The sequence below is a fragment of the Triturus cristatus genome, chromosome 12, assembly GCF_964204655.1.
Source record: "Triturus cristatus chromosome 12, aTriCri1.1, whole genome shotgun sequence".
Lineage (NCBI taxonomy): Eukaryota > Metazoa > Chordata > Amphibia > Caudata > Salamandridae > Triturus > Triturus cristatus.
Window position 1 is genome coordinate 831,565,397 of NC_140595.1, and position 288,358 is coordinate 831,853,754.

General features: G+C 49.9%; 1 protein-coding gene across 1 annotated transcript; it reads left to right on the top strand.

The window, feature by feature from the left end:
- Positions 1–6,632: 6,632 nt before the first annotated feature.
- ZMYND15 (zinc finger MYND-type containing 15) lies at positions 6,633–152,763 on the top strand. Its single transcript, XM_085639782.1, has 13 exons — positions 6,633–6,987; positions 10,058–10,280; positions 13,118–13,273; positions 14,112–14,272; positions 22,039–22,173; positions 22,377–22,469; positions 59,224–59,340; positions 62,141–62,229; positions 73,549–73,650; positions 107,230–107,359; positions 118,956–119,014; positions 134,066–134,226; positions 152,503–152,763. Exons 1-13 carry the CDS (start codon positions 6,633–6,635, stop codon positions 152,687–152,689), a joined length of 1,968 nt encoding a protein of 655 aa, XP_085495908.1. The 3' UTR covers positions 152,690–152,763.
- The last annotated feature ends 135,595 nt before the right edge of the window (positions 152,764–288,358 follow it).

The window sequence follows — 288,358 nt, forward strand, 5'->3', positions numbered from 1 at the left end:
GGCATCTCGCACAAACCAAGGAACATATAAATATATCACAAGCCAGAGGGAGGGGGGCTCTCAATACAGAAATGCCTGCGGTGACAGGAAGAGGGCGCCACAAGCCTAGAAATTAATCTTTCAAACCCTAAAACCTCCCTTATGACTGAGCCCCGGACACCCTCGGCCTGGACAGGGTTGTCTCTGACTGTGAGACGCACGCACAGAGGATGGACGTGTCACACGTGTGATGGTTTGAATGAATGCCTGCGGTGACAGGAAGAGGGCGCCACAAGCCTAGAAATTAATCTTTCAAACCCTAAAACCTCCCTTATGGCTGAGCCCCGGACACCCTCGGCCTGGACAGGGTTATCTCTGACTGTGAGACGCACAGAGGATGGACGTGTCACACGTGTGATGGTTTGAATGAATGGCTGCGGACCCGCGTTCCGTGACGTCATGGAAGGCTCCGAGACAGAAGTATTTTCCTTCAAACATTGCCGGAGCAGACGCGCTCTGACGTCATCGGCTCGCAGGTGAGACGGCTGCGGACCTCTGGGGAGGGTAAGAGGCGGAGACCCCAGTTCTGACCCTCAGGTGTGATCAGGGTTCACGGGGGTGGGGGGGCATCAGAGGGGGTCAGGGCGGGTAAGTGGCAGAGACTGCCTGCTCTGACCCTCAGGGTGTGATCAGGGTTCACAGAGGGGGTAGGGGGGAATCAAAGGGGGCCAGGGAGGGCAAGTGGCGGAGACCCCTGTTCTGACCCTCAGGTGTGATGAGAGTTGACAGTGGGGGGCATCAAAGGGGGTCAGAGAGGGGCACTCCAGGGTAAGTGGCGGAGACCCCTGTTCTGACCCTCAGGTGTGATGAGAGTTGACAGTGGGGGGCATCAAAGGGGGTCAGAGAGGGGCCCTCCAGGGTAAGTGGCAGGGACCCCCTGTTCTGACCCCCAGGGAATGGTCTGGGTTCACGGTGGGACACCAGAGGGGCTTGAGCCTGTTGAAGCGTTGGGACAGGACCAGCTTAGGTGACTCCCCTGACGTCAGACTTGTCTCCCGAGCTCGAGACTCCCGCCCCCTTAGGTTCAGAGAGCTCGTCCCTAATGTCCGATGCGTCCTCCTGAGTGTATATTTTCCCTGGTGGCTCTAAACACCCCCTGATTTAGAAAGTGGAGGCACTCATTTGACCCCCCCCCCCTTTAGACTTTAGCCCATGCAGCACAAGAGAATGACAAGTTAGTCAAGTGTTGTGAAAGGAAACACAGAGGGGCATCTGCATAAGAAGTGGTGGAGCGCGGGTCTGCTCCAAAATTGCTAAGGCCGCGCTCCGCCACTTCAGAAACGCAGGGATGTGGCGTATTTACAAGAATGTGGCGCACCCCTGCATATCTCCCTGCGCTGGCGCTAAATTCAGCTGCCTAGGGCCAACGCAGGCACCCTTGCACCATAGTGCACGAGTGCGTGTGTTGGGGGAATGATTGTGAATGTGCAGGAAGGTGCCCCTTCCTGCACATAAACAATTCAGAATGGCGATTTGTAACTTCTATGTGTGCTGCATTGTGCAGCGCACATAGAAGTTGCAAATCGTCATTTTTAAGTGGAAGGTGCCCCTTCCGGCACATAAACAATCCTTCATGGTGTGTTGCTGTTTGTATGTGTGCTGCACAATGCAGCGCACATAGAAACAGCAACAATGAGGAGAAATGAAACTTTTCTCCTCATTTCGCCATGTTAAGACCAGGTTTCCCCTGGGCCTAATGTTGGCGCTGCCTCAGATTTACACCACCCTTGTAAATAGGAGGCCGCGTCAAAATCAATGGGTGTTGCGGCGGAACCCCCACTGCGACACCCGTTTAACGCCCCTTTCACGCTAAGTGTAGCGTGAAAGGGGGCCTTATTTACAAGGTGGCTTTAAGCATCGTTAAGTGGCTTAACAACGTTTTGTAAATAAGGTGAAGGGTTTATCGCCACCAGAACATCACTAAAAGTGACGTTCCTGTGGCGATAGGGGCTTGTACATATGCACCGCTATACTCGCAGCTCAACCATAAACCACTTTCGTGATAAGTGCGATATTCTTTTCCCGCAGTCTCTCTTTGTAAATCGCTTCTAATCAGGGTATGTTAAACCCCAGTTTTGTTTTCACATAAAATATATGTTGTGTAACTTCAAATATCTCTTCCTGACTTCGGCTAACCCCAACAACGGAGGCGGTAACCCATCTCCAGATTATTTCACCCTTAAATGTACTCTGAATTCTGGGAGAGTGCGTAACCCCTACAGCTAGCGTCTGTATTGGCCAGTTATCCTAGCAGTAAAACCAGGAGGTGTGGACCCAGCCCATCCAGCGAAGGCCTGCCTCTCTAAATGTCCAGTACCACTTAAGAACCAGAGAAACGCTTCTTCCTGTAGTTCCAACCCAGCGCAGCCGTTTCAGTCCCTAATTCAAGAGCCTTCATCAGGACATTGTCTCAGGTAATGAGATTTCTTGTGCTGGATTAGGAATATTTACAGTTACAGGGATCACTGCATTATACCCACTCTTAGGCTTTAGACAAACGTTGGCCCCGGGCTCTAGTGCATTAGTACCACAAGAGAACATTACATCCAGCCTTAAAATCGCGCCTTGGTTCAAAACATTGGAAACAACAACAGGAATCAAGTGAGAGACCAAATCACTGAAAGGAGTACAAAGCGATGTCAGTAAGTACAAATGAAGACAAGCCCTGTCACACTACTTGAAAAACAGCTGATTGGTGATTTGATGACAGCTCTTGTACCTCGCCTGGAATATTATAGTTTTAAGCACCTAACATTGGAAAACTGGCATTCAGGCCCAGATCACCTTCCTAGGAAGACCAAACGGTCTTAAGAGAAATGTTTCCCACGAGTTACTCATGATGCCGTGAAGAAGCTGAGAGTAAAAAGCAGACAGTGAGCCAGTTGTGTGAGACAAGGCCCAAACCTAGCTTTACACCATAGGTGCGTCTTGAGTATCAGTGGTTTACCCATAGTCTAGGGTTCAAGGGGCCATGGATATAGGATGATACAACGCGTTCAATTACAACGCGGTATGTCACATCGCAGTTTTTACAACGACTTGCGCTGGAGGGCGCTGGACTTAGGGATAGTATGATTTACTATTCCAACTCCAGTCTACGTACAGTAGGGAAGGTGTTGGGATAGTAAGTCATACTATTCCTTAGGTTAGAGCGCCATCCAGCGGGGAACAACCTTTACAACGCAACTTTTACAACGCACTACCATTACAACGCATTTTTTACAACGCATAATCCATTACAACGCATGACATTACAATGCATGACACTACAACGCATTTTTAAAAACTACCTTTACAACGCATTCCATTACAACGCATACTACCATTACAACGCATACCATTACAACGCATAATATTACACTATACTATCCAACACTTACCCTACTGTTGCACCCCCTGGAGTTAGAATAGTAATTTTTACCCCTACACTATCCAACACTTACCCTACTGTTGCACCCCCTGGAGTTAGAATAGTAATTTTTACCCCTACACTATCCAACACTTACCCTACTGTTGCACCCCCTGGAGTTAGAATAGTAATTTTTACCCCTACACTATCCAACACTTACCCTACTGTTGCACCCCCTGGAGTTAGAATAGTAATTTTTACCCCTATACTATCCAACACTTACCCTACTGTTGCACCCCCTGGAGTTAGAATAGTAATTTTTACCCCTACACTATCCAACACTTACCCTACTGTTGCACCCCCTGGAGTTAGAATAGTAATTTTTACCCCTACACTATCCAACACTTACCCTACTGTTGCACCCCCTGGAGTTAGAATAGTAATTTTTACCCCTATACTATCCAACACTTACCCTACTGATGCACCCCCTGGAGTTAGAATAGTAATTTTTACCCCTATACTATCCAACACTTACCCTACTGATGCACCCCCTGGAGTTAGAATAGTAATTTTTACCCCTATACTATCCAACACTTACCCTACTGATGCACCCCCTGGAGTTAGAATAGTAATTTTTACCCCTATACTATCCAACACTTACCCTACTGATGCACCCCCTGGAGTTAGAATAGTAATTTTTACACCTATACTATCCAACACTTACCCTACTGATGCACCCCCTGGAGTTAGAATAGTAATTTTTAGCCCTATACTATCCAACACTTACCCTACTGATGCACCCCCTGGAGTTAGAATAGTAATTTTTACCCCTACACTATCCAACACTTACCCTACTGTTGCACCCCCTGGAGTTAGAATAGTAATTTTTACCCCTACACTATCCAACACTTACCCTACTGTTGCACCCCCTGGAGTTAGAATAGTAATTTTTACCCCTACACTATCCAACACTTACCCTACTGTTGCACCCCCTGGAGTTAGAATAGTAATTTTTACCCCTATACTATCTAATACTTACCTTAAATGTAATTTAATATTATGCGTTGTAATGGTATGCGTTGTAAAGGTAGTATGCGTTGTAATGGTAATGCGTTGTAAAGGTATTTTTTAAAAATGCGTTGTAGTGTCCTGCGTTGTAATGTCATGCGTTGTAATGGATTATGCGTTGTAAAAAATGCGTTGTAAGTGCATGCGTTGTAAAAGTGTGCGTTGTAACGTCATACATCCCCATCCAGCGCAAGTCGTTATAACGACTTGCGTTGTAATGACCGCGATCTAAAGGCATTGCGATGCAATGCCCGCGATGTAATGGATGTCTCCCAGGGTCCATGGCTTGATGGTGTCTTCATCAGGCACGTGATTGTGATCCAGACCTGGAGGAATTACAAGAAATCCAAGTTCTTGCAGTCACAGCCGGCTCCCCAGACAGGGATTAAAATGAAACAGAGCAATGAGAAAGGTATTAGCCATCACCAGAGTCTGTCAATGCCCCCCCCCCATGAGAAAGGTATTAGCCATCCCCAGAGTCTGTCAATGCCCCCCCATGAGAAAGGTATTAGCCATCACCAGAGTCTGTCAATGCCCCCCCCCCCATGAGAAAGGTATTAGCCATCCCCAGAGTCTGTCAATGCCCCCCCATGAGAAAGGTATTAGCCATCACCAGAGTCTGTCAATGCCCCCCCCCCCATGAGAAAGGTATTAGCCATCACCAGAGTCTGTCAATGCCCCCCTCCATGAGAAAGGTATTAGCCATCACCAGAGTCTGTCAATGCCCCCCCCATGAGAAAGGTATTAGCCATCACCAGAGTCTGTCAATGCCCCCCTCCATGAGAAAGGTATTAGCCATCACCAGAGTCTGTCAATGCCCCCCCCATGAGAAAGGTATTAGCCATTACCAGAGTCTGTCAATGCCCCCCCCATGAGAAAGGTATTAGCCATCACCAGAGTCTGTCAATGCCCCCCCATGAGAAAGGTATCAGCCATTACCAGAGTCTGTCAATGCCCCCCCCCATGAGAAAGGTATTAGCCATCACCAGAGTCTGTCAATGCCCCCCCCCATGAGAAAGGTATTAGCCATTACCAGAGTCTGTCAATGCCCCCCCCCATGAGAAAGGTATCAGCCATTACCAGAGTCTGTCAATGCCCCGCCCCATGAGAAAGGTATTAGCCATCACCAGAGTCTGTCAATGCCCCCCCCCCATGAGAAAGGTATTAGCCATCACCAGAGTCTGTCAATGCCCCCCCCCTGAGAAAGGTATTAGCCATCCCCAGAGTCTGTCAATGCCCCCCCATGAGAAAGGTATTAGCCATCACTAGAGTCTGTCAATGCCCCCCCCCCATGAGAAAGGTATTAGCCATCACCAGAGTCTGTCAATGCCCCCCCCCCCCCAGGAAGCCATCCTCCTGTGTTAAGCTAGTGAAATAATGATTTACTATATCCAATTTTGAGGCCAGCACTTCTAAGGGAAGGCCTCAGACTTTTTGTAGTACCAGGCTGGGTGGAGAAGACCTCATCTTCTGAGGAATAGTCTAAGCAATCAGAAGACCAGGGGCTTGGTCTGGGGGGGCGGCCCGCAGAGCAACACCAAGGGTTTGGCAGACAGGGGTACCCTCAGCAATGCAAAAGGTGTGGGCCCAAGCAGCCACTATGCAAACTCCATGAATAAACAGGCTCTCCCCTCTCCACTGCCTCCTGCTCTCAGGGCCTCACTCATGCCCTCTGGTTCTAACAGCACCCTCGGTTCAGGATTTCATTCCTCCAAATAGTTGCCAGGGCATTGCTTCCACTGGGAGCAACCAGAACTATAGAATCACATTAATTTCACATTCCATTCCTTATTTCCCATCCTACTCCAGTGCTGTTCTCGTTTCATGGCTTCTTTCTTCAGCAGCCCCATACTTTTTCTATTCCATCATACCTTTTCTTGTCATCCACGTTCTCTCCATAATCATTTGTAATACCCAGTCTTACAAAATCTAATTTATTCCTGCCTCTCTCACTTTCTCCAGCCAAAACAGATCCCATTATCTCCGTGCTTCCTTTATCTCATGCCTTCCCTGCTTCACACCTCCTCTTCCTACCTGTATCACTCATCTCTTGCTCACATCATTCATCATTCATTCTTTCACCCACTAAATCCTACTGTCTTCAAAACATGTGTTTGCCAAGGCAGTCAAGACCAGCTATCCATCCTTCAAGCCTAACACACTCTCTTTCTCAGCGATGGAGTTTGTGACCGGATACCGCGAGGCCATCCTGGACTTCTCCGAGTTGCTCTTCAGCTGGTATCGCAAGTACTTGATGGACCATGCGGACAACCGGGGACTGCGAGCTGAGGAGAAGCAGCAGAAGTTGGAGGACACAATCAGGCAGCTCCCTGCAGACCAGGCGCAATGGGTGGTTCATGTGCTCCGGAATCACAGCCTGAGCTTCCGGGTCAAGAACCCTGACCAGCAGATCCAAGACAAGTTCTACAATGAGGAGGCACTCAGCCTGGAGGATCTCGACAAGTTCATCAGCTTCGTTAGCCTAACCGGTGACGAACCGGAGGAAGACCTTGAAGGGGAACAGGAGGAAGGTATGTGAAACCTCTGGAGCAGACAGAAGTGTAAGTGAGATTCAAGATGCTGTTGTTTAATTAGTTACTCTAGAAGGGAACTCATTTCATTATTTTTTCAGAATTTCTTAGGCGGTGACAACTTACAGCTCATGAGGGGAACAAACATGGCATCCTCGAAAAACTATACTCATTGGTCAAACACTCCTCTCTTCTGGATCACTTAGGCTTGTGTGGCTAGAGGGATCGGATGCTGTCACAAAGAGCCTTCCGTGTAGGCTTGACAACATCAAGTAGAAAACTCTTGCCAGAGGTCCATCACTTAAGATAGATGAACCATGCCTGGTTGTCAAACATGGCCACTGGCGGGGACCATGGAAAGTAAAGGTCCTACAAAGGATAGATGACGCGGGCAGGGTGGTGTTTCGGTTTTTGTGGGAGTCTCTCCTATTGGTGTTTTGAAAGGTTCCTTATCAGTAGTATCAGTTCTACAGGAACGGATTAATCACCATTAGAAATACTGCCCTTTTCTGAGGGTCCCAATATGCTCATTTGACAACCATCCCAGAATGTGGTGTGATTGCCTTCTGAGTAGCTATGGGCATATCTGAGGTCATGACAATGATCCAACAGTTGTCAAGGTCTCCTAACAGAGTACTGCCCACAGCTGCCTGAAGTGGAGCCCAGCCTATGAAAACATAAATCGAGCAGTGCTGGGGAGTTACTTTGTTGTTTACGGTCCACGGACAGCAAGCGGTGAGACTCGGGGACTCGAAACTGTGACCTGTACAACGTTGAATGGAATACAGAAAGGAAGGGTGCTACAACTGTCCCAACAAGGCTAGATTCAGAAAGGTCATTCACATCACAGCATATTTATAACACCACACCCACCATGGGAGGCTTACTCCAAGGGTGCCCCACCTTTTAATGCTGAGAAACAAGGGTTAGCTACAGCGTCGTTCATGGCTCCAATGTAGAGATAGCTGAGTTACTTCCCTTGGACACCCTTCGAGGACCTCAGGACAGTCCTACATGGGGGTGCAATGGTGGGCCGGGGAACACATACACAATCTGCATGCTGGGGCTTTACGGTTGGAGATTAAGGTGTTAAAGGTCGAATGGCTTCACGATTGATGCACCTGCCACTGACCAATCCACACGCTCCCTGAGCAAATTCAAACCCGCAACACTTGAGCCTCAGGGACGTATTAGGACAAGGACCCAGGTGGCTAAAGGCTGCTCTGTGTTCATAGACCTAGTCATCTATGACGAAGAATGTGAGGACCACTCTAGGACAACAGGGCATCACCCATAATGAATAGGACCTCCTCCGTACACGGTCAACATCCTAGGTAGACAACATGACCGTCACCCCCTTACTGACCAAATGATTCAAAGGTGGCCATGCCTAATGCTTCCACACCAATTCAATCATATCGGATAGTAAATAAAGAGGTCAGGTATCCAAGTGAAAAAAGGAAGTCCTTTTCAGTGGTGCTCACATGGTGACAGCTCCCAGCCACCTAAGGTGCAAAATACCGTACTGGAGGACAGTGCGGGAACTTGACAATAAAGCACCAAAGCACACACTCTGCTGTTGCTGTAGAATCCTTGATAAGAAAGTTGAATGAATGAGCAGGTGATTTCAAATTCTTCTGTTTAATTCACATCACAATTCAGTACATGTCATGATCAATTTTGCCACGAAAACAGCCGACACGTGTTTCGTCCACAGGACTTTTTCAAGGCTAGAAAAATGTCTAACTACCAAAATAGGAGACTAATACACAAGGCAAATCTGCTGCACTCAATAAGTCATTCCAGGAAGAAGTCAGTTAGCAGTAGTACTGACGGCCAACCCGACCCAAGTAAAACACGTCAAGCGGGGGTTGCCAATAGAAAAAATCTGAAGTAGGCACTTTTTCCAAGTAACGGCCCGAAGACGCCTAATGTAGGAGAGTGTCATACTTTTGGCGTCTTCGGCCGTTACTGGTGTAAGCTGCTTATTATGGTCCTGCTTGGAAAGAGTGCCTGATTTGGTTTTATTCTGTTGACAATCCCTATTTGATGATTACTTTCCAGCGTCTTCGGGTCGTTACTAGTGCTGGCAGGCTTTTAATTGGTCCTGCTTGGAAAAAGTGCCTGGTTTGGATATTTTCTATTGCAACCCCCGCTGGACATCAAAGAACCCCAGTGTGGGTACAAAATGCCCCCCTCGATGTTTAAGGACAGTTAGATGCCGAATATTAAGATGGGTTGAAGGAGCAATTGCTGTGGACTCCTGTAGCCATGGGGCAAGGGAGGCTTCTAAGAGGGCTGCAAGTGAAACAAGGGTATAAATAAGACATGTATAGATAGTTTAGATGATAACTGGGGTGAAGGCCTAACTTCTCCCATATAAGGCCCAGCTATGGATGACACAGGCCTGGAGAAGATGGTAAGAACACAGTGTCTACAGGTAAGAACCATTTTTATAGTCAAAAGTAGACAAGAAGGGCTTCATACACGGATTCTGCAATTAACATCTATGGACTCTACTGTCCTGTCACCTCTTGATCGTTATCTTCCTCCTGCACAGATCAGCCAGTCTCACAGGCTAATCCCCCGCAGTGCTTGATTTGTCAAAAAAAAAAAGGTGCCCGGGCTCTCGTCAGGAGCCTGCTGCAGCTTACGCCGCTCATCGCCCCCGCCATGCTGCCAATGATAGGAATAATTCAACTACTCACCATCACACTCCTACAAGTGCGGCACTTCAGACTATTTCAGGCCCCCAGAGCTCTACGAATGGCTTGTGCGGCAGGTAATAGTCATGTTCAATGTAAACTGAAATGATAATTAGCTTTTGTTGTGGTCATCTCTAAATTAGCCAGGCAGCGCCACCTTGTGACAGACTATCACAAGCGCTGGTGTTGACATTTTAGTGCCGGTGCCGAGCACCGGAAACCACAGGCTCAAATTAAGCACTGTCCTTGCAGTGTTCATCTGTATTCCTATACTACAGACTACAAATGAACTGCCTGTCGAAGGGCTCTTCCTGCAAAGCGCGTGCTCGTTAACGCTAACGCACTGCTCTTCTCTCCCCTTGCAGAAGAAGACCTGCTCCACTTGGACTACTTCCTGCTGGTGACGGACGACACTGGCACCGTCATGGGCATTGACTTTCTCTTCAGTTGCAACTGTCAATGTCCGAAGAAGAAGATGCTGGCGCGGCGGGCCTTCAACCTGTTGTGCTACAGCATGGCCTTTCCAATGGCGGCAGGCGAGCCCCACCGGCCAAAGCAGGTCACAACCGGAGACATCGTTGTGCATGGGTGAGGAGGAAAAGCCTGGGCATGGCTTCGGCTAGATTGGAATGTACCTGGTAACAGGAATCTTTAGGTTTCTTTACTTTACCCTGGTTTCTGATTGCCCCAGTCATGCTCCACTCAAAGCTTATGCTCAAAGTCTCGTCAGCTTTTGAGAGAACATTATTAGAGGATGGCGAGTGTACAGACATGGGGGAATCTATGAGCCCCACAGAGTGGGTTTTTATGCAGAAAGGGGATGGAAGCAGACTGCCTCATATCCCAGCAGAGTTTGCCCCTTTGCATTATGGTGAATGCAGTTCACAATTAGCGCTGTCTTGAATACTGGGATGTGAGGCAGTGCGCTCTCATCCCCATTCTGTTTAAAAAAGTTCCCGTGAGCCAGTGAGCTGACGAGCTTTTGGAGATGCACCTGTGCGTCAGTGAGAGGTACTGACACCTGAGAGAACTGTGGCAGTATTCTCAGCAACCCCTGATAAAATAATTCTTTGATCTCTACTGATGAAGGATAAAATCCAGAAACACACGTGTCTAGAGATGAACACTATTGTGACATACTACTACTAATATTCAAGAAAGTGCTAATTGTGAATTGCAATCACCATAATGCAAAGGGGCGAACTCTGCTGGGATGTGAGGCAGTGCGTTTCCATCCCCCCTCTGGATTTGCTGGGAGCTAGGAGTACATGTTTTAATTGGACTGACGTTGTGTCCACCAAGCAACTGTGGACATTTTGTTAATCCAGCTGCCTACACTTGAACCTTTATGGCCCACACACAGCATTGTAAAGCTAATAAGGTGTCTTAGATAACTAGACAATTGATGTTGTTTTTCTCTGGCAGAAGCACAGATGGAGGAGGGCAGTCATTAACGTATAAGGATTTTTAGGTCTGGCTTGACAGTGCAACTGTCGCCTGACCTGTTAACCTACACCAATATTGTTCTACAGTTCTTTGCTTCCACACAATACATATGTATTCCCATGCTATTTACTTCTTGCTTATGGCGCTGCTCAATGGACATTGGTCCACTGTTAAGCGGCACTTTGCCTCAAGTCTCTGGAGCATGTTCTTTTAAATAATTGTCAGGCATTCAAGCACACACTGGCCCATTGCTTTTTGCCACAGAAAGGATGGAGCCGTGTAATGTGACGAAAGGAAGCCAAAGTGTGTGAGTTTGCAGGTTCACACACATCTGAGCAATTGTACTGGCAAAGTCAGGGGCACTAGTAACAGGACAAACATTTTCCATATACTAATAGTTTTTTAAGTTTAGACAAAACACAAATTAGCTTAGAGAACATTCTGCATGACATTGGAGAGCAGAACCCGTCTCATCACAGAGCCGCAGCAGTGAGATGCTGCACCGATGCTAGAGACATTGAGTCTAAGTGGATGGTCCTTTCTAGTGATTGTGGTGCCATACCTACAGTAGGTGCTCTGCGTAACCCTGGGCGGGTAACTCTGCTCCGCCAGTGGAGTTTGCGGAGATTTTCCTACTCCGCGCTCCGTTGCGAACATAGAGGTAGACAAAACTCCGCCTCTGTGTCGGAACGGAGTTAGCCGCTCCCTCCCCCCTCCTAAATTCTTTAAAAATTATAAAAGAAGGCACCTAACTGCGTGTCTGCCACCTCCTCTGCCTGGCCGCTCTCCTTCCTGCTCAGGAAGGAGAGCAGCCAGGCAGGGGAGGCGGCAGACACACAGGTAAGTGCCTTCTGTTATCATTTTTAAAGAATTTGGGAGGGTTTGAGAGGGGGGAGGGAGCGGAGCAGAGCGAAGTGTAGCTGCACGGAGTTTTTTTCAAACTCCATGGAGCTACGCGTAGAGGCACTACGCCCGCTCCGCGATCTGAGACAGTCAATAAATAGAACATTTAACACTATAAATGCATCCCCACCTAAAATACAGTTCAAATAACCAATGGGAGGAGAGACAAAAACAATGACTTAATATACAATTAGAGTTTCACCACCAGCCCTGTACATCCAAGGTAGAGAGCTGACCTTACGTCTACCTCCACAGCCGACATGAACCTTACATTACCCAATAGGAAGTGAGAGTGAGACCATCCATAGCCGTTCCATGGGAAGTGACACCAACCTCACACTGTCCAATGAGAAGTCACACCAACCTCACACTGTCCAATGAGAATTGACACCAACCTTACACTGTCCAATGAGAATTGACACCAACCTCACACTGTCCAATGAGAATTGGCACCAACCTCACACTGTCCAATGAGAATTGGCACCAATCTCACACTGTCCAATGAGAATTGGCACCAACCTCACACTGTCCGATGAGAAGTGAGACACCACCCCTATTGTGTTCAATGGAAAGACCTAGGGTCTGATTTAGATATTGGCGGGTGGGTTACTCTGTCACAACGGCGACGGCCATCCCGTACGCCAAAATATAAATCCCATAGGATATATGGGATATATATTTCAGCAAACGGGATATCTGTCACCCACCCGCCAAGATCTAAATCAGGCTCCTCGTCAGGTTGCAGAGCTTCCAACAGCAAGTGAGAGCAACATTACACCATCCAACGGGGAGTAAGACATCACTCTTTTTTATCCAAAGGGAAGGGAGCCTCCTCTCCACACCCCATGGGACGCGAGGCTCCAACCTCTCAATGTGCAATGAAAAGCCCTACATAAACCCAGAAACTAGAGACATAGGTTTTATGTCAGCCATATAACCTCCAGTAGGAGACGGGCCTTGTAATGTCAGCTCCGCAACTTGTAGCACCCGTAAAGACCAGTGCACCACCCACCAAATCTGCATGGCGAATGGAAATTTATCACTTTGATCTGTTACTCTTCTCCTGTGTTCTTTAGGTTGTTGGATCAGCTTGTGACCAAGCTGGGCGTGAAGATGGCCAAGAACCCGATGCGCTCATGGTCGCAGCGCCCAAACTTCACCTTCCCCGCCATGAGAGTGAAGGGGTGTCACGTATGTAAGAGGCGCAGCTTTGAGACCCAAGTGGCTCCATGGTAAGGCAAGACTTTCGCTTAAGGGGCAGGCTGTGCAGCTGTTGATGGGTGCAGGGGCCCAGTATCTAGAGAGATGCCCTCTGGACGTCCAGGTAAGGTGCACATGGAATGGCAGGGTTGGCCTCTGGAAGCCTTTCCAAAATGGCGCCCAGGAGAGGTGACTTGCCAACGTGTGGCACATTATCTGTTCATTAAATATAGTCTGTTGTAAACATAACTACTGACACAGGAAAGATGTTCAAAGGCAAAGAAATATTGAACCAATGCTTCATGATCTGTATCTTGAGATTCCAATGATTACCTTCTCTTATTGCCACTTACCAGCAGTCCATGTCAGCCAGCGATCAGTCTTATGGGCGCTGTGTCAGGTTTGTGACCACAAAGCCATCCAAGATAATCGCCTGCTCTAGATGAGCCTTTCAAAAAAAGTTCAATCTCCCTCTCAGCAGAGCTTTCTGGAGTACCTTCAGAGGCGTCCGACATGTGGTTGGTGGTTGAGAATCCGTGGCAGCAACTACTCCCGGGAGCTCCACTTTTAGATCAGCACGCGCACTAGGGGTTGAACAACTGAGTGCATCTGACTCAGAGCTTCTAAGGTTAATAAACAGCTCCGCCACCAGACGAAGCTCCTTGACTGCGATATCTTGTGATGAAAAAATCAGATTGCACCAAATGATGTCATCACTGTCATATAGCCTGTGGTAATATTTCACTACTCAGCAGTGGTAGTTGTTGAAAGGTCCCCTCAATTCACCCTTTTCCCCAGGACTGTAAGAGGTCAAACACCCCCTCTAACTAGTAATCCCCTGCCTGACTGACTATCCCTCTTCCTGTACAGTACAAGATGTAAGGCTGTCCTTTACTGCTCCGAGCGATGCAGGAAGATCGACTGGAAGAAGAGCCCTGAAGATGTTAGCCACCAGTACTGGTGTGAGAAGATGCGCGGGTACATGAGCCACGTCCAAGAGCTGGCTGACTTCCCCTTCAAATACACAGCTGGTAAGACGTCACAAGCCTGTGGACCACCACAGCTGCAAGCCTTTATCCATTACAATTGATATGGCTAACTTTATTTGTCATTCAACCTCTTTTCTTTATCCAGGTAGTGTTAGTTATGTAAGCTTGGTCATTGCTCTACCTTCCTCCTTGGATTTCCAGCTTACCTGGTGTCCCCCCAGTACCCATCTCAACTCTGTGTTCTCACCCTCACCTTCTGTCTTGGTACAACCCCCTTAACCACATGAGTGTCTCCTGAGCTCCCCTTCTATCTCACATTTCTTCCCACTCAAGGTTGCATGTCCTCCTCTTGCACCTCAGAGTCCCGTGATCATCCCTCCCATCTCAATGCCACATGGTCTCACTATCTCAGTAGCTGCCTTTGTGTACGCTTCTCGATCCCGTCCACTCGCACTATCACATCATCACCTTACCCTGCCCAGTTTCACGAGACTTCTCCCACATCAGGGTCTGCTGACCTCCTCTCCCACCTTCATGAACATTTCTCTTCCCTGCGCACATAGGGCCTTATTTAGATCTCGGAGGATGGATATTCCGTCCACAGGAATAAAAATCCTGTTATATCCTATGGGATTTATATTACAGCGGACAAGATTTCCTTCACCGTTGTGAAGGAGTAACCCTTCCACCGATATCCAAATCATGCCTTTAGTAACTCATGTTCTACTCTACCTCCTCACTGACATCTCAGGTCAGCCACACCTCAGTGTTTCATGATCTCATCCTCCCTTCAATGTCACATGATCTCCGCAGTCACCTTAGACCTCATCATCCCTGCCATGTATGATGGGACTTCATGTCTGTCATAAATAATGACAGACATGGCATTAATGATGGTACAATGACATAAAGGGCCTGATTCTGATGTGGTTTGGGAAGCTTCCCAACCGAAGGGATTTGGGAAAAGTTTACAACCAAATCGGATCAGGAGAGTCCAACTGACCAAGTACGATGCATCCGGATGCTTCCAGATACGATTTGGTAGGACTCCCATTGTTAATGCATAGTTCATTTTCTCCAAACAAATAGATAACTCCAAATTGTGACCACAGGTTGGTGAAAATTAACTATGCATTCACTGAAGGCAATAAACATGGTGTAAACAAAGGGAAAATTATTGGAACTCCTCTGTTAGTGAACAGATTACATTGCTGTGCATCCTGGGTTGGGTCCTGACGAGGTTCCTGCATATTGTTAATTTCATGTCACGCTCATTGATGGAGCGCATTCCAGGGTATCATGCGAGTATTCTACGCCTTTGAGCATCATTAGAAGTTGATATGAGTAACTAGGAGTGCATCCTACAACATTTGAATGAATTAATGGTCCCATACCATTCCTAGCATCAATGGTTCCATACCATTCCTGGCATCAATGGTTCCATACCATTCCTGGCATGAATGGTTCCATACCATTCCTGGCATGAATGGTTCCATACCATTCCTGGCAGGAATCGTTCCATACCATCCCTGGCATGAATAGTACCATACCATTCCTAGCATCAATGGTTCCATACCATTCCTGGCATGAATGGTTCCATACCATTCCTGGCATGAAGGGTTCCATACCATCCCTGGCATGAATGGTTCCATACCATCCCTGGCATGAATGGTTCCATACCATTCCTAGCATGAATGGTTCCATGCCATCCCTGGCATGAATGGTTCCATACAATTCCTAGCATGAATGGTTCCATATCATTCCTAGCATGAATGGTTCCATACCATTCCTAGCATGAATGGTTCCATACCATTCCTAGCATGAATGGTTCCATACCATTCCTAGCATGAATGGTTCCATACCATTCATGGCAGGAATAGTTCCACACCATTCCTAGCATGAATGGTTCCATACCATTCCTGGCAGGAATAGTTCCATACCATTCTTAGCATGAATGGTTCCATACCATTCCTAGCATGAATGGTTCCATACCATTCCTAGCATGAATGGTTCCATACCATTCATGGCAGGAATAGTTCCACACCATTCCTAGCATGAATGGTTCCATACCATTCCTGGCAGGAATAGTTCCATACCATTCCTAGCATGAATGGTTCCATACCATTCCTAGCATGAATGGTTCCATACTATCCCTGCCATGAAGGGTTCCATATCATCCCTGACATGAATAGTTCCATACCACCCCTGCCATGAATGGTTCCACACCATCCCTGCCATGAATGGTTCCACACCATTCCTGGCAGGAATAGTTCCATACCATCCCTGGCATGAATGGTTCCATACCATCCCTGGCATGAATGGTTCCATACCATTCCTGGCAGGAATAGTTCCATACCATCCCTGGCAGGAAAGGTTCTGCGCCATCCCTGGCATGAATGGTTCCACACCATACCTAGTATCAATGATTCCACACCATCCCTGACAAGAATAGTTCCATACCATCCCTTGCATGAATGGTTCCATACCATCCCTGGCATGAATCGTTCCATACCATTCCTGGCAGGAATCGTTCCATACCATCCCTGGCATGAATAGTACCATACCATTCCTAGCATCAATGGATCCATACCATTCCTGGCATGAATGGTTCCATACCATTCCTGGCATGAAGGGTTCCATACCATCCCTGGCATGAATGGTTCCATACCATCCCTGGCATGAATGGTTCCATACCATTCCTAGCATGAATGGTTCCATGCCATCCCTGGCATGAATGGTTCCATACAATTCCTAGCATGAATGGTTCCATACCATTCCTAGCATGAATGGCTCCATACCATTCCTAGCATGAATGGTTCCATACCATTCCTGGCAGGAATAGTTCCATACCATTCCTAGCATGAATGGTTCCATACCATTCCTAGCATGAATGGTTCCATACCATTCATGGCAGGAATAGTTCCACACCATTCCTAGCATGAATGGTTCCATACCATTCCTGGCAGGAATAGTTCCATACCATTCTTAGCATGAATGGTTCCATACCATTCCTAGCATGAATGGTTCCATACCATTCCTAGCATGAATGGTTCCATACCATTCCTGGCAGGAATAGTTCCATACCATTCCTAGCATGAATGGTTCCATACCATTCCTAGCATGAATGGTTCCATACCATTCCTGGCAGGAATAGTTCCATACCATTCCTAGCATGAATGGTTCCATACTATCCCTGCCATGAAGGGTTCCATATTATCCCTGACATGAATAGTTCCATACCATCCCTGCCATGAATGGTTCCACACCATCCCTGCCATGAATGGTTCCACACCATTCCTGGCAGGAATAGTTCCATACCATCCCTGGCATGAATGGTTCCATACCATCCCTGGCATGAATGGTTCCATACCATTCCTGGCAGGAATAGTTCCATACCATCCCTGGCAGGAAAGGTTCCGCGCCATCCCTGGCATGAATGGTTCCACACCATCCCTAGTATCAATGGTTCCACACCATCCCTGACATGAATAGTTCCATACCATCCCTTGCATGAATGGTTCCATACCATCCCTGGCATGAATAGCTCCACACTATCCCTGCCATGAATGGTTCCATACCATTCCTGGCATGAATGGTTCAATACCATTCCTAGCATGAATGGTTCCATACCATCCCTGGCATGAATGGTTCCACACCGTTCCTGGCAGGAATAGTTCCATACCATCCCTGGCAGGAATAGTTCCATACCATTCCTGGCATGAATGGTTCCATACCATCCCTGGCATGAATGGTTCCATACCATTCCTAGCATGAATGGTTCCATACCATTCCTGGCAGGAATAGTTCCATACCATCAATGGCATGAATGGTTCCATATCATTCCTGGCATGAATGGTTCCACACCATCCCTGGCATGAATAGTTCCATACCATTCCGAGCATGAATGGTTCCATACCATTCCTGGCAGGAATAGTTCCATACCATTCCTAGCATAAATGGTTCCATACAATTCCTGGCAGGAATAGTTCCACACCATCCCTGGCAGGAATGGTTCCATACCATTCCTGGCAGGAATAGTTCCACACTATTCCTAGCATGAATTGTTACATACCATCCCTGGCATGAATGGTTCCACACCGTTCCTGGCAGGAATAGTTCCATAACATCCCTGGCAGGAATAGTTCCATACCATTCCTGGCATGAATGGTTCCATACCATCCCTGCCATGAATGGTTCCACACCATCCCTGCCATGAATGGTTCCACACCATTCCTGGCAGGAATAGTTCCATACCATCCCTGGCATGAATAGTTCCATACCATTCCTAGCATGAATGGTTCCATACTATCCCTGCCATGAATGGTTCCATATCATCCCTGACATGAATAGTTCCATACCATCCCTGCCATGAATGGTTCCACACCATCCCTGCCATGAATGGTTCCACACCATTCCTGGCAGGAATAGTTCCATACCATCCCTGGCATGAATGGTTCCATACCATCCCTGGCATGAATGGTTCCATACCATTCCTGGCAGGAATAGTTCCATACCATCCCTGGCAGGAAAGGTTCCGCACCATCCCTGGCATGAATGGTTCCACACCATCCGTGGTATCAATGGTTCCACACCATCCCTGGCATGAATAGTTCCATACCATCCCTTGCATGAATGGTTCCATACCATCCCTGGCATGAATAGCTCCACACTATCCCTGCCATGAATGGTTCCATACCATTCCTGGCATGAATGGTTCCATACCATTCTTAGCATGAATGGTTCCATACCATCCCTGGCATGAATGGTTCCACACCGTTCCTGGCAGGAATAGTTCCATACCATCCCTGGCAGGAATAGTTCCATACCATTCCTGGCATGAATGGTTCCATACCATCCCTGGCATGAATGGTTCCATACCATTCCCAGCATGAATGGTTCCACACCATTCCTGGCAGGAATAGTTCCATACCATTCCTAGCATGAATGGTTCCATACCATTCCTGGCAGGAATAGTTCCATACCATCAATGGCATGAATGGTTCCATACCATTCCTGGCATGAATAGTTCCATACCATTCCTAGCATGAATGGATCCATACCATTCCTGGCAGGAATAGTTCCATACCATTCCTAGCATAAATGGTTCCATACCATTCCTGGCAGGAATAGTTCCACACCATCCCTGGCAGGAATGGTTCCATACCATTCCTGGCAGGAATTGTTCCACAATATTCCTAGCAGGAATGGTTACATACCATCCCTGGCATGAATAGTTCCATACCATCCTTGCCATGAATTATTCCATACTATCCCTGGCATGAATGGTTCCATACAATCCATGGCATGAATGGTTCCATACCATCCCTGGCATGAATAGTTCTATACCATCCCTGGCATGAATGGTTCCATACCATCCCTAGCATGAATGGTTCCATTCCATTCCTGACAGGAATAGTTCCATACCATCCCTGCCATGAATGGTTCCACACCATTCCTGGCAGGAATAGTCCCATACCATTCCTAGCATGAATGGTTCCATACCATTCCTGGCAGGAATAGTTCTATTCTATCCCTGGCATGAATGGTTTCATACCATTCCTAGCATGAATGGTTCCACACCATTCCTGGCAGGAATAGTTCCATACCGTCCCTGGCATGAATGGTTCCATATCATTCCTAGCATGAATGGTTCCACACCATTCCTAGCAGGAATAGTTCCATACCATTCCTAGCATGAATGGATCCACACCATTCCTGGCAGGAATAGTTCCATGCCATCCCTGCTATGAATGGTTCCACACCATTCCTGGCAGGAATAGTTCCATACCATTCCTAGCATGAATGGTTCCATACTATCCCTGCCATGAATGGTTCCATATCATCCCTGACATGAATAGTTCCATACCATCCCTGCCATGAATGGTTCCACACCATCCCTGCCATGAATGGTTCCACACCATTCCTGGCAGGAATAGTTCCATACCATCCCTGGCATGAATGGTTCCATACCTTCCCTGGCATGAATGGTTCCACACCATTCCTGGCAGGAATAGTTCCTTACCATCCCTGGCATGAATGGTTCCACACCATTCCTGGCAGGAATGGTTCCATACCGTCCCTGCCATGAATGGTTCCACACCATTCCTAGCAGGAATAGTTCCATACCATTCCTGGCAGGAATAGTCCCACACCATTCCTGGCAGGAATAGTTCTACACCATTTCTGGCAGGATTAATTCCATACCATCCCTGGCATGAATGGTTCCACACCATTCCTGGCAGGAAGAGTTCCATACCATCCCTGGCATGAATGGTTCCATACCATTCCTGGCATGATTGGTTCCACACCATTCCAGGCAGGAATAGTTCCGTACCATCCCTGGCATGAATGGTTCCACAACATTCCTGGCAGGAATAGTTCTATACCATTCCTGGCAGGAATAGTTCCACACCATTCCTGGCCGCAATAGTTCCATACCATCGCTGGCATGAATGGTTCCACACCATTCCTGGCAGGAATGGTTCCATGCCATCCCTGACATGAATGGTTCCACACCATCCTTGGCATGAATGGTTCCACACCATCCCTGGCATGAATAGTTCCACACCATCCGTGGTATCAATGGTTCCACACCATCCCTGGCATGAATAGTTCCACACCATCCCTGGTATCAATGGTTCCACACCATCCCTGGCATGAATAGTTCCCCACCATCCCTGGCATGAAGGGTTCCACACCATCCCTGGTATCAATGGTTCCACACCATCCCTGGCATGAATAGTTCCATACCATCCCTGGCACGAATGGTTCCGCACCATCCCTGGCATGAATGGTTCAACACCATCCCTGGCATGAATAGTTCCATACCACCCCTGGCATGAATGGTTCCACACCGTTCCTGGCAGGAATAGTTCCATACCATCCCTGGCATGAATGGTTCCGCACCATCCCTGGCATGAATGGTTCCACACCATCCGTGGTATCAATGGTGCCACACCATCCCTGGCATGAATAGTTCCATACCATCCCTGGCATGAATGTTTCCACACCATTCCAGGCAGGAATAGTTCCATATCATCCCTGGCATGAATGGTTCCACAACATCCCTGGCATGAATGGTTCCACACCATTCCTGGCAGGAATAGTTCCATACAATCCCTGGCATGAATGGTTCCACACCATGCCTGGCATGAATGGTTCCACACCATTCCTGGCAGTAATAGTTCCATACCATCCATGGCATGAATGGTTCCGCACCATCCCTGGCATGAATGCTTCCACACCATCCCTGGTATCAATGGTTCCACATCATCCCTGGCATGAATAGTTGCATACCCTCCCTGGCATGAATGGTTCCGCACCATCCCTGGTATCAATGGTTCCGAACCATCCCTGGCATGAATAGTTCCACACCATCCCTGGCATGAATGGTTCCACACCATCCCTGGTATCAATGGTTCCACACCATCCCTGGCATGAATAGTTCCATATCATCCCTGGCATCAATGGTTCCACACCATCCCTGGCATCAATGGTTCCACACCACCACACCATCCCTGGCATGAATGCTTCCACACCATCCCTGGCATGAATGCTTCCACACCATCCCTGGCATCAATGGCTCCACACCATCCCTGGCATCAATGCCTCCACACCATCCCTGGCATCAATGGCTCCACACCATCCCTGGCATTAATGGTTCCACACCATAGCCTGCATTTTTTAAGTTTCATCACCCCTCTGTAGCACTGATATAAGAATTCTGATACAGATAGTCAGTGATTTGGAAAATCAGAAGGGCATATTGCTAACCAATCCAAATGACAGCCTTGCTCCCTCTCTTTCAGAAGTGACAAGCGATATCTTCGACAAGGAAATGTTTCTGGCATCTAGGGAGCTGAACACTGGATACTGGGCAAAGGAGAGCATGAACGACGCGGGAGTGCGCCACGGCCAGGAGAAACGCTCCTGGTTCCCGCCAGGTGAGTCCGGCGAGGACCTCCACAGTAAAGGTTTTATATGTGAAATTGGACTTGAAGTCCTTCCCGTAGGGTGTTAGACAGAGATTGGAGCACGAATCAACCTGATATGTGTTTGAAGTTCTGCTACCCTGTGAACGAGACAAAACAAGCTGCCATCTGACCATAGAGTGTCCCTTGAAGCTCTTGTTTTTATCTTTTTACAGAGAAGACTGGCCCCTACCACCCTCTCAAGAAAGAAGAGGAGATTCTGCTTGGCAGCTTCCCAGCAGAAATGGCCATCACCAAGGCACCACATGGTGAGTAGGCATGGGCACAGAAATAGAGAATAAAGCTACAAGTGCAAGTCGTGTTCCCAAGCTCTGGAACTCCCTCCCCACGTCCCTGGGAAGTCAGCAGCCAGAAGTCGGCTTCAGAAAACTTCTTAAAACCCACTTTTCTGAAGTAGGGGCTCTAACTGTATTGGTCGTGTGGGTAATCCGGAGAGGCTGTTGCAATAAGAGCCAGGAGGACCGGTCGGGTAGCAATGTGCTACATAAAAATAACTTGAATTGAAGTATAAAAATGTAAGACCTATCCTGCGGTGGAGGCGTGGTGAACTATTTGGTCTCCTCCTTCCTTCTCCTCCTCCATTGCATGCCAGTGCCTAGCCTCCTCGCCCCTCCTCCATTGCATGCCAGTGCGCAGCCTCCTCGCCTCCTTCCTCATCTTCGTTTTCCGGTGGTTTCTTCCCCCTGCACCAGTTGGAATACTGGTGCTGGATGGGAGGCCTAACAGGAGAACCTGCGAGGAACAAGGCCTAGTTCACCCTGACCTCACTGGTCCTGCAGTTTGCAGAGATCCACAAGGGGTTGGACTGAAGACTGCAGGGGTAGGAAGAACCCACAGCCACCAGGGAGAAGGTGGCAGGCGCAAACATGCCAACATTTTACAGCTGGAAAGTGTGAGATTTTGAAATAAAAACTAGGGGAATGTTTTTTCTCATTTTTACTCATATTTTTGCAGGAGTAATTTTAGTCGGGAGACAGCTAAAATAAAACCATTTTTGGCATAAAAAATCAGGAGTCTCCTGCCTGAATCGCGTCTGTTGGCATGTCTGCGGACGGTGCCGCTTGTCTCGATGCCCTCTTCAGTGGGCTCACCTGTCTATTTAGGGTGAGTGGAGGTGGGCGCAGTGGAGAGGAGTGAAACAGTACTTTGGAGAAACACCGGAGGAAATATTGCCCATATCTTAGCCGCACCTTCTTCCTTTTGCTGGTGTGTTTAGCCCTTAGCTGACTCTTCACCTTGACCACTTGAACCACCTGCAAGCTAGACTGCCCAGATCCTTCGATCATAGGGTGCTGGAGTACACCACAACCACCTCTTGCCCACACACGCTCTGTTGTGTCGAAGCCAGCCTTTATGTTTGACCACGTCATGGCCATCGTAAACCTTCTGGCAAAAGTATTGCCCACTTGAGTGAAATGAGCATTTCTAACATCATATACCTCTTTGTGCTGAAAAACATAACCATAGACTGCGCGTCTGGGGCTCGTTGTTGTTTTTTACAGTCGATTTGCGTAACTCGAATTCAAGTTAAACCTCAGCAGTGCCCTGTCACTGAAGCAAAACTGAGAGAGATAAGGCATTTATACCCAAGATGTACAAGGTTGGATAAACAACCAAGAATACAGCTTCAAGATCTCAAACGATCGCAGATATTTACACTTCTGACTGAAGAACAATTTCCCCGGTCGAACAGTTCCAAAACGGAGTTCTTGATCCTAGGAACCAATGTCAACTCTGCGCTTCAGTTCGACTGCTTCTGGAACTGTGCACCAGTGCAGAGTGCAAACAAGCTGGGTGCTTGCTTAGTCCACAAACTATCTTTAACCAGCAGATACCTTCAGTTACTAAAACATTACCATCCAGAAAGAAAGTTCCCAAAGGTAAGTAGCTTGTTCTTCTGATGGATACTTCTAGCTGCAGATTCCGCACCTTTACCAAGGTGGAGAGCCTATGGAACGGCTCAGACCAACAAGTCCTTCAGGGCAGAAAGGGTGAAATACCCTTCCCATCGGTCCTGGTCGTCGAGGCAGTAGAGCTTTGTGAACATGCGCACTGATGCCCAAGTCATGGCCTAACAGATGTCGAGGACAGGAGCTCTGCATGTCAGTGCAGTGGCACAGCTGTGGCCCTGTTGGAAAGGGACCGAGTCCTTCTGAAGGCTGCTTCTTTGTCAGTGCGTAGCAGAACTTAATGCAGAGGACAATCCACCTCGTCAGAGTTCTTTACTGCATCACCTCACCCTTCTTTGCCCCAGAAAACTTCATAAAGAGCTGATCGTCCAAACGATGTTTTTTGATGCAATCAATATAAAAGCTCAAAAGTGTTTTGGGGTCCAGCCAATGCTGTCTCACCTCCTCTTTTGAGGAGTAAGGCAGAGCAAAGAACGTTGGGAGAGTGATGGATTGCCCAGTGTGGAAAGCAGTCACGATTTTAGGTAAATAGTCAACCCTGGTACTCAACGTCACTTTACCTGGAAAAGAATTGGTGTATAGAGGCTGCACCAAGAGTGCCTGGAGTTATTCTGACCAGAAACGCAGTCTTCAGACTCAGAAGACATAGTGGGCAGCTGTGGGTAGCTGTGCACTGCTTCGAAGGGAGTGCACATGAGGAAAGTGAGGACCACATTGAGATTCCCCTGTGGCACCACAAAGGGTCGGGGGAAAAATATGAGTCAAACGTTTTAGAAAACTCATCACAACAGGTGAGTTGAACAGTGAGGGCTGGTCTGGAAAATGTAAAAAGGCGGAAAGAGCTGACAAATAACTTTTAGCCTTTAACACTGCCAGTCCTTGCTGAGCCAGACATACAACAATCCAGGGTCCATATTGCAGGTGTCACACAAGGCCACAAACTTGTCCCAGAGCCCGGTGTAGACAGACTTTGTAGAGGGACACCTGGCAGCAAGGATGACATCCACGACTTCGAGAGGACGACTAAACGCAGTCACCTGCCAACGTCCAATCTCCCCGCATGGAGGTGCAGGTTGCGCAGGTTTGGGTGCAGGACCCTACCCTGCTGCTACGACAAAAGACCCTCTCAAAGCGGAAGCCTGATAGTAGGACGGATGCTCATGCCTAGAAGTTCCTGGTACCACAATCTCCTGGCCCAATCTGGAGCCACTAGGATGACTTGGGCCTGGTTGTGTCTGATCTTCTTCAGAACCCGGGGCAGAAGAGGCAGCAGCAGGACGTCAAACGTGAGTCCTATGTTCCACTCCATCCAGAATACATCTCTGAGAGACAGCCTTCCTGGGAACTCCAGTGTGTAAAAGTTTTTACACTGCAGGTTCTTTGCAGTGGTGAAAAGGTCTACCAGGGCTTGCCCCTCTCCTGGAAGGTGCTCTCTCGGGGTGTAACCTGTCCAACTCTTTATTACCTAAGATCAACTTCAACAAGATCTGACCACATCAAAGCAGTCCATTGTGTGCCTGTAGCCTGCATAGCCATGTATTATCAATTGGGTAATAACCCCGCCCAACCATGGAAAGCCGGAATCCATTCCACTAGAGCGAAAGCAGCTACAGTGGCCCGGCTGAGAAGCATTCCTGGTCCAACATATGTAAGGCGGCCACTTGGAAATCAGTCCCAAGGCACTATTGCCCTGATTATTCTTATATAAAAGCTCACTCTATTGTTTTCAAGATGCCCTGAAACGCCTCTTTGTTCAACCCTGAACTTGAGCTTCTTCAAGTCTCTCGCGCTGGATGAAGGTTGTATTCCTTCTGCCCAAGAGTCTCCAGGGAGGAGGCATTTGTAGTTTGCTGCTCTTTTCGAACACGTATGACCATCAATGAAGGTCCTACGATGCAGAAGAGCTGACTAGTTGCTTGTGGTCCTGGCGCTTCATCGTTGGAATCTTCATGAACAACCATCGTCCCTGGGTTGGGCATTCCACAACAGAGAATGGGACACAGAGCTCATTACCCCTACACGATGTTTCGAAATTCCAGATTTAAATATATAGGGGCAGATTTATATTAGACTTGCGCTACTTTTACGCCGCCGTTGCGTCACTTTTGTGACGCAGCGGCGGCGCAAACCATGCGCCATGTTGCGCCTTATTTACAACGTGACGCATCTAGGGAGATGCGTCCGGTTGTAAAGACCTGCGCTACATTAAACCTGCGTCAGGTTTAATGTATGCAGGGTGGGCGTTCCATCGGAAAAAGCCTTGGAAAAGTGACGCAGTGAAATCTACAAGATTTCACTCAGTCACTTTTCCGACGCTGCTGCGTCAAAACCTTGCGCCTGCTTGAAGCAGGCGTAAGGAATCACGCAACATGTTAGGTATGGGCAGCCCCTAAACATTGCTGGAGTTGCGTCGTGCTTGCGACACGACTCCAGCAATGCGCCGCCCTTACGCCATTAGATGCGTCACGCATCTGTTTATCCTTGCGCCACGATGCGCTGCATTGTAAATGCGGCGCATCTGTGGTGGCGCAAGGGTAAACTTGCGTGACGCATCTTTCCTGGCGCATCCCTGCTGATTTACAGGGATGTGCCAGGAAACATAAATCTGCCCCAGACAATTTAAAGTCTTACACAGGGCCCAATTCTTCCCTGATAAAACGAATATGCTGTTTTTCTCAAGCCAGAGCTTTCTGTCTCCACTGCTGCGCGTATTCACACCAAAATGTCACCACATATTGTAGGTCTGTCCATCCTTGGCTTCCCACTGCTCTGAGGTCTTAGATTTACTGACGACTGGCCTGGTGAGTGTACACAGTTTGGAGGTAAGCATCTGAGGAGTGTATAAAAAAGTGAGGCAGCTGCATGTTTCCTAGACCTCACCTCACTTATTACCAAACTGATAATTACCATGAGGTGGAAAGTGGCGGCTTTCGCAGCCATGGTGTCTCATCATTAGGCTGAGAGCAAAGCCCTGCACCGAGAGGAGGCCAGAGGCTATTGACTGGGGTGCTGTGCTTCTAATCCTCATGGAGCGCCCCAAACATGACCTACTGCCACCAGGATCCTGAAGTGGGGTCATTTTTTTTTTCTTTTTCTAGAAATGTTCAATCAATTAATCAATCAATGAACCAGGTTTCTTGTAAAGCACTACTACTCACTCGTTAGTGCCTCAAGGCGCTCTCCCTGGGAGTCAGGCGTACTTTGCTTTGAGTGTTTACAGCCCCAGTGGACCCCTACCCTGAATTTCGGATCCCCCTATGCCCGTATCACCCTGCTTCGCTCTTCTTCTCCCACCCCTATAGCTAGGCCAGACACCATTAGACACACGCTATCTTCCCCATCCCTTTATCGTCTGTAGTAATAACACGCGACCATTTCCCCTACTTTTGACCGAGCGCTGTCAGTGACATTGCCTGCTTCCCTCTCACTGGGAACATCGGGCCCGATTCACAGAACTAACTTAAGACAAAATCCTAAACTTACTACCATTTCGGTATTCACAGAAGTTAGGAGTCCCAACTTTAGGACTTGTTAGACTCGGGGATCTCTGATTGGCGCAAGGATGTCCTTGTGTCCAGCAGGGACCCTCTCCTCCACGTCAGGGCAAAGGATAACCCATTTTTGGAATGACCCTTGCTCACCCTCTAGGTGCGTGGCGTGAGCAGCCAAGGCGATTCTTCCGGCGTTGTTGGTTAAGCACTTATAATCACACACACAGTAAATACATCAATCCCCCCAGAAACGGACACCAGGCTTAGGTATGTGAAAATACGCTTCTTTATATAAAAATAGTTATCTCAATACGCAGACTTATCACAAGACTAGTAACGTTGTTTTTATGCCACCCGATTATAAAGCAGGCAAACGGTTCTTTAAGCGGATGCTTCTTTAGTCTTGTACCAATGTTGCTTGGGGGATTCCAGTCTTGGCTTACTTCAGGCCTACCGCGGCTCACGCATCTGCCGTGGGCGCGCCTGCGCCGTGCACAGCTCCCCCCGGCGGCTCCGGGGCAGCGGAAGGTGAGACGGGCATGCGGTGCGGTGAGGAGTTACGGGGAAATAAGGCGGTGCGGGCCCCGAGCCCGGTACTGGAACTCCTTTAGCAACGTTGTGTGGAGAGTCGGCACGGATCGGTGCTACGCTCAGCTTTGGGAAGTGTTCTTGGGTCCTCAATCAGCGGGTGTGGGCAGGTAGGCAGGCGCGGCCAGCAACCCTTAGCACGGCGGTGCAGGGGGGATCTCCACAGCGGGGGCGGCGCAGCCTGAGGGGTTCCGAGGATAGCGAAGCGGGGGCACAGGGCACGGTCAGTGCGGCTGGTGACCTGGCGAGGATCACGATCGTCGGACGGATTCCGGCAGGAGGGGTGACAGCGCTTTCAGCGCACTCCAGTGGCAGGCGGTGACAGGGGCGCAGGCAACCTAGCCCGGGGACAGAGAGCGGCTCCGGACGGAGCGGGGCTCTCACGGGGTTAAGGCAGGCAAGCTCCTGAGTGTCACGGCCCTAGGAGGGGGCGATGAGGGGCGCAGTCTCTTTCCAGCGGGATGCACACACGGCTCGAATTGGAGGACGAGCAAAAGCACAGAGAACCCACTGGTCCTGGGGTTCAGTTCAGGGGGCAAGCTCAGATCAAGCCCTTGGAGAATGTTCAAGCACAAAGCAGCAAAGTCTTTTCAGCAAGTCTTTTCCTCTCCTTTCTCAGCCAGGCAAGCAGCAGGCCAGTCCTTCCAGCGTCTTCTTCTCCTCCTAGTCGGGCAGAGGTTCTTTGTGGTAAACAGGATTCTGATTTGCAAGGAGCAGGGCTCCTACTTTTATACCACATTTCTTTTGTTCTTTCAGGCCAGGGGGGCCTTCGCATAACCGTTCTCAGTCCTGAGCACTTTGTTGGGGGTACTCTGATTTCTGCTTTCACTGTGAGGGGCAGGCACATCAGCCGCTCCACAGGAGGTGGAGCCGGCATTCAGGGGACAAGTACCTTCAGGAGCACCGTGTGGACAGCGCTTCGTCGTCCTGGGCCAGGTGCAGGCTGAGTCATCAGTCGCTCCCCAGGGGGCGGAGCCAGCATTGTGGTGGTGGAGCACTGCCCTATTCAGAGTCCAAGGGGCACCCCCACCTCCCACCAAGGTGTCCTCCTGCCATTCGCTACCTGTCATCCCCCCAGCCCTGTCACTCACATAGCCCAGACAGTCAGATACACGCACAGCAGAGGCGGCTGAAATGATTAAGCGAGTAAATACGGACTTTCTAAAAGTCGTATTTACAAACCCAGGATAGTAAAATAAACTTGGCTACAAGAAGTATTTTATCATTCCGAGTTCAGGCATACGAAACATATCTCTCTACCATGTTCCCTGAGCCTGCTGGGATTATAGGATGTAATAATTCCAGCAGCTCATCTGGCCTAAGGGGAGCAGGTAGCCTTGCAATAGTGAACCACGAATATGGCGGTAATTCACTACTAGAACAGGCCACACAACCAGGGCCTGTCCTACCTTACACCTACAACGCACCCTGCCCGCAGGCCAACCATAGGGGTGACTAATATGAGGCTAAGGGAAGGTTCTGGAGGCTGACAAGTGTGGGCACTTGCCCAGCCGGCGGGACAGTACGGGACTGCACGCGGGGTCTGCAGTGGCAGACCCAGGACACATTTTACATGGCCGCTGTTGTGGGTGGCGCAACCAGCGCTGCAGCCCACTAGCGGCATTGGCATTCACAGGCCCTGGCACTCCGGGTGCACTTTACTAGGGACTGACAGGGAATCCAATAAACCAATCATGTATATCAATTATGAACACTTTATCTAGGGTGCACTTGCGCTGCGGTCACGAATTAGCCGTGGCGCGGCGCCCTGAGCGGACAACACCAGCAAAACAATCGAGGCACACTATCAAAAAGTGGAAGGGAAACTCACGCCAAGGTGCCAGGTCTAACACGTGTCCCCTCCAGCTGAAATGTGGGGAGAACTACCCTTGCCCAGGGGGTTCCTCGTCACTAAGGCGGAAATACCTGGACAGACCGTCAGCGTTGGCGTGATCTGTACCAGGACGGTGTTCCACCGTAAAGTCCATACCCTGTAGGGAGATGGACCACCTCAACAGCTTTGGGTTCTCACCCCTCATTTGCATCAACCATCTGAGGGGCCTGTGGTCCGTCTGAACCCGGAAGTGATACCCAAACAAGTAGGGTCTTAGCTTCTTCAGCGCCCAGACCACAGCAAATGCTTCTCGCTCAATTGCACTCCACCTACTTTCCCGTGGAAGTAACCTCCTACTGATGAAGGCTACGGGTTGGTCCCCGCCCTCCTCAGTCATCTGTGAGAGAACAGCCCCTACACCATGCTCTGAAGCGTCTGTCTGCACTAGGAATTCCTTGGAGGAGTCAGGGGCCAAGAGTACGGGCGCCGTGCACATGGCAGTCTTCAGGGTGTCAAAAGCTTTCTGACAGGTGTCAGTCCAGATCACTTTCCTGGGCTGCTTCTTGGAAGTCAGTTCTGTCAAGGGGGCAACAATCGTTCCATAGCCCTTGACAAACCTCCTGTAGTACCCAGTGAGCCTCAGGAAGGCCCTCACTGCAGTCTGTGTCTTGGGGGGTTCCCAAGCCAGGATGGTCTCAATTTTGGGCTGCAAGGGTGCCACCTTGCCACTCCCCACTTGGTGTCCCAAGTACACCACGGAACCCTGCCCGATCTGGCACTTGCTTGCCTTGATCGTGAGGCCTGCTCGGCGCAGAGCCATCAACACTTCCCAGGGGTGGCGCAGGTGTTCGGGCCAGGTGGCACTGAACACTGCGATGTCATCCAGGTAGGCGGCACTGAACTAATCCAGCCCAACCAGTACCTGGTTGACCAACCTCTGAAAGGTGGCAGGGGCATTCTTCATCCCAAATGGCATGACCCGGAACTGGAAGTGCGCATCTGGTGTAGAGAATGCTGACCTCTCTTTGGCCCCATCGGTCAAGGCGATCTGCCAGTACCCAGACGTTAAATCAAACGTGCTGAGGAACCGGGCAGCCCCCAGCCGATCAATGAGCTCATCAGCTCTGGGGATGGGGTGCGCGTCAGTCTTAGTCACTGAATTGAGTCCTCTGTAGTCCACACAGAACCGGAGTTCAGGTGTGGCTCCTGGCGCAGCAGCTTTGGGGACCAAGACCACGGGGCTGGACCAAGGACTGCTGGAGGACTCAACCACCCCTAAAGCAAGCATTTTGGAGACCTCCTCCTTGATGCAAGCTCTGACCTTGTCAGTTACCCTGTAAGCCTTGTGCTTCACAGGTAAGCTGTCTCCTGTGTCCACATCATGGACGCACCAATCTGTGACACCAGGAACCAGGGAGAACCTATCTGGAAACTGCCCCAGCAAGTGGCGGCAATCTTCCTGTTGTTCAGGCGTCAGGGTGGGTGAGAGGTTAACTCTATCCACTGACCCATCTTTCTCAGAGGCTACTAAGAGGTCAGGAAGAGGCTCAGTCTCCTCCTCCATTCCATCATCAGTGGCCAGCAGCATGCCCACTTCGGTCCTCTCTAAGTGGGGCTTAGGGCGGTTAACATATAGGACCCTCAAAGGGTTCCTGGGAGACTGCATGTCCACCAAGTAGGTGATAGGACTTTTGCGCTCCACAACCTCAAATGGACCTGTCCACTTATCCTGAAGTGCACAAGGCTCCACTGGGGCCAAGACCCACACCTTTTGTCCAGGTTGAAGCTCTACCAGAGTGGCATTCCGGTCGTACCACCGCTTCATCTCCTCCTGGCTGGCTTCCAGATTTGCCTCAGCAAGTTGCCTGAAACGCCTAGTCTGGTTTCTGAAGGCCAGCATGTAACTGTATACATTCTGGGGAGGTTTCCTGGGAGATTGCTCCCAGCCTTCCTTTACCAAACTCAGAGGTCCTCTTACCGGGTGACCATACAGAAGCTCAAAGGGGCTGAACCCTAGAGACTTCTGTGGCACCTCTCGGTAAGCAAAGAGCAGGCATGGCAAGAGGACGTCCCACTTACGCCTCATTGGACCGTCTAGGCCCATGATCATGCCTTTGAGGGTTCGGTTGAATCTCTCAACCAACCCATTTCCTTGGGGGTGGTAAGGAGTGGTGAACTTGTAAGTTACCCCACACTCCTCCCACAGGGATTTCATATATGTGGATATGAAATTGGTCCCCCTGTCGCTCACCACCTCTAGAGGGAATCCCACTCTGGAGAAAATTCCCATCAGTGCTCGTCCCACCACGGGGGCCGTCACTGTCCTCAGAGGGATGGCTTCAGGGTACCGGGTGGCATGGTCCACCAAGACCAGGATGAACCTGTTGCCCAGGGCTGTCTTGGGGTCCAGAGGCCCGACAATATCAATACCCACTCGCTGGAATGGCGTACCGACCACAGGGAAGGGTTGCAGAGGAGCCTTGTGCTTCCCCCCGCTCTTACCACTTGCCTGGCAAGTCTGACAGGTTCTGCAGTAGGAATCTGAATTCTTGTGCATTTGGGGCCAGTAAAAGTGGGTGACAAGCCTGTCATAGGTCTTGTCCATCCCCAAATGTCCTGCTAAAGACACATCATGAGCCAGCCCCAGTAGGAAGGTTCTGAACTTCTGGGGTACCACCAGCACACGGGCTGACCCAGGTTCAGCAGCCTTAGGCTCTGAATACAGGAGGTCACTCTCCCAGTACACGTAGTGTGTTTTGGCCTGAACACCATTGGCCTGGTCTGCAGCCTGCTGCCGCATACCCACGAGAGAAGGACATTCTTTCTGCTCCCTGCAGAATTCCTCCCTGGAGGGGCCTCCTTCTTGCTGCCAATGGGTCAGCTCAGGCAGGTCCCCCAGTTCGGCAATCTGTTCCCCGGTAGGCTCCAGAGCATCCCCCTCAGGGTCTGCTTCCTCCTGGGCGGTGGGAACTTCGGGGGCCGGTTTCCCGCGCCTCCTGCGCCTTCTCCCTAAGGCTGGTTCCTGGACCTCTCCCTCAGGCTCCAGGACCCTTTCAACACCCCTACTGGCTGCCATAGACCGGGTGGTCACGCACGCCCAGTCGGGTAGACCCATGTCAGTTCTCACAGCGACTTGTAGAGTACCAGAGACCTCCCCCCCACTCAAATGGATCTTGAGCCATTGGACAACGACTCTCTATGTTGTCAGCATTGACAACCCTACAGTAGGCATTGGGTACAATCTGCTCTTGAGACACCAGGTGTTGCCTCACCGAGGTCACGCTGGCTCCTGTATCTCTAAGAGCCTCAACCTTCTTTCCATTGATGGTCACTACTTGGGGCAGATTTCATTCATCTGGCATGGTCCTGCGCGGCAGTGGGAGACTACTGGGAGCAGGTGACGAGATTACTGGGGGTCATGGTGGGTGGTGAGGTGCGCTGCGAAGCCAAAACCTGTTTGCTGGGACTGCTGCCTGAATTACGGGTGTTAGAAATGGGATTTCTGGTTGGCTAGGGCTTGCGCCAAAGCCAGACAGAAACCACCACTCTAGTCAGGGCTGGGGAGTTACACGCCAAAGATAACCCCTGCTCACCCCCTTGGTAGCTTGGCACGAGCAGACAGGCTTATCCCTGAGGCGATGTGTAAAGCGTTTGCGCGCGCACCCAGCAACAACACCCAATGCCCACCACAAAGGAAACTCCACACAAGGTATTCTATAAAAATAGCCTTTGTATTATACACAACACATTAGATAAAAACACACACTCTACAATGTGCCAACAGGCACGGGCAGAATTTACAAGGGATTATATGTACAGGGGACAGGGCCACATGGACCACTGTCAGGAATTAGCACTCTTAGAACATAACACAAATTACCAAGTGTACATGTAGAACATAACCAGTATCTACTGGCGCAATAATGACCTCAGCGTCATCACACTAGCATCAGGTATAAAACCTATCCTGTATCTATCACAGGGGCATAAATCACATTATGCAATTCTCGCAAGTCTAACGCCTTAGACCTAGCCACCTAAGTATACCTACACTAGGGGCGTACATAACACAGGGAAGTACATTCTCCCTACCATCAACCTAAACAAGGTAAAACAACCTCCTAGGCAGAAATCCTATCTAGAGGTATGAAATACAGGGAGCGCAAAATATACTATACACAGTACATTTCCCAACCCCATAAGCATGAACACAAGGTGCGCAAAACATACTATATACAGTACATTTCCTAGCACCAAAATCACATCAGAGTCCAGGTTGCGCCAGAACCTAAACGTAGCAGCTGCCCACTACTTGCTGGGCAGCTGGGGACAAGCACAGGGCCTAAACGCTGCAGCTGGCACTAAGTGCTGCGCAGCTGGGGAAGGCAAATAGGAGGCATGGGCTCTCACTGGCCCCTGAACACATTATCCAAAACGCTGGAGCCACCTGGCTCAGAAAATAACATGTCCCCCTTGGAGTCCCTCTGGACTCTAACCAAATGATGCCCTCTTCGTTGGAGCCATCTGGCTCTGGAAATATGTAGCCCCTCTGGAGCGCACTGGCTCTGTGAATAACTAGGGCCCCGAGCGTTGGAGCCCTCTGGCTCTAAAATAATGATGGCCCCGTTGGAGCCTGTGGGGCTCTAAAACAAATATGCCCCTAAAAGCGAGGGAGCGCACTTGCGCTCGGAACCATCTGTGCCCCGCAACATTGGAGCCTTACAGACTCGAGAAACAATCGTGCCCTCAAGGGGGCGGGGGGCGCCTAAACACAACATGCCCATGTGGGAGCCTCTCTGGCTGTTTCCAACATAAATTGGTGTTCAGTGGTGGGATAGAGCTGTGCCTACGTATACTCAACAATAACTGTGGGTAGTCCATAGGCCTACACCGGGAGTTTTCTCACAGCGGCCTTCCCAATTGTGGGTTTTTGTTTTTTCCAAATTTACTCTGGTGGTGGGAGGAGGTATTACTAAAGGTACCCCCCTACATTGTTACTGCACAAAACCTGTCCTCTAACCTGAGTGGGCAAGATGGAGTTTGTACTAGAAAATCAAAAAACGTACACTGTGGCCCAAGTCAGGAAGTTAACAGACCGGAGGGAGAAAAGACAGCTCGCATGGGACTTAGCAAGGCTGGAGAAAGAGATGGAGGAGAAAAGGAGGGCGCACGAGCTTTGGATAAAGGAGATGAAGCTGCGTACCCTCCAGATGAGTGTGTCCAGCGAGGACACTGGTGGCAGCATACCAGAAGCTTCACAGGAGCTAGAAGTTTATTTACCCCAGGAAGACATCACCAGGGTGTCTGAGGAGGCATTGGGGTGTGAACCTGAAGGGGGTAGTGCAGGGATCTTCCAACCCAGCGAGGTGAGAGAAGTGGCAGATAGCCCAGCTAGGTCCCAGGGAGAGAGGGTTGTAGGGCCTCACGACCTATCTGTAGGAAGGCGTGAGACGGGGAGGTGTCCCGAGGTGCCCCAACCGAAGTCTCAGGGCCTGGAGAGTTCCGCAAGGGAGCCCCAGGTTGGGAGCCTAGGCTGTCCCGAAGTGCCATCCAGTGCAGGGGAGCCCCTAGTGTCAGGAGGACCCAGGGCGACTGTAACCAGCGCGCCTGAGGTTCTGGGGTTGGCTCAGTTTCAGGGTTTAGGTCCTGGGCTGGGATGCCAGGCTCAGGGGTTGCCTGACCTGGCGGGTGGGGCCTCGGTTAACCGGGTCCCCCCGAAATTGACTTCCAGGGGTACTTTTCCCGTTAGGAGGGTGCTGAAATCTGGAAGGGGGTGCAGAGGGAGGAAGGTCTCGCCTCGGGCACCGACTCAGCCTAAGGGTTTAGACCCTAGGTTGAAGGATCAGTTGAGGGGTCAAGGCCCTAGACTGAGGAGGAAGTGTTGGTCTGAGGGTGCCTCGCAGGGTAGGATGAGGAACCCCAGAAGGAGAGTTAGGGGGAGGAGAGCCTCGCCCCGGAAGGCTGGTCAGCCTAAGGGTGTGAACCCCAGGAAGAAGGACCAGAGGCAGTTTAGGACTGCAAGGAGGAGGACCGGAGTGGTCAACGGGCACTACAGGCCTGGGGCTACTGCCCCCCACTCCGCGAGATCACCCGGGCCAGAGACATCTGGATGGCCCAGGGGCCGGTCCTGGCCACAACTAGCTAGGGAGCCCCCGTGGGGTGGTTTTGTTGGTCCAGGGAGGTTTGTTAGGGAGCCATTGGGTTCCAGAGCGGAGGAGAACTTGCGGGTGCTCCTGCCGTTGCGGGCCTGCGTCCACCTTTTCTCGCCCCAAGCAGGGAAGACCATCAAGGCATTGATCGGTCTACCCTGGCTTTTGGCTGGAAGGGGGTTATGTAGGACTTGGCCCTTTTTCCCTCAGTTGTTTTCATTTTTCATGTTGATACAGATTCAGGGAGCCATTTTAGCTACCCCTGAAACTTCTGTCTGAGGGCCTGAAGCACAAAATGGTGGCCTCCCATGACATCACCAGCATCCACTGGAACTTACCAGCACCTTCCAGAACCTTCCAGGAGATTCCAGAACTGTGTGACAGTTGGAAACCGTTTAGAATGTTGGGAGGATAAGAGAGGCAGTTGGCAGTTGGAGCTGGCAGTTGGCACCTGACTGGTGAAGAGAGAGGAGCACAACAGTGAAGGAGGAAGGAGTGAAGCAGCAGGGGTGGAAACTTGTGCCTGGAGTGGGGTCCATAAACCCACCCTTGATACTTGTCCCTACTGATGGATCCCAGCCTATAGCCCTGTGTGGGAAGAAGTCAGAAGAAAACCTTCCTAAGGACCTGGACAGCAGGAACAGGCCTTAGAACCAAGAAAACAGCAAGATTCTGACCTGAGAACTGGTTTCCCTGGAGCCTGGCGTCGAGTAGCCGAAGACCTGGAGCCCGAGGTGGAGAAGCGGCGCTGACTGAGGTAGCAGACGTCGTACCCGGAGCCGCCTGAGGTCGTAAGAGGGCGCCGGCGGAGGTCGAGTGGAATACCAAGGGTCGAGAAGGAGGTGAACCGAGGTCGAGTGAGCGGCGTCATCGGAAGGGTGAAGTCCGCCCTCCGGAGTCGTCGGAGACCGAGGTAGAGGAGCACCGGAGGTCGGGAGTGAGGATCGCACTCCGGAGTCGCCCGGAACCTGTAAGGAGGAACACCGGAGGTCGGGGGTGAGGATCGCACCCCGGAGTCGCCGGAAGTCGACAGCGAGGCCAGGCCGGCCGACGTCATCGGAGCCGAGTGCGCCATCGGACCGGAGCCGCCCGAAGTCGACATCGTGAAGAGACTGCCCGACGCCGTCGAATCGGAGGTCGAGCTCGAACCGAGGCCACCGACATCGGACCGGAACCGCCTACCGGCGTCGACAAAGAACTGACACTGTGCCGAGGCCGCCGAGACCGAACCGGAACCGCCTCACGGCGTCGACACGACTCCAGCGGCGTCGGAACATCAGAAAAGGGCAGTAAGTGGAGTAGAGGGCGCCTAAGGCCCTGTGGAGACCTGAGAGACTACTCTAAGGGGCTAGGGAGGTGCTGAAACCCACCTGACTGTGCCTGGGGTGAACTGGGACTAACCTAGAGAGGTTGTGTGGAGAGGGAAGCCAGGGCATTGGAATTTCCCCCCTTTTGATCTACCTCAGTTTAGGCCTCAGCCTTTGCCTCAGCCAGGGAGTAGCCCCCCCTCAAGCCTTCCACACCCTACAAGCTGTACCTGGGCCAAATCAGCCCTTAAGAATTGAAGTGCCATCTGATTCACAAAGTGTACTGTATACTTCTAATTATTTATTGGGGATACTGTATTTATTAAGTTCTTATCTATTTATTGCTGCACTGAATTTATAGGTCCACAGGACTTGTTGGTGTACAGTATTTATTGGGACAGTATTTATTAGTACAGTATTTATTACCTCAAAGTATTTAATTGACTGTATATATTGCACTTGTATTTATGCCCTGTTATTTGTGATCACCCCTATTTATTTCAGCAAACAGCCAGTATTTATTTGACCTGCTCTATTTAAAATGTATATACTGTGATTGTTATTTATTTTCCCAATCAGCAACTAAGAGAAGAAAGATAAAGAAAGCATATTTTCATAATTTTTACGGTGTAGAGTCGTTTTTGGAACGGATGCACGCATGGTTATTGTATGGGTATATTGTATGCTTAGCACTGCGCCTGTTTCCTGACCACTCGAGCCAAGCTACCCCGTTGTGTCGGGAAGGTCCACCACCACCCTGCGGAGTGGGAGTGGGCTGTTTCCAACATGCCCCTAAAAGCGAGGGAGCGCACTTGCGCTCGGAACCATCTGTGCCCCGCAACATTGGAGCCTTACAGACTCGAGAAACAATCGTGCCCTCAAGGGGGCGGGGGGCGCCTAAACACAACATGCCCATGTGGGAGCCTCTCTGGCTCTAGAGATAACATGCGCCACGAACTAGTGGCCCGCTACGGCGGCGCCACTGGCAAAACTGGCCCCCTCTGGGGCTCTAGGCAAAATGATGCCCAGGTCGTTGGAGCGGCCCGCTGCACACACGGGGCCGCTCTGACTCGGTGCCTCGCACCAACACCAAGCCTGCTCCCTTGGGGGAGCGCGAGCACTGTGCCGCCCTGTCCCCTGCCCAGCCCTTACTCACCGGGCTCCGGCGCAGGGGACTCCACTTTTTGCGGCGGCAGCACTTCTCTGGCGGCGCGGGGCTTCCCTTGCAGATGGGAGCCTCGCGCTGTTCTCCGATTTCACCCGGGCCCGCAACTCTCGCGCTGCTTCTGCTCCAGCAGCTGGCCCCGCCCCGTCACAGGCAGTCTTGCCTGACTTCCGGGCGGCCGCGGTTGGCAGCGGCGGCGATTTCCTCGCTTCGAATGAGGGGTAGGCTCCCTCGAGCATGATAATACCTGCAGCAGCGGGGTGGGCACCCGTGTGGGATGCCAGTAAGCGGGGTGGGCACCCGTAGTATGAAGAACATGAGACGAAGACGCAGGGTGGGCACCTGCGCACTAAAGCAACGGAATAAGCGGGGTGGGCTCCCGCCAGGCACACGTCATGGGGGAATCCCTAGTCTGGGGATTCCTTCTCCATCGCAGCGTGATGCTGCACCGCCCCCAGCTCCTTTCTCTGGGGAAATAAAAGCGCTCTCCAGGCGCTAGAAGGCTGCACCAAGCCTGGGCAGTGAAAAAGGACCAGCAAAACGAGCCAAAAGGTCCTGAAGGCGTCCAGGGGGCAAAGCAGGGCCCAGGGGCCAGCACACAGGGCCCTCCAGCAGGAAGGTAGCCCCCATGGCGGTCCCTCCTGGGCCCCAGCAGCAGCGCGCCCCTGGCAGATTCAAGTCAGAACAAGAACATTTTGTAAGGGGACACAGCCCCTTTTTATACACCAAATCCCTTTGTTCTGGGTTCAGGGTGGGGGAGCGCGAACACTGTGCCGCCCTGTCCCCTGCCCAGCCCTTACTCACCGGGCTCCGGCGCAGGGGACTCCACTTCTTGCGGCGGCAGCACTTCTCTGGCGGCGCGGGGCTTCCCTTGCAGATGGGAGCCTCGCGCTGTTCTCCGATTTCACCCGGGCCCGCAACTCTCGCGCTGCTTCCGCTCCAGCCGCTGGCCCCGCCCCCGTCACAGGCAGTCTTGCCTGACTTCCGGGCGGCCGCGGTTGGCAGCGGCGGCGATTTCCTCGCTTCGAATGAGGGGTAGGCTCCCTCGAGCATGATAATAACTGCAGCAGCGGGGTGGGCACCCGTGTGGGATGCCAGTAAGCGGGGTGGGCACCCGTAGTATGAAGAACATGAGACGAAGACGCAGGGTGGGCACCTGCGCACTAAAGCAACGGAATAAGCGGGGTGGGCTCCCGCCAGGCACACGTCATGGGGGAATCCCTAGTCTGGGGATTCCTTCTCCATCGCAGCGTGATGCTGCACCGCCCCCAGCTCCTTTCTCTGGGGAAATAAAAGCGCTCTCCAGGCGCTAGAAGGCTGCACCAAGCCTGGGCAGTGAAAAAGGACCAGCAAAACGAGCCAAAAGGTCCTAAAGGCGTCCAGGGGGCAAAGCAGGGCCCAGGGGCCAGCACACAGGGCCCTCCAGCAGGAAGGTAGCCCCCATGGCGGTCCCTCCTGGGCCCCAGCAGCAGCGCGCCCCTGGCAGATTCAAGTCAGAACAAGAACATTTTGTAAGGGGACACAGCCCCTTTTTATACACCAAATCCCTTTGTTCTGGGTTCAGGGTGAGGGGGAAAACCAGTCGCAGCTGGTTGGGGAGCACCCTTGATGTGCTCAGCCCCTCACTCTATTCATTGGCAGGGCTAGGGTCGTCAGTCGCACCGCAGGGGGCGGGGCCAGCATTGTGTGTGGAAAACCCTGTCCTATTCAGGACCCAGGTGTACTCCTCCCACCCATCTAGCTGTTGATCTCCCCATTCACCACTGGGTGACTCATCCTGACTCTGGGGAATCCCTAGCCCGTCACATGACACGACCAGCCAATCACGCGACAGACACACTGCACACAGAAGTGCCCACTTCCAGAAGTGGCACTTCCACACTAGGTACATGCACGCCGCACACATCATCGCGCAGCATTCACTCCCACGAGTCCGCACATACCAAACTCGGGCCTGCACACCCCACGCATCAGGAACTACTAGGGACACATACATTCCCCATGCATTCCTATGGGAGGGCAGGCCTATCTCACCACATGCACTCAGAGTGTGCACGCACTTTACCCTGGGACACAGGGAAAGTGCGCAGGAACCAAACAAATCACCACACCAAGTCACCAATAAAAAGGAAAAAGTTCAGGGGTGAACCTGCCAGAAGGGCCAAGTCCAACAACGGGCCCTAAAGCGCAGATTCTGTGTGATTGCGTTGCTAATGGCCAAAAGAAGGGTCTCGCTATGTTGGAATGGGAGGCGGATCCCAAAACTGAAAGACTGGCTCACGGACTTAACGTACTGTAGAGATACCCTGAGGACGTACGAGGAAGAACTCCCTGCTGGATCAACACCCAGAGACTACTGGGTATACCTAACCCAATATCTGCAAACTGTTTCAACAGAATCAACGAACGACTAGCATACAAGGGGAAGGGTGGTGGGTACAGAAGACCTCTGATTAGGAAACGAACAGGAAACTTGGATGAAGGATGCTGTTGTGCTGTGACCGCAATGTTCTGGTTGATGTTTGATTGTAAACTATTACAAATGCCAATAAAAAAAAATAAAAAAAATTGATGGTCACTACTTGCCCATATTTCTTAGTGTTAGAGGGTAAGTAGGTTTCAGGGACCATCTCACTGTCTCCTAGCGAAACTAGGGTCATATGCGCAGGACCCCCACCCCCCTGGACTGCTACCTCCTCCCCAAAATTAACATTAGCTACTTGCCGGGGTGGAGCACCAGTGGGTGCTGTCTTACCAAACAGGCGACACTTAGGATCAGTGGCAATGTGACCCGGGTCACCACACCTGTAACAATTGAAGGGCCCCTTTGGAACAGGCCTACCTGTCGGGGCCCCGTTCTGCTGCGGGGGTGGGGGAGGCTGAGAACCCTTCTGCTGGTTCCCTTGGGGATTACTTTGGGGGCCTTTTTGGAACCCTTTTTGTTTACCCTTGTCCCCCCCACTCTTGTGCTGGGGACCCTGCCCACCTTTGGCGGAGTCTCCCACTTGACCCTTGTGGACCCTGGTGCTGAGCCAGCGGTCCGCCTCCTCTGCAAGCTTCTTCGGGTTGGACAGCTTGCTATCAATCAGGTGCTGGCGTAGCTCAGGAAAACATTGACTGGACAAGTGCTCCCATGCAATTAAATCAAGCAGCCCTTGATGATCATTCACTTTGCTACCCTTCACCGAACCATCCAGTGCTCTGCAAAAAAAGTTACATACTCCACATACGTACTCCCAGGGATCTTCTTAGTCTCCCTGAACCTCTGTCTATATAGCTCAGGAGTTAACCCATACCTGGTCATTAAAGTTTCCTTCATATGGGGGTATGAGGCCTGGAGATCTAAGGGTAAATCTAACAGTGTGTCACGCCCTTCAGCAAGGAACATTCCCCACAACCCCGCTCCCCAGTCTTTCTCAGGGACCCGGTGTGAAGACATGGCCACCTCATAGGCTCTAAACCACTGCCCTATGTCATCCTTTCTAAAATACTCCTTAACTACATCTTTGGGGATGTACACCTTGGACTCTACCTGCACCGGCGGAGTGCTGCCACCAGAAGGAGCGGTGTCCAAACTTTTCGCCTTCAGCTCCAACTCCTTCAATCTTATATCATGATCCATTTGGCGTTGTTGTGCCTCCAAGGCCAACTTCTGCTTCTCCATTTCCATTTGTCCTGCCAACTTTGCCATCTCCATTGCATGCGCCCGGTCTGCTGCCCTGTCTGCCAGCTCCTCTGGGGACAGGACTCTGCTGGGCTCTCCAAAGTTGTCGGGTGGGATGATGTCCCCCGCATTCTGTGGGTCTCTTGACTCCTTCCAGGCTCTCAACGCCTTGGTGTACTGGTTCTTCCTCTTGAATCCAGCATGGGGAACTCGGAGTTTTACACTGTAGCCTTTCAATTGCTCTACTGTGTAACCTTCCAGTCCCTCCCAATCCACCTCATCTATTCCAGAAATCACATAGAGTGCTCTTCCAGCAGGGAGTGAGCCAGGCATGGCTGCAATAAGGGCAGATGTCTCAACAAAGTTCAAAAATGAAAACCTGTGGCTGCGTTACTTGGTCTGCTCTCACTATCTGGTGATTAATAATTCACTGTATGCAAATTACAAATGCAAATCTGAAATCCCAGCCGCTGCCAACAATGTTAGACTCTGGGATCTCTGATTGGCGCAAGGATGTCCTTGTGTCAAGCAGGGACCCTCTCCTCCACGTCAGGGCAAAGGATAACCCCTTTTTGGAATGACCCTTGCTCACCCTCTAGGTGCGTGGCGTGAGCAGCCAAGGCGATTCTTCAGGCGTTGTTGGTTAAGCACTTACAATCACACACACAGTAAATACATCAATCCCCCCAGAAACGGACACCAGGCTTAGGTATGTGAAAATACGCTTCTTTATATGAAAATAGTTATCTCAATGCGCAGACTTATCACAAGACTAGTAACGTTGTTTCTATGCCACCTGATTATAAAGCAGGCAAACGGTTCTTTAAGCGGATGCTTCTTTAGTCTTGTACCAATGTTACTTGGGGGATTTCAGTCTTGACTTACTTCAGGCCTACCGCGGCTCACGCATCTGCCGTGGGCGCGCCTGCGCCATGCACAGCTCCCCCCGGTGGCTCCGGGGCAGCGGGAGGTGAGACGGGCGTGAGGTGCGGTGAGGAGTTACGGGGAAATAAGGCGGTGCGGGCCCCGAGCCCGGTACTGGAACTCCTTTAGCAACATTGTGTGGAGAGTCGGCACCGATCGGTGCGACGCTCAGCTTTGGGAAGTGTTCTTGGGTCCTCAATCAGCGGGTGTGGGCAGGTAGGCAGGCGCGGCCAGCGACCCTTAGCACGGCGGTGCAGGGGGGGGTCTCCACAGCGGGGGCGGCGTGGCCTGAGGGGTTCCGAGGATAGCGAAGCGGGGGCACAGGGCACGGTCAGTGCGGCTGGTGACCCGGCGAGGATCACGATCGTCGGACGGATTCCGGCGGGAGGGGTGACAGCGCTTTCAGCGCACTCCAGTGGCAGGCGGTGACAGGGGTGCAGGCAACCTAGCCCGGGGACAGAGAGCGGCTCCTGACGGAGCGGGGCTCTCACGGGGTTAAGGCAGGCAAGCTCCTGAGTGTCAAGGCCCTAGGAGGGGGCGATGAGGGGCGCAGTCTCTTTCCAGCGGGATGCACACACGGCTCGAATTGGAGGACGAGCAAAAGCACAGAGAACCCACTGGTCCTGGGGTTCAGTTCAGGGGGCAAGCTCAGATCAAGCCCTTGGAGAATGTTCAAGCACAAAGCAGCAAAGTCTTTTCAGCAAGTCTTTTCCTCTCCTTTCTCAGCCAGGCAAGCAGCAGGCCAGTCCTTCCAGCGTCTTCTTCTCCACCTAGTCGGGCAGAGGTTCTTTGTGGTAAACAGGATTCTGATTTGCAAGGAGCAGGGTGTTGGAAACAGCCCACTCCCACTCCGCAGGGTGGTGATGGACTCCCCGAACACACTGTGGTAGCTTGGCTCGAGTGGTCAGGAAACAGGCACCGTGCTAAGCATACAATATACCCATACAATAACCATGCGTGCATCCGTTCCAAAAACGACTCTACACCGTAAAAATTATGAAAATATTCTTCTTTATCTTTTTCTCTTAGTTGCTGATTGGAAAAATAAATAAGACAATCACAATATACAAATTTAAATAGTGCAGGTCAAATAAATACTGTCTGGAGATTCAATAAATAGGGATGATCATAAATACAAGGGACGTAAATATAAGTGCAGGTAATACAGGCAATTAAATATTCTGAGGCAATAAATACTGAACCAATAAATATTGTACACCAACAAGTCCTGTGGACCAATAAATATAGTGAAGCAATAAATAGGTTAAACACAATAAATACAGTGCCCCCAATAAATAATTAAAAGTATACAGCAGCACTCATGTAATCAGATCACTTTTCAATTCCTAGGGGCTGATTTGGCCCAGGCACAGCTTGCAGGGTTGTGGAAGGCTTGGGGGGTTCTATTCCCTGGCTGGGACAAGGCTGAGGCCTAAACTGAGGTAGATCAAGGGGGGAATTCCAGTGCCCTGGCTTTCTCTCTCCACACAACCTCTCTAGGTTAGTCCCAATTCACCCCTGGCACAGTCAGGTTGGTTCCAGCACCTCCCTAGCCCCTTAGAGCAGTCTCTCAGGTCTCCACAGGGCCTTAGGCGCCCTCTACTCCACTTACTGCCCTTTTTCTGATGTTCCGACGCCGCTGGAGTCGTGTCGATGCCGTGAGGCGGTTCCGGTTCGGTCTCGGCGGCCTCGGCACAATGTCAGTTCTAGACGACGCCGGTAGGCGGTTACGGTCCGATGTCGGCGGCCTCGGTTCGATCTCGACCTCCGATTCGACGGCGTCGGGCAGTCTCTACTCGATGTCGACTTCGGGCGGCTCCGGTCCGATGGCGCTCTCGGCTTCGATGACGTCGGCCGGCCTGGCCACGATGTCGACTTCCGGCGACTCCGGGGTGCGATCCTCACCCCCGACCTCCGGTGCTCCTCCTCTCAGGTTCCGGGCGACTCCGGAGTGCGATCCTCACTCCCGACCTCCGGTACACTTCACCTCGGTCTCCGACGACTCCGGAGGGCGGACTTCACTCCTCCGATGACGCCGCTCACTCGACCTCGGTTAACTTCCTCCTCGACCTTTGGTATTCCTCACGACCTCCGTCGGCGCCCTCTCACAACCTCAGGCGGCTCCGGGTACGACGTCTGCTTCTTCAGTCAGCGCCGCTTCTCCACCTCGGGCTCCAGGTCTTAGGCTACTCGACGCCGGACTCCAGGGAAACCAGTTTCCAGGTCAGGATCTTGCTGCTTTCTGCTTCTAAGGCCTGTTCCTGCTGTCCAGGTCCTTAGGATGAGTTCTTCTGGCTTCTTCCCACACAGGGCTACAGGCTGGGATCCATCAGTAGGGACTAGTATCAAGGGTGGGTTTATGGACCCCACTCCAGGCACAAGTTTCCACCCCTGCTGCTTCACTCCTTCCTCCTTCACTGTCGTGCTGCTCTCTCTTCACCAGTCAGGTGCCAACTGCCAGCTCCAACTGCCAACTCTCTCTCTTAGCTTCCCAACATTCTAAACCGCCTCCAACTGTCACAGGGTTCTGGAATGTTCTGGAAGGTGCTGGTAGGTTCCAGTGGATGCTGGTGATGTCACAGGTGGCCACCATTTTGTGCTTCAGGCCCTCAGACAGAAGTTTCAGGGGTAGGTAAAATGGCTCCCTGAATCTGCAGCAACACGAAAAAGTCTGGTGGTTCCCAAAAAGGAAAAATTCAAACAGGGTTTGAGGCAAAAGTGGGACAAAATAAATAATGATGAGGAGGGACCACCCAAAGGGCTGACAGGTCTAACACGCGTCCCCCCCAGCTGAAAGTGGGGAGAGCTACCCAACCCCTTGGGAGTTCTCATCACTAAGGCGGAAATACCTTGAGAGACCGTCTGCATTGGCGTGGTCCACTCCAGGCCGATGTTCCACCTGAAAGTCCATCCCCTGTAGGGAAATAGACCACCTCAACAACTTGGGATTCTCCCCCTTCATTTGCATCAGCCAACGAAGGGGTCTGTGGTCGGTCTGAACCAGGAAGTGCGAGCCAAACAGGTATGGCCGCAACTTCTTCAGAGCCCATACCACTGCAAAGGCTTCACGCTCTATTGCACTCCACTTCTGTTCCCTGGGAAGTAGTCTCCGGGATAGGAAGACCACGGGTTGATCCAGACCCTCTTCGTTGAGCTGCGATAACACTGCCCCAATGCCATGTTCTGATGCATCTGTCTGGACAATGAACTCCTTGGAAAAGTCTGGGGCCCGTAAGACCGGGGCCTCGCACATGGCTTTCTTCAATCTCTCAAAGGCTTGCTGACAAGCCTCCGTCCAGACTACCCGTCGAGGTTGTTTCTTGGACGTGAGCTCCGTGAGGGGGGTTACGATGGTACCGTACCCCTTCACGAAGCGGCGGTAGTATCCCGTGAGGCCCAAAAATGCTCGGACCTCAGTCTGTGTCTTGGGGGGTTCCCAGGCCATGATGGCCTCGATCTTCGCCTGGAGGGGTTGCACCGCTCCCCTACCCACCAAGTGTCCAAGGTACACTACCGACCCCTGCCCGATCTGGCACTTGCTGGCCTTGATCGTCAATCCAGCTTGTCTCAGGGCCTGGAGAACAGCTTGCAGGTGACGCAAGTGATCCTCCCAGCTGTTACTGAAGACGGCTATGTCATCCAGATAAGCAGCAGAGAAACTCTCCATTCCGGTGAGGATCTGGTTTACCAGGCGCTGAAACGTGGCAGGTGCGTTCTTGAGCCCAAAGGGCATCACACAGAACTGGTAGTGGCCATTGGGCGTGGAGAAGGCTGACCTTTCCCTTGCTCCATCAGTCAAAGAGATCTGCCAGTACCCTGAAGTAAGGTCAAAGGTACTTAGATATTGGGCAGCTCCCAGCCGGTCAATCAATTCATCCGCCCTAGGGATCGGATGAGCATCAGTTTTGGTCACTGAATTCAGTCCCCGATAGTCCACACAGAACCTCAGTTCTGGTTGGGCACCCGGTGGTGCAGCTTTTGGTACTAACACCACCGGACTGGACCAGGGGCTGCTAGAAGGTTCGATCACTCCTAGCTCCAGCATCTTAGTGACTTCACTATGAATGCTGGCCTTCACCTTGTCTGACATCCGGTAGATCTTGGACTTCACAGGTGGGCTGTCTCCTGTGTCCACGTCATGGACGCACAGGTGAGTCCTACCCGGGACAAGGGAGAACAACGAGGAGTACTGCCCCAGGACCTGGCGACAGTCCTCCTGCTGTTCAGGAGTTAGAGATGGGGAGAGAATCACTCCCTCCACCGACCCATCCTTCTCTTGAGACGCAAACAGATCAGGGAGAGGCTCGCTTTCCACGTCCTCTCCTCCGTCAGTCACCATCATCAAGATGACTTCGGGCCTCTCGTGGTGGGGTTTGAGGCGGTTGGCATGCAGCACCCGCAGGGGCTGACGAGGGGTCTTCAGGTCCACCAAGTAGGTAGCCTTACCCTTCTTCTCCAACACCTCAAAGGGTCCTGACCAGCGATCCTGGAGGGCACTAAGCTCTCCCGGTTCGATCACCCACACTTTCTGGCCAGGCTCCAACTCCACCGGGTGAGCATTGTGGTCATACCACGCCTTCATCACTGCTTGGCTGGCTTCCAAGTTGTCAGAAGCTTGCTTCCACAACTTAGCCATTTGGCTCCGGAAGGCCAGCATGTAGCTCACCACATCCTGGGGAAGCTTTCTGGGAGTTCTTTCCCATCCGTCTCTCACCAGGTTGAGAGGTCCACGTACAGGGTGCCCATACAGAAGCTCGAAGGGGCTGAAGCCCACTCCCTTCTGTGGCACTTCCCTGTAGGAAAAAAGTAAACAGGGTAGGAGGACGTCCCATTTCCTCCGCAGGCTTTCAGGCAGACTTCTGATCATGCCCTTCAAGGTTTTATTAAACCTCTCCACCAGACCATTTGTCTGGGGGTGGTAAGGAGTGGTGAACCGGTATGTCACTCCACACTCCTTCCACATCGCCCGCATATACGCTGACATGAAGTTGGTCCCCCTGTCGGACACAACTTCCTTGGGAAAACCCACTCGGGTAAAGATTCCCATCAGGGCCCTAGCCACAACAGGTGCGGTTATGGTCCTCAGAGGTATTGCCTCTGGGTACCGTGTGGCATGATCCACCAAAACCAGGATAAACCTGTGACCAGCTGTAGTCGGTGGATCTAACGGACCCACAATGTCGATGCCCACCCTTTCAAAGGGGGTGCTAACGACAGGAAGTGGTTCCAGGGGAGCTTTCAGCTTCACCCCTGTTTTCCCACTGGCTTGGCAAGACACACATGTCCGGCAGTAGGTATCGGACGACACTTTCATTTGAGGCCAATAAAAGTGTGGGACAAGACGGGCGAAGGTCTTGTCTTGCCCCAAGTGTCCTGCCAATGGGATCTCGTGAGCCAACTCCAGAAGGAAGGCTCGATAACGTTGAGGGACTACCAAGGCTCGTGACGATCCATGTAGGGGTGCCTTGGGTTCACTGTAGAGGAGGCCATCCTCCCAGTAAACACTGTAGTTCCCTTCAACGTTCCCTGCTGCCTGGGCTTCGGCCTGTCGCCTCAGCCCCTCAAGGGTAGGGCACTCCCTCTGGCCCTGGCAGAATTCCTCCCTGGACGGGCCTCCCTCCACGTGCCACTCGGCCGGGATGGGTAGGTCCTCCAGTTTGGTAACGTCCCCACCGCAGACTCCTGGTCCACCACCTCCGGTGGCCTATCCGTCCTACGGGGTGTGGACGCCGAGGCAGGCTCCTCCTGTCCTCGGTTCTTCCCTTGACTGGCAGCTGGCTGGGCCTTTGTTCCAGGCTCCAGCCGAAACGAACTCCCTCTCCGGGTAGTCGCGGACCCTGTGCTCACACAGGCCCAGTCAGGTGTACCCAGCATCTCAGTATGAGTCCGGTATTCCACCTCCTTCCAAGCATTGTGCTCCATGTCATTCCCCAGTAGACAATCGACTGGCACGGCAGGGCTTACGGCAACTCGAAGTGAACCTGCAACCCCCCCCCATTCAAAGGGAACCTCGGCCACTGGATAGTGGCCTGTTCTGCCGTCAGCCATCGCGGCTGGGTGGAGTACATCGGGAATTACCTGCTCTGGAGACACCAGTTGACTACGTACCATAGTCATACTGGCTCCTGTGTCTCTCAGAGCCTCCCCTCTTTGGCCGTTGATGGTGACCCACTGCCCATACTTTACGGTATTTGCGGGCACCTGGATCTTAGGAACCATCTCCCGTTCTCCCAGGGACACTAAAGTGACACCCGCCCACTCCCTTCCCTTAGTTAAGGGCATCTCCTCCCCGAGCACTACACTAGCTACTCCGGGGGTCTTTCCTCCAGTGGGAGGGGGTGGTCGTTTCAAGCACTTCGGATCTCCTTTATAGTGTCCAACGCCACCGCACTCATAGCAATGGACAACCCTTGGCTGCTGACTCTGGCCAGGATTAGGGTTTCTGGGCGGGTTAGCCTTAGGGGTGAATCCTGTTCCCTTCCCTTGGAAGTTATTTTGGGGGCCTTTGGAGAACTCCTTTTTCTTTTCCCCTCCCTCTTTCTTCTGGGGGGCGCCCTGTCCGGCCTTTTGAGTATCCCCTCCAGTCCCCCTTGTGGACACCCGGGTACTAGCCCAAATGTCCGCCTCCTCAGCAAGCTTCCGGGGACTGGTCAGCTTGCTATCCACCAGGTGTTGCCGCAGTTCAGGGAAACATTTCTCGAGCAGGTGTTCCTTTAGTACCAGGTCAAACAACCCCTCGTAGTTCCTCACTTCACTGCCCTGAATCCAACCTTCCAGTGCCTTCTTTGCATAGTCCAGGAAGTCCACCCAATTCTGCGTGCCCAGTTTGTGACTACCCCTGAACTTCTGTCTGTACTTTTCAGGTGTTAGTCCAAACTTTCTGATGAGCGCCAGTTTCATGGTGGGGTAGTGGGTCTGCTCATCCTCCTCGAGGGCCAATAAAGCATCCCTACCAGCTGGAGGCATGTACTTGTACAATCCCCCTCCCCAGTACTTCTCTGGAACCCCATGGGCCCTCAACGAGACCTCATAGGCCGCTAGCCACTTGGCGATGTCGTCGCCCACTCCATAGCTAGCTACTATGTCCTTTGGCAGGTATGGTTTAGGTTCCCTGGTGATCCCTTGGGTTTGGCTGCCACCATTAGGAACAGGTTGTGCCCCGATTCTCAAGATCTGAAGATCTATTTCTTTCAGTCGCAATTCATGGGCCATCCTCTGCTCCTCCTTCTCCTTCTCCAGCCTTGCTAAGTCCCATGTGAGCTGTCTTTTCTCCCTCCGGTCGGTTAGCTCCACTTCAGACAAGCCACCGCTAGAGGCACTGCTGCCCTTCCTAGAAATGGTTCTGGGCCCTGCTGACAGGTTCCCCACCTCAGGTTGGTACATCTCAGCCCCCTCGGGGTCAGGCTCTCCATCCCTGTCTTCCTCCTCAGCCTTGCTTTCTCGGCGTGCCTCCCCCCAAGCCCTTAAGCTGGTTTGGAGTGCACCCTTCTTTGCTCCTGGGGGACAGTACACCCCCTCCCGCTGGCAAAACTCCCTGAGTTGGGCCACAGTGTACGTTTCTAGATTTTCTAGTACAAACTCCATCTTGCCCACTCAGGTTAGAGGACAGGTTTTGTGCAGTAACAATGCAGGGGGGTACCTTTAATAATACCTCCTCCCACCACCAGAGTAAATTTGGAAAAAACAAAAACCCACAATTAGGAAGGCCGCTTTGAGAAAACTCCCGGTGTAGGCCTATGGACTACCCACAGTTATTGTTGAGTATACGTAGGCACAGCTCTATCCCACCGCTGAACACCAATTTATGTTGGAAACAGCCCACTCCCACTCCGCAGGGTGGTGATGGACTCCCCGAACACACTGTGGTAGCTTGGCTCGAGTGGTCAGGAAACAGGCACCGTGCTAAGCATACAATATACCCATACAATAACCATGCGTGCATCCGTTCCAAAAACGACTCTACACCGTAAAAATTATGAAAATATTCTTCTTTATCTTTTTCTCTTAGTTGCTGATTGGAAAAATAAATAAGACAATCACAATATACAAATTTAAATAGTGCAGGTCAAATAAATACTGTCTGGAGATTCAATAAATAGGGATGATCATAAATACAAGGGACGTAAATATAAGTGCAGGTAATACAGGCAATTAAATATTCTGAGGCAATAAATACTGAACCAATAAATATTGTACACCAACAAGTCCTGTGGACCAATAAATATAGTGAAGCAATAAATAGGTTAAACACAATAAATACAGTGCCCCCAATAAATAATTAAAAGTATACAGCAGCACTCATGTAATCAGATCACTTTTCAATTCCTAGGGGCTGATTTGGCCCAGGCACAGCTTGCAGGGTTGTGGAAGGCTTGGGGGGTTCTATTCCCTGGCTGGGACAAGGCTGAGGCCTAAACTGAGGTAGATCAAGGGGGGAATTCCAGTGCCCTGGCTTTCTCTCTCCACACAACCTCTCTAGGTTAGTCCCAATTCACCCCTGGCACAGTCAGGTTGGTTCCAGCACCTCCCTAGCCCCTTAGAGCAGTCTCTCAGGTCTCCACAGGGCCTTAGGCGCCCTCTACTCCACTTACTGCCCTTTTTCTGATGTTCCGACGCCGCTGGAGTCGTGTCGATGCCGTGAGGCGGTTCCGGTTCGGTCTCGGCGGCCTCGGCACAATGTCAGTTCTAGACGACGCCGGTAGGCGGTTACGGTCCGATGTCGGCGGCCTCGGTTCGATCTCGACCTCCGATTCGACGGCGTCGGGCAGTCTCTACTCGATGTCGACTTCGGGCGGCTCCGGTCCGATGGCGCTCTCGGCTTCGATGACGTCGGCCGGCCTGGCCACGATGTCGACTTCCGGCGACTCCGGGGTGCGATCCTCACCCCCGACCTCCGGTGCTCCTCCTCTCAGGTTCCGGGCGACTCCGGAGTGCGATCCTCACTCCCGACCTCCGGTACACTTCACCTCGGTCTCCGACGACTCCGGAGGGCGGACTTCACTCCTCCGATGACGCCGCTCACTCGACCTCGGTTAACTTCCTCCTCGACCTTTGGTATTCCTCACGACCTCCGTCGGCGCCCTCTCACAACCTCAGGCGGCTCCGGGTACGACGTCTGCTTCTTCAGTCAGCGCCGCTTCTCCACCTCGGGCTCCAGGTCTTAGGCTACTCGACGCCGGACTCCAGGGAAACCAGTTTCCAGGTCAGGATCTTGCTGCTTTCTGCTTCTAAGGCCTGTTCCTGCTGTCCAGGTCCTTAGGATGAGTTCTTCTGGCTTCTTCCCACACAGGGCTACAGGCTGGGATCCATCAGTAGGGACTAGTATCAAGGGTGGGTTTATGGACCCCACTCCAGGCACAAGTTTCCACCCCTGCTGCTTCACTCCTTCCTCCTTCACTGTCGTGCTGCTCTCTCTTCACCAGTCAGGTGCCAACTGCCAGCTCCAACTGCCAACTCTCTCTCTTAGCTTCCCAACATTCTAAACCGCCTCCAACTGTCACAGGGTTCTGGAATGTTCTGGAAGGTGCTGGTAGGTTCCAGTGGATGCTGGTGATGTCACAGGTGGCCACCATTTTGTGCTTCAGGCCCTCAGACAGAAGTTTCAGGGGTAGGTAAAATGGCTCCCTGAATCTGCAGCAACACGAAAAAGTCTGGTGGTTCCCAAAAAGGAAAAATTCAAACAGGGTTTGAGGCAAAAGTGGGACAAAATAAATAATGATGAGGAGGGACCACCCAAAGGGCTGACAGGTCTAACACAGGGCTCCTACTTTTATACCATATTTCTTTTGTTCTTTCAGGCCAGGGGGGCCTTCGCATAACCGTTCTCAGTCCTGAGCACTTTGTTGGGGGTACTCTGATTTCTGCTTTCACTGTGAGGGGCAGGCACATCAGCCGCTCCACAGGAGGTGGAGCCGGCATTCAGGGGACAAGTACCTTCAGGAGCACCGTGTGGACAGCGCTTCGTCGTCCTGGGCCAGGTGCAGGCTGAGTCATCAGTCGCTCCCCAGGGGGCGGAGCCAGCATTGTGGTGGTGGAGCACTGCCCTATTCAGAGTCCAAGGGGCACCCCCACCTCCCACCAAGGTGTCCTCCTGCCATTCGCTACCTTTCATCCCCCCAGCCCTGTCACTCACATAGCCCAGACAGTCAGATACACGCACAGCAGAGGCGGCTGAAATGATTAAGCGAGTAAATACGGACTTTCTAAAAGTCGTATTTACAAACCCAGGATAGTAAAATAAACTTGGCTACAAGAAGTATTTTATCATTCCGAGTTCAGGCATACGAAACATATCTCTCTACCATGTTCCCTGAGCCTGCTGGGATTATAAGGTGTAATAATTCCAGCAGCTCATCTGGCCTAAGGGGAACAGGTAGCCTTGCAATAGTGAACCACGAAGATGGCGGTGATTCACTATTAGGACAGGCCTCACAACCAGGGCTTGTCCTACCTTACACCTACAACGCACCCTGCCCGCAGGCCAACCATAGGGGTGACTAATATGAGGCTAAGGGAAGGTTCTGGAGGCTGGCAAGTGTGGGCACTTGCCCAGCCGGCGGGACAGTACGGGACTGCACGCGGGGTCTGCAGTGGCAGACCCAGGACACATTTTACATGGGCGCTGTTGTGGGTGGCGCAACCAGCGCTGCAGCCCACTAGCGGCATTGGCATTCACAGGCCCTGGCACTCCGGGTGCACTTTACTGGGGACTGACAGGGAATCCAATAAACCAATCATGTATATCAATTATGAACACTTTATCTAGGGAGCACTTGCGCTGCGGTCACGGATTAGCCGTGGCGCGGCGCCCTGAGCGGACAACACCAGCAAAACAATCGAGGCACACCATCAAAAAGTGGAAGGGAAACTCACGCCAAGGTGCCAGGTCTAACAGGACTCCTAAAAGCCTTCTGTGAATGCCGAAAGTCTTAAAGTTAGGATTTTTCTCAGTTTAGTAGTAGTAAAATTCTAACTTTACTACTCCTAAACTGAGAAAACTCCTAGCTTTAAGACTTTCGGTATTCACAGAAGGCATTTAGGAGTCCTAAAGTTAGGACTCCTAACTTCTGTGAATACCGAAATGAGTAAGTGCCTTTTGTGAATACCGAAATGAGTAAGTGCCTTCTGTGAATACCAAAATGAGTAAGTGCCTTCTGTGAATACCAAAATGGTAGTAAGTTTAGGATTTTGTCTTAAGTTAGTTCTGTGAATCGGGCCCATCATGTTTATGTTTTATGATTCAATCTTCCATCATCCGCTGCATTCTTACATCTGACAGTGTGGGCTGCTCCCACCTCTCATCACTTCAATCTGGAGACGTTTACACTGTTTGGTTGTAAGACAAGAACGAAAAGGGACAAGATGCCTTCTATACTCTTCCAATGTGAGCCTGTAGGGCGCACTTTTCCACATTACTTATGTATGTAGGCAGCAGCGTATGTTATAGGTGCTGCAAAGTAGTTTTGAAAAGAGTTTTTTTTTGTAATTGCAATAGTCAAAAATTCAGAAAAGCTTGCCTGGGACAGGCTTTTGCAGGGTGCGCCACAATATAAGGACATGCCGGGATCTTCGCCCTTTCTACTGATATATGGACATTTATATATATATTGATATGAAAGAAGTACCCGCACATGGCATGGAATTATTCTTCTGTTTATAAGTTGTCACTGTCTTCAATTCACTTAGGGCCTGAGTCACAAAGGGCCTCCGCACTCATGCCAGAGGCCCCACAGTTGTGGGGGAGGGGGTCTCCGCACTCAGGGCAGAATCGCTGCAGTGTGAATTCTCATTTCGGAGTTTCCGCCACAATTGTGGAGAACCCCCCCCACGACTGCGGGGCTTCTGCCCTGAGTGGGGAGACTACCCCACGACTGAGGACTTCTGCCTCGAGTGCAGAGACTCCCCCATGACTGCAGGGCCTCCCCCACGACTGCGGAGAGTCCCCCATGACTGCGGGGCCTCTGCCACGATTCGGGCATCTGCCTCGAGTGCGGAGACTCCCCATGACTGCGGGGCCTCCCCCATGACTGCGGAGAGTGCCCCATGACTGCGGGGCCTCCGCCACGATTCGGGGCATCTGCCAAGAATGTGGTGACTCCCCCATGACTGAGGACTTCTTCCTCGAGTGCGGAGACTCCCCCATGACTGCGGAGAGTCCCCCATGACTGCGGGGCCTCCCCCACGACTGCAGAGAGTCCCCCATGGCTGCGGGGCCTCCGCCACGAGTGCAGAGAGTTCCCCATGACTGCCGGGCCTCCGCCACAAGTGCGGAGAGTTCCCCATGACTGCCGGGCCTCCGCCACGAGTGCGGAGAGTTCCCCATGATTGCCGGGCCTCCGCCACAATTCGGGGCATCTGCCAAGAGTGTGGAGACTCCCCCATGACTGTGGGCCTCCGCCACGACTGCGGGGCATCTGCCAAGAGTGTAGAGACTCCCCCATGACTGCAGGGCCTCCCCCACGACTGCGGAGAGTCCCCCATGACTGCGGGGCCTCTGCCACGATTCGGGCATCTGCCAAGAGTGTGGAGACTCCCCCATTACTGAGGACTTCTGCCTCGAGTGCGGAGACTCCCCCATGACTGCAGGGCCTCCCCCACGACTGCGGAGAGTGCCCCATGACTGCGGGGCCTCCGCCACGATTCGGGGCATCTGCCAAGAGTGTGGAGACTCCCCCATGACTGAGGACTTCTTCCTCGATTGCGGAGACTCCCCGATGACTGTGGAGAGTCCCCCATGACTGCGGGGCCTCCCCCACGACTGCAGAGAGTCCCCCATGGCTGCGGGGCCTCCGCCACGAGTGCGGAGAGTTCCCCATGACTGCCGGGCCTCCGCCACAAGTGCGGAGAGTTCCCCATGACTGCCGGGCCTCCGCCACGAGTGCGGAGAGTTCCCCATGATTGCCGGGCCTCCGCCACAATTCGGGGCATCTGCCAAGAGTGTGGAGACTCCCCCATGACTGTGGGCCTCCGCCACGACTGCGGGGCATCTGCCAAGAGTGTAGAGACTCCCCCATGACTGCAGGGCCTCCCCCACGACTGCGGAGAGTGCCCCATGACTGCGGGGCCTCCGCCACGATTCGGGGCATCTGCCAAGAGTGTGGAGACTCCCCCATGACTGAGGACTTCTTCCTCGATTGCGGAGACTCCCCGATGACTGTGGAGAGTCCCCCATGACTGCGGGGCCTCCCCCACGACTGCAGAGAGTCCCCCATGACTGCGGGACCTCCGCCACGAGTGCGGAGAGTTCCCCATGACTGCCGGGCCTCCGCCACGAGTGCGGAGAGTTCCCCATGACTGCCGGGCCTCCGCCACAATTCAGGGCATCTGCCAAGAGTGTGGAGACTCCCCCATGACTGTGGGCATCCGCCACGACTGAGTGGCATCTGCCAAGAGTGTAGAGACTCCCCCATGACTGTGAGCCTCTGCCATGACTGCGGACCCTCCCCCCGAGTGCGCAGACTCCCCCACAACTGCGGGCCTCGGCCACGACTGTGGAGGCCCTTTGTGAATCAGGACCTTAATATGTGCCTAGAATCTAAAGATGCCATGGGGGTGTAACCTGACAGGCCAAAGATATAGCCCAAAGAATGATGTGGATTAGTTACACTATTAAATGAGCTATTTTAACACTGGTATTTGTACATCAAAGATCGACAGCCTAGTAAAGGGAATAATTCACAAGTATGAGTGTATGTGAGATCTAACTGTGGAGTACTACCTGCCCTGCCATGCATGTACAATAACTCGTATGTCCTGGGCCATAGAGCCTGCCCGTCCTTCGAAGTATAAACAAAGATAGAGTCACCTGCAATGGGCAGTATAACCAGCATGTGCCTTCCAGCATAGCAACAGATCTCTATACTCACCCTGCTATTATAACATATCTGCCCCCGCCAGGCCTACACATGGATAGGGTGTCCCACCTAGAGCATTACAACAACTCTCTCCTCCCAAGCATGTGCAGAGACTCCGAAACCTTCTCTGGGTATGAGATACAGCTGCCACTTTAAGACGCACTCACAAGCTCAGTGAACTACTCAGAGTATTGCAAGAGATCTGTCCCTCTCAGGTATTACACGACAGACGACCTGCCCTGGACAATTCATCCAATACTAGAACCAGCCAGATTCTAAACAAGGAAAACCCTCGGAGGCACTTTCACTGGGTGTGCCCCGAAACTCCCCACCACCCTCAGCGAGAGAAATGACCTCATGCAGGCTTTTCAAGAAGGAAGTTAGAGCCATACTACTTGAAAAACGCGCCATAAGTACCCTATTGTTTTATATCATACACTCTGAAGTCTACGTACACCGTTCCTTATTGTATATTGTTTCATACCCTGCTCCGAGGATTCTTTGTACAGAGCATCTTATGTGCCAGGTGTTTTAATGCACCGCAACCCTCTTCAACTCTCTCGCTGTTCAGCGCCCTGAGACTGTGACGGTCATGTTCTCGCTTTATAAAACACAATAAATGATCAATAAGTAAATCCTGCCATTCCCTATTAGTTACAAACACAAATACAGCGAGACACAATGGCATTATATGCCAGCCACCTCCTCTCGCAGGCATGTTCACAGACACAGGGCAAATGACTAAGAGAGAGTCAGTCCCTGTGGTACGACATGCTTTCCTTCCCCAGCCTCTACAGAGAGAGAGGGTGAACCATCCCGGGCAGCATAAGCAGCCTGCCTTGGTGTCATATGCAGAGATACAATGAGCCATCCTGGGTACCCTAACCTATCAGCCCCTCCCATCCCCCAGGCAGATACATGGCTGCAGTAACCTGTCCAGTGTTTTGCAGCCACTGTGTCCCTTCTATACAGGCACAAAATACAGTGACAACCCCAGAGGAGGCACAGACATTCCCAGCCCTCCCATCCCCCAGGTACACGCATGGAGACAGTAACCTGTCCAGTGTTTTGCAGCCACTGTGTCCCTTCTGTACATGCACAAAAATACAGTGACAACCCCAGAGGATGCACAGACATTCCCAGTCCTCCCATCCCCCAGGTACATGCATGGAGACAGTAACCTGTCCAGTGTTTTGCAGCCACTGTGTCCCTTCTGTACATGCACAAAAATACAGTGACAACCCCAGAGGAGGCACAGACATTCCCAGTCCTCCCATCCCCCAGGTACATGCATGGAGACAGTAACCTGTCCAGGGTTTTGCAGCCACTGTGTCCCTCCTGTACATGCACAAAAATACAGTGACAACCCCAGAGGATGAACAGACATTCCCAGTCCTCCCATCCCCCAGGTACATGCATGGAGACAGTAACCTGTCCAGGGTTTTGCAGCCACTGTGTCCCTTCTGTACATGCACAAAAATACAGTGACAACCCCAGAGGATGCACAGACATTCCCAGTCCTCCCATCCCCCAGGTACATGCATGGAGACAGTAACCTGTCCAGGGTTTTGCAGCCACTGTGTCCCTCCTGTACATGCACAAAAATACAGTGACAACCCCAGAGGATGCACAGACATTCCCAGTCCTCCCATCCCCCAGGTACATGCATGGAGACAGTAACCTGTCCAGGGTTTTGCAGCCACTGTGTCCCTTCTGTACATGCACAAAAATACAGTGACAACCCCAGAGGATGAACAGACATTCCCAGTCCTCCCATCCCCCAGGTACATGCATGGAGACAGTAACCTGTCCAGGGTTTTGCAGCCACTGTGTCCCTCCTGTACATGCACAAAAATACAGTGACAACCCCAGAGGATGCACAGACATTCCCAGTCCTCCCATCCCCCAGGTACACGCATGGAGACAGTAACCTGTCCAGGGTTTTGCAGCCACTGTGTCCCTCCTGTACATGCACAAAAATACAGTGACAACCCCAGAGGATGAACAGACATTCCCAGTCCTCCCCTTGTCCAAGGTGCATTACTCTGTATGAATGTCTTAAGAAAGATCCACATATAAACGTGACGTGACACCTGTACTTCTTTTGACCCTGCTAGTGACCTGGAAGGAGTACTACCAATGGAGGGCGCTGGACCTGGATTCACCAATGGCGGCCCTCCTGACCTACCCGCTAACGATCTACCACATCATCACTCACCTGGCTCCTCAGCACTGTGAGTACCGACCTCTGTGTCCTCTCATCCAGCGGAAGCAGCCGTGACCTAGAGTGACAGACAGCAGTGTAAATGTAATGCGCTGAAATAACGCTTGTACGTGCTGTGCTGAGGTGTACAAACATCAGCTCTCTCCAGCGGATGGTGATGCCCAACACTTTAAGGACATGGGTGTCATTTCAAGTTTTGACAGATGCATTCATTTGATCTGTGTGCCAACCTCGTGGCATCCTCGCCCCATTTAGAAGTAGAGCAACAGGTTTGTTTCTGAAGGAGGTTCGGCCATCAGACGCGACCACCCGGCGGACCATCCACCAATCGGCCGTCGGCTTCTGAGTATCGGTTGGCTCCCTCTTTTCAGTCAGGAGCATTTCTATTGGTTTCTCAATAGGGGTTTGTTTCAGAAAATTAAACAAAGCTGAGTGGCCTTCCATGACATGGCAGCCCCATCAGCAGGAGGCTATGCCCACATTGGTCAAGAGATCTGGCGTCTTCCTAGGTCGCCGCATTCCAGATGTCGGTTGCTTGAGGCTGGGCAGCTCTGCCCACTCCTTGTCTTTGCGTCCTGTTCTTTCATCTCAGACCTCTTCCCTGTAGCAGAGTAGAGCTATCTTGTAATAGGCCAGATACAAGTAGAAGAGGAGGTTGGTTCAATGTAGTGGTGGCTTCTTCCCATGGGCTTTAGGGCACCGCCCTACCTCTTATGGAGAGCCAGAAGTGCTGATTATTTAAGAGACGTGTTCATGAAAACACGACCTATATGTTTTCATGAACACTGCCAGTGCGCAAGTCAGCCCCTTCGGCCTCGTCTCTACGGTCCTCATGACAGGATGGACTATGAGGGGGCTGAAGTGGCTAGCTCACGATACAGCTACAGAGTTTGAAAACACATCACTCAGGTACAATCCATTTTATTTAGCAGACTTACAGCCCATGCCTCAGGTAGCACAGTATATGTTACAATATGGCTGTCAGGGTACATGTCAGTGCCTCACTGGGGCCAGTAAGAAGCCAGGGTCATAATAGGCGCCTTCATCTTTCCTGTTTGAATGCTTGCCAAAGGATTATGCCGATCTTCCATGTCTGGTTTACAAGATTACAAAACAGCGATGGCTGGAATGCTTCACTTTATCTCATCCACAGGTAAGCACTCGGGCCGCATCCCAGTCCATCGTTATTCTGCCCACCATGCCACCTCAGTTTGGACCCAGCCATATGCAAATCAGTCTCTTGTCCCTGCTCCAATGGTGACGGTCCAGCCTGAACTGCCAGGCCAGGTCCTCCCTGAACTGGAACGCAAGAAACCCAGGACTAGTTTCGCCCTCGTTAAACTGGGTCCGAACTGGAATTTCATGGTGAGCAAAAAACACAATGGATTTAAGGCCAGATCTCTGTACTGGGGGTGAGTGTTTGACATTGTCCACACCCAGTCTGCTATGATGGTCATGTAGCTGGTGCACTTGGTTCTGCTGGTGTTCGCTTTGTCCGTCAGGGAGGAGATGTGTTGGGTGTCATCAGTGTAGGAGATGACGGTGTTTCTGCTGCAAACTTTAATCTGAGAACTAAAGCTGCAGCCCGAGTTCTGCCAAGACACCAGAGGCCTCTTTTACAGCTCATTGGTCATGGAAAATCCTCCTTTTTGAAGGAAGTGCTACATTCGCAGGAGGATCTACCACTGCATTTTACTCTACCATAAAGTTAGTATGGAGAAGGAAACATCACTGGTGGATTCTTTGCCAGATTTAGTATATCCTCCAGAAATCGACCTTTTAATTTACCACCCAACTCCAACAGAGGATATTAGTACAGATGCACAATTCTTTCAGGTGGAACGAAAGCCCAGCCTCCTTCAGCACGCTGCAGCCTGACTGTGCGGAGAGAGGGCTGCTTGGGCTCCACGATGCTCCAGAGACTGATTGAGAATGAAGAATTCTCCACCAGGGTATCCATTCCATGGATCCATCCGAGGTACTCTTGACCAACTTGCACCTCAGGGTTGGCCTCGATCGGACCCCATACTCAGACCTGGAAGGTTTCTGAATATTTCATGAGTGGTCCATCGCTTGCCCAACCCTGATCTGCCTATGACAGATAGGGTGCCTCACTATGAGGTCCTCTCAGTTCCAGGGTGTCCGGTGCCAGGAGTGGCTGGCCCTATTGGAAGAGATTTCAATTGTTTAAAGCGCTCAGAGATATCGGCAGCAGGTATGTCTGGGCAAACGTCCATGGGGGGCAATGAGGAATTACCAAGGGAATCTGACCCAGAATTATCCATTCTCCTGGTAATTTCCCATTTTCCAAGGGATTATCATGGTTTCAGCTGCAATCCAATTTAATCCTTCAGCACTAGGGTAACAGTTTGCAATTATGGCCAGAACTGAGTAAAGAGCAGTTACATCAGACGCATCATTCACCTTAAGTGGGATTTGGACCACTGAAGCTAGAATGCCTGAGCCTCCACTGAGTGTAGGAGGCCAAGTAAGTAAGTGCGAGGCAGATTCACTGAGTGTAAGAGGCCAGGAAAGTAGGAGTGAGGCAGACTCACTGAGTGTAAGAGGCCAGGGAAGTAGGAGTGGGGCAGACTCACTGAGAGTTATAGGCCAGGGAAGTAGGAGTGGGGCAGACTCACTGAGAGTTAGAGGCCAGGGAAGTAGGAGTGGGGCAGACTCACTGAGAGTTAGAGGCCAGGGAAGTAGGAGTGAGCCAGACTCACTGAAGTGTCTAGATGTGGTAGCGACTTAACTTGTACTCTGCAGATTGTCTGATCGCTGTTCCTTATTCACCTACATTTTTCTCTTAGTTCCAGAGCTCAACATCTTGAACAAGCAGTCCCTAAAGATCCACATTATCGAGGCGCACAAGGAGCTGGACCTCATCATGGTGTTCTGGGTAGGAGGATCAATCAATCAATCAATCAGGGATTTGTGAAGCGAGCTACTCACTCTTTAGGGTCTCAAGGCGCTGGGGTCAGCTCAGAGTCAGCCGAAGAGCCAGGTCTTGAGGCTCTACCTGAAGGTGTGCAGAGTAGGGGAACATCTGATGTTGAGCGGGAGCTCGTTCCAGGTCTTTGCCTTAATGTAGGAGAAGGCTCTTCCACCCGCTGTGGCTCTGCAGATGCGAGGGGGTTCGGCAAGGTCGGCAGAGCAGAGGTCTCTCTTGGGTATGTGGGAGGAGACTCTTCATTGAGGTATTGGGGTCTGGTGCTGTGGAGGGATTTGTAGGCATGGGTGAGTAGCTTGAAGGTTAATCTTTTCTCAATGGGGAGCCAGTGGAGGTCTCGAAGGTGCTGGGTGATGTGTTCGTTTCGTGGGATGCCGAGGACAAGTCTGGCCTCGGTGTTCTGTATGGTCTGGAGTTTGGGGAGCAGGGTTTTGTTGATTATGGCATAGAGGGTGTTTCCGTAGTCTAGTCTGCTTGTTATGAGTGCGTGGGTGACAGTCTTTCTGGATTCGGGGGGGGGGATCCACTTGAAGGTCTTGTGAAGGATGCAGAGGGTGTTGAAGCAGGTGGAGGAGACGGCGTTGATCTGTCGGGTCATGGTGAGGGAGGAGTTGACTATGATGGCGAGGTTCTGGGCGTGGTCCGTGGGAGTGGGGTGGTTGCCGAGGGCGGCAGGCCACCAGGTGTTGTCCCCATGCTGAGGCGGTGGGTCCGAGGACAAGGACTTCTGTCTTCTCCGAGTTGAGCTTCTGACAGCTGCTGCTCATCCAGGATGCGACGTCTTTCATTCCGTCCTGGAAGCTGAGTCTGGTGGTGTGAGGATCCTCCATGAGGGAGAGAATGAGCTGGGTATCAGCGGCGTAGGATACTATGCTGAGTCCATACTGTCTGATGATGGTGGTGAGGGGGGGCTACGTAGATGTTGAAGAGCATGGGGCTGAGCGATGATCCTTGGGGTACTTGTGAGAAGTTGGCCTGGTATATGCTCTCTATTAGTTATAGTGGGCACCTTGTATCAGTCCAATCAACCCTTATTGATGATTAGGTTTAAGACAACCTTTATTGAAAGCTATCCTAAAAGCAGCCTTCAGGCTAAGTCTCGAAGGAAGGTAAAGCAGCTTGTTTCTGATGGATACATCTGCCAGTGGATTCCTCACCTTGTGAATATCCCCTGCGCCAGCATTCCACGGAATTTTTCTTCCCCAGCACTCCACGTCGACGTGGGCAACGTCATAATACATCGGCTCAGCTCGCAACTCCGTATGACGTCACCGGAGCCATAAGAGGCCCACGTCGGCGTGATGACGTCAGTTCCCTTTTTACCGCGCCGTCGACGCGCAACGGTTTTTTCCAGTACTCCTGCTACTCTGTAGTTGTAAGGTGTTTCTGTTGCAAAATTCTGCGATGTTTTCGACGAGGAAGTCGGGCTTTAAGCCCTGTAGGGAATTTGGCGGACATATGTCCATTACAGATCCACATGAGGACTGTTTGTGGTGCCTTTCGTCGGACCACGATGTCGAAGACTGTGCATGCTGTAGGAGGATGAATCCTAAAGCATTAAAGGAAAGAAAGGCCAAGCTGTTTATGGCGAAGATCGGTAAGGAGAAGAGAGGGAGAAAGAAAGAGAAATCGAGGGCGTCGTCGTCGACTTCGAGGTCGTCGAAGTCAAGGAGACATCATAAGAAAAGAAAACACTCTTCACGACGCCGGTCCTCGAAGAGCAGGAAGTCGAGGTCGACTTCACCTCGGCTTCATCGGAGTAAGGACATTTCACCTTCTCCTTCTCCCTCTAAGACTCCGGGAGGTTCTCCGTCTCCGAAGTGGGCTCCAGAGCGTTCACCAGCGCAGTCCCCGGCGCAGTCCCCGGCGCCATCTCCGGCGTCGTCTCCGGATCGGGTGGAGTCGCATGTTTCGGATCAGGAACGGGAGGAAGAACCGACTCCGGCGCTTGAAGAATCTATGGCTCCGGTGGAGGACACTACGGCGCCGCAGCCAAATACTCCGCAGAGGGATGCAGGTTCAGTGCCTTATCCTCAGTTTCCTGCTCCAGGTACTGATTCTACTCAGTTTTTAAATGGCATGTATGGTATTTTTAATAGGGCGGCCTTCCCATCCGGAGCACCAACTGGTCCCGTGGGTCCCATGGCTTATACGTTGGGGGTGCCGCAGCATTATGCTCAGGCCCCCTTCATGCCCTTTCTGCCGATGGCGCCTTCGTGGCAGTTTCCGGCACCGTCTGGGGATCTGTCACGACTTCGGATGGATCGGCCTGCTTCAGAGCCTTCCATCGGCGCCGCGTACGGCGCCGCTGCCGCCGTCTATGGTGCCGCCGACTCCAACACCTCTGGCTCCACCGACGCCGTGTACGACGTCGTCGACGCCGGCCTCCCGGATTCGATCGAGAAGGGAGGCCCAAAGGGTGTTGGAAGAAGGAAGGTACAGAGAAGAGGTGGAGGAAGGTGAGGTGGACACATCCTCTGATGATTTTGAGGGCATACAAGAGGCTAGTGGCCTAGACACCACCCCAGAATGGGAACACACATCGGCAAGATCCTCTCCACCACAAGAACTGGCTCCCTACCATACTGTTATCAAAAAGGCTGCAGAGCTGTTAGATTTACAGTTGCCCTCAGCAGAATATAAATCGAACTTGTTGACAGAGGTTCTGCACTCTCCTGCTTCCACTTCAGAGCCTTTACTGCCCTTTAATGAGGCCATCTTGGAGCCTGTTTTGGAGGTATGGCGGAAACCACTTTCTTCTCCGGCGGTTTCCAGACAGGTGGCGAGAAGGTATAGGGTGGCCCCTGGGGATCCGGATTTTCTATCTATACACCCGTCTCCAGAGAGCCTTGTTGTACAGGCATCCTGCTCGAAGCATGCTTCGGGGGCTTTCCCTCAGTCTCCCGCAGATAGGGAGTCTAAGAAGGTGGACCAGGCTGCTAAAAAGACTTTCTCTTCGGGGAGTATGGCATTAAAGTCTTCCAATGCCACGTGCTTGCTGGGGCGTTACGTGCACGCATTGATGGACTCAATGAAGACTTTGGCCCCTAAGCTGCCGGAGGGCGATAAGGCGTCCTTCTTGGAGGTGGTTACAGACATTCAGGCCGCTGCCAGACAGGTGATCCAGTCGGGATTGGATACGGCGGATTCGGTGGCAAGGATTATGGGCTCGTCCATAGCTGCAAGGAGGCAGGCATGGCTCCGTTCGTCGGGATTCTCAGCGGATGTTCAAGCCACATTAGTGGATTTGCCATTTGATGGGCAGAAGTTGTTTGGTGAAAAGGCAGATTCTGCTCTACAAAGATTTAAAGACAGCAGATTAACAGCAAAGTCTTTGGGTCTGCAAAGGGTTCTGTTTTTAGGAAATTAGAGGCTTTGGAAGGTCATCTTTTCGCTCCTACCGACAGCCTCAGCAGCAACAGCAGCATCAGCAGAATCCCCTCTATAAATCCTATAGAGGGAGACAAAGGGGTCGGAGAGGTTCTGGACGCAACCCCTCTTCTTCCTCCTCCTCTGCTCCCAATGAGGCCTCAGGGAAGCAGCCCTAGATCCCCCATCCCGGATCATGTAAGACCTGTGGGGGGTCGGGGGTCGGGTGTCCTACTTTCTACGGGGTTGGAAATCTGTTACGACAGACATTTGGGTTTTGAACCTCGTAGAGACTGGGTACGTCCTTCCCTTTCGGGAGTTTCCTCCCCCTTACCCTCCTTGCCAAGGTTACTGCTCAGAGGACCATCTGCTTCTCCTTCAGAAAGAGGTTCTAGCCTTGCTTCAAAAGGGTGCAATAGAGGTGGTTCCAGAGCAGGAAAAGGGTCAGGGATGCTACTCCCGGTATTTCCTGATTCCCAAAAAGGATGGCAGATTACGTCCAATCCTGGACCTCAGAATCTTGAACTTTTATCTGAAACAGGAGAAATTCAAGATGCTGACCCTTGCGCAGGTTCTTCAAGCGTTGCAGCAAGGAGACTGGATGGTGTCGCTCGACTTGCAGGACGCGTACTTCCGTGTCCCAATCCTGAAGTCGCACAGGAAGTATCTCCGTTTTACGGTTGGGTCGCAACATTACCAGTTTGCGGTCCTCCCGTTTGGTCTTACTACCGCACCTCGAGTCTTCACAAAGGTGATGGCAGTGGTGGCTGCTCATCTCAGGAGGTCGGGGATTCCGGTTTTCCCCTACCTGGACGACTGGCTTCTGAAGGCAGGTTCCCCAGAGATGGTGCAGCATCATCTGCAGGTAACATCTCAGCTGTTATTCGACTTGGGTTTTTCGATCAATGTGCCCAAATCTCACCTGGTGCCCTCTCAACGCAACCTGTTTATAGGGCCGGTACTGGACACTACTGTGTGTCGAGCATTTCCTCCTCCTCAAAGAATTCTCGCCATTCAGGAGATGGTCCCTTTATTCCACAATGGAGCAGTTGTTCCAGTTCTGAAGGTCCTTCGCCTGCTCGGTCTGTTCGCTTCCTGCATTCTGTTGGTCAACCATGCACGCTGGCACATGAGGGCGCTCCAGTGGTGCCTCCGCAAGCAGTGGTATCAGCACAACGGGGATCTCAGGGAGTCGATCAAGATCTCCAGAGAAGCTGCAGCGGATCTATCTTGGTGGAGCGTGGAGGGCAATCTGTCCCAAGGAAAGCCCTTCCATCTACCTCCATCGGTGGCCACGGTGATAATGGATGCATCCACCTTAGGGTGGGGTGCTCATCTGGGGGATCTGGAGATCAAGGGTCTTTGGTCTCCAGAGGAAAGGTTGCTTCACATCAACCTTCTGGAGTTACGGGCAATACGTTTGGCGCTCAAGGCCTTCCGCTCTTCCCTTTGCGGTCAGTCGGTTCAAGTCCTGACGGACAACACTACCGCGATGTGGTATGTCAACAAGCAGGGAGGAGTGGGGTCGCATTGTCTATGCAGAGAGGCTCTGCATCTATGGTTCTGGGCTCAGGACCATCAGATTTGTCTGATGGCAAATCATCTGGCCGGTTGAACGTACGTGCGGACAGTCTCAGTCGGCAGTTCTCCGCCGACCACGAGTGAAGGCTCCATCCGGAGGTGGTTCGTCACGTCTTTCGGACGTGGGGGACACCTCGGGTGGACCTGTTTGCCACCCGCGAGAACGCGCACTGCCCGTCATTCTGCAGTCTCCAGTTTCCGATGCAGGGGGCGTTGGGGGACGCGTTTCAGTTGAGTTGGGGCTCACAACTCTTTTACGCGTTTCCTCCCATACCTTTGATTCCTCGGGTTCTGAGGAAGATTCGCCAAGACCGGGCCCAAGTCGTATTGGTCGCCCCGGATTGGCCAAGAAGGGTGTGGTATACAGATCTCCTCCACCTCTCCTCGTGCCCTCCGCTCCGTCTCCCTCTGAGGGCAGACCTCCTCTCGCAGTCGGAGGGGCAGGTTCTACACCCCCACCTCCAGAACTTACACCTTCATGCCTGGAGATTGAACAGGGCAACCTGATTTCTTTCTCTCTCCCATCTGATGTGGTGGACGTTATTTTATCGGCCAGGCGACACTCCATCAAGTCCATTTACTCCTACAGGTGGTCTAAATTTGTAAAACGGTGTGGAGAGAGGTCCGTAGACCCTTTAAAGGCCCATCTTTCTAATGTGCTCCAGTTTGCTCTTTCCTTGGCTCTGCAGGGCTGTGCTGTGGCCCCGGTCAAGGGCTATCTTTCGGCCTTATCGGCTTTTCTTTGCCTTCCGGATCAACCGTCACTGTTTAAATCTCCGGTTGTTCTGAGGTTTATCAAGGGCCTTACAAACATGTTTCCTCCCACTCCTTTTGTAATGCCACAGTGGGACCTTAATCTTGTTTTAACCTTTCTGATGGGGTCCCCATTTGAGCCTCTACATAGCTGTCCTTTGAGGCTGTTGTCCTTTAAGGTGGTCTTTCTTGTAGCCATAACCTCGGCAAGGAGGGTGAGTGAGCTCCAAGCTCTTAGTTCTAAACCCCCTTTTCTTACATTCAATGCTGAAAGGATGGTTCTTAGGACCAGGGCTGCTTTCCTGCCAAAAGTTGTTACTCCGTTCCATTTGGGGCAGTCTATTACTCTCCCTGTTTTTTATCCACCTCCTCATACTTCCAAAGAGGAGGAAAGACTCCATCGCCTGGATCCGAAGAGGGCTGTGAGTTTTTATCTGGACAGGACTAAAGACTTTCGTCTAGATGATCAACTCTTCATTGGCTACGTTGGTCATTCGAAGGGTAGAGCGGTGCACAAGCGCACGCTATCGAGATGGATCATCCTTGCCATTAAGATCTGCTACGCCCTGGCTGGTAAGACCCCTCCTGAGGGCATTAGAGCTCATTCGACTAGAGCGAAGTCATCTACATCTGCTTTGGCCCGGGGTGTTCCTGTGGCAGATATTTGTAAAGCTGCGACTTGGGCCTCCCTCCATACTTTCGCAAAGCATTATTGCTTGGACTCTGAGATGAGGAGGGAGGGCCACTTCGCGCGCTCTGTGTTGCAAGACTTTTTGGTATAGGAAGGTGGACACCCTCCTCTGGGAGTGGGGACTGCTGTGGGAATCTATTCACAAGGTGAGGAATCCACTGGCAGATGTATCCATCAGAAGAACAAGTTACTTACCTTCGGTAACGCTTTTTCTGGTGGATACAGTATCTGCCTGTGGATTCCTCACTGGCCCACCCGCCTCCCCGTTGTCCACCTTTGTATACCATGAAATAGGTCTTGTTTGAAATGGTTGTACATTTGTTGGAAATGCTTGTTTATTTAGCATTCCTTTCCTTTGTATACTGTGTATATGTGTTGGTATACTGTATACTGTGTATACTTTGAGCTTGTCGTTGGTTCACCTGTTCGCCTCGAAGGCAGGGAAAAAATGGGTGGAACTGACGTCATCACGCCGACGTGGGCCTCTTATGGCTCCGGTGACGTCATACGGAGTCGCGAGCGGAGCCGATGTATTATGACGTCGTCCACGTCGACGTGGAGTGCTGGGGAAGAAAAATTCCGTGGAATGCTGGCACAGGGGATATTCACAAGGTGAGGAATCCACAGGCAGATACTGTATCCACCAGAAAAAGCGTTACCGAAGGTAAGTAACTTGTTCTTTACCAGATTATAACCTCTTGAATGATCAAATGAAAGGAGAACCACACAAGGTATATATATAAAATATATGTATTTATCACTAAACACTCTGTACTAACCACTTTATGTGATGAGAGAGCAAGGCACACAATATTACACTAAAACAATAGTAAATAGCACAATACACAGTGGACCCCAGGGGAAGACCAAACCATATATTAAGAAAGTGGTATAACAACCACGACTTGACTAGACACAGTGCCTAGAGCACGTAGATTCGCTCGGATCCCAAGGAACCACCCAAGGTAGTGACACAGGGGACCCACGGGGGACGTGTGCAGTGTGAGAACACAGCCGCGAGCTCCGTACAATTCTATGGGAAAGTCCCGGTTGGAATTATAAAGATTAAGGACACTTAGGAGAGGACTTTGAGCAAACACTTTCAGACTTAGAGGGTTCTAGGGCCAGCACCCACGGGAGCACCGGAGTACTCGTGTTACCTCACCCAGGGAAGCCGGGTGCATAGGTGTCAAATGGTGTCAGGAATCGTCATCATTTTCAATGGCGATGTGCTGCAAAGTCAGAGCTGTGAAGAACCTGAAAGCAGAGGGGACAGAGTCTGGGTCACTTGCCAGTGACCAGGGGCACGATAGACGAATGCCCACCGATGTTGGGTGCTTCAGGTGTGAAGAGGTGAAGCTTGACTCTGCAGCCACGGGGACCAGGAGATGTCGACCAGGATCCAGATGAGAGCTGTCCCACGAAGGATGTCAAGTGCTGGGTGGTCAGTGTTCGGATGGAACACCAACAAGCCTTGGCAACTGCAACCCACGCGGTCAGAGAAAAGGTGCTTCGGTGTGGACCAGCAAGGTCCTTGAGACTCCCCAAGCGATGGAGAGTCAGGGCACGTCTGGAGCAACCAGGGAAGCCCAATTAAAGTTAAATACGCCTTCTTGGGGATCCACAGGTCGACAGACCAGTTATCGCAAAGGGACCGCGAGAGCAAACACAAAGGGCCAGCTCATGGAACACTTGTGGAGTGTAGGCCAGCAATCTTCGATGGAATTGCTGCTCGGGGTCAGGGCTACAAGTAACCCAAAGCTCAGCCTCAGAGGTCGCCCTTAAAGCTGATGCTTCTGCAAATGTTCGCGGTGTTCTGGGGTTCAGGTTGCACGGTCCACAAGGGATACAGGCCTCAGAGTTGCTGAGTGCACAGATCCACCTCAGAGACCACGGGAACCCACCTCCTGTGTTACAATATTCTTCGGAGTCCTCAGGCGCTTCGGAGATGCAAACCGGACAGATGCGTCTTTGGTGCCTGCCTTGCAGGGGAGTAACTCATTTACTCCAAGGGAGATTCTTCGGTCATCCAACGTCGTGTAGATAGTTGAAGTTCTAGGATTCTGTAGCAGAGTTTCGTCCAGGTAAATCTAAAGTTCTGTAGTCAGGGGTTCCTACTTTATACCCAAGGAAGGGGTGGGACAAACTCTGGAGACCCACCTATGGGAGAGTCAGGACCGAGGGGTGGCTACACCCATATCCTTTGTCCAGTTTCACGCCAGAGCAGGAGCTGGCAGCCCCTGCAACCGGTTTGAGCTGGACTATGCACAGGGACACCAAATGTGCCCCCGGTGCAGACTTCAAAGCACTCTTGGAGTGCACCCACCCAGCCCCAATACACTAAGCCTGTCTGAGAGGTGGTCACACCTCCCTGTGACAAGAAATCTATTGTCCAGCCTCCCCTGCCAGAGTTTCGTCCAGCAGCAGGAGGGCAGACTCGTGTCTGTGGCTGGCAGCATCCATTTTGTGATGCCAGGGTTCTGTTAGGCTGGTACCGGGTATACCGGTGGTGCCATATTTTTCCCTCTAGTAGGGTGGAATCATACCTCCCACACCAGTTATTGGTGTGGAGGTATGATTCCAAGGTGTTTGACACCAAACACAACATGTTTCCATGCAGCCGTTTTAAAGTTAGCATTTACCGTGAAGTTATAATGCACTTAAGAGTATATGGTTGGCTGCATCACAAACAACCCCAGAATAAAGGTTCCGAAGGCTGCAGAGGGGCTCTGCTCAAGCAGTTGCACCCTATCACACAAAACCCAGCACCCTGCCTTCAGGATTGTTAAGGCCTGCCATAGGGGCGACTGATAGGTTTACATGTGCAGTGATATGGAGAGATATAGGAAACCTATATCTCAGTAAGGGGTGCATACACCACCTTACACAGGCTGCTGTAGCAGACCTGTGGTGTCATTTTGGGTGGCTTACCAGGGGTGGCACAATACATGCTGCAGCCCCTGGTAGGCCTCTGGGGTACCTATGCCCCTGGGTATATAGTCTACCATATACTGGGGACTCAAAAGGGTACCCCAGAATCCAATCTGGAGCGGAACTAAGGTACAGGTAATCAATTTAGAGTGGAAATCAGATAGACTGGGGTCCTGGATAGCAGGATCCCAGTCTGACTAAGTCGAAAAACAGTGAAACATCAGCAAAAAGTGGGGGTAACTATAAGAAGCAGAACCTACTCTCCTACAGTACCCGCAGTTGATCTCTGTGAGTTCGGAGAGGAAAGGCAGGAGTCTGATTCTTTGGGTTCAGCTGGTGAGGACGGGTGGATCCAGTCGAGGAACGCCCCTGTCCTTGCGGCACCAGTGTTCTGAGTATGAGGACCCTCGCACCCTCCCCAGAGCCTGAGCTTATTCTGTGTATGAGAAACTTGAACCACCCCCCCCCCAGGTTTTGAGCCTTCTCTGTGTATAAGAAGCCTGAACCCCCCTCCCCCAAAGTCTAAGCATGTTCTCTGTTTGAGAAGCCTAAACACCCCCCCCCACCCCCAGAGTCTGAGCATGTTCTGTGTAGTGAGTCCTTGATGCTCTGCGTTTAGAAGGTGCTCTGGGTACAAAGAAGCCCTTTCGGGTCTCATGGCGTTCTGAGTATGATGAGCATTTGATGCCCTGCGTTTAGATGATGTTCTGGGTACAAGGAATAATTACGCTAAAGCAAATTTTGCACCCCCCTAGTTTTGAGTATGTGGAGCACCTCCTGACCTGGGTTAACATCCTGGTCTGGGTGAGATGAGCCCTTCTTGTCCTGAATCTTTTCTATTTCAAGAGGAGCTTTAAATGTTTCCTATATGAGGAGCCTTTCCTGGTTGTACGGTGTTTCAGATATGAGGGGCCCTTCCAGTCCTGGGTCCCAGGGAGTTTTGACGAATGCCCTTTCCAGTCTGAAAGTATTTCAGGTATTGTGCTGCATTCCTGGTGTTCGAGTCTTGGCGCTTTGAGAGGAGATGTTTCGGGCCTTGGGCTCAAGGTGTTCTAAGAAGGCCTCGATTCAGATGCAGTTAGTGTGAAGCTGCTTTTAGTTTCCTCTCCTGTTAGGTGCCTAAACATTTGAGAAACCATCCAGAGGTCTAACTCCACACAGGGGTCTGCAGGGTCTATTGAACTCATCATGTCCTTTACCTCATGGCAAGGTCCTGACACTTGCTGTCTCTTGATTTGCTGGGCAGAGAGTAGACTGCTCAGTACTCACAGCAGCATGATTCTTCATTCATTCTCTCGCGAGAAGAGCTTGGTTCTGTAATAGAAGGAGGCCTACAGCCCTCGCACACCTGTACTGGAGACCTGTACTGGAATAGCTGAGTGTACTCTGGTTAACATCGAGGTACTCTGGCGGAGCCGTACAAGAGTACAGCAGTGCAATAGCAGGATTGAGGCACAGAGGAAGAGTAGTGTGTGGGCCCAGTACTCAAATAGTAGGTGTACTCCAAGTCAGGGTTGAAGTCCACTGGCAGAGCTGTTTATGGGTCCAGTCCTGGAATAGCAGGATCTATCGCGGCAGGTCAAGATTGAGGTGTCATAGAAGAGCAGCGTGTGGGGTTCTGAAATAGCAGAGTGTTGAAGGACAGAATAGAGGTGCACTGGAAGGGCTGTGTGGGGGTCTCAGTGCAAGAATAGAAGAGTGTGTGTGTGTGTGCGTGTGTGTGTGTGTGTGTGTACATTTTAGCCAGTAGTGAGATGTCTTGGCCAAGCCCGGGTGAGGGCAGGTGGCAGAGATCTCTGTGGGATCAGAGGGGTAGGGAATGGTAGAGAACTGCTCAGTTGCTTGGTTTCGATGGTAGCGACTGAAGCATAATTCCGCCAGTCAGTGTGCAAGTTGCCCTTCCTCAAAGTGTCCAATTACTAACCCCAGTTCCTCCCTCACAGGAGCTGTCCATCTTGTTGCCACACGTGGCCCTGGAGCTGCACTTTGTTGGTGATGCCCTGCCCCAAGAGGTCGATGAGGAACACTTCGTCTTACAAAGAAAGGTATGAACCACAGAACCAGGGCAAGGCGATGTAGGTGGGAGAATAGGGAGCAGTACTGTGGGCACGCAGTAATGTTGTGTCCCAGCATGTGTTGGAGCTGGACATCAGCACCGTCACTGCTGGTTCACCAGTACTGGAATCATCCATAGACCTGCACACTTCCCTCACTTTTTCGGTGGAATAATGAACATGCAGACTTTCATTGAATCCAACAATGTTTCTTCAGCACTGCAATCTTCAATAGACTTACATGATTCATTGACTTTTACGCACACTGTGGAATAATGAGCATGTGAATCTATGTAGGATCCAAAAAAGGTTCTCCAGCACTGAAATCTACACCTGACTTGCATGCTTCATTGACTTTTGCCCTACATCATGGAATATTGAGCATGTGAATCTATGAAGGATCCAACAAAGGTTCTCCAGCACTGCAATCTACAGCTGACTTGCATGCTTCATTGACTTTTGCCCCATATCATGGGACATTGAGCATGTGAATCTATGTAGGATCCAACAGAGGTTCTCCAGCAATGCAATCTTCAATAGACTTACATACTTCATTGAGTTTTGCACTACATAGGGGAATATTGAGCATGTGAATCTATGTAGGATCCAACAAAGGTTCTCCAGCAATGCAATCTTCAGTAGACTTACATACTTCATTGACTTTTGCATCACAGAATATTGAGGATGTGAATCTATGTAGGATCCAACAAAGGTACTCCAGCACTGCAATCTACAGCTGACTTGCATGATTCATTGACTTTTGCCCCATATCATGGGACATTGAGCATGTGAATCTATGTAGGATCCAACCAAGGTTCTCCAGCAATGCAATCTTCAATAGACTTACATACTTCATTGACTTTTGCACTACATCGTGGAATATTGAGCATGTGAATCTATGTAGGATCCAACAAAGGTTCGCCAGTACTGCAGTCTTCGTTAGACTCGCATATTTCTGTGATGTTTGCCCTACACCATGGAATATTGAGCATGTGACTCTCTGCAGGATTCAACGATGGAGCCCAATTGTTCTCCATGGTTGGAATCTTCGACTGACATATCCAGGGCTGCAATTTTCCAGAAGCTCACAAGCTGAACTGATCTATTCACTAATTTTGGGGGCACTCACCAAATGCTTGGGATTTTAATTAACATGACAGTTTTCATTTTGGTAGCCCTTAAAAAAGACTCCTTCAGAAAAATCCAAAGGGCCCACCAATCGTCAGCCATTTTATATTCCTTCCATTGTGAGAGAGCACCATGACAGAACCTGAGGGCTCTTCTCAAAAGGGGAGGGACAAGACCTTGTACCCCATCTGCAAGCGAAAGGTTTCTTCATCCATCAGGAGTGAGGGCACACTTCAGGTGTACAGCTGTCCAGTCATCTTGAGTAGTCTGTAGGCAGAAGACACGTATGCATGAAGGTAGTTGAATGGTGGTCCAGAGGATCTGAAGCCCCGGGACGAAAATGAAGGGGATTGCAAAAATGTACACAGTGGGTCAGTATAGTTCAGCTACCTGCACTGCTCAAGAAATCCGATCCTTAAATGTACTCATCTGTATAGATTTATTTAATGTCCTTTGGCAAAACCTTCAATGTCAGCATAAGAACAGAAGACTACACGTTTTGTAAAAACAGCTTGGTGTGGGGATTCTCAAGTTTGAGGTAAATTCTTGGGGGCATATTTACAACAAACTGACGCAACGCAGCTCCGCAAGTCAGCTTCCTGTGCGGCGCTGTGCCATAAGGAAAGTACAGGGATGCGTCATATTTGCAACAATGCAACACATCCCTGGCCTTTCCTTTGCACTGGCGCACAACTGGCTGCCTAGCGCCAATGAAGTAGTGCAAGGGTGTCTACATTGTAGGAATTATTGTCTTTGCGCATAAAAACAATAAATGGAGGCATTTTCCTCCTTCTCTGTGTGCTGCAGAATGCAGAATGCAGAACACATAGAAAGAGGAAAAAAGAGGAGCAATAAAGATATTTCTCCTTGTTATGCCTTTCCTGGGGAGGCGCAGGCTTTTGATGCATTCCCAGGTTTACAAGTCCTTGTATATCTGGAAATGCACCAAAATCCATGGGTGTTGCGTGGGAACACCCAACGCAACGCCCATGGAACGCCTCATGATTCAGAGTAACGCAAGGCAGTGACTTGTGCTGCTTTGCCTTATTCCATTTCTATGAGAATTTTCTTTTGAGACACGTGGAAGGGCCATCTCTCATCAAAAAGGAGAGTAGGATATTGAATGAGCCTCGATAGCCCTAGATGGGGATAGCCGCAAAATAAAACCAGCAGACACAACTGTACAAGGATGGAAGCTGCTCTGGGCACAAGCGCACCAGCTACACGCTTTTTTATTCCTCGAGTGTCCCTTCTGAAACGCGCCTGACTTCAAAATGGCACCTCCCGCCGATCGTCACTGGGCGTCTAAGTTACACCCCAAGGGTTGCCCTGTGTTAGACCTGTCAGCCCTTTGGGTGGTCCCTCCTCATCATTATTTATTTTGTCCCACTTCTGCCTCAAATTTTTTCCTTTTTGGGAACCACCAGACTTGTTAGTGTTGATGCAGGGTCAGGGAGCCATTTTCCCTACCCCTGGGACTTCTGTCTGAGGGCCTGAGACACAAAATGGTGGCCACCCATTGTCACCTGTGACATAACCAGAACTCACTGGAGGTTTCTAGAACCTTCTGGAACATTCTAGAATCCTGGGATAGTGGGAGGCAGTTTTAGAATGTTGGGAGGCCATCTTAGAGAGGCAGTTGGCATCTGACTGGAGAGGAGAGAGGACAGAGATAGAAGGAGGTCGGAGTAAGGCAGCAGGGGTGGAAACCAGTGCTTGGAGTGGGGTCCAGAAACCCACCCTTAATGCTAGTCCCTACTGACCAAGCCCAGCCTAAAGCCCTGTGTGGGACCAAGACCAGAAGAACCATCTTAAGGATCTGAACATTTGGAACAGGCCTTAAAGAGGAAGAACAGCAAGCTCCTGACCTGTTCAGCAGTGTCCTCCTGAAGTCCTGACGTCGAGAAGCCTGGAGACCTGGGGCCTGAGGTAGAGAAGCGGCTCTGACAGAAAGCAGACGTCGTACCCGGAGCCGTCAGAGGTCGAGTGAGGGCGCCGACGGAGGTCGTGGAGAGGCACCGGAGGTCGAGTAGAGAGTCACCGGAGGTCGAGTGAGGGCGCCGACGGAGGTCGTGGAGAGGCACCGGAGGTCGAGTAGGGAGTCACCGGAGGTCGAGTGAGGGCGCCGACGGAAGTCGTGGAGAGGCGCCGGAGGTCGAGTAGGGAGTAACCTGAGGTCGAGGTGAGGCGTCGACGGGGGAGTGAAGTCCGCCCACCGGAGTCGCCGGAAACTGAGGGGAAGCGCGTCGGAGGTCGGGAGTGGAGATCGCACTCCGGAGACACCCGGAAGCGGGGAGACCGTGTCCCTGCGACGCCGGAAGGCGACATCGAGTCAAGACCGCCCAGCGACGTCGAGTCGAGGCCGCCCCGCGACATCGAGTCGAGACCACCCAGCGACATCGAGTCGAGGCCGCCCAGCGACATCGATCCGGAGCCGCCTCACGGCGTCGACACGGCGCCGAGCGGAGCCGATCATCGAGGAAGGGACAGTAAGTGGTAGAGGGGGCGTCTAAGGCCCTGTGGAGCCCTAAAAGACCATTCTAGGGGCTAGAGGGGTGTTAGAACCAGCCTGGGAGTGCCAGGGGTGAACTGAGACTGGTGCAGTGACATCTGTGAGGGGCTGTGTAGTTTGGAGGGCCAGATCATTAGGTTACCCTTGTTCTGCCTCAGCTTAAGCCCCAGCCTTGACCAATCTAGGTGGGACACCCCCATGCCAACCAAATGACCACAAGCTGTGTATGGGCAAAGTAAGACCAAATGACCTCATGAAAGTGATCTGATCTGTAATTGTCATTGATTGCTTTACCTTAATTATTGAAGGTGCTTTATTTATTGTCTTCCACTAATTTATTCTTGCACTGTATTTATTGTCTGACTGTATTTATTTGCCGTCTATATTTATTGCACATCTATTTATTCTTTGCTTAATGATGACCTGAACCTATGTGTTGAGATTCCGAAGTAGCAATGTTTATTTGACCTGCTCTTTTGAAGGAAAATCCTAGTGTATTGTATGTATGATGTGAAGCCTGCAACTAAGAGAAAATAAGATAAAGACATATATATTTTCATCTTGTCTTCCATAATTTTTACGGTGTAGTGTCGTTTTTGGAACGGATGAACGCATGGTTATTGTGAGGGTGTGACGTACGCTTAACACGGTGCCTGACCCCCAACCGCTCGAGCCAAGCTACCACTGTGCTGGGAACCTGGTGACTGCTAACCCGGTTGCCCGGTTTCCAACATAAAATTGGTGTTCAGTGGTGGGATAGAGCTGTGCTTGCGTCTACTCGACAATAACTTTGGGTAGTCCATAGGCCTACACCGGGAGTTTTCTTCAAGCGGACTTCCTAATTTTGAGTTTTGTTTTTTCCAAATTTACTTCAGGTGGTAGGAGGAGGTATTACAAAAGGTACCCCCCTGCATAGCTTCTGTAAGCAACTGTCTTCTATCCTGAGTGGGCAAAATGGAGTTTGTGTTGGAGGATGTGGAAACTTACACTGTGGCCCAACTCAGAGAGTTTTGTCAGTGAGAGGGGGTGTTTTGTCCCCAAGGTGCAAAGAAGAGTGAGCTCCAGACCAGCTTGAGGGCTTGGGGGGAGGCACGACGAGAAAGTAAGGTTGAGAAGGAGGACAGGGATGGAGAGACTGTCAGCGAGGGGGCTGGTTTGTACCAACCTGAGGTGGGGAACCTATTAGCGGGGCCCGGAACACTTTCAAGGAAGGGCAGCAGTGTCTCTAGTGGCGGCTTATCAGAAGCAGAATTAACTGACCGGAGGGAGAAGAGACAGCTCACATGGGAGTTGGCGAAGCTGGAGAAAGAAAAGGAGGAACGGAGGATGGCTCACGAGTTGAGGCTCAGGGAGATAGATCTCCAGATCCTACGGGTCGGGGCACACACTGTTCCTAATGGTGGCAGCGAAGAGAGAGAAATCACCAGGGAACCCAAACCCTATCTGCCAAAAGACATAGTAGCCAGCTATAGTGCGGGAGATGACATCGCCAAGTGGCTAGCGGCCTATGAGGTCTCTTTAAGAGCCCATGGGGTTCCAGAGAAATATTGGGGAGGGGGATTGTATAAATACATGCCTCCAGCTGGCAGGGATACATTATTGGCCCTAGAGCAGGATGAGCAGACCCACTACCCCAACATGAAAGTGGCGCTCGTGAGGAAGTTTGGACTAACACCCGAGAAGTATAGACAGAAGTTCCGGGGTAGCCACAAACTGGGCACACAGAATTGGGTGGATTTCCTGGACTATGCAAAGAAGGCATTAGAGGGTTGGATACAGGGCAGCGAGGTGAGGGACTACGAGGGGTTGTTTGATTTGATGTTGAAGGAACACCTGCTCGAAAAATGTTTCCCTGAACTGCGTCAACACCTGGTGGATAGCAAGCTGACCAAACCCCGGAAGCTTGCTGAGGAGGCGGACATTTGGGCTAGTACCCGGGTGTCCACAAGAGGGACTGGAGGGGACTCTCAAAAGACCGGACAGGGCGCCCCCCAGAAGAAAGAGGGAGGGAAAAAGAAAACGGAGTTCTCTAAAGGCCCCCAAAATAGTTTCCAAGGGAAGGGAACAGGATTCACCCCTAGGGCTAACCCACCCAGAAACCCTAATCCTGGCCAGAGTCAGCAGCCAAGGGTTGTCCATTGCTACGAGTGCGGTGGTGTCGGACACTATAAGGGAGATGTGAAGTGCCCGAAAAGACCACCCCCTCCCATCGGAGGAAAGGCCCCCGGAGTAGCTAGTGTAGTGCTCGGGGAGGAGATGCCTTTAGATAAGGGAAGGGAGTGGGCGGGTGTCACTTTAGTGTCCCTGGGAGAACGGGAGATGGTTCCTAAGATCCAGGTGCCCGCAAATACCACAAAGTATGGGCAGTGGGTCACCATCAACGGCCAAAGGGGGGAGGCTCTGAGAGACACAGGAGCCAGTATGACTATGGTACGTAGCCAACTGGTGTCTCCAGAGCAGGTGATTCCCAATGTACTCCACCCTGCCGCGATGGCTGACGGCAGAATGGGCCACTATCCGGTGGCCGAGGTTCCATTTGAATGGGAAGGGGTTGCAGGTTTGCTTCGAGTTGCCGTAAGCCCTGCCGTGCCAGTCGATTGTCTGCTGGGGAATGACATGGAGCATAATGCTTGGAAGGAGGTGGAATACCGGACTCATGCTGAGATGCTGGGTACACCTGTCTGGGCCTGTGTCAGCACAGGGTCTGCGACTACCCGGAGGGGGAGTTCGTTTAGGCTGGAGCCTGGAACAAAGGCACAGCCGGCTGCCGACCAAGGGAAGAACCGAGGACAGGAGGAGCCTGCCTCGGCATCCGCGCCCCGTGTGACGGATAGGCCACCGGAGGTGGTGGACCAGGAGTCCGTGGAGGGGGATGTTACCGAACTGGAGAACCTACCCATCCCGGCCGAGTGGCACGTGGAGGGAGGGCCGACCAGGGAGGAATTCTGCAAGGGCCAGAGGGAGTGTCCTACCCTTGAGGGACTGAGGCAACAGGCCGAAGCCCAGGCAGCAGGGAACGTTGAGGGGAACTACAACATTTACTGGGAGGATGGCCTCCTCTACAGTGAACCCAAGGCACCCATGCACGGATCGTCACGGGCCTTGGTTGTCCCTCAACGTTATCGAGCCTTTCTCCTGGAATTGGCTCATGAGATCCCCTTGGCAGGACACCTGGGGCAAGACAAGACCTTTGCCCGGCTTGTCCCGCACTTTTATTGGCCTCAAATGAAAGTGTCGTCCGACACCTACTGCCGGACGTGTGTGTCTTGTCAAGCCAGTGGGAAAACAGGGGTGAAGCTGAAAGCTCCCCTGGAACCACTTCCTGTCGTTAGCACCCCCTTTGAAAGGGTGGGCATCGACATTGTGGGTCCGTTAGATCCGCCTACTACAGCTGGTCACAGGTTTATCCTGGTTCTGGTGGATCATGCCACACGGTACCCAGAGGCCATACCTCTGAGGACCATTACTGCACCTGTTGTGGCTAGGGCCCTGATGGGAATCTTTACCCGAGTGGGTTTTCCCAAGGAAGTTGTGTCTGACAGGGGGACCAACTTCATGTCAGCATACATGCGGGCCATGTGGAAGGAGTGTGGAGTGACCTACCGGTTCACCACCCCTTACCACCCCCAGACCAATGGTCTGGTGGAGAGGTTCAATAAAACCTTGAAAGGCATGATCAGAAGTCTGCCTGAAAGCCTGCGGAGGAAATGGGACGTCCTCCTACCCTGTCTATTGTTTTCGTACAGGGAAGTGCCACAGAAGGGAGTGGCCTTCAGCCCCTTCGAGCTTTTGTATGGGCACCCTGTGCGTGGACCTCTCGGCCTGGTGAGAGACGGATGGGAAAGAACTCCCAGAAAGCTTCCCCAGGACGTGGTGAGCTACATGCTGGCCTTCCGGAGCCAAATGGCTAAGTTGTGGAAGCAAGCTTCTGACAACTTGGAAGCCAGCCAAGCAGTGATGAAGGCGTGGTATGACCACAATGCTCATCCGGTGGAATTGGAGCCTGGCCAGAAGGTGTGGGTGATCGAACCAGGAGAGCTTAGCGCCCTCCAGGATCGCTGGTCAGGACCCTTTGAGGTGTTGGAGAAGAAGGGTAAGGCTACCTACTTGGTGGATCTGAAGACCCCTCGCCAGCCCCTACGGGTGCTGCATGCCAACCGCCTCAAACCCCACCATGAGAGGCCCGAAGTCATATTGCTGATGGTGACTGACGGAGCAGAGGACGTGGAAAGCGAGCCTCTCCCCGACTTATTTGCGTCTCAAGAGAAGGATGGGTTGGTGGAGGGAGTAATTCTCTCCCCGTCCCTAACTCCTGAACAGCAGGAGGACTGCCGCCAGGTCCTGGGGCAGTACTCTTCGTTGTTCTCCCTTGTTCCGGGTAGGACTCACCTGTGCGTCCATGATGTGGACACAGGAGACAGCCCACCTGTGAAGTCAAATATCTACCGGATGACAGACAAGGTGAAGGCCAGCATTCACAGTGAAGTCACTAAGATGCTGGAGCTAGGAGTGATTGAACCTTCCAGCAGCCCCTGGTCCAGTCCGGTGGTATTAGTACCAAAAGCTGCACCACCGGGAGCCCAACCGGAACTGAGGTTCTGTGTGGACTACCGGGGACTGAACTCAGTAACCAAGACTGATGCTCATCCAATTCCGAGGGCGGATGAACTGATTGACCGGCTGGGAGCTGCCCAATATCTAAGTACCTTTGACCTTACTTCCGGGTACTGGCAGATCTCTCTGACTGATGGAGCTAAGGAAAGGTCAGCCTTCTACACGCCCAAGGGCCACTACCAGTTCTGCGTGATGCCCTTTGGGCTCAAGAACGCACCTGCCACGTTTCAGCCTCTGGTGAACCAGATCCTCGCTGGAATGGAGAGTTTCTCTGCTGCTTATCTGGACGACATTGCTGTCTTCAGTAACAGCTGGGAGGATCACTTGCGTCACCTGCAAACTGTTCTCCAGGCCCTGAAGCAAGCTGGTTTAACGATTAAGGCCAGTAAATGCCAGATCGGGCAGGGGTCGGTAGTGTACCTTGGACACTTGGTGGGTAGGGGAGCGGTGCAACCCCTCCAGGCGAAAATCGAGACCATCATGGCCTGGGAACCCCCCAAGACTCAGACTGAGGTCCGAGCTTTTCTGGGCCTCACCGGATATTACCGCCGCTTCGTGAAGGGGTATGGTACCATTGTGGCCCCCCTCACGGAGCTTACGTCCAAGAAGCAACCTCGACGGGTAGTCTGGACGGAGGCTTGTCAGCAGGCCTTTGTGAAACTGAAGCAAGCCATGTGCGAGGCCCCGGTCTTAAGGGCCCCAGACTTTTCCAAGGAGTTCATTGTCCAGACGGATGCATCGGAACATGGCATTGGGGCAGTGTTATCGCAACTCAATGAAGAGGGCCTGGATCAACCCGTGGTCTTCCTATCCCGGAGACTACTTCCCAGGGAACAGAAGTGGAGTGCAATAGAGCGTGAAGCCTTTGCAGTGGTATGGGCTCTGAAGAAGTTGCGGCCATACCTGTTTGGCTCGCACTTCCTAGTTCAGACCGATCACAGACCCCTTCGGTGGCTGATGCAGATGAAGGGGGAGAATCCCAAGTTGCTAAGGTGGTCTATCTCCCTACAGGGAATGGACTTTCAGGTGGAACATCGGCCTGGAGTGGACCACGCCAATGCAGACGGTCTCTCAAGGTATTTCTGCCTTAGTGATGAGAACTCCCAAGGGGTTGGGTAGCTCTCCCCACTTTCAGCTGGGGGGGACGCGTGTTAGACCTGTCAGCCCTTTGGGTGGTCCCTCCTCATCATTATTTATTTTGTCCCACTTCTGCCTCAAATCCTGTTATAATTTTTTCCTTTTTGGGAACCACCAGACTTGTTAGTGTTGATGCAGGGTCAGGGAGCCATTTTCCCTACCCCTGGGACTTCTGTCTGAGGGCCTGCGACACAAAATGGTGGCCACCCATTGTCACCTGTGACATAACCAGAACTCACTGGAGGTTTCTAGAACCTTCTGGAACATTCTAGAATCCTGGGATAGTGGGAGGCAGTTTTAGAATGTTGGGAGGCCATCTTAGAGAGGCAGTTGGCATCTGACTGGAGAGGAGAGAGGACAGAGATAGAAGGAGGTCGGAGTAAGGCAGCAGGGGTGGAAACCAGTGCTTGGAGTGGGGTCCAGAAACCCACCCTTGATGCTAGTCCCTACTGACCAAGCCCAGCCTAAAGCCCTGTGTGGGACCAAGACCAGAAGAACCATCTTAAGGATCTGAACATTTGGAACAGGCCTTAAAGAGGAAGAACAGCAAGCTCCTGGCCTGTTCAGCAGTGTCCTCCTGAAGTCCTGACGTCGAGAAGCCTGGAGACCTGGGGCCTGAGGTAGAGAAGCGGCGCTGACAGAAAGCAGACGTCGTACCCGGAGCCGTCAGAGGTCGAGTGAGGGCGCCGTTGGAGGTCGTGGAGAGGCACCGGAGGTCGAGTAGGGAGTCACCGGAGGTCGAGTGAGGGCGCAGACGGAGGTCGTGGAGAGGCATCGGAGGTCGAGTAGGGAGTCACCGGAGGTCGAGTGAGGGCGCCGACGGAGGTCGTGGAGAGGCGCCGGAGGTCGAGTAGGGAGTCACCTGAGGTCGAGGTGAGGCGTCGATGGGGGAGTGAAGTCCGCCCACCGGAGTCGCCGGAAACTGAGGTGAAGCGCGTCGGAGGTCGGGAGTGGAGATCGCACTCCGGAGACACCCGGAAGCCGGGAGACCGTGTCCCTGCGACGCCGGAAGGCGACATCGAGTCAAGACCGCCCAGCGACATCGAGTCGAAACCGCCCAGCGACATCGAGTCGAGGCCGCCCAGCGACATCGATCCGGAGCCGCCTCACGGCGTCGACACGGCGCCGAGCAGAGCCGATCGTCGAGGAAGGGACAGTAAGTGGTAGAGGGGGCGTCTAAGGCCCCGTGGAGCCCTAAAAGACCATTCTAGGGGCTAGAGGGGTGTTAGAACCAGCCTGGGAGTGCCAGGGGTGAACTGAGACTGGTGCAGTGACATCTGTGAGGGGCTGTGTAGTTTGGAGGGCCAGATCATTAGGTTACCCTTGTTCTGCCTCAGCTTAAGCCCCAGCCTTGACCAATCTAGGTGGGACACCCCCATGCCACCCAAATGACCACAAGTTGTGTATGGGCAAAGTAAGACCAAGTGACCTCATGAAAGTGATCTGATCTGTAATTGTCATTGATTGCTTTACCTTAATTATTGAAGGTGCTTTATTTATTGTCTTCCACTAATTTATTCTTGCACTGTATTTATTGTCTGACTGTATTTATTTGCCGTCTATATTTATTGCACATCTATTTATTCTTTGCTTAATGATGACCTGAACCTACGTGTTGAGATTCCGAAGTAGCAATGTTTATTTGACCTGCTCTTTTGAAGGAAAATCCTAGTGTATTGTATTTATGATGTGAAGCCTGCAACTAAGAGAAAATAAGATAAAGACATATATATTTTCATCTTGTCTTCCATAATTTTTACGGTGTAGTGTCGTTTTTGGAACGGATGAACGCATGGTTATTGTGAGGGTGTGACGTACGCTTAACACGGTGCCTGACCCCCAACCGCTCGAGCCAAGCTACCACTGTGCTGGGAACCTGGTGACTGCTAACCCGGTTGCCCGGTTTCCAACCCCCTGCCTCAGCTTCCTCAGCTTAAAGGCCGCAAAATAGATTGAAACAGCAATCATTGCTTTCAGACCTATATGGAAGGTCCTACATTGACCTACATGACAAGGTCTCGTCATCGACCAGACCTTGATCTTAACCCTCAACCGACCTGTATCCTGCACACCCTTTCAGGACATTTAGCCTGTGAACTTTCCCTCGACCTCTGAGACCTTGCTCCCTGACCGATGCCCGGTGGAGCTACCCCGATAGCTATAGGGGAGATGGACTGTGGATTCCCTCCTAGGCCGTCACCTACCCAGCCGGACATTGGACAGAGCTTCCTTCATCTCTCTTGCCGTTATCTCCCTCCTTCCACCTACATCCTTCCCCCTTACCCCTATCCGCCCTATTTATCCTTCCTCAATACTATTTAAATGTGTTTCGTATAACCGATGTAACCTGCAACTGTTTTGACTGTGTAATAATGTGATTCCTAATGTAAAGTGCTCTGATACCCACAGGTCTAGCCAGCGGTCCTAGTAACTTCTAGTAACTGATGTAACGTGTAACTGATGTCATTTTGTAATTTCTGTGGAACCTTATGTAAAGCGCTCTGATACCTCCGGGTCTAGCCAGCGCTATATAAAACTCTCAAAATAAATAAAAAATATGAGGTCATGAAAAGACATGTAAAGCGGCTTTGCGTGGCTTTGTAAATATGGGTCTGCACTCTGCGCCGCCGCTGCGTCAAGAAAAAAGGTGCAGTGCAGGTTCCTTGTAAATATGCCCTTTTGTGTGCAGATCGAACACGTCTTATGACACCGAAGCTCCTCCTTCGGTCCTACAGGTTCAGAAGGATGCAGTTGGAAGCGGTGCATTACTCACGTATCTCCCTTGCGTCCTGTACGTTGAGTATTTGCTATTCCTGGAGTCAAGGCTCCATCTTCAGTCGCTGGACTTGGATAATCCTGGCGGTAGCTAGACATCAAGCAAAGAGTTGTCTTTCCTAGTAGTTCTACTTCCCTTTACTTCAGCTTACTCTCACATGAGTGAGTGGTGAAGGGATGAACCTATTGGTCTTGCTGAAGCTCGGGTGAGTCGATCCTGTAAGTGGCTCCTTATTCTCCTCCTCGGGCCTGATTCACAAAGGTATACTTACACCAAAAGTCTAACTTTACCACTAGTACTGTTTGTCATTGTTGCTTTTAGGTCCCTACAGCCAGATGTACGAAACATTTTAACGGTCACAAATGGCCCATTGGACCGCTTGCAACCGATAAAACGCATTTTCCTATGTACTAACCCTATTTTGCGAGTCCGTAACCTATTATTGACTTGCAAAATCAGGTTTGCAAGTCGCTATTAGGAAGGGGCGTGTAAAGGGCGTCCATTCCTAATAGCGAGTTGAGCAGATATCTTTGAATGTTTTATGCTCGAGAATGCGGTCGCAAAACATTCGCCGATTACCACCAATTTCAAAGTGGTGGTAAGTCATTCGCAAACTGAAAGGGGTCCCCAAGAAGCCGCCTCCCCTTTGTGAATGGGGGCGCCAACATTTTTTCTGAGCATTCAAAAAACTGCTTTATTTAAAAAGCAGTCACAGACATGGTATTCTTCTGACCCCAGCAGGCCACCATGAGTGCCCGCCATTCCCAATGGGTCGCAAATTGCAAGCTGCCTCTGAATATTAATGGTGCAGGTCCCTCATGATTCACAATTTGTGATTCGCAAAACCTGACGTCATACATGTGGCCCCAAGTGGGCAGATAGAGGTGCTGACGCTTGGTATCATGGGGGTTACTCGTGACCCGCAGCCCTTCACTGGAGTTCTCTCTCTTAAGCGCTCTCTGCTTTCATAAATTCAACAGGAGGCCCAGGGGCGTAGCTTGGTCAGAAAAGCTGGGGGTGTGAGCTTCAGATGTCCCATCAGTCAGGCTGCAGTACAATGCTAAAACACATTACACAACAAGCAGGGTGCATGAGAGGGGCCGAAGGGGCCGTGGAAAGGGAAAGGAATGCAGATGGGTAGGAGTACTGAGAGAAAGCACAATTTTTTGTAAAATACCAACATTTTTGAAGACGCTCAAACCAGAGAGAGGGAGTGTGTGTGCGTTTTTAGGTCTCGGGACCATCCGGTCTGCCGAAGGCAGAACCGGAAGTCGAGAGATTTAATGTTTTGGAGAAGAGGGGCTTGAACCCGCCCCTCTTCTCCCCTGTTCTCCATTGGCTGGCCTCTTCAATGCTGGCCAGCCATTGGAGAAGAGGTCCCGTCACTCCGATCAGGCCCCGTCCTTTTCGGATCGGGGGCGTGTTTTTTGCAGAAAGTCTAATTATCTCCTCCAGCCAATGGCTGGAGGAGATAACAGCAAAACACGCCCCCGAATCCGAAAACGACGCTGCCTTTCTCCGAGGCATTTCTGCTCTGCCTCGGAGAAAGGCGGTGGTGTATAAAACTGTCCGAGGAGCGAATTTAGTAAGAATGATTTTTTTGTTGTTGTTCCAAATGGGCTTTATTATACCGCTTGCATCAAATGTTTCCAGCAACATCGGCGCTATGCTTTCGATGCGGGCTTCCATGAGGGGGCTGGCCCTACGTCCTGCTATTCTTATGCTTCGTAAAACAGCGGGAGGAGCGGTATGCACGGAGTGCGGGTGCGTTTAAAATATCCAGCTGTATCTGGGAGAATGCCAGGATTGAAGAACTTTAAAAATCTCCTTTGCTCTCGATTTAAGCACCTTAAGACTAGCGAGTCGTTTTTTATAAATATATATTGTCTATGCACTTTTGTACTGAGATTTTTATGAGACAATGCATACATTGTATGAAATGGCAATGAATTGAGCGACGCCTGATTACTTGCCTTCCCCTGCATTCCGACACGCTTCCGACTTCGAGGTGCCTCGAAGCTTCCATAGAAACGACCAGACCATCCATTGCATTTTTTTCACCCTCGGCCCTTTGAAGCGCCAGAATCTACTTCCCTGTTCACTCTCATCTAAGTAATTGTATTGTTACCAAAGTATTTTATCAGAAAACCAAACAAGGTAATACGGTTGTACACCGGATATGTAACTTGAATGACTACATAGTAGATGAGTGGTAGAGGTAATGAATTGGAAAATACGATTGAAGTCGACAAATTGCACCCCCACGCTTCGATTCGCCTATAGTTTTGAGTAAGTGCTGTGCCAGCAGCGTGAAACACCACGCACCCTTCCCTCTTACCTCCCCCCAATCTTTAGCACTTTGAGACAGCCTTATAATAGCACAGGCAATAAACAAGCGGTCACTTACAATATGACATTCTGGAGCAGGTAGCCCCGCCCTCTTGTCCATCATTGAGCCTAGTGAGTGCGTAGGAGGGGCGGACGTGCAGTTCGCCAGAAGTAACCTGGTTTGCTGTCTTGACAGTTAACATTTACACAGACGTGATTGATTACCCCCGGCAGCTTGTGCGACATGGAGACGGCATGGCCCACAGACCATGCCAGTACCCAAAATATTTTTGGCTAGTAGTGTTTATCTAGAGGCGTGGTTTATGAAACATGAGTGCTGTTTTGTAAACCCCCTGCTAATCAGAAGAGGCAGTTTCCGCAAACTCTTTCCTTGTAGAAGCGAAGGCCCTCTTTCGAATGCCCGCATTGTCATTTCCGCAGTTGTCTAGTATTCTTCTGTGACCGTACAAAGTAACGCGTATTACAGCATCTCGGTGTTGGCGTGCAAACCTGTTCACAAAGCGTCTTATTTATTTGGTTTTGTAACGTGGAGCCGCACGGGTGATACATGCGTTTGACGGCCGATAGCGACCACAGCTCCTCCCTGTCATGTCTGGGGTTTCACACTGCCTACAATGTCCCCGGCACTGCTTCACCCACTCTTGTTACTCCGGTTTTTGTGTAGATTATGACTATTTTTTTTTCTTCCGGCGTGGAGGCTGTTTCACGGGTTAATTGATCAGCGTAAAAAAAAAGTTCAGCTATTACACTTGTTCCCCCTTTTTTCAACTGTTTCGTGTGGGAGGTAGTAGTGTGAAAAGTTTTGAGCTTTTGGTGCGGTGTGTTTATGGTGCTCTTCCCCCCCACTCATCTCTCTCTATCAAGCCGACTTCCACTCCTCTCCGTTGACCCGTGCTCTTCCTCTTCCACCCCCTTCTCTAGCCAGGCACATTCCTCTCTCGCTCTCTCGCACCTCGCCCTCATGCTTGCCCAGTATTTTCACCCTCTCCACGCACCCCTCGGCCCCCCCTCACGCCTCTTCCTGGTGACTGCTCTCTACTGTCCCCCCACCATGTCTCTCTCTAACGTCCTTTCCCCTTCCCCCTCTCTGCTCTCCACCTCCTCGCGCCCTCTCCTTCACACCATCCTTTCTTCCACCTTACCTCGCCCACCCGTCTCCGCTTCCTTTTCCCTCTCTCCTGCAGTCTCATATCTTTTGCCCCCCGCGCCTCAACCGCCCCTGCCTTTCTCTTTTTTTTTTTAACGTTTGCTGGTAAAATCTTCCCGTCTCCTTTTTACACCCCCTCATCCTCTCACCTTACCTGTCTGCCCTTCCCCGCCTCCCTCGAGCGCTTTTTCTCACCCGACCCCTAAATCTACCACCCCTAATCTCCCCACACATATTTGTACATTCACTTCACCTTCCATAGACTACAGGTTTACATTTTAACATGGATGCACCAAACTTGCAACGGGCACATCATAAACTATGTCTATTGGCTAATCACGTCACCTATACCTATAAACACTACAGAGCAGAACAAACTGCTCCAAGTGAGGTCTTCGGAAGTGATCTCCTTAGCAGGACACACTGCTTAATTTATGTTACAAATGTATTGTGTTACACAGAACGACCTTAAACCAGCGAGGTTTCAAAGAAATGTGCAGAGTAGGTTTAAGAGAACAGCGTATATGCATTGACCGAAAATTAATAAGATGCAGAGTTCAGAATTAGAAGCTCACAACCTCACAACTTCACTATCTCTCACTCACTACCTCAATCACTCTCTATCTCACTACCTCACTCTTTCTATCTCAGTAACTCACTTTCACTCTCTTTCCCTACCTCTCTCTCTATCTCACTACATCACAACATCACTCTATGCTTATATATCACTACCTCACAACATCCCTCTCCCTCACTACCTCACTCTTTCACTACCTCACTCTCTCTATCTCACTACCTTACTCTCTATCTACCTCACTCTCTATCTCACTACCTCTCTCTCTATCTACCTCACTCTCTCTCACTACCTCACTCTCTATTTCAATACCTCACTCTCTATCTCACTACCTCACTCTCTCTCTCTGCTAATGCAATAGGTATCACATATGCAAAAAAAAGCTAATGTCAATAGAAATGACAATGCCATTTATTTAGGGATACAAAAATGATAAAAAAATAATGAGCAATACCAATAGCTCTACCTATAATATTGCCGAGACCATTGCATTGTAAATGCTTGTTGTCTGTGTGTCTGTAAAAATTACTGGTGAAATCCGACAACCACGTCACCAACCCAACTGGAAGCACCTGTACCCAACTATGTACCACAAAATACATGTATTAGGGGGGTGTAACTCCCCCAACCATCATCCGCTGTGAAGCTGTGCCTCTGAGGAGGACTGTCCTTCCAACATGCTGTGTTGGAGGGACGGCTCTGCCCTCTGCGGAAACCGGGTAGAGCGCGTGGGCGGGGCTTATCTTGAGAGGGCATGATCAGGAGTTGCCTTGATCAAAAGCTGTAAGTGATCGAGAGGGGAGTGGTCAAGAAACATAACATGTGCATGTAAAGCGCACGTGCACCCAAGGTTTTATTGGCGTCGAAAAACAGATGTTTATTGCCGCCCAACTCAATGGCACTCAGAAAGGAGTGACAGAAGGTCGCGGGCGAGAGAAGAGAGTGGTCGCGAGAGAGGGGTTATCGTGTTCACTAGATGAGGGGAAAAGAAACACAAGCGCGTGCCTTTAGCAGGAGAGAGACACATCCCTGCACGTGGGAACACGGCCAGGCTCTCGGAACATTTTTTCACGGGGAGGGAGGGGATTGGGTGCACCTCCAGCCCCCATCGCCGCTGGAGTTGAAGACCCTCGCTTCAGAGAGGGCCCCTGAAGGCGCGAACTGAGATGAGAAACACTACTCACTCGAGGCAAGGGCCCCCTCTGGCACCTGTCGGACCCCTCATCCCTGGAGCAGGTGTGTGCGCATCCCTCATCCTTCACCACTAGAAACCCAGGTTTTATGAGTCGTGTTACTGTTCGCGCCCACTAGAGGGCAGTGTTGACTCACAGAACTCCCTGGAGGCACCGGAGCAGGGTTTCAGAGAGTGTGTGTGTGTGTGGGAGGCACAGAAGCTTCTCACACCTTGCCTGTTGGCAATGCGACGGTCTACGCTCGCCTGGCATGTTAACACTGCTGCCATGTGACACTTTCCAAGAACGTAAAGAAACTTTCCTGAGTTCTCTGCTACTCTTTCCCGATCATGCAATATCCAAAGGGATGAAGGAATCAACTACAGCAGGGCTCTAAGTGGGTAGAAAAAAAGGGGGAGGGTTATCCTGTGCGGTCAGTGCAAACAAGGGCGTGACATAACCAACAAGCATTTGCAATGCAATCGGTCTTGCCTTTGGGAACTTATATGTATTTAGCTATGCATCACATTAGCCTGGGTGGCAGTTGAACAAGCAGAAAGAAATTCTGGTATTTTACTGACCCCTACTGGTTGTTTTCTATCGAGACAGTTAATTAGAGGCAGCTGAACAGAAAAAAAGTCCCTAAGCGGAAGCAGACAAGTCCTAGGGCCGATCTCCAGAGCCCACACAGTACATACACATATAAGTATATACTAAAGTATATACAAGAGGTCTCGAATGCTCGACCTAAAAAGTAGAATGCACTGCAGCCTGGCCCTTCCGACTTACAGTGGTAACAAGTTAGGTATATTGAGTAGATGTACTATGCCTTCACCATATATCAGAAAATGAAAAACACCCCAAATCCCTTGCATCTGTGTCCTCCGCACACATTTGCATCACCAGCAACAGCAGATATTTTGCCAGCATCCTTTGCCTCCGTTAGGCTTATAGACTGCGCCTGAACAAGAGATTCCCCCACAGCCCACAGAATGAAGAGTGCGTACTCCTAGCGAATAATGCAGAGATCGCAGCACGACAGGCCTCTCACTAGAGGCCCAAAACTCAGTATTGACAAACTCATGAAGTGAGGTCTGGACCATGTTCGGCACCGAGCTACAGCCAGACCTCCTGCATTCCTTCTTCTGCCGAACAGGCACGGGTAGCAGAACCTCTTCAGCGTCCGAGGCCATGCTGCGTACGAAAGGATGAGCTGTAGAGGTGTTGTTCAAATAGAAAACTGCAGACCTGGCTGTCCCTTACCTCGATGCTTTGAAGTGCGGCACAGGAACCTGCTGACACCGGTGACAGTGCCTGCTAAAAAGAAAGCTTACACTTGAACTATTAATCTATGCTAGTACCTTACTGATCAGCCTTTGGGAGACTGGCCCCGTAGTAACCGTAGGCTCAAAACACAGACCTATTCACAATTCTTCAGGGATACTCTTGTTTTCAGGAGGGACATGCGGTACAAGAACATTGTTTTTTCTTTTATCTAAACTGGTCATGTGAAGCTGTAACCTTACACCCCCAACTCATCAAACCCGCACTGACTTCTGTTTTAAGTCGAGCTCTACAAACCCCGAATAAGTAAACAACACAAATGTACTCTTCCTCCAATAATATTACCAAAATTAGCATGCCCGACATGCAAAGATCGCTACGGCATCGTAGTTTCTTTCCAATGATCAAGAGGGGTAGCGAATACAGTTTCCCATTCCTCCCATAAAACATACAGGCCGCACGCTCCCCAATAAAGTCAATTATCAATCTCAAACAGTTTCACAGCTGGGAGAATTTATCAGGGACGACAACACCACTGTTGGGGAAATCTAGGGGCAGCCTATCTTCTCTCTCATCCCCAACTGCCCCCCCCCCCAGCCCCCTCCCCCCTGGAAACACAGTGCCTGTAAAGCTTACGTCTCCTCCTTACCCACCAGAGTCCCTCTGTACCTGGCCGCCACATTCCAAGAGCTCCGGCTGCGCTCTGACTCGAGCCCGAGGCTTCGACAGGCCTAGGCCGCATTCTATCACACAGAGGAGATTCCAGTCGTAGGAACTGGGGACATTATGGTGCACAGAGTACACGGATGCCGCCACATCACCCCCAGCTCTACCACCCCTCCTCAGAGCCAGCGCATTACCTGTTGTTGTGTTCATTCTTCCCTCGGGTGTCGGCGGGTGGGTCTGACTCAGATGACCCCTCGCAGCGGGCCTCTCACGTTTCGTGATCACGTGCCCACCCCTTTGGCCACCGGGGCGCTTCTGCGAATCTAGTCTCTGCCAACAGCCCCCAGGCCCGCCACCCAGGCCCTGGAAAGCATGGAGAAGCTCAGGGACCGGCCATTCAATTCCTGCAATAGAGCAAGAAGGCAAGAGGGGAAGAAGGAGGGTGAGGGGGCGTGCACGCATTACACTGCGCCGCCTCCCGGGGGTGGGAGGCAGATTTAACCCTCTGTGCATCGACAGCTCCGGGTTCTGAGTTCGAACCAGATTTGAAACCGCCGTACAGCACGGTAGCCAGAAAATACATGAAATCCCCCCCCCCCTTTTGACTTGGACCCATACCTGTAATGGCACCCAACACGAAGAGCACGTCAGGAGCTGCGAATGCGTGTGCAGGAATGGCATGGCAGAGGGGGTGGAGTCTCGCCACGCCTGGCTGAGCTAAGGCACGGTCGGCTTTCACTTTCGTCCTTCGCAAAGCTTTCTTGTCTTTATGGGGCCATATGTTTGAAACACATGGCCCCATTAAGATAAGAAAAGCTTTTCCCACAGACGTAAAGCAACCGAGCCAGTCCAACTGGGACGGCTCTAAAAGGCAAAAGTGTACGTCACTAGACGCTCTTTTCCAATGGCTGGCCACCGCTTAGCATATACGGTGAAACCAGCCAATGGAAAAGAGGGGCGGGGCTTAAAGCCCACTAGAGAAATCTACCCTAACTCATTAAATCTCACCAGCGAGACTGCGCATGTCTGCGCAGTCTACGCCAGGCGAGACCTAAAAATTCAATGTCTGTGATTCCCATTGCACCATCCACCCAGTAGTATGGCTCCTCTCTGGGCAACTGCTGCATCCAGATATAACTCACATACCTAAAACCAGCCAGGACTACTGGCTTTGTCAATGGTTGTTATCTGTTTAAGATAATTGAGTAGTGTAAATAATCAATACTGAAAATGTTTAAATTCTGAAATTGCTGATCTGCCAACTTTAACAAAAATCTCATCTTGTGAGGAGGAAGTGGGCCTCGGAGGGGGCGGGGCCTAGTGCCCAGAAGCACCTAAGAGGCACTTTTGCCTCCACCCTGCCCCCAAGCTCCCTCCTCCATGAAAAAAAGAAATCCTTGCTGAGGCTCGTGGCGATTTCCTGTTTTTTTTGGGGGGGTTGCAGTTTAAGATAGCGTGAACTCGACTCGAAGGTATTGGAGCGCTTTACGTGAGCACCAGTTACGTTATACAAGGACACATTCATTTTTTGGGTTTTTTCGTAGGCACGGGGAGAGTAAGGAATTTGCCCAGAATCACAGGATGTTGAGCCGACGCCGAGACTCAAACCTTGTTTCCCGGCTCGAAGGTCAGCAGCTCTGGCCGTTAGTCCACATCCACACTCCTCAGCAGTTCAAAGCCTCAGAAAACGAGCTGGAAAACCACTATTTATATCAGCTTGTCTTTCCTGCCAATGAGTGATATTGACTCTGCACCGGGAGACTGTGATGGGAGCCGATATTGTGTGTCACACGATGAGACTGTGATGGGAGCTGATACTGTGTGTCCCACGATGGCACCATGTGATTTGGCAGGTCTGAAATTGTGAGGCTGTGAATTAAACCTTACTGAGGCCTGTGGAAGGGGCGGTGGTCTTCAGATTGTCTCAATCCCTCCTGTTAGGTTCACTCCATGTGAGACGTGCGCCCTTTTTCTCTCCACATCTCGCCTATCTGCACATCTTACACCTCATCTTCGTTTTCTTCAACACTCTCTTTTCACTCTCTCCTGAATGCCCTTGCTCACGTCAGCATCATTTCACCCCCTAAACACTCAACACACCCACCCACCAGTAAGCACATTTGCCTTGTCAATATTTTGACTAATGCGTGCCTCCTCCACACATATTTTTGCATAAAATTACAATTGCATCTGGAATAAGTGCCCATTGCTCTGTGCACTCAGCAGAGAGGCCAAGCATTGGATGACCATGTATTCTGAACACCTTTCTGACCCACTGACTGGCAGAGTGAACCTACTTCTGAACATTCTATGCTGATTTTTCTATGTTGTTAGGACTCTGACGACGCTCCAGAATATATAAAAAAATGAATTTAAAAAAAAGTAAAACACAGCAAACCAAGGGACTTTCCGAGCTGATGGTTTGGAATGAAAAGTAGTCCTGCTCCTCCACCCTGGTAAACCACCCACGCCCCGGTCCCCCAGTCTTTATCTTGTCACCCCCTGGGCTAGAGCACGCAAGCTAGGAGCATGCTTGAATGTCATTATTCATGTGCCTCACTAACTATGCTACAGGTCTGCATTCCATCATCTTCTGAGAGATTCTGCTCTTCCTCTAATGCCCTCCGATGATCTCTGTAATCCTCACCAGAGTCCTGCCCTGCCTCGACTTCTGCAGCCGCTCATGCACAGGCCACCCTACCACAGCTTCCTCTAAACCTCAGAGTTCAAGCCTATCCTGCCAGCCTGGCCACACACATCCCACCAGCCCTGAAACCTCTCCATTGCCTCCCAGTGAAAGAACAAGCAGCCTTTAAAACTCTGCCTGGTCCTCAAGGCCCCCACTGGCTGATCACCTGAGTATGTCACAACACTGTGTGTCCCTGGCACCTCCTGACCAGCAGCCTCTGGTCTGCTGACGGACACATCCCGACTCCCTGCCTCACCACATACAAGGAGCATGGCGGCCAAACCTTCCATGTTTGTTGGCATTCAGATGTTCCTAGACACCTCCTCAGCAGACACTCAAGGGTCTCAGCCTGGCATGCCCCCTTCGCCCTTCTCCTGCAGGCCTCTGTGCTTTTAAGGATTGGCAGAGTGGGGGACATATTACATGGCAGCGCCTTCAACACGCCCCGTTCTTACCTGACGGGTCACCTGGTCCCACATCACCAAGTTCTGCAAAGCGCTATCATGCTATGTGCTAATCTATATATGTCTCGCAACCAAAGCAATCTGAGGCCACCTTTGAGTGGTTAGAATACCATATATATATATATATATATATATATATATATATATATATATATATATATATATATATATATATATATTATCTACTGGCGGTCGCCAGTAGATAGTTATAGTTAGGACCCTGTTTCCATATATATATATTCTCAGAAAAATTTGCCTTAGATATACGAATGAATGTAAAATTGCCACATTCATACTTCCCTCGCTTCTATTTAGTACAATATGAGGCAGTGTTGCCTCCAAGAACACCACTTCCTACTTCTTGAATAAAGTTCCCTCCCTCACATGATCGTCCTGTCCGTAGACCAGACCCAACTGAAGCATAAACTCACTTGTACTGGCCAGGGCCGGGAGGGACCTAGGAACTGAAGCGAGGGACTAGGGCTCGGTGTGATGCAATCACCAGGCACTACTCTCTGTGAGAGCCCCGGGAAGTTCCCACATGAAGTTAGGGATCCCGTCGACTACATTTACCAATATTTATGTGTTCTGCAGGGTTTCTGTCTCCAACGGTTGGTTGGTAGATACAGATCTCTCTCCATTGGTAGTGGAAAGAGGCATGAGAGGTGCTGATTGGTGTCTTTAAATGTCCTAAACTTTTCCTTAAGTCAGTTCCAGCACTTGTCTAGTGCAAGTACCATTCACTATGGAAGGTAAAAGGGGTGCAAAGAGGAAGCTCGTTCTTTTTACCCCATCGTAGGATGAAGGTCCCTTTCACACGAGGAGATCTAGATCTTGGTCTCCTCAGGCTGATGTTTCTTCTCTCTTGACTCCTGAGAAGGTTCAGCAAATGATCGATGTAGCAGGAGCTAAAGCAATGTCTGAGGGTTCAAAGGCTAAGAGAGCGGAATCGCCGTCATCCCAATCTTCGTCTGGTCTTTCAGATTTGGAACTTCCATCAACATATTCTGGAACATACGTCAGAAGAGAGGAGATGATGGACATTGTGACGCATGAGAGGGGACATTTGGGCTTTCCTCCCTTTCAGCCTGTGAGGGATAGTGCGGACGTGATCCCTCTGTATGTTCATCCTCAATTCTGGCAAAATCAAAGACCAGTTTGTTTAGGAATGGAAGGACTTGGGTAAGATGACCATTCCGAGATCCCTCCACAAACTTTATACGAAGGCGCAGACTGAGGTTTCTTTACGCAGACTCCCACAGTCGATGCCATCCTGGCCACGTTCATCAACAGGACAACCTTGAATCTGGAGGGTTGTGCTCCAGCGGATGCGACAGATAAGGTGGATGCTGTTTTGTGTAAATGTGGCTTTGAAAGCAGGCGGGTACTTTGCGTCTGTATCTCAGTCCGCGGTCAAGGATTTCAATAAATTGTGAGAAGCCACGCAGAAAGGTACGGACTGTCCTGAGTTACTGGTGGTCTTGGGATTGCAGTCAAAATTGTTGGCAGATATTTCGACGGATATCACAAAATTCACAGCCATGGTAACTCACGCAGTAATTTCAGCACAACGGATGAAGGATTAGTCGAAAACAGAGGCCGCAGAGAAGTCTGCCTCTTTGAAGATTCCTTCGATGGAAAGATGCTCTTTGGGGCCCAGTGGAATAGCATGATGGCTGAGACATTTAAGGATTGCAAGGACACGCTTCATCATAATGGCAGATTTTCTTATTCCCATAAAAAAGACCTGGGGTTTCTACAGCAGAGCTTCACCCAAACAGAATACAAAGCATGGTCGGATAAGAAAAAAAAGCACCAGCCCATGAAAGCCTCTTGCAAGGGTGAGACTAAGCAGCCAGGGTTGAAGGACATGAGGTCATCCGACAACGATGGTCTTCCACCTGGAGCCAGAGTTCAGTCCTTTCTTCAGAAGTGGGAGCAAACTGTGAAGGACGAGGGGGTCCTGGACGTCTTCAGGTAGGGCTACTCCATAGGTTTTCCGGGAATCCCTCCAGGCACGGGGTGATTGTGACTCACATTCCAAACAATCCAGTGAAGAAGAAAGCCCTGCTGGAAGGGATGCAGTTGTTATTGGACAAGGCTGTAATACTTCCTGTTCCCACAGAGGACAAAGGAAGAGAAACGTATTTGATTCTTTTCTTGGTTCAAGAGCTGCCAGGGGCCTTTCGAGCAGTTCTAACCTTGAAGTGGGTAAATGCCCGGATGAAGAATATACACTTCTGCATGGTCACCTTGCCGTCCATCATTCCCCTGATGAACAAGGAGGATTTTCTCACTTCCCTCAATCTACAAGACACGTATCTTCACATTCCTGTGCGGCAGTCTCATCAGCGCATTCGCAGGTATGCTGGTGAGGAACAAACTTTCATTTCAGGGTTTTACCCTTTGGTTCAAAATCATCACCAAGGTATTCACAAAGAGGGTTGGTTCGTCTACTGGCCATTCTTCATCAGGAAGGGGTGTTTGTTCATTCCTACTTAGACGACTGGCCTGTGCAGGCAACATCAAGAGAAGTAGCGTCTCTTCATACAGAGTCATCGAAGTTCAAGAGCACAGCTTTTTGGTGAACTGGGAGAAGTCAAGCTTATCTTCTTCCCGAGACATATGCTTTATCAGACCAAGATTTCTTATTGGCTTGGGTATTGCATCGTTGCCCAAGACAAGAATGCTCAAGATTCAATCTCACATTCAGCAATCGATGCACCTTCTAAAGCTCCAAGGTTGGCTTCTTGGATGCAGGTACAAGGATTCTTGGCGGCTGTTGTGGTTTTGGAGCCCTGAGCAAGGTTTGATTTACATCTACTGATGCGGGACAGCTTGGATCACTCAACTGCATTCCCTCTGGATCTCAGCAAAGGGACTCTGATGTCTCAGACAATGAGGGTGGAGCTGCATTGGTGGTTGTTCAGTGAAAATCTGAGGACCGATATGCCTCCGCCTCCCCTCTGCACCTCATCATCACGATGGATGCGTGCCTGTCAGGATGGGGAGCATGGTTGGGTCCCCGACAGATCAAAGGTTCCTGGTCTCTGATTCCGGCTCAGAGATCACTGAACTGGATGGAACTGAAAGCAATAAAGAGGTCGTTGACGGCTTTCACTCCCTTGCTTCAGAATAGATATGTCCTATTGAAGACGGACAATATCACTGCCAAGGCGTTCATCAATAGGCAAGGGGGAATGAAATCCCGCTCTCTGGACAAGATATTGGACAGAATCTTCCGATGGCCCGGAATCTGTTCTCTCCCTGCCAGCTATTCACCTTCATGGGATAGACAGCCTTCACGTGGATCTCTTCAATTGGGAGGTCCCTTTGTCTATCTATTTTTCCCTTCAGCCTTCTATTTTCAATCTGTCAGTGAACACATGGCCGGTACCAATCCTGGATTTGCTTGCCTTGGAAGCAAATGCAAAAGTTCAGAGGTTTTATTCCAGGTGGAGGGAGGAGAAAGCGTGGCAGCAAACGCTCTTTCGTGTAGATGGCCTCCAGGTCCTCTTTATGCGTTCCCCCTTTCTCTCAGATACAGCCCTTTCTAGTGAGGTTGAGGAGAGAGAAAGCCCAGGTCATTATGATAGCTCCAAGAACAGTTGATAAACAGAATGCTGATCAATGTCATACATTCACCCCAGTACTGAGATCTTGGCCCAAATCCATTGTTTTCTTGCTCCCCATTCCCTTCCAGTTCAGACCCAGCCAAATGCAAATCAGGCTTGACACTCCTCCCCATGGGAAAAGTCCTCCCCGAAATGCCAGGCCAGGTCCTCCCTGCACTGAAAACAAGCATCCTAGGACTGGTTTCTGACTATCAGCCCTCATCAGCCAGGATAGCTTGACTCCAGTGGCTTGGAGGGCACGGGACCCACGTCTGGGCATACCCATCCCACTCGGGGTGACAAATGCAAAAAGAACAATTGATGGACAGAATGCTGAACAATGTCATACATTCACCCCAGTACAGAGATCTAGGCCTAAATCCATTGTTTGTTTGCTCCCTGTGCCATTCTGCCTTCCATCCATCATCTGTGTGTCTTTTGCTTTCTCACCCTAAGTGCACCAGGTATGCCCAGACGTGGGTCCCAGGCTCACTCTGTCACTGGATTTAAGCTAGCCTGTCTGATGAGGGGTGATGCCCTGAAACCAGTCCCAGGATGCTTTTTTCTGGTCCAGGGAGGACCTGGGTTGGCAGTTCAGGCTGGGCTGTTCCCATGAGGCACAGTTTCAAGACTGATTTGCATATGGCTGGGTCTAAACTGGGGTGGCATGGTGAGCAAAAGAACGATAGATTTAACCCAGATCTCCTGACTGGGGGTAAATGTTTGAGGGGGTATGCCAAGATGTGAATCCCGGGCTCAATGTGTCACTGGATTCAAGCTAGCTTGGCTGATGAGGGGTGATGTCCCAAAACCAGTCCCAGGATGTTTGTTTCTGGTCCAGGGAGGACCTGGCTTGGCAGTTCGGGCTGGACTGTCCCCATGGGGAGCAGGGGGTCAAGACTGATTTGCATATTGCTGGGTCTAAACTGGGGTGGCATGGTGAGCAAAAGACTGATGGATTTAACCCAGATGTCTTGAACGGGGGTGAATGTTTGATTGGCTCTGCATTCCGTCCATCATCTGTGTGTCTTTTGCTTTCTCGCCCTAAGTGCACCGGGTATGCTCTGACTTGGGTCCCGGGCTGAATGTGTCACTGGATTCAAGCTAGCCTGGCTGATGAGGGGTGATACACCGAAACCAGTCCCAGGATGTTTGTTTCCGGTCCAGGGAGGACCTGGTTTGGCAGTTCTGGCTGGACTGTTCCCATGAGGAACAGGGTGAAGACTGATTTGCATATGGCTGAGTCTAAACTGTGGTGGCATGGTGAGCAAAAGACCGATGGATTTAACCCAGATCTATTGACTGGGGGAGGATATTTGATTTGTTCCGCATTCCGTTCATCATCTGTGTGTCTTTTGCTTTCTCGCCCTAAGTTGGCAGGGCATGCCCAGACATGGGTTCTGGGCTCACCGTGACACTGGATTCAAGATAACCTGGTTGATGAGGGGTGATGCCCCGAAACCATTCCCATGATGATTGTTTCTGGTTCAGGGTAGACCAGGCTTGGCAGTTCGGGCTGAACTGTTCCCATGAGGCACAGGGTCAGACTGATTTACATATGGCTGTGTCTAAACTGGGGTGGCATGGTGAGCAAAAGAACCATTGATTTAACCCAGATCTCTTGACTGGGGGTGAATCTTTCATGTGCTCTGCATTCTGTCCATCATCTGAGTATCTTTTGCATTATGATCACTCCAGCATGGCCCCGCTCTAACTTGTTTCCTGTGCTGAGGATTCTGAGGGTATCCAAGCAGAGGAGTATTACTATAGATCCCGCTCCCCTTCTCTTTCCAGTGTTGTCTCTTCCACATCAGAAGAAGATAAGCTTGACAGCTTGGAAGGGGGTTGAAGAAAAATGGGCTGTCGCAGGAGGTTGCTTCAACTCTCCAAGCTTCTCTGAGGGGTTCTACTCTTTGATCCTATGCTAGGCATTGGAGGGTCTTTCGTAGGTGGTGAGAGTTGGATTATACATTATTTGATCTAGGGCAGATTTTGCGGGTTCTCAAGAAGGAGCTTCTATAAGTTTGAAGTTAGCAACAATGAAAGTTCAATTGGGCACAGTGTTTGCTTTTTGGGTTTCTTGGGGGAACAATAGGGACTCAGATGGGTGGTTCCACATCTCTTCAAGGGTTTGGACAATATGTCCTCTCCATCTCAGAAGCAGTTCCCATCATGCAACTTGGAATTGGTGTTAAGAGCATTGTCCTACTCACCTCTTGAACCCCTTGATCAAGTGGATCTCACGGTTTTGATCCTGAAAACCTTCTTTCTAGTGACTATTATGTCTGCCAGACGGGTTGAAGAATTGGGTGGTCTTTGTCATAAACCCCCCTACTGTCAGATATTTCAGAACAGAGCTGTTACCGTCCTTTATTCCAAAAGTAAATTCTGCTTTTCACCGACAGCAGGAATTGGCTTTGCCTACATTCTCTCCAGATCCGTCTTGGGATGAGGAAAAGAGACTTCATTGTCTAGATGTTAGAACGGCCCTTCTGATTTATGCAGATAGAATGTCCTCTCTAAAGCAGTGTGAATCCTTCTTCGTCTATTGTGGGCCAGTGAGAAGAGGTGGTAAGCCATCCCCTGCGGAGGTAAGCCATCCACAGCGGTGAAAAGCCGTCCACGGCGGTGGTAAGCTGTCCCCTGCAGTGGTAAGCTGTCCACTGCGGTGGTAAGTCGTCCACTGCAGTGGTAAGCCATCCACTGCGGTGGTAAGCCGTCAACTGCGGTGGTAAGCCATCCCCTGTGGTGGTAAGACGCCCACTGCGGAGGTAAGCAGTCCACTGCAGTGGTAAGCCGTCCACTGCAGTGGTACGCCGTCCACAGCGGTGGTAAGCCGTCCACAGCGGCATTAAGCACTCCACTGCGGTGGTAAGCCCTCCACTGCGGTGGTAAGCCATCCACGGTGGTGGTAAGCCGTCCACTGCGGTGGTAAGCCGTCCACGGCGGTGGTAAGCCGTCCACTGTGGTGGTAAGCCATTCCCTGCGATGGTAAGCCGTCCACTGCGGTGGTAAGCCATCAACTGCGGTGGTAAGCCATCCCCTGTGGTGGTAAGCCGCCCACTGCGGTGGTAAGCAGCCCACTGCGGTGGTAAGCCGTCCACTGCAGTGGTACGCCGTCCACAGCGGTGGTAAGCCGTCCACGGCGGCGTTAAGCCATCCACTGCGGTGGTAAGCCATCCACGGTGGTGGTAAGCCATCCACTGCGGTGGTAAGCCGTCCACGGCAGTGGTAAGCCGTCCCCTGCGGTGGTAAGCCGTCCACTGCGGTGGTAAGCCATCCACTGTGGTGGTAAGCTGTCCACGGCGGTGGTAAGCCGTCCCCTGTGGTGGTAAGTCATCCCCTGCAGTGGTAAGCCATCCACGGTGGTGGTAAGCCATCCACTGTGGTGGTAAGCTGTCCACGGCGGTGGTAAGCCGTCCACTGCGGTGGTAAGCCATCCCCTGCGGTGGTAAGCTGTCCATGGCGGTGGTAAGCCGTCCCCTGTGGTGGTAAGCCATCCCCTGCAGTGGTAAGCTGTCCACTGCGGTGGTAAGCCGTCCCCTGCGGTGGTAAGCTGTCCACGGCGGTGGTAAGCCATCCACTGTGGTGGTAACGCGTCCACTGCAGTGGTAAGCCGTCCACTATGGTGGTAAGCTGTCCCCTGCGGTGGTAAGCCATCCCCTGTGGTGGTAAGCTGTCCACTGCGGTGGTAATCTGTCCACTGTGGTGGTGAGCCGCCCACTCTGGTGGTAAGCCGTCCCCTGCGGTGGTAAGCTGTCCCCTGCAGTGGTAAGCTGTCCACTGTGGTGGTAAGCTGTCCATGGCGGTGGTAAGCCGTCCCTGCAGTGGTAAGCCGTCCCCTGCGGTGGTACACTGTCCATGGCGGTGGTAAGCTGTCCCCTGCGGTGGTAAGCCATCCCCTGCGGTGGTAAGCGGTTCCCTGTGGTGGTAAGCCATCCACGGCAGTGGTAAGCCGTCCACTGCGGTGGTAAGCTGTCCCCTGTGGTGGTAAGCCCTCCACTGCGGTGGTAAGCCCTTCACTGTGGTGGTAAGCTGTCCACTGCGGTGGTAAGCCGTCCCCTGCGGTGGTAAGCTGTCATCTGCGGTGGTAAGCCGTCCCCTGCGGTGGTAAGCTGTCATCTGCGGTGGTAAGCCGTCCACTGTGGTGGTAAGCCATCCCCTGCCGTGGTAAACAGTCCACTGCGGTGGTAAGCCGTCCCCTGTGGTAAGGCGTTCCCCTGCAGTGGTAAGCCGTCCCCTGTGATGGTAAGCCATCCACTGCGGTGGTAAGACGTCTACAGCAGTGGTAAGACGTCCACGGCGGTGGTAAGACGTCCACGGCGGTGGTAAGCCGTCCACTTTGGTTGTAAGCCGTCCACGGTGGTGGTAAGCCATCCACTGCGGTGGGAAGCCGTCCACTGCGGTGGTAAGCCGTCCCCTGCGGTGGTAAGCTGTCCACGGCGGTGGTAAGCTGTCCACTGCGTTGGTAAGCCACCCACGGCAGTGGTAAGTTTTTCACTGCGGTGGTAAGCTCTCCACGGCGGTGATAAGCCGTCCACGGCGGTGATAAGCCATCCACTGCTCATTTAAGCCGTTGAGTAAGAACCTTGATTTCAGTGGCTTGTGGAGCGGTGCATCCGACACCGCCGGCAGGTAGTCAGGGTAGGTCAACCTAAGGCATGTCGACATCTATAGCCAAGTTGCAAGGACCCCTATAAGTGACATCTGTAGGGCGGCCAGTTGGTCTGCACCTCTGACTTTTGTTAATCATTACCCAATTGATCACAAAATTTCATCAGAGGATGTGTTTGGATTTAGAGTGTTGGCTTCTTTGATGTATTAGAACTCACCGCTTGGCTTTCTGTTGTGTGTTTTCAGCCAAATCAATGTTCAGTGTTGGATGTAAACATGATCTTCAGGTGTCTGGCTGTTTATTTCTTGCTAAATCTCATCTTGTACTTAACTGAAGCGAGGGATGGAAGTTGGGCTGACGCGTCATCTCCTAACTGGTGATTGCATCACACCGAGCCCTAGTCCCTCGCTTCAGTTCCTAGGTCCCTCCCGGTCCTGGCCAGCACAGCTGGGTTTATGCTTCAGTTCCTAGGTCCCCCCCGGTCCTGGCCAGCACAGCTGGGTTTATGCTTCAGTCCATAGGTCCCCCCCCCCGGTCCAGGCCAGTACAGCTGGGTTTATGCTTCAGTTCCTAGGTCCCCCCCGGTCCAGGCCAGTACAGCTGGGTTTATGCTTCAGTCCATAGGTCCCCCTCCCGGTCCTGGCCAGCACAGCTGGGTTTATGCTTCAGTCCATAGGTCCCCCCCCGGTCCAGGCCAGTACAGCTGGGTTTATGCTTCAGTTCCTAGGTCCCTCCCGGTCCAGGCCAGTACAGCTGGGTTTATGCTTCAGTTCCTAGGTCCCCCCCGGTCCAGGCCAGTACAGCTGGGTTTATGCTTCAGTTCCTAGGTCCCTCCCGGTCCTGGCCAGCACAGCTGGGTTTATGCTTCAGTCCATAGGTCCCCCCCCCGGTCCAGGCCAGTACAGCTGGGTTTATGCTTCAGTTCCTAGGTCCCCCCCGGTCCTGGCCAGCACAGCTGGGTTTATGCTTCAGTCCATAGGTACCCTCCCCGGTCCAGGCCAGTACAGCTGGGTTTATGCTTCAGTTCCTAGGTCCCTCCCGGTCCTGGCCAGCACAGCTGGGTTTATGCTTCAGTTCCTAGGTCCCTCCCGGTCCTGGCCAGCACAGCTGGGTTTATGCTTCAGTTGGATCCGGTCTACGGACAGGACCATCATGGGAGGGAGGGGACTTTATTCCAAGAGCTGGGAGGGGTGTCTTTGGAGGCCAGGCTGCCTCATCTTGTACTTCATTGACGGGAGGGAGAAGGGCTCAGAGGGAAGCAGTTACCAGGTAAGTGATTGACGCGTTTGTATTTCAACATCTGGTTTCAGGTTGAAAACATCTGTCACATCCCCACATACGAGCATGAATATTCTACTGTTTATGACCATCAGTGAAAATCCTGCGATGTGAAACTTTAAGTGCAACGAATGAATGTAGCAGGCTGTGACACTGCAGGCCCAGCTGAGCTCTGATTTCGCCTCACACAGCCTACTAGCAACACCAGGGTATTTAACTAGCCTTTTCAGGCTCAGATCCCTTCGGTGTGGGGTCTATAGTGCACAGATGACTGTGCATTGACGAGCATTTAGAGGACTCTTAACATGCATGCAAAGTGCAGCTTGCTAGGCACAGAGGACACTACAGCAACACACACATCCCACAGGGAGCAGTTTTACTGTCGCCCCCAGCATGTGTAGGACACAGATAGCCATCACTGGACAAGCCCCTGGGAGGTTTAGCAGCAGGCACTGCCAGTGTGTGAGCTCCTTTTCTGTAACACAGCTTCCCAATCCTTACAGCCACTCCCTAGAGTATGAGCTCAAGGTATGGTGCACAGGGACCCTTTCTATCCCACAGGGAGCAGTTTTACTGTCGCCCCAGTATGTGTAGGACACAGATAGCCATCACTGGAGGAGCCCCTGGAAGGTTTAGCAGCAGGCACTGCCAGTGTGTGAGCTCCTTTTCTGTAACACAGCTTCCCCATCCTTACAGCCACTCCCTAGAGTATGAGCTCAAGGTATGGTGCACAGGGACCCTTTCTATTCCACAGAGAGCAGTTTTACTGTCACCCCCAGCATGTGTAGGACACAGATGGCCATCACTGGAGGAGCCCCTGGAAGGTTTAGCAGCAGGCACTGCCAGTGTGTGAGCTCCTTTTCTGTAACACAGCTTCCCCATCCTTACAGCCACTCCCTAGAGTATGAGCTCAAGGTATGGTGCACAGGGACCCTTTCTAAGCACATCTGAACATATGGCGCCCACAGCTGGTTGAAGGCGCGTGCCCCAGGTTAGGCTAGATTGGACACAGCAGGCTTGGCTACTTTCTGAGCAGGTCTTTGCTGGGGAACAGACAGCATGACGTGTCAGAGGACTATTTAAAGGGGTCATGAAAAGAGACAGACGTGGAGTATGACGCAGCAGGCATGGTCTCCCTGTAACCGGATGTCTGAACGGCGCGGCTTCCTCAGTGCCCTGGCAGGGGGCTCGTAAAGCGGATACTCTGTGTTCAGCCTGGTGGTCTAGTGTCCTAACCGTCCACTGTAGGGGCCTGTGTTTGACCTCATGGTCACAGGTTCGAATCCTGGCAGGTCCACTTACTCTCTCATCCTTCTGAGGTCGATAAAATGAGTACCATTGATTGGGTAACAATAAACATCTGTTATTCAGTGCAAAGATACCCTTTGCAGTGAACTGGTGCTTTACAAATGCATGTTGTGTTTTGGTTTCTGAGAGAGCAATCACACGTCATCCCTACAGTAATGCCCGAGTGGTTGGATGCCCTGGGGCAGGTCATCGGGGCGCTTTTGGAGTCTGCCCTAATGCTGCCATGTTTCCTTTGATTCCCAGGGGTCAGGGGTGGTGAGAGCCACGCCCAGCTTCACCGTGAAGGAGAAGGGCGACAAGAAGAGGGTGCAGGTGAAACTTTACTCCAGGCCCTACCACAGCTTGCAGGGTCCGAAGCCCGACATTGTGATTGGTGAGTACTGGGGAGGGGGCAGTGAGGGTACACTGGGCACCGGGGGCATGATACCCCCTATGCAGGGTTGGATTGGGATTAGAAATCGGCCAGGGCATGAAAATAAAGTGGCCACATTTGCATATTGCCTTTCCACAAAACAGTGCTTTGACGAAGTTTTATAAGCACCTGAAAACAAGTGAGGCCCCTTCTGCTCAGCCCCCCCCCCCCCCCCGCCCCCGCTAAGTATGCACCCATGAATGGGCCGGCCCAGCGAGAGAAAGGGAGTGACGCCTCTGCCCGCTGCTAGAAGGGAGCTAATGGAGGCCCATCTGCCTCCAGAAAGGCCACTCAGGGCCCCACTTGGCCACTGGTGACATCTGAACACCCAAGACACAGCCCAAATCACCCCCCCAGGCTGCCAAAAATGCAGCCCACAGCTGGAACTTCGATACCGGCCTCTTGGCCATTGCCCGAGTGCCCGCCTTACCAATCCGACCCTGCCCTTTGCCATCCTACCAGTCACCCTTCCCCCGTGGCTGCAAGAGCTGGACAGAGTCGAAGCAAAGTCTGGAGCCTCCACGTGACACAATTTATTTATTTATGCATTTTTCTATAGCGCCAACATTACCCAAAAGTGCTAGAGCGCTTTACAGAAACAAGGTTCGTTACATAAGGTACAGAATTACAAAGCATAACATAGGACATAGAGTTACATTATCCGGGGCACTATGCGCATTAGAGAAGAAACAGGTTTTGAACTAAGATGTTAAACTACAAGTCATAAAATCGGGCAGAGAATCAGATGATCCGGAGCAGTTTGTAGATTAAAGAAGTAGCAGGGTGTCCACTGGTACCAACTTCAAGACGAGGAAGGAGTGCAGTCGGGTTCAGGGTGATAATCTGTGTTGAGACCATACCCTCAGTGTTAAAAGGAGGAGACATTCAATAACATGTCTTTGAAGGAGAAGGGCTTCCCACTCTGGTTTAAAGGTAGCGTCGCAGTGCAGGTGGCGCATAGGGTCGCAGGTGAGGGGTTCCATATCCTGGCCATGCTTCCTGAGAAGGATTGTGCCATGAGTGCATAGCGTCGCAGTGCAGGTGGCGCATAGGGTGGCAGGTGAGGGGTTCCATATCCTGGCCATCCCTCCTGAGAAGGATTGTGCCATGAGTGCATAGCGTCGCAGTGCAGGTGGCGCAGAGGGTCGCAGGTGAGGGGTTCCATATCCTGGCCATGCTTCCTGAGAAGGATTGTGCCATGAGTGCATAGCGTCGCAGTGCAGGTGGCGCAGAGGGTCGCAGGTGAGGGGTTCCATATCCTGGCCATGCCTCCTGAGAAGGATTGTGCCATGAGTGCATAGCGTCGCAGTACAGGTGGCGCATAGGGTCGCAGGTGAGGGGTTCCATATCCTGGCCATGCTTCCTGAGAAGGATTGTGCCATCAGTGCATAGCGTCGCAGTGCAGGTGGCGCATAGGGTCGCAGGTGAGGGGTTCCATATCCTGGCCATGCTTTCTGAGAAGGATTGTGCCATGAGTGCATAGCGTCGCAGTGCAGGTGGCGCAGAGGGTCGCAGGTGAGGGGTTCCATATCCTGGCCATGCTTCCTGAGAAGGATTGTGCCATGAGTGCATAGCGTCGCAGTGCAGGTGGCGCATAGGGTGGCAGGTGAGGGGTTCCATATCCTGGCCATGCCTCCTGAGAAGGATTGTGCCATGAGTGCATAGCGTCGCAGTGCAGGTGGCGCATAGGGTCGCAGGTGAGGGGTTCCATATCCTGGCCATGCTTCCTGAGAAGGATTGTGCCATCAGTGCATAGCGTCGCAGTGCAGGTGGCGCATAGGGTCGCAGGTGAGGGGTTCCATATCCTGGCCATGCTTCCTGAGAAGGATTGTGCCATGAGTGCATAGCGTCGCAGTGCAGGTGGCGCATAGGGTCGCAGGTGAGGGGTTCCATATCCTGGCCATGCTTCCTGAGAAGGATTGTGCCATGAGTGCATAGCGTCGCAGTGCAGGTGGCGCAGAGGGTCGCAGGTGAGGGGTTCCATATCCTGGCCATGCTTCCTGAGAAGGATTGTGCCATCAGTGCATAGCATCGCAGTGCAGGTGGCGCATAGGGTCGCAGGTGAGGGGTTCCATATCCTGGCCATGCTTCCTGAGAAGGATTGTGCCATGAGTGCATAGCGTCGCAGTGCAGGTGGCGCATAGGGTGGCAGGTGAGGGGTTCCATATCCTGGCCATGCTTCTTGAGAAGGATTGTGCCATGTGTGCGTAGCGTCGCAGCGCATGTGGCGCAGAGGGTCGCAGGTGAGGGGTTCCATATCCTGGCCATGCTTCCTGAGAAGGATTGTGCCATGAGTGCATAGCGTCGCAGCGCAGGTGGCGCAGAGGGTCGCAGGTGAGGGGTTCCATATCCTGGCCATGCTTCCTGAGAAGGATTGTGCCATTGAGTGCATAGCGTCGCAGTGCAGGTGGCGCATAGGGTCGCAGGTGAGGGGTTCCATATCCTGGCCATGCTTCCTGAGAAGGATTGTGCCATGAGTGCATAGCGTCGCAGTGCAGGTGGCGCATAGGGTCGCAGGTGAGGGGTTCCATATCCTGGCCATGCTTCCTGAGAAGGATTGTGCCATGAGTGCATAGCGTCGCAGTGCAGGTGGCGCATAGGGTCGCAGGTGAGGGGTTCCATATCCTGGCCATGCTTCCTGAGAAGGATTGTGCCATGAGTGCATAGCGTCGCAGTGCAGGTGGCGCATAGGGTGGCAGGTGAGGGGTTCCATATCCTGGCCATGCCTCCTGAGAAGGATTGTGCCATGAGTGCATAGCGTCGCAGTGCAGGTGGCGCATAGGGTCGCAGGTGAGGGGTTCCATATCCTGGCCATGCTTCCTGAGAAGGATTGTGCCATGAGTGCATAGCGTCGCAGTGCAGGTGGCGCATAGGGTGGCAGGTGAGGGGTTCCATATCCTGGCCATGCTTCTTGAGAAGGATTGTGCCATGAGTGCATAGTGTCGCAGTGCAGGTGGCGCATAGGGTCGCAGGTGAGGGGTTCCATATCCTGGCCATGCTTCCTGAGAAGGATTGTGCCATGAGTGCATAGCGTCGCAGTGCAGGTGGCGCAGAGGGTCGCAGGTGAGGGGTTCCATATCCTGGCCATGCTTCCTGAGAAGGAATGTGCCATCAGTGCATAGCGTCGCAGTGCAGGTGGCGCATACGGTCGCAGGTGAGGGGTTCCATATCCTGGCCATGCTTCCTGAGAAGGATTGTGCCATGAGTGCATAGCGTCGCAGTGCAGGTGGCGCATAGGGTCGCAGGTGAGGGGTTCCATATCCTGGCCATGCTTCCTGAGAAGGATTGTGCCATGAGTGCATAGCGTCGCAGTGCAGGTGGCGCATAGGGTTGCAGGTGAGGGGTTCCATATCCTGGCCATGCTTCCTGAGAAGGATTGTGCCATGAGTGCATAGCGTCGCAGTGCAGGTGGCGCATAGGGTGGCAGGTGAGGGGTTCCATATTCTGGCCATGCTTCCTGAGAAGGATTGTGCCATGAGTGCATAGTGTCGCAGTGCAGGTGGCGCATAGGGTCGCAGGTGAGGGGTTCCATATCCTGGCCATGCTTCCTGAGAAGGATTGTGCCATGAGTGCATAGCGTCACAGTGCAGGTGGCGCATAGGGTCGCAGGTGAGGGGTTCCATATTCTGGCCATGCTTCCTGAGAAGGATTGTGCCATCAGTGCATAGCGTCGCAGTGCAGGTGGCGCATAGGGTCGCAGGTGAGGGGTTCCATATCCTGGCCATTCTTCCTGAGAAGGATTGTGCCATGAGTGCATAGCGTCGCAGTGCAGGTGGCGCATAGGGTCGCAGGTGAGGGGTTCCATATCCTGGCCATGCTTCCTGAGAAGGATTGTGCCATGAGTGCATAGCGTCGCAGTGCAGGTGGCGCATAGGGTCGCAGGTGAGGGGTTCCATATTCTGGCCATGCTTCCTGAGAAGGATTGTGCCATGTGTGCGTAGCGTCGCAGCGCATGTGGCGCAGAGGGTCGCAGGTGAGGGGTTCCATATCCTGGCCATGCTTCCTGAGAAGGATTGTGCCATGAGTGCATAGCGTCGCAGCGCAGGTGGCGCAGAGGGTCGCAGGTGAGGGGTTCCATATCCTGGCCATGCTTCCTGAGAAGGATTGTGCCATTGAGTGCATAGCGTCGCAGTGCAGGTGGCGCATAGGGTCGCAGGTGAGGGGTTCCATATCCTGGCCATGCTTCCTGAGAAGGATTGTGCCATGAGTGCATAGCGTCGCAGTGCAGGTGGCGCATAGGGTCGCAGGTGAGGGGTTCCATATCCTGGCCATGCTTCCTGAGAAGGATTGTGCCATGAGTGCATAGCGTCGCAGTGCAGGTGGCGCATAGGGTCGCAGGTGAGGGGTTCCATATCCTGGCCATGCTTCCTGAGAAGGATTGTGCCCTGAGTGCATAGCGTCGCAGTGCAGGTGGCGCATAGGGTGGCAGGTGAGGGGTTCCATATCCTGGCCATGCCTCCTGAGAAGGATTGTGCCATGAGTGCATAGCGTCGCAGTGCAGGTGGCGCATAGGGTCGCAGGTGAGGGGTTCCATATCCTGGCCATGCTTCCTGAGAAGGATTGTGCCATCAGTGCATAGCGTCGCAGTGCAGGTGGCGCATAGGGTCGCAGGTGAGGGGTTCCATATTCTGGCCATGCTTCCTGAGAAGGATTGTGCCATGAGTGCATAGTGTCACAGTGCAGGTGGCGCATAGGGTCGCAGGTGAGGGGTTCCATATCATGGCCATGCTTCCTGAGAAGGATTGTGCCATGAGTGCATAGCGTCGCAGTGCAGGTGGCGCATAGGGTCGCAGGTGAGGGGTTCCATATCCTGGCCATGCTTCCTGAGAAGGAATGTGCCATCAGTGCATAGCGTCGCAGTGCAGGTGGCGCATACGGTCGCAGGTGAGGGGTTCCATATCCTGGCCATGCTTCCTGAGAAGGATTGTGCCATGAGTGCATAGCGTCGCAGTGCAGGTGGCGCATAGGGTCGCAGGTGAGGGGTTCCATATCCTGGCCATGCTTCCTGAGAAGGATTGTGCCATGAGTGCATAGCGTCGCAGTGCAGGTGGCGCATAGGGTTGCAGGTGAGGGGTTCCATATCCTGGCCATGCTTCCTGAGAAGGATTGTGCCATGAGTGCATAGCGTCGCAGTGCAGGTGGCGCATAGGGTCGCAGGTGAGGGGTTCCATATTCTGGCCATGCTTCCTGAGAAGGATTGTGCCATGAGTGCATAGTGTCGCAGTGCAGGTGGCGCATAGGGTCGCAGGTGAGGGGTTCCATATCCTGGCCATGCTTCCTGAGAAGGATTGTGCCATGAGTGCATAGCGTCACAGTGCAGGTGGCGCATAGGGTCGCAGGTGAGGGGTTCCATATTCTGGCCATGCTTCCTGAGAAGGATTGTGCCATCAGTGCATAGCGTCGCAGTGCAGGTGGCGCATAGGGTCGCAGGTGAGGGGTTCCATATCCTGGCCATTCTTCCTGAGAAGGATTGTGCCATGAGTGCATAGCGTCGCAGTGCAGGTGGCGCATAGGGTCGCAGGTGAGGGGTTCCATATCCTGGCCATGCTTCCTGAGAAGGATTGTGCCATGAGTGCATAGCGTCGCAGTGCAGGTGGCGCATAGGGTCGCAGGTGAGGGGTTCCATATTCTGGCCATGCTTCCTGAGAAGGATTGTGCCATGAGTGCATAGCGTCGCAGTGCAGGTGGCGCAGAGGGTCGCAGGTGAGGGGTTCCATATCCTGGCCATGCTTCCTGAGAAGGATTGTGCCATGAGTGCATAGCGTCGCAGTGCAGGTGGCGCAGAGGGTCGCAGGTGAGGGGTTCCATATCCTGGCCATGCTTCCTGAGAAGGATTGTGCCATGAGTGCATAGCGTCGCAGTGCAGGTGGCGCATAGGGTGGCAGGTGAGGGGTTCCATATCCTGGCCATGCCTCCTGAGAAGGATTGTGCCATGAGTGCATAGCGTCGCAGTGCAGGTGGCGCATAGGGTCGCAGGTGAGGGGTTCCATATCCTGGCCATGCTTCCTGAGAAGGATTGTGCCATGAGTGCATAGCGTCGCAGTACAGGTGGCGCATAGGGTCGCAGGTGAGGGGTTCCATATTCTGGCCATGCTTCCTGAGAAGGATTGTGCCATGAGTGCATAGCGTCGCAGTGCAGGTGGCGCATAGGGTCGCAGGTGAGGGGTTCCATATCCTGGCCATGCTTCCTGAGAAGGATTGTGCCATGAGTGCATAGCGTCGCAGTGCAGGTGGCGCATAGGGTCGCAGGTGAGGGGTTCCATATTCTGGCCATGCTTCCTGAGAAGGATTGTGCCATCAGTGCATAGTGTCGCAGTGCAGGTGGCGCATAGGGTCGCAGGTGAGGGGTTCCATATCCTGGCCATGCTTCCTGAGAAGGATTGTGCCATCAGTGCATAGTGTCGCAGTGCAGGTGGCGCATAGGGTCGCAGGTGAGGGGTTCCATATTCTGGCCATGCTTCCTGAGAAGGATTGTGCCATGAGTCGTTCCTTTTTAAAGGTTGGGGGGTTCAATCAGAAGTGCTTCGGCATTTCGTTGTGTCCCCCCAGACACTTTGAGTTTGTCCGCCAGGTGTCGTAGAGCGGATGTGTGTAGGGCCTGTGAATGATGCAAGGTGTGTTATATATGGCCCTGGCATCAATGGGCAGCCAGTGGGGAGTAAACAGATTCAGGGAAAAGAGATCGCCCCATAAATGAAACGTGCTGCTGAATGTAGGGCTGGTTTGAGAGGAGTGAGATGGGTCTTGGCCACCAGTCAAGAGGGAGTTGAGTGTCGATTCTTGAGAGCTCCAACGATTGATGAAGAGTTTTCAGATCTGGCTCTGGGATGCAGCGGTGGATTCCCCAAAGAAGACGCAGTTGATAGTGTCATGTTTTCAGCCATAGTGCTGCTTTGCAATTGTACGTTTAGCCTTTTATCTAGGATAGCTCATAGGGATTCTGCGTAGTCAACAACTGCAGGTGTTCTGTTTAGGATGTCGAGTGTGTCCATCCAGGACTGGACTGGAGGTGCGGCTTCGATGAAGACATGAGGAGGAGTCCAGTTCCGTGAGGGTTCAGTGTTAAGTGCTGTGAAGTCACCCAGTCTTGAAGAGTGATTGAAGTGCCGATGAGCAGGATGCCTTTTGGAGACGAGACCTTTAATTGCAGCCAGGTGTCACTTCCGAGTATCCGTGTGCGCTATAAATGTAGGATAACATAACATAAGATCTGCATATCGATGGTAGAGGATCCCTGACTCTCTTAATAAGGCTCCAAGGCGCTTAGAGCAAGGACGGATCGCTGAGGCACCCCCTGATCTACTGCTTTGGATGTTGAGAAACGGTCTTCAATTTTTATCCTCTGCGACCTGATTATGAGGAATGATTCAAACCATTTGAGGATCATGCTATAAATGCCCATTCGATCGTTGAGTGTGTCAAGGAACGTAGAATGGTTAGCTGTATCGAAGGGTGCTGATAGGACGAGAAGAATCAGGAGGCAGGAGGTGCCTGAGTGTCGACTCGGAGTGCATCATCGACCACCTGAAGCCGCGCTCTTTCAGTGCTGCGCCGTGATTGAAGCCATATTGGAATTCGTCCAGGAGGTTGCTGTCTTCGATGTGTTGGGTGAGTTGATCTGCTACACATTTTTCACAGTTTTTTGTCAGGAAAGGGAGTTTGGAGACAGGGTGACCATTCTTGAGGTCAATCGCATCTTCAGGTTTTTTTTTTAGGCATGGGGTGACTTAAACAGTCTTGAGACAATTAGAAAATATTTCCTGTCTGAGCAAGCGATTCACCAGTTTGGTCCAGTAGAAGAGCAGGTGTGTGTTAAGGTCTTTGGCTATGTTATAGCCTCCATGAAGTGGCTTGATGGTTTTGTTTTTGGGATGGTGTTAAGTCTTCCTCTCTACCTCTGTCAGATAGCTGCAAAGTGTTCTGGGATTTGCACAAAATGGTAGGATTAGGGCGATTATATCGACACAGATTTGACTTAATTTTGGAGTCGAAGACCTGTACGGATTCTTCTTCCTTCGTGGTTGGTTCAACAAGAAGAACTACGATCAGACCTTGGTAATGGTGGAGTTTCTGCTGGTGTCCAGTGGTGGAACTGCTCCTTCGCTGCTGTGAGGACCTGCCGCGGGTAGAGATGCTCAGACTCCTCTGAGTCCTTCCCGGCTCTCCTATTTGAGCTTCAACAGTGAAAAAGAGTGGAGTAACAGGAGCACTGGATTCAACCAAATGGATTTCTTATGATGTCATTTGTTACATCACGCAGAGGCTACGTTGTTGTGTCGTATTAAAATGCTTGAAGATGAGCAGTTCTGCGTTGCATGACACCTAATGTGCTATATTTTTTATTTACATTACACCCGTTTCAGCCGACATGGGGAGTGCGTTCTCGCTTCGTACTAATCGAAATATATCCAAGCTCCAAGTGGGATAAGATTTCATCTCATCGAAGTATGGAACAAAACAAAACAGAAATAGTTCGCATCACTTGGCATTTGCATACCGATTCGGTCCAGTGTTCATGCACCTGTGTGGGGAGGGCTCTAGAAGGCCCACCCCTCTCAGACCTTGTGTCAGAGGCACTGACTTTTCAAGAAATCTCCTACTTGTAGACCATGGAAGGAAAAAAAGAACACTGAGGCTAGGCATGGAGTAGAGGGGGGCACTTAGGTGACAGAGTAAAGGGAATCCCGAGGAAGGATATGGTGAGAAAGATAAGATAGATGTGCAGAAAGGAACCCAGAAATAATTCAGTCCACCGTCTGTGACACTCCACAGGTGCCCAAAAGTGGCGCAAGACATTCACGATGTATCCTCAAAAGTAGGGTCTAGGATGTTAAAAATGCCTCCAGCTGCTGCCATGAGCCCTGTCCTGGGAGGGTTTTTTCTGTTTTTATAGGTTAATGTCCATCTGTGAGTGCCTTGAGAAGAGAGGGGCTGTTCCTGGACAGCACAATAGTTAATGATGTTGCGGTGCTAAATACTGGGAGTCAGAAGTGCATGAAGTCGGGTAAGTGCACACCTGACACAGGTGATACTATCTGAAGTTAATGATAGTGTATGGAAGTTGCACGCGCACTAGATGTGGGAAAAGAAAGTAAAGGAGTACCCGTGAGGAACATATTTTCCAGTATGAGGCTTTGCACCAGTTTCCATCTAATATCAGGAGACCTCGCCCAAAGAGTTGGGTCTCAATCCCTTCTACACTGGGTGTGTTAAGGTTCGGTGACCTGTCTCCCATGCTCTCTGTAATGGACGGACCAGGGGTCACACCGCTGTATCCTCTTTAGCGCAAAGAAAGATACCAGGTGCTTATTAATACTTTGCACTTTACAGATTATAATAATGCATATTCTCCTACTACGTGGTGTGAGTTCACATCCATAGCAGCCAACGTGTATTAGTAGCCGGAAGACAGGCAAAGGTTCCGTTTGTGCCCTCTCTGGATGGTGATGACTGCCTAGTTCGAGAAGTAACCAGCCCACACACAGTACAAATGAGGGCAGGATGGCAAGTTCCAGACCTAAGCTTGATGTAAAAACAGTAACAGAATCATTACAAGAGTAGCAGTAGTGTAAAAAAAACTGAATTACACATCTTGTGATTGGATTGGATTAATTTAATTTGCATATTCCAGTGCCTTATTTGCTCTCCAATCAAAAACCATTACTGAATCCCGTGACCCGTCTACGCTGTCCTCTCCACTTGCACATATTCTTTGTGATGCTCTGAGTCTTATCGTTGCTTCTCCCTCTATTTTACTTGTCCCTTCTCCTCAGTTACTTCAGCTTCCATCAGACCAAGTTCTTCTCTTTTCCTAAGACTACATTACTTCATCGTGCTGTGTGCAATATTTCTTCATCTCCTCCATCACCTGCAATTTCTCTCTTCTTTATTCAGTGCTATAAGAGGTATATTCTTGAGTGAATGATCGCTGCTGAGAGAGGGATATCCTTGAGTGAATGATGGATGCTGTGGTAGGGATATCCTTGAGTGAATGAAGGATACTGTGGCTGGAGGAGGGATATCCCTGGGTGAATGATGGATCCTGTCAGTGTAAGAGGGTATCCTTGAGTGAATGATGGATGCTGTGGTAGGGATATCCTTGAGTGAGTGATGGATGCTGTGGCTGGAGGAGGGATATTCTTGGGCGAATGATGGATACTGTGACTGTAGGAGGAATATTCTTGGGTGAATGATGAATACTGTGACTGTAGGAGGGATATTCTTGAGTGAATGATGGATACTGTGGCTGGAGGAGGGATATCCCTGGGTGAATGATGGATCCTGTCAGTGTAAGAGGGTATCCCTGGGTGAATGATGGATATTGCTGCTGTAGGAGGGATATTCTTGGGTGAATGATGGATACTGTGACTGTAGGAGGGATATCTTTGGGTGATTAATGGATACAGTGGCTGTAGGGGGGATATATATATATCCTTGAGTGAACGATGGATACTGTGGTAGGGATATCCTTGAGTGAATGAAGGATACTGTGGCTTTAGTAGGGATATCCCTGGGTGAATGATGGATCCTGTCAGTGTAAGAGGGTATCCTTGAGTGAATGATGGATTGTGTGGTAGGGATATCCTTGAGTGAATGATGGATGCTGTGGTAGGGATATCCTTGAGTAAATGAAGGATACTGTGGCTGGAGGAGGGATATCCCTGGGTGAATGATGGATGCTGTGGTAGGCATATCCTTGGGTGAATGATGGATTCTGTCGGAGGGATATCCTTGAGTGAATGATGGATGCTGTGGTAGGGATATCCTTGAGTGAATGATGGATGCTGTGGTAGGGATATCCTTGAGTGAGTGATGGATGCTGTGGCTGGAGGAGGGATATCCTTGAGTGAATGATGGATACTCTGGCTGGAGGAGGGATATCCCTGGGTGAATGATGGATCCTGTCAGTGTAAGAGGGTATCCTTGGGTGAATGATGGATACTGTGGCTGGAGGAGGGATATGCCTGAGTGAATGATGGATCCTGTCAGTGTAAGAGGGTATCCTTGGGTGAATGATGGATATTGCTGCTGTAGGAGGGATATTCTTGGGTGAATGATGGATACTGTGACTGTAGGAGGAATATTCTTGGGTGAATGATGAATACTGTGACTGTAGGAGGGATATTCTTGAGTGAGTGAATGATGGATACTGTGGCTGGAGGAGGGATATCCCTGGGTGAATGATGGATCCTGTCAGTGTAAGAGGGTATCCTTGGGTGAATGACGGATATTGCTGCTGTACGAGGGATATTCTTGGGTGAATGATGGATACTGTGACTGTAGGAGGGATATCTTTGGGTGATTGATGGATACAGTGGCTGTAGGGGGGATATATATATCCTTGGGTGAATGATGGATACTGTCAGTGTAAGGGGGGTATCCTTGGGTAAATGATGGTAGGGAATGTTTGGGTGAACCATCCGTACAGCAGAGCAACTGAAGAACTCACTGCAATGGGCAGCAGCACGTTTGAGGAGAGTGTCTGGGGTGAATGCCTGAAACACTCCGTAGTTTTCAGTCACTGAGGCCCTCTGAAACTTACTTTTTCTCATTTCAGGTTTCAATTCTGGTTTTGGCCTGAAGGACACTTGGCTGAGCTCTTTGCCAAGACTCCAGGTAATGGTACTCAGAAGAATCCGGAGATGATCTTCCCTCCTCCTGTAAACCATATTATAAACTAGACAGCTGCAGAAAACCCAAATGCTGCCTTTGTATTTGATATCTGTTGGACATTATTAGTCAGGTAGGATCAGAGCCAGGGACTGAGACAAGCCTCACTGAAGGAACAAGTCACACATCACTGCACTGCTTGTCCACAACAGGCGGATGCGAAGGTCACAGTGTTGTAATAGAGAACCAGAGTGTAGCAGAGCTCCCAGACAGGACCAGTGCGGTGCTGGCTCACCTGCTGCTAAACACACCAGTGTTACCAGCGCTGGCTCACCTGCTGCTGAACACACCAGTGTTACCAGTGCTGGCTCACCTGCTGCTGAACACACCAGTGTTACCAGTGCTGGCTCACCTGCTGCTGAACACACCAGTGTTACCAGTGCTGGCTCACCTGCTGCTGAACACACCAGTGTTACCAGCGCTGGCTCACCTGCTGCTGAACACACCAGTGTTACCAGCTCTGGCTCACCTGCTGCTGAACACACCAGTGTTACCAGCGCTAACTCACCTGCTGCTGAACACACCAGTGTTACCAGTGTTGGCTCACCTGCTTCTGAACACACCAGTGTTACCAGCGCTGGCTCACCTGCTGCTGAACACACCAGTGTTACCAGCTCTGGCTCACCTGCTGCTGAACACACCAGTGTTACCAGCTCTGGCTCACCTGCTGCTGAACACACCAGTGTTACCAGCGCTGGCTCACCTGCTGCTGAACACACCAGTGTTACCAGCTCTGGCTCACCTGCTGCTGAACACACCAGTGTTACCAGTGCTGGGTCACCTGCTGCTGAACACACCAGTGTTACCAGTGCTGGCTCACCTGCTGTTGAACACACCAGTGTTACCAGCGCTGGCTCACCTGCTGCTGAACACACCAGTGTTACCAGCGCTGGCTCACCTGCTGCTGAACACACCAGTGTTACCAGCGCTGGCTCACCTGCTGCTGAACACACAAGTGTTACCAGCGCTGGCTCACCTGCTGCGGAACACACCAGTGTTACCAGCTCTGGCTCACCTGCTGCGGAACACACCAGTGTTACCAGCGCTGGCTCACCTGCTGCTGAACACACCAGTGTTACCAGCTCTGGCTCACCTGCTGCTGAACACACCAGTGTTACCAGTGCTGGCTCACCTGCTGGTGAACACACCAGTGTTACCAGCGCTGGCTCACCTGCTGCTGAACACACCAGTGTTACCAGCGCTGGCTAACCTGCTGCTGAACACACCAGTGTTACCAGCTCTGGCTCACCTGCTACTGAACACACCAGTGTTACCAGCTCTGGCTCACCTGCTGCTGAACACACCAGTGTTACCAGCGCTGGCTCACCTGCTGCTGAACACACCAGTGTTACCAGCGCTGGCTCACCTGCTGCTGAACACACCAGTGTTACCAGCTCTGTCTCACCTGCTGCTGAAAACACACCAGTGTTACCAGCTCTGGCTCCCCTGCTGCTGAACACACCAGTGTTACCAGCTCTGGCTCCCCTGCTGCTGAACACACCAGTGTTACCAGTGTCTGGCTTCCCTGCTGCTGAACACACCAGTGTTACCAGTGCTGGCTCACCTGCTGCTGAACACACCAGTGTTACCAGTGCTGGCTCACCTGCTGCTGAACACACCAGTGTTACCAGCGCGTGCTCACCTGCTGCTGAACACACCAGTGTTACCAGCTCTGGCTCACCTGCTGCTGAACACACCAGTGTTACCAGCGCTGGCTCACCTGCTGCTGAACACACCAGTGTTACCAGTGTTGGCTCACCTGCTTCTGAACACACCAGTGTTACCAGCGCTGGCTCACCTGCTGCTGAACACACCAGTGTTACCAGCTCTGGCTCACCTGCTGCTGAACACACCAGTGTTACCAGCTCTGGCTCACCTGCTGCTGAACACACCAGTGTTACCAGCGCTGGCTCACCTGCTGCTGAACACACCAGTGTTACCAGCTCTGGCTCAGCTGCTCCTGAACACACCAGTGTTACCAGTGTCTGGCTCACCTGCTGCTGAACACACCAGTGTTACCAGCGCTGGCTCACCTGCTGCTGAACACACCAGTGTTACCAGCGCTGGCTCACCTGCTGCTGAACACACCAGTGTTACCAGCTCTGGCTCACCTGCTGCTGAACACACGAGTGTTACCAGCGCTGGCTCACCTGCTGCGGAACACACCAGTGTTACCAGCTCTGGCTCACCTGCTGCGGAACACACCAGTGTTACCAGCGCTGGCTCACCTGCTGCTGAACACACCAGTGTTACCAGCTCTGGCTCACCTGCTGCTGAACACACCAGTGTAACCAGTGCTGGCTCACCTGCTGGTGAACACACCAGTGTTACCAGCGCTGGCTCACCTGCTGCTGAACACACCAGTGTTACCAGCGCTGGCTAACCTGCTGCTGCACACACCAGTGTTACCAGCTCTGGCTCACCTGCTACTGAACACACCAGTGTTACCAGCTCTGGCTCACCTGCTGCTGAACACACCAGTGTTACCAGCGCTGGCTCACCTGCTGCTGAACACACCAGTGTTACCAGCGCTGGCTCACCTGCTGCTGAACACACCAGTGTTACCAGCTCTGTCTCATCTGCTGCTGAAAACACACCAGTGTTACCAGTGCTGGCTCACCTGCTGCTGAACACACCAGTGTTACCAGCGCTGTCTCACCTGCTGCTGAACACACCAGTGTTACCAGCGCTGGCTCACCTGCTGCTGAACACACCAGTGTTACCAGCTCTGGCTCACCTGCTCCTGAACACACCAGTGTTACCAGCTCTGGCTCACCTGCTGCTGAACACACCAGTGTTACCAGCGCTGGCTCACCTGCTGCTGAACACACCAGTGTTACCAGCTCTGGCTCACCTGCTGCTGAGCACACCAGTGTTACCAGCGCTGGCTCACCTGCTGCGGAACACACCAGTGTTACCAGCTCTGGCTCACCTGCTGCGGAACACACCAGTGTTACCGGCGCTGGCTCACCTGCTGCTGAACACACCAGTGTTACCAGCTCTGGCTCACCTGCTGCTGAACACACCAGTGTTACCAGTGCTGGCTCACCTGCTGGTGAACACACCAGTGTTACCAGCGCTGGCTCACCTGCTGCTGAACACACCAGTGTTACCAGCGCTGGCTAACCTGCTGCTGAACACACCAGTGTTACCAGCTCTGGCTCACCTGCTACTGAACACACCAGTGTTACCAGCTCTGGCTCACCTGCTGCTGAACACACCAGTGTTACCAGCGCTGGCTCACCTGCTGCTGAACACACCAGTGTTACCAGCGCTGGCTCACCTGCTGCTGAACACACCAGTGTTACCAGCTCTGTCTCACCTGCTGCTGAAAACACACCAGTGTTACCAGTGCTGGCTCACCTGCTGCTGAACACACCAGTGTTACCAGCGCTGTCTCACCTGCTGCGGAACACACCAGTGTTACCAGCGCTGGCTCACCTGCTGCTGAACACACCAGTGTTACCAGCTCTGGCTCACCTGCTCCTGAACACACCAGTGTTACCAGCTCTGGCTCACCTGCTGCTGAACACACCAGTGTTACCAGCGCTGGCTCACCTGCTGCTGAACACACCAGTGTTACCAGCTCTGGCTCACCTGCTGCTGAAAACACACCAGTGTTACCAGTGCTGGCTCACCTGCTGCTGAACACACCAGTGTTACCAGCGCTGGCTCACCTGCTGCTGAACACACCAGTGTTACCAGCTCTGGCTCACCTGCTGCTGAACACACCAGTGTTACCAGCGCTGGCTCACCTGCTGCTGAACACACCAGTGTTACCATCTCTGGCTCACCTGCTCCTGAACACACCAGTGCTACCAGCGCTGGTGCACCTGCTGCTAAACACACCAGTGTTACCAGTGCTGGCTCACCTGCTGCTGAACACACCAGTGTTACCAGTCTGGCTCACCTGCTGCTGAAAACACACCAGTGTTACCAGTGCTGGCTCACCTGCTGCTGAACACACCAGTGTTACCAGCGCTGGCTCATCTGTTGCTGAACACACCAGTGTTACCAGCGCTGGCTCACCTGCTGCTGAACACACCAGTGTTACCAGCGCTGGCTCACCTGCTGCTGAACACACCAGTGTTACCAGCTCTGGCTCACCTGCTGCTGAAAACACACCAGTGTTACCAGTGCTGGCTCACCTGCTGCTGAACACACCAGTGTTACCAGCTCTGGCTCACCTGATGCTTAACACACCAGTGTTACCAGCTCTGGCTCACCTGATGCTGAACACACCAGTGTTACCAGTTCTGGCTCACCTGCTGCTGAACACACCAGTGTTACCAACGCTGGCTCACCTGCTGCTGAACACACCAGTGTTACCAGCGCTGGCTCACCTGCTGCTGAACACACCAGTGTTACCAGCGTTGGCTCACCTGCTGCTGAACACACCAGTGTTACCAGCGCTGGCTCACCTGCTGCTAAACACACCAGTGTTACCAGCTCTGGCTCACTTGCTGCTGAACACACCTGTGTTACCAGCGCTGGCTCACCTGCTGCTGAACACACCAGTGTTACCAGCTCAGGCTCACTTGCTGCTGAACACACCAGTGTTACCAGCGCTGGCTCACCTGCTGCGGAACACACCAGTGTTACCAGCTCTGGCTCACCTGCTGCTGAACACACCAGTGTTACCAGCTCTGGCTCACCTGCTGCTGAACACACCAGTGTTACCAGCGCTGGCTCACTTGCTGCTGAACACACCAGTGTTACCAGCGCTGGCTCACCTGCTTCTGAACACACCAGTGTTACCAGCGCTGGCTCACCTGCTGCTGAACACACCAGTGTTACCAGCTCTGGCTCACCTGCTGCTGAACACACCAGTGTTACCACCTCTGGCTCACCTGCTCCTGAACACACCAGTGTTACCAGCTCTGGCTCACCTGCTGCTGAACTCACCAGTGTTACCAGCGCTGGCTCACCTGCTGCTAAACACCAGTGTTACCAGTGCTGGCTCACCTGCTGCTGAACACACCAGTGTTACCAGTGCTGGCTCACCTGCTGCTGAACACACCAGTGTTACCAGCGCTGGCTCACCTGTTGCTGAACACACCAGTGTTACCAGCTCTGGCTCACCTGCTGCTGAAAACACACCAGTGTTACCAGTGCTGGCTCATCTGCTGCTGAACACACCAGTGTTACCAGCGCTGGCTCACCTGCTGCTGAACACACCAGTGTTACCAGCGCTGGCTCACCTGTTGCTGAACACACCAGTGTTACCAGCTCTGGCTCACCTGCTGCTGAAAACACACCAGTGTTACCAGTGCTGGCTCATCTGCTGCTGAACACACCAGTGTTACCAGCGCTGGCTCACCTGCTGCTGAACACACCAGTGTTACCAGCTCTGGCTCACCTGCTGCTGAACACACCAGTGTTACCAGCGCTGGCTCACCTGCTGCTGAACACACCAGTGTTACCAGCTCTGGCTCACCTGCTGCTGAACACACCAGTGTTACCAGTGCTGGCTCACCTGCTGCTGAACTCACCAGTGTTACCAGCGCTGGCTCACCTGCTGCTGAACACACCAGTGTTACCAGCGCTGGCTCACCTGCTGCTGAACACACCAGTGTTACCAGCGCTGGCTCACCTGCTGCTTAACACACCAGTGTTACCAGCGCTGGCTCACCTGCTGCTGAACACACCAGTGTTACCAGCGCTGGCTCACCTGCTGCTGAACACACCAGTGTTACCAGCGCTGGCTCACCTGCTGCTGAACACACCAGTGTTACCAGCTCTGGCTCACCTGCTGCTGAAAACACACCAGTGTTACCTGCTCTGGCTCACCTGCTGCTGAACACACCAGTGTTACCAGCTCTGGCTCCCCTGCTGCTGAACACACCAGTGTTACCAGTGTCTGGCTCACCTGCTGCTGAACACACCAGTGTTACCAGTGCTGGCTCACCTGCTGCTGAACACACCAGTGTTACCAGCTCTGGCTCACCTGCTGCGGAACACACGAGTGTTACCAGCGCTGGCTCACCTGCTGCTGAACACACCGGTGTTACCAGTGCTGGCTCATCTGCTGCTGAACACACCAGTGTTACCAGCGCTGGCTCACCTGCTGCTGAACACACCAGTGTTACCAGCTCTGGCTCACCTGCTGCTGAACACACCAGTGTTACCAGCGCTGGCTCACCTGCTGCTGAACACACCAGTGTTACCAGCTCTGGCTCACCTGCTGCTGAACACACCAGTGTTACCAGTGCTGGCTCACCTGCTGCTGAACTCACCAGTGTTACCAGCGCTGGCTCACCTGCTGCTGAACACACCAGTGTTACCAGCGCTGGCTCACCTGCTGCTGAACACACCAGTGTTACCAGCGCTGGCTCACCTGCTGCTTAACACACCAGTGTTACCAGCGCTGGCTCACCTGCTGCTGAACACACCAGTGTTACCAGCGCTGGCTCACCTGCTGCTGAACACACCAGTGTTACCAGCGCTGGCTCACCTGCTGCTGAACACACCAGTGTTACCAGCTCTGGCTCACCTGCTGCTGAAAACACACCAGTGTTACCAGCTCTGGCTCACCTGCTGCTGAACACACCAGTGTTACCAGCTCTGGCTCCCCTGCTGCTGAACACACCAGTGTTACCAGTGTCTGGCTCACCTGCTGCTGAACACACCAGTGTTACCAGTGCTGGCTCACCTGCTGCTGAACACACCAGTGTTACCAGCTCTGGCTCACCTGCTGCGGAACACACGAGTGTTACCAGCGCTGGCTCACCTGCTGCTGAACACACCAGTGTTACCAGCGCTGGCTCACCTGCTGCTGAACACACCAGTGTTACCAGCTCTGGCTCACCTGCTGCTGAACACACCAGTGTTACCAGCGCTGGCTCACCTGCTGCTGAACACACCAGTGTTACCAGCTCTGGCTCACCTGCTGCTGAACACACCAGTGTTACCAGTGCTGGCTCACCTGCTGCTGAACTCACCAGTGTTACCAGCGCTGGCTCACCTGCTGCTGAACACACCAGTGTTACCAGCGCTGGCTCACCTGCTGCTGAACACACCAGTGTTACCAGCGCTGGCTCACCTGCTGCTGAACACACCAGTGTTACCAGCGCTGGCTCACCTGCTGCTGAACACACCAGTGTTACCAGCGCTGGCTCACCTGCTGCTGAACACACCAGTGTTACCAGCGCTGGCTCACCTGCTGCTGAACACACCAGTGTTACCAGCTCTGGCTCACCTGCTGCTGAACACACCAGTGTTACCAGCTCTGGCTCACCTGCTGGTGAACACACCAGTGTTACCAGCTCTGGCTCACCTGCTGCTGAACACACCAGTGTTACCAGCTCTGGCTCACCAATCAATGATCCCACAAAATAGTGAATATAAATGGAACAGGGGCATCGGCTCACATCTGTCGGGTTTGTATCGAAGGCGGATGTATAGAAGCGATGCATTGATGTGTTTCACAGATTCTTCGAGCCGCTCACGAATATAACTTTCATGATGTGCCTCGAAGCACTTTAAACTCAGTGCCAACAATCCAGCCGTGGCAAACTGATTTATGTTAAATTTATTACCACCGTGCATCAGCGAATAATGGAAAATGCAATGAATAAACGTTGGCTAGGTACCAAAACTGTGCAATTCTGAAATATGCACAAAAAGCTACGTCAAAGGTTAAGTGTCATTGTTACCACCAAGAATTCAAAAATTTACAAAATCTTCTGTAATTGTGAGGACGTTTCACAAGAAGTGGCTGATCCCTTGCAATAGAAACTCAAACTTTCTCCAAACTTCAAATAACAGCAAATGTTCAGCTATCCTTCATTGCGACATATGTCGCGATTTAAAAAAAGGCACCGAGATGTATGGGAGGAATTATCAGAGGAAACAAGGAACGGCCAAACCTCAACCAGGTCCAGCGGCTTTTTCAGAAGGAAAATTCAAAACCAAATCAAAAACATTTGAGTAGCGCAGCACTGCCACCCCTTGGGGTATCTGGGCGCTGAGGGCGTCGACTCAGTGGAAAAGCCAGGTCTTGAGGTTCTTCCTGAAGTTTGCCAGGGAGGGTGCTGTTCGGAGAGGGGGGGGCAGGTCGTTCCAGGTCTTGGCGGTGATGTAGGCGAAGGAGCGGCCTCCGCTGTGGCGGATGCGAGGCGTGAGAGCACAGGCGAGCTCTGCAGAGCGTAGGTGTCTTGTGGGCGATGGAAATTCAGCCGATGGTTGATGTAGGCCGCTCATGGGCTGTGTAGGCGTGAGTGAGGATCCTGAACTGTCATCTCTTCTGGATGGGGAGCCAGTGGAGGTGTCTGAGGTGGGGGGTGATGTGGGTCCTTTTAGGGAGGTCCAGGATGAGTCTGGCGGCCGCATTCTATATGGTCTGGAGTCGTCTGAGGAGCTGGACAGGGATGCCAGCGTAGAGAGTTTTGCCGTAGTCAAGGTGGCTGGTGATGAGGGCCTGAGTGATAGATTTTCTGGTGACGGTTGGGGTCCATCGGAAGATTTTGCAGAGAGTGCAGAAGGTGTAGAAGCAGGCAGAGGCGACTGAGTTGACTTGCCGTTTCATGGTCAGTTGGCTGTCCGGTGGGATGCCTCGGTCGCGTGCCAGGTCTGTTGGTGTGAGTGTGGGTCCGAGGTCAGTCAGCCATCAGCTATTGCCCCAATGGAAGTGTTCTTTCCGGATTTCGGTACTTCTGTCTTGTCAGAGTTGAGTGTAAGGCAGTTGTCCCTCATCCAGTTGGCTACGTAGGTCATGGCGTTGCAGAAATTGGTTCTGGCAGTGGAGGGGTCTTCAGAGAGTGAGAGGATGAGTTGAGTGTCTTCTACGTATGAGATCATGTTGAGGCCGTGGGATCTGACGATGTCTGCGAGGTGGACCATGTAGGTGCTGAAAAGGATGGGGCTGAGGAATGGTCCTTGGTCGGAAACTGGCAAGGAGCAAACGCTGCAGCATTCTGGCCCAGGGCCAGCCAGCAATGAAGAAACCCTACCATCCCCGGGGCCGTGCGGAGGGCCGCATAGCCCAATCAGCTCAATGTAAAGTAAATCTACGTAGGGAAACCCCCTGGCATGCCTGAGCTCCCCCAAATCCTTCCACCTCTAATGCCATTTTCTGGTGTCCACGTCCTGTTGGCGTTTACTTCCATACCTGTCCTGACTTCACTACCCTGCTCCTGGTCAGCTAAGGACGAGCAGAAATAAGCAGGCAGCGGTATGATTGTGAGTCAGGATTGGACAATAGGCACAGAGATGTGATGGAGTGGAGATGAACTTTCCAATCTAAACCAGGAATTTCATTTTCAACAGCCTAGTGAGCCTCATTGTGGCAATTTACTATAGAATTGGGATTCTGATGGATACATCTGCCAGTGGATTCCTCACCTTGTGAATATCCCCTGCGCCAGTAACATTCGGAAACTTTTGTAGCACCCCATGCCGATGAGGTCGAAGACGACGTCACAGAGACACGGCTCCGCTCGCGACTCCACTGACATCACCGGATCAATAAGAAGACCTCGTTGGCGTGATGACGTTAGTTCCCTTTTTCCGCGCCGTCGACGCTGACGGTTTTCGGGGACTTTTACTGCTGGTAGCTCTCTTTCTTCTTGTCTGCAGCTGAAGATGTCGACTAAGAAGTCCGGGTTTAAGCCTTGCAGGGAGTGCGGTAAGTTCATGTCGATTACGGATCCGCACGAGGACTGTGTCTGATGCCTTTCATCGGATCATGATGTCGAAGGATGTTCTTGCTGCCGCAAGATAAGCACAAAGGCTCTGAAGGAAAGGGAGGACAAGTTATTCATTGCCAGGATGAACAAGGAGAAAAGAGGTCGAAGAAGATCGAGGTCGAGATCGAGGTCGGCGTCAAAGTTGACGTCAGGGCATGCTTCCAAGTCCAAGAAACATAAGAAAAAGAAGAGGCATGGATCTCGACATCGCTCGGACAGGGATGCGGCTCCAAGATCGACCTCACCTTCTCGACGTCGTAAGGACTTTGTGTCTCCTTCTCCTGTCTCTGTTCCTGATTCTCCTGTTGGCCTGACATCGCCTGCAGCTTCACCGGAGCATTCTCCTGCTCCGGCCCCGGCTCCATCTCCGACGCCGGCTCCATCTCCGGTTCCAGTTGAGGAAGTTCTGGCTCCGGACGAGTCTTCGACTCCGCTGGTTCCACCGTCTGCGCCGATCGGCCCGAGTCCGGTGATGCCTCAGCCTGAGCCATATCCTTCGTTTCCAGGCCCAGGTCAAGATCCGACGCATTATTTAAATGCGATGTATGGGGTCTTTTCCAGAGGTTTGTACCCCTCTGGAGCGCCTTCGGGCCACATGGGTCCAATGACTTTCAACTTGGGAGTTCCTCAAGCTTACCCTCAAGCTCCCTTTATGCCATTTGTCCCGGCGACACCGTCTTGGCATTTACCGGCGCCGAGGACATCGGCGCCGCTTCCATCTTCACCAGCGCCGGCTCGACCTCGTTTGACTCCGGCTGCCCCTCTGGATCCGGGTTTGACGCCGGCTACGGCGCCGTCGGATTCGGTTACGGCGCCGCCGACTCCTGCTGTGAGAATCAGATCCAGGAGGGAAGCTCAAAGGGTACTGGAGGAACAGAGGTACCAGATGGAAGAAGTGGAAGAAGGTGAGCTCATGGAATCTGATGATCTCTTTGAGGAGTTGAAAGAGGCTAGTGGCCTGGACTCGTCACCTGAGTGGGAGATTACTCCTCCTACTGATGCTCCTTCAAAAGATGTGGCTCCCTACCACTCAGTTATTAAAAAAGCGGCTGAGCTTCTGGATCTGCAGTTACCATCTGCAGAGTTTAAACCAAACATCCTCACAGAGGTTCTACACTCTCCTTCCTCTGTATCGAAGCCCTTGCTTCCATTTAATGACGCCATTATTGAACCAGTCATGGAAGTATGGCGTAAGCCCCTCTCTGCTCCTGCGGTCTCTAAGGTTGCTGCAAGGAGATATAGGGCGGCTCCAGGGGACCCAGACATTCTGACTTCCCATCCTTCTCCGGAGAGTCTGGTGGTTCAGCCTGCTTGTTCCAAAAGATCTTCAGGTGCCTTTCCCCAAGTCCCGAGTTACAGGGATGCAAAGAAATTAGACCAGTCAGCCAAGAAAATCTTCTCTTCTGCCAGTATGGCTTTAAAATCGACAAATGCCACCTTTTTTTGGGGCTGATATATCCATGCTCAAATGGATTCAGCAAAACAACTGACCCCAAAACTGTCAGAGGAGGATAGACTGAACTTTAATGAGGTGCTATCAGACACTCAGGCGGCTGCACGTCCAGTAATCCAGAGCGGCCTGGAGACTGCTGATTCCGTCGCTAGGATTATGGGCTCTTCTGTTGCCACCAGGAGGGGTGCGTGGCTCAAGTCATCCGAGTTCTCCCCTGATGTGCAAGCTACGCTCCTGGACTTGCCTTTTGACGGCTCTGGTCTTTTTGGTAAGAAAGCTAATGCTGCACTGGAGAGATTTAAAGAGAGCAAAGCCACGGCCAAATCTCTGGGTCTGCAGACTCAGTCTAGGGGTTCGTTTAGGAGGTACAGGGGCTTTGGAAGATCATCCTTTCGTACTTACAGGCAGCCCCAGCAGCAACAACAGCAACAGAACACCCTGTATAAGAGCTACAGGGGCAGAATCAGAGGTCGTGCTCGAGGTCGGCAGCTCTCCTCCTCCTCCTCTTCCTCCATCCCTCCCACCACTGCAAAGCAGCCCTAGATCCACCATTCTGGATCATGCTGGTCCTGTGGGGGGCCGGCTTACCCATTTTCTACAAGATTGGGAATCGGCCACTTCAGACCTCTGAGTTCTAGATCTTGTAGAAAATGGGTACGCCCTTCCCTTTCGGGAATTCCCTCCGAATTACCCTCCTTGTCAAGGTACTTGCTCGGAGGACCACCTTCTTCTCCTGCAGAAGGAAGTCCTTACGTTACTAAAAAAGGTGTAATAGAGGTGGTTCCAGAGCAGGAGAGGGTTCAGGGATGCTACTCCCGGTATTTCCTGATTCCGAAGAAGGATGGCAGGCTACGTCCTATCCTGGACCTCAGGATCTTTTTTTTTTTTTTTTTTTTTTAAATCTGTTTTTATTCGTTTTTCAAAACAATTACAGCAATTCGGCTTACTTCCATATGAGTTCATTTGTCGTAACACTCATTGCTAATAACAGTACATATCAAATGTAAAAAGGCAGAGCTGTGTAATAGTTTTTAGAATGTTGACTTCATCAAATTGTTCGTAAACCCCATATGCAGTTTGGTCCTCGAACATAGCTAGATACAGCCCACTATACCGAAACATGAGTCCTGGACCTCAGGATCTTGAACCTTTTTCTGAAGCAGGAGAAGTTCAAGATGCTCACCCTTGCGCAGGTTCTTCAAGCGCTGCAACAGGAGGACTGGATGATGTAGATCGACTTGCAGGATGCGTATTTCCACATCTCCATCCTGAAGTCGCACAGGAAGTATCTCCATTTTACGGTAGGGTCGCAACATTATCAGTTTGCGGTGCTTCTGTTTGGTCTTACTACTGCACCGCGAGTCTTCACCAAGGTGATGGCAATGGTGGCAACCCATCTCAGAAGATCGGGGATTCCAGTTTTTCCCTATTTGGACGACTGGCTGATCAAAGCTGAGTGGATGTATAATATCGTCCTCTCAACTGAAGTGTCTGTTGGCTATGTCGTCATTCGATTGGCCAATTGGTGTCAAGGCTATACTTTGAATGACCACTAAATGTCTCTTTTACCAATGCCATACTGCCAATTGCACACTCTGATTGGCCACTTGGGGCTGCGTTACAAAGAAGGCACACTGTCCCTCTCTGTGCCATGGCACACTTCCAAACTGGTGCGCTGGGCAAATAGGGCCAGTGTGCACTATTACAGATAAAGTACTGCCCCAGGGCAGCTGCAAACACGTGGCTGCAACCGTGGTAAGACATTACTAGGGGAAAGAACATCTTGACGCAGCCTCTCCATCATTCACTTTGCAGAGTGCTGTCAAACGGGTGACAGAGACCCCCTACAGGCAAGTGCAGTAAGTGACTGCACCTGCTTATAGTGGGGTACCTGTGGGGGTCCCCAGAAGGCTTCTCTCAGGGGGGGCGAACTGACTGTGCACTGCCTTTTTGTGTTGCATAGTTAGTGCACCACCTGGCAACCTCTTTACCTCTGTGCCTGCATCCATAATATGGTGCAGGTGAACAAGAAAAGTGTTTCCTCAATTGCTGGAGCCACACCCCCATGCAAATGAGAGAACGCCCTCTTCAGATAGCGTTGGTGCTATCTGTATAACAGGAGGAGCCGCACAAGCATCTGCGGCCTCTTCTGTAACACTACAGTGTCCAAGGGGCACAAAAAAAGGCACACACACCCGGGCCACCAATTGCATTGTTAATCACAGTGCCGGGTGGGCAACGGGCATGTGCACTCTTTTTCTGCACCCCCTGGGCACCGTCATATTACAGATGAAATCGTAGATGCTCGTGAGCTCTTTTCTGTAATACGGATAGCACTGGTAGACATAGAGTGCCGACGATATCCCAGAGGCCTTTCCCTCATTAGCATGGGGGCTTGGCCTGTTACACAATACGGCCCCAAATGTCAATGTAACAAATTCCATGCTCTAGTTGGTCACCAATGCCAGTATTACGTAATACGGGAACACTATCCCTATTTGCACCACAGCGATCTTCTAAACAGGTGTGCCTGGTGCAAACAGGGACAGCGCCCCCTATTGGAAGTAAATCACTGCTCCTAGGCAGGCGTGAACCTCCACCGCCCTGGGTGCAGTGCATTAGTGAAAGATGGGCTGGCTGACTGAAGCAGGCGGTTTGTCTTCCTCTGCGGAGGCAGCTCACGCTTGCACTTCAAAGAGGGTACAGAGATACCCCTGTAGGCGGGTGCAGTGAATATTGCACCCGCATTAAGATAGGACTGGCGCTCTATGTGGACCGGCACTATTGGTATTACAGATGAGGGTGCAGAAGCGTCTACCCATGCTTCTGTAATACTACAGAGCCTCCCCCCAGGGGTGCAAAACCGAGTGCAAACTGCCATCGCACCCCCAGAGCACTGCTTGTAATACAGCCCCACATGTCACAGTAACCAATTCCATATGCTGGGTAGCCAGCTGAGGTCACTGTAACTAATTCCGTACACAGACTCACTAATCGTTCCACTAATGCCTCGGTGTTTGCATTATAGTGAAACCCGGAAACCTGGGGCCAGATGAACTAAGATTGGAAATCGCAATTTTCAAATTGCGATTTACTCCAAATCGCAATTAAGAAATCGCTATTGCTACTTATCAAACGATTATTTTTTAATTAGCGATTCCTTGTGGGTCGCAAATCGACCTACATCATGAATATTAATGATGTACGTCATAATTTGCAATACTTTATGAATGCCAGCCATCATAGGCATGGCAATCTCCTGAGGTCAGCAGACCACCATGTCTGTGATTGCTTTTAAATAAAGCAATCTTTTTTTAAATGTAACCTGTTTTTTCTTAAAGGAAAATGGGATGCGTTTTAGAAAGAAAAAAAGATTAGGAGTCCAAGTTTCCTACTCTTAAAAAAAAGTCTTCAGCAATAACAAAGGGGAAGGAGTCTCTAGGGGAACCCTTGCTGTTTGCGGATGCCTTACCACCTCCTTTCAGGAGGAGGTATATTGTTAATTTTTTGCGACCAGAGTTTGGTTGCAAAACAATAATATGTACCAGCATGATTCCATATTTGGAAGGGACGCCTGAAACATGCCCCTTCCAAATACGGAATCGCACACCTACATTTCGATCTTGTGGAATTGCAGTTTGGTGTTTGTACATAAAAAAGGAATTTTTGCAGTTACAAATGGCACGATTCTGTGAACCAGGCCGTTTGCGACTTCAAAAGTGCTTTGTACATCGGGCCCCAGGGAGGCACTGTTAAAGACATTGTAGTGTCTGCATTTAACACCTCTAATCGTTTTCATCCTTTGCCCTTAAAGGGACGAGGCCTCTTCCCTTAATTTTCTTGTCTCTGACTCCACAGTCTCTTCGGGTGCCGGCCTACTTTACAGAGTGCAGCGAGTACAGTTGCGCCATCGACGAGCAAATCATGGGTATAGCAACAGGCGGGACCATGAGCAAGGCAGCCGTGAACCCTTTCCGCTCCCCTTTTCGCATTGTGGGGATCGACAACTGTATGCCATGGTAAGCACTGTGTGGAACGCGGTAAGTACTGCGTGAAAAGCGATAAGTACTGTGTGGAAAATGAAAAGTACTGCATGGAAAGCAGTGAGTACTGCGAGGGAAGTGGGAAGTACTGCATGGAAAGCGATAGGTACTGAGTGGAAAGCAGTGAGTACTGCGTGGGAAGTACTGCATGGAAAGCGATAAGTACTGCGTGTAAAGCAGTAAGTACTGCGTGGGAAGTACTGCGTGGAAAGCAGTAAGTACTGCGTGGAAAGTACTGCATGGAAAGCGATAACTACTGCGTGGGAAGTACTGCATGGAAAGCGATAAGTACTGCGTGGAAAGCAGTAAGTACTGCTTAGAAAGCAGTAAGTACTGCGAGGGAAGTGGGAAGTACTCCATGGAAAGCGATAGGTACTGAGTGGAAAGCAGTAAGTACTGAGTGGAAAGCAGCGAGTACTGCGAGGGAAGGGGGAAGCACTGCATGGAAAGCGATAAGTACTGAGTGGAAAGCAGTAAGAACTGAATGGAAAGCAGTGAGTACTGCGAGGGAAGTGGGAAGTACTGCATGGAAAGCGATAAGTACTGCGTGTAAAGCAGTAAGTACTGCGTGGGAAGTACTGCATGGAAAGCGATAACTACTGCGTGGGAAGTACTGCATGGAAAGCGATAAGTACTGCGTGGAAAGCAGTAAGTACTGCTTAGAAAGCAGTAAGTACTGCGAGGGAAGTGGGAAGTACTGCATGGAAAGCGATAGGTACTGAGTGGAAAGCAGTGAGTACTGCGTGGGAAGTACTGCATGGAAAGCGATAAGTACTGCGTGTAAAGCAGTAAGTACTGCGTGGGAAGTACTGCGTGGAAAGCAGTAAGTACTGCGTGGAAAGTACTGCATGGAAAGCGATAACTACTGCGTGGGAAGTACTGCATGGAAAGCGATAAGTACTGCGTGGAAAGCAGTAAGTACTGCTTAGAAAGCAGTAAGTACTGCGAGGGAAGTGGGAAGTACTCCATGGAAAGCGATAAGTACTGCATGGAAAGCAGTGAGTACTGCAAGGGAAGTACTGCATGGAAAGCGATAGGTACTGAGTGGAAAGCAGTAAGTACTGAGTGGAAAGCAGTGAGTACTGCGAGGGAAGTGGGAAGTACTGCATGGAAAGCGATAGGTACTGAGTGGAAAGCAGTAAGTACTGAGTGGAAAGCAGTGAGTACTGCGAGGGAAGTGGGAAGTACTGCATGGAAAGCGATAAGTACTGAGTGGAAAGCAGTAAGAACTGAGTGGAAAGCAGTGAGTACTGCGAGGGAAGTGGGAAGTACTGCATGGAAAGCGATAAGTACTGTGTGTAAAGCAGTAAGTACTGCGTGGGAAGTACTGCGTGTAAAGCAGTAAGTACAGCTTGGAAAGTACTGCGTAGAAAACGATAAGTACTGCGTGGGAAGTACTGCGTGGAAAGCAGTAAGTACTGCTTAGAAAGCAGTAAGTACTGCGAGGGAAGTGGGAAGTACTCCATGGAAAGAGATAAGTACTGCATGGAAAGCAGTGAGTACTGCAAGGGAAGTGGGAAGTACTGCATGGAAAGCGATAAGTACTGGGTGGAAAGCAGTACCTACTGCGTGGGAATTGGGAAGTACTGCATGGAAAGCGATAAGTACTGCGTGGAAAGCAGTAAATACTGCGTGGGAAGTACTGCATGGAAAGCGATAAGTACTGCGTGGAAAGCAGTAAGTACTGCGTGGAAAGTAGTAAGTACTGCGTGGGAAGTGGGACGTACTGCATGGAATGCTATAAGTACTGCGTGGAAAGCAGTAAGTACTGCGTGGGAAGTACTGCGTGGAAAGTGATAAGTACTGCATGGAAAGCGATAAGTATTGCGTGGGAAGTGGGAAGTACTGCATGGAAAGTGATAAGTACTGCGTGGGAAGTACTGCGTGGAAAGTGATAAGTACTGCGTGGAAAGCAGTAAGTACTGCGTGGGAAGTGGGAAGTACTGCATGGAAAGCGATAAGTACTGCGTGGAAAGCAGTAAGTACTGCGTGGAAAGTAGTAAGTACTGCATGGGAAGTGGGAAGTACTGCATGGAAAGCGATAAGTACTGTGTGGAAAGCAGTAAGTACTGCGTGGAAAGCAGTAAGTACTGCGTGGGAAGTACTGCGTGGAAAGTGATAAGTACTGCATGGAAAGCGATAAGTACTGCGTGGGAAGTACTGCATGGAAAGCGATAAGTACTGCATGGAAAGCAGTAAGTACTGCGTGGAAAGTAGTAAGTGCTGCGTGGGAAGTGGGAAGTACTGCTTGGAAAGCGATAAGTACTGTGTGGAAAGCAGTAAGTACTGCGTGGAAAGCAGTAAGTACTGCGTGGGAAGTGGGAAGTACTGCGTGGAAAGCGATAAGTACTGCATGGAAAGCAGTAAGTATTGGATGAAAAGCAGTAAGAACTGCATGGAAAGAGGTAAGTACTGCGTGGAAAGTGATAAGTACTGCGTGGAAAGATGAAAGTACTGCAGGGACAGCTAAGGAGGGGCTAGTGGCCGTCCAATCAAAGTGTGAATCTCCATCTCATCTTTGAGTCCAGAAGCATGGCTCCTTTTTATCCAGCTACAGTGTGTGTCCAGAGAGCCCTGGGGGAGTTGCATGCTGCCACTAACGGAAACACACTTACATGTATATGAGCACTAGAACGTTGAGAGCTCCACTAAAAACAATGATGTTGCTGAGGGCCAATAATGGCTGGTAGAGGCCTTCTGCTTCAACATTCCTATTTAGCTAGAGCATGGACCCATTAGGGTATCTCGAAGGTGCTTCTCGTTAGGCAATATTTTTGCTGTTTGGAGAGAGTCAGGGAGTCGTCCCACCGGCACCCTGAAATCTGATGTAAGAGCTTATATTCTTTGTTCTAGGTGTGAAATTTACACACTATTGGGCATCACAACAAATTGAACCCTGGAAGTAGATTAGGGTTTCCAACGTTATGTCCTGATGAATTGCCGCAGACCAGTTCCGGGGTAGCAGGGCAAGAAACCTGTCAACCTCATTTTAGAACGCGAGCTTCTCACCACGCTCAGAAGGTTCTTTGATATTTGTTTTAGTCTTGGCATGGACAATCGCTGAGTAAAAATCTCGAGTGACAGGGTTGTCCATAGCCAATTTTAGATCACGTTCCCTCCCAGTCTATCACATCTCCCTCACAATTCTGAAAAAAGGGCATCGCCTTATGCCGTGTATAACACCAGGCATAAAGATCATAAAAGATCTCCGGTAAAAAGCCCCATCGGGGGCCCGTTGGGTATTCTAGTGCCCACCCACGAGGAGCAGAGCCCGGTGATGAAGCATGCCACCTTGGCGGGTAAGGGTTGTCCATCTGAAAAGGGGCTCCCCGTTGATCTAACACTGACCACCTGTTCACAACGGGATCCGGTGACCTAGCGGAACTGCACACTTTTTTGATTTTGCATGCGATGAGGGGGGATCTGTTCCGGACCGCATCCAATTCCTCTTACCCCTCTCTTCTTAGGTTGTATTGTTAGATGAAATAACATCATAAAATTCAGTTTATTGTTGATAACTTACAATCAAAACAATGCAACTCGATAAGACACTGATGGTAGTTGTGACAGTGAGCACTGGTTTCAAAAGCATCAGAAGTTAATTGGGCAAAAACATATAATGTGCCTTACATTCCCTCTGTACCTTCCGCACAAACGAACCTCTCCAGACATTGCCTTAAAAGTGCTCCTGAGTTCCTTAATTGATATATGGGGAACAGACATAATGTCAAATGCAGAACATTTCTGCTGTTGATAGCACCCTAAAGAAGTAAACAGGTAGCGTGCCCCCCTGATCAAGAAGATACACGCTAGGGTTCAGCAACAAAGGCATCACCAACACCTTGAGATCAGGGAGAGACACAGAGGCAAGATGGCGTGTGATTAGCTGCTCACAACCCGCTATCCTCCCTGAATGGATTGATGCGATGGTCAGCGGCTGGCTGGACTGGTGAACCTGAGGCCGGACACAGCGCACGAGACTGTCGATACCCTTCTCCTGCTTCTACTGCTAGTTTTTTGGCTCACAGAGACGTGTCCACGTCGTGTGAGCTCTGAGCTGGTTTTCTGGACACGGAGGAAAGTTTGTGGCATTATGGCAGCAAGGGGTGGCAAAGTAAGCAAGGCTTGCGCCGGCATCGGCGCTGGGAGCTCTACGGGAGTCGGTCCCACACCTGCGGAACCAGTAAATGTAAATGAGGCAAGCCGGAGAGGGAACATCATAGAGGCGAAACAACGGGTCGTTACGGGCAGAGGATTAAAGAAGGACCCTGGATCTAAGAAGGTGCTGGGGAAACCAGGCCGGCAGACGTAGGATGACCTGGTGCAGCCCACCCTTACTACTATGTTCAGCAACCTTTCTGCATCAGAAGCCACATGTAAAGGGCAAACCTTTAGTCTGAAAATAACACCAGAGACAGAGGAGACTGTGTATTGTGGGGAGGTGGGTACAGGGGAAACAGGTTTAATGAACGTATTAACTGATGCCCCCACAGGAAACTTGCTTCCTGGCTTAGACGAGTGTGCTGGCTTAAAATCAATGGATAAAAAGGAAGCCAAGAAAATTGCTTCAACAAGTGAAATATTGCTTCAAATGGCCGCATATTAACTAAAGATAAAAGAAAGTCTGGCAAAAAAAGACATGATGAGAGTGGGGAAGCAGACCAGAGGGGAGCTTTCGTCCGACGGGATAGGGGAGACATTTTTCCCACTAACTGACGAATCTGATCCATCTGGAAAAGACGACATCTCCTGGAGTAGTAGTGAAGGGGGCCTGGAAACAGATGACTTTGTCTGGTGATCCGCTGTAAACAAACCAGAGGAAGAAGAGAACAGGGGGCCGTAAAAAGAAGGAGAGCCAGAGATGGCCAGTGGGGAGACAATTGAAATGGGATTCACTCGGACACGCGGTCTGTCCTGGACGAAGAGGCAACGTCGGGTGCAAATGAAATGGTAGAACCAGGAGCCCAAGCAAGAGAACCGTCACTTTCAATGATGTTGTGTTTCATTCAGCAGATGCAGGAGGAAGTAAGGGCGGATGGACGTAGAGCCAGAGTTGCCAATAAGAAATTTCAAGCTGGGGTCAGGAAAATCAATAAAAAATGCGGGGACTTTGCAGAACGGCTGACGATGGTGGAAACGCGGACAGAGGCTCTTGAAGTGGAAGTTGAGGCACTGAAGGAGCAGAGCGCCGGACAGAGCGGAACGCTGCCAGATCTCCTGCTCAAGCTGGAGGAGCAGGAAAATAGACAGCGGAGAAACAACTTGCACTTTTTGGGGGTACTAGAGGGGGTGGAGGGAAGTAACCTGAGGCTGTACATTGTGAACTTGCTGAAAAATGCTTTTCCGGAGCAAGTAAAATTGGACTGGAATAACAAGATACAAAGAGCCCACCGGGTACCCCTAACGATGAGGAAACAACCACAAGATCGACCAAGGACCCTCTTAGTGTTTTTGGGGAATTTCCTACTGCGTCAACTTGTGTATGATCAAGCCCGACCCAATTCACCTAAATCGTATGATGGGGGTCTCCTTTTTGTCAAACCAGCCTTTGCCCATGCAGTGGTGGAACGACGCTGGAGATTTAGACAATTGATGACACCTTTTCAGAAAGCAGGGGCAGAGGTGTTTTTACCGAACCCAGCTAGATTGAAAGTGAAGTATAGGGGCACTACTCCTGTGTATGTATCAGAAATGTTGGCGCAGGGGTTCCTAAATTAGATAATAAAGTCAGGAAAAGGGGTGGAGAGCACGAAGACAGGAGCCAGTAGCCCTTTGAGGCTACGATAGAAAGAAGAAATGAAATGTCGCTTCTATGGTTTCTTCTTCGGTTAGCACAGGGGGGTAGCGGGGGCAGCTCATCAGATGCACATCATTCAGGCCTTGCCTGATTGCCTAGGTGTTGGGGGAGGGAGGAGGGAGGGTGATCCCAGGGAGGGCTGTAGTAGGGGGGATGGGGGAGGGCCAGGGGGGAGAAAAGGGAGGAGGCAAGATGGATGGGGAATGGGCACATTGTTCAAACAAGTCCTTATTGTGGGATTTTGACATAGTCTATAGATGAGTAAATTGAGGATTGGATCGATAAATATTTGTGGCCTGAACGATAATAAGAAAAGACAAATGGTTTCCCAAGGGTTGAGATTATTACAGGCTGACATTGTTTGTCTCCAAGAGACCCATGTGGAAGGAAGTCAGAAAGAACTGTTGAAACATCTGGGGTGTAGCGTAATAGGAGCAACATCGCAGGGTGTGCGTATTCGGGGGGTGGCAATCCTGGCCTGCAACAAGGCTATTCATTTGTCCTCTGTAAAGGTAGATACAGCAGGGTGGTGGGTCATTGCTAGTTGTAGTGCCCCAGGCTCTTTTAAATTCACACTATGCTCTCTTTATGGTAGTAATATTGACGATCCGGCTCTATTGGAGTGGGTATCAAACAAATTGGTGCATTGGGAATTGCCAATCGTGGTGTGTGGAGATTTTAATATCAATATTCATAGTGATTGGAAGTTGGGGGAATCATATATCGTCAAAAAACCTAAAGTCTATCAGGCTTTGTGTAAGATGTGTCCGGAGCATGGGCTGTGCGATGTGTGGGGGAAACTAAGACCGCAAGATCAAGGGTACACATATTACTCTGCGCCCCATCAGAAGCATGTGAGATTGGATTACTTTTTTGTCTCACACACAATCAGACAAAGAAGTGTAATTGAAAACGCTCCTAGATATCTGTCAGACCACAGCCCATTAGTGCTGGAGATGCAGGGATTGGGGGAGCAAGCGAAGCAAAGTTCATCATGGACGTTCGAAAGAGCACTATTGGTGGATGAGGCATATGTGGAGCACATGATGAAGTGGATACCAGAGTTTCTAGAAACATACCTTGGTTCGGCCTCCTTGGGCATAGTATGGGATGCAGTAAAAGCAGGGGTACGAGGCGAAACTATGCAATTTGCAATGAGGAAAGACAAAATAGAGAAAGGTGAACTTCAGAGCCTACAAAATGGGCTGGCTCAAGCCGAATGCAACCTGATTAAGGCAATAGAGCAGAAGGAAGACATAGAAACAGTCAGCCTAGGGGTAACAAGAAGCAAAACTCTAATAGGGGAGACATTGTTAAAGAAAGCAGTGGATAAGGCATTAGTGAACCGTGAAGAGATGTATGAATGTAGTGAAAGGGAAGGACATATCCTTGCGGTAAGAACAAGGCAGGAAGCTACCCTAAATTACATTAGGGCGATCAGAGACCCTGTGGAGGGATTGAGAACTGAAGCAGGGGAAATTGTGCTTTATATCGAACTCTCTATATGAAGATCAGGGGGATGGAGCACAGAAGACAGAACAGATAGAGCAATACCTGAACCAACCGGCTGAACGTCTTTTGACGGGAGATGAAAGGGGCCAGCTACACAGACCTCTTGAATGGGAAGAAATAGTAAATGCTTTGGCTAGTCTACCAAAGGGGAAGGCGACGGGACCAGATTTGATCCCCACCGAATTCTATAAGGTCTTCCAGGAGCTACTGAGGGATACTATAAAGGCTCTGTTTGTACAAATTATTGAGGGGGCGGATCCACCAGCCTCTTGGGGGAAGGCAAAGATAGTCATCTTTCCTAAAACAAATAAACCTATGGATGAGTTAGAACAAACTGAAGTGGGTGTCAAGGGAAAGAATGAGCAACCTGCAAAATTACACAATTATTATATGCATGAACCCAAAATTTAAAATACGGTGCATTCAACTGAGGTTACACACCCCTAATCCTCAAAAACAATCAATGATTGATTCATGTAATTTCTTTTGTTGAAGCACACGTGAAATCAATGAAAAATGTCTCTTGTAATAACCATAATAAAGAAACGAAATTAGTGTGGGCTTCTCTTCTTCTTTTTTATTTTCAAGTTGAATCTTCAAATTTCTTTAATTTGGAAACATTCTTCCACTCCCTTCCAATCCCAACGCGTTTCGTCGAAACGGGATTAACCCTTACGACTTCCTCAGGGCTGGAAGTAATAAACAATACAAGTTGGAGTAAAAACCTTCCTTAATTCATACCTAATAGCCCACTATGTTTATCCGTGCACAAGGAAATAAACATGCTGTGTGAATTCACACTATTGGTAACCCAAGTTAAACACGTTTTTATATCTTTTCGCAAATATACATCTCAATGATTTGATTCCTTACACCTGCTTAGCCACCTTCAAAAGTGTGAGCGTTTAGACAACTTCAGTGATGGCACCATTCCCAAACATGCGGCACATGCTATGATATCTACCTGTATCCATAGTTTGTACCTTATTTTCTTGTATTTTTCTCCTAAAGGAAACAACCACATGAACCACATTTCACACTGCGAGAAACATGAGGCATAGGCTGGACTTCTCACCGCTTATAACACCACAAACGTACCTTCATGTACTGTGTTAATATCCTCAATAACAATTGTTGATCAAATCCAAATTGGCTTGTTCGCGCTAACCTGCAATAAATTATATACTCTAAGTAAGCTCAAACCTTTATTGATTCAACCAAATTCCAGCAACTAAAAATTATTAACTGTCTCATAGTCTCACCTGATTCTTTGTCTTGTTATTCTGATATTAGGTATGAATTAAGGAAGGTTTTTACTCCAACTTGTATTGTTTATTACTTCCAGCCCTGAGGAAGTCGTAAGGGTTAATCCCGTTTCGACGAAACGCGTTGGGATTGGAAGGGAGTGGAAGAATGTTTCCAAATTAAAGAAATTTGAAGATTCAATATGGATGAGTTAGGGTCTTACCGGCCAATTACCCTCATTAATGGGGACGTGAAGATATATTCTAAAACTCTGGCATCTCGCTTGGCAGTAGTGATTCAAAATATTGTATCCCAGAGCCAACATGGGTTTGTCCCGCGTACAAGTACCATTGAGCACGTCTGGAAAATCATAACACTTTTTGACGTGAAGCAGGTAGCAGGAGGCCCTATGGCCGCGATATTCTTGGATGCCCAGAAGGCGTTCGATAGGGTCTCCTGGCAAGTCCTGTAGGCTACTATGTCCTGGAAAGGGATTGGGGAACAGTTTATTCGGGCAGTGAAGGCCTTATATAAAGATCCGGAGACAAGAGTGTTGGTGAATTGGGGATTGACCGAGGCATTTAAAATAACGAGAGGCACAAGGCAGGGGTGCCCCTGCTCCCCGCTACTGTTCGCTATCTATATTGATCCCTTTCTGAAACAACTGGAACATGCATCGAATATTCCTCCACTATTTGATACTGGGCCCGTAGAAAAGGTTTTAGCATATGCGGACGATGTCGCAATAGTTACTACTCAATCGGATATGGCTATGAAAGTAATCGAAAATGAGGCCCAAAGGTTTGGCTCATTATCTGGTTATGCCTTGAACAGGGCCAATACGCAAATAATTGTTAACGAATATGCCCCAAGCACTGATAAAAGAGTCGTTAAAAAAAATGACATATCTGGGAGGGATGTACGTCGTTACAACGCACACTTTTACAACGCATGCACTTACAACGCATTTTTTACAACGCACTACACTTACAACGCATGACACTACAACGCATTTTTAAAAACTACCTTTACAACGCATACCATTACAACGCATAATAGTAAATTGCATTTAAGGTAAGTATTAGATAGTATAGGGGTAAAAATTACTTTTTTAACTCCAGGGGGTGCAACAGTAGGGTAAGTGTTGGATAGTATAGGGGTAAAAACTTACTATTCTAACTCCAGGGGGTGCAACAGTAGGGTAAGTGTTGGATAGTATAGGGGTAAAAATTACTATTCTAACTCCAGGGGGTGCAACAGTAGGGTAAGTGTTGGATAGTATAGGGGTAAAAATTGCTATTCTAACTCCAGGGGGTGCAACAGTAGGGTAAGTGTTGGATAGTATAGGGGTAAAAATTGCTATTCTAACTCCAGGGGGTGCAACAGTAGGGTAAGTGTTGGATAGTATAGGGGTAAAAATTGCTATTCTAACTCCAGGGGGTGCAACAGTAGAGTAAGTGTTGGATAGTATAGGGGTAAAAATTGCTATTCTAACTCCAGGGGGTGCAACAGTAGGGTAAGTGTTGGATAGTATAGGGGTAAAAATTACTATTCTAACTCCAGGGGGTGCAACAGTAGGGTAAGTGTTGGATAGTATAGGGGTAAAAATTACTATTCTAACTCCAGGGGGTGCAACAGTAGGGTAAGTGTTGGATAGTATAGGGGTAAAAATTACTATTCTAACTCCAGGGAGTGCAACAGTAGGGTAAGTGTTGGATAGTATAGGGGTAAAAATTACTATTCTAACTCCAGGGGGTGCAACAGTAGGGTAAGTGTTGGATAGTATAGGGGTAAAAATTACTATTCTAACTCCAGGGGGTGCAACAGTAGGATAAGTGTTGGATAGTATAGGGGTAAAAATTACTATTCTAACTCCAGGGGGTGCAACAGTAGGGTAAGTGTTGGATAGTGTAGTGTAATATTATGCGTTGTAATGGTAGGCGTTGTAATGGAATGCGTTGTAAAGGTGGTTTTTAAAAATGCGTTGTAGTGTCATGCGTTGTAAGTGTAGTGCGTTGTAATGGATTTTGCGTTGTAAAAAATGCGTTGTAAGTGTAGTGCGTTGTAAAAGTTGCGTTGTAAAGGTTGTTCCCCATCTGGGAGTGGTGATCAATGCCGAGATCGATGACATCGTTAAGGAAAACTTGGAACCATGCGCTGCTGAAGTGAAAAAAGCACTTAAGAGAATGGATAATCTACATCTTACCTTGATTGGCTGACTAAATATAATTAAGATGATCTATTTCCCTAAGGTTTTATATTTTTTAGGAGCAATTCCCCTGATTTTTACGAATTTTTGGTTTAAAAATTTTGATTTTTTTTTCCACAGTTCATTAGGGCTTACACAAGACCTAGGAGGGCTATAAAATTGTTAGACCTACCCAAGGAGCGTGGAGGTCTGGCTTTACCAAACCTTAAAATATACTGGTGGTCAACTTCCATTATATACTATAGACCCTTGTTGAATTTGACTCCAGGGGTGGAAATTACAAGTTGGAATAATGCACATGTACAATTAAACTCTCTAGACGTAAGAGGATGTCTATGGCGCCAGGTTAACTATGAGTACTTCAAAAGAGTGCGCTTTAAGACACTCTTGACGGCCTTTAGGGTATGGTCGGCGGTACGACTTCTAGCAGAGTTAGCTCAAATAAATTATAATACACCATTTGTACAGAACTCAGAGTTACCCGATATTTTAAATGACCAATATTTCCAGAAATTGATAACCTCTGGTATAACCCAGGTTGGATGTCTCTTCACACCAGGAGGCTTAAAATCTTTTGAAGAAATAAAAGAGGAATTTGTGCTATCTAATAGGGATTTTTTAAAATACTTACAGGTGAGGGATTATTTGTTAAGAAAGGTAGGAGGTATACAGGAATCTGATGGCTGTGAATCAGTGGTGAGTTTAAGCCAACCCGAGGCACCGAAAATTGGACAAATTTATGTATTATTAGATCATTATATGAAAGACGATTTGGGAAAATGTTCAGAACAGTGGCAAGAGATGTTGGGAATAACAGATAGTGAATTTCAAGAATCTTTTTTTACCACCTTAGGGATTTTAATGCCCGCTAATCTCCAGACACAATTTTATAAAACATGTTTTAAATTGTATTACACGCCATATCGGATCGCTAAGCGGGGAAAGGGGAAAGGCACATCTTGTCCAAGATGTGCCCTCTATAAGGCAGATTTGATACACATGCTTGCCAGGAACTCATACCGCTGATACGAGAAATAAAGACTTTTTTGGTAGGGAAGTTACAGATACAGGTGAAAATTACCCCACGGGTAATAATGCTGGTAATACATAAACTGGGCTTAGAAGAAGGTGGGGCCTTGATCTGCATAGCTATGGCGGTTTATAGGATTGTCATAGCGTCGGTGTGGCTTGACCCTAATCCACCTACCTTCCATCAGTGGCTAGCTCGCTTCATGAAAACCTATAGCCTCGAGACAGCTATATATGATCGAAGGGGCATTAAGGCTAAATGGAAAGGACGGAAAATCTGGCAACATCTCACGATATGGAGGGATCAAGGGGAGGAATAGGTTTTGGGGATAATTTATCGTTAAGGCATAAAGCCTGTAGAGATCTCACATATGCACTTAATCGAAACTGTGTACCAATTTGGCTGCTAGAATTTGGCGGAATGATGCGCTGGCACTGTAGGATTATAGCGGAGAATGTTATAATACCGACTGAGATCGCATATATGCACCTCATTTAAACATTGTTCCGTAATAACGTGGCTATTATAAACCAATGGAATGTAGCACCTGCACTTTGGTAGAAGGTTTATGTGTGAACATGGGAGGAAGAGGAGGGAAGTATCTGGGTTCGATAAGCAAAGGTGTTGGATTTTTTTAGTTTTTTTGTTAATGAACTTTCTCTGAACCGGGCACTGTGCACCTTGTTAACAAAGCTGCTACTCTTCAAGATAATGGGTTGAATATGTATCAACATATAAGGAAAGAAATGTATGCACTTGCACTGCATACTATGAGGAGGGGCTGTACAAACGGCCCAGGTGCAGAATCTGGGCCCAGTGACATCTCCTCCTTTGACTTTAACGCGCTTCCATAAGGCCCAGATGAAATGTGAAAAGGTTGTTTAATAGAAGGGTGAAAAGAAAGGGACTTAGCTCTGAAAATTCAGGACAGGATAAGGGAAAGACTCTGGATAAAGGACTTGTTAAAAAAATGTAGGTTTGAAAAAACCCATCACGAAATATGGTCATCTATTTTTTGAAGGATGGGGTGGGGGGTGGTGTGGGCATGGGGGGTAAAAATGGGCAAAGTATGTGTGAGATCTCAAGAAGGAACTGAAGCTGCTACTGTATATTTTCTGTTTTCTCACTCAATGAAAAGATTTATAAAACAAGCGATCAGGGCGAGACACAACTCTCTGGCAGGTTCCAGAGCAGAAGAACCGAGGCAGTGGAAGAACAGTCAGAAGTGTCCAGGATCACACATGCGGCCTGCAGAGCTGTCTAGGAAAAGACCTGCACGAAACCAATGAGAAGCCAAATAACTCAGTTAGACTCATTCGTACGGTATCAGTGCTTCAAAAGAACTGATGTTCGGTTCGGCAGCTCGGGGAAGAGACAGCCCCTCTCCGAGCTGCAGACACGCAGGGTTGTGTGTCCAGCAGGCTCCTCTCTGCTCTGAGACACTGAGGTCTGTTTACTCCTTTGTTTATAGCATTAACTCCCACCGAAGCCACTTTACTCCTGAAGGGTATGCGGTGACAGTTTAAAAGGATTCCTGGACAGACTCCTGCGCACCAGACACACAGAGGAGACAAGACAGAGGGACTCAGGAATGCTGAGGCCGCCCCTCGAACTCTGCCCACAAAGGAAAGTCTGCCCGAGGGAAGGGCTCATCCGCCCCGAGGGAAGGGCACATCCGCCCCGAGGGAAGGGCACATCTGCCCCGAGGGAAGGGCTCATCCGCCCCGAGGGAAGGGCACATCCGCCCCGGCTGCACACGATGGAGAGAAGGTTCTAAGAGACAGTGAGCCACAGAGTGTCACCTCTGGACCTCACCGGCCAGCTTTAACTTTCTCACAACTGTCCTAGTTTAATGCAGATCAGCACCGGTCAGAATGGAGCAATGCCCTGTGAAGAACATGCTTTGTGTCCGCGTTTATTGACACAGAACAAATCCCTCATCACATTCACACTGAAATATCCAAACTTAACACATTTCTTCTGTACATTTCTAAAGCATGAACCGCCTCATGGTGTGATCCTCAGCCACCCAGAGCAATGCGTGCCCAGCTGTGGCAGGTGAGTCGGGGGGTGCTCTGCCGGAGGCTCTCTTGGGATGCTGACATGTAAACCTTTGATGGAGCCCTGCGTCCGCACCTCCTGTCCCTGCAGAGCCCAGCTGTGGCAGGTGAGTCGGGGGGTGCGCTGCCGGAGGCCCTCTTGGGATGCTGACATGTAAACCTTTGGTGGAGCCCTGCGTCCGCACCTCCTGTCCCTGCAGAGCCCAGCTGTGGCAGGTGAGTCGGGGGGTGCGCTGCCGGAGGATCTCTTGGGATGCTGACATGTAAACCTTTGATGGAGCCCTGCGTCCGCACCTCCTGTCCCTGCAGAGCCCAGCTGTGGCAGGTGAGTCGGGGGGTGCGCTGCCGGAGGATCTCTTGGGATGCTGACATGTAAACCTTTGATGGAGCCCTGCGTCCGCACCTCCTGTCCCTGCAGAGCCCAGCTGTGGCAGGTGAGTCGGGGGGTGCTCTGCCGGAGGCTCTCTTGGGATGCTGACATGTAAACCTTTGATGGAGCCCTGCGTCCGCACCTCCTGTCCCTGCAGAGCCCAGCTGTGGCAGGTGAGTCGGGGGGTGCTCTGCCGGAGACTCTCTTGGGATGCTGACATGTAAACCTTTGATGGAGCCCTGCGTCCGCACCTCCTGTCCCTGCAGAGCCCAGCTGTGGCAGGTGAGTCGGGGGGTGCGCTGCCGGAGGCCCTCTTGGGATGCTGACATGTAAACCTTTGGTGGAGCCCTGCGTCCGCACCTCCTGTCCCTGCAGAGCCCAGCTGTGGCAGGTGAGTCGGGGGGTGCTCTGCCGGAGACTCTCTTGGGATGCTGACATGTTAAACCTTTGGTGGAGCCCTGCGTCCGCACCTCCTGTCCCTGCAGAGCCCAGCTGTGGCAGGTGAGTCGGGGGGTGCGCTGCCGGAGGATCTCTTGGGATGCTGACATGTTAAACCTTTGGTGGAGCCCTGCGTCCGCACCTCCTGTCCCTGCAGAGCCCAGCTGTGGCAGGTGAGTCGGGGGGTGCTCTGCCGGAGACTCTCTTGGGATGCTGACATGTAAACCTTTGATGGAGCCCTGCGTCCGCACCTCCTGTCCCTGCAGAGCCCAGCTGTGGCAGGTGAGTCGGGGGGTGCGCTGCCGGAGGCCCTCTTGGGATGCTGACATGTTAAACCTTTGGTGGAGCCCTGCGTCCGCACCTCCTGTCCCTGCAGAGCCCAGCTGTGGCAGGTGAGTCGGGGGGTGCGCTGCCGGAGGATCTCTTGGGATGCTGACATGTAAACCTTTGATGGAGCCCTGCGTCCGCACCTCCTGTCCCTGCAGAGCCCAGCTGTGGCAGGTGAGTCGGGGGGTGCGCTGCCGGAGGCCCTCTTGGGATGCTGACATGTTAAACCTTTGATGGAGCCCTGCGTCCGCACCTCCTGTCCCTGCAGAGCCCAGCTGTGGCAGGTGAGTCGGGGGGTGCGCTGCCGAAGGCCCTCTTGGGATGCTGACATGTAAACCTTTGATGGAGCCCTGCGTCCGCACCTCCTGTCCCTGCAGAGCCCAGCTGTGGCAGGTGAGTCGGGGGGTGCTCTGCCGGAGGCCCTCTTGGGATGCTGACATGTAAACCTTTGGTGGAGCCCTGCGTCCGCACCTCCTGTCCCTGCAGAGCCCAGCTGTGGCAGGTGAGTCGGGGGGTGCGCTGCCGGAGGATCTCTTGGGATGCTGACATGTAAACCTTTGATGGAGCCCTGCGTCCGCACCTCCTGTCCCTGCAGAGCCCAGCTGTGGCAGGTGAGTCGGGGGGTGCGCTGCCGGAGGATCTCTTGGGATGCTGACATGTAAACCTTTGATGGAGCCCTGCGTCCGCACCTCCTGTCCCTGCAGAGCCCAGCTGTGGCAGGTGAGTCGGGGGGTGCGCTGCCGGAGGATCTCTTGGGATGCTGACATGTAAACCTTTGATGGAGCCCTGCGTCCGCACCTCCTGTCCCTGCAGAGCCCAGCTGTGGCAGGTGAGTCGGGGGGTGCGCTGCCGGAGGCCCTCTTGGGATGCTGAAATGTTAAACCTTTGGTGGAGCCCTGCGTCCGCACCTCCTGTCCCTGCAGAGCCCAGCTGTGGCAGGTGAGTCGGGGGGTGCTCTGCCGGAGACTCTCTTGGGATGCTGACATGTAAACCTTTGATGGAGCCCTGCGTCCGCACCTCCTGTCCCTGCAGAGCCCAGCTGTGGCAGGTGAGTCGGGGGGTGCGCTGCCGGAGGCCCTCTTGGGATGCTGACATGTAAACCTTTGGTGGAGCCCTGCGTCCGCACCTCCTGTCCCTGCAGAGCCCAGCTGTGGCAGGTGAGTCGGGGGGTGCTCTGCCGGAGGCTCTCTTGGGATGCTGACATGTAAACCTTTGGTGGAGCCCTGCGTCCGCACCTCCTGTCCCTGCAGAGCCCAGCTGTGGCAGGTGAGTCGGGGGGTGCGCTGCCGGAGGCCCTCTTGGGATGCTGACATGTAAACCTTTGATGGAGCCCTGCGTCCGCACCTCCTGTCCCTGCAGAGCCCAGCTGTGGCAGGTGAGTCGGGGGGTGCGCTGCCGGAGGCCCTCTTGGGATGCTGACATGTTAAACCTTTGGTGGAGCCCTGCGTCCGCACCTCCTGTCCCTGCAGAGCCCAGCTGTGGCAGGTGAGTCGGGGGGTGCGCTGCCGGAGGCCCTCTTGGGATGCTGACATGTAAACCTTTGATGGAGCCCTGCGTCCGCACCTCCTGTCCCTGCAGAGCCCAGCTGTGGCAGGTGAGTCGGGGGGTGCGCTGCCGGAGGCCCTCTTGGGATGCTGACATGTTAAACCTTTGGTGGAGCCCTGCGTCCGCACCTCCTGTCCCTGCAGAGCCCAGCTGTGGCAGGTGAGTCGGGGGGTGCGCTGCCGGAGGATCTCTTGGGATGCTGACATGTAAACCTTTGATGGAGCCCTGCGTCCGCACCTCCTGTCCCTGCAGAGCCCAGCTGTGGCAGGTGAGTCGGGGGTGCGCTGCCGGAGGCCCTCTTGGGATGCTGACATGTTAAACCTTTGGTGGAGCCCTGCGTCCGCACCTCCTGTCCCTGCAGAGCCCAGCTGTGGCAGGTGAGTCGGGGGGTGCGCTGCTGGAGGATCTCTTGGGATGCTGACATGTAAACCTTTGATGGAGCCCTGCGTCCGCACCTCCTGTCCCTGCAGGCTGCGGATAGGTAGATCCTGGGACAGATGTGCGTCGCTTTGGGTTTGCGATTACCTAATAGCAAATGTTTGCGTTCACTATTTGGCAACGGCAAGCAGCTATGTACAAATGTGTTTCATACCTTAAGTGATTCCTAGGGGGTCGCAAACAGACCTACCTCATTAATATTCATGTGGTACATCTTGGTTTGAGACCCACTGGGAACCGCTAAAATCACAGGGATGGTGGCCTGCTGGGGTCAACAGATCACTATGTCTGTGATTGCTTTTAAATAAAGCAATGTATTTTTTTTCTGACAAGCAGCCTGTTTTCCTTAAAGAAAAATCCGCAAGGCCACTGCCTGCTCTTAAAAACGTTTTTAGATACTTTCACAAAGTGGAAGGGGGTCCCTCGGGGACTGCTTCCTGTTTGTGAATGTATTGTCGCCTACTTTATCTCGGCTGTAAAATGTGAAGGTTTTGCAACCAAATTTCGGTCGCAAAGCATTCATACCGCTGCGAGTCGCTATCAGGAAGGAAGCCCCGAACACCCCCTTCCTAATACCGAATCGCAAACCCTATTTGCGATTCAGTAATAGGTTACCAAATCGCAAATTGGGCATTTGCAAATAGCCCATTTTTGCAAATCGGGCCATTAGCTACCTCAAAAACGCTATGTACATCTGGCCCTCAGTATGCAAGAACCCTTTTCCTAAGGTTAAGTATAAAAACGTAAAATACTGCAGATGCGTTTTACCATCACAGACCTGACTCGAAGAGATACTTCCAAATAATGACCCTCTAGATGTAACCCTTTCATAGCGTCCGTGGTGCAACTTTCCCCGGCACAGTAAAAGAAGATGAGGGATGCAAAGGGAGAGCACAACACCCTATAAAACATTTCCACCGAAGAACCCCCCCCCCCATTGGGACGACTTCCGGTGGATCATAAACGGGCATGTGGATTTAGATGAAAATGAGCAAAATGAAAAATAAGTTATGTTATGTTGTGTTGGACACATTTGTATAGCGCATGGCTGCCCCAACAACGGGGCGTCCCAGCGCTAGTGGACGGCTGGCCAAGCAGAGTGGCGCTAGATTGATTGAAAGCAGCCAGGTTTTAATCTGTTTTCTAAATGCCCAGTGATCTTGTGTGCTACGTGCGGCAAGTGGAATGGAGTTCCACAGGGCTGCGGCCGAATCCCTGAAAGAGCGCCCCCCAGTTTCGTAAGTAATGTAATGATGGCCATTTTGTTTTTTTCTGTGCCAGGTATCCAAATGCCTTTGTCTTTCATCTGATTTACAAATCCATGGTAAACAGCACTAGATTTCAGGGGCAGCAACAACAGCAGCAACAACTGGCTGCAGCCGCCGCCATGCCGGAAGAGGCGCCCGACCACAGTCGCCGGAAGAAGGACAAGCGGCAGAGCCGCAACAACTGCCGTCGAAGGAAATAGAAGAGGGTGCACCGAAGCCACAGTTCCAAGCTTGGTGCAGCACCATTACCTTTCATATCAAAATAAATTATACTACTTTGTTATACCAACAGACTGTGGTAGAGTCCTCTTAATTGGTGGGGCGCAGTGGGGGCTGGCAACTACAGGGAGGGGGGGGGGGCAGGCGTGCATTTGCACAAATATTAGTATTAACAAAAAAACTTACCTGAACCGACATCCTCCACTCCGGACCTCTTCTGAGGAACTTGATGCTGCAGCGCGGGCACCAATCCTGGCGCTGCTCTCATGTTGTGAGAGCAGCACCCTGATTGGAGGGAGTGGCCTCGCTTGGCCTGCACTTACTCTAAGCTAGCTGACTCAAGACAACTGCGTTAGAGGTTTCAAATTGCGCATGTCTTGCTGGCCGTCAGAACACGGCCGGCCAAAGGGACATGCGTACTTTGATAAATGCACAAACAGCCCACCCTCCTCTCTGCTGCGGTCATTCAGCAGCGGCCTGTCCTGACGCTCGGTTCAAGACAGGAGGAAGAAAAATATATTGATAATGAATTACTATTCTATTTTTCATCTTTGGGGTAATTTAGTTGGGGCGACGCTCCTCCGCTCCAACAGAGGAGTCGCCCCTGGTGGAGCGATGGATGAGCTGCACCAACAAGCATTCAGGTGTTGGGAAAGTCACTTGCAGAGAGGGGTGAGGACAAGTGCTTTATTGAGCAAAAGGAAAAAAGCAATCACTCCCACTAAATATAGGACTCACCAACCCATTCATAGCAGGTAGACATTGACAAATGACCAAGATGCGTACCTGTCACTCAGAAGACCGCACACAGCAAGTTACCTGTCTGGATAGTCCAAGTTGTCAAGACAGGATCTGACCATAGTGCAGTGCACAACACATTAAATCCAGGATATCTTTTGAGGAGTTCCTTTCATTCCACTGAGATTTCTTGCCAAACTTGGCTGACCTTCAGCAGATCGAAGCTCCTTGTTTTGTCGCTGTTGTCGGCCTATCGATGATCGAGATGGGAACTGTGTGTACCACTAGTGGTACCGTAGGCCCAAGGAAGCTTCTAAGGGCAAATGTTGTCACTTTTAAAGAATGTTCGAGCCTTCTACTCATGGACAGGCTTTCACACCCATTAAAGGCCCATCACAGGCCTTCAAGCCAACTTCCTCCTTCTGCTTTTGATCATGCACGACACAGTGATTAGCTGCACCGCCACACCCCATTTTGAGTGATTTCATTTTGTTCTTTCATTTAGTGCCTCTTCTGAAGAGGCTGGTTTTACTGCATTTTTATTTCAGACTGAACCCTGAGAACTTGCCTCCGACTGAGCAGTGAGTTTTTAATTGACTTCGAGGAGTGCAATCCGGCTTCAGAAGTCAACGCAGCACCGAATCCGCTTTGGTCACGGCGGCAGAGGAAATCAGGCTTACTATGGATAAGGGTGGGAGGGCTGCGTTGATTTTATTCGATCTGTCCGCAGCCTTTGACGCAGTAAACCACACCACCCTCATTGACCGTCTCGCTGCCATAGGTATATCAGCGTCTAAAGAAATAGCTGCCAATGAATGAGGGAATTTATTAGCTTTGTGTAATATATTGAAAAAAATTCTGGTATTATCTGAGATAGTTCGCCCTTTAATGAAACCAGATTGTTCTTTACATACAGTAGATTGAAGAAAAGGTTCAAGACGGAGAGCGAGAATTTTTGCGAATATTTTGTAGTCGGAGTTATCTAACGATATAGGCCTGTAATTTATACAAAGATGAAGATCTTTTCCTTCTTTAGGAATTAGGCAAATGAGAGCATCTTGAAAAGTACCACTAGAAACCTTAGAGGAAATGAAATGTGAAAAAAAGGAGATGAGGAAGAAGAGATTTGGAAAAATGGCTGTAAAATTCCATAGGGAATCCATCTGGACCAGGAGCTTTCCCGGGCTTAAGAAATGTCAGTACGTGGGAGATATCCTTCATAAAGAAATCTCTCGCTCCAACGGAGAAAAATCAATATCTGTGGGGAATTGTTTTGGTATAGATGCAAGATAGCCCTGAATGTCTCCAGGATCTGGGTGAGTTTCAGGAGTATAGAGAGAGGTATAATATTTCTTGAATTCTTTCAAGATTTCCAAATTTTTTTGTTACTGGAGAAGAAGTGGAGTTTAAGGCATAATCAATATTATTACGGTCTTTTTTAATTTTAAGGTATGAGGCAAGTAGTTTTCCTGCTTTGTTTTGACCGCCATAATAACGTGCACTAACTCGGAGGAGATAGGCAGATGCGTTTTCCGTAGATAGTTTAATATATTTAAACTTTTCTTTAATAAGGTTGTTTAAATCAACTTTAGAGTTTGTAATTGAGTAGAGAGATTCTAATAACTTGATAGATTTAAGAATTTCATCTTCTTCATGGGAATTAAGGTGTTTTTTTGTAGTAACATAAGAGATAATAAAGTCCCTGGCTGAAGCTTTAAAAGTGTCCCAAACAATTAAAAAGGATTAAACGGAAGATATGTTGCGATTGAAAAAGTCTGTAATGAAGTCTTCAAAAGAAGAAGTGAAGGTGAGATCAGTCAACAAAGATGTATTGAAGCGCCATCTTTTACTTGTGACATTAATTGGAAGCAATTCCAAGTCCAATATCACGGTGCATGGTCCGAAATCAATATAGTACCAAGGTCTGCTTGTAGTATAGATTGTGTTAATACTTTAGAAACAAAGAGATGGTCAATACGTGATTGTGAGAGGTGAGTAGGTGAGAAAAAAGTGTATTCACGAAGTTGTGGATTACAAAATCGCCATGTATCAACAAGAGATCTATGGGAGATCAGGTTGATAAAGTGATTGTGCTTTGGAGAGGAAACAAAAGGTGATTTGGCTGTACTATCAGTATAGGGGTCAATAATTAAATTGCAATCGCTTCCAAAAACAACATATGGAGTACAGATAGACATCGAGAGGGTAGAAATATGAGGCCAAAAGTTGTTATCAGGTTTACAGTTTTGAAATGTTGAGCCTGTGAAAGAACGAGGCTCTTTGAAGTTATATGAAAGGAAGTGAAGAGTGGTACTGCAGCAGAGGTAAGAATTGTTTTCACTATCAAAAAAGGGAAGAAGGGGGACCAGGGAGCCAGTTAATGGTCCAGTGTCCATGCTCCCTAAAGTTACATTTACAACAAATAAAGGACACTGTTCCAAAGGCAGGGTCCAATAAATTACCCATATGCCTTATGATAAGAAAAGACAAAAAAGAGAGAGTCCTAAGTAGGGCGGCCCATCAAACAGGGGAAAGAACATGTCTTGCCTCTTGTTGCCCTCACACACCCCAAGAGGTGTCATGCTTCATCATCGGGCATTTGCTCCTCGTTGGGCTGGCGCTGCAATTCCCAACGGGTGCCCCGAAGGGTCGCTTTATCGGAGATCTTTTAAGGCATGCCGGATGGTGCATGAGGGTGTGTGGGGTGTGGGTCCTATGTGAGGGTAACAAAGTGAGTGCATAGTAAATTAAGACTGACAAGGGATAACCTATAGAAGGTTATATTGTATCATATGATACCTAGGCATAATGTGCCATTTGGGATTATACTCTAATTACGAGTTTTTATTCTGCCAAGAGGGTTACTACATCAATATAACCTTCTATAGGTTACCCCTTGTCAGTCTTAATTCACTATGCATGCACTTTGAAACTCTCACATAGGACCCACACCCCACACACCCTCATGCACCATCCGGCATGCCTTAAAAGATCTCCGATAAAGCTACCGTTCGGGAGACCCATTGGGAATTGCAAAGCCGGCCCAACGAGGAGCAAATGCCCGATGATGAAGAATGAGACCTCTCGGGTGTGTGAGGGCAACAAGAGGCAAGATGTGTTCTTTCCCCTGTTTGATGGGCCGCCCTACTTAGGGCTCTCCCTTTTTAGGTCTTGCACCCTAGTGTTGCAGTGCTCAGCACTGCTCACGCAGGCGAGAGTCCTTTTGTAGGGAGTTTTAAAACAAAGGCGGCACGCAATAGGCCAAAGGCGGACCCATTGCTCCGGCCATGGCCTATTGGTGTCTATTACGCGCACCAAAGGCCATGTGGTTTCAATTATCGTGCCCAGACACGGGCGCGATAATTGAAAACACATGTTCGCTGTGGCGTGCGAGCGCACTACTCGATATGCGCGCACATGGCGTCTCCTCTGAAGGCGGACAGGAGATGTACACTCCGTACGCGTGCACATCTCATGTCCCTGCGTGACCACAGTGCGCGCATGGCGCGCTATACTTTTCCTAAGGCTGGTTATTTCTACATTTACTCCTCAGCGCCATTGCTGAACCGACAGCACTGAGATGTCTCGGCTTAGCCCGCGCTGTCTATATCCCGCCACTAATGCGCAATAATCACCTCTGTCAGGTTTAGCTAATCTAACGTGACCTAACTCCATTCTTCACCTCTGTGGCAACTCAAACACCGCCTTCCACGAAAACGCACCGCCGACACGTCATGCACGCTCACGGCTTCGAATGTACGCCTTGTAACCGCGCCGTGAGCATCAGATCAATGCTATTCAGATCAACTTAGAGCTCCCCAACGGCAATTGTAACCAAAAACAGGGCCTTAAAACAACACACAGGTCTAGCATGGTGAAATCCGAGTAGCGAACGCGCTCGTCCTCGCTAAATGTCTGGAGGCAAACCTCCCTCGGTTACAATAAATCTTTCTGCTCCAATAGGTAACCAAACACAGCCACAACACCCCACGCTCTTGCAAGGGAGAAACAAACGTGGTGTTTAACACAATTGATTTGCGGCCTGAAGCAGGCTGAGATTACAATGCTGTAGAGCAGCGTATTTTTAGCTACAAAAGGCAGCAAATGAGCAAAAAAAATCAAGTTGACCTTTTATGAACAGCAGCATTTTTCTGGATGCTATTAGCAATGTATGGCATTCTGTAACAGCACAACTCGATATACACAGATTCATTGGAATACCATACAATATAATGGCTAATCTTCCAGTAACTGCACATGAGAGGAAACATCCTCTCGTTCAATAGAGCACCTGCCTTTCTGGTTTCAGTTTCCGATTGTGTAGTTCAAGGGTTCTGCGGCTGTGATACTTTCAGGGTGCGGTTTGCTTCCTCATGAGAGCTCTCCCTCTAGAACATGATGCTTAAACGCTGTATTAGGTGCTGAGCACTTGCAGTGCTTCAGTTTGGAATAGAACCCTTTTCTGGCTCTCACAGAACCAAGTGCCGGTGTCTAACATTAGGTGTGTGCTAAGATTATTTCTGTGCTCCGACATGCGTGCTAGCCGTTCACAGAATAGTGCTTCGGAGCCCCGTGCAGGGTATCTGGTGCTATAGAACTAGAACTGTCCGATACAGTGCACAAGAGTGCGTTGTTAATTACTGAAATCACAACACCAGCGCAGCGCGGGCATCGGCGCAGAGAGAATTATGGGTAAATTATCTCTATGCCTGTAAACCAATGATGGACAAGAAGCATCCACAATGTCGACAACATATACATCGCACTGAGACTTATATCATAGGCAGACACCACGGACGCTTTTAGGATCTGGTTGTATATGCTGATTTTTGATGCAACAGTTTAAAACCCAAGGTTTTACAGTGAGCTTTTAGGTCTCGCCTGACCCAGCGCATGCGCTGCTCTGGCGAGACTTATTGAGAGGGCTCCAAAAAGTGCTACCAGGCCAGCCTAGAGCTACAGTGCATGTGTGCGGGCGCACGCGCCGCGCTTTACCACGATTACTTTCACTTTCGCGGCCGCTTTCATGTTTGATCGTGATCGCGATCACTTTAACTTTCGCGGCCGCACGGCCGCTTTGCATAGCCAATAGGTCTCGCTTTTGGGACCTTTTAAGTATTTAGTTATGTAACTGTGCATAGCTATACACTTATAAGGTCCCAAAGGCGAGACCTATTGGCTATGCCAATGCTTGTTAAGCTTCTTTTAATGATAACCTGTGGGTTCAAGGAACACTTTTGCATCAGAGCTTTTGAATAGCGGAGCTTTTGGTATGCAGACATTTTACCACTTTATTATGAAAGTAGGTTTGTGGCAGTGGAATAGTGCGACAAGGGTGTTTGTATGTCTAAGCAGACTGGCCTCAGTTGAATTACAGCAACAACGAAACAACAGATCACCTCATCACACTAACACAACAAAACACTACAACAGCATAGCAAAACAACAAAATACAACACAAAAACACATAGCAGAACACAATGATACACCAGCACAACACAACAACAAACAGTATTCAGTAGCAGTGTGCTATTGTTTTGTGTTCTTATTTGTTATAGTTGTATGGATGCTCTGCAGTGTTGTGTCGATGTTGTTATTTTGCTGGCTAGTGTGTTCTTGTATGAGAAATGGGACTATCAAATTGTCTTACTGAGTCCTGCTATTATCCTGTTATGCAGCTCCCTTTACAAACTTCAGGAAACGTACTACCTGTTCATCCGAAGCAGCACATCCCATTATCACACCGCGCAAAACAATTACCGCTGCCACAGATACTTCTCTATCTGTTTATGTAACAAAGAGAACAAGCATTTGCAATGCAATAGGTCTCGCATTTGCTACAGTTTGAGCTATTGGCATTGTAAATGACAATGCCTTTTATTTATCTGTTTTCAAAGTCAACACATCAATAAAAGGCATTGTCATTTACAATGCCAACAGCTCAAACTCTCGCAAATGCGAGACCTATTGCATTGCAAATGCTTGTTTGTCTTTTCTTATCATAAGGCATATGGGTGACTTATTGGATCCTGCCTTTGGAACAGTGTCCTTTATTTGTTGTAAAATAATTTTTTTCCCCCTGAGGGTGATGGCAAAAATGGAGAGCCCCGTAGGAACCCGTCTCGAACTGCCAGTGCTGAGCACTGAAAAGACCCGGCCCACTTAAAGCTCTGCATATGTCAACGCATACGGGCAATCTAAGTGGATACGAACAGTGTGTATGCACCTCACTCCCTCGGGAGCTAACAAACAGAAACCTTTCACTGATACAAAAAAACGGGGCTAAGTCATTTCATTCCCCGTTTGGTGCGCGAGTATCAGGGAAGGGAGAAAACTGATTTTATTTTTTACAAGCAAGGCCAACACATATATTAAACTAATTTCAAATTTTTGTTGTGTGTAAATAATAAATAGAGAAAGAGTGCAGGCTAGCACACCCCTAAATTCACATTTTCCCCTTCATGCGAGTCTCATGAAACCAAGAGGCTTACTACAGAAACTTTCCACTGGCACAAAAACAAGAACATTTAATTGACACAATTCAGTCAAACTGCGCGTGAAATAGAAAATGTAGAAAGTGGTATTTACCCAGCAAGGCCAAAAGAAGAGGTAACTGATTTTTTTTTCGTTTTTTCATTTTAGACAATATGTTTTTTCACTTTTTTTATTTCTGAAGAAGCAAAGATAGTGCAAACTGCGCTGCTTTACTTTTAGACTGTTGTTTATGGATAAAATCCCACTCAGTCTTTGCACTAGGCAGAAGCGTGCAAATTAATTTGCTCCATTTTTTAGCCTTGTGGGATTTCAAACTCAGAAATGGTATTTGCTCAACCAGGGCAAAGAAAATAAAGAAAAACTCAATATGAAGCTATTTCGCTGCAAATAATAATCAAACACTGAGAAGCTGTAAACAGCTTTTCAGCCGTTAAAGCTGAGACTAAGCTCGTGCACCATCTTTTTCCCATTCTAAGTATCAACAATGGTGCAAATTAAATATGATTTTTTAAAAGGACCCCTATGGACTACAAATAGTTTTGTATCTTTTGTACTGTAAGTGTACATTGGTTTTAAATCAATAAATATAACATATGTTTCTTCGGAAACGTTGACCGCTTCTTTCACTTGTCTATATCGAGTTCACCAAACGTTCACCAGATCGGCGAATGTAAAGTGTGCATTGAAGGAAGGACTAGCAATGTACATGTTCTAAGGGAAGGCTTTATTAGGCATTCTTGAGTGACGGCAAGGTCATTTATTGGTTTCAGAGTCTCTGTTCCTCTCAACCCACTGCTTTCTTTATTGAATGTCTGGACGCCTGTGGTTCCTTTGAATACCACCCCCCTCACAGACCTTCCTCATTCTGTGGAAAGCTGGGCTCTAAATGTGACACGTGGTTTCTGTGCCTTCTGTCCTTGTGAACATCTAAACTAACTTCGCCTTACACGGAAAGTACATTTAGAACTTTCTTTAAATGCTTCTCCAAGGGCCCTGCTGGAAGCAAACCCCCCAAAAGTTTTCTTCGTTTGCGTCTGGATTTTTCAGGTAAAGCTGCTTCGGGAGCACATTAAAAGTTATCAGAATAAAACCGTAGCTAAGCGATTAACACACGTTTTATGGAAGCAGTCCACTGATGCGAAGGGGAAATGCATTTATCGCTGAGTGGCAGTAGATGAGAAGGCTGGCCTGATAATGCGAGGAATCACAGGAAATGCAATTAAAGTATTTCCACCAGCCGGTGTATCAGGACAAAGCAGTGAAAGGAAGGGAAATCCTCTTTATGCGAGGGCTGAATTCAGAGCATTGCGTACTTCGTAAAATTAAACAACCGGACGATAAACTGAACAATAAGACGCAGAATCACAAGACAGCAAATGGCTGTCGGACACGAAGCAGAGGAAGACGGAGCAGCCAGGAAAACAGAACAAGCAAAGACAGGCAGGGTCTGAAATTTGACCCCAGTCTTGGAATTTACAGCAAATGTGAGGAGATAAGGACAGGCCCAAGAGTGTCAATTGCTTTTCCAGAAAGGAGTCCCTCAAACTCATACGAAAATGGAAACCAGTGTATTTATATTGTACTTAGTCCCTTCTCTGTGGGAGTGGTAAACACAGCATGAGGCATGACGAAGGCATGCCATGGACAAATGAGGAGAAAGAATAGGAGAGAGACAAGGCAGTCAGCAAATGGGAAGCCTCTGGGTGGGCTCTAACCCCACAGAGTAGATACAGCATGTCTCAAAGGGACAGCGCAAGCGCTGTCTAGCCGAGACCTAAAAAGCAGCCGCTGAGGCGAGTCCCTGTCGGGCCCTCCACTGCCCTTACCCTCGGGGTGAAAACAGGGGCGTAGGAGACACTAAAATTCTGGGGGGGACAGGGACAACCTTGTGCACTTTCCAGTGACCCTATACAAATCACCGCCCATTAAACAAATACAATCGCATACTTTCTAAGTGAAATATTGAGAAAAGCAGGCATGTAGTCACAGTTTGCATGTATGCTTTATTGTTATTTACATTCATATAGTAATGAGACCAAATGTTTAAAAAAAACATATATGAATCTTGCATCTTAATGCACAAAGCAAACAAAGGCCGCTGACTTAGGGTGGGGGCGTCGTGTTTGCAAGTGCATTAGGGTTTGAAAAGTACCTGCTGCTGCATTCCTTGTCTCCAGCAATTTTCAGGCAACAATAAAAATGTGAAGATAACTTTGGTGATTAATGTTCTTTTTTTGAGAGAGATCGAAGGCTTGTCTAGTGAAAGTTTTAATTCAATAGGTCAGTGAGTTACTGCTTTTGTCTGAGATATTCTTTTGGTATTTGAAGTTTATAAGTTAAAATCCTAACATTGAACAGTGAGCTATTAACCGTCATCAAAGAGCTGCATAAAAACTTCAATGTATAGATTAGAACGTTATGATTTTTCCCCAGTCTTTCCCTATCCTAATGTTGGAAAATGGGTTCATTAGGATAGAAATCAATTCTGATTATTGAAGAGAACCCCCCAACCATGGTGTTATGTTTTACATTCTGAGTTTGTGTTTCTCTAGTGTTGCAAAGCCGCCCTGGGCACTCCCCAACTTTTTGCTGACTGGTACTGGTGGTACCTGACTGACTGACCCTGGCCTCTGCCTAAACAGCCAGTGCTATTCTGAAAGAGACACTTAAAAATACAGTGAAAACACCTTCATACACTTGGGTGCACTATGGGTTAGGGTACCCCTATGATTGGCATGACCTCTCCTATAAGGCCCAATTACATAATAGGGCAGGGGGATTAGGACTACTTTTAAGTCCCTAGAATATAATAAGGCATGGCAGTTTAGAGGCCAGCAGCCCTTTCTGCGCTTGCATGTGTGCACTGCTGAAGCCTGAGGTCAGTTTAAAAGTAGCCCTGTGTTATAGGGCTGCTTTTAAAATGCAAATTGTGCCCAAACTCGACTTTTGGGTTTGGGGAACTTACAAATTGATCAACTACAATGTTGGGGCAAAATTAAGTGGAAAAATGTCTTCCACTTAACTATGGCTGTATCATATTTGCCACATAATACATCATCTGCTGCATAATCTAACGATTTCCTCCAAAACAATTTTGTAGCTCAAACGGATCCCAAATTACTAAAAGAAATGTGACTTGTGTTGCTGTGAAGTTTAGGGCCCTTTGCAAAGGTTAGTAAAGAAAACAATTCCTAAGAAAACAATTGGTCCCAGACACTCCTAATGACACTCAAATTAATACCTGTAGGAGAGTGTAGTATGCAATCAATTCATACAACCGAAAATGTATAATGTAAAGGCACATTCAACAGGGAAATCTCAAAGATAAGAGGCCAACCAAAGTCAATTAAATTGCAAACATCAATTTATTTCCCGCTGAATCATATTCATAAAATGCAAACTTAGGGGCTGACTACGATGGCAGGCGGACTTCAGTACCACCGCCATCGAATCGGGGAATGGGACCGCTGGCCTTCAAGGTGGAGGCCCCACGATAGGCATTACAATGCGACTGCCACTACGGTGTTCGCAGTGCCTATCTTTTACATTGCAGCAGGTGCTGCTGGCTGCATCATCCGCCGCAAAGTAAAAAAAAAAAGGAACATGTTAAATATATTGGTGCCTGCCACATGGTGCAGTGATATGTTGTGGGGCATCATAGATTCCCCCCAGGACCCATGTCTGAGGGCCAGGGGTAAAGGGGCCTGCTACGGGCCCCCAATGTCCCTTTCGCCAGCATTTCCATGGCAGGTGAACCGCCATTGATAAGCTGGCGGGTAAGGGACATCGTAATCCCTGCTGCGGTGCATGGTAGGCACCACCAGCATTGTAGGAACCACGAGCCCCTCCACCACACCGGCGGGCTCAAGAAGTCCGTCGGGTGCGTGGTGGTTGGTCTTTCCGACCGCCAGGTAACCACCCGCCATTGTAATATGGCGGGCTGTGATGCAGTCACCAATGGCGGTGGGACCACCACCGACGGGGTGACGTGGCGGTCCCACTGCCATTATAATCACCCCCTAAGTTTGGTGTGCATGCAAATCCTACATTGCCAACCCCTGGCAAGTTGCACTGCTAGTGCTGGAAAAAGGCCAATGGAGGTACCAATGGGTGAGGTGGACTGGCCTCAAGGGTCTTGTGACCTCAGTGACAGATTCACTGTCGATCTAGGATGTGCTTCTTCATATGCCTGCCCGTAAGACTGGAAGTGAACTGCAGTATGGATTGTGGTGGACAGGTCCACCTGCGGGTGCTAAGACACCTGGGCTTCTAAGGTCTATCGGGCCTTCTAAGGTGTAGCATCGGAATAAGCTCTGTCAGGAGTGTGGTCTGGTGGACTGGTCATGAAGGTCTGAACATGGTTCTCCAGTTCCAAATTCAGCAGCTCTGGCCAGAGTGCCACATTCTCTCCCACACTGAACACCATACTGCCCCACTGAGAGAAACTCGCACTGCCTTCAGCACAACTCAATTGTCCTGCGACTAAATTCAAATTATGCACTAGACAACAGTAAAATGCTGCCTGAAAAAATGAATAACACCCTGGAAAAAGCAAACACTCATAGGGAATGCAAGAATAAGCAAAGCATGCGAACTGTAATCAGAAAAAAACATGGTTACCTTAACGGTTTTAAACTCATTATTCAGAAATCAGTAAGTGATTTTGCCTGAAAAGTTCAAGACATGGCTACAGGACCAGGAAGGGACCCTTTTCAATGTCCATTGCTTATATCCTTTCAAAATGTATGCAGTTTGGTTTAAAAAAGACCACATCCCCAAACACAGAGCCGCATTTTATAAGCCAAAATAATTAAAAAGTTGAAAACGATCATATTAAACGTTTCCACTTGTTAGACCTGTCAGCCCTTTGGGTGGTCCCTCCTCATCATTATTTATTTTGTCCCACTTTTGCCTCAAACCCTGTTTGAATTTTTCCTTTTTGGGGACCACCAGACTTTTTAGTGTTGCTACAGATTCAGGGAGCCATTTTAGCTACCCCTGAAACTTCTGTCTGAGGGCCTGAAGCACAAAATGGTGGCCTCCTATGACATCACCAGCATCCACTGGAACCTACCAGCACCTTCCAGAACATTCCAGGAGATTCCAGAACCCTGTGACCGTTGGAGGCGGTTTAGAATGTTGGGAGGTTAAGACAGAGTGTTGGCAGTTGGAGCTGGCAGTTGGCACCTGACTGGTGAAGGGAGAGGAGCACAACAGTGAAGGAGGAAGGAGTGAAGCAGCAGGGGTGGAAACTTGTGCCTGGAGTGGGGTCCATAAACCCACCCTTGATACTTGTCCCTACTGATGGATCCCAGCCTATAGCCCTGTGTGGGAAGAAGACAGAAGAAACTTATCCTAAGGACCTGGACAGCAGGAACAGGCCTTAGAACCAAGAAGACAGCAAGATCCTGACCTGAGAAATGGTTTCCCTGGAGTCCGGCGTCGAGTAGCCTGAAGACCTGGAGCCCGAGGTGGAGAAGCGGCGCTGACTGAAGTAGCAGACGTCGTACCCGGAGCCGCCTGAGGTCGTGAGAGGGCGCCGACGGAGGTCGTGAGGAATACCAGAGGTCGAGGAGGAAGTGAACCGAGGTCGAGCGAGCGGCGTCATCGGAGGAGTGAAGTCCGCCCTCCGGAGTCGTCGGAGACCGAGGTAGAGGAGCACCGGAGGTCGGGAGTGAGGATCGCACTCCGGAGTCGCCCGGAGCCTGTGAGGAGGAGCACCGGAGGTCGGGGGTGAGGATCGCACCCCGGAGTCGCCGGAAGTCGACATCGAGGCCAGGCCAGCCGACGTCATCGGAGCCGAGAGCGCCATCGGACCGGAGCCGCCCGAAGTCGACATCGTGAAGAGACTGCCCGACGCCGTCGAATCGGAGGTCGAGATCGAACCGAGGCCACCGACATCGGACCGGAACCGCCTGCCGGCGTCGTCAAAGAACTGACATTGTGCCGAGGCCGCCGAGACCGAACCGGAACCGCCTCACGGCGTCGACACGACTCCAGCGGCGTCGGAACATCAGAAAAAGGGCAGTAAGTGGAGTAGAGGGCGCCTAAGGCCCTGTGGAGACCTGAGAGACTGCTCTAAGGGGCTAGGGAGGTGCTGAAACCAACCTGACTGTGCCTGGGGTGAACTGGGACTAACCTAGAGAGGTTGTGTGGAGAGAGAAAGCCAGGGCACTGGTATTCCCCCCTTTGATCTACCTCAGATTAGGCCTCAGCCTTGTCCCAGCCAGGGAGTAGCCCCCCCTCAGGCCTTCCACAACCCTACAAGCTGTGCCTGGGCCAAATCAGCCCTTAAGAATTGAAGTGTCATCTGATTACATGAGTGTTGCTGTATACTTTTAATTATTTATTGGGGATACTGTATTTATTGAGTTTTTACCTATTTATTGCTGCACTATATTTATAGGTCCACAGGACTTGATGGTGTACAATATTTATTGGTACAGTATTTATTGCCTCAAAGTATTTAATTGTCTGTATATATTGCACTTGTATTTATGCCCTGTTATTTATGATCACCCCTATTTATTTCATCAAACAGCCAATATTTATTTGACCTGCACTAATTTAAACTTGTATATTGTGATTGACCTATTGATTTTTCCAATCAGCAACTAAGAGAAAAAGATAAAGAAAGAATATTTTCATAATTTTTTACGGTGTAGAGTCGTTTTTGGAACGGATGCACGCATGGTTCTTGTATGGGTATATTGTATGCTTAGCACTGCGCCTGTTTCCTGACCACTCGAGCCAAGCTACCACAGTGTGTCCGGAAGAGCTCCACCACCACCCTGCGGAGTGGGAGTGGAGCTGTTTCCAACATAAATTGGTGTTCAGTGGTGGGATAGAGCTGTGCCTACGTATACTCAACAATAACTGTGGGTAGTCCATAGGCCTACACCGGGAGTTTTCTCAAAGCGGCCTTCCTAATTGTGGGTTTTTGTTTTTTTCCAAATTTACTCTGGTGGTGGGAGGAGGTATTACTAAAGGTACCCCCCTGCATTGTTACTGCACAAAACCTGTCCTCTGACCTGAGTGGGCAAGATGGAGTTTGTTCTTGAAAATCTAGACACGTACACTGTGGCCCAACTCAGGGAGTTTTGCCAGCGAGAGGGGGTGTACTGTCCCCCAGGAGCAAAGAAGGGTGCACTTCAAACCAGCTTAAGGGCTTGGGGGGAGGCACGCAGGGAAAGCAAGGCTGAGGAGGAAGACAGGGATGGAGAGCCTGACCCCGAGGGGGCTGAGATGTACCAACCTGAGGTGGGGAACCTGTCAGCAGGGCCCAGGACACTTTCTAGGAAGGGCAGCACCGTCTCTAGTGGGGGCTTATCCGAAGTGGAGTTAGCAGATCGGAGAGAGAAGAGACAGCTCACATGGGACTTAGCAAGGCTGGAAAAGGAGAAAGAGGAGCAGAGGATGGCCCATGAATTGCGACTGAAAGAAATAGATCTTCAGATTTTGAGAATCGGGGCACAACCTGTTCCTAATGGTGGCAGCCAAAACCAAGAGTCCACCAGGGAATCCAAACCTTACCTGCCAAAGGACATTGTAGCGAGCTATGGGGCGGGTGACGACATCGCCAAGTGGCTAGCAGCCTATGAGGTCTCATTGAGGGCCCATGGGGTTCCAGTGAAGTATTGGGGAGGGGGATTGTATAAGTACATGCCTCCAGCTGGTAGGGATGCTTTATTGGCCCTCGAAGAGGATGAGCAAACCCACTACCCCACCATGAAACTGGCGCTCATCAGAAAGTTTGGACTAACACCTGAAAAGTACAGACAGAAGTTCAGGGGTAGTCACAAACTGGGCACACAGAATTGGGTGGACTTTCTGGACTATGCAAAGAAGGCACTGGAAGGTTGGATTCAGGGCAGTGAAGTAAGGAACTACGAGGAGCTGTTTGACCTAGTATTGAAGGAACACCTACTCGAGAAATGTTTCCCTGAACTGCGGCAACACCTGGTGGATAGCAAGCTGACCAGTCCCCGGAAGCTTGCTGAGGAGGCGGACATTTGGGCTAGTACCCGGGTGTCCACAAGGGGGACTGGAGGGGATACTCAAAAGGCCGGACAGGGCGCCCCCCAGAAGAAAGAGGGAGGGGAAAAGAAAAAGGAGTTCTCCAAAGGCCCCCAAAATAACTTCCAAGGGAAGGGAACAGGATTCACCTCTAAGGCTAACCCACCCAGAAACCCTAATCCTGGCCAGAGTCAGCAGCCAAGGGTTGTCCATTGCTACGAGTGCGGTGGCGTTGGACACTATAAAGGAGATCCGAAGTGTCAGAAACGATCACCCCCTCCCACTGGAGGAAAGCCCCCCGGAGTAGCTAGTGTAGTGCTCGGGGAGGAGATGCCCTTAACTAAGGGAAGGGAGTGGGCGGGTGTCACTTTAGTGTCCCTGGGAGAACGGGAGATGGTTCCTAAGATCCAGGTGCCCGCAAATACCGCAAAGTATGGGCAGTGGATCACCATCAACGGCCAAAGAGGGGAGGCTCTGAGAGACACAGGAGCCAGTATGACTATGGTGCGTAGCCAACTGGTGTCTCCAGAGCAGGTAATTCCCGATGTACTCCACCCAGCCGCGATGGCTGACGGCAGAACAGGTCACTATCCAGTGGCCGAGGTTCCCTTTGAATGGGGGGGGGTTGCAGGTTCACTTCGAGTTGCCGTAAGCCCTGCCGTGCCAGTCAATTGTCTGCTGGGCAATGACATGGAGCACAACGCTTGGAAGGAGGTGGAATACCGGACTCACACCGAGATGCTGGGTACACCTGACTGGGCCTGTGTTAGCACAAGGTCCGCGACTACCCGAAGAGGGAGTTCATTTCGGCTGGAGCCTGGAACAAAGGCCCAGCCAGCTGCCAGTCAAGGGAAGAACCGAGGACAGGAGGAGCCTGCCTCGGCGTCTCCACCCCGTAGGACGGATAGGCCACCGGAGGTGGTGGACCAGGAGTCTGCGGAGGGGGACGTTACCAACCTGGAGGACCTACCCATCCCGGCCGAGTGGCACGTGGAGGGAGGCCCGTCCAGGGAGGAATTCTGCCAGGGCCAGAGGGAGTGCCCTACCCTTGAGGGGCTGAGGCGACAGGCCGAAGCCCAGGCAGCAGGGAACGTTGAAGGGAACTACAGTGTTTACTGGGAGGATGGCCTCCTCTACAGTGAACCCAAGGCACCCCTACATGGATCGTCACGAGCCTTGGTAGTTCCTCAACGTTATCGAGCCTTCCTTTTAGAGTTGGCTCACGAGATACCATTGGCAGGACACCTGGGGCAAGACAAGACCTTCGCCCGTCTTGTCCCACACTTTTATTGGCCTCAGATGAAAGTGTCGTCCGATACCTACTGCCGGACATGTGTGTCTTGCCAAGCCAGTGGGAAAACAGGGGTGAAGCTGAAAGCTCCCCTGGAACCACTTCCTGTCGTTAGCACCCCCTTTGAAAGGGTGGGCATCGACATTGTGGGTCCGTTAGATCCGCCAACATCAGCTGGTCACAGGTTTATCCTGGTCCTGGTGGATCATGCCACACGGTACCCAGAGGCAATACCTCTGAGGACCATAACAGCACCTGTTGTGGCTAGGGCCCTGATGGGAATCTTTACCAGAGTGGGTTTTCCCAAGGAAGTTGTGTCCGACAGGGGGACCAACTTCATGTCAGCGTATATGCGGGCAATGTGGAAGGAGTGTGGAGTGACGTACCGGTTCACCACTCCTTACCACCCCCAGACCAATGGTCTGGTGGAGAGGTTTAACAAAACCTTGAAGGGCATGATCAGAAGTCTGCCTGAAAGCCTGCGGAGGAAATGGGACGTCCTCCTACCCTGTTTACTTTTTTCCTACAGGGAAGTGCCACAGAAGGGAGTGGGCTTCAGCCCCTTCGAGCTTCTGTATGGGCACCCTGTACGTGGACCTCTCAACCTGGTGAGAGACGGATGGGAAAGAACTCCCAGAAAGCTTCCCCAGGATGTGGTGAGCTACATGCTGGCCTTCCGGAGCCAAATGGCTAAGTTGTGGAAGCAAGCTTCTGACAACTTGGAAGCCAGCCAAGCAGTGATGAAGGCGTGGTATGACCACAATGCTCACCCGGTGGAGTTGGAGCCTGGCCAGAAGGTGTGGGTGATCGAACCGGGAGAGCTTAGTGCCCTCCAGGATCGCTGGTCAGGACCCTTTGAGGTGTTGGAGAGGAAGGGTAAGGCTACCTACTTGGTGGACCTGAAGACCCCTCGTCAGCCCCTGCGGGTGCTGCATGCCAACCGCCTCAAACCCCACCATGAGAGGCCCGAAGTCATCTTGATGATGGTGACTGACGGAGGAGAGGACGTGGAAAGCGAGCCTCTCCCTGATCTGTTTGCGTCTCAAGAAAAGGATGGGTCGGTGGAGGGAGTGATTCTCTCCCCATCTCTAACTCCTGAACAGCAGGAGGACTGTCGCCAGGTCCTGGGGCAGTACTCTTCGTTGTTCTCCCTTGTCCCGGGTAGGACTCACCTGTGCGTCCATGACGTGGACACAGGAGACAGCCCACCTGTGAAGTCCAAGATCTACCGGATGTCAGACAAGGTGAAGGCTAGCATTCATAGTGAAGTCACTAAGATGCTGGAGCTAGGAGTGATTGAACCTTCTAGCAGCCCCTGATCTAGTCCGGTGGTGTTAGTACCGAAAGCTGCATCACCGGGTGCCCAACCAGAACTGAGGTTCTGTGTGGACTACCGGGGACTGAATTCAGTGACAAGGACTGATGCTCATCCGATCCCTAGGGCGGATGAATTAATTGACCGGCTGGGAGCTGCCCAATATCTAAGTACCTTTGACCTTACTTCAGGGTACTGGCAGATCTCGTTGACTGATGGAGCAAGGGAAAGGTCAGCCTTCTCCACGCCCAATGGCCACTACCAGTTCTGTGTGATGCCCTTTGGGCTCAAGAACGCACCTGCCACGTTTCAGCGCCTGGTAAACCAGATCCTCACCGGAATGGAGAGTTTCTCTGCTGCTTATCTGGATGACATAGCCGTCTTCAGTAACAGCTGGGAGGATCACTTGCAGCACCTGCAAGCTGTTCTCCAGGCCCTGAGACAAGCTGGATTGACGATCAAGGCCAGCAAGTGCCAGATCGGGCAGGGGTCGGTAGTGTACCTTGGACACTTGGTGGGTAGGGGGACGGTGCAACCCCTCCAGGCGAAGATCGAGGCCATCATGGCCTGGGAACCCCCCAAGACACAGACTGAGGTCCGAGCATTTTTGGGCCTCACGGGATACTACCGCCGCTTCGTGAAGGGGTACGGTACCATCGTAGCCCCCCTCACGGAGCTCACGTCCAAGAAACAACCTCGACGGGTAGTCTGGACGGAGGCTTGTCAGCAAGCCTTTGAGAGATTGAAGAAAGCCATGTGCGAGGCCCCGGTCTTAAGGGCCCCAGACTTTTCCAAGGAGTTCATTGTCCAGACAGATGCATCAGAACATGGCATTGGGGCAGTGTTATCGCAACTCAACGAAGAGGGTCTGGATCAACCCGTGGTCTTCCTATCCCGGAGACTACTTCCCAGGGAACAGAAGTGGAGTGCAATAGAGTGTGAAGCCTTTGCAGTGGTATGGGCTCTGAAGAAGTTGCGGCCATACCTGTTTGGATCGCACTTCCTAGTTCAGACCGACCACAGACCCCTTCGTTGGCTGATGCAAATGAAGGGGGAGAATCCCAAGTTGTTGAGGTGGTCTATTTCCCTACAGGGGATGGACTTTCAGGTGGAACATCGGCCTGGAGTGGACCACGCCAATGCAGACGGTCTCTCAAGGTATTTCCGCCTTAGTGATGAGAACTCCCAAGGGGTTGGGTAGCTCTCCCCACTTTCAGCTGGGGGGGACGCGTGTTAGACCTGTCAGCCCTTTGGGTGGTCCCTCCTCATCATTATTTATTTTGTCCCACTTTTGCCTCAAACCCTGTTTGAATTTTTCCTTTTTGGGGACCACCAGACTTTTTAGTGTTGCTACAGATTCAGGGAGCCATTTTAGCTACCCCTGAAACTTCTGTCTGAGGGCCTGAAGCACAAAATGGTGGCCTCCTATGACATCACCAGCATCCACTGGAACCTACCAGCACCTTCCAGAACATTCCAGGAGATTCCAGAACCCTGTGACCGTTGGAGGCGGTTTAGAATGTTGGGAGGTTAAGACAGAGTGTTGGCAGTTGGAGCTGGCAGTTGGCACCTGACTGGTGAAGGGAGAGGAGCACAACAGTGAAGGAGGAAGGAGTGAAGCAGCAGGGGTGGAAACTTGTGCCTGGAGTGGGGTCCATAAACCCACCCTTGATACTTGTCCCTACTGATGGATCCCAGCCTATAGCCCTGTGTGGGAAGAAGACAGAAGAAACTTATCCTAAGGACCTGGACAGCAGGAACAGGCCTTAGAACCAAGAAGACAGCAAGATCCTGACCTGAGAAATGGTTTCCCTGGAGTCCGGCGTCGAGTAGCCTGAAGACCTGGAGCCCGAGGTGGAGAAGCGGCGCTGACTGAAGTAGCAGACGTCGTACCCGGAGCCGCCTGAGGTCGTGAGAGGGCGCCGACGGAGGTCGTGAGGAATACCAGAGGTCGAGGAGGAAGTGAACCGAGGTCGAGCGAGCGGCGTCATCGGAGGAGTGAAGTCCGCCCTCCGGAGTCGTCGGAGACCGAGGTAGAGGAGCACCGGAGGTCGGGAGTGAGGATCGCACTCCGGAGTCGCCCGGAGCCTGTGAGGAGGAGCACCGGAGGTCGGGGGTGAGGATCGCACCCCGGAGTCGCCGGAAGTCGACATCGAGGCCAGGCCAGCCGACGTCATCGGAGCCGAGAGCGCCATCGGACCGGAGCCGCCCGAAGTCGACATCGTGAAGAGACTGCCCGACGCCGTCGAATCGGAGGTCGAGATCGAACCGAGGCCACCGACATCGGACCGGAACCGCCTGCCGGCGTCGTCAAAGAACTGACATTGTGCCGAGGCCGCCGAGACCGAACCGGAACCGCCTCACGGCGTCGACACGACTCCAGCGGCGTCGGAACATCAGAAAAAGGGCAGTAAGTGGAGTAGAGGGCGCCTAAGGCCCTGTGGAGACCTGAGAGACTGCTCTAAGGGGCTAGGGAGGTGCTGAAACCAACCTGACTGTGCCTGGGGTGAACTGGGACTAACCTAGAGAGGTTGTGTGGAGAGAGAAAGCCAGGGCACTGGTATTCCCCCCTTTGATCTACCTCAGATTAGGCCTCAGCCTTGTCCCAGCCAGGGAGTAGCCCCCCCTCAGGCCTTCCACAACCCTACAAGCTGTGCCTGGGCCAAATCAGCCCTTAAGAATTGAAGTGTCATCTGATTACATGAGTGTTGCTGTATACTTTTAATTATTTATTGGGGATACTGTATTTATTGAGTTTTTACCTATTTATTGCTGCACTATATTTATAGGTCCACAGGACTTGATGGTGTACAATATTTATTGGTACAGTATTTATTGCCTCAAAGTATTTAATTGTCTGTATATATTGCACTTGTATTTATGCCCTGTTATTTATGATCACCCCTATTTATTTCATCAAACAGCCAATATTTATTTGACCTGCACTAATTTAAACTTGTATATTGTGATTGACCTATTGATTTTTCCAATCAGCAACTAAGAGAAAAAGATAAAGAAAGAATATTTTCATAATTTTTTACGGTGTAGAGTCGTTTTTGGAACGGATGCACGCATGGTTCTTGTATGGGTATATTGTATGCTTAGCACTGCGCCTGTTTCCTGACCACTCGAGCCAAGCTACCACAGTGTGTCCGGAAGAGCTCCACCACCACCCTGCGGAGTGGGAGTGGAGCTGTTTCCAACACCACTCTACCCATCAACCAGGTATTGCAGTCCCTTTAGGAATGGCGCACTTACCCACCCTGGGAAAACAATGTTGTTCAAAGAAAGAAGATAAAAAGAAACTAGCGCTTTCACTGGCAAACTCTGTAAAGTGGCGCTAATGTGTGTGGGTGTAAATAACAGTCTGGCCTGTCTGCTGTCCACTCTGTATTGCTTTATTTAGGTATTTAACTATTTTTTCTCTCCATTCCGAGGTTTTTCTTTTCAATAGAAAACGGTCAGAAAATGAGGACATTTACAGCCAAAGTGTTCAGCCTTTTTTGGATCAATTTCACAGGGGAACAAATAAAGAAAAGGAGAGGCAAGAGAGAGTACCTTAAGAGCTGCCTCTTGAAATCAGCACGTAAGCAGGAGCGAGACAGAGACAGAAAGAGATGGAGGAATAAAGAGAGGAGGGCGGCCGCCAGAGGCAGATCAGGAGGAGTGGACACGGTCCTTGCCATGAAGGAAAAGAGACAGCGTTTATTTTTTCTCCGTTCTCTGCCCTTCCCAGAACGGCTGAGCCTTCCTGCAGCATAACAAAAGGCAGAGGGCGGGCGGCCTCTGACTCCAGGCAGGTCAAGTGCAGGGCCATTAGGGGGCGCTTTCGCGTGCTAATGGCCCTGTGATAACAGAAGGGAGAGGGGAAATTCCTTTGTCCCCTCGTCCCCCCCACCCTTGTCCCCCGTGTCCCCCCCACTCCAAAATCTGGGGGGATATATCCCCCGCGTCCCCCACACTTCCTACGCCCATGGGTGAAAACAAAATCTTACCCCTGCCGCAGGTCCACCCTTCACTGCCCTTTTAATTAATATATACAACAAAGCAGTAGCTGTTGCTTATTTATCCCATGCAACTAACAATCACTGACAAAGCCAATAGTCCTGACTTGTTGTAGGTATGATGTTACTTGTATCATTTACCTGGATGGAATCACAGAAACAACAAGACATCAGCCGAGCGGCGCACTCTGCTAAGCACAGAGTTTAGCTGAGCTGTTTTTAAGCCACGCCCTTAATTACAAAGGCCACCCCCATCCCCGTACCCCCCCCCCCCCTCCCGTTTCCTTCATCCCATTTGAAGCACTGAGTGTGGGCGATGGAAACATCTGACAGCCATGGACATGAACGGACACATGTTCACAGATTCCTGCCAACCCCGAGGGAGGGGAGCATCCGCCTCCAGTCCACGAACAATAAAAGACGGACAAGAGAAAGGCGCGGCCTCGCGAGGCGCCTGTGTTTAAGCGCTGTGAACGACTGGCGGACGCTGTAGAAGGCTTCCGTCTTTATACATAGACAGTTCTTATATATCTGAATTTATGATATTTATTTTAAATGTAAACACTAAAGTGGTGAACAGAAATATTCTCTGCCCTTTGTGCATCCTTGGATTTTAAACCATTGTTTTCACGCCCACTTTTAGGACCCCAGTGTGCTCGCCCAGAACGGTCCTTTTTGCCGGACAGCTGGGCGTGAATAACTGAACGGATGGATCAAATCGATCCCTTCGAAATCGAGTTTTAAATGGTTTGTCAGGCAAGCCCTCGTCCACCAGTGGCTGCTCCTCCTGTGACGCAAAGCTGCTCCCATGCTTCAGGCAGTGATAATGCGCCACGAGCGCTGCTGGAAGAGACCTCTGCAGGATGAAGGGCCTGCCCAGCCCGAGCAGGAATGGTGCTCAGTAAAGCTTCCCCCATGTTTCAAGCAGTGATAATGCACCACGGGCACTGCTGAAGGACATTTGGGCCGCTCTGGAAGAGACCTCTGCAGGATGAAGGGCCAGCCCAGCCCGAGCAGGAAAGGTGCTCACTAAAGCTTCCCCCATGTTTCAGGCAGTGATAATGCGCCAATGGCGCTGCTGGAAGAGACCTCTGCAGGATGAAGGGCCTGCCCAGCCCGAGCAGGAATGGTGCTCACTAAAGGTGCCCCTCTCGGTCTCAGGGCGTGTGGCGCTGTGGGGTCGGGTAAACACGGGGGGCAGATTTACAAGCCCCTTGCGCCACTTTTACGTCACTTTTAACATTGGGCTGTTCCTACTGTGACGCAAAGCTTCCCCCATGTTTCAGGCAGTGATAATGGACCACGGGCGCTGCTGGAAGAGACCTCTGCAGGATGAAGGGCCTGCCCAGCCCGAGCAGGAATGGTGCTCACTAAAGCTTCCCCCCATGTTTCAGGCAGTAATAATGCACCACGGGCGCTGCTGAAGGACATTTGGGCCGCTCTGGGAGAGACCTCTGCAGGATGAAGGGCCAGCCCAGCCCGGAGCAGGAATAGTGCTCACTAAAGCTTCTCCCATGTTTCAGGCAGAGATAATGCACCACGGGCGCTGCTGGAAGAGACCTCTGTAGGATGAAGGGCCTGGCCAGCCCGAGCAGGAATGGTGCTCACTAAAGCTTCCCCCATGTTTCAGACAGTGATAATGCGCAGGATTCTCTGCGTAAACGCCAGCGCTGGTGTTCCTATAGAAAGCAGGGATGCTGTATATGATTGTCTAAATTTAATAAGGCGTCTCAGGGTGTGGGCGGCTGGCGTTAGGCCAGCTCCCCTTTACTATCACACACGGGAATAAACTCTTCTGCGAACAACAGAGCTGGCGGCATCCCCAATGAAGCCCACACTCGCAGTGGCCTCATCCGAGTGTGGCTGGATGGACTTTCATAGCACTGGCTTTAAAAATCGCCTGCTCCTAATGCTTATTCATAGCACTTGCTGCCACAGATCGGCGGCTTCATAGCGCTTGCGGCAACAAGGGGTGCTCGCTCGTGACCCCTCCAATGCAGCATGAGTCAGCCCAACCAGTAGTTTTAGCTAACACTCAGCATGCTGGGACTTAAGAGGGGCACACCTAGACCGAGCAAACCAAAACTACAAGTCCCAGGATGCAAACGTGCTTTTGGTTGAAAAGGCAGGACTGTTTGAAGGTGCCATATAACCTGTCACAGCAGTGTGACTACTTACAGTGCGCTATTCAAACTCGTTCTAAACCTGGAGAACGTGCTGCATGGCTTCACAGTTCTGTGGAAATGTGGATTTTCCTGATCAGTTATGTCCCCTATCTTGGACCCCAACGGTTCTATATGCATGTTACAAGTACATGTATGTTCCCTCCAGTTCCAGTTTCTAAGACGCAAACTTATGTGTGTCTACCGTCAACATGTTCTCTGTCAGATCCGCCATCAATGGGCTGGATATTCCATTCCTAAGTATAAAAGGCCACCGACTTTATATGGCTAAATTACTTCATCTTTACAGTTCAGGCGAGTAGGCCCGATTCTGTCCTCAAAGCCTTTCCCTGCTCTCTGTCTCTGACAGCTTCAGCTTGAGCTCGCATCTGTATCCATGAACTTTGTCCTACTCCCTGTGCAGCTAACGGTGCCTGCCTCGGCTAGTTTTCGCCTGTCTGCCAAGAAGTTGTATTTCACCTTCGAATTATCTATTTTGCTCTTCAGCCGATGCATTCCTGTCCAGTGATTTAGGTAAACATTTCCTTTAGCTCACAAGCAAAGGACTCAGCCTTTCCGTCCTCCTGCAAGTGATTCATAGCCCTGTTGCCATGGAAAGTTTTCTGCCCCTCGCATCTCATATAGACACTTAGACGCTTGTACACGCACACAGTCAGTATAGAATAGATTCTGTCCGAGAGTCTCTTCCTTGTGGATAACATAGTTCTTTAAACATAGGATGTTAGATATGATTTGGGATTAGGATGACTTGACCCCAGACTTCTCGTCTCCACATGTAGAGCTAAATGTCAAGTCCCCTTCACCCCCTAGTTGCACGTCAATTACACGTCATGCTGCCGCGCGCGCATCTATGCCAAGTATTATCTTATAGATCCACCTATGTCTGATAATTCTAACCAATCATGTTTCTTTTATTCCTTATTACGCCTAGTTTCGATTATGTCACTGTCACGTCATTTTTCTTATCAAATGTTACGCCTTCTACATTCGTTTCATTGTAATGTACTTATTATAAAAATACATGTCTGTTAATAAATTATTGTACTTCACTTCCTGAACCTTCGTGGTGACGGAACCTGAGGGCCGCGACTCGAGTCGGCCATTTTGAATGTAATAAAGCCCATTAGAAACCTCTTATACCACGGATTCTGCCTCTCGTTATTTTGAGCTATTTTACTTTAATTTAAGATTCCGCATGAAATTCAGTCCGGTAATATTTATTTTATTTACCACATAATGGCGCCCGAACAGGGACACTTTCTCATCTCACGCGCCGGCGGTGCGTTGCAGGCCCGGTCTCCTGCCACAGCTGGACGGACCATAAACGCGTACCAGCAGGATTTCCTGTAAGCTCCCTCCGGTCAAGCGGGGGCGACTGAGGCTGCGATCAACCCAGACGAGGCGGTGAGAAGTGCGAAGTATCCCGACCAGAGCCTAGCTGAGAGAGCAAGATCCGAGGTATACAGAGGCCCACCAGGTTTTCCGAAATTCCGACGTCCAGAGGGTCCGATGTCCGCAGTTATCGAGTCCTGTCCATTCTCTGAGGCCTTCCGTTTCAAGGAGCTACTCGGTGAGTACCATCGCCGGGGAGGCGTGTTGACGCGCACATAGTTTGTGCCGGTCAAGACGGATTTGGGTACACAAATCCGGTCTGCACTGTTTAGCAGTGTATATGTACTGTTTAGCAGTATATCAAGTATTCCGAAGTATTCAGTTATTGTCAAGAATTCAGCGTGGTGATTAGTCAGGCAGACTGTCATCATTGTCGATCATTGTTATAATGTTTAATGTTTAATGTTTAAAGTATTCAGAAAATGTCTTGCATATTGTGGTATGAATGACTGTTCATTGTTCACTGTTCATTATTGTGTTTCTCGTATTAAGCAAGTTCAAGAGTAAGTATCAGGTCAGTTGTCAATATGCCGCTCTTCTCGAAGTTAAGACAGATTACTACCAGAAAAGGGGTGCTTGAAGAAGCAGTTCCTATTCCTCCTAGAGACACTCCAGGACATTTCATGTACCATAAACATGGCTTAGATGCCATATTGTTTCTTGATCTATGGGTAGATTATACCAAAGGATTACCGGAAAGTCAAAGGTGGCCCATAGCGGGAACCTGGGATGCAGAGTGCATCATGAAAGTGGAGGAAGAGTTATGGAAAAGAAAGGTCAGACAGTCACAGAAAGACGCTGTTGAGTTATGGCGTAAAGAATCTCATAGACGAACAGAAAAAGCACGTAGACAAGAAGAGAGGAGTAAAGAAAGTTCAAATAAAGTTCAAGAAAATCTATTAATTGAGGAAGGTATCCGAGTGAAATCAGAACAAGTAAATAGACAAAGAAATGCTCTTATGAATGGTATGTATCCCCTTCTAGCCGAAGGACTACCTAAGGCTGTTACGGAGGTGCCAAAAGACTTGCCACCCCCATTATTTCCAATTAAGGTACATCCAAAGGGGCATCCCAGAACCGCAGAAGATGTTTTTCTTTCCTCATATCTAGACGATGCAGCCCCCGAGTATGCTAACGCCACACCACATAGAACGTCTGGCGGAGGGGTTCAACGTCAGGATCAGGTATCTGTCCCCGTGCAACAGCAAGTCCCGACGCAAGCTTCGGCAAGCACATCTGTTTCCGCATCTGTCTCCGCAGTCGACTCTACAGGGGTATCGACGCCCATAGTTGCTGTATCACGTTCGACGAACCCTTTCACACCCGACGCCCCAGATGGGGCCACGGGAGGTGCTAGCAGTATTTTTACACCACCTAGAATAAATAAACTTGTTTTTCAAGAGTCAGCACATTCACGTACACCTAAGTTCGTAAATGAACGTACGCTTAAGGAACTTCTTGTAAATTGTAGATATGACCCGGTGGTTGGTAAAGAGGACGAAATGGTCCTGGCATCATTACGTATCAGACGAGCCGCAGAGTATTTAGCAAGGTTACCAGGGATGGCTACGCATCTAGATAACATATATCATTTTGTTCAAACAGGACGAGATCCAGGATGTATTAACAGAGCTATGGAATTCCAGAAAGTAGAGATACAAGGGGAACTGTTACGTTTCCTCATAAACTGTGTGATCAGAAATCAAGATCGTCCGGGGGTAGACCGGAATGCAATGCTTATTCTTACAAGATGGAGTCAGAATATATCAGAAGGGAGACACGATAAGCAAAATTGTATAATAGCCATGTGCCGAAAAATACGTAAAGAAATAGAGCGTATTCATGAAGAGAGATTGGGAACAGACGAGTTTGAGCAAGATGAAGTGTCCGAATCAGGGGACTCTGCAAGACAGTCAGAGACCATAGCCTATGTAGGCAGAGGAAGATCTTGTGAAAATACTAGATGTTTTTCTGATCCAATACACTCTGTATGTCCAAATAATAGCAGAACGTATCCGACGCCTGTAATAAATCTGAAATCTCCTGAACATTCGTTTCAAGCCGCAGATAAAATACTACGAGAACGAAGGGGTTATCACCTCCTCGATTCCATGGATGAGCAAGAATTAGCCAGATCAGCCGTTCACTGGATTGTTAGTCCTGAAAAATACGGTGATGAGACCGTAGCACACACGTTTCTCAACCTCAGTACAGATGAACAACGTTTAGCTGGAATCTATATGATTCAGCAACTCCTCATATTATATAAGAGCCAACATGCTGACCCTGGTCCTTTACCTGATATATTAACGGAACTACTCACAAACAGATGGAGAGGTTCTAGTAATAAGCTAATTAAAGAGATATTAGTGTCACGTAAGCAGTACGTCTTTTTTGTAAATCCAGATTCTCTCTCCCTGCCCCCCAGAGAAAGAGCACCGTACTACATGGATAGACAAAATCCTTTACGGGAAGTGCACCCAATAAAAGGCGAAGACAATGAGTTTCACCGTGTATTCGTTTACACACCCATATCGAAAATGGAATTATTAGAAATGAAGAAAGTAGTACCTAGTCATGACAAAGACCCAGCGGGTTTCCACCGAGAAATTAAAGACATGTTACTGATGGGAGAGTACACCTTTCCTGATATTATGACGATTTTAAAAGTGCTTTTACCTGCTGGCATATATGAAAAACTGAAAGAAAAAGAGTGGGAAGTGGGAGACCAAAAGATAGACTGGACAGCATTAGCAGAGGAAGAAAGGGGCCGAGCCGCAGGTTCAGGGCTCGGAGATAAAGTTAAACTATTACCAGGTTTACTAGTACAGGTACTGCCACGTTTATTAACTACAAAAAAGGAAGATTGGGGTGCAATCACAGCCTGTAAACAAAAGCAAGATGAAGACACAAGCGATTATTATGCTCGATTTGAAAAATGTTTTGGTATAAATAGTGGTATAAAAGCAAGTAGTGACTCATATCCACATTTATTTGTGACAAAATTAGTGGAAAATGCATTGCCTCCAGTGAAGAATAGAATATTGAAATTCGAGAGTACCTGGCAAAGTAACACTCCGTCGCAAATGCTACAAATGTTACAGTATCATCACAATAGAATTAGGGATGAACAAGAACACGAGCATAGACGCATGAAAGATACAAAAATGAAAATGCTAGTTTCTCAGACAGTACCAGCAGATGGTCACAAAAAGGGTGTGACACATTCTGGTGATTCTGCAGTTCCTGTAAAAGGAACCTGCAATTACTGTAAACAACTAGGCCATTATGTACATGATTGTCAAGTCCTGAAACGAAATATAGCTATAGGTATTGCAAAAGAGAGACCACGATTAGTTAGACAAGATCAGGATGAAAAAGGAGCTATGCAGCATGGACAGTCCGTGCCAGTTCAGCAACAGTCTATGCCAGCCTCACAGCAACCCATACAGTTTGTGCCAGCTGCACCACCGTTGCCTGCTACTGCCACACAAACCACAACACAACAAATGTATCAGACTGCACAGTATGAATACCCTGAGTATCAGCGTTACACATGAACCAGCCTAGAGAGGGAAGTTGACTTACCGCTTATCGAGATTCCGGTAGATCAAGAAGGACCTTATGTACATAGTGAATTATTAGGTCAAGATAGAAAATTCTTACTCGATACAGGGGCAAGTCGAACAACCATAAAACGTAGTGAAGTTCCAGGGGCACCCCTCTCAGGCTCTCAAAATGTTTCCCTTGGTTTTTCAGGAAAACCTATTGTTACTGAAGTATCACAGCCTCTACCACTTACGATAGGACCTTTGACACGAATTACAGATTTATTGCTTACTAAATCATGCCCAGAAAATTTGTTAGGAATTAAAACTCTGAAAGCACTAGGAGCCATAATATGTTGTTCTCCGGAAGGAGTAAGGTTGTTTTTGCGTGATTTTAAAGGTCACTATGTGTCTAGAGACATGGATCCCCGACTACAGATTTTACCAGCACATCTATGGGCACAAGGCCCTACGGATGTTGGCTGCATGAACATTACACCCTATCGAGTTACATTGAAAGCAGGAGTGGTACTACCACGAATGCGACAATACAAGTTACCGCATGATGCTGTAGTGGCTTTGTTGAAAATCATTGATGAACTAATTGCCCAGGGAGTAGTTGTAGAAACAGACTCCAATGTATGTAATTCACCGATAATTCCGATTCTTAAACGAACTGATCCTACTGCTCCGCCAGTATACCGATTGGTTATTGATTTGCGTGAACTAAACAAGTGTATTGTACCACAATTCCCTGTGGTCCCTGATATATCATCATTGTTGACAGCAATTGATTCCGAAGCAACATTCTTTACTGTAATCGATCTCAAGAATGCCTTTTTCAGCGTCCCAATAGATCCGGAAAGCCAATACTTGTTCGGATTCAGTTTAAATGGGCGCAGCTTTAAATTCTCACGCGCTCCCCAAGGATTTACAGAAAGCCCCAGCATCTACAGCCAAGCACTGAAACGAGAACTTGACAGTATACACATGCCAGTCAATACTGCACTGCTTCAATATGTCGATGATCTGCTGATCACCGCGAGAAGCGAGCCAGAATGTGAAAAAGCTTCTCTGACAGTTTTACATTTCCTAGCCGACAAGGGGCACAAGGTGTCCCCTTCTAAGCTGCAATTCTGTGTTCAGCGAGTTATTTATCTTGGTCACTCGCTGTCCAAGGAGGGAAGGCAGCTTACACCAGATCGTATCCAGTTAATTGCTAACATGTCAATACCCCAGACACAGAAGGAGGTGCGGGCTTTCATAGGCCTCACTTCATATTGTAGGCAGTGGATCCCTCAGTACGCATTTCTAGCAAAACCACTCATTCAGTTAACCACACAGGAGGCAGCCACATCGACTGTTCTCCCTTGGACTCAGGAACATACACAAGCTTTTGAAAGCCTAAAGGAAGCTTTATGCCAAGCACCTGTTTTAGCAACACCATGTTATAGCAAACCTTTTACACTCTTTGTTACAGAACGCGAAGGTACTGCCTTGTCAGTACTCACTCAGGATCAAGCAGGATCACGCAAGCCATGTGCTTATTTTTCCAGTACATTAGATCCCGTAGCTCAGGCTTTGCCTGCATGCCTGAAATCAGTGGCAGCGACAGCTTTAGCAATCAGACAAAGCGATGCCATAGTATTGGGACACCCATTGACAGTTCAAGTACCACATGCAGTAGAGGTTCTTGTGAACCGAACACAAACACAACACTTGACCATAGCAAGACTTACCGGTTATGAACTGACATTGTTTCAACCACACATAGAGATCCGACGGTGTAATACATTGAATCCTGCTACACTATTACCTGTAATTGGAACAGACCCACTAGCTCATGATTGTGTTGAAATCATTGAAATAAAGACGAAACCTAGACAAGACTTGACAGACGTTCCATTGTTAGATCCAGACCTGACGTTGTATGTAGACGGATCATGCATGAGAGCAAGTACAGGAGATTTAGTGGCCGCGTATGCAGTCACAACAGACACTGAAGTTATTGAGACACATTGTATAGATATTCTGTCAGCCCAAGCAGCAGAACTTATTGCTCTAACGCAAGCCTGTATTCAAGCCACAAATAAGAAAGTTAATGTATACACTGACTCACGTTATGCATTCGGAGTTGTACACGACTTCGGTGTGCTGTGGCGAGAGAGAGGTTATTTAACGTCCCATGGTGCCCACATTCAGCACGGACCCCTCATTCATGCCTTGTTAGACGCAATACATCTACCCACTGCTATATCGATTATGAAATGTAAAGCACACACGAAGGTTACTGATACCATTTCTCAAGGCAATGATTTAGCTGACAGAACAGCTAAACAGACTGCTCAGAATCGCACATTAGACATGACAAAGCCAATAGTTCAGACACCAACACAGTGTATGACAATTAAGGATCCCACACTTGACGTAATTGACATACAGACACATGCCACAGCAGAAGAAATAAAGAAATGGACTGAACTAGGAGGGATCCAGACAGATCAAGGATGGATGACGAAGGAGAAATCTGTATGGTTTCTCCCCGATTCCATGGTTCAAGCCATTATAGCTACAGTTCACAGTCCAGCACATTTAGGAGAGAAGGCTATGCTAGACAGCATTCAGCACATTTGGTTCAACAAACATTTACGATCAGCAGCTAAACAAAAAGTTCGTACCTGTATGATATGTTGTCAGTTTAATCCAGGAAAGAGTGTTCCCGTAGAGCAGGGTGGATTTCAGCCTCCTGACCATCCTTTTGAAGTCCTCCAGATGGATTATATTCAGATGGAACGTTGTCGAGGATTCAAATATGTCCTCGTAGTTGTCTGCGCTCTCTCCCGTTGGACAGAGGCGTATCCCGTATCAGATTACACTGCCTCGACTACTGCCAAGCAGCTAGTTCGAGAATTCTTCCCACGGTACGGTTTACCACGTGTTGTATATTCAGATAACGGTCAGCCTTTTTCATCCGAATTAATGAAACATGTCTCACTCCTGTTGGGATATCAGTGGAAATTCCACTGTGTCCGACACCCCGAAGCAGCAGGTCTCGTAGAAAGACATAACCAGACACTGAAAATCAGACTGTCCAAAATATGTAGAGAGAAAGGTGTCGACTGGATAGTAGCATTACCAGTTGCACTCTTTTACATGAGAATGGTAGCACACTCTAGAACAGGGCTATCCCCGTATGAGGTGATCTTTGGTAGACCGCCGAATATGTGGGGGACGCCTATACCACGTAAAATAACTGATGTTGACTGTAATATGCTGACAGATTACCTGGCTTCCTTGATGTCTGCACTACAATCTTCTCGTTCACAGGTAGCTGCAGCCTTTCCCGACAACACTGAGGCGAAACCCCATGACGTTGTTCCGGGTAATCTTGTCTTTGTGAGAAATTTCGACAGGAAGAGTCAATTGGAGCCCAGGTGGAAAGCACCCAAGTTGGTCCTGTTGACCACAAGAACAGCCGTGAAGATCGAGGGACGAAAAGGGTGGATTCATTCCAGTCACGTAAAAAAATTTCATGGACTTCCTCCTGACACAGACAGTACTGCCCGTGTGTCTTCCCCCATAGACTCAAAGCTACCTTTGGCTGAGGCCAGTAGCACCGAACTCTATAAACAGAAACTCAGGTCCAGATCTAAACTGTCGGACGATTTGATTGTTTAAGTCCTCTCCAAGGTGAAGCGGTTGAATCTGTCCCGACATGTACCCCTTAGGTCTGAATCATGTAGAGTCCAGAATCATAATGAAACGACATGCTTATTGTAAATTACTGCGTAACCACTGTATTGTGACATTATTAATTTTGTTTTTATTGAGTTTTTTAATAGTTACTGCAAGTATATTGTTGCATATGTATTATCCTGTTTCTAAACGTGTTTTCAATATAACTGATGAACATTCTTTTAGTGACCTACCGCCACATGAATTATCCTATAGACTTGCGCTGCGCAATAACACATTCATTAGTATGTTACATCATTCCCATCAGACTAGTAATGCGACCAATTGTTGGGTGTGTGGCCGACTCCCTCCCTATCAGAATAACAAAGGAGTTCTGCCTTTCTTTCCACATCCGTTCACACACAATGGCTCCTGTGGAGCATGGTTTAGTTTATTAAATTCCATAGACCCAGACACAGCAGTTTATCAACAACATTGGATATGGGGAAATCTGAATCTAGTTTTATTCAAAGTCTGTCACCCTAATAAGGAGGGTCACCTCAGTAGAACAGGAACTGATCTAGAAAATGAAGTGTATAAATTAGGTAATTTTACACCTAATCTTATGATTTTGAATGTCAAATCCGAAGTTGAACTAATTCTGCCCACTATGTCAGTATTTCCAGTTAAGGGTGAATTATGTGTTAGAAAAGTTGGTTCCAAACACATGGGCCATAGCCAATGCGTTACTACAGTAGAATATAGTGATCAAGGTAAATCTTCATTTAGAGCTTCTCGCCATTCCTACTTCATATGTGGTCAGACTGCATATATGCGTCTGCCTCTAGATTGGGATGGTACCTGTTACATAGCATTCCTTTTGCCACCTGTTTTCCTAGCTCCCCCTGATTATTATCGAAATATTCATTTAGTACACAATAGAGAGCAAAGAGATCTCCCAGTTGTCGATTATACTGAGACATCATGGGACAAGTATGTAGATTTCAATAAAGGTATCTTTCCCTATATAGGTACTATATCAAATAGTAAGCTGATACGCAGACTCACCAAGACTCTTGAAGCTGTAGTAAACGAGACTATAGCCGCCCTAGGCAATCTGACAGAGGAACAATCAGTGATGAGAATTGTTGTTCCCCAGAATCGTCTTGTCCTTGACGTCATCCTGGCCGATAGGGGCGGAGCTTGCAGGGTCATCGGATCCAGCTGCTGCATATTCATACCAGAAAATTCGCCATCTGTATATAAAGCTATAACACGCCTTCATAAGATTGTAAGCCAGATACACGAGAATCCAGGCACTTGGACGTGGTCCGGGTGGTTTTGGAGTGTGATATCAGCCTGGGGATGGAGAGTTCTATCCTTCCTAGGTATTGGCCTTCTTATGCTCTTCAGTTGTTGTCTATGCCTACAATGTGGACCAGCGATTTGTGGTCTGTGTGCCACATCGTGTATCCCACATCAAGGTTTTCGCTCAAGATCCCGGAAGAAGAAAGAAGAAGAAATGATGCTCCATGAGCAAATCAATGGAATGATGAAGATTGATGTCTCGTGAAGGGCAAGAAGGGGACAAGGAGGGAATGTGGAAATGTGGATTTTCCTGATCAGTTATGTCCCCTATCTTGGACCCCAACGGTTCTATATGCATGTTACAAGTACATGTATGTTCCCTCCAGTTCCAGTTTCTAAGACGCAAACTTATGTGTGTCTACCGTCAACATGTTCTCTGTCAGATCCGCCATCAATGGGCTGGATATTCCATTCCTAAGTATAAAAGGCCACCGACTTTATATGGCTAAATTACTTCATCTTTACAGTTCAGGCGAGTAGGCCCGATTCTGTCCTCAAAGCCTTTCCCTGCTCTCTGTCTCTGACAGCTTCAGCTTGAGCTCGCATCTGTATCCATGAACTTTGTCCTACTCCCTGTGCAGCTAACGGTGCCTGCCTCGGCTAGTTTTCGCCTGTCTGCCAAGAAGTTGTATTTCACCTTCGAATTATCTATTTTGCTCTTCAGCCGATGCATTCCTGTCCAGTGATTTAGGTAAACATTTCCTTTAGCTCACAAGCAAAGGACTCAGCCTTTCCGTCCTCCTGCAAGTGATTCATAGCCCTGTTGCCATGGAAAGTTTTCTGCCCCTCGCATCTCATATAGACACTTAGACGCTTGTACACGCACACAGTCAGTATAGAATAGATTCTGTCCGAGAGTCTCTTCCTTGTGGATAACATAGTTCTTTAAACATAGGATGTTAGATATGATTTGGGATTAGGATGACTTGACCCCAGACTTCTCGTCTCCACATGTAGAGCTAAATGTCAAGTCCCCTTCACCCCCTAGTTGCACGTCAATTACACGTCATGCTGCCGCGCGCGCATCTATGCCAAGTATTATCTTATAGATCCACCTATGTCTGATAATTCTAACCAATCATGTTTCTTTTATTCCTTATTACGCCTAGTTTCGATTATGTCACTGTCACGTCATTTTTCTTATCAAATGTTACGCCTTCTACATTCGTTTCATTGTAATGTACTTATTATAAAAATACATGTCTGTTAATAAATTATTGTACTTCACTTCCTGAACCTTCGTGGTGACGGAACCTGAGGGCCGCGACTCGAGTCGGCCATTTTGAATGTAATAAAGCCCATTAGAAACCTCTTATACCACGGATTCTGCCTCTCGTTATTTTGAGCTATTTTACTTTAATTTAAGATTCCGCATGAAATTCAGTCCGGTAATATTTATTTTATTTACCACAGTTCACACTTAGAAAGTCCCAAAGGCGAGAGCTGTTGGCTATGCCAATGCTTGTTCGTGCGTGTATTCAAAAGCCTTTCAGTGTTCTTTTGCTGCAGATCAAAGCTTATAAATTCTCCCTACTTCCACGGACAAAGTAATTTTTCAGTCATGCGCACATACACTCATCATACACTGGTGGGGCCCATTACACCAACATTCATTCTATTACCCTATCCGTACTGAATATAAGAGAGAACTCTTTAATCAATCTGCACCTAATTTGAGGTCAATGCAACCAAATTGAATTGTCTTGAGTCATGATAAAAACAATTAAACACATTTGAGATCTCAATAACATGACAAAGAAATAACCATCCGACACTGTAATTCAAACAAGAATTATTTATCTAAATTAATTCATATGGAAACCATTCAATTTGCAAGATCATTATTCTCATATTTACCTATTCTGGCTAAATGTCGTTCTCTAAGTCAGGACAGGTCTCCCAGCAAAGAATTAAAGTCTCTCAAGCTGTCATGTAGAGTCACCGTCCTCTCAGTCAGCATCGGTCTTCTTGATCATAAGTTCAGGAAGAAGTGGCCCTAGACCCTCTCTAGTCTAGTAATATTTATACTAAAATTTACATACTAAAAGTTACAAACAAAGCTCTAAAACGTCCGTTAAGCAGGAAAGGATGTCATCTTGCAACATTAGAAGAATCTCCGCTCTTGGATATCTCAAAATTCAAAACAAGGAAATAGGAAGTCCAAAACTAATTCGTAACATCCACGGATGTCTTTCTCCGGAATTGTATCACTCGCAGTGAAGCCACCACAAGTTTATCAAAAATGTTCATTTGTGACAAATGTTCTCTACCAAGGATAACTGGCGGTCATCCCAGAGTTGTCATCTTTTTTTCATAGCTTTTTAGTTCAGGCAGAGGCCAGGATCACAATCAGCGAAGCCTCTCTTCATATTTCATCTACTCAAATGCAGGCTGTAGATGTCGGCCATTTTCTTAACAGGCCACAACGGACAACTTAATTAAAAAGAAACACAAAACAACGTTACTACATTGTATTGATTATACAGTGTTAATTCCCACTAATACCCTTATGTGTATGTATTTATCTAGCCATTTGCAACATAAAGAATCGTTATAGCATGTTATTTTAATGCACAATCACATAACAAATATCATATAAGCCACACTTATTTAATTAATTTGCTCACCAACTTAGTTCACTTATTAATTTAGCCATGCAATTGCATTCCCACGTATAATTCTTTCATTAATAAGGTTGGTTAATAAAAAACTCAACAAAACTTAGTACTCAATAATTAATCATTAGTAATTTTAATTATGACGTACAAAAATATAAACTGTTGTTTGGGTTTAAATAGAAAACCCTGCTCCAGCAATCCCCCCTTTGGTGATATATCATCACCACAAAAATCCAACCCAAAAGATTTAGTTCCCCTTTTTTAGGAAAAATTCAAATGTCTTTTTGTTCATTTGTTAAACTCCAGTTTCTCTTTCATCATCTCTTTTTGTTTCAAAGTACATGCTCTCCCTAAATTCTTCCAATTCTATTTCTTGTAGGTCTCTTTTTGACCTCTTTTGTCTCTTTTCAACATTTTCTTTCATTATTTTCTTTTTATTCCTCCTATATCTACAACATAAACACCCTAATCTAAGAATCAATAAAGTAACAATCACACATGTCAATGGAAATAATATCTTACCAAAAATGGTACTACCTATCTTAGCTATAAAATTCTTAACAGCAATCATCTTATTAGCCATTTTAGTCCAGATACTTTCAGCTTCCAGTGGTACTAATTCTTCATGCAAATCAGTAATATTTTTAATATAAACTTTTAGATCTTTACTTTCATCAGGAATGTAAGTGCAACAATGTTGAACTTTCAGCATTCCACAGACTCCACCCTCTTTTGCCAATAGAATATCAAGGGCAAGTCGATTTTGCATAGACATAGCGCGTAAGGCAACCATCTCTGTATTTACCAATAGGAAACCTCCAGCGGTACTTGTCGATAAGCGATCCACCACTGTTGACAGCTTCCGAATTCCATATGCATTTAATGAAATTCCCACTGCTGGTATCAAAGCTCCAAAAATATCTCCTACAATTTCTGTCCAAGTTTCTCTTTTAAAACGTGTTAGTAGATTAATTTGTTCTGCATCTTCTATTCTATCCATATGGAAAATCTTTGGAAAGACCAGGCCAACATAACATGTGCCATACCAATGATCAGGCAACCTATAATAAGCTTTATTCCCACAAATATAATACACTCCCGGGAAAACTGGATCCTCTCCTCCTTTGAATCCCCATCCCATTGCAATAAAGTATGTATCATGGCACTCACTAGTCCCAACAAAATAATAATCATATTGGGATTTCCTTCTGGTAATGCATAGTTTACCCTTCTGTGGTGCATCTAAAGCCAAAGTTGGACTGGCCCCATTCTTCAACTCCCTTCCCATCTCAATGTCCCACATTGTCTCACTCATTTTATATCCTCCTGCCTTTTCATGCATACCCATTCTCCTGTTCTCTACCATGTCTAGAAAAGCTTCTTCTTCTTCCTTCAAACTACAAGTCAAATTGTTTCTAAAAATGTAATCTAATGTTAATTCTTCTGTTTCAATAAAAATCTCACCTAAAATGTTAGCTTCTTTAGCAGGATTCAGTTTTTTATTCATAGGCAATTGCCTAAAAATGTTATTCTTATTAGACATATCATAATCTATTTTCCCTAATAAATAAAAAATACTAATCAACACACTACATGAAATTCCATACGTAGCTGGGAGATGATGATAAGTAACTCCCTCTGAAACGGATGCAGGTAACTGCATACAGACGTAGCAACCCCTTACCTCCATTGTCTTTACATATTCATACAATAATTTTGAAAAAACATTACTAGAAAAATCATTAATTGACCTATCCTTGTGTATGTATATATTACTAATTCTAGTTGGTACTACTTTCTGCAAGCTATTCCCTATGTTAGTCATATTCTCAGTATGTATTCCCAAAGTGTCTACTGTAACTCTAAAAGTAACTAATAAAGCAAGCACACTCCATAGTAGCATCAATAGTCCTGTACAGCAGCAGCACATTCTGCACCATCTTTTCAAGAAGGTACATCTACTTTGATTATTTTCTGTGTTAGCCATCTTATTACTTTGACTGTGTCTTTTGACTTAGCCTCTTCTACTCCACTACTGAATCTCTAGGACAGCAAACATCCACTAGATCGTTACGATCTGTTAATTTTTTTACTTCTTCTTCACTCTTCTCCAAGTGACTCCTTCAGTTCACTCAATTTGGATTTTCATCACTTTTCACTCCTTCTTCATCAACATCAAATTGTATCAGATCCTGAACATCTGTCTCTTCTCCAATGTCAGACAAGATAACTTTCAGGATTCCAACAGTTTCCTCCTCCTCAACCACTTTCAGTATGGTCCCCTCTGGATTTCCTTGACCCTCTGCCTCTTTTTCTTCTTTAGACAGTGCCACATACGTCCATTCTGGTGACCTATACTTCTGGTTAGGCTTTCTGATTCTCTTGATCTCCTCTGGTTCCTTTGGTTCTTTTCGTTCTTCTTCTTTCGCTTGATTTTGGCTTGACACCTCGTTCACCTGTTCAGCTTTCGATGAATTCACTCGTGTTAGTCGATATCTCAGCCTCTTTATCTTGTTAGGCCAAAGATCTCCTTTTACATTTCTTTTCTGTTTTACTTCTTTATTGTTCCTTTCTCCAATCCAAGTTCTCTTTCTCAGAACTCGACCCTCTGGTATCTCATTCTCCTCATTCTCACTCTCATCCGATTCTGTCTCATTTGCCTCTTGTTCATCAACAATTCTCTCTTTTCCCACAATCTTCTTCTCCACCGATTGAGATTTCCCTACTACTGTCCCTCCTCGGGTCTCCGACACGCAATCTTCTTGCTGTCTACTTGTCCCTTCACCTAGCTCATCATGAATGTTCCCTACACCTCCTCGGGGTTCTTCCGCAATCTGTCCCTCTCTATCTTCTTCTGACCCTACTTCTTCAAGAATTATCTCAGATGGATTCCTCTCAACTTCTTCATTTGACTCAGGTATAGTCTCTGTGGAATCGCTCTTTTCTTTTCTTTCTTTCTCCTTATCTTCTCCACTGTTTGTTAGAACTTCAGGCACTCTTCCAGAATCTGAACTCTCTTCTGAGGTTCGCAATGTTCCTCTTGAAACTTCTTCTGGTAAGAAAAAAGAATCTCCTGACTCTCTTTCTGACTCTCTTTCCCCCCTTTCAGGATTCTTTTTTCTTCTCACTGTTTCAGTGTCTGCATCATCACTGGAATCTGACTCTTCAAAGTATTCTTTCCCAGTCCCATCCTTTGGATTTGGAACTCTCAGAGTATGGCTTGCATGGATCCAGTTCTTCACTCCAGCACACTTCACAGCAGTCGTCGTAGTCAGAATGACTTGTCTTGGCCTTCCCCACCTTGGAACCAAGCAATTTCTTCTCCTGTGCACTTTTATTCTCACCCAGTCCCCTGGGCTCAGATCATGGGCTGCCTTCTTTTCAAGTGTGGTGGCGTCTTCTCCAACCTGGTGAAACACAGAATGAACTGCGTCAGCCAGGCCTTTACAGTAATCCAAAATCATGTCATCAGTTATAGTCACCAGCTTGTTGACAGGCACAAATGCATGTCTCATTGCACGTCCCATTATTATTTTATGTGGACTCAACCCCGTAGTTCTGTCTGGAGTAGACCTAATAGTCATCAGCACTAGAGGCAAGACATCAGGCCATTTCATTCCAGTGGCTAAACACATCTTACCAATCCTGTTTTTGATTGTACCATTCATCTGCTCAACAACGCCAGAAGCCTCTGGTCGGTATGCACAATGTAGCTTCTGCTGTATGCTCAATGCTTCACAAATTAAACTCATGAGTTCATTATAGAAGTGTCCTCCTCTGTCTGACTCAATTGTCACTGGGAACCCGTACCTAGGAATCAACTCTCTTAACAGCAACTTGGCCACTGTTATTCCATCATTTCTCCTAGTTGGATAGGCCTCCACCCATCTCGAGAACAAACAGACTACCACTAGAACATACCTCAATCTATTGACTTGGGGCATTTCAATGAAATCTATTTGCATTCTGGTAAAAGGACCTCCTTCCCTGCCTATTGTTCCTAGGCTCACCACTGTTTTCTTTCCAGGATTGAATTGCTGACAAATCAAACATCTTTGACAGATGCTTTCTGCTATCAGCCTGAACTTTGCATTGTACCAGGTCTGCTTAAAGGATCTAATCATAGCATCCCTCCCCAGGTGTCCCTGGCCATGATACATTCTTGCCATCGTTGACAACATAGCATTTGGCATGACTGGTCTTCCATCCCTATATATCCATACACGATCCTTTTCTCTTGGTGCACAACCTGCCTTGATCCAATCTTTCATTTCCTCATCTCCTGCTTCATCCTGCAACTGCCTCACCTCCTCCCATGTTTCCATCACATTAGTAAACATCACAGAATAAAAAGACATTTCTTTCTCTTTTCCCCTATTAATGGAATGATTGTTCCTTGCACAATACTGTGCTATGTCATTAGCAAACTTGTTTCCGAGAGTAACAAAATCATCACCCTGTCCATGAGCAGCACATTTTACAACTGCTAACTCTTTGGGCAGCTGTATCGCCTCAAGCAATTTCCCAATCACTTCAGCATTCTTTATAGGAGTTCCACTTGAGGTCAGGAAACCTCTCTGTAGCCAAAGCTGGCCAAAATCATGAACAACTCCGAATCCGTACTGACTATCAGTCATTACAGTCACTCTCACATTTCTTCCAATCTTGCAAGCTTTTGTCAGTGCCACCAACTCCGCTACCTGAGCAGATTTAACTCCTTTCAAAGGTGAAGCTTCCACAACTTCTGAAACTTTACACACCGCATATGCCGCACTCAGCACACCTTCTTCTGTTCTCAGACATGATCCATCCACAAACAACACATGATCACTCCCAGGCAGTGGCAGATCTCTTATGTCTGGTCTCGGTTTTGTACAGTAATCAAGCACATCCAAGCAATCATGATCAACATCATCTCTCACACTCACATTTTCAGCATCTGGCAAAAGAGTTGCTGGATTCACATTCACACATCTCTCAAGAGTCACATTTGATGCTCCCAGAATGATTTTCTCATATTTAGTCAGCCGACTATGTGACATATATTGAGTTCTGCTTCTTGTCAAAAGAATTGCCACATCATGGGGTACGAACACCCGTACAGGATATCCCATTATTATACCCTCACTCTGTTCCAAGCTTCTGCATGTAGCAGCTACTGCTTTCAGACAACCTGGTAAACCCACAGCTACTGGGTCAAGTGTTGATGAGAAGTACGCAATTAGCCTCCTCAGACGTCCATGTTTCTGGATTAACACTGAAAGTGCACATCCATTCCTCTCACTACAGTACAGCTCAAACTCCTTCTCATAGTCTGGCATTCCTAGAGCAGGGGCTTCACATAATCTGTTCTTTAATTCTTCGAATGCTGCCATTTGTTCTGCATTCAATTCCAATGGGTCTTTTACTTCACTTTTAGTAAATTTAATCAGTGGCTTTGCTATCAGGGAAAAGTTACTTATCCACTGACGACAATAACCTACCATTCCCAGAAACATTCTTACTTCTCTCTGGGTCATTGGGGCTCTCATTCCTCTGATAATTTTGATCCTGTCAATGGTCACTTTTCTTAGACCTTTTTCAATATTGTGTCCAAGATAATGTACTTCTTTCTTGCAAAATTGCAATTTGGCTGGAGATACCTTTAATCTTCCATCAGCCAGATGATTCAATAAAGCTATGGTATCTACTTCACAGGCTTCACGTGTCTTCGATGCCACAAGTAGGTCATCGATATATTGTACTAGTACTGAGCTTTCAGGCATGGTCAGACTTTCCAAAGATTTCTTCAGCAACTGATTGAATATTGAAGGACTCTCTGTATACCCCTGTGGGATTCGGCACCATGCCAAAATACGCTGTCCAAACCGAAATGCAAAAATCTGCTGGCTGTCATGATGCAATGGAATTGAAAAGAAAGCATGACACAAATCAATCACCGTGTACCACTCAGCATCATGTGGAATCTGATACAAAATCACTGATGGATTTGGCACAATGGGACAGCATGATACCACAATTTTGTTAACCTTTCTCAAATCTTGTACAATCCTGAACTTCCCATTAGGTTTCTTCAGTCCCATTATCGGTGAATTACATGGGCTACTCAGTAACTCTCTCAAAACACCTTGCTGAATCATTTTGTCAATTATAGGTGTTATTCCTTCAATTATCTCTGGTGTCAATCTGTATTGTGGGATATTAGGATAAGAGATTCCCTCTTTCACTGTGATTTTTACTGGATCTACATTATTCATCAATCCCACATCCTCTCCAGTAAAATCCCAAACTGCTGCTTTTACTGTGTTTCTCAATTCTTGAGGCAAGTCATCTGGATTAAAGACGGCATATGTACCAACAATTTCACTTTCTCTATTATCTAGAGTTACTCTGTATAAGACATCCTCATCCGGTGTCTCAAAGGCTATTCCATCTGGAGTACAAAAAATTGTGCAATTCATTTTACACAACAAATCCCTACCTAACAAGTTCACTGGACTAGTGTCACACACTACGAACCTGTGCATATCTGAAAATTTCCCTATCCTTACCCTTACTGGCTCAGAAAGTCGAGTCTTAATCTGTGTGTTGGCTACACCAACCACTTGGATTGCTTCGTCCGAGAGAGGAAGATTTCTTATATCTGCTGACCTGACAGTTGATCTCGTCGCTCCTGTGTCTACTAAAAAAGTAACACTTTCTCCATTTATTTTCCCATCTACAAATGGTCCTGCCTGGTCTATTTCTAGAGTTGCTCCAAGTATGCACTCTTCCTCCTCTCTTCGGCACCGTCAGAAGTCCCCTTCAGACTCACTTCCCTCATTCTTTAGCCAATATTGTTGTATTGGATTTGTACGTCTCTGTTTGTTTACCTGTTCCTCATTGTAGAATCCCGAGTCTTGATTGTATATTTGGGATCCTCTGTTCTGTGGCAAAGGCGGTTGTGGCTCCTGATTCTGCTGCTTGACAACCTTCTGCTGTTGCTGCGGATGATTACACCCCTCGTTCTGCACCTGTTGATTCAAGGATTGATTGTCATTATTCACTAATGGTGGATTCGTACACTCGGATCCCCAGTGCCCTAATTTTCCACAGTTGTGGCACGGAAATTCTTTCTTCGCCTCCTCAATGTTCCCCTTTCCTTTTCCTGTACCATATCTGGGCCTATTTCCTGGATTATTTGCTTGTTCAACCAGCTGTGCTTCTTGTCTTTCTGCAACCTTCACCTGTGCCCACATCGCTTTTTCCTTCAGCTTTCTTTGTTTCGCCTCAATTTCATCACTGAAGTACTTCGCATGTCTCAAGATCTCATCAATCTTCTTACTCTGCCAATCAACTGTGTGCTCACGTATCATTTCACTGATTTCGGGTCGCAAGCCATATACAAATCTGTATACAAAATGACTCAAATCCTTATCACCCAGATGTTCATCTCCACTGAACTGTTTAAAAGCCAGTATTAACCTTTCATAAAAGGCATGAACTGATTCTTTTACCTCCTAATGTGTTCGATCTATTTTAACCCAATCTGTCTCTTTAGGGGGTACTTTATTCTTCAAGAATACTATGACCTGTTCGTATTTCTTCATAACCTCCGGATCTGGAGCTCCTGTCTTTGGAGCTCTTGTGTATTCTTTAGTGGGCCAATCTATGACTATTTTACACTCTGCCCACAAGTCTGCTGGAACAATTATATCAAACAGACTATTCAGGTCAATCCACAGCACTTTTGACAATTTCACAAACCTATCAACCTGCCTATACCACTCGACAGGCTTCTCTCTCAGTCGAGGGAAATCATTTGTAAATGACAAAATATCCTGCCTAGTCCATATCTCTCTCATAGGATAAGCATGCACTGTTTTTTCCTTTTCTCTCATGGGGAATGCTGAGTAAGTCCTGTCCACTGTATCTTCTCTTTTCTTATACCATCTATCCTTCCACTTTTCCACATCACCCCATTTTCGCAATAATCCAATCATTTCCTTAATCTGCCCTGTTCGGCCAACATCATTTAGATTCTCAATATCTTTATCTGTAAAATCCACTCGTTAAGGCTTCTGTAAAGCTTTCACCTTATCCATGTCAATTCCCATTTCACTCGCTATTCCTTTTAACCTGTCATGTGTATTCTTAGCCCTCCATGTGATTCTCTTGCACATGAATAACAACTCTCCATCATGATGATTTTTTAACGTTTCTGTAGGAATTGTTCCCACTATAAGCTCCTCCAATTCCATATGCAACCTGGCTACATCAATTGCCTGAGAATCCTTTTCCTTCCTTTGGAGAGCTTTCAACCAATCATTCAAATCCTCAGCTGTTATTCCTGTAGATTTTTCTGTACTCACTTGTTCTGTCATCCTCTGTGGTTCCAAAATTGATCCTCCCATCATAACATTTCTTTCCACACAACCAGTATTCAATCCTGAATTAGGCTGTACATTTAACTCTCCACCACATATGGTATGTCTCAACTGATTCTCTCCCGTCCTCATTCCTGACTGTTCTGGAGAACTAACTAGTCCATTTCCTACATATGGGACTGTTAAACCACTTTCACCCGTTCTTTGCTTATCAAAAATAGGCATAACCGGACCTATGGTTACAGGCACTGTAACAGCTTCTAGATTCTTAGTCAGTTCCCTGATTTTCTCTGTTAACTCAAATGTGGTTCTTGCTAATTCTCTTGTTTTTTCATCCTCGATTTAATTCTCTCTTTCTCTCTCTCGCTCTCTCTCTTTCCCTTTCCGCGAAAGAGCTACTATTTTTCAGATCAGGTGTCACAACTTCTGTTTTTATGATTTGCAAAGTATCTCTCATTGGGGTAGCAATTGGTGTTCTCACTTCTGGTTCTTGTCTATATGGAGGTGGTCTCTTGTAGATCATATCATCCAAGACTTCATCCTCATATTCATTAGCCCCATACCTTCTCAATTCTGCATTATGTACCTTTTCCGTACCTTTCCTCCCTTCTGTTTCCTCAACAGTTCTCACAGGATATAGTCCCTCAGTCATACTAGCATCTCGCCATCTCCTCATTCGATCATGATGAGTTTCACGATCATATTTCCTCCCAAACATATACCTATAATTACCTCCACTCCTCTGTTTTTCTCGCTCATGCACCTCATCTTCCCATTCTACCAATGCCTCGAACTGTGTCGGCCTTGGTCTGGGCTCTAGACTCATCATTCTCTCCCGTAAATTTCTCAGCACAGCCAGATTAAATGAACCATGTTCCGGGAATGCTAAAACACCATCTTCTCTAGTATACTTAGCCCAATTGTCTAACCAAATACAGATATGATACCCATATTTCGCAACCATGAAGGATGCAGGGGTTCTTGTCGGAGGTAGTAACTCACCTTCTCTAGTTACTATCAGGCACATGCATCAAGCAAAATACCGGTCGCAAACTGGCAGATTCTCAGAATCTGACCCTTTGCTCCCGGTATTTTTGCATTTGGGATGCATCATCCCAAATGCAAAAATCGCTATTTAAGGAATCTCAAAATTGGGATTCCTTAAATAGCGATTGCATTTAAGGAATCCCTAATTGAGATTCCTTAAATGCAATGCATTACAGTTTAAAAAATAGCGATTTCGCTATTAGCGTGAGCAAATTACCATGAGGCTGGACCTCATGGTAATTTGCGAAAACTTAGAAAAATGCACTTATTTGCATTTTTCTGAGTTTCATGTTGCCCACACACATGCCCTTAGAGCATGTGTGTATGCAACATTTGTGCAGAGTGAACATACATGGGTGCAATAGGGTGTCATTTTGACACCCTTGCACCATCGAAATTGCGGGAGCAATTTGCGAGTACCTACTGGTACTCGCAAATTGCTCCCGCAATCTCTAATTCATTCCTATGGGCCTGGAGGCCCATAGGAATGAATGGGAAGACATTCCTTAATTGCGACTCGCAATTTGCTAGTCGCAATTAAGGAATTTGTGGGAATCGCTATTTCTTTAGCGATTCCTACATGCATAGGGTTTTGCTATTCCTTAATTGCGATTCCTTAATAATCGCTATTAAGGAATCGCAAAACACTATGATGATGCATGTGCCTGTATATCCTTATCCTTGTCAACCCATTTTTAAATTTTACTGAACAAGGATTTCTTTTTCTTTTCCTCTGTTTGGTAATACATTTTTGCGTTTACCACAACCCTCTAGTCCTTTCTACAACTGTACGATCTTTTGTCCAATAACAGCGCGACCCACACTAACGCACCAATCCCGGAGCGTCTACGTCACCCTGTACTTCTTCCAATCCCTGCGCGACTCACACCAACGCACCAATCACAGTGCTTTCACTGTTCTAACCCACTGTCCAATCACAGCGCGGTCTTTCCTGACGTCAGCAGTCGCTGCAGTCGCTTCTACTCCTGTCTCCTGTCACTCGTCTACCCCTCCTTTACAAAACCTTCTTGGTAGACTTTGTTTCAGATTCTACAAATCTATTAGTTACAACATATAAACATCTCCATTGTCTGCTCCGCTAACCACAGAATAGTAAAGACCTTTCCCACGAGAATCCCGCTTCTCTCTAGAACAGCGCTTACCTCTGCTCTACTACGGAATTGTTACTTTCGTTGACACAGTAGCACATCCCTCTACTCTGCCCTTCTAACATGCATCCATTAACTGTTTCCTCCCGGAATGTTCCTAAGAGCTTCACAATCAACTAAATGCCCATACATTCACGCACTTTCACACCAGAAAATATAACACATTCACACAGAATCCTGTCTTTCCCGAGAACAGCGAACAATCTGTCCTACTACAGAATTATAACATACGTTAACCAAGCAGCGCTTACCTCTGCTCTGTCCTTCAAACAAGCTCAGAGAATACCTATTACCTTCCCAGTGATAAGCGTTAACGGCAATCCCAAAAAGGATCCCTGATACCTAAGACCAGAACTTCACAGATAACCTTCGCAACCATACACACTTCTCTTATACAGAAAATAGTCTCTAGTAGTAACACACGACGATGTCACTGAATCGAACCCAGACAATGCGACGCGCAACTTCAATTGTCACACGCTTTTCCCTGCATTCGTACAGGGCCGACAATTCCGCCTTTCCCGAGAACAGCACTCACTTCCCTCTGCCCTGCTACGGAACTCTCACCGACTCCCTACGTCCCAGAAGCCGTACACACTACATATAACTCAATATGACTTCAACATTTAGTGTTAGTACATGTATCAACATCAATCAATAAATCCAAAAGCCTATGTACAAGCAATCTATCTGATCAAGACAATAATCAAAACCATCATTCTGCTACCAGGAAACTGCTGCAGATCAAAGCTTATAAATTCTCCCTACTTCCACGGACAAAGTAATTTTTCAGTCATGCGCACATACACTCATCATACACTGGTGGGGCCCATTACACCAACATTCATTCTATTACCCTATCCGTACTGAATATAAGAGAGAACTCTTTAATCAATCTGCACCTAATTTGAGGTCAATGCAACCAAATTGAATTGTCTTGAGTCATGATAAAAACAATTAAACACATTTGAGATCTCAATAACATGACAAAGAAATAACCACCCGACACTGTAATTCAAACAAGAATTATTTATCTAAATTAATTCATATGGAAACCATTCAATTTGCAAGATCATTATTCTCATATTTACCTATTCTGGCTAAATGTCGTTCTCTAAGTCAGGACAGGTCTCCCAGCAAAGAATTAAAGTCTCTCAAGCTGTCATGTAGAGTCACCGTCCTCTCAGTCAGCATCGGTCTTCTTGATCATAAGTTCAGGAAGAAGTGGCCCTAGACCCTCTCTAGTCTAGTAATATTTATACTAAAATTTACATACTAAAAGTTACAAACAAAGCTCTAAAACGTCCATTAAGCAGGAAAGGATGTCATCTTGCAACATTAGAAGAATCTCCGCTCTTGGATATCTCAAAATTCAAAACAAGGAAATAGGAAGTCCAAAACTAATTCGTAACATCCACGGATGTCTTTCTCCGGAATTGTATCACTCGCAGTGAAGCCACCACAAGTTTATCAAAAATTTTCATTTGTGACAAATGTTCTCTACCAAGGATAACTGGCGGTCATCCCAGAGTTGTCATCTTTTTTTCATAGCTTTTTAGTTCAGGCAGAGGCCAGGATCACAATCAGCGAAGCCTCTCTTCATATTTCATCTACTCAAATGCAGGCTGTAGATGTCGGCCATTTTCTTAACAGGCCACAACGGACAACTTAATTAAAAAGAAACACAAAACAACGTTACTACATTGTATTGATTATACAGTGTTAAGTCCCACTAATACCCTTATGTGTATGTATTTATCTAGCCATTTGCAACATAAAAAGGCATTAAAGCATATTATTTTAAAGCGCAATCACATAACAAATATCACATAAGCCACACTTATTTAATTAATTTGCTCACCAACTTAGTTCACTTATTAATTTAGCCATGCAATTGCATTCCCACGTATAATTCTTTCATTAATAAGGTTGGTTAATAAAAAACTCAACAAAACTTAGTACTTAATAATTAATCATTAGTAATTTTAATTATAACGTACAAAAATATAAACTGATGTTTGGGTTTAAATAGAAAACCCTGCTCCAGCACTTTCACCACAAAGACGAGCCCCAGTCAGCTTTTGGGAATTAGAGAACACAACAAGCAGATGTGTATGCCGACTAAGTTGTGTCGATAGGAGCACGTGATGAAAGTGGGCACACAATGGCGGGCAGTGAATGGCAACGTGGGGTACCATGCTGGTGCGTGTGGGCTCCTTCACCCAGACACAGCCTCTGCCAGTGTGCACATCTGCAATGCTGGCCTCTGCCCTTCCCTGTTTAGTCAACCTATCATCCAGCAGACAAGGCCAGTTTCACTCTCAGACCCTGATTACAACTGAGGGGGTTGGTAATATGTGCAAAGATTCCCGGGGGACTGGGGTTTCCATTTCCGGCGGTATTTATTTATTTATTTATTTATTTATTTAACTTGTATGGCGCAACAGCTACCCAAAAAGGGTTTCCCGGCGCCTGGACGAAGCTATTGAAAGGAGAAAAAATTATTGGTTGAAAAGCCAGGTTTTAAGGGCACAGCGAAAGTGAGAATAGGACGGTTCTCTGCGCAAGGCGAGAGGGACCCAAAACGGAGAAGGATTTACCTCCCATTCTTGAGAGTTGGAACCGCGGCACATCAAATTTTTCAAGTGAGGAAGAGCGGAGAGAGCGGGTTGGAACATACTGACGTACAAGAATCTGTAAGTAGTCAGGTGCAAGGCCCCACTTGATTTTGTGCATAAAATAGAGGGCTTTAAACTCAACACGCTTGTCAATGCGAAGCCAGTGCAGATCACGGAGAAGGGTGGAGATAGAAGTGCGTCTGGGAACTCCACATATGAGTCGAGCAGCGGAGTTTTGCACAAGTTGCAACCTACGGGATACCGCCTTGTTTGCACCTAGAAACAAAACATTACCATAGTCCAAGCGAGACGTAATAAGGGCATGGACTACAGTTTTTTGGGTGTCTTTTGGCAACATCCAGATAATTTTACGCAACCACTTCAGAATACTGAAGCAAGTGGCCGACACTTTAGTGGCGTGATGGTGCATTTTCAAGGAGTCATCGATGAAGAATCCTAAGTTGCGGACATGGTCAACGGGACGGGGGAGAGGGCCCAATTCGTTCGGCAAGTGACGAGTACCCCAAAGATCTTTCTGCTTACCCAGAATAAGTACCTCCATTTTATTAGCGTTAAGCTTTAGATAGTTGTTGTTCATCCAAGTCGCAATTTGACGTAGACCCGACTGGAGAACAGAAACAGAGGAGAGAGGATCAGATTTGGAGAGTGAGAAGATAATTTGAGAGTCATCAGCGTAGGTGAATAAAGATAGGCCAGCGTTGACAGCAATGTCCGCCAGAGGCCTAACATATAAATTAAAAAGCAAAGGACTTAAGATGGAGCCCTGAGGGACTCCAAATGGTGAGGAAAGGGAGTTAGAACTGTCCGACGCAGAAAACACTTGAAAGGTGCGATCAGTGAGAAAAGAGGATAGCCAGTTGAGAGCTGAACCACATACACCAAAGGATTTCAGAGTGTTAATTAGGATAGGGTGAGAGATAGTATCGAACGCAGCGCTCAGATCTAACAAAATGAGCGCTACTGTCTCACCAGAATCCAATAGGTGGCGCAATCTTTCAGTCACTCCTAAAAGTGTGGTTTCAGTCGAGAAACCAGCACGGAAACCAGATTGGGAAGAATGAAGGAGATTATTCGTATCCACAAATTTGACAAAGTGAGTGTGGATGTGTTTTTCTAACAATTTAGAAAAAATGGGAATGAGAGATATGGGACGGAAATTAGACAAAACTTTAGGATCGGCATCAGGCTTTTTTAACAAGGGGACAACCATGGAATGCTTCCAGATTGGAGGAACGATAGAAGATATAAGGGAAGAATTTAGAGCTTCCATGATCACCTGGAGATGGGCGGGATCGAGTTGTTTCATTATGGAAGCCGGTAAAGGGTCATTAGGAGAACCTGATTTAATGGTGCCAAGAGTGGAGATAAAAGTTTCCAATTGCAAGGGAGGCCAACAGGACAGTTTGGAGGAGGCATTGGAATGTTCATGGCGGGTATCGGACAAAATGGGAGAGAAACTTATGCAGTTAAGGGGCGAGTTAGCAATTTCAGAGTGGATAAGTTCAATTTTGTCGGAAAAGAATTTAGCAAGAGCATCACAAGATTGCTTATTAAGAGGCGGGGGTTTAGCTATGGTCTGAGCACCGGACAGATTTTTCACTAAGCTAAACAAAGTCCTGGGGCGATTTGTGGCGGTATTGATGATGTTGCAAGTATAGGCAGCACGTGAGGATTTGCACAGATCATGATAGATTTTAGAGAGTTTTTGTAAGCTACTTTCAGATCTGGGGCATAGTTTCGCCGCCATTTTCTTTCCAGTGCTTTGCATTTGGATTTTTCGATCCTTAGGTTATCAGTAAACCAAGGTGCCGGCGGATGGTGGTATATTAATTTCTTCTTGACAGGGGGAAGGCATGCTGCAACAGCATGAAACAACCAACTTTGGATAGTTTCAACAGAAACAGGTGCCTGCGTAGTAGCAGGAGGTGTAGTTTCCCTTAGCAGATTATTCAGAGCGTTGGTATCAACTTTTTTACAGTCCCTGGTGAAGAACATAGACTGGGAGAGAACTGGGAGAAAAGTATCAGGGGCTTGAATTTGAAATTTCTGAAGAAAGTGATCCGACCAGAAACCTGGTAACGCAGGTTCACACACCATAGATGTGACGTTTGAAAAAATAGGATCTAGGAGATGGCCTGCTTTATGAGTGGGACCAGTATTACAAAGAGCCAGGTTCATAGCTAGAAGATCAGAAATAAGGTGGGAACAGGTAACATTAGCAGTATCTTCCAAATGGAGATTCAGATCACCAAGTAGTGAGAAATTGGAAGAGGTGAGAAGGAGAGAGGAGACCACACCGGGTAGAGAAGTCGACCACAGTGAGGTAGAGCCAGGAGGGCGGTAGAGCAAAAGTCCAGAAAAGGAGAAATTAGGAGTAAGTATAAGTGTAAAACGTGCGGCTTCACAATTGGGAAGATTGACAGATTCTAAATTACATTGGAAAGCATGTTTATAGATGACAGCAATTCCCCCGCCCGGCCCAGTGGCTCGGTCCAATCTAGCAATAGCGTAATTGGACGGTAGAGCAATGGCTATATCTGGGCCAGAACTATTATGGAGCCAAGTCTCGGTTAAGAAGAAAGCATCTGGGGAATCTTCCAAAAGGAGATCAAAGATGAAACTTTTGTGCTTGGGGAGAGAACGACAATTCAGGCTTAAGAAATAAAACCTAGGAGCGGTGTTATCGGGAATCATGGATGTGTGAACCCTAGACTCCAAGGAAAAGGACAAGGAGAAGGAGCAGTGAGCCCCCGAACAGGAGAGAAAGGGAGTATTGTCAACAGCGAGAGGAACACAGTCAGAAGAACAGATCGGGCGTAAGGCAAGAAGTTGTAACGAGGAATAAACTAATCTGGGAGAGACAGAGGAAGACGGAGGGGCAGGGGTTCTGGCCCCTGGCCCCGGTCGGCCGCGGACGGGCGCAGACGGGCTTGCCTTTGGCGCGCCTTAGGCGCGCCCGCTGCGCGCGTCCGCTGCGCGGATCGACAGGCATCACTGATAAAGCCTGCAGGATCACGTGTCAGCATAGACAAGGAGCCCCACCTCCCCGCAATAAACCAATCAGTGATCTTCCGCTATCTCCCTCCACAGCAAACGGGATAACCCGTGGTGGAACGGGGAGTGGGCGGGTCAGGAAGTAAGTGATTAAAAATGTGTGAAAAAAGGCCGTAAAAACAAAGTAGCAGTAGCAGAGCGCTAGGTGGCGCTAGCCAAGATGGCCGCGCCGAGGTAGAGCTCCGTGATGCCTGACCCCTCGCATCCGCTCTTACTCCGTTGCTGATGGCCTGGGCGCGCTCCGCTTCCTGACACTTGCGGAGGAGCCGCTGCCCCACCCCCGCTGCAACTTTGGGACGCTTTGGTGCCGCAGGGACTGTGTTCTGCCGGCTGGAAGCGGCACCGCTGCAGGGACGTGCACTCGGCCGGTTCCTCGACCGGCAGCGCCCGCTACGAGCACCCGCGGCGCCACACGAGGGGCGCAGGCCGCTATCGGGTGACAGCTGTGTGGAGGCGGGAGAGACCCGCGGGGGAAAACCTCGGCCTGCGGAACACTGCGGGAGGGGCGACAGGTCCCGGACGCCTCCCCGGACCCCCCCGGCCGCGGGGCCCTGATCGCCGGGCGGATCGGCCCGGGTGCTGGGAGCTCGTGAGACAGGGCCCGACTATGTGATTGCCGCCATCCGCCGCATTGTTTTACTTTGGCCTATGGACCGGTGCGTACTACAGGGGACTGCTTCCTTCTGCCCCCCTTGCCCCACTGCCCTACACGCTTGGTGGATTGGCTGCTGGCAGGGTGCCCTCGTGGAGGCTCGGCCCCCCCCCCAGAGCCTGTGGTGAGCCCCGACACAAGAGCGGTGTCGCGCCCTGGCGCCTGAGGCGGCGATCTGACGGGGAGGTGACACTGGATTGTTGCTGCCGGGTGCCGCCTACCGGGGGGCTATTGCCGGGGGGGGCCCCCACGCCCACTGCCCCTCCTTATTCCTGCCCGGCGAGGTCACCCACGGAGCCGCGTCGGGGCTGGCTGGGGGCGCCCTGAGATCTCTGCATCCCGGGAGGGATCGGGCTGTAGGCCCCGAATGGGGCAGTAGCGGCTGGACTGGTCCTGTGGATTGGGGCCGCGGACAGCGTTGTGTGGCCCGAGTGTCGCGGCTTGCCTGGGGGCCATCTCTGGGGACTGCCCGCGGCGCGTGACCAGCGGCGGGGCGGTGTCGGCCCGGCCCCAGACTTGGGAGGTGGGACGTGAGGATCCACCATGGGCAAGGAAAAAGGCCCTAAGCAGGCGGCGGCATCCCACCAAACGAAGATTGACCGCTTTGCGACCCCGGACCCCCCGGGTGCCGGCGGAGGGGAGGCTCCCGCCCCCAACAAGGACCTGGCCACCATCCTGCACGCAATCGATGCTTCCCGCACCTCTTTGGAAGGGATGGTTGGGGAGGTGAAAATAGATGTCGCGCTTCTGCGGCAGGATCTCCGCAACGCCACGGCCCGCATCACGGAGGCAAAATCGCGGATCTCCGCAACGGAGGACGACATCCATCAATTACAAGACCAGGTCCGGGAGCTCACGACCCACTCCAAGGAGCTACACAGGCGGGCGGAGGATGCCGAAAATCGCGCCCGTCGCAACAACCTTCGCTTGGTGGGCTTTCCGGAGGGGGTCGAGTCGGGTCGGGCCGATGACTTCCTGGAGGCTTGGTTCAGATCCTGGATGCCGGCGGGCAGTCTGTCAACCTGGTTTGTGGTGGAGAGGGCGCATCGCTCGCTGGCATCCAAGCCTCCGGTAGGGGCCCCCCCACGCCCCTTTATCCTCCGAATCCTTAACTTCAGGGACAGAGATGCCATTCTGCGGGAGGCTCGGGTGAGCGGCAAACTGGCTTACAATAACCACACCGTTATGATTTTTCCGGACTACACCCGGGAGGTCCAGGAGCAGCGCCGCTCATATACGGAGGTGAAGCAACGGCTGCGCTCCCTGGGCCTTCAATACCAGCTCCAATTCCCGGCCCGCCTTCGACTTGTCTTCCAGGGTAAGACGCTGTTCTTCGATACCCCCAAGGCGGCCTGGGCATGGATTACCGAGGAGCGGCCTCTGCGACAGCCGGGCGGAGGGACGTCCGTTCTGGGGCTCGGGTGCCCCGTTGTGGCTGGGTCCCAGTGGCCGCGGCGCGGGAAGCGCACACGCTCCCGGCAGCGGCGGGGTGCCGCAGTCATCAAAGCTCGGTCTGTGAGCGCCTCCGGCGGACCAAAGAGAGACTCCTCCGCCTCTTCTGAAGCCTCCTCCCGGGCGGCCGGGGGATCCCGGCGCCGAGCATCGCCTGGGCCGGACGGGTCTCCGACCCCCCTTAACACGCACATTGACTCATCAGACCTTTCCCGCAGTCCCGCTATATGATTTTCTCCTTGTCTCTTACAGTTGCAGGGATTGTTACAGCTTCGCCCAGGGGCAGGGGTGGGGGGCTCCACGATCTTACGCCCCCAGCGCCAGCCCAGGTCAGAACATGGTGATCCGTACTTCAGGAGGGGTCCACTACGCTCTTTATACCCGAGCGCCTGAGCTTGGGGCCTTGTGATTGTTGGTTCAGTTCGGGCGACAGATGCTTCTGGTTTTGAAGTGTAGGGTGGGGGGTGAGGGGTTGAGGTTTGGGGTTTGTTTGGGGTCTCTCTTGCCGAGACTGTTTTGTTTGGGTTTGGGTTGTTATTTGCTGAGCCTTTCACACAGCGCTGAGCGGCGCCCGGCGTCGTGCCCCTGCATTCAGCTCCACCTGTGCGCTCCACTGCCGCTCACCTTTTGCCACCGTCCGCTCGCTTCCCCGGGTGGGAGTTCTGTGCCCCCCTCTGCTGGCGTCCGGATCCAGGGGTGTCCCCCCGGCGCTCCCTGCCTGCCCCCGTCCCGGCACGCTCCATTCCCACTGCTGCCATGGCTGATTTAGCTCCCAAAGCCCAGGTGCGCATCCTGTCCTGGAATGTGAATGGCCTGCTGGACCGGCTCAAGCGCACTGCCGTCCTCAAATACGCCCAGCGCGCGGGGGCAGACGTGATCCTGCTTCAGGAAACCCACCTCCTCGGTGAGAACTGTCCCTTTCTGGCGCGCTTCGGATATGATCGAATGTGGCACTCCGGGTTCTCGCGCGGGTCGCTGCGGTCCTCCTGCGCCGTTCCTTCCCTTTTGTGTTGGCCCGGGTGGTCCATGACTCCCAGGGGAGGGGTGTTGCGGTTAGTGGCACGCTTGAGGGCCGGCCGCTCAGTCTCGTATCACTGTATGTGCCACCCGCGGGGTTGTCCTCGGCCTTATCTCTGACCGCGTCCTGGCTGACGGCTTTTCCGCCTGGCACCGTTGTTCTCGGAGGGGACTTTAACGCCGTCTCGGCCCCACGCCTAGACTCTTCGGGTCCGGTCTCAGACACCCGCGCGGCCCAGGCGAAGCGGCTGGCGGGGTGGGCGGAGGCACAGGGCCTCTGTGACGCGTGGCGGCTCTGGCACCCACACACACGACAATATACCCATACCTCGGCCGCCCACCACACTCAGGCACGCATAGATGCGATCTTTGTCCCCCCGGCCGATTGTCTGGGTATCCAAGACGTCCGTATCCTTCCCCGGGGGATATCCGACCATTCTCCGCTTTTGCTGGGATTGGGCCCTCCGCCCCACGGGGCTCGCCAAATGTGGCGCTTTAATGCGTGGTTCCTGCAGGACAAGACGCTCCGTAGGGAAGTGGGATCCGCGCTGGCACTCTACTTTGGCGACAATGACGGATCGGTCTCCTCGGCGGGCACCCTCTGGGAGGCATGCAAGGCCACGGTTAGGGGGGTTGCCAAGGCGCAGGTGGTGAAACATCGCCTGGCGCAGCAGCAGCGGCTCACGGCCTGCGAGGCTCAGGCGCTGCACCTGGAGCGATCCGTCGCGGACTCTGGCGACCCGGCCGGGACCCGGCAGCTACGGCTCCTGCGCGAAGAGATTCGTCAGCTGTCGCTAGACGCAGCCAAGCTCCTTTGGCAATCCTCGGTGGCGCGGGTATACGGCTGGGGCGACAAAAATGGGGCGCTCTTGCACCGGCTGGCCACTTACCCCAAAGCATCGCGCATCATCCCGGCGGTGCCCGACTCGGGTGGCGCGCTTCAGTCCTCGTCTGTGGCCATAGCGGACGCGTTCGCTCAGTACTACTCACAACTCTACCGGGCGCGGGCTTCTGATCTGTCTTTGGCTTCACTGCTCGCCGCGGGTGAGTTAGGCCTTCCCCGGTTGCGGCAGTGTGATTGGGAAAGTCTGGAAGTTCCCATCTCTCCTGAGGAGATTGGGGACGCGATAGGGCGCACGTCCGCCGGGAAGACCCCAGGTCCGGACGGGTTCCCTCAGGAGTTTTATGCCACCTACAAGGAGCACTTGGTTCCCCGGCTGAGTGCCCTGTACGCGGAGGCGGTTGAGAGAGGCTCCTTCCCTCCAGAGGCCGACGTGGCCACGATTGTGGTCCTTCCTAAATCCACTCCGCCGCCCAATGATAGGTCGGCCTACCGGCCGATCTCACTGATCAATACCGATATCAAACTGTATGCCACGGTCCTGGCCCAGCGGCCCCGGCCCCTCCTGTCGGCTCTGGTGCATCCGGACCAGTGCGGCTTCATGCCGGATCGGGGTACGCGCCATTGCCTCCGCCGCCTCCACGTGGCTCTGGCACACCGCCACCGCATATCCCCCTAATTCACTCTCCTGCTTGCCGACTTCGAGAAAGCCTTCGATTCGGTGGGGTGGCCCTACCTATTCGACGTCTTGGCCCACATGGGTTTCGGCCCCAAGTTTGTTGGGATGGTGCGGGTTCTGTACGTGCGCCCTCGCGCCAGAGTGCTGGTTAATGGGGCGCTGTCAAGAGTGTTCCGGATCGGCCGGGGCACACGGCAGGGGTGCCCACTCTCACCCCTCCTTTTTGCGCTCGCAATGGAGCCCCTTGCGGCCCTAATCAGATCGGACCCTCTCATTCGGGGATGGGAGTGGCCGGGCCTCGAGGCGGACAAAATCGCCCTTTACGCGGACGACGTTCTGCTGTACCTTGGTGACCCGGCGCGCTCGGGCCCCCGGGCTCTCTACATCTTAGGCCGCTTCGCCCGCGCCTCTGGCCTCCGCCTCAACTCGCACAAGTCGGTCCTTGTACCTCTTCACCCCTCTCGAGAATGCTTTGATTGGCAGACCACGATTCCCCTCCGCAGGCTGTCTTTCAAATACCTGGGCATCTGGGTCTCCCTCCTCCCGGAATTGAGCTGGGCACTCAACGTGGCCCCTTTGGTCAAAAAAGCCAAAGCGGACCTCACTCGGTGGCACTCGCTCCCGCTGAACCCGCTGGGGAGGGTGGCGCTCTATAAAATGATGATCCTCCCTCGGTTTCTGTATGTACTGCAGAACACTCCGGTGTCCTTTCCGAGGTCGTGGTTTTCACGAGTTGGACGGGACGGCCACCAAGTTCGTATGGGGTGGTGGCAGGCCACAGTTGGCTTTGCCGCTCTGCCGCCTCCCCACCTTTGACGGGGGGCTTGGCATGACTAACCTCTATCTTTATTACCTGGCCACCCGGCTTCTAGTCATTCATGACTGGTTCGGGGGGGGATGGTCCGACCCGGCCTACAGGGTGGAACTGGAGGCCCTGGGTCTCTCCAATGTTCAAGACTGCATGTATGGCGCCCCTATCCCTGCCTCATGCCCGGACATCACCAGGGCGGTTTTCCTGGCCTGGCGGGCCGCGCTCCGCCACACCGGGTGGACAGGGAAGTTGATGCGCGCCACCCCTCTCTGGCATGGGACATGGCTGCGGGAGGTTGCGGGGTTGGAGGGTTTTGAGCCGTGGGATTCGCTCGGCATCTCCCAGCTGGGGGATGTATGGCAGGGGAGTCGCATGTGCTCCTATTCAGAACTACAGACGCGCTTTTCCCTTCACCCATCCCAATTCTACAGGTACCTTCAATTGCGACATGCCATACGGGTACACACCCCGCTGGACATCCGGCTGCCGGTTCATAGCCCCCCGGAGGCTCAGGTTGTGCTGGGTAACCTGGGAAGGGGAGGCATATCCAGGATATATCGTTCCCTTGTTAACAATACCCCTGTACCCCAGGAGGGTCTGAAGGAGCGATGGGAGGAATGGGTGGGTCCCTTGGATGAGATCGACTGGCGGGACGCCCTTATGGCTCCCAGGTTGGTGACGGCTTCCGCCAAACTGCGGCTCATTCAAATCTATTATCTTCATACGGCCTACCTTACTCCAGCGCGCATGCGCAGCGCAGGTCTTTCCACCGACGCAGCTTGCCCCCGTTGTAGCTTTGACCCGGCCGACTTTATTCACATGGTATGGTCCTGTCCAGAATTGGAGGGGTACTGGCGTGGCATCGAGGCTGACTTGACGTAGGTCCTGGGGTGGGAGGTACCGCATGACCCTAAACACATCCTACTGGGCATCACTGATGGCCTGGATGGCACGCGCGCTGAAAAAGTGTTTCTTATGACAGCGTTAATGGTGGCAAAGAGGGACATTGCGGCAGCCTGGAAACAGCCGCAGCCGCCCAGTCTGACAAGGTGGAGTGCGGGAGTGGACTGGTGTGCGGCGCAGGAGCGGACTCTGTACCAAGCTCGGGGCTGCCATAAAAAGTATCGTAGGGTCTGGGGGAAATGGTTAGGAAATGTATTGTGATTTGGCGGGGCGGGGTGGGGGTGGGGGGGGAGGAGGTCCGGGGGGGGCGGAGAGGGGGAATGCTTCCCAGATGGGAGGAATGTATGTGGCTGGTCTGAAAGGCTCATTGTTTTTGTTGCACAAGAAAACAATAAAAACTTGTTTATCAAAAGAAAACAAAGTAGCAGCAGGACTATTCAGAAACACTATTCAGAAACACGGTATGAGCATTTAGTTAAAAGAATAAAAGTTAAAAAGACGAGCGAGCAGAGCGCTACCTTCACAGCTCACGTCCGCTGCGCGGATCGACAGGCATCACTGATAAAGCCTGCAGGATCACGTGTCAGCATAGACAAGGAGCCCCACCTCCCCGCAATAAACCAATCAGTGATCTTCCGCTATCTCCCTCCACAGCAAACAGGATAACCCGTGGTGGAACGGGGAGTGGGCGGGTCAGGAAGTAAGTGATTAAAAATGTGTGCAAAAAGGCCGTAAAAACAAAGTAGCAGCAGGACTATTCAGAAACACTATTCTGCTCAGATTCCCAGCCATGAGTTGAAAGCGGTGCTGCGGCCATGTTCAATATGTTAAAGAACCTTCCCTCTCCCTGAATGAACCCTGTGTCCTTCCAATCAGGCGTTGACAGTGCCCGGGCGCCGCGGTGGATAGGGTGGGATGACATCTAAGGATATAAAACCTTCACCGGCCTCATCCCAAACGTTTTCAGGGAGAAAAACGGACGAGCCCCCGAGGCCGGGCTTACACCCACCCACCGGGGAGCTGCGGCCAATGGGTCCAGGGAGCCACGGGTCAGAAACGGGTGAGAATCACTAATCTTAGCCTTCAGCGAAGCAAACTGAAGGGAAGAGACATGTACATACCTGGCCCCAACACATCCCAGAAGCATGTACATGCCTGGCCTCAACACATCCCAGAAGCATGTACATGCCTGGCCTCGACACATCCCAGAAGCATGTACATGCCTGGCCTCAATACATCCCAGAAGCATGTACATGCCTGGCCTCAACACATCCCAGAAGCATGTACATGCCTGGCCTCAACACATCCCACCTGGCCTCAACACATCCCAGAAGCACCCTGCTCCCGCTATCCTAAAGTACTCCATACCTTCATGATGCATAGACGTCCTCCTCCCTCATTCCTTCTATGTCACACTTTCATCAAAATAAACCATCATGGCTAGTCAAAACCCAACAAGCATTGGTAAATGCATTCGGTTTCGCCTAATAAGATAAATACATATATATTATGTTTTAGCTCAGTGAGCAGATGTCCAATATAAAGATTGGACCAAGACAACGCATTGTGGGAAAGTGGTGAAGCCGGGCTTAGAACCATGTGTCCGGATTTCAAAGTAAACACAACAGGGCAATGAAAGCAATTATCAATGCTGGTGTAAGTGACCTGCGAGGTACATCTAAATGATCCTTCCTTCAAGATGGTTAAGAAAAGGAACAGAGAGATATCTAAAGTGGGATCCAGGTGGGTTGCACCAGATGCACTTTTCAGAAAGGTTAATATTGTGTAATTCAGATGCCCCCTTGATGCAATTCGAGCCTCCTGGTGGGAGTAAAAGCAGGGGGGCAGCAGCAGGAGTGAACCGTGTAACATACCGTCTCACGTCCATGTAAACAAACAGCCGTCCCTCTGAGCAGCGCATGCGCTGTGCGAAGCACTCCCTGTGAGTGTTTTCAAGAACAACACGCCTTGGGCCGCTGCCTCCCTCGGCTTTGAGGTTGGGCTTCTCCTGGCTTCGTGATGGAACCGGTCACTTCGAGGCGGGGCAGCGGCGCACAGCTGTTACCGCTGCCGTGTTCGGTTCCCCCAGCACAGCTGCTCGCTCTCTACTTCTTGGTTCACCACAGCTGTGGTATGTTTTACTAGAAGACGAGAATTATTCGTGGCTTTTGATTGACCATAGCTGCCAAGGTTTCAGATTGCTTACATGTGACATTGTCATAACTTCAGTGTAATTATGAGTGACATTCAACGACTATCAGTGACACTTTCTGACGAGCAAAAATCAAGCATTAAAGACAAGGAAAACATATAAATATCAGAAATGACACACATTTGAGCAACGAGAAACTCTAAGAAGAACTTAAAACTGCTGCAAAGCAACAGACATGGAAGGGAACTTACAGCTCTATTATGAAAGTGAGGTGAGGTCACATTGGTTCCAAGAATTAAAGAGCTTCAAGTCACAGTTCAGGCTGTTCGAGGCATGCCACATTAATTGAGGGCATGTCAGCTCGCATGAGAGCTAGAGGGACGTGACACAGGTGACTTATGGTCCCTGAAAACGGTCAGGCGTGAGGTCTAAAGGTGGGTGGTTAACTCTGCTCCGCCAGTGGAGTTTGCGGAGTTTTAGAACTCCGCACTCAGTTTGGAGCTCAAAGCTTTAAAAAATTCCACACTCACAGCAGAGCGGAGTTTACAGGTGCCGAGGAGTCTAGGACTTACCTCCCAAATGGTGTCCTGCTCCTGCTGCTGGCTGCACTATGCATGCTCTACGAGGGTCTCAGAGAATTCAATTAACAACAAGAGCTGCAGCGCGCATGGCGTATTGCGTGAAGGCATGCCTGACCCCATCATGGGGTTTCATCGGGTCAGGCATTCTCTGAGACCATCGTAGTGAATGCGGAGTGTGGCCAGCAGCAGGAACCAGGAAGATAGGCCGGCTCAGGACAGGTAAGGTCAGGCCTTACTATGCAGGGGTACAGGGGAGCAGGAGGGTGCAGAGGGGGCTAGGGGGGCAATAAATGGTGCAAGTAACTCTGGTAGGCAATGGAACTCTATGGAATTTCACAGAGTTTTCCAGTAACTCCGTGAAAGTCCGCAGAGTACAAGTCTAAAAGCTCCGCCCAGGCCTAATGAGGTCTTGTGGGGTGATCCTCTCTCTGGAAGTGACTGATCATAAAAATCATTTCCATCAGATTTTTTTAGTTATGAGGCACTCTCCCATCAGTAGGTGACTTGCCCGTGAGGTACTCTCCAGGAAGAGCGTGGCTGGGCGAGGTGTTATGTTTCGGCAGTGGTGTGTTGTGGGGCGGTGCCCCTACGTTCCATGCTGTGTACTGGATGCTAATGCTGCTATGTTTCGGCAGTGGTGAGTTGTGGGGCGGTGCCCCTGCGTGCCATGCTGTGTACAGGATGCTAATGCTGCTTTTTTTCGGTTGTGGTGAGTTGTGGGGCGGTGCCCCTGCGTGCCATGCTGTGTACAGGATGCTAATGCTGCTATGTTTCGACAGTGGTGAGTTGTGGGGTGGTGCCACTACGTGCCATGCCGTGTACAGGATGCTAATGCTGCTATGTTTCCTCAGTGGTGAGTTGTGGGGTGGTGCCCCTACGTTCCATGCCGTATACAGGATGCTAATGCTGCTATGTTTTGGCAGTGGTGTGTTGTGGGGCAGTGCCCCTACGTTCCATGCTGTGTACTGGATGCTAATGCTGCTATGTTTCGGCAGTGGTGTGTTGTGGGGCGGTGCCCCTACGTTCCATGCTGTGTACTGGATGCTAATGCTGCTATGTTTCGGCAGTGGTGTGTTGTGGGGCGGTGCCCCCACGTGCCATGCTGTGTACAGGATGCTAATGCTGCTATGTTTCGGCAGTGGTGTGTTGTGGGGCGGTGCCCCTATGTGCCATGCTGTGTACAGGATGCTAATGCTGCTATGTTTCGGCAGTGGTGTGTCGTGGGGCGGTGCCCCTGCGTGCCATGCTGTGTACAGGATGCTAATGCTGCTATGTTTCGGCAGTGGTGAGTTGTGGGGCGGTGCCCCTGCGTGCCATGCTGTGTACAGGATGCTAATGCTGCTTTTTTTCGGTTGTGGTGAGTTGTGGGGCGGTGCCCCTGCGTGCCATGCTGTGTACAGGATGCTAATGCTGCTATGTTTCGACAGTGGTGAGTTGTGGGGTGGTGCCACTACGTGCCATGCCGTGTACAGGATGCTAATGCTGCTATGTTTCCTCAGTGGTGAGTTGTGGGGTGGTGCCCCTACGTTCCATGCCGTGTACAGGATGCTAATGCTGCTATGTTTTGGCAGTGGTGTGTTGTGGGGCGGTGCCCCTACGTTCCATGCTGTGTACTGGATGCTAATGCTGCTATGTTTCGGCAGTGGTGTGTTGTGGGGCGGTGCCCCTACGTTCCATGCTGTGTACTGGATGCTAATGCTGCTATGTTTCGGCAGTGGTGTGTCATGGGGCAGTGCCCCTACGTTCCATGCTGTGTACAGGATGCTAATGCTGCTATGTTTCGGCAGTGGTGAGTTGTGGGGCGGTGCCCCTGCGTGCCATGCTGTGTACAGGATGCTAATGCTGCTATGTTTCAGCAGTGGTGTGTCGTGGGGCGGTGCCACTACGTGCCATGCCGTGTACAGGATGCTAATGCTGCTATGTTTCCTCAGTGGTGAGTTGTGGGGCAGTGCCCCCACGTTCCATGCCGTGTACAGGATGCTAATGCTGCTATGTTTCGGCAGTGGTGTGTTGTGGGGCGGTCCCCCTACGTTCCATGCTGTGTACTGGATGCTAATGCTGCTATGTTTCGGCAGTGGTGTGTTGTGGGGCGGTGCCCCTACGTTCCATGCTGTGTACTGGATGCTAATGCTGCTATGTTTCAGCAGTGGTGTGTCGTGGGGCGGTGCCCCTGCGTTCCATGCTGTGTACAGGATGCTAATGCTGCTATGTTTCAGCAGTGGTGTGTTGTGGGGCGGTCCCCCTACGTTCCATGCTGTGTACTGGATGCTAATGCTGCTATGTTTCGGCAGTGGTGTGTTGTGGGGCGGTGCCCCTACGTTCCATGCTGTGTACTGGATGCTAATGCTGCTATGTTTCGGCAGTGGTGTGTAGTGGGGCGGTGCCCCTGCGTTCCATGCTGTGTACAAGATGCTAATGCTGCTATGTTTCAGCAGTGGTGTGTCGTGGGGCGGTGCCCCTGCGTGCCATGCTGTGTACAGGATGCTAATGCTGCTATGTTTCGGCAGTGGTGAGTTGTGGGGCAGGGCCCCAGCGTGCCATGCCGTATACAGGATGCTAATGCTGCTATGTTTCGTCAGTGGTGTGTTGTGGGGCGGTGCCCCTACGTGCCATGCCGTGTACAGGATGCTAATGCTGCTATGTTTCGTCAGTGGTTGTTGGACAGGCCACACGAAGGGCTTGCTCCCTCCCCGCACGACAGGGCCCGAGCTCCGGCCCACCAGGCATAACCCACGAAAAGCACCTGTACCCCGTCTCCCGACGGATCTTCTGCCCTCGGACCTCTACTCATCACGGGGCCCAGCCCCACCGGCCCCCCCGGCCGGTTCAAGCCGCCATCTTGGGCCCTGCCCCACGAGGCCGCATGGCCTCGCCCCGACCCTAACCCCGGGCCTGACCGGCCCCGACATCCTGGCACCCCCATCCACCCGGGAGGTGAGCGGACCACTTGGCAGGTCAATGAGAGGACGAAGTGTCAAGAGCTCTTCCCCCGCCAGGTGCCGATCGCCTCCAGCTCCCCCGGGCGCTGGCTCCACCCCCTGCTGGGTATCTGGACACCTTCATCCCGGGCCCTCCGACCTCCAAGTGCGAGGGTCCGGACATCAAAGAGCGCCTGCCCTATAACTGGGGCAACTCCGGAGCAGGAAGGCAGTTGTATCCTGGAGTCGAGAGACACCGAGAGAACTCAGCCTTGACGGACTACTGGCGCTGCCGTAGCCCTATCTTGCGAACTATCGTCCTGCCTGCTGGCGCTGCCGCGGCCTTCTGCAACATCCATCCTCGTCGGGACCTGCTGGCGCTGCCGCGGCCCGTTGTAACGACCATCTTCACCGGGACCTGCTGGCGCTGCCGCGGACCGTACCTCGACCATCTTCGCCGGGACCTGCTGGCGCTGCCGCGGACCGTACCTCGACCATCTTCACTGGGACCTGCTGGCGCTGCCGCGGACCGTGTATCGACCATCTCTACCGGGACCTGCTGGCGCTGCCGCGGCCCGTACCACCTACACCACCAAGCTCGAGGATTGTGGGCTAACCATCATCTCATCCGAACTACCGGACTGGTTAACAGACTGTCCCGCTTCCCCTTCCCTATCCTAAGAGACCTAAATCGAGGGGACCCCTGAGTCCAGACCTCCTTGTACTATTTCATCGTACCTTAAGAAGTGCATATAAAGAACACTAAATCTTATCCTTGTGTGGTGTCTGTCTGTGGGGGGGGAGTCACTTGTCTGTACGATCGCTGGAGACGGCTCTCCCCGGAGACCTCTCCTCCTGACCTCGGCCGACCCTCCCGGTCCATCTACCCTTTCTAACATTGGTGGCCAGCGGCGCGATCCGAATCAACGCGTAATCGTACAGAGAGTAGCTCACCCCACGACAAAAACACGATGTCAGCCAAAGATAGCAGCTCCACCGAGAAATTCCAAATGGATAAGTTAGAAGAATACAACCACCGCGAATTGAGACAATTCTGCATAGAACTTGGCATTGCTACCACCGGCCTGAGTACCAAGGATGATCTAAAGCACGCCCTAGAGTCGTGGACAGAAACTGGGGTCGCCGGACCCTCCGACCAAAGCAGCATCACACCAGAGGGGAACGCCACGGCTCCCGAGGAGCGGGGAACGGGCCTCTCGCAGGAGGAGATCCGAGAAAGAGAAAGAACCAGATTGCACGAGTTGGAAATGGCACGACTCAAGATGGATGGGGAACTGAAGTTAGCTGAACAGAAACTCAACCTCGAGCATATGCGGCTCCGAGAAGAACGAGAAGAGAAGCAGAGACAGAGAGAGCTAGAGGAGAAAAAAATAACGCTCGAGCACGAGCGCCAACTAGCGGAGATAGAACTTCGGAAACAGAATAAAGAACTGGGGGTGCCTGAGCGGCCACACACCCCGGGGCCAATCGAGAAAAAAGTCCACATCCCCAAGGATGTTGTCCGCGAGTATGTCCGAGAAGACGACATACAACAGTGGTTTAAAGCCTACGAGATCGCCATGGCCTCCCACCGGATCGACCGGAGTGATTGGGGAGCCGGACTTTGGGGGAGGTTTGTCAACGAGGGTCGCGATGCCCTACTGCAGCTCCCAGATCACCAAATGTCGTCCTACGACCACATGAAGGCTGCCCTCCTCACCCGCTACGGCCTCACACCCGAGATGTACCGCCAGAGGTTCAGAGATTGCACCCGGATCCCAGGTACAACTTGGGTAGAATACGTGAACTATTTTAGCCGTGCCTTCGAGGGTTGGATCAAGGGGAGCCATGTCACCACCTACGAACAACTCTTTAACCTTATGGTATGGGAGCACCTGTCGAACAACTGTTTCGTCGAGCTCAGGCAGCACCTCCTCGACAGTAAGCTGACTGACCCCCGGCAGCTCGCCGCCGAAGCTGACCGATGGGAAAGCACCCGAGTGGGCCGGAGGGGGCCACACGAACAGAACAGAAGCAACCCAGGCCAGCACCGTCCTCGGGGAGGAGGAGGGGGCCAGGGGCGAGGGAGAGACGCCTTGCCAGCAACACCCGTGGCCAGCACCCCGCCTCCGGCCGGCCGGGGCAACCCCCCGTGGCGTCCTGGGTTCCGAGCCAACGTCACGTGCCACCGATGCCAGCGAGTCGGCCACTACGCCAATGACCCGAGCTGCCCGCAGAACCAAACACCCAAGCCCCGCCAGGTAGCTGCCGCCGCCCTGGGGGAAGAGCGATTATCGGGGGAACCAGAAGAGTATGAGCCGGCCCAGCAAGAGTGGGAACCGGCCGCCATGGTCCTGGCGTGCTTAGGGGGAAGAGACATGGTCCCACGGGCTCCCCTACCCGCTAACACCAGGAAATACGGTCAGTGGGTGACCATTAATGGACAGCGAGCCGAGGCCTTGCGTGACACAGGCGCCAGTGTGACGGCCGTCCGCTGTCACCTGGTGAAGCCCGAGCAGATCCTGCCGAACATTCTCTGCCCCGTCCGCTCGGCAGACAACTCTGAGAGTATGTGTCAAATGGCCTGCGTCCCGTTCGAATGGGGAGGGGTCTCCGGCCTGTTGAAGGTGACGGTCCGGGACGATGCCCCCGTGGACTGCCTCCTGGGGAATGACCTCGAGAGTTCCCCGTGGGCCACCGTTGAGAGAAGAGAGCACCTGGGGATGCTGGGCCTCCCGGACTGGGCCTGCGTAACCACCCGGTCCATGGCCGCCCGTGCCGTCCCCCGATCAGAAGAACCGGAATGGCCAGCACCTCCGCCCCCGGTCGCCCCAGTAGAAGACAACGACGAGGCCAGCCTCCCAGACCCGACGACCGAAGGGGACGCGCAACCCCAGAACCTTCCTGACCTGGCTCAGTGGCGTCAAGAAGGGGGGCCCACCCAAGAACAGTTCCGCCAGGAACAAAAGACCTGTCCCTCCCTCGAGGGACTCCGCCAACAAGCCAGCGCCCAGAACGCAGGGGACTCCACCGGAACTCACTGGGTCTACTGGGATAACGACCTGCTATACAGCGAGCAAAGAATCGCCGAGCTGGGGGCCGGTCGAGTACTGGTGGTACCCCTCCTCTTCAGGGACTTTCTGCTCAACCTGGCCCACGATGTCCCCCTGGCTGGACACCTGGGCCAGGACAAAACGTACAGCCGCCTAGTGACCCACTTTTTCTGGCCGAAAATGAGGAACGACGTCCTGAACCACTGCCGATCTTGCCCCACATGCCAAGCCAGCGGGAAGAGTGGTCGGAAGCTGAAAGCCCCTCTGCAACCCTTTCCTGTGGTCACCACCCCGTTCGAGAGGGTGGGGATAGACATTGTGGGGCCTCTGGACCCCCGCACGGCACAAGGACACAGGTTCATCTTAGTACTGGTGGACCATGCCACCCGCTACCCCGAGGCGGTGCCCCTACGGACCGTGACAGCTCCGGTGGTTGGCCGGGCCCTAATGGGGATCTTCTCCCGGGTAGGCTTCCCCCGAGAAGTCGTCAGCGACCGAGGCACGAACTTTATATCCAAATACATGAAGTCCCTCTGGCAACAATGCGGGGTCACCTACAGATTCACGACCCCCTATCACCCCCAAGGGAACGGACTAGTGGAGCGTTTTAAGGGGATGATTGGGGGATTGGAAGAGCCCCTCCGTCGCCAGTGGGATGTACTACTCCCGTGCCTCCTCTTCGCCTACCGAGAAGTTCCCCAGAAGTCCCTCGGTTTTAGCCCTTTCGAACTCCTGTACGGGCACCCTGTGCGAGGGCCCCTCAGCCTAGTAAAAGAAGGTTGGGAGATGGCCCCCCTAAAGACCCCTCCAGACGTCTTCAAATACCTCCTGGCCCTACGCAATCAGACCCGGCGCTTCAGAGAGATGGCCAAGGCGAACCTCGAGGCCAGCCAGGAGGACATGAAGAGGTGGTATCATCACAATGCCTCCTCCGTTGAGTTCGAGCCTGGACAACAAGTATGGGTGATGTCCCCCACCGAACCATGTGCCTTGCAAGATAAGTGGACGGGGCCCTTCAAAGTGGTCGAGCGCAAAAGCCCCGTCACTTACCTCATCGACCTGGGGATCTCCCGGAATCCCCTTCGGGTCCTCCACACCAACCGACTCAAACCACACTTTGTGCGCTCAGAACTCAGCCTCCTGATGGCTACGGACAGTGGGGCAGAGGAAGACTCCGAACCCCTCCCGGATCTTCTGAAGACTCAGGAGAATGACGGCTCCGTGGACGGGGTCCGGCTCTCTGACGCCCTCACTTCGGAGCAACGCCAGGGCTGCCGGAACCTCCTGCTGCAGTTCGCTACCCTGTTCTCCCTCACCCCCGGGGTCACCCCTTGGTGTTTGCACGACGTGGACACCGGGGACAGTCCCCCTGTCCGACACCGGGCCTACCGCGTACCAGATCGGGTACGGGCCTGCATACAGGAGGAAGTGGCCAAGATGCTCACAATCGGGGTCATCGAGCCCTCGGACAGTCCCTGGGCCAGTCCGGTTGTATTGGTCCCCAAAGCCGCTGCCCCCGGCACCGCACCTGAACTGAGATTCTGCGTCGACTACCGGGGCTTGAACGCGGTCACCCGGACCGACGCTCATCCGATCCCCCGAGCAGACGAGCTGATCGACCGGCTGGGGGCCGCCCGCTACCTCAGTATCTTCGACCTAACAGCGGGCTACTGGCAGATCGGCCTCACACCCAGGGCTCAGGAACGGTCAGCCTTCTCTACCCCCGATGGCCACTACCAATTCAAGGTCATGCCCTTCGGCATGAAGAATGACCCCGCCACGTTTCAACGCCTCGTGAACCAGGTCTTGGCGGGGCTCGAAGAGTTCAGCGCGGCCTACCTGGACGATATCGCTGTATACAGCCGCCACTGGCCCGACCACCTCCGTCACCTCCAAGAGGTCCTACAGGCCCTCCAGCGGGCCGGCCTCACAATTAAGGCCGGCAAGTGCCAAATTGGCCAAGGGTCTGTGACCTACCTTGGGCACCAAGTGGGAAGCGGGCTGGTGGCCCCGCTACAACTTAAGATTGCTGCCATCCAGTCCTGGCAGCCCCCCGTCACCCAGACCGAGGTCCGAGCCTTCTTGGGGCTCACCGGCTACTACCGGCGGTTCGTGAAGGACTACGGCAGCATCGTGGGGCCCCTCACGGGTCTCACGTCCAAGAACCAACCGAAGCGGATTAACTGGACCCCCGATTGTCAAGCGGCCTTCGAGAAGCTGAAGGCCGCCCTGTGCACCGCCCCTGTGCTCCAGGCCCCCGATTACAGTCGGGAATTCGTGGTACAGACCGACGCCTCCGACCACGGCATCGGGCCGTCCTTTCTCAGTTAAACCCCGAAGGTCATGACCAGCCGGTGGCCTTCATCAGTCGACGTCTCCTGGCCCGAGAACAGCGCTGGAGCACCATCGAGAGGGAGGCCTTCGCAGTGGTGTGGGCCCTCAAAAAGCTCCGGCCCTATCTCTTCGGTACCCACTTCCGGGTACAAACCGACCATCGACCCCTGCAGTGGCTGATGCAGATGCGGGGGGAGAACCCAAAACTCTTGCGCTGGTCCATTTCCCTGCAGGGAATGGACTTCACTGTGGAGCACCGACCAGGCCAAGACCACGCCAACGCGGATGGCCTGTCCCGCTTTTTCCGCCTCGACGAAGAGATTCCCCAAGGAGATGGGTGACTCTCCCCGCCTTCAGCTGGGGGGGGACGCATGTTGGACAGGCCACACGAAGGGCTTGCTCCCTCCCCGCACGACAGGGCCCGAGCTCCGGCCCACCAGGCATAACCCACGAAAAGCACCTGTACCCCGTCTCCCGACGGATCTTCTGCCCTCGGACCTCTACTCATCACGGGGCCCAGCCCCACCGGCCCCCCCGGCCGGTTCAAGCCGCCATCTTGGGCCCTGCCCCACGAGGCCGCATGGCCTCGCCCCGACCCTAACCCCGGGCCTGACCGGCCCCGACATCCCGGCACCCCCATCCACCCGGGAGGTGAGCGGACCACTTGGCAGGTCAATGGGAGGACGAAGTGTCAAGAGCTCTTCCCCCGCCAGGTGCCGATCGCCTCCAGCTCCCCCGGGCGCTGGCTCCACCCCCTGCTGGGTGTCTGGACACCTTCATCCCGGGCCCTCCGACCTCCAAGTGCGAGGGTCCGGACATCAAAGAGCGCCTGCCCTATAACTGGGGCAACTCCGGAGCAGGAAGGCAGTTGTATCCTGGAGTCGAGAGACACCGAGAGAACTCAGCCTTGACGGACTACTGGCGCTGCCGTAGCCCTATCTTGCGAACTATCGTCCTGCCTGCTGGCGCTGCCGCGGCCTTCTGCAACATCCATCCTCGTCGGGACCTGCTGGCGCTGCCGCGGCCCGTTGTAACGACCATCTTCACCGGGACCTGCTGGCGCTGCCGCGGACCGTACCTCGACCATCTTCGCCGGGACCTGCTGGCGCTGCCGCGGACCGTACCTCGACCATCTTCACTGGGACCTGCTGGCGCTGCCGCGGACCGTGTATCGACCATCTCTACCGGGACCTGCTGGCGCTGCCGCGGCCCATACCAGCTACACCACCAAGCTCGAGGATTGTGGGCTAACCATCATCTCATCCGAACTACCGGACTGGTAAACAGACTGTCCCGCTTCCCCTTCCCTATCCTAAGAGACCTAAATCGAGGGGACCCCTGAGTCCAGACCTCCTTGTACTATTTCATCGTACCTTAAGAAGTGCATATAAAGAACACTAAATCTTATCCTTGTGTGGTGTCTGTCTGTGGGGGGGGAGTCACTTGTCTGTACGATCGCTGGAGACGGCTCTCCCCGGAGACCTCTCCTCCTGACCTCGGCCGACCCTCCCGGTCCATCTACCCTTTCTAACAGTGGTGTGTTGTGGGGCGGTGCCCCTACGTGCCATGCCGTGTACAGGATGCTAATGCTGCTATGTTTCGTCAGTGGTGTGTTGTGGGGCGGTGCCACTACGTGCCATGCCGTGTACAGGATGCTAATGCTGCTATGTTTCGGCAGTGGTGTGTTGTGGTGCGGTGCCCCTACGGTCAATGCCATGTATAGGATGCTAATGCTGCTATGTTTCGGCAGTGGTGTGTTGTGGGGCGGTGCCTCTACGTGCCATGCTGTGTACAGGATGCTAATGCTGCTATGTTTCGGCAGTGGTGTGTTGTGGGGCGGTGCCCCTATGTGCCATTCTGTGTAGAGGATGCTAATGCTGCTATGTTTTGGCAGTGGTGAGTTGTGGGGCGGTGAACCTACCTGCCATGCCGTGTACAGGATGCTAATGCTGCTATGTTTCGGCAGTGGTGTGTTGTGGGGCGGTGCCCCTACGTGCCATGCCGTGTACAGGATGCTAATGCTGCTATGTTTCGCCAGTGGTGTGTTGTGGGGCGGTGCCCCTACGTGCCATGCTGTGTACAGGATGCTAATGCGGCTATATTTCGCCAGTGGTGTGTTGTGGGGCGGTGCCCCTAAGTGCCATGCTGTGTACAGGATGCTAATGCTGCTATATTTCGGCAGTGGTGAGTTGTGGGGCGGTGCCCCTACGTGCCATGCTGTGTACAGGATGCTAATGATGCGATGTTTCGGCAGTGGTGAGTTGTGGGGCGGTGCACCTACCTGCCATGCCGTGTACAGGATGCTAATGCTGCTATGTTTCGACAGTGGTGTGTTGTGGGGCGGTGCCTCTACGTTCCATGCTGTGTAGAGGATGCTAATGCTGCTATGTTTCGGCAGTGGTGAGTTGTGGGGCGGTGCCCCTACCTGCCATGCTGTGTACAGGATGCTAATGCTGCTATGTTTCGGCAGTGGTGAGTTGTGGAGCGTTGCCCCTACGTGCCATGCTGTGTACAGGATGCTAATGCTGCTATGTTTCGGCAGTGGTGAGTTGTGGAGCGTTGCCCCTACGTGCCATGCTGTGTACAGGATGCTAATGCTGCTATGTTTCCTCAGTGGTGAGTTGTGGAGTGGTGCCCCTACGTTCCATGCCGTGTACAGGATGCTAATGCTGCTATGTTTTGGCAGTGGTGTGTTGTGGGGCGGTGCCCCTACGTTCCATGCTGTGTACTGGATGCTAATGCTGCTATGTTTCGGCAGTGGTGTGTTGTGGGGCGGTGCCCCTACGTTCCATGCTGTGTACTGGATGCTAATGCTGCTATGTTTCGGCAGTGGTGTGTCATGGGGCAGTGCCCCTACGTTCCATGCTGTGTACAGGATGCTAATGCTGCTATGTTTCGGCAGTGGTGAGTTGTGGGACGGTGCCCCTGCGTGCCATGCTGTGTACAGGATGCTAATGCTGCTATGTTTCAGCAGTGGTGTGTCGTGGGGCGGTGCCACTACGTGCCATGCCGTGTACAGGATGCTAATGCTGCTATGTTTCCTCAGTGGTGAGTTGTGGGGCAGTGCCCCCACGTTCCATGCCGTGTACAGGATGCTAATGCTGCTATGTTTCAGCAGTGGTGTGTTGTGGGGCGGTCCCCCTACGTTCCATGCTGTGTACTGGATGCTAATGCTGCTATGTTTCGGCAGTGGTGTGTTGTGGGGCGGTGCCCCTACGTTCCATGCTGTGTACTGGATGCTAATGCTGCTATGTTTCAGCAGTGGTGTGTAGTGGGGCGGTGCCCCTGCGTTCCATGCTGTGTACAAGATGCTAATGCTGCTATGTTTCAGCAGTGGTGTGTCGTGGGGCGGTGCCCCTGCGTGCCATGCTGTGTACAGGATGCTAATGCTGCTATGTTTCGTCAGTGGTGTGTTGTGGGGCGGTGCCCCTACGTGCCATGCCGTGTACAGGATGCTAATGCTGCTATGTTTCGTCAGTGGTGTGTTGTGGGGCGGTGCCCCTACGTGCCATGCCGTGTACAGGATGCTAATGCTGCTATGTTTCGTCAGTGGTGTGTTGTGGGGCGGTGCCACTACGTGCCATGCCGTGTACAGGATGCTAATGCTGCTATGTTTCGGCAGTGGTGTGTTGTGGTGCGGTGCCCCTACGGTCAATGCCATGTACAGGATGCTAATGCTGCTATGTTTCGGCAGTGGTGTGTTGTGGGGCGGTGCCTCTACGTGCCATGCTGTGTACAGGATGCTAATGCTGCTATGTTTCGGCAGTGGTGTGTTGTGGGGCGGTGCCCCTATGTGCCATGCTGTGTAGAGAATGCTAATGCTGCTATGTTTCGGCAGTGGTGAGTTGTGGGGCGGTGAACCTACCTGCCATGCCGTGTACAGGATGCTAATGCTGCTATGTTTCGGCAGTGGTGTGTTGTGGGGCGGTGCCCCTACGTGCCATGCCGTGTACAGGATGCTAATGCTGCTATGTTTCGCCAGTGGTGTGTTGTGGGGCGGTGCCCCTACGTGCCATGCTGTGTACAGGATGCTAATGCGGCTATATTTCGCCAGTGGTGTGTTGTGGGGCGGTGCCCCTAAGTGCCATGCTGTGTACAGGATGCTAATGCTGCTATATTTCGGCAGTGGTGAGTTGTGGGGCGGTGCCCCTACGTGCCATGCTGTGTACAGGATGCTAATGCTGCGATGTTTCGGCTGTGGTGAGTTGTGGGGCGGTGCACCTACCTGCCATGCCGTGTACAGGATGCTAATGCTGCTATGTTTCGACAGTGGTGTGTTGTGGGGCGGTGCCTCTACGTTCCATGCTGTGTAGAGGATGCTAATGCTGCTATGTTTCGGCAGTGGTGAGTTGTGGGGCGGTGCCCCTACCTGCCATGCTGTGTACAGGATGCTAATGCTGCTATGTTTCGGCAGTGGTGAGTTGTGGAGCGTTGCCCCTACGTGCCATGCTGTGTACAGGATGCTAATGCTGCTATGTTTCGGCAGTGGTGTGTTGTGGGCGTTGCCCCTACGTGCCATGCTGTGTACAGGATGCTAATGCTGCTATGTTTCGGCAGTGGTGTGTTGTGGGGCGGTGCCCCTACGTGCCATGCTGTATACAGGATGCTAATGCTGCTACATTTCGGCAGTGGTGAGTTGTGGGGCGGTGCCCCCACGCGCCATGCTGTGTACAGGATGCTAATGCTGCTATATTTCGGCAGTGGTGAGTTGTGGGGCGGTGCCCCTACGCGCCATGCTGTGTACAGGATGCTAATGCTGCTATGTTTCGGCAGTGGTGTGTTGTGGGGCGGTGCCCCTACGCGCCATGCTGTGTACAGGATGCTAATGCTGCTATGTTTCGGCAGTGGTGTGTTGTGGGGCGGTGCCCCCACGTGCCATGCTGTGTACAGGATGCTAATGCTGCTATGTTTCGGCAGTGGTGTGTCGTGGGGCGGTGCCCCTACGTGCCATGCTGTGTACAGGATGCTAATGCTGCTATGTTTCGGCAGTGGTGTGTTGTGGGCGGTGCCCCTACGTGCCATGCTGTGTACAGGATGCTAATGCTGCTATGTTTCGGCAGTGGTGTGTTGTGGGGCGGTGCCCCTACGTGCCATGCTGTGTACAGGATGCTAATGCTGCTATGTTTCGGCAGTGGTGAGTTGTGGGGCGGTGCCCCTACGTGCCATGCTGTGTACAAAACACTAATGGTGCAGGTTTTGGTGTCTGCATGTTAATCTGTGGTCACCGCAGCTCTTTGCCGGATGCCAGTGATGTGACTTTTGGGTATGGGTGTGATGTGGGTGTTGTGCAGGTTCCCACTTAGCTCTTAATTTGTGCCGGTTGTTGCAGATGGTGGGTACCAACACTCATCTTTTGGGACTGAAACTTACTTTTCATTGTTAGGCTTTGATGCGGAACAATATAGAAAAAGGCAGAAAAAGATGAAAAGAGGGAGGAAGAGAACGAAACAAACCAGTGACAAAGAGGAATTACAGGCACCCCAAAGAACCTGAGATGTAGATAAAGAGGCAGGGAGTGCGGGGAAGTGGAAGAAAGACATGAGAAGGAATCAAGACCAATATTTCCTCAAATTTTCCTCCTCTGTGTGCGGACGTGTAAGGTCTCTGTGCCCTGCAGCCAGGTCTATATGCGCCAAGAACATGTCCGCACGAGTGGGTGCAGCGACAGGGGTTCTGACACGGGGTCTCTGTTTGATTGTGCGGATAACTGACCTAGGTACTGGAACGCAGGAGACCTACTTGATGGGGCAGGCAGGGCCGGACTGGGAACCCAAAGCGGCCCTGGCAATTTTGTCGGACCGGACCCCATACCCCGGAGGGAACGGGGGGCAAGTGTCAAGCACTACTGTGTAACAAAACCGATCCACAGCACTGCTGCTTTTGTTAGTGGGGGCCGATATTGTAGCATCGCTGCTAAACTGCGCCCTAGTAACAAAACCTGCCCCCATTGCTCCAAAACTGGCCCCCACCCTTCCAGCCTCCTGGGCAAACGCCTGATGCCCGCTACAGCCAGTCCGGCCCTGAGGAAGGCATTCGTGTTGGTGACTGGCGTACACTGGTTGTGTCATGTTGGAAATGAACCGGTGCAGTGCAGGGCGTCTACGACTGCGACAAAGCTACACTAATATATATTAGGAAAGCGTGATAACCGGCCTCATTCCACAGCACCAGGGAACCTCTGGTCTCCTAGCTAAGTACACCGCAGCGGCTCAGGGCATCTCAAGGGCTTTGAGGGCCCTGGGCCAAGCGTAGTTTGGAGCCCCTGTGCGGATCAGCTTTGGAGTTATGATCCAGTTTCAGCTCTCTCGCGTCCTCTGTGGCCGGGCCACAAACAGCCCACAGACACCGGTTCAAATTCAAGACGTGTTTATAGTTAATATTCAGGGATAGTGATGTGTTTTCAATATTGTAACACACTAATACGGCTCCAAATAATCTCTGCCACAGCCTCCCATTTCTTATATCTGAGGTCCTGTTTGGAACTAAGAGAAACGCGTTGAATGGATGTTGCATGGAACAAAAACACATTTGTCTGCAAAATGTCTGTAATAGACTCACACATGACCCAGATGAAAAATAAGTGAAAGAAAAATGCTATCTGCGACAATCTGTTTCAGAATGATTCAGGGTCCTGAGGACAAGACTCTCAGCAGAAACGTGCGGGATCTACCAGGGCGGAGGGGCGGGGGCGGGATCACTCCACTCTTCAGAAGTGATAACGTCAGGTCACTCGTCGGCTCTGAAGATGGTTTCCTGACTACGCAGGGGCGGAATGTAGGTAGAAGTCCGCCGCCTGTGCTTTCACAATCACTGATTTAAGTGCCTGTGAAAGCTCACGCCCTGCTTCTGGACTTGCCGCGTGCCTTTTGTTAAGAGAGCGTGGCTGCGGGCAGATTGCGTGCATTCTCGAGAGTATACGTGTTAGTGGCAGCACCGTGTATAGGCATGACAGGCTCTGCAATTAATATAAATACTTTAAAAAATGCACCCAATCTGCCCGCAGCCGCGCTCTGTTGACAAAAGGCATGCAGGAAGTCCAGAAGCTCGACGCGTGCTTTCAGAATCACTAATGTATATCAGTGCTTGTGAACGCACACGTCGTGCTTTAGGCCTGCTGCGCGCCTTTTGTTAACAGAGCGCGGCAGATTGGCAGTTTAAAAAAAAGTTTTCATGTTAATTGCTACTGACACTGGTGTGGTGAGGTGTGCCCCCTCTGTGCCCATGTGTCCAGTGCTACTACCACTGGTGTGGTAAGGTGTGCCCTCTCTGTGCCCACATGTCCTGTGATACTGGCACTGGTGAGGTGAGGTGTGCCCCCTTTGTGCCCATGTGTCCAGTGCTACTACCACTGGTGTGGTAAGGTGTGCCCTCTCTGTGCCCACATGTCCTGTGATACTGGCACTGGTGAGGTGAGGTGTGCCCCCACAGTACCAATGTGTCCAGTGCTACCACCACTGGTGTGGTGAGGTGTGCCCACGTGTCCTGTGCTACTGACAGTGGTGTGGTGAGGTGTGCCCCCTCTGTGCCCATGTGTCCAGTGCTACTACCACTGGTGTGATGAGGTGTGCCCCCTCTGTGCCCACGTGTCCTGTCATACTGGCTCTAGTGTGGTGAGGTGTGCCCACAGAGTACCCATGCGTCCTGTGTTGCGGACACTGGTGTGGGGAGGTGTGCTCCCTCTTTGCCCATGTGTCCTGTGCTACTGACATTTGTTTGGTGAGGTGTGCCCCCTCTGTGCCCATGTGTCCAGTGCTACTGCCACTGGTGTGGTGAGGTGTGCCCCTCTGTGCCCACGTGTCCTGTGATACTGGCACTGGTGTGGTGAGGTGTGCCCCCACAGCGCCCATGCGTCCTGTGTTACGGACACTGGTGTGGGGAGATGTGCCCCCTCTTTGCCCATGTGTCCTGTGCTACTGACACTGGTGTGGTGAGGTGTTCCCCCTCTTTGCCCATGCTCATGACTGGTGTGGTGAGGTGTGCCCTCTTTGTGCCCACTGTGTAGGAGAGTAGGATCTGCTTCTTATAGTTACCCCACTTTTTGCTGATGTTTCACTGTTTTTCAACTTTAGTCTGGCTGGGGCCCTGCTAACCAGGACCCCAGCCTAGCTGCTTCCTCTCTAAAAGGATTACCAGTACTTTAGGTACACTCCAAATTGGATTCTGAGGTACCCTTATAAGTCCCTAGTATATGGTATACTATGTACCCAGGGCATAGGTACCCCAGAGGCCTACCAGGGGCTGAAGCATGTATTATGCCACCCCTAGGAAGCCTTCCAAACTGACACCACAGGACTGCTACTGCAGCCTGTGTAAGGTGGTGTATGCACCCCTTACTGAGATATAGGTTCACTATATCTCTCCATATCACTGCACATATAAACCTATCATTCACCCCTATTGCAGGCCTTACTAATCCTGAAGGCAGGGTGCTGGGTTTTATGTGAGAGGGTGCCTATGCATGCGCATAGCCCCTCTGCAGCCTTCGGAACCTTTATTCCGGGGTTGTTTGTGATGCAGCCAAGCCATATACTCTTAAGTGCATTATAACCAAACGGTAAATGCTAACTTTGGGATGGCTGCACGGAAACATGTCGTGTTTGGTGTAAAACACCTGGGAATCATACCCCCACACCAGTTACTGGTGTGGGAGTATGATCTCACCCTTCTAGCGGGAGAGACATTACAGCACTGGAATACCCGGTACCAGCTAACAGAGCCCTGGCATCACAAAAAGGATGCTGCCAGCCACAGACACGAGTCTGCCCTCCTGCTGCTGGACAAAACTAGGGCAGGGGAGGCCTGGACAATAGGTTTCCTGTCACAGGAAGGTGTCATCACCTCCCAGACAGGCTATTGGGGATGGGTGGGTGCACTCCAAGAGTGATTTGAAGTCAGCACTGGGGGCACATTTGGTGTCTCTGTGCATAGTCCAGCTCAAACCGCTCTGGTGCGAAACTGGACAAAGGAAATGGGTGTAGCCACCCCTCTTTCCTGACCCGCCCATAGGTGGGTCCCTAGAGTTTGTCCAACCCTTTCCTTGGGTGTAAGAAAGGAACCCCTGGCTACAGGACTTTAGATTACACCTGGACGAAACTCTGATACTGAATCCTGGAACTTCGACGATCTACATTGAACTAGATGACTGAAGAATCTCCCTTGGAGTAAATGAGTTACTCCCCTGCAAGGCAGGCACCAAAGATGCATCTGTCCAGTTTGCATCTCCGAAGCTCCCGCCGGACTCCGAAGAATTTTGCAACACAGGAGGTGGGTTTCCATGGTCTTAGAGGTCGATAAGCACCCACAGCAAGTCTGAGGGCCCATATCCCTCGTGGCGCCCGTGCAACCTGAAACTCTGGACACTGCGACCATTTGCAGAAGCACCAGCTTTCCAATGACTCCTGCAGCTGAACTTTGGGTTACTTGTAGCCCTGACCCCGAGCAGCATTTGCACCAAAGATTGCCCGCCTACACTCCACGAGTGTTCCATGAGCTGGCCCTTTGTGTTTTCTTTCGAGGTCCCTTCGCAAACCCTAGTCTGTTGACTGGTGGGTCCCTGTGAAGGCAAATTCACTTCTAATTGGGCTTACCTGGTTGCTCCAGACGTGTCCTGACTCTCCATTGCTTGGGGGGTCCCCAGGACCTTGCTGTTCCACACCAGAGCATCTTTTCTCTTCCTGCGTGGGTTGCTGTTGCCAAGGCTTGTTGGGTCCAATCCAGACCCTCTGTGCCCATATGTACCATGCTACTGACACTGGTGTGGTGAGGTGTGCCCCTCTGTGCCCATGTGTCCTGTCCTACTGACACTGGTGTGGTGAGGTGTGCCCCCTCTGTGCCCATGTGTCCTGTGCTACTGACAATGGTGTGGTGAGTTGTGCCCCTTCTGTGCCCATGTGTCCTGTGCTACTGACAATGCTGTGGTGAGATGTGCCCCCTCTGTGCCCATGTGCCCTGTCCTACTGACACTGGTGAGGTGAGGTGTAGCCCCTCTGTGCCCATGTGTCCTGTGCTACTGGTTCTGGTGTGTGTGAGAGGGATCAGTCAAACCAGACGAGGATTAGTGGAGTCGGCCAGACCCTGACACCAGCTTTAAACAGAGGCAGGAGGTTATTTGACACTTTGCAGTAGGAAGAGGGAAAACAACACCTCGTTCACCGTGCTGCCTGAGTGAGGGCAACACAAAATGGCGGCGGGACACAAAATGGTGGCTAAATACGAACGGGATCAGAAAACTGAATTACCTCAGACCCTCCTTTTGCCATTACTCAGGCAAGACGCACAGACTCATTTTAATCTGAGTCGACGTCAATGGCCATGAGATCATCAAGCTGTTGCTGCAACATCATTTTAATGCTCTCCGTCTTCCGTGACACAGGCCTTGGGACACACATAGTGGCACAAAGACCTTAGATGGCGGGGCCACACTGCATACAACAGGAAAAAATGATGGCCAAAACCACTCCAAGGAAGGTTAATACCTTCCATCCCCATTTGGACAGTAATCCCCAAAACCATTCCAATAAAGACCAATCTCCTTCGTCCTGATGAATCGACTCGGAGATCACATGTAATTTGGAGATGGCTTGGTATACCGTAGGGGCATCGTCAGGTATATAAATGCAACAGCTAGATCCGATCAATTTACAAACTCCACCACGATCCGCAAGAATAACATCCAGAGCAATCCGGTTCTGCAATGTCATGAGACGATCCGCCTGAAGTTCAGCTGTGAGATTACTCAAGGCTCCCACAGTGACATCTATGGTAGTCTCAACAACACAAACCAATTGTCTCATGTTTCTACTGTTGGCCATTGGGCCCCAAAAAGGGAGAAATCCTTTAAGGAAATCACCTCCCTGTTGTCCTGCCGTGTCTTTAGAATCAATAATCCCTCTGCCATATCTGTTTCTGTGATATCCTGAAGGAGCAGTGTATGTAGGAGGGAGAAGAAAGGCTATATAGCACGTTCCTGAAAAATCCGTCGGTAGCCACGTGTAGGCTCTATCGTGGCAGACAAAATACGTGCCCTGGGATGGCACTAATGGTGGTGAATTCTGAGATGTGTAAATGTATGTATGGGAACATAAACTCTTTCCTTGTCCAGTGTCAGTAGTCTGGCCATTCATTTGTAAACAAAAGTTACCTCGATGAGGCACAGTCCAAATTGGTAGAGATTTTCCCTGTTTAACTCTATCTGTAAGGCTAGTAACGTAACGAGTCACGTTCCAACCATCGTATGCCCGTTTCTCATCAACAGGAAACCTACTATTCTCCACAATTCTAGCCATAGCCACTATTCCTTTTATCAGAGAACTATGACTAAAATCTTGTCCACTACCATATGAACCAACTGGACGTCTAAATCGGTTCTGATATGCATTTGAAAACATCACAAAATAGGCCCAAGCGGAACCTTCATAAGAAAATGGAAGGGCTAAATATGGCATCCCTTTGTCTGTGGTATGAGGCATAAGTCCACACACCCAACAGTCGGTTGTGTTGACTACCAATTGGTGTTGATGCAACAACTGGACAAATGAATTGTTAAAATATTCTGTTCTCCTGATTAGTTCATGTTGGGGAAGCGTATGTAATTGATGTGGGGAGATAGTAGAATGAAGAGGCAAGGAAATAGAAGTAGGGACAGATTTGTGCTGCATAGCATGAACAATCCAACCTACACAAGCCAATAAGGTACTAAAAAACATAAAAACACACAATGTTATGCCACATTGACTGTACACTAATTTACAATATTTCTTTCTCATCTCTTCCTTCTTATTATTCTTTCCCAATTTGACATCCATCCTCTAAAATTGTTGCTCACGGCAATCTTCCTTACTCACTTGGCTGTGATTATTAGCCGTCCTATGACACTGCAAGTCCTGGGGGCCTAGCCACTATACAGGTCACGAACCAAGACTCCTACCATGACCCTGCAACCTGGACAGATGATACATGTCACGAAAGAGATGAAAATCTCAGGTGTCCTTGACCAGTCTAGGCCCTAAATTATATCGAGTTCTGTTCAGTACAGTTTGGTCCTGAAATAGTGTCTGTGGATCTGTAGTGTTCAATCGGAGATGCGGCGGTACTGCTTCCTGTAAAACGTCGTCATCTTCTTTCTCTGACCGAGTTCCATCTAGGTGTGCACTACTGAAAGGTACAAACCGGGGGACCCTTTCGCCTTCAAAATCACCTACACCCTTACGGACCCACTGGTCAAAAGGCAAGGGCAAGGGCACCTTTTTGCAGTGCACGCCATGGATCCAGTTCTTTTTCCCTTCGACTTTCACTGTTGTACGTGTCACCAGAAGAACTTGTCGAGGCACCTTTCAACGAGGTTCCAAATTCCTTGTCCTCTGAAAATTTTTCACACAGACCCAGTCTCCCGGTTGGATAGAATGACCTGGGTCTGTGGAGGCCTCTGGTAAAGCGTTTTGAACCTGTTGGTGGAGAACACGTAATTTAGTGGTGAGGTCATGTAAGTAGTCAATCAGCATTGGATACTGTATGTCAGAATACTTTTTAGGCTGGGCGCCCAAAAACAACCTCGTATGGGCTGAGTCCCAAACGAGAATGTACAGCTGTTCTAGTGGATAGGAGAGCCAAAGGTAAAGCATCGGTCCAGGCAAGTCCCGTGCTAGCCTGTACCTTTGCAAGCTTAAGTTTGAGAGTGCCGTTATAGCACTCTACCAAACCCGCTGATTGGGGATGGTTCGCCGCATGGAATTTCTGCCTGATACCAAGACCGGCACACACCTTTTTCATAATTTGGCCCACAAATTCACTTCCATTGTCACTCCAGACAATGCGTGGCAAACCAAACCTAGGGAAGAACTCTTTCAGAAGAACTTTGGCAGTGGAAAAAGCAGTGTTGTCTTTCAGGGGGTAGACCTCTATCCATCTGGAGAAGGCACACACCACCACCAAAACTTATTTGAGATTGTTGCATCGTTCCATGTGAATATAATCAATTTGCAACACCTCAAAAGGATATGTTGGGGGTGCAAAATGACCTGCTGGAGTTGGGGTTCCCTTTCCTGGATTATGCATCAAGCAAACGATACAATGCTTCACTAAATTATCTGCACATTTTGGAATCCCTTCGTTCAGCCACACTGGAGCCAGAAGCTTACATATTCCTTTCGCACTGATGTGGGCTGGACCATGTGCCTTAGTAACTACAGGCAGTACGTAGGCGTCTGGTAACAGACAAAGCTGATGTTCTGACAATTCTATCCAACATCCCATCGCGTCTAACATTCCTGTACTCTCTTTCCACTTACTCAACTCTTTCTCTGTAGCCTCTCCTTGAATCGATCTCACACTTTCTATTGTATCCTCACACATTCCTTTTTCCTTGACCCAATTTGCAGGGCCCGCAACATACATGCGACTTATAGCATCTCTGGCTGTTTCTTTCGCTACCTCATCCGCAAAAGCATTCCCACGACCAACATCATCAGTAATCCTCTTATGCGCACTACGCTTTATGATTGCTATCTGGGTAGGCAAAGCAAGTGACTCAAGAAGATCAGTTACCAACTGACCATGCTGTATTTTAGTCCCGTGGGAGGTAAAGAATCCTCTTTCCTTCCACAAACGGCCAAAGCTATGTGCCACACCAAACGCATACTGGCTGTCGGTATATACATTCACTCCCTTCCCCTTAGATAACACACACGCTCTGGTAAAAGCTATCAGTTCAGCTGCCTGAGCTGAATTATGTCTGATGCGTGCTGTCTCCACGATTGTATGCAAGGTGGTAACAGCATAAGCTGAAGTTGTTTCACCATTAGGGAGTTTAAAACAAGAACCATCCACCCATAGGATCCCATCCGGGTCCATTAGTGGTGTATCTTTCAAATCAATCCTACCTTTTGTCTCCTCCTCAGTACGGAGAAAACAATCATGTTGTTCATGAATACCTTTCTCCTCTGGAAGAGGTAACAACGTGGCGGGATTTAAAGTGTTACATCGTTTGATGTGCACATGACTAGCCAAGAGCGTCAGCTCATACCCAGACAAGCGAGCACTTGTAAGATGCTGCGTTTTCGTCCTATTTAGCAAGTTATCCACTGCATGTGGTACCATAACAATGAGAGTATTATCTAGCACCACTCCAGCAAACTGACGAATAGAAATTGCTGCTGCTGCTGTAGCTTTAAGACAACTAGGCAATGCCTTGGCTACTGGATCTATTGTAGCCGAAAAGTAGGCACATGGCCGCTGCTTGTCTCCAAATCGTTGTGTTAAGACTGACAACGCACAACCCTCCCTTTCATGGACATAGAGCGTGAAGGGCTTACTGTAATCCGGAGTACCCAACACAGGAGCAGAGCACAGAGCAGCACGTAAATCAGAGAAACTCTTCTGACATTTGTCAGTCCAAGGAAGGGGTTGGGGTGTGTCTTTCAAAGTGAGTGCCAACAAAGGTTTAGCCAACAAAGAAACATTTGGAATCCACTGTCTACAATAAGAGGTAATGCCCAGAAAGGCACGCACTTCTCTTTGTGTGGATGGCACAGACATTTGTGCAATTGCTTGAATACGTTCTGGGGTCAGTCGCCTTCCCTCCTTCGACAAGAGATGACCTAAATAGGTAACCTTTTGGCGGGCATATTGTAATTTAGAAGGTGAAACCTTATGGTGAAGGTCAGACAAGTGACGCAATAGTGCAATAGTCACGTTCTTGCAAATATCCTCTGAACCAGCAGCAATCAATAAATCATCCACATACTGAATAAGGGTAGCACCTGGCGGCAAAGGAAAAGCATCAAGCTGGCACTTCAGAGCTTGGCTATAGATGGAGGGACTTTCACAATAGCCTTGGGGTGCGCGCTTGAACCGGAAACTTCGGCCTTCTAAAGAGAAGCCAAAAATATCCCTACTCTCTTCAGCAATGGGGATGCTGAAGGAAGCATTTTTCAGATCAATAACAGAAAACCAAGCTGCCGAGGCAGGTATCATAGTTAACAGGGCAGTGATATCTGGAACAGGAAACTGCGGTACAACAATTTTATTAACCTCCCGAAGATCAATAACAAAGCGATAAACAGGAGGCTGAGAAGGATCAGTGTGTTTAAGAACCGGGAGAACAGGACTATTGCATACATTTCCTCTCGTCTCCTCGCCCACACCCTTCTGAACCAAATCATAAATAATAGCAAAAAGCGCTCTTTCACCATCATTGGGAATTTTGTATTGAGGGATGCGTGGCAATTTAGCATTGGGCTTGAGGGTAACGACATAGGGTGGGATCTCAAGACAACCAACATCATTTGGACCCGTAGCCCAAAGTGTTGCAGGGAGAGAGAGCAATTCAGGTGGAAATTGATCTTTAGACAAATACATTGGAGAAGTCAGTTTCTGCCCCAAAGCGAGATGTACACCAGAAGGAGAACAATATATCGTTGCATGCAATCTTTTCAACAAATCCAAACCCAACAGATTTTTGCCGCAACCAGTCGTTAAAAGAAGCGGAGCTTCCAAATCATAAGAACCAATTGAAATAGGCAGAGGACAAGAGACCGGGCTATGAACTGGGGCGCCAGAAAATCCTACGGATACGTTTGTTAAGCCAGACAAAGGTGCCCCAGGGAGTTTGGAGTGAATAATAGAACTTCTCATCGCACCAGTATCTAAAAGAAATGGCTCTGAAACACCCATTGTAGTGACATTAACATAAGGCCCATTCTGATCTACTGGAATCGATACAACTCCCTCACTTTGTCTATGGCTGTCCTAGTTAGCGTGAAGACCGTCATTCTCACCTTCAACATAGTAATCATCATTGTAATACTGTGTAGACTGAGTATTTTGCTGATCAAAGTAGTTCATAGAATGTGGAGGTGGAAGGGAACGCTGTGTCTGGGGCGACATACCTCGACCTCTACCACTGGGCGCTAACTGGGAATCACCACGACCTCGTGGAGTAGATAGTCCTCCATTACGCTGTAATAAAACCGGGCAGCCATTCTTAAAATGACCTTCCTCCCTACAATAGGCGCATTGGTTAGGACCTAACAAAGGCCGCGAAATATAGGGCTCAGGCTTTTGAAACACCCTCTGAAACTGGGGAGGCTGTTGAAACTGGCGCTGAGCAGAGCGAGGAGGATAAGCTTGTTGCAGAAGAACCTTCGTTTTTAATTCTTTAGTCTTTTTCTCTTGCTTGTCTTTTTCCTCTTTGTCCCTGTTTTCGTAATATTGAGCAGTAGCCAATATCTGAGCAGAAGAAGAAACAGCCCATGAACTTTCAGAGTCTTTTAATTTATGTGACAACTCGGGGAGCAAATTAAATACGAATTTGTCTACAAATAATCGCTGTCCACCCTCCGTAGTCATATCCTGACCACTGTGATCAATAAACGTCTCCTCAAAACGAGTGAAGAAATCGGAGACACTCTCATCTTTCTTCTGTCTACACGCGGCTAATTTATCCCAATTAACTCGTAAGGCGGGCATCATTGTTTTCATTAAAGTAATAATCCTACCAGGGAGTTCTGTGATCAAAACATCAGGCTTAGCACCACCCACTTGTGCTTTATCCGAGGCAGTTATAGCATCCCATGTCCCACCCAATTCTTGAACGTGATCCTCTCTACGAATCCGAGCCCATAACGCTTGTGGGACTACATTTCCCATCAACATGTCAATATCGTATAAATTCATAATACAGGCATCAACAGTCTGAGACAATTCTGTATAGTAACCAGCAGGGTGTTTACGGGGATCCGGTAAAGATTGTTTGAGGGCCAAAACATCAGATCTCTTCCAGGGCACATGTACCCATATACGCTGGAAGTGAGCGGGAATAGCTGGATTATTACCTGCTTGCGCAACCTCTTCCCTCCATATCGGAGGAACCTCTATCATTGGGTAATGTTTCAATGTCTGCCGAACAGCAGGATCAGAATCAAGAAAAGTTTATGAAGAAAATAAGGGCCTAAAAGTAACAAGTGTCCTTACGGCGTCCTCAACCTTAGAACCCACAATGAGTCCTTTATCGAAATTAGCCTGAACATCCAACAGACCCTGGGGAGGTAAACCCAAATCCATATCCTCCCATCCTTTAGCAAGAGTGTCACACATAACATTAAATACATATCTCTGCGTGGGCGCATCCCACTGATGAAAGGTGATCATGATATCTTTCACACTATACTGGGGACCCTTCTCGATCCATTTGCGAGCGAGAGAGTCCAACGACACCCGTTCGTCGGAACCTGGAAGTTGACTACGAGACTGTCTTCGAGAAAAAGCCGGAGACATGTTCAGAGTCCCAAAGAAAGGGGACAAAAAAAACAGAGACAGTATATGTTATTCGTTTGCGCACAGTAGGAGAATTAGACATAAGGACAGGGGACAAGGTATTAGGCGATACAGGAGAGGAACTGGCAGTTATAAGGGGAGCCGAAGGCAAAGGAGATTGATGTTCAGGAGATGGAGACAAAGGAATCGGTGGCACAGGAGGTGGGAGTGGCAATACCGGAAGGGGCAAATGTGGAAGAACCGGAACAGGTGGGGGGACAACAGGCAACTGAACAGGTTGTAACAACGGGGGTGCATTAGCACCTTGTACATAGGGTGGAGGCAATCTCAATAGGTGAGACATCAAAGGGTCTTCCTCCAGATCCTTACTTTTATCAGAAGGAGAATTAGGCAACACCGGATAGCATCTATCTATTGCCATACGATGCTGTCTCTCTGAAATTTCCATTGCATTATCAATCTCATTATCTTTAAACTGCTGGGCAGCCTGTATAATCGTCATATTTTGTGCTTTCTTATCTCGTTTTGCCTGCTTAATTTCTTTCTGTTTGGCTTCCTTACGCCAGAGGAGGAAAGAGTCAAACATTGCCGGCCGGGCTTGTCTTTTGAACAATATCGCTTCCAAATTGTCTAATATGTCAGGCTCAAAACTACCATTCTGTGGCCACTGTAGAACGCCATCGTTCTTCGTTTATCGGACCCATGCCTTATTAAAGGCAATGGGGCCGACACCATGTTTTGAATAAAGCTCATAGGTGGGAGTTCCAACCGGAGGAATCGGACAAGAGTCCTCCAGCCGGGAATCCCTATTACAACCAAGGCAACAGAACTTCCTAAACTTACTCAGACCAGGCATCGTTATTTCACTGGACTGTTCACAAACATCAAGGGGTTAAATCAAATAATACAGCACAAACGTACTCACCTCTCGACTTCGGTTTTTGCAATAGCCGAATCAAAGACCCAAATCAAAACAAAATAGTGGGAGCTACCCACCAATACTTAACTACAGAGGCCCGTCTAATGTCTCGCGATACCAAACATCATCAAAGGGACCAAAGCAGGGCGGCAGTCAGGGCAGCAGTCGTCATCAGCCGTCAGAAAGGAGAAACCGCGCTGCAAAAGACCTTCGGACCGCTTTGACATACAGGGGTCGCTTGACGTGGTTTGCGATTCCTCCAGAATTTTCTTGCGGGGCTCCTCACGATCCTCGGGCAGAACTGCTACCTCTGAAGCCGCCCTACGTTGGGCGCCAATTTGAAGAACCGGGACCTTATGGGCCTGGCGGCGCAGGGTATGCCTTAATCTCCTAAATTCATCTGCTTTGTCGGACAGAGACACGGGACACTCCGTTAGGCGTAGAGGATAAGGTTTATTAGCTGCAGCTAAGTACAGTTGTCCCAGAAGTACACTCGGTATGTTCTTAGGAGACTGCCACTTTACTTCGTGGTGCACAATCTTTTATAACACACATATTCACAAAGAACACTCCCAATGCATACAGGGTTAACCAATGAGAAGAATGTGAAAACAAGATATTAAGTAACTCAAATAAGCCTCTCTTCCAACTGTGTTTGTCACCCTTCCCCACAAGTTAATCAGTGGTAGTGTTTATAATTCGACTTGCAGGTGGCAGGACACATTTGTATGCCCCGGAAGACAGTTGTGAAATGAGAGAATACGAGTAAAGAATAGCGAAGGCCAGAGGCTAAGATAAAGTCAGGAAAGAATGGTGCGAACCAACAGATAGTCGAGACAGGGATCAGTCAAACCAGACGAGGATTAGTGGAGTCGGCCAGACCCTGACACCAGCTTTAAACAGAGGCAGGAGCTTATTTGACACTTTAAAGTAGGAAGAGGGAAAACAACACCTCGTTCACCGTGCTCCCTGAGTGAGGGCAACACAAAATGGCGGCGGGACACAAAATGGTGGCTAAATACGAACGGGATCGGAAAACTGAATTACCTCAGAGTGGTGAGGTATTCCCCCCTCTGTGCCCATGTGTACCATGCTACTGACACTGGTGTGGTGAGGTGTGCCCCTCTGTGCCCATGTGTCCTGTCCTACTGACACTGGTGTGGTGAGGTGTGCCCCCTCTGTGCCCATGTGTCCTGTGCTACTGACAATGGTGTGGTGAGGTGTGCCCCTTCTGTGCCCATGTGTCCTGTGCTACTGACAATACTGTGGTGAGATGTGCCCCCTCTGTGCCCATGTGCCCTGTCCTAATGACACTGGTGTGGTGAGGTGTAGCCCCTCTGTGCCCATGTGTCCTGTGCTACTGGTTCTGGAGTGTGTGAGAAGGTGGCCTGATATATGCTGTCGACTAGTTCTAGTGGGCATCTTGTATCAGTCCAAACAACCCCTTATGGTGATAGCTTAAAGACAACCTTTATTGAAAGCTATCCTAGTGGTAGCTATGGAGAGCAGCCTTCAGGCTAAGTCTTGAAGAAATGTAAAGCAGCTTGTTTTACCAGTCTATAATCTCTTGAATGATCAAATGAAAGGACAACCACACCAGGTATATATTCAAAATATATGTATTTAGGATAAAAAAAACACCCCTCTAGTCTCTTTATGAGTTCAAAGTACTTTGTTTACAAGTTAGCAACTATCATTAATAGCTCAAATACACGTTTGGGCCCTAGGGGCGTACCAAAACATATACCAAAAAAGTGGTATAAAAACCATGACTGGGATAGACACAAGGCCTAGAGCCTGTAGAATCGCTGGGGCCCCAAGGAACCACCCAAGGTAGTGACACAGGGGACCCACGGGGACTGTATGCAGTGTGTAAACACAACCGCGGGTTCCCGTTAGCTTCTATGGGCAATGTCGCGGTTGGAAATTTAAAGTTTAGGGACACTTAGAATCGAGTCAGGACCAAACCCTTTTGGACTTAAGAAGCTCTAGGGCTAGCACCCATGGGAGCACCGGAGTACTCGAGTTACCTCACCCAGGGAAGCCGGGTGCATAGGTGTCTTTTGGTGTCGGGTCGCGTCGTCGATTTCAATGGAAGACTGCAAAGAACTGCTGCTGCCGTGAAGAGGAGAGGTGTCCGAAGAGATCCAAGCCTGGATCTAGGATGGAAGGAACCTGAAAGCAGAGGGGACAGAGTCTGGGTCACTAGCCAGTGACCAAGGGCAGGATGGACCAATGCCCAAAGATGTTGTTGCTTCAGGTGAGTTGATGGGTGTCTTGACTCTTCAGCTACGAGGTCCAGGAGGTGTCGACGAAGTCTACGAGGCGGATTCGAGCTGTCCCATGAAGTCTGTCGAGTGCTGCGGTGTCGGCGACCAGAATGGACCCAACAAGCCTTGGCAAAGGCAAGTCAGTGGAATTCAGAGAAAGGACTGTGGTGCAGACCAGCAAGGTCTGTAGGATTCACCCAGCAAGGGTAAGTCAGGGCACATCTGGAGCAACCAGGAAAGCCCAATTAGAAAAAGAGTTGCCATCGTGGGGACCTGCTAGCCAACAGGCTAGTGATCGCAAAGGAGCCTCAAGCAGTCACACTTGAAGCTGGCCCACGGGTCACTCATGGAGTGGACGCCAACAACCTTTGCTGTAGGAGGTGCTCAAGGCTGGGGCTACTCAGAGCCCAAAGCACAACTTTGAGGAAGTCCAGGAAGACAGTGTTGCTGCAAAAGTTCACGGTGTCCAGGGGTCACGGTTCCACGTCAACCACGATAGCCACAAGCCTCAGCTTTGCTGTGGACTCGGGGTAGCCTCGGGGAAGTCTGGAAATCCACCTCTGGTGATGCAAAGACTTCGGCGTCTGGTGGGAGCTTCAGCGATGCAGACCGGTCAGTTGCTTCTTTGGTGCCTGCCAAGCAGGGGAGTCACTCCTTGACCCCAAGGGAGATCTTTTCCGTCTTCTAGTCATGATCGAAAGTTGAGGGTCCAGGATATATGTTGCAGAGTTTCGTCCAGGGTAATCTAAAGTCCTAGGGACTGGATTCCTATACTTATACCAAGTTTAGGGGCTGGACTAACTCTAAGGCCCCACCTATGGGTGGGTTTGGAAAGAGGGGTGGTTACACCCATTTCCTTTGTCCAGTTTCGCACCAGAGCAGGGGCAGGTAGCCCCTGCAACCGGTTTGAACCGGACTATGCACAGGGACACCAAATGTGGCCCCAGTGCAGGACTTCAAAGCACCAGAGAGTGCTCCTGCCCAGCCCCAATACACATCTGCCTGTCTGGGGAGGTGGTTACACCTCCCTTTGACAGGAAACCTATTGTCCAGGCCTCCCCTGTCGGAGTTTTGGTCAGCAGCAGGAGGTCAGCCCCGTGTCTGTGGCAGAGGCATCCATTTTGTGATGCCAGGGCTCAGGAAAGTTCTACCGGGTTTGATCAGTGTGAACATGTCTCTCCCTCTAGAAGGATGGAATGCTACCCCCGCCGCCAGAACTGGCGGTGGGGGGGTAGTATGCCAAAGCGTTTGACACCAAACACGACATGTTTTGATGCAGCCATCCCAAAGTTAGCATTTACCGCGAGGTTATAATGCATTTAAGAGTATATGGTATGGCTGTATCACAGAACAAATTTGAAATAGTTAGCGCACACCAATAAATAAACGAAGAAATCTTTCATTACATTGTTAAACAAAAGGATAGCGTGCAATCCAGGGGAAAGGTAGCCAACCTATATTGAGAGAACAAAAATCTGGTGGACTGCCACCAGTGTGCTGGATGCACAGCTCAATAATATATTGATAATGTTTCAACCAATTTATCAGGAAGACACAAAAGTAACAAAAACAATTTTGATTGACAATATTTATCTAAAAATGATTGTTCATGTTGCCATCAAATGATTGTTTGTCATCAGTTCAACTCAAAAATCAAAGTTGTACATGCGTGTTACAGTGGTAAGATTTATAACATTTGCATGTAAAAAACAGCAATAAATCAAGAACAAACCAACAATACAGCTAACAATAATTATTGTACACAAAATATTTGAGTTCTGCCCAATGCATTTCGGGATTGGAAAACATCCCTTCTTCAGGGACCTCTGAAATGAAAAATGAAACACCATTTTGGAAATTGATACCTTAATAAATAAGCAAATGATGAACAAAGATCAAGATGCAAGGTCAGTGACCAGAGTGTGAAATAGTTCCTGTATGCTTTCGGCCCATAGCAATGATCAGCGTGAAGTGAAGAAATACATAGAAAAGCAAGAAACTAGAGCAAGAATTAAAAAGTAAACCGTAGACACCAAAAGCATGCAAAAGAAGTGAAATTAAAATGAGAATATGACAGATATCGTGACTGATGTGTAGCGCTATATTGGTGAAAGTCTGTGATAACTGCTTAAACCGTGCTTACTGTTGAAAAGAAGCTAGGAAGATTCTTGTAAGCTGTAGGCTTAATGGATGAGAAAAACCTGGGCGCTTGCTGGGTCTCTGTAGTGAAAAATAAAGTGTGTGAGCTGAGTGCCAATAAAGAGAAAAAACATTGGGAAGAGAACTGTGAGTGAAGTAGAATGCACTTACTGCAGGTGAGTAAACCGTAAGGGAAACTCATGGATGACGAAACGTGGAGCGAGTGGAAAAAACGCTGCTGATGTAAAGAAAAGGAGTGTCAATGAAACTGGAAGGTGACAAATAGCTGATATGGACACCCTATGTGAGTATAAAGTACCTGGAGAGCATGAATATACTCCGTGATTCGCCGCGATAAATAAAATTTGCAACTTGTGTGAGCAAAAAATGTTACTGGGCGCGTGTGCAAAACAGGCACTTGAAGTGACACTTCTAAAACAAGGAAACAAAGAAAAAAAAAATGGTGTACGGTCAGGAATACCGTCCACTTAAACTAGAGAACAAATAAATGACCTTAAACCTCACGGTCATGCCAACCGGTAATATGGTCGAGGAAATCCGTTCACCCGTAAGCCCAAACGCCGGTCAGTGTATCAGTGGACGTCACTGGACGAGATGAAAGAAACGTGAGAGTGATGATTGCGGTAGAAAAGGACAGGATCACGTGACATCAGCGTGTGACGTGAAGTTAGTTAGACAGAGAAAAAAGACTAAGCATAATCAAGTGTCAGCGCCATCTTGTAATGGGAAAAAAATGACTGAAAAACTAAATGTGCAAAAACGTGCAAAACTGAAAAAACCACGATAAGAAAGGGAGGAAAGAGAAATGTAATGAAAAACAAAAGTGAAGAGATTGAAAAGAAACGGGGAAAACAACGATGTGAATCATTTGTGAGCTGCACAACAATGGCAGCAACTAGAGAATAATAGTGAACAGTTGGATACATAGTTGGTTGAACTGAATGAGAAAATGCTGTGATGAAGATGAATGCAAAGTGAAAATAATAAATTGTGGCCAGTGGAAGAGTGCGCAAAGTGACAAACGGTAACTGCTGGTGCTGGTGAAAAGTGGAACCATACCAATCTTTTACAAAGAAAATAATTTAAAACAATGTCAGAAAATGAAAAGTGCTGGGATGATTGCTAGGAACGAAGCCTACTAACAATCTAAAGAGTTATTTACCAAAAACATTGCATTTCTAATTTATCATTCAATCCGGCTGGCAGTAAAGTCTGGAGGTACTTGGTCCACCAGACTTCTCTTTGAGCTAGTAACCTATCGGAATTAATTTCAGGATTAAACAGTACACTCACAGGGCTCTTAAGGTGGTTCAGTTCAGCTCGAGCCGCGACAACGTCAGCAGGACTCTGGTGGAGGTTTCAGCGAGGTTGGGCCGCGACAGCGTCAGCAGGGCTCCGATGTTCCGTGAGGTTCCTTGTCTCAATAAGGTGGAGCCGCGACGCAGTCAGCAGGGCTCGTGGTAGTGTCAGCAAGAGTTCTTCTCCGTAGGGTCAGCCGCGATTCCATCAGCAGGGCTCTTGACTCCGGGATACAACTACTGTCCCATTGCGGGGTTGCCCCAGATATAGGTCTGGAGCCCTTTGATGTCCGGACCCTTGCGCCTGGGGGGCGGAGAGGCCGGGCTGGGAGAGGCCAGACGCCCAGCGGGAGAGGCGCCAGGCCCGGGGAGGCCGGAGGACGATCGCACCTAGGTGTTGAGGGACGGTGGGGGGTCCCATCGAAACTCTCCTCCTCCGGGAGTGGTGAAGTGGCCATGCGGTGCCCCCTGGCCAGATCTTGGTGCCTCGATGTCGGGGCTTCGCTGGGGCCGAGGCCGGAGGGAGCCGGGCTGCGTGGGCTGGTGCGTGGAGCAAGCATGGGGGGGACCCCGAAGGGATGAGGGGTCCCTGTGCGGCCTGGAAATGGGGGCCGCTGAGGCGGGTGTAGGAAAACGGGTACAATCCAGAGGGGGCCTCGAAGGGATGAGGGGTCGCTGGCGGCCTGAAAGGGTGGCCCGTGTAGGCCGGTGCGGGGGACGAGCACAATCCAAGAGGGGTAAGACCACGCCACGAGGCCGGGTCCAACAGCTTGGCTATATCTAAAAAATTAAATTCTCCCTCGATCCCGGATCTGAGTGCTTATCCTGGTTGGGAAAATCACTCAGATCTGTCCCTTACTACGTTGCAGTCCCTTGTTTCCAATGGCACCTTCAATATTTCAACATTGAATTCTGAGGGTTGGTTGGTATGGCAAACAAGCTCAGATTCCTGCCAACGTCGGTTTCTGGATTTGACTCCGGGGTATCCACAACTTAGGGTTGACCCTCGTTTTACATCTTCACACACTGTGACTACCTACTCTGTAGGTAAGTTATGTCAGTCATGGCTGCAACATTCCACGTTAACTTCAGTTAAGCTACATTTATCGCGATTAAATGATAAAATAGATTTGAATGATTTTATTAAGGGTCCTGCTAATGGCAGGTCTAAACGATGGGCTTATGCTATTTACAATGAAATTTGGAAATTGTCGCAAATTGAAGCTGCTTCTAGATTACGTGCTATTGACCAGGCCAATATGGATAAAGTACTGGCTGTGATAGATAATAGTATTAATACTTTGGCTTCAAGAATTTATACACTAGATAATATTGTTTCTTCTGTCGTAGACATTGTGCAAGATGATGTATCTGTGTTGTATCATGGTCAAAATCAGTTGCGTTCAATTATGCAGTTTGCATGGACATTGCAAACGTTAAAGGCAGGGAAAGTCCCTTGGGATTACATGAATATTTCATCATTGTTCCTTCCTTTTAATTTGACAGAAAAACAGCAGTTCATGTCCATGAAAGATGCAACTTATGCATTGCTGCACATAGAAAAATTAGAACCTTTACCTTTTTCTGTAGCTGAGTTGAATTCAGCTGTGTGGCTTATACACGGATTAGTCACTTTACCTTTTAGTTTGTTCAAATTTAGTTCGTGCATGAAGCATTATGCCGTTGGCAGATATGAACAACTTGGTGATGCATTTTTGCACGAAGTTTGGTCACTTCCGTTCACTTACAGATGCGTAAGGGATGGCAAGGAGGTTTACTTAAAGGGTGAAGAGTGCACTTCCGCTCCTGATCACTCTGTGGTTTGTAGACATATACAGTTACATGGCGCTTGCAATATACACGCTCCTAATTTGGCTTGTGTCCTAAAGGGGATTCCAATGCCAGTTATAACGTCTTCTTTTAAGCTGCTTGCCAACGGTAGTTATTTGCTTTTAAATAGTGAAGCTTGCTGTGGGATGCTAGTGGGTATTCCTTACATAGTCACTGTTTCGCAAAAAGTAGTTTGCTGTAACAACGTCCTTTTCCCACCCCCGCAAGGCCGACTTGATATATCCATCTGGCCAGCGATTCCAACCTTGAACGCAGAGTTCAATAGAATGAGCAGAATAAAGGCTCTTTTGTCTAAAAGAGAAGTTGCGTTAACTTCGTCCCGTGAAACATTTCTTCTTAATGTGGCGAACACACGCACTGAGGTTCAAGCTCTTTTAAATACTGACCTCCCCCTCCATTTTGGAACCTTGATTCAGACTATCTTTAATGCCTCGTCTACGACTGGCCTTGTTCATTTTTTTAAAATTGTGGGCTCGGGCCTCGTGACATCTTTTCAGGCTGTTTTTGGTGTAATCCCCGCATTTTTGCATTCTATTTTTTCAAGTGTCTTCGGAGGGTTCCCCTTGCTCCTCGCTTTGGTGGCTGGGATCCTCTTGTTAATTTGCGCACTTCGATATGGCTGCACACCAGGAGTTGCATGACAGCATGCTCCATCTTCGTAGCCGGATGCTTGATTACTACGGCACCTTACCACTGGCGGTATTAAGCGTCAAGTATGGATTGTCTTTCCGGTTTCCCTTTTTTACATGTGTGCAACCTGTCTTTCATTGCCTAGATTGTCCCTTCCAATGGGCTCTGGACTTGTGCCTGTCAAACTTGGCGTCACCTGACCCAGATTTTGATGAACTAATGTGTCCCTTAGTGGCTCATGAATTTGATTGTTCTAGTGTCGGGTTTATGGCTTTGGGTGCTGCACACGGAGTCCTTGGTAACTGGGATATCGGAGAGGCGGCTATTGAATTCCTTGAGAGGAGTTATATCGAGGAGACTGACAGTTGTCCTATCATGGTGCTGAATGCTCCGATACTTGATGAACACGTGTGTTCCTTTCCCTTGTTAAATTGGATGGCGGATAATTTTGCGGAACGCTCCAATGATTTCCTCTTGGAAGCTGTTGCAACTTACGGTGCTTATACCTTTATGGATTGACTGATTGACATTGTCACTCCAGGGTGCATCTGGGATGGTTCATTTTCTTCGACAGTTTTGTTGATATTTTTTAGACATCATTTTTCATTTTTTAAACGAATTTTTTTTTTCCTTTTCCTTTTTATTCTCGGACTTTACACTTACCTTATATGGACTTATGGTTCACGCCCTTGGTTCCGTTCTACGTCACTTGAACTCTGCGTTCTTGATAAGTGTATCCCTATTGGTTCGTGCTCCGATCATGGGGGGGTGTAGGATGGATTAAGCCACGCCCTATTTACAACACTAAGTTAGCATAAACGAGATCATTGTTAGCAAGCAAGCTTGTCGTTTCTGCTGCGCTGCACACGACACTGTTATTATGTGTTATTCATTTTAGAAATGCTGACTCGACTTTGCCTTACAGGATAACAAACTGTTGTTTCACATTCTTAACCGTGAAATGTGCCCTTGGTCTGTACATCATGCAAAGAACGAGTCTGGGTCACTAGAAGGTACAGAGTGTTGTGTTTAGATTGATCGTACCACTTGTTAGACATATCATGCATACAGCTGCCAATATCTGAAGGACAAGTGTCTTTAATATTTAATATTGCAGAACAGTTTGGTTTTACATTCATTCGAACAGAAGAGCTGATGCATGCGGTAGCTGATCCTTTGATGTGATTCTACTAAGCTGATCTATACGGTATGGGGTCCCCCCTGTTAGCCTAAGAGACCTTCTAATAGTCTAATAATAATAATGTATTAGATTCTAGAGAAAGGAGTGTGGCTGTATACCACTGTTATTATTAGTATGATTGCTCCTTTCATTCTGTATGGTATTGTAATAATGCTTATGGTTCTGATCTGTACTGTTAGTCTGCTAGTGTTAGCCAAAGTACTGCATCTTAGGATGCGAGGTTTATAAAATAAACTCTTTAAACTTTACCGTGTCTGTATTATTAAGTTGTGGACTAACAAATAGATACGAACAGGTATTTTGGATTCCCACCACTCCTGAGAAATATCTAAGTCGCTTGTTCTGGTTTGTCTATACATTGGGACCGCCTAGCTAGATCTAGGCTAACGAATGGGATACTAAGCTAGTCGGATAAGGGGTTCTGGGTTCTGAGGGGAGTTTTCTGGTACACCACAATTCTCTGAGGTCCTGGTCTCCTGCGCATAGTTCTGTGCAACAGCAGAATCCCTGCAACACAGGGAAACGGCAGACACAATCCAGGCGGCGCCCAACACCAGCCAGCGAAATGAAGGAATCCAACCACAACTAATTACGAACATAATGCCACTGGATGAATACTCGCAAAATGACAGTGAGGAGCACCGGACAATGCATGGTGTCAGTGAGAGTGACAGTAAAGAGCACCGGGAAATGCATGGTGTCAGTGACTGTGAGGAGCACTGGGCAAAGCATGGTGTCAGTGAGAGTGACAGCGAGGAGCCCCGGGCAATGCATGGTGTTAGTGAGAGTGACAGCGAGGAGCACCGGGCAATGCATGGTGTCAGTGAGTGACAGCAAGGAGAACCAGGCAATGCATAGTGTCAGTGAGAGTGACAGTGAGGAGCCCCGGGCAATGCATTGTGTCAGTGAGTGTGACAGCGGGGAGCACTGGGCAATGCATGGTGTCAGTGAGAGTGACAGTGAGGAGCACTGGGCAAAGCATGGTGTCAGTGAGAGTGACAGTGAGGAGCACCGGGCAATGCATGGTGTCAGTGAGAGTGACAGGAGCATCGGGCAATGCATGGTGTCAGTGAGAGTGACAGCGAGGAGCACCCGGCAATGCATGGTGTCAGTGAGAGTGACAGCGAGGAGTACTGGGCAATGCATGGTGTCAGTGAGAGGGACAGCGAGGAGCACCCGGCAATGCATGGTGTCAGTGAGAGTGACAGGAGCACCGGGCAATCCATGGTGTTAGTGAGAGTGACAGTAAGGAGCACCGGGCAATGCATGGTGTCAGTGAGTGACAGCAAGGAGAACCAGGCAATGCATGGTGTCAGTGAGAGTGACAGTGAGGAGCCCCGGGCATTGCATGGTGTCAGTGAGTGTGACAGTGAAGAGCACTGGGCAAAGCATGGTGTCACTGAGAGTGACAGCGAGGAGCACCGGGCAATGCATGGTGTCAGTGAGAGTGACAGGAGCACCGGGCAATGCATGGTGTCAGTGAGAGTGACAGCGAGGAGCACCCGGCAATGCATGGTGTCAGTGAGAGTGACAGCGAGGAGCACCGGGCAATGCATGGTGTCAGTGAGAGTGACAGCGAGGAGTACCGGGCAATGCATGGTGTCAGTGAGAGTGACAGCTCAATGCGAAGTGTGGCTCAATGGTTGGAGCAGCAGACCCTGATGCAGAGGTCTAGCCCGGGACCAGGGTTCAATTCCCCGCCTCGGTGGGTCTTGGGCTCAAAAATTCCACGGACCTGATAATTCTCGCCTCGGTGCCATTCCAATCATGGAGTCCCACTCTGCAACTCTGGGCAATAGCTTGCTTAATCTCCACAACGGCCCCCACAACGCTAAGGATGCCTGGCCTCCACCTTGGGGGTGCCCAGGAGTGGACGCCTCACAGGGAAAGCCAGGATGGGTTCCACAGCGGTATTCGTACAAGCGCCTTGAGACCCTTGCGGGTGAGTAGTGCGCTATACAAGTATCAATTTACATATCAATTTACATTTACAGCGAGGAGCACCCGGCAATGCATGGTGTCAGTGAGAGTGACAGGAGCACCGGGCAATGCATGGTGTCAGTGAGAGTGACAGCGAGGAGCACCGGGCAATGCATGGTGTCCGTGAGAGTGACAGCGAGGAGTACCGGGCAATGCATGGTGTCAGTGAGAGTGACAATGAGGAGTACTGGGCAATGCATGGTGTCAGTGATAGTGATAGCGAGGGGATCCAGGCAAAAAATGGTGTCAGTGAGAGTGACAGCGAGGAGCACTGGGCAATGCATGGTGTTAGTGAGAGTGACAGCGAGGAGCACCGGGCAATGCATGGTGTCAGTGAGTGACAGCAAGGAGAACCAGGCAATGCATGGTGTCAGTGAGAGTGAAAGTGAGGAGCCCCGGGCAATGCATGGTGTCAGTGAGAGTGACAGCGAGGAGCACTGGGCAATGCATGGTGTCAGTGAGAGTGACAGTGAGGAGCACTGGGCCAAGCATGGTGTCAGTGAGAGTGACAGCGAGGAGCACCGGGCAATGCATGGTGTCAGTGAGAGTGACAGAGAGGAGCACCGGGCAATGCATGGTGTCAGTGAGAGTGACAGTGAGGAGCACCGGGCAATGCATGGTGTCAGTGAGAGTGACAGTGAGGAGTACTGGGCAAAGCACGGTCACCGGGCAATGCATGGTGTCAGTGAGAGTGACAGGAGCACCGGGCAATGCATGGTGTCAGTGAGAGTGACAGTGAGGAGCACCGGGAAATGCATGGTGTCAGTGAGAGTGACAGTGAGGAGCACCGGGCAATGCATGGTGTCAGTGAGAGTGACAGTGAGGAGCACTGGGCAAAGCACGGTGTCAGTGAGAGTGACAGTGAGGAGCCCCAGACAATGCATGGTGTCAGTGAGAGTGACAGGAGCACCGGGCAATGCATGGTGTCAGTGAGAGTGACAGTGAGGAGCACCGCGCAATGCATGGTGTCAGTGAGAGTGACAGTGAGGAGCACCGGGCAATGCATGGTGTCAGAGAGAGTGACAGGGAGGAGCCCTGGGCAATGCATGGTGTCAGTGAGAGTGACAGTGAGGAGCCCCAGACGATGCATGGTGTCAGTGAGAGTGACAGTAGCACCGGGCAATGCATGGTGTCAGTGAGAGTGACAGTGAGGAGAACCGGGCAATGCATGGTGTCAGTGAGAGTGACAGCGAGGAGCACCCGGCAATGCATGGTGTCAGTGAGAGTGACAGGAGCCCCGGACAATGCATGGTGTCAGTGAGAGCGACAGGAGCACCGGGCAATGCATGGTGTCAGTGAGAGTGACAGTGAGGAGCACCGGGCAATGCATGGTGTCAGTGAGAGTGACAATGAGGAGCCCCAGACAATGCATGGTGTCAGTGAGAGTGACAGGAGCACCGGGCAATGCATGGTGTCAGTGAGAGTGAGAGTGAGGAGCACCGGGCAATGCATGGTGTCAGTGAGAGTGACAGGAGCATCGGGCAATGCATGGTGTCAGTGAGAGTGACAGTGAGGAGCACCGGGCAATGCATGGTGTCCGTGAGAGTTACAGCGAGGAGCCCTGAGCAATGCATGGTGTCAGTGAGAGTGACAGTGAGGAGCCCCAGACAATGCATGGTGTCAGTGAGAGTGACAGGAGCACCGGGCAATGCATGGTGTCAGTGAGTGTGACAGTGAGGAGCACCGGGCAATGCATGATGTCAGTGAGAGTGACAGGAGCACCGGGCAATGCATGGTGTCAGTGAGAGTGACAGTGAGGAGCACCAGGCAATGCATGGTGTCAGTGAGAGTGACAGTGAGGAGTACTGGGCAAAGCACGGTCACCGGGCAATGCATGGTGTCAGTGAGAGTGACAGGAGCACCGGGCAATGCATGGTGTCAGTGAGAGTGACAGTGAGGAGCACCGGGAAATGCATGGTGTCAGTGAGAGTGACAGTGAGGAGCACCAGGCAATGCATGGTGTCAGTAAGAGTGACAATGAGGAGCACTGGGCAAAGCACGGTGTCAGTGAGAGTGACAGTGAGGAGCCCCAGACAATGCATGGTGTCAGTGAGAGTGACAGGAGCACCGGGCAATGCATGGTGTCAGTGAGAGTGACAGGAGCACTGGGCAATGCTTGGTGTCAGTGAGAGTGACAGTGAGGAGCACCGGGCAATGCATGGTGTCAGTGAGAGTGACAGCGAGGAGCCCTGGGCAATGCATGGTGTCAGTGAGAGTGACAGTGAGGAGCACCGGGCAATGCATGGTGTCAGTGAGAGTGTCAGTGAGGAGCACCGGGCAATGTATGGTGTCAGTGAGAGTGACAGCGAGGAGCCCCGGGCAATGCATGGTGTCAGTGAGAGTGACAGTGAGGAGCCCCAGACAATGCATGGTGTCAGTGAGAGTGACAGAAGCACCGGGCAATGCATGGTGTCAGTGAGAGTGACAGTGAGGAGCACCGGGCAATGCATGGTGTCAGAGATAGTGACAGCGAGGAGCACTGGGCAATGCATGGTGTTAGTGAGAGTGACAGCGAGGAGCACCGGGCAATGCATGGTGTCAGTGAGTGACAGCAAGGAGAACCAGGCAATGCATGGTGTCAGTGAGAGTGAAAGTGAGGAGCCCCGGGCAATGCATGGTGTCAGTGAGTGTGACAGCGAGGAGCACTGGGCAATGCATGGTGTCAGTGAGAGTGACAGTGAGGAGCACTGGGCAAAGCATGGTGTCAGTGAGAGTGACAGCGAGGAGCACCGGGCAGTGCATGGTGTCAGTGAGAGTGACAGTGAGGAGCACCGGGCAATGCATGGTGTCAGTGAGAGTGACAGTGAGGAGCACCGGGCAATGCATGGTGTCAGTGAGAGTGACAATGAGGAGTACTGGGCAAAGCACGGTCACCGGGCAATGCATGGTGTCAGTGAGAGTGACAGGAGCACCGGGCAATGCATGGTGTCAGTGAGAGTGACAGTGAGGAGCACCGGGAAATGCATGGTGTCAGTGAGAGTGACAGTGAGGAGCACCGGGCAATGCATGGTGTCAGTGACAGTGACAGTGAGGAGCACTGGGCAAAGCACGGTGTCAGTGAGAGTGACAGTGAGGAGCCCCAGACAATGCATGGTGTCAGTGAGAGTGACAGGAGCACCGGGCAATGCATGGTGTCAGTGAGAGTGACAGTGAGGAGCACCGGGCAATGCATGGTGTCAGAGAGAGTGACAGCGAGGAGCCCTGGGCAATGCATGGTGTCAGTGAGAGTGACAGTGAGGAGCCCCAGACGATGCATGGTGTCAGTGAGAGTGACAGGAGCACCGGGCAATGCATGGTGTCAGTGAGAGTGACAGTGAGGAGCACTGGGCAATGCATGGTGTCAGTGAGAGTGACAGCGAGGAGCACCCGGCAATGCATGGTGTCAGTGAGAGTGACAGGAGCCCCGGACAATGCATGGTGTCAGTGAGAGCGACAGGAGCACCGGGCAATGCATGGTGTCAGTGAGAGTGACAGTGAGGAGCACCGGGCAATGCATGGTGTCAGTGAGAGTGACAATGAGGAGCCCCAGACAATGCATGGTGTCAGTGAGAGTGACAGGAGCACTGGGCAATGCATGGTGTCAGTGAGAGTGACAGTGAGTAGCACCGGGCAATGCACGGTGTCAGTGAGAGTGACAGGAGCATCGGGCAATGCATGGTGTCAGTGAGAGTGACAGTGAGGAGCACCGGGCAATGCATGGTGTCCGTGAGAGTGACAGCGAGGAGCCCTGAGCAATGCATGGTGTCAGAGAGAGTGACAGCGAGGAGCACTGGGCAATGCATGGTGTTAGTGAGAGTGACAGCGAGGAGCACCGGGCAATGCATGGTGTCAGTGAGAGTGACAGTAAGGAGCACCGGGCAATGCATGGTGTCAGTGAGAGTGACAGTGAGGAGCACTGGGCAAAGCACGGTGTCAGTGAGAGTGACAGTGAGGAGCCCCAGACAATGCATGGTGTCAGTGAGAGTGACAGGAGCACCGGGCAATGCATGGTGTCAGTGAGAGTGACATTGAGGAGCACCGCGCAATGCATGGTGTCAGTGAGAGTGACAGTGAGGAGCACCGGGCAATGCATGGTGTCAGAGAGAGTGACAGCGAGGAGCCCTGGGCAATGCATGGTGTCAGTGAGAGTGACAGTGAGGAGCCCCAGACGATGCATGGTGTCAGTGAGAGTGACAGGAGCACCGGGCAATGCATGGTGTCAGTGAGAGTGACAGTGAGGAGCACCGGGCAATGCATGGTGTCAGTGAGAGTGACAGCGAGGAGCACCCGGCAATGCATGGTGTCAGTGAGAGTGACAGGAGCCCCGGACAATGCATGGTATCAGTGAGAGCGACAGGAGCACCGGGCAATGCATGGTGTCAGTGAGAGTGACAGTGAGGAGCACCGGGCAATGCATGGTGTCAGTGAGAGTGACAATGAGGAGCCCCAGACAATGCATGGTGTCAGTGAGAGTGACAGGAGCACCGGGCAATGCATAGTGTCAGTGAGAGTGACAGTGAGGAGCACCGGGCAATGCATGGTGTCAGTGAGAGTGACAGGAGCATCGGGCAATGCATGGTGTCAGTGAGAGTGACAGTGAGGAGCACCGGGCAATGCATGGTGTCCATGAGAGTGACAGCGAGGAGCCCTGAGCAATGCATGGTGTCAGTGAGAGTGACAGCGAGGAGCACCGGGCAATGCATGGTGTCAGTGAGTGACAGCAAGGAGAACCAGGCAATGCATGGTGTCAGTGAGAGTGAAAGTGAGGAGCCCCGGGCAATGCATGGTGTCAGTGAGAGTGACAGCGAGGAGCACTGGGCAATGCATGGTGTCAGTGAGAGTGACAGTGAGGAGCACTGGGCCAAGCATGGTGTCAGTGAGAGTGACAGCGAGGAGCACCGGGCAATGCATGGTGTCAGTGAGAGTGACAGAGAGGAGCACCGGGCAATGCATGGTGTCAGTGAGAGTGACAGTGAGGAGCACCGGGCAATGCATGGTGTCAGTGAGAGTGACAGTGAGGAGTACTGGGCAAAGCACGGTCACCGGGCAATGCATGGTGTCAGTGAGAGTGACAGGAGCACCGGGCAATGCATGGTGTCATTGAGAGTGACAGTGAGGAGCACCGGGAAATGCATGGTGTCAGTGAGAGTGACAGTGAGGAGCACCGGGCAATGCATGGTGTCAGTGAGAGTGACAGTGAGGAGCACTGGGCAAAGCACGGTGTCAGTGAGAGTGACAGTGAGGAGCCCCAGACAATGCATGGTGTCAGTGAGAGTGACAGGAGCACCGGGCAATGCATGGTGTCAGTGAGAGTGACAGTGAGGAGCACCGCGCAATGCATGGTGTCAGTGAGAGTGACAGTGAGGAGCACCGTGCAATGCATGGTGTCAGAGAGAGTGACAGCGAGGAGCCCTGGGCAATGCATGGTGTCAGTGAGAGTGACAGTGAGGAGCCCCAGACGATGCATGGTGTCAGTGAGAGTGACAGTAGCACCGGGCAATACATGGTGTCAGTGAGAGTGACAGTGAGGAGAACCGGGCAATGCATGGTGTCAGTGAGAGTGACAGCGAGGAGCACCCGGCAATGCATGGTGTCAGTGAGAGTGACAGGAGCCCCGGACAATGCATGGTGTCAGTGAGAGCGACAGGAGCACCGGGCAATGCATGGTGTCAGTGAGAGTGACAGTGAGGAGCACCGGGCAATGCATGGTGTCAGTGAGAGTGACAATGAGGAGCCCCAGACAATGCATGGTGTCAGTGAGAGTGACAGGAGCACCGGGCAATGCATGGTGTCAGTGAGAGTGAGAGTGAGGAGCACCGGGCAATGCATGGTGTCAGTGAGAGTGACAGGAGCATCGGGCAATGCATGGTGTCAGTGAGAGTGACAGTGAGGAGCACCGGGCAATGCATGGTGTCCGTGAGAGTGACAGCGAGGAGCCCTGAGCAATGCATGGTGTCAGTGAGAGTGACAGTGAGGAGCCCCAGACAATGCATGGTGTCAGTGAGAGTGACAGGAGCACCGGGCAATGCATGGTGTAAGTGAGTGTGACAGTGAGGAGCACCGGGCAATGCATGATGTCAGTGAGAGTGACAGGAGCACCGGGCAATGCATGGTGTCAGTGAGAGTGACAGTGAGGAGCATCAGGCAATGCATGGTGTCAGTGAGAGTGACAGTGAGGAGTACTGGGCAAAGCACGGTCACCGGGCAATGCATGGTGTCAGTGAGAGTGACAGGAGCACCGGGCAATGCATGGTGTCAGTGAGAGTGACAGTGAGGAGCACCGGGAAATGCATGGTGTCAGTGAGAGTGACAGTGAGGAGCACCAGGCAATGCATGGTGTCAGTAAGAGTGACAATGAGGAGCACTGGGCAAAGCACGGTGTCAGTGAGAGTGACAGTGAGGAGCCCCAGACAATGCATGGTGTCAGTGAGAGTGACAGGAGCACCGGGCAATGCATGGTGTCAGTGAGAGTGACAGGAGCACTGGGCAATGCATGGTGTCAGTGAGAGTGACAGTGAGGAGCACCGGGCAATGCATGGTGTCAGTGAGAGTGACAGCGAGGAGCCCTGGGCAATGCATGGTGTCAGTGAGAGTGACAGTGAGGAGCACCGGGCAATGCATGGTGTCAGTGAGAGTGTCAGTGAGGAGCACCGGGCAATGTATGGTGTCAGTGAGAGTGACAGCGAGGAGCCCTGGGCAATGCATGGTGTCAGTGAGAGTGACAGTGAGGAGCCCCAGACAATGCATGGTGTCAGTGAGAGTGACAGAAGCACCGGGCAATGCATGGTGTCAGTGAGAGTGACAGTGAGGAGCACCGGGCAATGCATGGTGTCAGAGAGAGTGACAGCGAGGAGCACTGGGCAATGCATGGTGTTAGTGAGAGTGACAGCGAGGAGCACCGGGCAATGCATGGTGTCAGTGAGTGACAGCAAGGAGAACCAGGCAATGCATGGTGTCAGTGAGAGTGAAAGTGAGGAGCCCCGGGCAATGCATGGTGTCAGTGAGTGTGACAGCGAGGAGCACTGGGCAATGCATGGTGTCAGTGAGAGTGACAGTGAGGAGCACTGGGCAAAGCATGGTGTCAGTGAGAGTGACAGCGAGGAGCACCGGGCAATGCATGGTGTCAGTGAGAGTGACAGTGAGGAGCACCGGGCAATGCATGGTGTCAGTGAGAGTGACAGTGAGGAGCACCGGGCAATGCATGGTGTCAGTGAGAGTGACAATGAGGAGTACTGGGCAAAGCACGGTCACCGGGCAATGCATGGTGTCAGTGAGAGTGACAGGAGCACCGGGCAATGCATGGTGTCAGTGAGAGTGACAGTGAGGAGCACCGGGAAATGCATGGTGTCAGTGAGAGTGACAGTGAGGAGCACCGGGCAATGCATGGTGTCAGTGACAGTGACAGTGAGGAGCACTGGGCAAAGCACGGTGTCAGTGAGAGTGACAGTGAGGAGCCCCAGACAATGCATGGTGTCAGTGAGAGTGACAGGAGCACCGGGCAATGCATGGTGTCAGTGAGAGTGACAGTGAGGAGCACCGGGCAATGCATGGTGTCAGAGAGAGTGACAGCGAGGAGCCCTGGGCAATGCATGGTGTCAGTGAGAGTGACAGTGAGGAGCCCCAGACGATGCATGGTGTCAGTGAGAGTGACAGGAGCACCGGGCAATGCATGGTGTCAGTGAGAGTGACAGTGAGGAGCACTGGGCAATGCATGGTGTCAGTGAGAGTGACAGCGAGGAGCACCCGGCAATGCATGGTGTCAGTGAGAGTGACAGGAGCCCCGGACAATGCATGGTGTCAGTGAGAGCGACAGGAGCACCGGGCAATGCATGGTGTCAGTGAGAGTGACAGTGAGGAGCACCGGGCAATGCATGGTGTCAGTGAGAGTGACAATGAGGAGCCCCAGACAATGCATGGTGTCAGTGAGAGTGACAGGAGCACTGGGCAATGCATGGTGTCAGTGAGAGTGACAGTGAGTAGCACCGGGCAATGCACGGTGTCAGTGAGAGTGACAGGAGCATCGGGCAATGCATGGTGTCAGTGAGAGTGACAGTGAGGAGCACCGGGCAATGCATGGTGTCCGTGAGAGTGACAGCGAGGAGCCCTGAGCAATGCATGGTGTCAGAGAGAGTGACAGCGAGGAGCACTGGGCAATGCATGGTGTTAGTGAGAGTGACAGCGAGGAGCACCGGGCAATGCATGGTGTCAGTGAGAGTGACAGTGAGGAGCACCGGGCAATGCATGGTGTCAGTGAGAGTGACAGTGAGGAGCACTGGGCAAAGCACGGTGTCAGTGAGAGTGACAGTGAGGAGCCCCAGACAATGCATGGTGTCAGTGAGAGTGACAGGAGCACCGGGCAATGCATGGTGTCAGTGAGAGTGACATTGAGGAGCACCGCGCAATGCATGGTGTCAGTGAGAGTGACAGTGAGGAGCACCGGGCAATGCATGGTGTCAGAGAGAGTGACAGCGAGGAGCCCTGGGCAATGCATGGTGTCAGTGAGAGTGACAGTGAGGAGCCCCAGACGATGCATGGTGTCAGTGAGAGTGACAGTGAGGAGCACCGGGCAATGCATGGTGTCAGTGAGAGTGACAGCGAGGAGCACCCGGCAATGCATGGTGTCAGTGAGAGTGACAGGAGCCCCGGACAATGCATGGTATCAGTGAGAGCGACAGGAGCACCGGGCAATGCATGGTGTCAGTGAGAGTGACAGTGAGGAGCACCGGGCAATGCATGGTGTCAGTGAGAGTGACAATGAGGAGCCCCAGACAATGCATGGTGTCAGTGAGAGTGACAGGAGCACCGGGCAATGCATAGTGTCAGTGAGAGTGACAGTGAGGAGCACCGGGCAATGCATGGTGTCAGTGAGAGTGACAGGAGCATCGGGCAATGCATGGTGTCAGTGAGAGTGACAGTGAGGAGCACCGGGCAATGCATGGTGTCCATGAGAGTGACAGCGAGGAGCCCTGAGCAATGCATGGTGTCAGTGAGAGTGACAGTGAGGAGCCCCAGACAATGCATGGTGTCAGTGAGAGTGACAGGAGCACCGGGCAATGCATGGTGTCAGTGAGTGTGACAGTGAGGAGCACCGGGCAATGCATGATGTCAGTGAGAGTGACAGGAGCACCGGGCAATGCATGGTGTCAGTGAGAGTGACAGTGAGGAGCACCAGGCAATGCATGGTGTCAGTGAGAGTGACAGTGAGGAGTACTTGGCAAAGCACGGTCACCGGGCAATGCATGGTGTCAGTGAGAGTGACAGGAGCACCGGGCAATGCATGGTGTCAGTGAGAGTGACAGTGAGGAGCACCGGGAAATGCATGGTGTCAGTGAGAGTGACAGTGAGGAGCACCAGGCAATGCATGGTGTCAGTAAGAGTGACAGTGAGGAGCACTGGGCAAAGCACGGTGTCAGTGAGAGTAACAGTGAGGAGCCCCAGACAATGCATGGTGTCAGTGAGAGTGACAGGAGCACCGGGCAATGCATGGTGTCAGTGAGAGTGACAGGAGCACTGGGCAATGCAAGGTGTCAGTGAGAGTGACAGTGAGGAGCACCGGGCAATGCATGGTGTCAGTGAGAGTGACAGCGAGGAGCCCTGGGCAATGCATGGTGTCAGTGAGAGTGACAGTGAGGAGCCCCAGACAATGCATGGTGTCAGTGAGAGTGACAGGAGCACCGGGCAATGCATGGTGTCAGTGAGAGTGTCAGTGAGGAGCACCGGGCAATGCATGATGTCAGTGAGAGTGACAGCGAGGAGCCCTGGGCAATGCATGGTGTCAGTGAGAGTGACAGTGAGGAGCCCCAGACAATGCATGGTGTCAGTGAGAGTGACAGAAGCACCGGGCAATGCGTGGTGTCAGTGAGAGTGACAGTGAGGAGCACCGGGCAATGCATGGTGTCAGTGAGAGTGACAGCAAGGAGCCCTGGGCAATGCATGGTGTCAGTGAGAGTGACAGTGAGGAGCCCCAGACAATGCATGGTGTCAGTACGAGTGACAGGAGCACCGGGCAATGCATGGTGTCAGTGAGAGTGACAGTGAGGAGCACCGGGCAATGTATGGTGTCAGTGAGAGTGACAGCGAGGAGCACCGGGCAATGCATGGTGTCAGTGAGAGTGACAGTGAGGAGTACTGGGCAAAGTACGGTCACCGGGCAATGCATGGTGTCAGTGAGAGTGACAGGAGCACCGGGCAATGCATGGTGTCAGTGAGAGTGACAGTGAGGAGCACCAGGCAATGCATGGTGTCAGTGAGAGTGACAGGAGCCCCGGGCAATGCATGGTGTCAGTGAGAGTGACAGGATCACTGGGCAATGCATGGTGTCAGTGAGAGTGACAGTGAGAAGCACCGGGCAATGCATGGTGTGCAGGAGTCATTGGTGCAATCAGGGGCCTTTAAGACCTGAGAGTGAGCACGAACCTCAGTCAGCTGAGGGTGAGCTGCAGGCTCAGGGACCTAAATGAACCCCTGAAGCAAATATTCACCCCCAATGCCCACCCAGAGGAAAGAGGAGCTTTAGAGAGCTGGTGGTGACTAGGTGCCAAGCAGCAAGGGAAGTACATGGCAATCTAAACTTTCCAACATCTCCTGGTGAACGTGGTTTTCAGTGACCTGAGGTATCCTGAAGCTATTAGGTGTGAGTGAGCAAGAGCTACTGAGCCTGATAGTAAACAGGGAAATCAGGTGACCAGAGGATGAGCCGGAATCCAAAGGCACCTGAGAGTGAGTGTGAGGGTTGTATGACGGAACCCCCAGGCACTTACCAAGCACACCTTTACGACGCAGTCAGTATCCTGCATGCGAAGTAACCACCCATTACTTTATCACACAAGTCATTACAATGACTTGCTTTAGGGGGCGCTGGATTCGGAATAGTATAAATTACTATTCCAACTCCAGTCTAGGCAGCAGTAGGGGAGGTGTTGGACTTAAAAATCCAACACCAGTCCAGTAACGCCCCCCTACATCAAGTCGATGTAACGACTTGCGTAGTGAAGCAACTCTTGGTAACATCGCTTGCAGGGTACTGACTTCGATGTAAAGGCTGCTCATTGTAAAGACTGTGGGGTAAAGGATGTTTCCAGACCTGGAGCCTTGGAGATCTGAGCCTGAGAAGTATCCTCAGGGGACCAAAGAGCAGAAATGAGCTCAAGGGTTCTGTTGGTAAGTGGGTAGTTTAGGCACCAACTGATAGGCCTCAAGTCCTCAGGATGCGCAGAGCCCATGGGTCCCTGAGGTGAGCACAAGACTTGAGGATGAGTGTGGACCTCTGGGGCAACGCTGCTTAGAAGTGACTGAGAATCTCTAAGGATGACCAGGAGTTTTAGGTCCTGACGGGATCCAGAGATGTGAGGGTGAGAAACGGCTTGAGGATCTACGGAAGAGCAACGCGTTCAGGGACCTGCCGGAGAGAGCTCTATTGACCTGAAGGGATGTGTCAGAAGACAAGTGGGTGATCTGTAAAGGAATAATGTTGTTTCTAGTCTTGGATGATGCTACTGGCCTTTGAAACTTTAAAAGGTATAATTCACCACAAATTTCTCCACAAAATAGCAAAATAGAAGTAGCAGTGTTGGTGGGGGGCTCTGTAGGAGACGGGAGACGCCCCCTGAGCTGTGGCGGAGTTACAGGGTGATCTGGAGGCTGAAGGGTACAGAAGGGTACCTCTGCAGGAGCACAATAGGGGTGCCAGTGCCAAATCCCAGGAGCTCTCATGGCAGGGCACTGGAAGAAATTTGTTGGCGCCCCTCTAGTCCTGAGGACGGTTGTAAGCCTTAACAACCAGGGGCTTGCCTTGCAACGCTCCGCCCTAAAAGGGGCGTGAGTAAGATGGTCCTATAGGTCACGTGATCCTAGGAAAGGGGATCACTCTATAATTTGTAGCACTGATTGGGTTCTCCCCAGTGCTGCTTGGCTCATCAGGCGGGCAGGCAGCACAGTTTGGTTACAGCTGCCTGCCCTTGGATCGCCCGTAAGATAACGCACCTTATTGCATACTTTGTATGGAATAAACCTGCAGCAATATCTTACTCTGGGGAGTGTTGCCTATATAGGCACAATAAAATGTAGCACAATTTGAGGTTCTAACCTTGCAGTGAGTGCATCAGGGAGGGATTAAACATAGTCCATACAGCCGGTCGGTAGCACAAAGGTTTACACATACTACCTGCACCAAGAGGCTCTCCCAGGCACCAGGAAGGACTTGGATAACATAATACAGGGCACACACAGACGCATCATCCTTCACAGGTCGGGTCTCACAGCTGTAGCTGTAGCCGCTTGCAAGCTTCTTTAAGGAGTGCAGTGCATGCAATAAACATATACAGAGAGCGCGCCAGGCCCGCCTCCTTCTGCCATGGCTTGGGAGTGCATCAGGATGGATGGAGCGTGAGACTGGGCCGTGTCAGTCAGAGCATAGCCATTCGTTGCCTGCTCTATCAGGAAGTAAGGGTCATATTAGCAAGGGCTGGCGATATAATTATCGCCGCTTTAGCGTCCGTTTTTGGGCGAAAAGCGGCGATAATTATATCGCAATATCATCAAGGACACGCTAGCGCGTGTTTCCTTGATGTAGAGCTCATTTTTTCACAGCCTCGCCTCGCATCGCTAATGAGATACAAAGAAGGCGCGGCTGTGAAAACAACACATGTTAATATCGTGAAGTCAGCTTTGCTATATTAACAAGGAGGTGCAACTATAAAAAAAATAGCGCTACCTCAGCCTTAACTCAGGAATTTAACGTCTGTTCAATTCCTGACTAAGGAATACTTTTAATGGGAGATGGATTATGCTGATAGGACCACAGGGTCCTATGAGCAATGTTATCGCTGTTTTCAATGGAACATCGCTGGAAAACCAGCGATGTTCCATTGAAAACACCGCTATCGCTGAAATATTATCGCCATAGCGCTATGCGTTGTAAATATAGCGTTATCACGGTGATAATATTCAGCGATAGCCGGCGATAATATTTCTCTCGCTATGTACGGCCAGCGATAATTATCGCTGGCCGTTGATAATATGCCCCTAAGTGTCCGGCACTGACAAAGAAGCCACCTTATGCAAAGCTTGAAGTAGTGCACATGCCTCCGGGCCCCATCGTTAGTAGTGACATCTTTACTCCAACAAACTCTGGGGCATATTATCAAGGAACGGCGTTACAATTATCGCCGCTTTGGCGGCAGAAAACTGCCGCTAAAGCGGCGATAATGGGCTTGATAATATGCTTTTGAGAATTCCCATAGAAGCCCATGTTCATCCCAGAGCATGGACTTCTATTGGAATTCTCTGCTGCATATTATCAAGCCCATTATCGCCGCTTTAGCGGCAGTTTTCTGCCGCCAAAGCGGCGATAATTGTAACGCCGTTCCTTGATAATATGCCCCTCTATTCCCCCAGTAGGTGCCCTGCCTGGCGTGTCTGCAGTCCCAGCTCCTCCTGCTCTGCACTCTGTTTTAAAGCTCAAGCAGTACCTGCTCTTTCTGGGCCTTCTTTTCACAGCAGTCTCAGCTCCTGCTCTGCCCCACACTCTATCTTCCCACAGTAAAAAAGACCAGACCTCTTGGTGTTGTCAGTGCTTGTTCTTTGTAACAGCAGGAACGATTGTTTTTTGCACTTCATTTACCAGCTTCCCCCCCGAGGATTTACGCGAGGAAAGGGCAGGTCAATTGGAAAGTGTGAAGGAACAAAGGCCAGGAAACCAACTTGTGCAGCCCACAAGGTGTGATGGAGACATGTCTCACTCACTGCTAATGGTGTCCCCTGATCGGACTGGGCGCGAGGACATCTTTACACCCAGTTAAGGGCCCTTTGCATTCTCAGGTCATGTTAATGGACCAGGCCAGACATCACTCTGCAAGAAGCAGAGCTTCGATGGACGAAGAGGGGAGCAGGTGGAGGCCAGGTGGAGGCCAGTGAAGGAGGGTTCATCCAAGAGGGGAGCAGGCGGAGGCCAGTGAAGGAGGGTTCATCCAAGAGGGGAGCAGGCGGAGGCCAGTGAAGGAGGGTTCATCCAAGAGGGGAGCAGGCGGAGGCCAGTGAAGGAGGGTATCTTCCAAGAGCGGAGCAGGCGGATGCCAGTGAAGGAGGGCCAGGCGGAGGCCAGTGAAGGAGGGCCAGGCGGAGGCCAGTGAAGGAGGGTTCATCCAAGAGGGGAGCAGGTGGAGGCCAGTGAAGTAGGGTTCATCCAAGAGGGGAGCAGGCGGAGGCCAGTGAAGGAGGGCCAGGCGGAGGCCAGTGAAGGAGGGCCAGGCGGAGGCCAGTGAAGGAGGGTTCATCCAAGAGGGGAGCAGGCGGAGGCCAGTGAAGGAGGGTTCATCCAAGAGGGGAGCAGGTGGAGGCCAGTGAAGGAGGGTTCATCCAAGAGGGGAGCAGGCGGAGGCCAGTGAAGGAGGGCCAGGCGGAGGCCAGTGAAGGAGGGTTCATCCAAGAGGGGAGCAGGCGGAGGCCAGTGAAGGAGGGTTCATCCAAGAGGGGAGCAGGTGGAGGCCAGTGAAGGAGGGTTCATCCAAGAGGGGAGCAGGCGGAGGCCAGTGAAGGAGGGTTCATCCAAGAGGGGAGCAGGCGGAGGCCAGTGAAGGAGGGTATCTTCCAAGAGCGGAGCAGGCGGATGCCAGTGAAGGAGGGCCAGGCGGAGGCCAGTGAAGGAGGGCCAGGCGGAGGCCAGTGAAGGAGGGTTCATCCAAGAGGGGAGCAGGTGGAGGCCAGTGAAGTAGGGTTCATCCAAGAGGGGAGCAGGCGGAGGCCAGTGAAGGAGGGCCAGGCGGAGGCCAGTGAAGGAGGGCCAGGCGGAGGCCAGTGAAGGAGGGTTCATCCAAGAGGGGAGCAGGCGGAGGCCAGTGAAGGAGGGTTCATCCAAGAGGGGAGCAGGTGGAGGCCAGTGAAGGAGGGTTCATCCAAGAGGGGAGCAGGCGGAGGCCAGTGAAGGAGGGCCAGGCGGAGGCCAGTGAAGGAGGGTTCATCCAAGAGGGGAGCAGGCGGAGGCCAGTGAAGGAGGGTTCATCCAAGAGGGGAGCAGGCGGAGGCCAGTGAAGGAGGGTTCATCCAAGAGGGGAGCAGGCGGAGGCCAGTGAAGGAGGGTTCATCCAAGAGGGGAGCAGTCGGAGGGTTCATCCAAGAGGGGAGCAGGCAGAGGCCAGTGAAGGAGGGTTCATCCAAGAGCGGAGCAGGCGGATGCCAGTGAAGGAGGGCCAGGCGGAGGCCAGTGAAGGAGGGCCAGGCGGAGGCCAGTGAAGGAGGGTTCATCCAAGAGGGGAGCAGGTGGAGGCCAGTGAAGGAGTGTTCATCCAAGAGGGGAGCAGGTGGAGGCCAGTGAAGGAGGGTTCATCCAAGAGGGGAGCAGGTGGAGGCCAGTGAAGGAGGGTTCATCCAAGAGGGGAGCAGGCGGAGGCCAGTGAAGGAGGGTTCATCCAAGAGGGGAGCAGGCGGAGGCCAGTGAAGGAGGGTTCATTGTATAAGTTCATTCAAATCACACCCACTGCCAGATAAAATACCCCAGGTCCAGCTCACCCTAAAGTACATTCTGCCATCCGGATGGCATACTTCAGTTAATAGCATGCATTTATCACTAACTCCAAAAGCTTAAAACGTTTTTAACAAGACAAGAGAATCTCCTTGTAAAAGTCCTGCATAAAATGAAGTTTAACCCAAGATGCTCTTGGCCACAATTGTGCAGTCCTAGAGCAGTTTTGTAGAAGCCGCACACCCTCTCTTTTGTAAAAGAGGTGTTGTGTGCAAAGTACAGCATTGCAAAGCCGTATATCTGGCTTGCATTGTGAACCTTGACTAAAACAATACAAAAAATATACTTCAGTCAAAAACCAAAAAACGCTGACTGCATCTATGAAATAAAGTATTTACTGCAGGGTCTCCAGCCTTTACTATAGTGGGAGCTACTTCTGATCATCGAAAGCCTTCCTGAGGTACTCCCCGACACCAGGATTCCAGAAGGGTGCACAATGCAAGCACCACAGTTCAAGTACCCCCAGCTGTCCCCCGCTGAGCATACAGCATTGCCCAAACCACCCTGTCACAAAAGGGTTAGCTGTAGAGACTTTAAAAGCTAAGCACGCCTAAAGAAAACCAGGAGTGAAAGGAAAAAAAGTCAGCAAGAAAGGGATAAAGGAGGAAGAGAAAGGAAGAAAGACAAAGGAAAAGGACAGGAGGAAAAGAAAGCAAATAAAAGAAAAAGAAGGCGTTCAGCGGGGCAAGCAGCGATGGGCGGCAGGTGGACGGGCAACCAACAGCAAATAAGGCTGCTATGGGGAGATTAAGGGAATTGGCCATAATCACAAAATGTGTAACTGAGGTCGCGGATAGGGAGACGATGTGGAGTCATCTAGGTAGAGGATGTGGCATAAGGGCCAGAGCTGCAGACTATGGAGCTGGGAAACAGTGTTTGAGTTTCAGCATCAGCTTTAACATCCTTGATGCTGGGCTGATCACTTAATCTCCGCATCCCTACAAAAATGGCTGCGCCCTTGTTTATAGGAACTGGTGCTAATGTAAAGCGTTCCAATACCTTCGGGTGGTGCAGTCGCCAAACGTGCTTAATCACAAAGAAAAAAGTAGTGCCATAAAAGGAGGAGGAAAAGTTCAAAGGTAGAACTTGGTCCAAGCTCCACTGATAAGAAAACACTCAAAGAGAAAAATGAACACAACAGGAAATAGCATGCTACAACCAACAGCAAACAAGGAAAACAGAGTGACAAGCATTTGAACAAATGGAAAGTAAGGTGTAATGTTCCATATAGGTACCCCAATATAGGCTCAGGTAGCAACCTAACCTTTCACCTATATTCTCCCCTAACATTACACTACATACTGGTTTTCGGGACTGACCTTTTACCTAGTTATGGTACTGCTTACAGGACGTGAGATTTTCCCTGATAACTAGCCTCATCCATTATGCATGAAGGTTCTTGGAAACTCAGCAGGACTACCATCTCCTGCAAAATAACTATGTATATGGGTCATTCCTTCCGTCATCCTAAGTCCGACAAGGCACAGCAAGGTAGACCCCCAAGGGTACCACTTTGGGTACAGAAACACCATATCTTGCTGAGGCAGAAACAGGAGAAAAGGACTTCCATGCTGACACACTGACGCGAGACGCTGAGATTCCTTCACGCAGACACTCCAGCTCGCAGTGGTCTGACATCCCTCGCAGGGTGTCCATCTCGAGACCAAGATGGGGTCCCACAGTCTCTCACTTCAGGTAATGGGGTTGACTTTATCCTAGAGGGATTCTTGGCTCTACACCTACATACATGCTAGGTACATCTAGATAGAGTCGCATCATAGGAGTACGCATTTTTACTGTCATGTATTTTATATACCTGCCTGTATTCATTGTTTTAGCACGATGGTAGAAATCTATCATCCTTTCACTCTGTTGGTGCTTATAACCATTTATATTTGCTCCTGTCTTATGGTTGTTTCAGCACACCTATTTTACACTAGAATGACGCTGGTTCAATAAATGCTTATTGAAAACGTCCCCACCGTTTATTCTGTGCATCTCTCTGAGACGAAGTGAGCACGAGTGACTGAGCGAAAAGTACTGTGCTGTTTCCACGATCCCTGATGGGACAGAGTTGTCATGTTCGATTGTTGCCAAGAACTATTCTTTTCTTGGTAAGAGGAGCTTCCAGTGGCACTGTGAGCTAGCTGGTAAACAGGCAAACAGACCCAGTAGGGGTGTCTGGAATCAGTCTGGACACCAATCCCACAGTCTGTGTTGTCTAAACGCGCAGATCCTATATGGGTTTGTAGGAACTACACGACATGGCACCCAACGTTGGTTTGGTACTTATTTAAACGTCAAATCTTAGTAGTTCAGTCGTGCTGTTCTCAGAGACCCCTACTCACATTTCCCCAGAGAGGTCTGGAGTGGGAAGGGAACTATCCGCCACAGCTGAGTAGGCATATCCTATGTATAGTCTGTAGGTTTATCAAGCTTGAAGGACAAATGGTTCCTATTGTGCATAAAACCTTTATCTCAGTTGTCTTGAAACTTTTTCAACAATGACTGAAGAAGGCGACGCTGCCCCAGCACAACGTGCGGGTGCAGGAGTTGAGGAAGATCTATAAGGGGAAATAAACATTTCAGAAAATGTCAGAAATGCCCTTACTCTAAAACTAGAAGACTATGGAGTCACAGCTAGGGGTGGGACAGTAACATTTGTGATTGAGGCTCACAAATCATATAGAACAGAGGTATTCTGTAACGATTCCGTCCCAGATTTGAAACTCCTCAGGATTCGAGTGATGCTATAGGGGGTCCACCTCTCGACGTCCCCAACTTGCAGGAGTTGGGCACGGAAGGTTGGAGCAATCAAGCGAGGTAAGGGAAGGAAGGGAACAGCGGGGAGTAGAACCTGTAAAGAAAAACAATAACACAAAAACAACACACTGCTTAGACATGGATGAAATGCTACACTCATTCATTCTCGCTAAGAGCTCAAATGCATCTTAAACTGTTAGCCAAACTGCGGTTGCTATCAGCTCTCCATTAGCACCCATATAGCGCCATAACCAGGCCAACACATAAATCAGACCTAAACCCAGGCACCGCACAAACATACAGGAAAATAGCGACCTTCTATCCTCCCCCATGTGCTGGTGCCCTTCGGTAGTGAGAGTAGTGAAAAGAGCGAAAGCAACTCCCTAATGCCTCATGAGTCCCACACAGAGTAACCTGAATCGTCTCATTATGGCCTAAGAGAAAAGAAGGTATGGGTTCTAGGGAATTGATAACTACACATAGTTGTACTGGCAGAAAGACATCACCGGCTGTCTCCTGAGCACCTCCTGGAGTTTTACGATAGGGAGTGCTAGGAAGTCCACAACGGTTGCTTCACCGCTCCTTGGATCCCAGCTCCTATAACCTAAATCCAAACTCAACCAAGGTACCCCCGCTTAGGGAGGCGAGGGCAAAGTAGCAAATGAGCAGGCTTAACTCTTGTTTCCCAGGTGGTAACGCTTCCTTCCTCGCCATAGACAGAGGCGACCAGCAGTGATTGTCCCAAAGAAGGCTTACTCCCCCCGCGGGGAAGTAAGCTCCGACGCGAATACCTGTGGGTGTTGTACCGGGTCCGATGACCGAACCCGGCTCTGGCATGCACGCTGATACTCGCGTGCGCGTCAACCGCCGTGGTCCTCAGCAGAACCTCGGCCTCGGCAATACTCCGGAAAGGCGGAAGTGTGCAGGCCCCCTGCACATGAACGAAAATACCCACACGAAGGCAGGTGAGCAATCCAACAACACGGCTCCCAAAAAACGCCTGGGAGCTGGTTCGGGAAGCGGAACTCGCTAATCCTGAATTACGCACAGCATCGGGTGTGCGTCATGGCGTATTATTTCATGCGGCTCCTCCCACTCTATCCCAGGTTAGTCTGGGAAGCGTAATCAATGCAGGCGCGCGATGCCTGCTTCCTGACATATTCTATTCATGGGTTAAATTCCCACAAGCAGATGCACAATGAAATACATTTAAATATTACTCTTGAAGGAAGTGACCCAACTAGGGCCACCCGGGTCACTCTAGACCTCCTCTAGCCTTCCAAGAATGAAGAGTCGATGGCGCAGTAGAGAATACAAGCAAACTAGTTTATTCACAAAGTACACTGCAGTGGAGTCCAATCTGATCAGCCTCCTATGATGGCTGACGAGGGACTGACTCTAACAAGCATAAAGTTACATTATGTAGTTTGCGGAGCCCACAAAGACCAGCCTATTAAGGAAAAATACTGGTAACTGTCGTAATACAATGGGGGAACAGAACATAAGTTTCGATTCCACAGCCTGGTACAAGCTATCTACAATCCACGGTCATCTGGCGTATCCTCCCCTCTAGACAGGTGGGATTTTGCCTCTATGTAACAGAACAGGCATGTGTCAATGAGCAAGTTTCAGCATTGGAGAAACAAAACGTATCGAGGACCATTTCTCGTAAATAAACAAATAACAGTTTTGATTATAATAGAAAATGGCGTCTTCGAGAGCTAAAATGGCGGCACAGATGTCAACCTAACTAACACAACGTCTGTATTTACTGGTTGCGTCTACACATAGTATGCACATATGATGTATTAGCCATATAAATGCTAACATAATATTGGGTAAAACACGAGTAAGATGACAATGTTACGTTTCAATTCTATCAGACCCTCCTTTTAGCATTTTATGCTGATACGGATAACCTTTATTCTTGCTATCAGGTAAGGGCCTTTACAATTCTAACAGAGGAAAGGAAAATATAGCTCTATAGACGATAATATGTCAGGTACGAATATGTATATAAACCTAGCCACTGTAAAGAAAAATACGACACTAAACATTAGCAGTACAAGCAACATCAGGATCAGAACCTGCAAGTGAAGTTGTTGAACCAAAAACTCCTTCGTCCAACGGCATGATAGTATCAAGCTCTTTTTGAAGCATTATTGTTGCACTGGTATCATGAATCGAAATTCTTTTGGGAGTGAGATAAGTTGTACAATATGAGCAACATAAGGGAAGACACTGAATGAAAGCACAGCAGCAAATTAAAAGGACAATTAAATATATCACCTTTTCTAAAATCCAACCCCAACCACCGAACAAAGACCAGCTCCAGTTTCCGCTCTCCATCCCTTTAACATTTTCCAAAATGTCAACAATATGTTGTGTAATATTCTTTTCCATGTTTGTGATGCCGACCACACACTGCTCTTCTATGACTCGCATGCACCACCATTTTTGGCTAAAATAAAATCAACAGCATATCTCGTTTGTTCAGAGTATATGCGCATACTTTCCAACTGAGAGGTGATGTTCCCGTAAAGCTGCCACTGTAGAGTTAGATAATATTTGAAACTTACACCCAAAATACTCCCTAGCTCGTTCATCTCTGGCCATGGCGGTACCACCAAATGTAATAATAGAGGAAAGAATATATCCAAAGGTGATACCATTACTATAATTATTAACTTCTAAATCGGTAACTCTCTCACAAAATTCCCTGGTCAATGTTCTTTTTAGTTTGGTGAAGAAGAAATAGCAAGCTGTCTATTTAATCTGGGGTTTAAAACATTCTAGGTATCCTGAAAACAAATGTAATCGCAATATGTGCCACTAATTACTACTGACTGAAACATTATATGAAAATATTTTATTTCATTATTAAATCTTTTTTGTGTTGGTTTTTGATTTTGATCAATATTTTAAATATACATATGTACAGATACAAAAGTTAAACACATATAATATATACATAGAGGGAGAGAAAATAATCAATCCAAAAAATACAGTCAATGCGTGTATCTGTTTTCATAAACTTGACAGGTTTGATGAAGGCTAGCGGTAAATGACAACCTACGCACGTTTCAGCACTTCTGCCTTCGTCAGGAAACCGTCTATAGCGAGAAAAACTGGATAGGGCACAGAACAATGATATTATCTTAAGTTAAATTTTTCTAATATATATACAGACCATATTAACAATTTGTACAAACTTAAATCTAAACCTTGAATGTTTTGAATTACCTCACATCATAGTATTAAATTCAATAAAAAGAATCATTTCAAAGACGGACAATCAACACATATGTATCCAAAAATAGAAGTTCCCTTTCGTGTCTATATTTAAACATTATCTGATAGAATAGGCATATTATTAGATAATTGATTTAATACATTGTTTATTCCTTTACTCAAAATAATCTGGTTAATACGTCAATGTGACTCAGCTCATGCGGTCCAAAAGGAAATGAAGAAAGCAGAATAAAGACAAAAGTGAGAGCATAGTATATATTAATTCAGTGAAATCTTTAACAAAATCAATTTAAATTTTAGACAAAGTAGAAAAAGAACGACAAGAGTCTAGAGTGTCGGGCCCAAATGAGTAGTTTAACTTTTGTATATGTACATATGTATATTTATATTATTGATCAAAATCAAAAACCAACACAAAAAAAGATTTAATAAAGAAATAAAATAATTTCATAGAATGTTTCAGTCAGTAGTCATTAGTGGCACATATTGTGATTACATTTGTTTTCAGGATACCTAGAATGTTTTAAACCCCAGATTAAATAGACAGCTTGCTGTTTCTTCTTCACCAAACTGGTTCTTCCCTGCGACTAGCAAGCTCATTGCAATTGTAGGGCTCCCCTCTCTTTCAAAAACAATGTTCTTTTTTACCCATCTTATATTTGGTCTACTATTCCTACAAGGTACCCCAAGAGATAGCACCATTCCCAAAGCCATGTCCTATGTACCGCTGTTCATATTAGAATACGTACCATCTGATAGAAAATAAAAACCTGGGTGTGCATAGAGTGGACCTTGAAAATCTAATGGAGCATATCTAGTATTCATCCCCTTCATACTGGGATCATCCTTTCTTCCTAAACGCATTACATTTTTACACACTACATCTCCAGAACAATTTAGATACAAATAAGCGTCAGTGCTGTTTATTTCAGGGTAGCACGCAGGATAAGTACCTGCCTCTTGAGTACAGTCAGATCCTTATAGTGCCGACCTGTCAGGGTGATATTCCTTTTACCAAGGTACAAATCACCACAATACATTTTTAGCATGCACCCTGGGTACCCTGTTCTCCTCGACTTTCTGTAGTATCATGGTAATCACCAGCTGTAAAAAGACGGAAGTTGCTGACGAAAGTAGCGGGCAGCGAGGAGCTCTGGAACGTCTCCTGCTCCTTGTCCAAGCCAAGCTCGGCTCGGTCTGAGTCCTGGTCCGGAGTCTCCGAGCCTGAGTCCGAGCCGGAGCGGGGGGCAGGAAGCGTGAGCAGTAGCTAGGAGTGAGGAACAGGAGCAGAGGCGGGAGAGTGAGCGTGCGGGAGTCTATAATATACTCCCACGGGTAAGCCTCTGAAGCTCTCTGAATCTCTCTGAAGCTCTCTAAAGCCCACACGTTAACTGCAACATTTCCCGTGTGCCCCCTCCTGAGTCATCCACGGCTCACCTGACTGCCTCTCACCCGGCGTTTAAAGACCTTGCGGCAAGCGGCAAGCGCGGCCGCCCTATAGTCAGCGGCTGCAGTGAGAGCGGCCCCTAGTGAACTCGCGGACGTGGCCTGATTAGATCAGGTGCGGCTTGCGATTCCACCCTGAGCGCCCCACTTGCCCTATGCCCGCATTCCTTAAGACTGGCCCGTTGAAGGAACAGAGGAAGACCGGTCCCAGCAGGAGGTGCAGGAGGGCCAACAGGAGAGACCTTCCAGCATCCCAGCGAGTTGGTGGTGGTATCGCCATGAAGTGTAGGGGCGACCGGGCTCTGCACAATACGGTCAGGTATATTAAGGTTATTGGGTGCAGTTGTGACATATTTGTGACACATTTGGATACACTTGGATACTTGATACTTGACTCTTGGACCCCTTGGACTCCGTTACCTGCCATTACTTGCCGTGACCTGCTGGTATCTGCCGTTGACTGCCCCTTCCCGGACCCCTTCTAGTCCACTCTTATTAACCAAAAGATACACAGGTCACCGATTTTATGAAAGACCCATCTGGAGCTCTGATGTCAATGCAAATAGAGTCAGAAATAATTAAACTACAAACTCCGATTAAGCCAACTAACAATCTTGGAGGTAGTATGCAAATTGCCAGACAAGAACGGGACCTGCCTTCACTGGACAAGAGCTTCCAAATTGTGGACATAGAGGGCCATATTACTGACCCTGAAATGCTAAATATAATATCAACTACTCAGCCGGAACAAAATGACATGGATGTGCTGATAATATCTCGGGACAAGATATCCCAGGAAGAGATAAACCAGAAAATATTGTTAACGACGACCCCACTACCCATAGAGGTTAAGGTTGAAATAAGGAAAAAGATTTAGACGGCCGGTGACTCTATACTCTCTAAGCAGGTGGTTTATCAAGTCCCCAATGAAAACATAGCAGATGCCATCCAGGGTAATCAATTTACAATTAATAGTAATACCAGTTTTACCTCCGGGGGGGATCATGGTAATAAAAGCTAATGTAGGTACAAATACGGAAATAAAAAACGAAAAGAAGGAGGGTCAATCCCTCAAACAACAAAAACTATTGACCAATAATGACCAAAATTTAGGACTCAAACAAGATACTCTACAAGGAACTAATGAAAAATCAGGAACAAAAGAGGAAACTGCATACTGCAACAGCACCAATAGCAGTAAAATACTGTACAGTAGAAATGATAGTGGCAAACATATCGATATGGCCAACCTCAAAAAAGGAACTGAAGATCAAGAAATTTCCCGAGTTGACTTAAAAAGTACCACCTACAACGAGTATGAACTTCAGTATGAACTTCAGTATGATCAAAAGGCCCATGCCAAAGGCAATCAGGACTTGGGATCTATTTATGATAATTTTAATCAATCTTCATCACTAACTCTAGAACAATTGACATATCAGTCGAGCAAAATGGACATTCAAATTGAATTACTCAGTGTGATGACCAAAAACTGACTCAGCTAAATAGTGTGATAATTAGAGCTTAAACTGAAACTGCTACAACATATCTTGATGGTGTATGTGCCCCAATAATAAACAAATTGGCAACAAGACCGAACGCTATAAATACCACACTCGAAGATGTTAAAATGAGCCTCCAAAAGAAAAATATAACTACAAAATGGATAGCTGCAAAATACAGGACAAGAAAGATAATAATAACATCACGTATATAAGAGATACTGAACAACTGAGTGCCACGATAGATCTAGATGGCATGGATAATTTAACCCGGAAAGTAGCTCGGACCATACCGCAAGATCGGAAGCAGTCAACAGACACAAAACCATCAGTCCCTCATACAGAGAAGACAACTGAAGACCGGGAGGTCAAAGAAGCAGTTTCTCCATTGTTTAGCATGACAAAAAGACAAAGAACAAAAATTACACAAAGCAAGAAATAAGGCCAAACGTGAAACAATAGTAGCAATACATTCCCAAGAGGAAGTACCAACTGAAATGGGTAGTGAAGGAAAAGAACGATGTAAGGAAACAATGGGTAAACAGGAAAATGTATCATACGGAGAGCAGTCTTCCACAGTGAATAACAAGAATAATATTTTGCTATATTCACTAAAGACACAACTGGAAAACAATCAATCGACCAAATTAATAAAACATGTTCTCAAACAAATATACCTATTACATCGGATAGAATCAGACGAACCTCCAGTGAACTTGAGAAGGGGGGGGGGAATCAAATCAAAGGAAAAGAAAGTTAGGCTTCAAGAATATAAAAAGTGTCAATTCCTCAGAAAACCAAATCTCTATTAAAAGAAGAAGAGGTGGAAAAAATATATATTGGTCCGGTAGTACAGAGGACATTCCGGGTAGATCATAATACAGTCCAAAGTTCAAGTTTGCATATAACTCAAAGTCAAAACCAGCAATATTCTCAAAACCTAGTACACCAAATAAAGAAATCAAACCATATAAATGTGAAACAAAATGATATGATAGAACAAACTGTGGATACCCGGGACATATCGAATTGGGACCACTTGGTCATTGTGAGAAATGGTGAGGATAAACTAGTCACATATGAAGTCCCATAAAATATTGAAAAAGATAGAAAAAAAGAATTATCAACTAACGGGATGGTACAACTAATTTTTAAATCAGTATATGACTCCCGAGGCAACCAAGACACGCTGAATAGAGGAAACATCTCTTTTTTTTTTACCACAGAGTTTATTGGGTTTTACAGGTGCGACTGAATAGAGGAAACATTCTCCGCCTCTTTAAGTCTATCCCGTCGCTAGCAAATGTGACAAGTAAAGATATTGAATGTATCGGATTGTTACCAAACACTGAAGGTAGCCAGACATTAACTTTGATAACTGTGACTTCTGGCTTTTTAGCGGAACGAATTATGAATGAAAAATACATTTTTAATTGCTGGGGGATAATAATTAGCAACCCAGTTCCAAAGGTATACCCAACTCCGCTTATCAAAGACGAGAGTCCGACACTGCAACAAAGAAAGAGCAATGAGCAGGTTTTCTCTATACTAAAAAATCCCCTTGGAAGATCGGAGCAAGATGATGAAACGGCATAGACCCAAAGCAAAGTAGAAAAGGCAACAAGAATAAATGAAAAATGGATATCTACGGCTCTACATGGTAATAATGATCCACTGACCCAAAGCAAAGTAGAAAAGGTAACAGGAATAAATGAAAAATGGATATCAACGGCGCTACATGACAATAATGATCCATGACAGAACACAGCAAAATATACAATAAAAAAGCAAATAAGGACAGTGAAATATTAAAGATATGCTCATGGAACATAAATGGGGTATGCAACAAGGTAAAAAATGCCCACTTACATTTTATGTCTAATTCCTATCAGATTTTTTTATTACAGTAAACATGGGCAATCAACCCTGTTATGTTACAGCAATATAAAGGTTATTTTGAGCCTGCAATCAAGCAACATAAATATGGTCGTCCTAGTGGGGGCCTACCAACATTCATATCTATCAACTTGAGAGTGGAACATGAGCAAGTGGATACGAATAATTGTAACTTTCTAACAGTAAAGTTACGATATAAGGCAAGCAATCAAGCAAAAACAAAAACCCTAATACTGATCAATGTATATATACACCCCACACAAAGTTCAAGGACCAATATGTGTGCTACTCTTACCAGTTTTCTGTTGGAGCAAATGATGGATGACCCTTTGGCAGATTTTATACTTACAGGGGATTTTAATTTAAATCTGTTAGTACCTTTTATAAGAGACAACATCACACAGTCACAAGATCACCAATGGGCAATTCCTCAGCGGACACTAGATACAGAAATAAAGTCTAGACAAAGTAAAGTGGGTACAAATTTTGTGAAGGCTATAGAAGCGATGGGTCTACGAATATTATATGGGAGATTCCCGCAAGACTAACCACCTGCGTGGACGTTTCATTCACACAATTCGAAGTCACGAATTGACTATCCGATTGTATTATTGAACATCTTTAATAATTTTACCTCGTACCGTCTGGGGAAGGTGCCTGATAGTGATCATAGTCAGCAAATAATCACCACAAATTTGCCTAGTAAAAAACATCAATCGTATTTGACAACGCAAGGCCAGCTGGGAACTATCAACGTTAGGAGACTTATCTGGACACCACATAATAAAGTTGACACTAATGAATTGGCGCAAAAACTGGGTTAAGAATGTTTTGAAGATAAAATCTTTAAATCCCCAATAGATCAATGGGAAAACTTTACACGTGAATTAGTCAAGCCGTATGATTCTGGACCCAAAGCTAAGAAAAAACAAATGGTACAAATGGAGAAAAGGAATAACAATATTAATGTATCCTATACAATAAGGAAAATGAGAAGGACTCGTAACAATCTCAGGAGACAGTTAACCAAGTTCCCATATAATAAGGAATCACCCATCAAACTAAAAAATATAAATCAAAATTTGAGGAAATTAATCTGGAACGCAAGAAACCATGCTAAGCACGATCTGTGGGCTAAATTATTTTATGCTAGTAACCAAAAAAAGTCAAGGGAATTTTGGAAAATGATAAATGGCTTATTAAGACCTAATAAATCAGTGTTAGCATCTGTATTGACTGAAAAAGAGTGGGTTAATTTTCTGACAAAACACTTAACCTCCGACGGGAAAATAATGAATCTGGATGGCAATTGGAATATGATGGATACACTAAGTCTGGAAATTGACTGTGAATTTGATATAACAAAAACTCAATTGTCTAAACTAATATCAAAACAAAAAGATGGGGCACCAGGTCCCAATGGTATTCTGTTTGCACTTTATAAAGAAGAACCAGATCTATGGTCAGAATATCTCACTGTAGTTTTTAAAGAAGTAGCACGGACATTGACAATACCCGAATCTTGGAGAGGGTCACTGATATCGCCAATTTATAAAAAAGGAAATTGGGCCGACCAGGAAAGTTATCGACTAATAACTCTTCAAGACACAGATGGCAAGTTATTTGTGGGAATTTTTCTTTCAAACGTATCTGAATGGGAAAAGGATAACCAGATACTCCTGCCTAATCAAACAGGATTTATTAAAGGACTGGGAACTACCACAAATATATTAGCCTTATCAGTACTAATGATTAAAACTATCTCAATGATACAACCCTTGTATTTGTGCTTTATCGATTTTAGATCGGCTTTTGATTGCGTGCACAGACATCGTCTGTGGAGAAAGTTGCAGGAGCAAGATATCCCAGTGCCAGAGTACGGATGGGGGATGCTAACGAAGGAAATTTTAACCACGGCAGGGCTAATCTGTTTTTAGCGGATCTTACTTATGCACTGAATGAAATAAATGCACACCCGCCTAAACTAGCCAACAAACAGATATCTAATTTGCTATACGCAGATGATGTCATCCTTCTAAGCCAAACAAAAGTGGGGTTACAACGGTTAATAAATTGAATATCATTGTATTCAAAAGAAAACGGGATGGTGATAAACGAAACAAAGACTAAAGTTATGGTGACCAGCAAAAACTCAAGATTAAAACATAAATCCAAATGGTTTCTGGAGAAAGTCCAATAAGAACAAGTAGAATCATACAAATACTTGGGAGTTTTATTCGATGATAATGGAAATTTTCTCCTGCAAAAAATGGACATTCAAAGGAAAGCAAATGCTTTGATAGCTGCATTTAAGATTTTGCCGAAATCATTAGGGGATCTGACTTACCGACCTTTCTTACAGGTGATATCAGCAAAATTGCTGCCTACCTTAACATATGGTAGTGAGGCTCTAAGTGGGAAAGACGCTGTGACCATTAATAATGCAGCCTCAAAAACTTTCAAAACCCTCTTTCATTCACCTAATAGTGCATCCCCAGCGGAAATAAGGTTGGCGTTTGGACTAACTAACCAGCTATATGTGAGAAAAGGACAATTTATTAAGGTATGGAATAGAATAAAAAATGACCATGAAAACCAAATGTCTCAACTATTGGGGCAGGAAATAAGTGAAAACAGGAAATCACAGGCCTGGAAATACTTAAATGCAGCGTTAGAAGAATTTGCTGTGATTCCAATCTGGGGGACTACAATAACCCCGGAATCATTCAAAAAAGCAATCGATAAAATAACAAATCATCTATCGCTGGTACGGGATAAAGACATACTAGCAAAAGGAAAACACGCGTGGCCAATAATGAATGGGTTTTCAGAAAAGAAGGTACAAGCATACTTAGAAACTCCATGGTCGTTGAAAAATAAACAAATCTTCACCCAAAAGCTCGTTTTGGCGTATTACCGGGCCAAAGTCAGAAGAAGATACATTATGTAGGCTATGTAAATCAGGAGATGAGAACATTATTCACCTACTGTGTCTCTGCCAAGAACTGAAAATTGAAAGAAAAACCACACTCAAAAAACATTTTAATGCTCGAGGAGTACGGATATGTAGGCAAGCTTTGATAATATGTCTACACTCCAATGATATACTAATGAATTCTGCTTTTGCAATTTGTTTTGTAAGAATAGGATCAAAATTAGAAGAGCACCAATTAAAATCTATAAGTACTGTATGATATATATTAAAATGTAAATAGCAATATGAAATGGATTTCATCAAACTTAACTCAGTTAAAAAATACTGCATTATTTATCTTGTTTTTATCTGTTCTATATTTATGAATTGGATTATTATAGTTGATTGTGTATAACGCCTCATTGTAAGATTTTAATTATTCAAACAATAAAAAATATAAAAATACTGTAGCATAAGCAAGGTCCATGATATCCCAGGCCAAATTCACCTTTTACCTCTACATGTTGGGGAGGATGAACATATGTGTAATTCACCAATCACAAGGAGTAAGCGGTCCATAAACTTGTAACAGAATCAGTGGGATGACAAGCTGTGTTATCTCCAAAGAATTTTCGATGTGTGTCTAAGAAAACATTTCTATGCATTGTTCTTTTGCTACAATCTGAGGAAACAGCCTGATACAAGACACATGATGAGGTAACTTCAGACCACTCCAATATCCAGTACAGCCCCCTTCCCACCAACAAGAGCAACAATATAACTGTGGCACAAAATATTTTCTACCTGAACGACCATTCAAAACTGATCTGTCCCGGGCACAGTGTGACAAGAAACTGTTCATCTTCTGCAAGAGGGCGACCAAACAGATACATTTTTACAAATTAAATCACCAGAGAAAGAGCCGTCATTTAATGGAACCAATGATGGAAAGGACACAAAAAAAGGAAAACGAAAATGTCAAAAAAAGGATCAGGGTCCGTTCCAAGCCTCCCTGGCAGGCTTCTACTGTCCAATCCTCGGTGGTGCTATTAAGCACGTTGCGGTGGAGCCACACTGGTGCAGCCCATCTGCAAATGTTCAATGTTCTCAGGATAGGGCACTCTCCCTCCTTGGAAAATACCCTCAACTTATCCTGTCCTGCATCACAGGCAGTACACCAAATCTTCCACTCCCTAGCCTAATGGGAAAATGCAGAAACAAGGGGCATTGGCAATAATCTTATCCAATGAAGTCCGTCCCTAAGTACACTCAATTCTCTTCTGGTGCACTACCCTACCTTCAAGGACGCAAATTCTATCTTTCTACTCCAGGAACTGTCTCATCTCGAAGAAGGATCTGAAATTCGGGCGGCGCCGGGGACTGAGACTCAGGCTCCTGCGGATCAGATGAAGTGGAAACCTGAGCAGCCCTAAGTTTTGGGGGAGCTGCCGCATTCAAAATGGCATAATTTTCTTCCTCTGTCTGCATCCAAACTAGTTGGGCATCGGAGAACGGAAGAAATCTTGGGACTTTCTCTGTCTCATGGTCTCCAGTACCATCATGCACCCAGGTGTCGTAGGTAAGGGGTAGCGTTACCCGTCTGTAGTGGGAAGCGTGAATCCAATGCTTCCGACCTTCCACGCTTACCGCTGTCCTCGTGGTGATGAGGACCAGATAGGGTCCCTTCCTCAAGGCTCCAAACTGTCTCGTCTCTGGAAGCTCTTTATCAAAATATAATCTACAGGCTGAATGGTGTGCCCAGGCCCCTCAGGTACTGAAGGTAACACCTCGAGTATCTGTTGGTGAATAGAACGCAAGCTTTTAGTGAGTTCATACAAATAATCAACCAATAAAGGATAATCAATCTCTGATAACTTCTTCGGTCTAGGGACACCCCACACATTTGCTGGCCGACCAAAGATCACCTCATAGGGTGATAATCCTGTTCTAGAATGGGCTGTCGTTCTGGTGGACAATAAGGCAAGAGGTAAGGCATCTGGCCATTGCAACCCAGTACTTTCCTTAATTTTTGCCAATTTTAGTTTGAGAGTACCATTGTTCTTCTCAACTAAACCTGCTGACTGAGGGTGATTGGCTGCATGGAATTTTTGCTAGATGTGTAAACCATCGCTAACCAGTTAGATCACCTTTGCATTGAAGTGACTTCCATTGTCACTCCAAATCAAATGGGGCAAGCCGTAGTGCGGGAAAAGCGTCTTAATAAGAGCCTTTGCCGTTGCCATGGCAGTGTTTTCCTTTGTTGGGAAAGCCTCAATCCATTTATAAATGCACAAACTAACACATGCACACACTAACACATATTTAAGATTATTAACTCGCTGTAGCTCTATGTAATCCATCTGGAGTACCTCAAAAGGGAAAGAAGGGTGTGCAAAATTACCAGAAGGTGTAGGGGTACCCTTCCCGGGATTGTATTTCAAACAAATCATACAGTGCTTCACTAAATGAGCAGCAACTTTTGAAATATTGTCATCTTGCCACACAGGTTCTATCAATTTATAAATGCCTTTGGCGCTAATATGGGCCGGACCATGTGCCATAGTAACTACGGGAAGTACATATGCATCTGGTAGCATCTATCTCTGTTTCTCGAACAAATCAGTCCAGCATCCTTCGTCATCTAGACGCCCTGTACTCTCCTGCCACACTGCCAACTCCTCTACTGTTGCCTCACTCTATATCTCTCTAACACTTTCCAGTGAATTCTCAAACATACCAATGTCTGGTACCCATCTAGCAGGATCTGCCACAAACATTTTCGTAGTTCTCGACCTGGCCGCCTATTTCACTATCTGATCTGCAAAAGCATTTCCCCTCCCGCATCATTCGGGATTGCTTTGTGAACACTACATTTGACTATTGCCAGTCTTTTAGGAAGAGTCAAAGCTGTCGGAAGTCTCTCTATCAATGGATCATGTTGAATTTTGGTCCCATGTGAAGTCAAGAATCCCCTCTCTGCCCAGAGGCGTCCAAAATTATGGGCCACCCCGAAGGCATACTGGCTGTCTGTATAAATATTGACAGCCAGCCCACCACTTAATTCACATGCTTGCAAAAGGGCTATCAGCTCCGCAGCTTGCGCTGATTGATGAGGAATACGTGAAGCCTCAACTACAGTGTGCAGCGTGGTAATAGCATAGGCAGCTGTGGTGGTGCGATCTGACAATTTGAAACAAGAGCCATCAACATATAGTTCCCTTTGAGAATCAGATAGGGGAACATCAGTCAGGTTAACCCATCCCTCTGTCTCCTCCTCTGTCCGAAAAAGACAGTTATGGACATCCTTATCCTCTTCTTCCGAAGGGAGGGGTAGCAACGTGACTGGATCTAGTGTGGCACATCTTTTTATAGTAATATGAGGTGCAAACAATGTTAATTCATACCCAGTCATATGAGCTCTGGTAAGGTGCTGCGTCTTTGTTTTATTCAAAAGTACATCCACAGCATGCGGTACCATTACCGTGAGATCATGGTTGAGAACGAGCCCTGCCGATTTGCCGGATAGAGACCACCGCAGCTGCTGTGGCTCTTAAACAACTTGGAGGGCTCTGGTGACAGGGTCAAGCGTAGCATAAAAATAAGCACACAGCTTCTGCTTACCTCCAAAGGCTTGTGTTCACACAGAGAGTGCGCATCCATCCGTTTCGTGTACATACAACACAATGGGTTTCTTATAGTCAGGCATGCCAAGCACAGGTGCCGAGCAAAGCGTAACTTTTAATCGTTCAAAAGCATGCTGACATTCATGCGTCCAGGGCAAAGGTTCATGCACCTCTTTAGATGTTAGGCGAAGCAAGGGTTGTATTAATAAAGAATAAGCAGATATCCAATGCCGGCAATGCGAGGTGATGTCTATGAAAGCATGCACATTACTCTGAGTCACAGGAACAGACATCTTAACAATGGCATCAGCTCGTTCAGCTGTTAGCCTCCAACCCTCCTTCGACAGCAGGTGACCTAAATAGATGACCTGCTGTTGACAATATTGGAATTTAGAAAAGGACACTTTAATAAGGGATGCTTTAATAACTTAAACGGAGCCTCCCTGCATCCCTCCTCGGTATCGGAGGCAATCAGAAGGTCATCCACATACTGCAATAATACATTACCTGCAGGAAGAGAGAGAGAGTCCAATTGACTTTTTAAATCCTGACTATAAATACTGGGACTTTCAGTATACCCCTGAGGAGCTCTGCAGAATTGGAAGCACCTACCAGCTAGAGCAAATCCAAAAAGATATCTACTAGCTGGATGAATAGTAATACTAAAGAAAGCATTTTTCAAATCAATCACGGAAAAAGAATTTGGCCGTGGAAGGAATCATTGTCAAAAGGACTGTAATATCTGGGACCACCGGGAATTGGGGGACTACTAGTATTTATAGCACTTGCTCAAGCATTATATCGCAACAATGTTGGGTGGGATGCTGTCTTGCTTCGCCTTTCAGATAATACAGAATCTCCCACACAGTGGTTCAAAACACACGGCGAAGCAGGAGACATAAAACACAACAAACAACACCTTTAGAAAAGGGATTCATTTTACAAAATGCAAAAACTCTCTTTTTAGAATAAGGCTTCGGGTTTTATTTTACACAATGCTCTCTAACAGAAAGGCTTTCCAAGATGCCAAATGCACAAAATGCAAATACACATAGAGATATATATATATTTTTATATGCAAGCAATACTAACACACTTGGTAAAAGCAACAGTTAAATGCATGAATAATACTAATAAATAAACAAGCAGCAAATAAATGAAATAAAACTCAAGCAACTGTACTGGACTTCCTGAAAGAGATATATACACTGAATCACAAAGAAAACACCTCAAATAATCAAAGCCACTGGCCACTCATCACAGTGGCAATAATCAAAACTCAAACACCTCAAAAGATCAAAGCCACTGGCCACACATCACAATGGCAATAAACTAAACTCAACACTTCACCTGGTGCAAACACTGCATCTTAGCCCACTCCTGTCCGGGGGATTAACAGCCGGGGATAGGAGCCTCAGCAACCAGGGTTCCGCTGTACCAATGTAGACGCGTCCGTCCCTATTCGGATTCCAAAATCCCAGTTTCTAAGTCAACAACCCTCTGCTTTATAATCTCAAAACACACACTAGAAGGTTCGAGAGGGTTCCTCCCCGCGCCAAAGGAATCTTACCAAGACTGGCCAGCTTCCAAGCAAGCATTCCATGGCAGGAAGGAGTTTCCACGTTCCCTCTAGATTCTCGTATGTTCCAGCCTTTATCTTGATGAAGCCCACGAAAGCCTTCCAGGGTACATTAAACAATCTCTCAAAAACAATCCTTAAACGTGATTAACTCAAACAACTTGCAAGCGTGGCTACGCACACAGATAAAGCTCAAGCCAGGCAGAGTCAGAATTCCGGATGACATGAGGCCATGTCAAAGCCAATAGTAAGAACATCATAATACTTATCAATGTACAACACAGTGCACATTTCTGCACCACTGCTAATAGCATCACATACCTCATCTCTCAATGTACAACACAGTGCACATTTGTGCACCACTACTCATAACACTGCACTTCAAGACCAAAAAGTACATTCCACACCTCACTCTCTCTCTCATGCTTTCAAATGCACATCCCACACATTCTGTTCTTGGCAAGGCTGTTCTACTCCGTGACAGCTCCCACTGAAAGACTGCAAGATTACAAGAAATAAACCTTTATGAGAAGCAAGGCATATGCAGGACGTTGTACATTCAGGGTAGGATAAAATAACACACCAAAATCAATTAAGGTAATGGTAGTCAAAGTTCATCACAGGGTGTCAGACCACAAGCGTGCCTCTAGCACTACAGATGCTGAGTCACTTCACCATGTAATCCCAGTAAAAACTACTCCAACTCTACAGAGACAGTACCCAATAAAATAATAAGCAAAAAAACAGGTCAGGGAGATCTTAGATCAACTTGAATATGAAGGTGTAATGTAAACTTGCACTTCTTCAATGAACAATCCTTTGTTTCCTGTAATGAAACCCGATAATTCATACCGTCTAGTTTTAGACTACAGACATCTGAACACATGCACTAAAACATTTGCAGTAGAGAATGCATAAAGTGCCGCATTAATGAATAACATTGTGTGAAAAAATACAAAACAACGCTGCATATTTCTAATAGATTTTTCTGCCAAAATATAGCACCTAAAAGCAGGTATTTAATCACATTCTCAGCGCTAGGTTTTCAGAGTCAATTTTGTCGCCTCCCCCAAGGGTATAAGAATAGTCCTGGGTTGTTTTCTGCTAGGGTAACAGAATTACTTCAGAATTCAGATGAAGAGGCATTATCCTATGTAGATGATATTTATCTGATGGATGATGATTTAAAGGAACACTTGACCAGGGTGAGCAACATTATTTTGGGGTTCGCCTCTGAGGGCTATAAATGTAACTTAAAAAAAATCAAAAATAGCCCATCTCATTCCTA

Bases quoted from the DNA above. Each gene is read 5' to 3' on its own strand.
- ZMYND15 (XM_085639782.1), top strand. From the start codon at position 6,633: ATGGAGTTTGTGACCGGATACCGCGAGGCCATCCTGGACTTCTCCGAG. The intron at 59,341-62,140 runs GTGAGTACCGAC...TTTTTCTCTTAG, and splicing joins TCACCTGGCTCCTCAGCACT to TTCCAGAGCTCAACATCTTG. The intron at 62,230-73,548 runs GTAGGAGGATCA...CCTCCCTCACAG, and splicing joins ACCTCATCATGGTGTTCTGG to GAGCTGTCCATCTTGTTGCC.